We start from the raw sequence: 231825 nt of genomic DNA, 5'->3' as shown, positions 1-231825 counted from the left end.
GTATTTATGTTTTCAATAAACATTTGGAAGTAAAATATAGTTTACATGTTGTCAACAATCTAAGTCAACACTGTATGTTTGAAATACCCCTGACTGCAGTGGGCAGTTCGGGGCGGGGCTCAAATGTGGGCGGAGTCACCAGTGTTTTATTTGTCCCTCTGAGGTTTGACAGTCACACACTGAATACAAACACACACGTTCGTGCAAGTCCCACGTTGAATACAAACGTATTTCATTTTTGAAGATCGTAAGAAATATTATATGAAGTGGTACCAGCACATTTTTTGCTTTATGCTATATTTGAGACAAGCTACTGATATTGTTGCAGTGAACAACATACTTGTTATGTATGTCATGTATTGTTAAAATTGTGTTGATAAATGTTATAACTTTGTAATTATATTATTTCATGGAACATATATATACACACAGTTACTAGCTATCATGATTTAATATGATGTTTACTCTCCTCATGAGAATGGAGACAGACTATACCTTATATACATACTGACAAGCTGAATATGCTTTATACATTAACTGCTTCTGTTCTAGTTTTCATGAGAAATATTACTGTGATGAAAATGCCAGATTGTCTGCATAATCAAATAACATTCAGCTTAGACACCCATGCCTACCCCACAAGACATGTGGGGTAAACACAGCCTAAAAAACACAGCCTAAAAGATACATGTGGTTCTAAGAGATTAACGATGTAGTGTTGTTTGGTTTAGGACCTGTACAGGGTGCAATTTAGGAAATGTTGTATTTTTGCAATGTTGGGACCCACATGGTTAAATGTCTGCATGCTTTTCTCCTTCATGAAAAAAACAGCTGATTCAAAGGTGTGGGTATTGATGGGTATTAAAACACTTATGTTCTTACCATCGCAAGGATGCTCATGTGCTTCCTCTACCGAAATAGGTAATCGAGGATGGGAGCAGACTCCTTCATTCGTCTACTAACGAATTGACACTCTCCTCGACCCCTCAACCACTTATCGGTTTCTGGGTCACGGATGAGAGAGGCAGGAGGAGTCAAGGAGAGAACGGACTTTTTTCCAAATGAAAGTCTCCCTGTGATAGTCATCCTAAATCGACCCCTATGCACTTGTGGAGATTTGACTGGTGCAATCAATATGGTAATATTTACAACTTACCGTCTGATAGGCTGGGTGGAAGTTTCACCAAATTGCGCAGACCCATCAAATCATCTCAGATCTCCAGAAGTGTATATAGGGCAAGGCGTAGGGTCTAGATGTTGATTTGGGATTGGGCCTTAGATACTCGTTTACTACTTCCCACAAATCTAAAAGCATTGCATTGGAGGAGACATTGGCTAGAGTGCTCAAATTGAGTCTTCTCTTTTCAGCAAGAGCCATTTGCTTTCCAACCTGTGCTTTTCCCATGATTGTATTTGAAGCATTGCAAAAGGCCTGTTTTGGATGCTGTTCAGACAACTGCAAATCAACATCAGCTGATTTTATAGCCTATTCCCTGTGCATTCCTGACTGTAGGCTGCACTTTGTGATTGGGCTACACTGTAGGAACTTAATTTGGTCACACTTTTGTTTCAAATTAGCATCTTGATTTACTACAGATGGATTCAGTGGAAACCCACAGTTCTCTCTCTCTCCATGTGGGGGCAGTCTGGCCATTTCGGACCAGGGCCTGCTGTCAAAATCCTCCATTAATTGTATTAATAAATGTCCTATTGCTACTGTAGACCTAGGTCCTATTACTGCAAAATTCAAATGTACAAACATGTATCTGAAATGCATCCATACACATCAACAACTGTTGTTTTATATAGCTTAAAGTGTCACTCCAGTCTCATTTTCACCTCATTTAACACTTGATTTACTTAGCAAAAGGAACATCTCAATAGGTGGTCATGACACAAGTTGTCTATTGCTCCTCTATTGTTACTCAAGTAAGGGGGAAGCCGATGAAATCATGGTCCTGAGAGTTTGGGAAACCCTGGTCTAAAAATCACTTTTTATCTCAAAATATGTTTGTTTTTTACCCTATAGGTGTGTACTTTACTGGGGCTGGAAAAATGTAACCACTCTCAAACCAACTATGGATGCAAGGACCATTCATGATATCAAAATGATAGTTTTAACCATGTTTTGAGGCTATATACTGCTTGTGGACATTTGCTATGTTTACAGGCATTGGAGCAAAACAAGCTTATATTTTGAGTTCTGACAGTTGAGTTAAGCTCATTTATTTATTTTATTTTTTATTTCACCTTTATTTAACCAGGTAGGCTAGTTGAGAACAAGTTCTCATTTGCAACTGCGACCTGGCCAAGATAAAGCATAGCAGTGTGAACAGACAACACAGAGTTACACATGGAGTAAACAATTAGCAAGTCAATAACACAGTAGAAAAAAATGGGCAGTCTATATACAATGTGTGCAAAAGGCATGAGGAGGTAGGCGAATAATACAATTTTGCAGATTAACACTGGAGTGATAAATGATCAGATGGGCATGTACAGGTAGAGATATTGGTGTGCAAAAGAGCAGAAAAGTAAATAAATAAAAACAGTATAAAAACAGTATGGGAATGAGGTAGGTGAAAAAGGGTGAGCTATTTACCTATAGACTATGTACAGCTGCAGCGATCGGTTAGCTGCTCGGATAGCTGATGTTTGAAGTTGGTGAGGGAGATAAAAGTCTCCAACTTCAGCGATTTTGCAATTCGTTCCAGTCACAGGCAGCAGAGTACTGGAACGAAAGGCGGCCAAATGAGGTGTTGGCTTTAGGGATGATCAGTGAGATACACCTGCTGGAGCGCGTGCTACGGATGGGTGTTGCCATCGTGACCAGTGAACTGAGATAAGGCGGAGCTTTACCTAGCATGGACTTGTAAATGACCTGGAGCCAGTGGGTCTGGCGACGAATATGTAGTGAGGGCCAGCCGACTAGAGCATACAAGTCGCAGTGGTGGGTGGTATAATGTGCTTTAGTGACAAAACGGATGGCACTGTGATAGACTGCATCCAGTTTGCTGAGTAGAGTGTTGGAAGCCATTTTGTAGATGACATCGCCGAAGTCGAGGATCGGTAGGATAGTCAGTTTTACTAGGGTAAGCTTGGCAGCGTGAGTGAAGGAGGCTTTGTTGCGGAATAGAAAGCCGACTCTGGATTTAATTTTTGATTGGAGATGTTTGATGTGAGTCTGGAAGGAGAGTTTGCAGTCTAGCCAGACACCTAGGTACTTATAGATGTCCACATATTCAAGGTTGGAACCATCCAGGGTGGTGATGCTAGTCGGGCATGCGGGTGCAGGCAGCGATCGGTTGAAAAGCATGCATTTGGTTTTACTCGCGTTTAAGAGCAGTTGGAGGCCACGGAAGGAGTGCTGTATGGCATTGAAGCTCGTTTGGAGGTTTGATAGCACAGTGTCCAATGACGGGCCGAAAGTATATAGAATGGTGTCGTCTGCGTAGAGGTGGATCAGGGAATCGCCCGCAGCAAGAGCAACATCATTGATATATACAGAGAAAAGAGTCGGCCCGAGAATTGAACCCTGTGGCACCCCCATAGAGACTGCCAGAGGACCGGACAGCATGCCCTCTGATTTGACACACTGAACTCTGTCTGCAAAGTAATTGGTGAACCAGGCAAGGCAGTCATCCGAAAAACCGAGGCTGTTGAGTCTGCCGATAAGAATTTGGTGATTGACAGAGTCGAAAGCCTTGGCGAGGTCAATGAAGACGGCTGCACAGTACTGTCTTTTATCGATGGCGGTTATGATATCATTTAGTACCTTGAGTGTGGCTGAGGTGCACCCATGACCGGCTCGGAAACCAGATTGCACAGCGGAGAAGGTACGGTGGGATTCGAGATGGTCAGTGACCTGTTTGTTGACTTGGCTTTCGAAGACCTTATATAGGCAGGGCAGGATGGATATAGGTCTATAGCAGTTTGGGTCCAGGGTGTCTCCCCCTTTGAAGAGGGGGATGACTGCGGCAGCTTTCCAATCCTTGGGGATCTCAGACGATATGAGAGGTTGAACAGGCTGGTAATAGGGGTTGCGACAATGGCGGCAGATAGTTTCAGAAATAGCGGGTCCAGATTGTCAAGCCCAGCTGATTTGTACGGGTCCAGGTTTTGCAGCTTTATAAGTTATATTCGTCAAGAATCAGTGGGTTCATTGAATTAATTCAGAAGTCCAAAAATAGATAAAGCAACTGCTGATTGCCCCTTAAAAGTTGCACTTCAGTCTCCTTTTCCGACCATTTAAATCAAATCAAATCAAATCACATTTATTTATATAGCCCTTTGTACATCAGCTGATATCTCAAAGTGCTGTACAGAAACCCAGCCTAAAACCCCAAACAGCAAGCAATGCAGATGTAGAAGCACGGTGGCTAGGAAAAACTCCCTAGAAAGGCCAAAACCTAGGAAGAAACCTAGAGAGGAACCAGGCTATGTGGGGTGGCCAGTCCTCTTCTGGCTGTGCCGGGTGGAGATTATAACAGAACATGGCCAAGATGTTCAAATGTTCATAAATGACCAGCACGGTCGAATAATAATAAGGCAGAACAGTTTAAACTGGAGCAGCAGCACAGTCAGGTGGACTGGGGACAGCAAGGAGTCATCATGTCAGGTAGTCCTGGGGCACGGTCCTAGGGCTCAGGTCAGTTGAAACTGGAGCAGCAGCATAGCCAGGTGGACTGGGGACAGCAAGGAGTCATCATGCCAAGTAGTCCTGGGCATGGTCCTAGGGCTCAGGTCCTCCGAGAGAGAGAAAGAAAGAGAGAAGGAGAGAATTAGAGAACGCACACTTAGATTCACACATGACACCGAATAGGACAGGAGAGGTACTCCAGATATAACAAACTGACCCTAGCCCCCCGACACATAAACTACTGCAGCATAAATACTGGAGGCTGAGACAGGAGGGGTCAGGAGACACTGTGGTCCCATCCGAGGACACCCCCAGACAGGGCCAAACAGGAAGGATATAACCCCACCCACTTTGCCAAAGCACAGCCCCCACACCACTAGAGGGATAACTTCAACCACCAACTTACCATCCTGAGACAAGGCTGAGTATAGCCCACAAAGATCTCCGCCACGGCACAACCCAAGGGGGGGGGGGGGTGCCAACCCAGACAGGATGACCACAAGAGTGAATCAACCCACTCAGGTGACGCACCCCCTCCAGGGACGGCATGAGAGAGCCCCAGTAAGCCAGTGACTCAGCCCCTGTAATAGGGTTAGAGGCAGAGAATCCCAGTGGAAAGAGGGGAACCGGCCAGGCAGAGACAGCAAGGGTGGTTCGTTGCTCCAGAGCCTTTCCGTTCACCTTCCCACTCCTGGGCCAGACTACACTCAATCATATGACCCACTGAAGAGATGACTCTTCAGTAAAGACTTAATGGTTGAGACCGAGTTTGCGTCTCTGACATGGGTAGGCAGACCGTTCCATAAAAATGGAGCTCTATAGGAGAAAGCCCTGCCTCCAGCTGTTTGCTTAGAAATTCTAGGGACAATTAGGAGGCCTGCGTCTTCTGACCGTAGCGTACGTGTAGGTATGTACGGCAGGACCACATCATAGAGATAAGTAGGAGCAAGCCCATGTAATGCTTTGTAGGTTAGCAGTAAAACCTTGAAATCAGCCCTTGCTTTGACAGGAAGCCAGTGTAGAGAGGCTAGCACTGGAGTAATATGATCAAATTTTTTGGTTTTAGTCAGGATTCTAGCAGCCGTATTTAGCACTAACTGAAGTTTATTTAGTGCTTTATCCGGGTAGCCGGAAAGTAGAGCATTGCAGTAGTCTAACCTAGAAGTGACAAAAGCATGGATTAATTTTTCTGCATCATTTTTGGACAGAAAGTTTCTGATTTTTGCAATGTTACGTAGATGGAAAAAAGCTGTCTTTGAAATGGTCTTGATATGTTCTTCAAAAGAGAGATCAGGGTCCAGAGTAACGCCAAGGTCCTTCACAGTTTTATTTGAGACGACTGTACAACCATTAAGATTAATTGTCAGATTCAACAGAAGATCTCTTTGTTTCTTGGGACCTAGAACAAGCATCTCTGTTTTGTCCGAGTTTAATAGTAGAAAGTTTGCAGCCATCCACTTCCTTATGTCTGAAACACATGCTTCTAGCGAGGGCAATTTTGGGGCTTCACCATGTTTCATTGAAATGTACAGCTGTGTGTCATCCGCATAGCAGTGAAAGGTAACATTATGTTTTCGAATAACATCCCCAAGAGGTAAAATATATAGTGAAAACAATAGTGGTCCTAAAACGGAACCTTGAGGAACACCGAAATTTACAGTTGATTTGTCAGAGGACAAACCATTCACAGAGACAAACTGATATCTTTCCGACAGATAAGATCTAAACCAGGCCAGAACATGTCCGTGTAGACCAATTTGAGTTTCCAATCTCTCCAAAAGAATGTGGTGATCGATGGTATCAAAAGCAGCACTAAGGTCTAGGAGCACGAGGACAGATGCAGAGCCTCGGTCCGATGTCATTAAAATGTAATTTACCACCTTCACAAGTGCCGTCTCAGTGCTATGATGGGGTCTAAAACCAGACTGAAGCATTTCGTATACATTGTTTGTCTTCAGGAAGGCAGTGAGTTGCTGCGCAACAGCCTTCTCTAAAATTTTTGAGAGGAATGGAAGATTCGATATTGGCCGATAGTTTTTTATATTTCCTTGGTCAAGGTTTGGCTTTTTCAAGAGAGGCTTTATTACTGCCACTTTTAGTGAGTTTGGTACACATCCGGTGGATAGAGAGCCGTTTATTATGTTCAACACTGGAGGGCCAAGCACAGGAAGCAGCTCTTTCAGTAGTTTAGTTGGAATAGGGTCCAGTATGCAGCTTGAAGGTTTAGAGGCCATGATTATTTTCATCATTGTGTCAAGAGATATAGTACTAAAACACTTGAGTGTCTCTCTTGATCCTAGGTCCTGGCAGAGTTATGCAGACTCAGGACAACTGAGGTTTGGAGGAATACGCAGGTTTAAAGAGGAGTCCGTAATTTGCTTTCTAATAATCATAATCTTTTCCTCAAAGAAGTTCATGAATTTATCACTGCTAAAGTGAAAGTCATCCTCTCTTGGGGAATGCTGCTTTTTAGTTAGCTTTTTTCGACAGTATCAAAAAGGAATTTCGGATTGTTCTTATTTTCCTCAATTAAGTTAGAAAAATAGGATGATCGAGCAGCAGTAAGGGCTCTTCGGTACTGCACGGTACCGTCTTTCCAAGCTAGTCGGAAGACTTCCAGTTTGGTGTGGCGCCATTTCCGTTCCAATTTTCTGGAAGCTTGCTTCAGAGCTCGGGTATTTTCTGTGTACCAGGGAGCTAGTTTCTTATGAGAAATGTTTTTCGTTTATAGGGGTGCAACTGCGTCTAGGGTATTGCGCAAGGTTAAATTGAGATCCTCAGTTAGGTGGTTAACTGATTTTTGTCCTATGGCGTCCTTGGGTAGACAGAGGGAATCTGGAAGGACATCAAGGAATCTTTGTGTTGTCTGTGAATTCATAGCATGACTTTTGATGTTCCTTGGTTGGGGTCTGAGCAGATTATTTGTTGCAATTGCAAACGTAATGAAATGGTGGTCCGATAGTCCAGGATTATGAGGAAAAACATTTTTTTTTTTGTAAATTGAAATTTGCTGTCGTAAATGTTAGCAACACCTCCGCCTTTGCGGGATGCACGGGGGATATGGTCACTAGTGTAGCCAGGAGGTGAGGCCTCATTTAAAACAGTAAATTCATCAGGCTTAAGCCATGTTTCAGTCAGGCCAATCACATCAATATTATGATCAGTGATTAGTTCATTGACTATAATTGCCTTTGAAGTAAGGGATCTAACATTAAGTAGTCCTATTTTGAGATGTGAGGTATCATGATCTCTTTCAGTAATGACAGGAATGGAGGTGGTCTTTATCCTAGTGAGATTGCTAAGGCGAACACCGCCATGTTTAGTTTTGCCCAACCTAGGTCGAGGCACAGACACGGTCTCAATGGTGATAGCTGAGCTAACTACACTGACTGTGCTAGTGGCAGACTCCACTATGCTGGCAGGCTGGCTAACAGCCTGCTGCCTGGCCTGCACCCTATTTCATTGTGGAGCTAGAGGAGTTAGAGCCCTGTCTATGTTGGTAGATAAGATGAGAGCACCCCTCCAGCTAGGATGGAGTCCGTCACTCCTCAGCAGGTCAGGCTTGGTCCTGTTTTAACACCTGATTTACAAAAGGCGTCTCAGCTTTCTTCTTTTGTTCTCTATTGCTCCTCTATACGGGTTAACTGGCATGTCACGTTCTGACCTTAGTTCTTTTGTTATGTCTTTGTTTAGTATGGTCAGGGCGTGAGTTGGGTGGGTTGTTTATGTTCTTTTTTCTATGATTTGGGATTTCTGTATTTGGCCTGGTATGGTTCTCAATTAGAGGCAGCTGTCAATCGTTGTCCCTGATTGAGAACCATAATTAGGTAGCCTGGTTTAACTTTTGAGTTGTGGGTGCTTATTTCCTGTTTAGTGTCTTTCACCTTACAGGACTGTTTGTTTGTTATTCATTGTTTTGTTCAGTGTTCTAGTACGTGATTAAAAGCTATGAACACTTACCACGCTGCGCATTGGTCCTCCTCTCTTTCTCCCAACGACAAACGTTACATGGAAACTACATGAAAACAATGCACACGCTTCAATGGGGCAGAAGTCCATGTGTTGTTGTGATTCTGGATAGCCAGATAGCTAACAACAATGACAAGAAGCTGCCATGTAGCTCGTTTCAGCTAGTTTTTGTCTTGTGCGTGATACCATGTCTTGTTTTGAGGTGTTTTGACTAATGTTACATCTATAATAATATATCAAAAATTTGCTAGCTCGCTAACCAACAAGTTTAACAATGTACAGTGCATTCGGAAAGTATTCAGACCCCTTGACTTTTTCCACATTTTGTTACTGTCACGTCCTGACCATAGAGAGTCCTTATTTTCTATGGTGGAGTAGGTCAGGGCGTGACTGGGGGGTTAGTCTACTTTATTATTTCTATGTGCGTGTTCTATGTGTGTGTTTTTGCTAAGTTTCACTATAAATAAATTATGTGGAACTCAACTTTCGCTGTGCCTTGGTCCATTTCTACAAACGAACGTGACAGTTACGTTACAGCCCTATTTTGAAATTAATAAAATCGTTTTTTTGCCCCTTAATCTGCACACAATACCCCTTAATGACAAAACAAAAACTGAAATATCACATAAGTACTGTATTCAGACCCTTTACTCAGTACTTTGTTGAAGCACTTTTAGCCAAGGTTACAGCCTTGAGTCTTCTTGGGTATGACACAAGCTTGGCATACCTGTATTTGGGGAGTTTCTCCCATTCTTCTCTGCAAATCCTCTCAATATCTGTCAGATTTGATGGGAACCGTCACTGCACAGCTATTTTCAGGTTGGGTTCAAGTCCGGGCTCCGGCTGGATCACTCAAGGACATTCAAAGACTTGTCCCAAACCACTCCTGCGTTGTATTGGCTTTGTGCTTAGGATCATTGTCCTTAGGATTATTGATCATTGATGGAAGGTGAACCATCGCTCTGGAGCAGGTTTTCATCAAGGATCTCTCTGCACTTTGCTCTGTTCATCTTTCTCTCGATCATGACTAGTCTCCAAGTCCCTGTTGCTGAAAAACATCCCCACAGCATGATGCTCCCACCACCATGCGTCACCGAAGGGATGGTGCCAGGTTTCCTACTGACGTGACACTTGGCAATCAGGGCAAAGAGTTTAATCTTGGTTTCCTCAGACCAGAAAATTTTGCTTCTCATGGTGCCTAAATTACTCTTCTCATGGTCTGAGAGTCATTTAGGCACCTTTTGGCAAACTCCAAGCGGGCTGTCATGTGCCTTTTACTGAGGAGTGGCTTCTGTCTGGCCACTCTACCATAAATGCATGATTGATGCTAATTAGCGTCAAAGTAGACATCATGCAAGACTACAAATCCCTGCAAGCTCCTGCACATCATCTCTAGCTGACAGCTTTACTAACACGTATTGTGCCAATCTAAAACTAGCACAACAAAGTTCACAGAATTGTCAATGTAAAGAAATGTTGCCAATTTATTGGTTCTATCAGACCAGAGAAACTCGTTTCTCATGGTCTGAGAGTCCTTTAGGTGCCTTTTGGCAAACTCCAAGTAGGCTGTCGTGCCTTTTACTCAGGAGTGGTTTCCGTCTGGCCGCTCTACCATAAAGGTCTGATTGGTGGAGTGCTGTAGAGATGGTTTTCCTTCTGGAAAGTTCTCCCATCTCCACAGAGGAACTCTGGAGCTCTATCAGAGGGACCATCAGGTTCTTGGTCACCTCCCTGACCAAGGCCCTTCTCCCCCGATTGCTCAGTTTGGCCGGACGGCCAGCTCTAGGAAGAGACTTGGTGATAACAAACTTCTTCCATTTAAGAATGATGGAGGCCATTGCTTCAGACATGTTTTGGTACCCTTTCCCAGATCTGTGCCTCGACACAATCCTGTCTCGGACCTCTACAGACAATTCCTTCGACCTCATGGATTGGTTTTTGCTCTAACATGCACTGTGGGACCTTATATAGACAGGTGTGTGCCTTTCCAAATCATGTCCAATCAATTGAATTTACGACAGGTGGACTCCAATCAAGTTGTAGAAACAGCTCAAGGATGATCAATGGAAACAGGATGCACCTGAGCTCAGCTTCGAGTCTCATAGTAAAGCGTATGAATACTTAGAAAAATAAGGTATTTCTGCTTTTTAATAAATTTGATACAATTTCTAGAAACCTTGTTTTCACTTTGTCTTAATGGGCTATTGTGTGTAGATTGATTAGGACATTTTTATTTATTTAATCCATTTAATAATAAGGCTGTAATGTAAGAAAATGTGGAAAAGGGGAAGGGGTCTGAATACTTTGCACTAATAAAAGTCACCTTGTCCTAGAGAGAATTAAACGGTTATCAAAACGTCACATCAGGGTAAGCTTACACAAAACACAGCCCTTATTTTAAGTGTTTCTAAAATCCCTTATGGGAAAAATTAATGGTGGAAAAATCATTGGAATCATTTCCTTGTTTGACTGCTAGGTTTTATAGGTATTATGACTCATAGTGTGGTACTCTGTTGCAGTAAAAGTCCAAAATCGCTGGAGGACATCTTTAATAACACAAGATAGATAGCCTATTGGTCTCCACTATAACATACAAGTGTCAAGTGTGTCCGAAATGCAGCTGTAGGTTACACCTAAACTATGGCCTACTGTAGACTATCAAGACAAATAACACACTTAGGCCTATAATATTACATGTAAAGACAATATGAAATTGAGAATAGTGAGGTGGCCTACTGAATGCAGCTCAATGACGCATGAAGAAAGATTTTAACCCCCCCAAAGAAACACGCAAAAAACGTAGCCAGCAATTTCTTTTTTAGATCTATATATTATCAAAACAGATAACATCTTAAGGTGTCTAGAGAACCTAAGGTTGCCAACTAACTGTCTAAAAAATTGCTCAGTCCAGTTAATGAACAACAGAGACAAAATGCAATATTAACGTTTTGGGATGGCCTCCTCTCTGAGGGAAGAATTGATGGCAGGTAGCTATGTCACATTAATGGATGGTGTGAAAACCGATAATGTTTGTGTTTCCCTGGCTGAGTTGATTAGCTGATTTGAGCTGATGGCCCATCATTGACAGCTGACTGAACAGCTTCTTGAACTGCTGATTTCACCATCCCCACTCCTGGAATTTGCGCTAACCCTGTCTCTTTAATCATATGACAATGATTTGGTCATTATCATTCAAGAATGTGATCACAGTGATTGGATGAAGAAACATTTGGATAAAATCCAAACGACTTCACAACAATTGTACATTTTAAAATCACTTCATTACATGTACAGTCTAGCGTTCTTTTCCGTTGTGTCTGCAGCACTATGTCAATAAACATAGCCTACCCTGATAGCAGTGGAGGCTGCTGAGGGGAGGACGGCACATAATAATGGCCGGAACAAAGTAAATGGAATGGCATCATCAATAATTAAGGTGCCACCACCCTTCTGTGCCTGATAGCACTATTGTGTGTTACCACCTTATTAACAGGCATATAGCCTACAGCGTGCAGTAGAATGCATTGATCAGTTGTTTGACAGGTGTAGGCCTAGGCTACTGTAGAATTATAAACTGCCCTCCAGTGTAGATGTTCACCCACATTTTATAGTTAGTCTATGTATGATTTGTCAATATAGGCACGGTCGTTGGTGTGGATGCCCCTTAGGTGAGACTTCCCATTGCAAAGCTGTTATGGGCAAGCTACACTTTCAGTTTGATTCCCGGCATTTGAAGTCCTCCTTGTTCTGCATTGAAAGCCTGTATTGTGTGGCTTTAATATGTATCTTTTCATCTTGTAAACTGTCAATATGTTTATGCATTTGAGCCTATGGAGACTATTAATTTTACTTCTTGAAAACTTTGAAATAAATGCAATTAACTTATTAGGTTTAAATATCTAAATGAAGAAGAAGAAAAAAATACAATCAAATGGTGGAACTCCACTCAAGTTTTGAGAGAGCGTGCAATTGGCATGCTGACTGCATTAATGTCCATCAGAGCTGTTGCCAGATAACTTCATGTTAATTTTTCTGCCATAAGTCTCCTCCACGTGTAACCACGCCTGCCCAGGACCTCCACATCTGGCTTCTTCACCTGTGGGATTGTCCAGCTACCTGGACAGCTGATGAAATTGAGGAGTATTTATAAATGTAATAAAGCCCTTCTGTGGGGAAAATCTCATTCTGATTGGCTGGGCCTGGCTCCCCAGTGGGTGGGCTTGCTGCCAAGTGTCACGCCCTAGCCTTAGTTCCCTTTGTTTTCTTTATTATTTTTGGTTAGGTCAGGGTGTGACATGGGGGATTTATGTGTTTTGTCTGGTCTAGGGGTTTTGTATGTTTATGGGGCTGTTTCCTTTCTAGGTAGTTTTGTATGTCTATGGTTGCCTAGATTGGTTCTCAATTAGAGGCAGCTGTCTGTCGTTGTCTCTGATTGGGAACCATATTTAGGCAGCCATGTTCTTTGGGTATTTTGTGGGTGATTGTCTTCTGTCTTTGTGTCATTGCACCAGATAGGACTGTTTTGGTTTTCACATTTGTTGTTTTGTATTTTGTAGTGTTCTTGTTATTAAAGATGTTGAACACTAACCACACTGCATTTTGGTCCTCCTCTCCTTCAGCGGAAGAAAGCCATTACACCAAGTGGGTGGGCCAGTGCCCTGCCAGGCCCACTCATGGCTGCGCCCCTGCCCAGTCAAGTGAAATCCATAAATTAAGGCCAAATACATCTATTTCAATTGACTGATTTTCTTCTAGGAACTATAACTCAGTAAGATCATTAAAATTGTTTCATGTTGCATTTACATTTTTGTTCATTATAGTTGTGAGAAATACAGGTGTGCTTCTCACCACAGCAACGGCCACAGTAAACCAAATTATGTCGCTCAAACAGGAAGGGGAACCAACAACGAGTCACTGACAACAACCAAAATGAAACGGGGGGTTTTAGGAGGGGTTCTAAAAGACACTCATGGTGGTGTCCACTGAAAGTTGACTAGCAACAGGAACCCAAAAGACACCCACCATGAGTGCCCACTAAATTTGCCCAAGAAAAGACAAACAAAAGAAAAACTCAGAAATCAGATAAAGGATTGTTTGCATTCAAATCTAAAAACTAAAGGTGTTAACCCTCCGTATCTATCAAGACAACATGAACATTGGGACAGCCACTATTAAATAGCACCTGGGTCAGCACAGGTGAAACACCTTCCCACTAATGAGATGACAACCAGCACAGGTGTAACACATACTGACTAATGAGGTGACACTAATCGGTTCGTCCTACGTGCTAACGTGCTAAAGTCAAACCTCAAAACATAAATAGAAAAGTCAAAGCCTGTAACAATATGAACGATCACTCGGCACAAACACAATGTTGCACAAACCTAAGCCCTGGCTGGCCCAACCCAAATTAAATCTCAGAATATCAGGCGAGGGCTGAAAATTTATCTTTTCACATTACGTTTGGGCAGGAGGATTAACGAGGAGGCAACTTAATTAACTGATTGCTTTTATTCTAAGTTTTACATTGCAAAATGAGAAATGTATTTGTTATGCCGTGAGAGGTACCGGATCCTGCAAAATCGGGTCCGGCACGCAACAGTCCAAAACTGAGAGGTGCTGGATACTGTTCCGGGCAGGATCCAGCTCAAATAAAGCACTGTATGTATGTCCTGGACAATGTTGATTTTAATTCCTATAAAAAGAGAAAAGGCTATATAGAAATGCCCCTTGCCTCAAGAATCTTGTTTTGTTCTGTCAGTGCTTATTAAAGTCGTCAAGTTTTCAATGTTCGTTCAATGTTCAAAGCATACTGAATACACCTGACTTGTGATATTTATTGATTTATTCCATCCTGGTCATAGGCCTAAGCCTCCCAGGAGTCCTCAGAATTTACCAATTAACAGCTGCTTTGACAAAAGACACCAAAAACATCTCCCGGGGGAACATGCCCCCGGTCCCCCCTATAGCTCGAGGTTTTAATAATTCAACCCCTGGCTAGAGGGAATATCCAGCATATTACTTATAACAGTAATTTCCTTTCAAATCAGTGAACACTTTTTTATAAGGAAGGAGAGATAATTTGAACATAGCCTGTATTTGACCTGAAAACAATAGCGTAACAGCGTACGAACTATAGTTTTAGTTCATGTTTCCTGTGCGACCATAATAAGTGGGTTTACCGCCTGTCATACGTGTTCAGATGAAAACATGTCCCAGGGCTCATGTGTAGTCTGTGCTGTGTTGTTAATGTGCAAAGTCCTGGTCGTATTCCCCTGCTCAGACATTGCACGCATCAATGGTTGCGTGCCACCTCATCAACTGTGGCGTCGGGCACCAGATTGCTATAACATATGATGTGGTTAGCTGAGATTTAAAATACCTAACCAAGCGTTAGATCTATAATGCGTCGGCAAAATCCGAGCAGGGAAACCAACTTTTGCAACCAGTTTGGGACCACGCTATTTTGAAATGTTTGTGGAGTGGTCCAGAGGGGGAATTTGTTTAGCTGTATCAGACTATCAGTTTGTTTATAAGAATTTTACAATTAAATGGATTCTTTAAATGTATGCCACTGCAGTAATGTCCTTTGTTTTACATGTATTCCATGTATTTGGAGCGTGTCAGAAACAATATAACCAAGCAGGCTCAAACCTCATAGCTAAGCTAGCTTGTGCTGAAGGTCGATCCGATGTGCTATTGGCAGCACGGTAAACTCATGTTCAACCAACCTTTACTTGGCTATACATCCTTCATTCTCAATGTAGATGGCACCAGTGTCTTGTAAACAAACACCTGTTTCCCGTTGCAGGTGGAACTCCAACAACCAGAGAATATACAGGAAAATACTAAATCCACTCTTTGCACAGAGCGAGGAGCTCTGAAATACAGTAAATGTATCGTAACTCTGATGGACAGTCAAGTTCTATTCTATTTTACAATAAAATAGAACTACAGTTAAAATAATAACAAGATAATTAAGTATGTTGGTTTGAACACATAAACAGGTACCATGCAGTTTCCCCCAATTTCATAGTCCTGGTACAGTTTGCATGGCATTCTGATCTATGCAATACAAGTCAGATGTTGTGATTTGATTCAACCTTTGTGGGGAATACATCAAAATGCTCTTTGCTAATCAGCCATCTCAGAGTTAGATTTGCTTGGTAATGAAGTCCTCCTTATATAAACATTCTAATGGACATGCTTCTCTCTTTAATACCCTCCACTTTTTTTTAACCAAATATAATGTAAAATACATATTTCTAAGACGACTTTGTCCTACTATGTAGCTGGTTTGAACGTCAGTAGAAATCAACCAGTAACATAATTTATAACCAGCAGATGGCGCCATGCACACGCAAACCAATAGTAAAAAGGAGATGAGCGCTCACTGCAGGTGGAGACTTCGTTATGGTTGTCCACATCATACCACAATACCACACAGGGCAGTGTTATAGTAAGATGGAATGCTACAGAAAAGCGTAGACTATCTTCTAAGAATATAGAAAAAGACAACAGATCATGTCAACTATCTGCAATATGCAAGATCAAAAATGTTATCATGCATTACGTTTTGGTTAACATGATGAGTTGCATTATTTTCTTCAGAATAAAATGAATACCTCTGTTAAAAAAATAGGTTAGTTATTTTGTTGGACACATAAACCAGGGGTTGGTAAAGTTGTCTTGATGTGGCCATTTGATGTAATAGATAGCCGATCAATTGATAGGCTAATTTCCAAATATTGAATTTCAGTTACCTAATGGATGGCATAGCTCATGCAATAATCATGTCTAGATCTTGTCTACATGGACGGTACAACAGAACGCAATATCCCATACAACCCTTTTGACCTTTGGTTATTGGTCCTTGTCCCCAAACAGGGACATAACTGCATTTGATTTGTGGGAGCACATTCTAGTTGAAGCTGTCAAAGACAGAGAATCAGATTTGGTCCTTTATGTCCTTGGGCATGTTCTGGTGAGGGGCAGGCACATACAGGGTTAAAGGCTTGTCATATAAATCAGGTGGAATCACTTCAGAGGTGAAAACATGCATGATTCTGACTTCTCCGGGAGGCACAGTTTAAAACACAGGAGCCCACGTCCATTGTTCTAAAGAAAAACTCAAATGTTCCAATGTCACATCTCTCACTGAAACAATACTGTGCTCCGTATTACATTGCATCGGGGTCATAATCAGACAGTCAGCATAGAATGGAGGATTACTTTCCACATCAGTGAGCTGGAAATTGTCTCCCTGAGTAAGATTAATAATACATTGATCAATTATGACTGTGACACAATATACTGTAGATGCATCATCATGGAGGCATTGTTGGGACGGACTCCAACACACACAAACCCGCTGCAGAATCACTTGTGTTCCAGTCCGTTTCATTCCATTGTTTCAGTTGCATTCAGCATCACGATGAGAGAGAGACCTGTCCTCTTTTAGATCGTACTCAGAACAACGGTTATCGGAGTGGGTGTGGAGATCAAAGGTTGACAAATACCAAAATAGATCAAAATGAATTATTTGTCAAAAAAAATTATGCATTTTAAGGACATATTAGTGTCCTTGATAAGCACAAAAGAGCCATGTCTCTCATAAAACCATGGTATGACCTATACATACTGTTGATGTGTTGATGAATAGTGATGTACACAAGATGTATCATATTGGCTGGTTCACCTGTTCAAAATGGGGTTTTATGTCAAATGTAATTTTCCGTGTTTTATCCAACGACTGCACTTCATGTTCTCTTTATTTATCGAGCCATTTGAATCACCCCCATAAAGCTTTTAAAAGCTTTTCTAATCATCCATAATTTATCAGTGTTTTCACTTATGCACTACTTTTCTCACTCTCATTATTACTTAAAGGGTTGGCTGTTAAGGCTTGAATATGTCCAGCCCCATTTTCCCATTTCATTGTACTGTAAAAAAGAAAGATCTGTCTGCTGCACTGTAAAAATATGAATGACTATGTTCAACGGCCATGAGAAAAAGGTCATTCCTTGGTATATTGTTTTTTCATGTTGAAGGCTCTTACAGTATTTTTCTATTTTCTCCTCATTGGTGATTTAGCAGGTAATCCAAAGTGATGTACAATGAGTCATTTAGCCTAGTTATGCAGTTGCCGAACCTCAATTAGTTGGTACAATTTAAAATAAAGAAAAAATCAAATTCTATACTTTGAAATAAATAACCACCAATGTATCAACCAACATTCTGTGGAACGCATTGACTGACATGGCTAGAAGTAATGTAATGTCAATGTACTTTTATACCCCAACCTTGACAGATACAATGTTCAGACATGAGCATGCAGCCATGCATTTAGTGGTCTTTCATTGCTAATGGAAATGGCAAACTTTCTGAAACTGGTTCTTGTCTCCCACATCATAGCTCTCTGTGTGAGTTTATATTAATTGTCTCTTTGAGGGGACTCTCCCTCCCGAACCCATTTCTCTCAAAACACCTTTTTCTCCCTCAGTATGAGCTCTTAGACCACATCGGAAACCTATGGTGGTATAGAGAAATGATTTCCTCCATGACAGACTAAGAGACAGCAAGCCCTCTCTCTCTCTCTCTCTCTCTCTCTCAGCATATCCATGTATAAGTGGACAGGTTCTTGCATGTTTATTTTCTCTGGAAATTAAAAACAAATGAATGCTGCCTACTCACATTCATAATGCTTCGAATGTATGATGGGAACATATTTAACGTAAAAAGTGTTTTGTGTTCAGATGAAGCTGGCAAAGAATTTGTAGAACAGTTTCTTGTTTGATATGCACTGAGTTGGTAAGAAATGGCACGACTTTGGTCGACTTTTTACAATATGCTCTACACTGATTTGTCATGCCAAATGATATGGCTTAGTTTCTGTATGCCTGTACTTATAGTTATGCTTATACAGTACTTATACTTACACAACCATCACGTTAGCTACTAGATAAAATAACCGCATTGTGAGAAATAATCACATCACTTAATGAATTCAAAGCTTTTGTTCACTTACAAGGGCAAAACCATGTTTACAAACCAAGTTTTATTAAGGCCTAAAAGCATGTGAAACAACATGATCAACATGAACACTTTGGTCTGTGGTTTCAGCCCCAATCCCATTTGATGTGCTTCAATGGCAATTACTGCTCTTTGGAGTCAGGTAACCTCTACAGGATGATTTCACAAAATGACTCATCACTATCTAATTTTAAAACCCAAACCCTTGATTGGCCTTGAAATAAACAATTAAATAAAATCTAACACAAAACGACAAGGCCGGAGGACAGAGGCAGGCCGCTCTGCCACAAATTGCCCCTTTCATACGTGGCATAGTTACGAAACGCAGGGAAAACATACACAGTAGAACTGGCGTTGTCACGCCCTGGTCGAAGTATTTTGTGTTTATCTTCATGTATTGGGTCAGGCCAGGGTGTGACATGGGTTTTTGTATGTGGTGTGTATGCAGTGGGATTGTAGCTTAGTGGGGTGTTCTAGGTAAGTCTATGGCTGTCTGACGTGGTTCTCAATCAGAGGCAGGTGTTTATCGTTGTCTCTGATTGGGAACCATATTTAGGCAGCCATATTCTTTGGTTGTGTTGTGGGTGATTGTCCTTAGTCTCTTGATGTCCTTATGCTATGTTAGTTTGCACCAGTTTAGGCTGTTTCGGTTTTTATTACGTTTATTGTTTTGTTAAGTTTGTGTTTTGATTCGTGTTACGTTGTTTTATTAAACATGGATCGCAATATACACGCTGCAGTTTGGTCCGACTTTCCTTCACCACATGAAAACCGTGACAGGCGTATTCACTTTGTCATGGCTAGTGTTGTCATGGCTAGTATTGTCATGGCTAGTGTTTACAACATGAGGAAATGCCAGGTAGACACAAACTTCACGAGTTTCCTGAAGACAAATTTCTTGAAAGTTGTAAAAGTTTGATCTTCAAGCTAGAGATGCCATGGTCTGGTTTTCCGGACACTGATTAAACCTTCCTAACTCTTCCATTGAATTTGTGTCTGGAAACCAGCCTCATAACATTTAGTTACTAATGCATGTGGCAGTGAAACCGATTCAAATATACAAAGCTCTACCCCTTAATTTCTCATCATTGGAAAGAGGTGGATTGTTGTCTGTTGCAAGAAATTGAAACCAGCTAGCTAGTTTCGCAACAGCTTGTTTGACCTTTACCAGTAGAATGGGATGGGTTTGTGTCAGACAGGGAACTCAGAACAGATTAACACAGCATTTCCCAGAGCCCTGCCTTCACAATCAATGAATGTTACCTAGCCGATGATATTTGTGGCTGGCCGCAAATTCAGACATTACGAGCTTCTTGACTTTCCATGACAACAAGGAGGTTATACCAACTGTCATGTTTCATAATGATTTCAATAGAGGAATCGGGACGATGGCAATGCCTCTTATAATCGAAAACAAAATCACTGTTGTAGAGTTCAATATTGAGTCAAACTTCTTTCTTTACCAAAATGTCATTATAGTGACATTATACAGTGCCTTCGGGAAAGTATTCAGACTCCTTGACTTTTTCCACATTTTGTTACGTTACAGCCTTATTCTAAAATTGATTAAAAAAAAAAAGAAATCCTCAGCAATTTACACACAATGCCCCATAATGACAAAGCAAAAACAGGTTTTTAGAAATGTTTGCAAATTTATTTAAAAAACATAAATACCTATTTAAATAAGTATTCAGACCATTTGCTATGAGACTTCGAAATTGAGCTCAGGTGATCTCCATCATTCTTAAATGGAACTAGCTTTGGAACCACCAAGACTCTTCCTAGAGCTGGCCGCCCGGCCAAACTGAGCAATCGGGGAGAAGGGCCTTGGTCAGGGAGGTGACCAAGAACCTGACGGTCAATCTGACAGAGCTCTAGAGTTCCTCTGTGGAGATTGGAGAAACTTCCAGAATGACAACCATCTCTGCAGCACTCCACCAATCAGGCCTTTAAGGTAGAGTGGCCAGACGGAAGCAACTCCTCAGTAAAAGGCACAAGACAGCCCTCTTGGAGTTTGCCAAAAGGCACCTAGAGGACTCTCAGACCATGATTAACAAGATTCTCTGGTCTGATGAAACCAAGATTGAACTCTTTAGCCTGAATGCGTCTGGAAGAAACATGGCACCATCCCTTCGGTGAAGCATGGTGGTGGCAGCATCATGCTGTGGGGATGTTTTTCAGCGGTAGGGACTGGGACACTAGTCAGGATCGAGGGAAAGATAAATGGAGCAATATACAGAGAGATCCTTTATGAAAACCTTCCCCAGAGGGCCCAAGACCTCAGACTGGGGCTAAGGTTCACCTTTCAACAGGACAACGACCCTAAGCACACAGCCAAGACAAAGCAGGAGTGGCTTTGGGACAAGTCTCTGAATGTCCCTGAGTGGCCCGGCCAGAACCCGAACTTGAACCCGATATAACATCTCTGGAGAGACCTGAAAATAGCTGTGCAGTGATGCTCCCCATCGAACCTGACAGAGCTTGAGAGGATCTGCAGAGAAGAATGGGAGAAACTCCCCAAATACAGGTGTGCCAAGTTTGTAGCGTCATACCCAAGAAGACTTGAGGCTGTAATCGCTGTAATTGCTGCCAAAGGTGCTTCAAGAAAGTACTGAGTAAAGGGTCTGAATACTTATGTAAATGTGACATTTCAGTTTAAAATATATATATTTTTTAATGATAAATTAGCTAAAATTTCAAAAATCCTGTTTTTGCTTTGTCATTAAGGGGTATTGTGTGTAGATTGATGGGGGGGGGGGGTTGAATTCATCTTAGAAGAAGGCTGTAACGTAACAGAATGTGGAAAAAGCCAAGTAGTCTGAATACTTTCCGAAGGCACTGTTTGTCACTGTTCTAATGACACCATGTTCTAAACGTTGTGCGAGTGTTTTGGGGAGTGGGTCAGTATTCTTAGCATGATTAATGTTGCTAATCAGTGGAATCCACGAACAAATCTTAACCAATGACCTCGACTGTTCTACTGCATTCTGCACATGCCATATGTTGACAAGCAACCTCAAAGTGTGTGCCTCTTGTAATTCTGCTTTCAGACATTTCAGACCATTCGATTGGTTGATTTTTAAATATACTATATGCCATTATCCAAACACTTTTATCCAAAGTGTCTTACAGTAGTGCATGCACAGCCTACATTTTCATACTGGTGACCCCAACGGAAATCTAACCCACAACCCTGGTGTCGCAAGTGCCATGCTCTGCCAACTGAGCCACAACGCACTACATTTTTTCCAAAGACTATATAAATACAGTATAAGCTTGTTTTTTTGAAAGCTTCTTTCAATGTCTTCATATGCAAGTTTTCACAAATCACCTAAAGAAGAAAAGGAGGTTGATAGAATTGTCATGTGGCCTACATATATAATTACCCTCAGGTATGAGGCTGGATGACAGGATTGAGAGAGAAATCAACCATGAATGACATGCACCAACTAATTAGACAAGGATGTGAAAATAACTCCTCCTAGTTAGCAGGTCACTGGTTGGAGTTGCACCGGAAGGGCATGACTTATAAACTACATAGCAGTTCAAAAGCAAATCATCGACATTTACGTATGTAAATAGATGTTTGTCTCCAAAGGGAAATGATTGTGCAACACAGTAAGGGAAAGGGGATACCTAGTCAGTTACACAACTGGATGCATTCAAACTAAATGTGTCTTTCGCATTTAACCCAATCCTCGGAATCAGAGGAGACATACACAAAAGGTGAAATAAAAACATCCACACAGCAAATATACAGTGAAAAAACATGCATACTACTGCACATATGTTACATTATGTAATATAAGACATGTAGCATTGTCAGGTAAACCAGTAGATTGCACATCTCTAATGGTGTGTTGATGTAGCTAGTGTCTTTTATAAAGAGTGTGTTTGTGTCTCTCTATGTCACTTATTTCTATGACTTCTAGAATGAGCTAACAATGTCAGAGATCAGGATTGTCCTTTTAATTAACGACCGATTAGGAGTGGCCTGGAACGACTTCTTGACCTCGAATCAAAGAACAGATGATGAATTATTTCTAGAACTATCTTCAGTATCTGAAAATAGAGATGATAAATGACACAGAATTACTTCAAGAACTAGCCAACTCTTCTAACAACATTGGGGAGATTATGTTACAGCATTGGGTTCTCCTCTATAGCAAACTTTTAGCTGCTAGCGGTGCTAACCCTGATAAAAACAGGAAATGGGAACCACAGAAACTGGTAGACTCATTCTCCTTCATTTTTCGGGGGGAGATGCAGTCTTTGAAGTGTTTTTGTCCTGTGCACATTTTATGATTCTCTGTAGCAGTGTTTTCAAATTCCTCGCCATCTGTGCGAACGTGATATCTCTCTTTAGTACAATGAACTGGAAAAGCAGGCTGTGTTTGATATAATCCCCAAATCCATCCAACTCTCACATCCTATCATGCAAATGGGGTACAGTTTGAAGAGAATCCGACTCCAACCATATGCCTGAGCCATGTAAGATACAACAATTTATTATGCATGCATTGCACCAAGCTTATGGTAATAAGGTATTAAATTAGTGCTGGACATTATTGGTTCCCCTACATAATTTCTGCTCATGAGATTTTCATACAAGTCACATAAGGCAAAAAGCAAGCAGATTGTAACCCAGATGAGTTGTCCTGCAATGCTTCTCTGGTAATATTTGATCATTTAGATGACTGTTTGGGAGTTTATGATAGAATATCTCCTAGACACAAACTCTGAAGTGGACGCACATTCAATTACTCTACTGTTGGCTCAGATAAATTGATCCCCCAATGTAGCAACCACTCAATTTACCCAAATAAAATGAGTGTTCTTGTATTAAAACTCCCCTGTTCAAGAAAGGAAATCACTTTAGCTCCAGGTACATTAACTTTATTCCACAACATAGGACTGATTCACAAATATGAATTGAGGAAAACATATTGGGGTGAATATAATAACAGAGGTTGTCCGGAACATAAGGACATATTTCAAATTCAATTTAAACCACACTATACAGTTCCATACAACATGATAAGCATACAGATAGATATGCATCTTTCAAAATGTATGTAATAAATCTAGCAATAGATTTACAGTGCAAATGCTTGGCTGTGAAGCTAGTTTCATTGAAAGCCTACATGGGACTCGTGCTCCATACTAGTTTCATTGAAAGTTGGCATGGGACTCGTGCTCCATGCTAGTTTGATTGAAAGCCTGCATGGGACTCATGCTCCAATCTAGTTTGATTGAAAGCCGGCATTGGACTCGTGCTCCATGCTAGTTTAATTGAAAGCTTGCATAAGCCTCATGCGCCATGGCCCATTTTCTTCAATATTTCAATGACAAAGTCACAATGACAACACCCGGAAATCCTCTAATCCACCTATTGTGATCATAGCCAAGCAAACATGCTCAATATAAAACTAACTTCCTGAGCAGATTGTGTTTATGATGTGGAAACATTTTTTTTATTTTGTGTTTTCCTCGCTCTTCCTTTACCCATTGGTGTGGGTCCCTTGGGCCAAGTGAAAGCTTGTAATCGCAGAGGTCTTCTGTACATTTTGCCCCGAGGGGAGGGGGAGAGTGGGTGGAGGAGCGAGAGAGTTGGAAATAGAGCGAGGGAGGAAAGGAGAGAGAGAGACAGACAGAGAAAGAATAAGATGGAGAGAGAACGAGAGAGGGAGAGGAAAGCAGAGAGAGAGAGTTTCAAAAGCAATCAGAGGCCTCAACAACAAGACCCTGTACATTGCAATCAGTGAGCTCCAAAACATACACATATCAAACTGACAAAGCAATCCCATACTTACTCTGGACAAGCATCAGATCATCCATACAGCTGTAGGTCCAATAATAAATGCATAGGGATTCATTTAGGTATTTCAGCTCAAACTCAATCTCAGACTAGTGTTACAGTAGCTTACAGTTTCCACCAAGCTTGATTTGAAGTGTCACTGCATTACACGGGTGTGAACAATGTGAAAGAACAGCTACAGTGTCTTCCACTGATTGTGCGCCACCCAAATGGCAACCTATTCCCTATATAGTGCACAACTCTTGACTAGGGCCATTGGGGAAGTAGTGCACTACTGTAGGGAATAGGGTGCCATTTGGATTTGGGACGCGGCCATTGTCTCTCCCGTGTTGTGTGTGAGGCTCTTTCAGCCACCACATCAAGCATCCCATTACCACCATTATGAACATGCAACACGGTGCACCACAGATAGGCACAGTAGTGTAATGCTATTACACACATATACTCCCACTACAAGTCCTATTAGCCAGGCTGCCATTAACTGCACTGCTGTTGCTATTGTTGTTTATCCTCTGATGTCGTAACCATGCACTGTATGCTCACACACAGCCATAAATCCTTTACGGGATTAGCGAGTATAAATCATATCATCTGTGTAGACTAGAGTCATCAATCAGGAGGGGAATGTTTGTTGCAACTGACGCTTTTTTTGGGGTGACAGACGAGGCAGGGGTTTCTTAAAGGGTGACTGTGGTGCTGGAAATGGGGAGGTGGGGCTGTATGTGTGTGTGCGTGTGCCTGTGTGTGTTTGTGTGTGTGTGTACTGTGTGTGTGTGTGTGTCTGTCTTCAGGGAGCAGGGCATTGTGCGGGTGATGTAGCACAGTGACACTCATTATTTCCATGGCTGCCCAGGATGATTGAACACGCCACATATTAACTGTGTTTTCTTCCTAATCCCATTGTATTTGGGAAGGGAGGGATTAAATCCTAACATTAATAAATGTTTTTTTTCATGACTAATTAATGTTTTCACCTTGCCAAGAATCATTTTCTTCCTCCGCTAATTCTAATTGGTCCAATTAATCATGCAAAATGTAATTAGCATAGTCCGTTGTGAAGTAAAGCCACTTATAGCCCTCGGGATTCGAGGGCTTTGTTTCCAGATACAATTTTTTTTTTGTCAAGGGTGGTAGTTGCTTGATGCCGAGGCGCATCGTGCATAATACTAATGACTCTGTTCTATTGTGACGGTTTGTGGGGGAATGACAGCTGCATTCACAATTCACACACTACCATAGGCAGATGTACACTGAAGTCTCAATGAAGAGGATGGGCTGCTTCGCACAATCCACACACTGGAAGCCTTCAGGGAGTATAGAGTAGGAGAGCGAGACACAGGGAAAAATGAAAAAGATTGCGCCCCAGTTCACATGGATTTCCTATGGCTCCAATGGCAATCTCTATGCATAGCCCCTAACTTCCGGTAAATAATATCATTGTCTGAGGCCTAGTTGTAATGGCTAGTTAGCTAGTGAATTTGGCAGTGGAGCATGTCATATGGCCCGAACCCATTTCACGGGCCATCTATGGGGTTCTGATAGCAGGGACTGAGTTCACGGCGCCTTTGGCGCCTCTGTTGTTGTGCGTTCATGAACATTTCACAGGTTTTCATGTGCCAATGCAGCGATGCCAAAGCAGGCTGCAGGGAGGAAGTGATGGAACCACAATGCCATGTGAGCTAACGCTGACACCAAATGTCGGAGGAAGTCTCCGACATTTAGGTACTTGTAAAGGAAAAGAAAGAAAGAAAATGAAGTTACCCAGGTGGTCACAGGGGCTAAATGTCAAAGTGCAGAAGCAACAGTTAAGATAGTTGAATGTCAAACATATCACATTTTCCAGGTTTGGACAGTTTGGTTAGCTTAGCACTGAATATATATTGTTTTTGCAAGCACCATCAATTCTCACACTCAAGTGTAAACACCAGTTTAACATGTTAAGGTCAAAATAACCATTTGACCTCTTAAATGATTTAGGACATAGGCAGTGCCATGACAAACAAATAAATCACGTTCTAATAACATTGACATTGTAAAAGAATGCATTTAGATACCGGCTCATAGAAGGTCATTGCATTGCATTAAAACATACAGTGCCTTCAGAAAGTATTCACACCCCTCAACTTTTTCCACATTTTGTTGTATTACAGCCTGAATTGTAAACATTTATGAAATTTAGATTTTTCTTTGTGTCACTGGCCTACACACAATACCCTCAAAGCAGAATTAGGTTATTTAAATAAAAAAAGAAGGGTTTGTTAAAAATGAAAAGCTCAAATGTCTCGAGTCAATAAGTATTCAACCGCTTTGTTATGACAAGGCTAAATAAAGGCAGGAGTAAAAATGTGCTTAACAAGTCACGTGAGAGTTCAGGTGGGCCTCGGCGCTCCAGCAAACAAAGGAAAGGAGGGGTACTCAACAACAAAGACAAAAATCAAGAGAACGGCTTACCAAGAGAACGGCTTACCAAGAGAACGGCTTACCAAGAGAACTGCTTACCAAGAGAACGGCTTACCAAGAGAACGGCTTACCAAGAGAACTGCTTACCAAGAGAACGGCTTACCAAGAGAACTGCTTACCAAGAGAACGGCTTACCAAGAGAACGGCTTACCAAGAGAACGGCTTACCAAGAGAACTGCTTACCAAGAGAACGGCTTACCAAGAGAACTGCTTACCAAGAGAACGGCTTACCAAGAGAACGGCTTACCAAGAGAACGGCTTACCAAGAGAACTGCTTACCAAGAGAACGGCTTACCAAGAGAACGGCTTACCAAGAGAACTGCTTACCAAGAGAACGGCTTACCAAGAAAAACTTCCAAAAGGACTAATTCGAGGTTTAAAAAAAATGAGTTGGAGCACTCAACAAAAAAAAGGAATTTCATTTTGCTCACATTAATCCATTGTACAAGACGGTAACAGGTGACTGACATCTTCCTCAGTGACCTGCGCATTGCACTTAGCTCATATTTATAGCCAAATTATAATGTTTCAAGGTCAATGGCAAGTGATATCACAAAATAATACGATAAATAGTGTGTCTCGTTAATCAATAGGCCATGTCAAAATACACATAGGTGATATGTGGCTGTCTATGAATCCGGAGACAGAGACCCAAAACATCAAGCGAACAATCCTTAGGGTCCACAGTGTCTAAGGAGTACTGCCAGAATGCCTCTCTTTGTTTAAGTTTACGTAAAGTGACACCTCCTCTTGATGAAATGTGGATATGTTCTATGGCTACAAAGTGTAAGGAGGAAGGTCATCCATGGTTGACTTGGATGCAGTGGCGCGCAATAGCATAGTCCGTATTTTTATTACGACTAGCAAGCAGCCTTATGTTCAGCGATGCTAAGTTTCAATGCATTTGAGCATGTATATTACATGTGTGATGCTACAATTAATGAAGCGTTGGATTTTCTATTCTTTACCTGTTCTCAGGTGGTAAAAAAAAACTTTAGTATTGGTCGTATTGCCACAATGTACACTGTGGCCTGCCAAAATAAGTGTCACTCTTCTTGGGCATGCTGCGCGCAACTGAATAGGCAGATTTCGCTCACGGTGAAAACAACTGCGAGGGGCAATGTTCTAAACGTTCGTATATTTGCATCACTTTTGAAGATGTTCCAGTGTTTCAATACAATGGATTTGACGCGACAGGCACATCATGCGTTGTATTCCGTGGAAAAACACAAACGCGAGGGCGTTTTGTCCTGGTTTCTATTCGTGCCAGTGAGTAGGCTTTAACGTTCAGTCTCTCTAATATGGGTATAGGTGCGCACATCATTAGCTTTGCGCTCGAAATCTATGTCTGTACTACAGTTACGTTTGAGTCTTAGGAATGTTCCGTGTAAGGAGTGGTTACTGAATGCGCATAAAATTATATTTTCTACTCTGCGGCTTCCGGAAGATAGTAGTCTCCAACTTGTTTTCTTTATTTTTGTGGATTGTAAGATCCAAGACGTCTATTTTGTCCCGACTATGTATCTTTTCCAAAGAGCGACATTCTGGACATGTTTTTTTATTCTGGACATCATGAATGAAGGTGTCCTCCCAGTGTCCCACACATAAATTCGCATAGTTAGGAGCGAATGCAGCTCCCAACGCGTTTACCCCAAATCTATTGGTAGGAACTGCCCTCATATTAGAAGTCGTTTGATGTGAGGGCTTTGACAGTGAGAGACAGAATAAAGTTAGACGGAGGTAAAATACCCTAACGTCTAGTGTTGAGAGCGCGAGAGAACGCCCGTAGGCCTGCGTCATTCGGGATATAGAGAGACTGAACGTCAAGTGTAACCAATATTCTTTCAGTGTCGCATTAATAGTTATTGATGATCTTAAGCACATCCCTGGAATCTCCTAAAAAGGCTGGCAATTATAGAACACATTTTGAGATGAAGAAATCAACATACTGAGATAGGGGTTTAATAGGGCTACTGTTACCTGACACTATGGGATGTAGTGCGCTTTGTAGCCATATAACATATCCAGAGAGGCATTCTGGCACTACTCCTCAGACACTGTGGATCCGAAAGGGTTAAACAATGTTATAATATTGATTTTTTTTGGGGGGTCTCTGTGTCTCCGGATTCACAGACTCCAAAATATCACCTGCACTTGTTGAAAAAAAAAGGTGCTAAGTAGAACTAAAAAGCGTTAATAGGCTGTTCCCATAGGATAACCATTTGAATAACTCCTTTAGGTTCCAGGTAGAACCCTTTTGGTTCCAGGTGAAACCATTTTGGGTTCCATGTAGAACCCTTTCCACAGAGGGTTCTACCTGGAACCAAAAATGGTTCTCCTATGGGGACAGCCAGAGAACCCTTTTGGAACCCATTTTTCTAAGAGTGTATGTATATTTTGACAGGGCCTATTGATTAATGAGAACACTATTTCTCATATTATTTTGTACTATAATTTGCCATTGACCTTGAAACATATTATCATTATTATTTGTTTACATTGTTTTGTCTCAATCGGCCACTAGGCTATAAATAGGAGCTACGTGCAATGATCAGGAAAACATCCGTTTGACTTCGAAACGTCAGTCACCTGTTCGCATTCCTGTACAATGGGGTTAAAGTGATCAAAAATAAATAAATCTCTGTCTTTTTTTGTTGTTGAGTGCTCCAACTATTTTTTTAAATCTTGAATTACACATGCAATTATCTGTAAGGTCTCTTAGTCGAGCAATGAATTTCAAACATCGCGTCTTGTGACGGCCGGCCGCCCAACAACCTGCCCGCTTGACCCTATCCCCTCCTCTCTTCTCCAGACCATTTCCGGAGACCTTCTCCCTCACCTCACCTCGCTCATCAACTCATCCCTGAACGCTGGCTACGTCCCTTCCGTCCTCAAGAGAGCGAGAGTTGCACCCCTTCTGAAAAAACCTACACTCGATCCCTCCGATGTCAACAACTACAGACCAGTATCCCTTCTTTCTTTTCTCTCCAAAACTCTTGAACGTGCCGTCCTTGGCCAGCTCTCCCGCTATCTCTCTCAGAATGACCTTCTTGATCCAAATCAGTCAGGTTTCAAGACTAGTCATTCAACTGAGACTGCTCTTCTCTGTATCACAGAGGCGCTCCGCACTGCTAAAGCTAACTCTCTCTCCTCTGCTCTCATCCTTCTAGACCTATCGGCTGCCTTCGATACTGTGAACCATCAGATCCTCCTCTCCACCCTCTCCGAGTTGGGCATCTCCGGCGCGGCCCACGCTTGGATTGCGTCCTACCTGACAGGTCGCTCCTACCAGGTGGCGTGGTGAGAATCTGTCTCCTCACCACGCGCTCTCACCACTGGTGTCCCCAGGGCTCTGTTCTAGGCCCTCTCCTATTCTCGCTATACACCAAGTCACTTGGCTCTGTCATAACCTCACATGGTCTCTCCTATCATTGCTATGCAGACGACACACAATTAATCTTCTCCTTTCCCCTTCTGATGACCAGGTGGCGAATCGCATCTCTGCATGTCTGGCAGACATATCAGTGTGGATGACGGATCACCACCTCAAGCTGAACCTCGGCAAGACGGAGCTGCTCTTCCTCCCGGGAAGGACTGCCCGTTCCATGATCTCGCCATCACGGTTGACAACTCCATTGTGTCCTCCTCCCAGAGCGCTAAGAACCTTGGCGTGATCCTGGACAACACCCTGTCGTTCTCAACTAACATCAAGGCGGTGGCCCGTTCCTGTAGGTTCATGCTCTACAACATCCGCAGAGTACGACCCTGCCTCACACAGGAAGTGGCGCAGGTCCTAATCCAGGCACTTGTCATCTCCCGTCTGGATTACTGCAACTCGCTGTTGGCTGGGCTCCCTGCCTGTGCCATTAAACCCCTACAACTCATCCAGAACGCCGCAGCCCGTCTGGTGTTCAACCTTCCCAAGTTCTCTCACGTCACCCCGCTCCTCCGCTCTCTCCACTGGCTTCCAGTTGAAGCTCGCATCCGCTACAAGACCATGGTGCTTGCCTACGGAGCTGTGAGGGGAACGGCACCTCAGTACCTCCAGGCTCTGATCAGGCCCTACACCCAAACAAGGGCACTGCGTTCATCCACCTCTGGCCTGCTCGCCTCCCTACCACTGAGGAAGTACAGTTCCCGCTCAGCCCAGTCAAAACTATTTGCTTCTCTGGCCCCCCAATGGTGGAACAAACTCCCTCACGACGCCAGGACAGCGGAGTCAATCACCACCTTCCGGAGACACCTGAAACCCCACCTCTTTAAGGAATACCTAGGATAGGATAAAGTAATCCTTCTCACCCCCCTTAAAAGATTTAGATGCACTATTGTAAAGTGGCTGTTCCACTGGATGTCATAAGGTGAATGCACCAATTTGTAAGTCGCTCTGGATAAGAGCGTCTGCTAAATGACTTAAATGTAAATGTAAACATAGATTTCAACACAAAGACCAGGAGGTTTTCTCCTCGCATAGAAGTGCACCTATTGGTAGATGGATCAAAATAAAAAAGCAGACATTGAATATCACTTTGAGCATGGTGAAGTTATTAATTACACTTTGGATGGTGTATCAATACACCCAGTCACTACAAAGATACAGGAGTCCTTCCTAATGTCACGCTCTGACCTTAATTTCCTTTGTTTTGTCATTATTTAGTATGGTCAGGGCGTGAGTTGGGATGGGCAGTCTATGTTTGTTTTTCTATGATTTGGGGATTTCTATGTTTCGGCCTAGTATGGTTCTCAATCATTGTCATTAGTTGTCTCTGATTGAGAATCATACTTAGGTAGCCTGGGTTTCACTGTGTGTTTGTGGGTGTTTTTTTCCGTGTCTGTGTTTTTCACCACACGGTACTGTTTTTAGTTTCGTTCATTTATTGTTTTTGTATTCAGTTGTTCATGTGTACTATTTCTTATTAAAAGAACCACGGACACTTACCACGCCGCATATTGGTCCTCCGATCCTTTTCGCCTCTCCTCTCTCTTCCGAAGAGGAGGAAATCCCTTACACCTAACTTCACCATGAGGCCAATGGTGACTTTAAAACAGTTACAGAGTTTAATGGCTGTGATATGGTAAAACTGAGGATGGATCAACAAAAGTGTAGTTACTCCACAATCCTAACCGTAATTGACAGAGTGAAAAGAAGGAAAATCTATGGCAAGACCTGAAAATGGTTGTCTAGTAATGATCAACAACCAATTTCACAGAGCTTGAAGGATTTTGAAAACAAAACTGGGCAAATGTTGCATAATCCAGAAAGACTGACAGCTGTAATCATTGCCAAAGGTCATTCTAACGTGTATTATTGGCTCAGGGGGTTGAATACTTATCCAATCAAGATGTAGTACTGTTTTATTTTTCATAGAATTCCAACATTTGTATTTTAAAAAAGTCACCCCATGCTGCCACATTACACAACTTTTAGACAATACATTACACAACTTTTAGACAATACATTACACACATTATGCTATCCAACAATGACTATAATGACTATAGGACACTATAGTCAGAATAATGCCAACAATAATGCCGATTGTCACCTGACAAGACATATAGGGATTGTTTTCCAGACACAGATTAAGCCTAGTCCTGGACTAAAAAACACATTTTGAAATATATTCCCCATTGAGCATGCTTTTCAGTCTAAGACTAGGCTTAATCTGTGTCTGGGAAACCGCCCCACGTTGTTGACATATGGTTCGTTTATAACTGTTTTACAAACTTTCAAAGAGCTATGACGAAGGCCAAGAGGCAGACTTGTAAGCCTGAATAAAAATAAGTGAAACTAGCAAGAGTATTGTGCAGGTTTCTCTTTTCTTGACAAATTGTTACTTAAAATCTACTACTTTCAGAAAGGTATAATCAACTTGAGACTAGATGAGCGAAGCTGGTAAAAATATCTATATCTACATGTAGGATTGCAGAAAAATCATGTTTATAGGATTCTGAATTTTCGGCTTATTCCCTTCTGATTCCATAAATCTTCCAACCAGGATTTCTGGAAAGCCTGGGAACTTAGTGAAAGTTACCGGAAACTTGCAGCCATATCATGACATCTAATATTGTGTCTCGAGAGACAATCGTGGTAAAAGATGACCCTGTGAGTGTAAGTGAGTAAATGCTATAAATCACATGTTCATTTTTTCACGTGCTGTTAAATTCGAATTCACAATCTAACTACAGATAATTGGCGTCCTTTCACAATTTCCCATGGCAGCGGCGTGTCGAACAAAAATGACCTTAACAAAGCAACAGCATTTGATGCCTCTCTCTGCCACAACGCAACAATTGGAGAGAAAAAAAAGACACTTCTATTTTTAAACTGTAACATTGTCAATTTAATTGCGGGCAAACTAAATATTTGATATTAAGCAAATTAGATCTGTGGCTAAAAACATTAATGTAAAAGGAATGTTATCTGCAAGTCAATGCCATTAGCAGCTCCAGTCAGAGTTTCCTCAGGGGCTGTAATTAACTCTAGTCAAGCGCAGCTAAACATTTCTGACATTTTTCCTAGTCCAGAATTAACTGTCACAGCAGAGAGAGAAAGTAACCATCTTGTCACATTGAGTTTATTTAAGGATTGTGGAACGCTCTGTCTGCTCTGTTTCTCCCATCCACGGATCTCATTGCAGTAATGTTTCATGATGAGCAAGATGATGGAAAATGTGAAAATGAGAGAGTCGACCTGCTGGCGTGTTGTAAAGGGAGGCAAGGCTCGGGAGTTCATTTGTGGAGCTATACATTGCTGTGTTGACGTAAGGCAGTAATGAATATACACTAAAGGTATTGCACTTAATGTGGTTCCATTTCAAAATGGGCCAGATATATCTGCTTAGAAATATGTCAACATGTCCTTTTTAGCAATAGTAGGTAGTTATGTCACTTTAGGTGACATATTAGTTATATCATATAACTTATGTCACTATAATGACATACTATAAGGTATTGCGCTTTATGTGGTTAAATTCCAAACATAGCCACCTTTATGTCTAGTGTTGAAGGTCATATCAACAACTGCATGCTCTCCCACATAGGCCTACTGTACAGTACATGCATTAAACATACAAGCTGGTGTAAAGCCAATCCAGTGGCATGAATTCATAAGTCAGACACACAGATGTCTTCCCTGGACCATCTGGGTGAAGCAGGAGGCTCACCTTTGATTGGTTTAGCCGAGAGCGAGAGGAATGAGCTGGCATATATGAATGGAAAGGCCCAAGTGGCATAAATGTCTGGTGACGACAACATGGAACTAGGAGCTCCGTTTTCCACTAAAGAAACATGGGTTTGTAACTACACAGATGGAGTTAATGTTGACATACAATATTTCAGGAAACAGAGAAATATGACAGGTTACTTCATGGAGCAGGTGATCAGCAAAATGTCAATTGTTATATACTGTACTGTATAGCATTTTGCCATTTTTAATTTTTATAAACACTTAAAAATCTATGAATTCATAATCTGAGAACAGTAATAATATAGGCAATCATTTCTGGTGAAATAACACAGATATGTACAATTGGTGGGAAAAAATAGTGTTCAATTACAGTAGATACAAGTGCTGTACTTATAGAGAAGCTACTGTGGTATGATTGAGTAACTCAATGGCAAGTGTTGCCGATTAGCACATTATAATGTCAATCAAAAATCTTTCTGACAAACACTATAAGCAAACCGGGAACCAAAGAATACACTTACACACCTGAATTCCCATGCACTCCAACTGCCTTTTCATTGTTACAGAAAGAAGACCTTTCATGGCATATCCCTCCTACGCATCATTTAAACAAATGACTCAAATCAATGCCCCAGAATAATTTCCGTTTGGTTTCATTTATTGAGAAATACAACTTTACACCTCTTCAATCATCTTGAAAAATGATTTGAGAACATTTGAGAACATTTTGGGCCACAAGTCAAGCCACAAGGTCCGACTCATGCTTTGACTAGGTTTGAAAGGTTTGACTAGCACCGAAATAGCCAAAATGGACGAGACAGGATGTACCTCCAGTTGACATTAAACACAGGACGTTAGGCATTTCCAATCTGCTGCCGACTATTATCTAGTCTGTAATTATGGAACATATATTATTCCCCGTATTAACTGCAGAATGAAAGAACGACAATTATGGTCCTTTTACTCCGGCTCTAACTACTCACACTGTGGCACTGATGATTCCATAAAAGTGCGGGATTAAATTACCCAGGGAAAGCACTCCCTTTTTATTTGACAGCCCCTGACGCATCACTCAGTGCTGAATTGCCCCACCACCAGCAAATCTTTCCGAGATGTCTGCAGTGTGGATAGTAAAGACACTTGGTCCAGATGAGGGCCTGCTGGTCTTTTAGCCCTAGATGATTTTAGGGCCCTCTTCTGTTACTTTAGTGGTCGTTTGCTGTCCAACCATCTTGGCTCATTTTGATATAGGTGCAATGACATGTGGATGTCGGTTTCTGATGCTTTTCGATGGTACAATGCCGTTTGAGAGAATCAAAGGATTCTAGCCTTAAAAAAAAAATGTAACCTTTCATTGTGCGGCAGGGTAGCCTAGTGGTTAGAGCATTGGACTAGTAACCGAAAGGTTGCAAGTTCAAATCCCCGAGCTGACAAGGCACAAAATCTGTCATTCTGCCCTTGAACAGGCAGTAAACCCACTGTTCCTAGGCTGTCATTGAAAATAATAATTTGTTCTTAACTGACTTGCCTAGTAAAATAAAGGTAAAATAAAAATAAATAAAATAAAAAATTGTGTTCATTGCTTTTATTCAGTCACAGCTCATGGAAATACATGTTTACATAACTCAGATGACATAACTACAGTGGTTAAATGTCAATATTTGACATATTTTAACGAGACTACTGTATATGTTGGCACAATATACAGGAATACAGTATCAGAATTGACAAGCAAATTCAAGCCTGCGTCCTACGCTATTTTGTATGAGATGTTGGTACTTTACAACTTGTTTTACATACTCATACATAATCTCACAACTTGTTTGAACATTGGACTTCTTCTCTGAACCACGTTACTTTGCTGTAAAATCCCACTAGTAACTTCTTAACTCAAATCTTCTCAACTTACTGCTTGCTTAATAAAGGCCTACATGAATAACCATGGCCCTCCCACACATTCAAATAACACAGAAAAATTCCCTTGTTTCTACATCGGTGGCCACACATACTGTAGGTGAAACTGAGAGGCAGTCTAAACTAACTGTGTGGCAAATGGGCCATGGCTGTGTATGTTCAGTGAAAATGAAACCGTTCAAACCACATTTAAGCCAATGGAGAGTAAGAGACCAAATTACTCTTATGCAACGCTTTGACTGCCATTGCTACTATTTTCTTTCTTTCATTCATCGTGCGGTGAAAAGTCAGTGGACACTGGAATGCAAAGAAGAGAATTCTGGGAAGATGGGGCCAAACTAACAAGCCACTCTGACAAGGTGGAGAGAAAAAAATACCCAACTGTCAATCATATCACTCCACTGGCAATTAATGGTAAATCCTCTGGTGAAAGATGTGGCTGCAGACAGAGTTTCTCCTATTCCCTACATAGTGCACTACTTTTTAACAGAGCCCTGTGGGCTCTGATCAGAAGTAGTTCACTATGTAGGAAGTAGGGTGCCATTTGAGATGAAGCCAGATAGGGTTGTAAAAGGGGAGTTCCTTGTGACAACCTCTGAATTGAGACAGTCCTCCTTCGGTGCATATTTGGCTGAAACGGTAAAAAGTTACTTAAAACAAGCCTAACCAACCTAACAACAGGTAAGTGAACACTACACCAACTAACCTAACTTAACCAACCTAACCAAAGGTCCAAGTGACATTCATGTAATTGTAAACAAAAACAACGTCTTTTTTTCTAAAGGCAGTTTATCGTTTCAGCACGTAACTTCTATATGCTGTACAATACAACTAGTGACCTCTGATTTTATACACCGAATTATAAAATGGGGGGCTTGAGCCCTGACTGCTGTTCGACAAAACATGTATTTTTACTGTTCCAATTATATCTCTGACCAGTTTATAATTGCAATAAGGCTGCTCGTTTTTATTTTTGTATATGGCCAATATTCAGTACTACGGCTAAGGGCTGTATCCGGGCACTCCGCGTTGCGTCGTGCTTAAGAACAGCCATTAGCCGTGGTATATTGGCCATATACCACACCCCCCCGTGCCTTATTGCTTAATTATAGTATTCATTTGTTACCCCGACTTTTTCTTTATTCTAATACGTGAGGCACTGTGTTGTATCAATTCTATTCACTCGGTGTGGCTAGAAACAAATCAAAATTAAACAAGGACAATGAAAAAAATGCAAGCTCCTTTTGAACCAGACTCTGTTTCGGCCTTAAATAAGTCCAATCATCTCCATGACAACAGTTGTACTGGTAACATGGAAACATATTCATGTAATACCATGGCAACATTTTTCCAATTGAATTAAGCTGCACCTGTGCACATTATAGAAGAGAGAGATAAAATATTATTTTTTTAAAGAGACTGTTGCTGTCTGGACAGCTGTGTCTGAGTCGGTTTGATATTATGTTTATTTCCTCTAAATTGGCAATATAGCTGTCTTTTCTCCAAAACAGAGAAATGCAAGAGGACTCAATGTTCTCTCAGTGTTTTGCTTTCTGCTCTCGCTAGTAATGTCTTTTCAGTATCAATTGATTGATGTTGACTAAGTGGATTAGCATTGAAACTATTACGTCATTTAGACACTGCTATTCATTTAACTTACCATTTGTGCAACATTTTCACTACAAATGACGATCTGACTAACTAGCATTTTGAGTTAGAAGTGTTATGAGAGTAATAGAGGGAGGGGGATAGATCTAGAGAGAGACAGAAACATCTTGTTTCTCTCCACAAACAAATCATACACTTAGTGGGATTATTCTGTACTCTGTATTATTCATACTAGGAATGATCTCATTCTCACGCTGTTACATTCCAGATGTGTGATTGTAAAACCTCAAGTCTCCTCGTATTGATTCAAAATCAGAAAAAAAAAAATCTAGTTGCTTGAAGAAACCATAATCATATGAAGAGTAATGCATGTTCCTCACTTACAGTAATGTCAACCGATAGAAATCAACAGACTCACCCATGTCTACTAACCATGAAACGAAACATTGTGTTTCTACATGTTTCTCAGGAATAATTCATTAATGGCAATGGTAAAGCAAAATGGTGTCGTAGTGAGGCTTTGCCGAACTGTCCCGTTGAATAATTGCAAAATGTTACACCAGCACTGTCAATACATTTTCTAAGAAAATAACAACTGTACTGCTATGAATATTTATGATTAATACAGCTATTGGTGATGAATATTTAATGCAACCTTATTCAGGGGGCTGCTTACAGGAACTGTACAGTATGGAACCGAATGACTGAATGTGTTCCGTCAGTTCACACTGTTGTTTGAGCTAAGAATTAGCCATGTCATTCTTTGATGCTTTTCAAACGCAATTTAGGGATGAAAAAATGTCCATCTTTATTGAATTATCACCCAGTTAAGTATTTCCTTTTGTGGGTTAGTGAAATGACTCTATAACATATTGCAGGTAAATGTATAATATATGATGCATATGTAGGCCTATATTTACATATCAAATTAGGTGTATATTTAAATCCTAATGCTGTGATATGAATCATGCTGACTGGTGACTTTGGAGTATTCGGGTGGGGGTGGGGGGATTCTTGCTGGCGAGCATGCTGGGGGATTCTCATCACTTCTAACTATGCAGATTATGACTGTTATGGTACCTACCTTTTTAGGCACAGGCCCATTACTGTACAGTATATTGTATAGGGCCAGCTTCAGTATAAGAGTAAGGTATACATAGAGAGAGTACACATAAATATGTATATTCTTATTAAAGCAGTAAATATATCTCACAGCATTAATCGTATTACATGTCTGTAGTTTGAGACATAAATGGATCTGTGAGAGAGAGAATTCTCTTGGCGCAGCAGTCAGTTTTTAGATACGTACGCCTTGCAGGAAATGTGCACGGACGGCATAAAATGTTGATCAGCTAATTGATAACTTTAATGAGATCCAAGAATGGGGATTACTCTGGGAATGGGGAACCATTACATCGGCTGGTATTTTCAGTGGAGCTAGCGTTAGCTAAACCAATGCTTCAAGGACCTGTAGCCTGCTATAGCAATAATGCTACCTACAAATAGGTATTTTTGAATAATGTACAGCTTTTACCTAATACCATTCCCTTACAACTCATGAGAACTTCACCAGAATATAACAGTGATAACTGATTGTGATGAAGAGCAAGATAAACACTGAGTGCACAAAACATGAGGAACACTGGCTCTTTTCATGACATAGACGGACCAGGTGAATCCAGGTGAAAGCTATGATCCCTTATTGATGTCACTTGTTAAATTCATTTCAATCAGCGTAGATGAAGGGAGGAGACAGTTTAAAGAAGGATTTTTAAGCCTTGAGATAATTGAGACATGGATTGTGTATTTGCTATTCAGAGGGTGAATAGGCAAGACAAAAGATGTTGTGCCTTTGAACGGGGTTTAGCAGTAGGTGCCAGGCGCACCGGTTTGAATGTATCAAGAACTGTAACGCTTCTGGGTTTGTCACGCTCAACAGTTTCCTGTGTGTATCAAGATATACTCAGTGTATATATACCCCGCCCTTTTTTTTGGGGCCCTCGGAACAACCTCACTTCATCGGGGCACAGTTATGTCAAGTTGGCTGGATGTCCTTTGGGTGATGGACCATTCTTGATACACACAGGAAGCTGTTGAGAGTGAAAAACACTGCAGTATTGCAGTTCTTGACACAAACTGGTGCGCCTGGCACCTACAACCATGAATGGCACACATACACAATCCATGTCTCAATTGTCTCAAGGCTTAAAACTCCTTCTTTAACCTGCTTCCTCCCCTTCATCTACACTGATTGAAGTGGATTTAACAAATCCAAATCAAATCAAATAGTATTTGTCACCAACACGGGATCATAGCTTTCACCTGGATTGACCTGGTCAGTCTATGTCAGGGAAAGAGCAGGTGTTATTCATGTTTTGTATAATCAGTAGAGAGAGAGAGAGGGAGAGAGAGAGAGAGAGAGAGAGAGAGAGAGAGAGAGAGAGAGAGAGAGAGAGAGAGAGAGAGAGAGAGAGAGAATGAGAACGAGAACAAGTAATGGATGAACTGAGTGAAGAAGAATCAGAATGCCCTGTGTTCAATTTGAGACAAACTTCTATTTTTGATCTCTAAAAGGGGGGGTTGATGTAGTGATGGTGGCTGATCTAGTAATATAATCGTATGAGATAAAAGCAAAAGCCTGTAATGCGTAGTGACACAAGGCTTACATCAAGAGCAGAGGATAGAAATGGGAAAAATGTTCTTCTGATAAAAAAGCAATGTTTCTGTTAAAATATTAATCAGTCCATGAAAGGCTTTACACATACACTGGCCATTCTGAATTTATAAGCAGGCAGAGTTATACATAATAGTGAAGAATAACACTTCCTAGTACCCCCCCCCCCCTCTCCTTGCTGGCAGCCCTGTACTATACTACGTTCCAAATGGCACCCTATTCCCTATATAGAGCACTACCTTTGACCAGATCCCTATGGACCCTGGTCAAAAGTAGTGCATGAAAGAGGGATTAGGATGGATGGCATTTGAGACCCTGATCTGATGTTCACTGTGTTGTGTTGGAGTAGTACTGCTGTGTGTGGGGTTGTGACTTATTTTTCACTTTTCCCTAACTTCCTGTGAGTCATCAGTGCGAGAGGAAATACTTTACAGCTGTACCTTCTTTTTATGTGAAAACAGCAGCTTAATGCACGTCGAGAACAAAAGCAGGAATCTGGTACAATGTTTTGCTTCACTTGTAAATTCCTTTGCACCTACTTAATTTGCTTTGCTATTCAATGGCAAAGTGCAGTTAGGTGGAGTTGCATAACCTTCGCTTATTTAAGTCTGTCGTGAGTGGGTTATATAACGTTTCAAGATGGTGTAAATCTGTAGAACCCTTTGTCACGTATCTAAAATTCAAGATACTTATTTTGTGCGCACAGAATTGCTCTCAGAGAATAAGTATTCTTGATTATCACGCATGAGATTAGTTCTACCAAAGTGGGGGATGTTAGACGAATCTTTTAGCATAATTAATGGAACACAGCCTAAACTGCAAAGGAAGTCTGTGGTACTGCGAAAGGCAGTGGGGAAAAACAATCGTGAAATTTGAGACATTTGAATTGTGCCCTCATCTCAAGTGACTAATAGCTGTCATGTTATCTCAAAATGGAAGAGTTTGTTTGACAGAAGCTCAATGTCCCCCAGACCATTTTATCATCCAAAATACAAGGGCAAATGGCAGGTGGTGTTATGGCATGGGTCTCCAACCCTGTTCCTGGAGAGCTACCGTCCTGTAGGTTTTCACTCCAACCCTGATCTAGTGCACCTGATTATAATAATTAGCTGGTTGATAAACTGAATGACGTTAGTTAGAAATGGGGTTAGAGCAAAAACCTACAGGAGTGTAGCTCTCCAGGAACAGGGTTGGAGAGCCTTGTGTTATGGGGTACAGGAGTGTAGCTCTCCAGGAACAGGGTTGAAGAGCCGTGTGTTATGGGGTACAGGAGTGTAGCTCTCCAGGAACAGGGTTGGAGAGCCTTGTGTTATGGGGTACAGGAGTGTAGCTCTCCAGGAACAGGGTTGGAGAGCCTTGTGTTATGGGGTACAGGAGTGTAGCTCTCCAGGAACAGGGTTGGAGAGCCTTGTGTTATGGGGTACAGGAGTGTAGCTCTCCAGGAACAGGGTTGGAGAGCCTTGTGTTATGGGGTACAGGAGTGTAGCTCTCCAGGAACAGGGTTGGAGAGCCTTGGGTTATGGGGTACAGGAGTGTAGCTCTCCAGGAACAGGGTTGGAGAGCCTTGTGTTATGGGGTACAGGAGTGTAGCTCTCCAGGAACAGGGTTGGAGAGCCTTGTGTTATGGGGTACAGGAGTGTAGCTCTCCAGGAACAGGGTTGGAGAGCCTTGTGTTATGGGGTACAGGAGTGTAGCTCTCCAGGAACAGGGTTGGAGAGCCTTGGGTTATGGGGTACAGGAGTGTAGCTCTCCAGGAACAGGGTTGGAGAGCCTTGTGTTATGGGGTACAGGAGTGTAGCTCTCCAGGAACAGGGTTGAAGAGCCTTGTGTTATGGGGTACAGGAGTGTAGCTCTCCAGGAACAGGGTTGGAGAGCCTTGTGTTATGGGGTACAGGAGTGTAGCTCTCCAGGAACAGGGTTGGAGAGCCTTGTGTTATGGGGTACAGGAGTGTAGCTCTCCAGGAACAGGGTTGGAGAGCCTTGTGTTATGGGGTACAGGAGTGTAGTTCTCCAGGAACAGGGTTGGAGAGCCTTGTGTTATGGGGTACAGGAGTGTAGCTCTCCAGGAACAGGGTTGGAGAGCCTTGTGTTATGGGGTACAGGAGTGTAGCTCTCCAGGAACAGGGTTGGAGAGCCTTGTGTTATGGGGTACAGGAGTGTAGCTCTCCAGGAACAGGGTTGGAGAGCCTTGTGTTATGGGGTACAGGAGTGTAGTTCTCCAGGAACAGGGTTGGAGAGCCTTGTGTTATGGGGTACAGGAGTGTAGCTCTCCAGGAACAGGTTTGGAGAGCCTTGTGTTATGGGGTACAGGAGTTAGTCAAATGTAGTTTCCAAACATTGCCAGTTTCCTGGGGAGTTAACTACAGTGTATGATAGGGTCAAGATAAACCTGTCATTCTGAATACTTCTGGATGAGTGGTTGGACTGTTGCCGGGTCCTTACATAACCTAAATGGCATTGCTCAAACTCTAAAACTCCAAGGGGGATGGTAATAGAGACCATTTTCCTGTCTATTGTGTTGAAAGATGAGGATTCTTTCTTTAGACTAAAATACTGAAGAGTACATGTACAGTTTGTATGATATTGATTTGTTGGTCCATTCTTTTCTTTTTTTATCCACATTTCTGCTAACAGCAAGACATTGGGACATAATGTAGTAGGTACGTTTGCCCTCTAGGATAATTGATCTTCATTCAAGAGTATGAGCATTGGTCCACATTTCTCAAAGCAGCAATGTGCATACCTAGTATTATTCCAGCGGTCAAAACTAGTTGCAATGATATCATTCTGATGTCTTTTATATAATGTCATGATAAGGTTGCAAAGACGTGATTGTGATGTATTTTATAATGTAACGGTAAGGTACCACACTGCCTATATAAGGCATATTGTTAATTTAAAAAATTGCAACAAGAAAAACCCCATCTCTATTGGGTTGTAAATCTGACCAGGTTACAACCAGAATATGACATATTTCCCTTCCATTTTAATAATGAAAAATACATATTCAAACTATATTACAACCAGAATCATGAATACATCATGTGCTAAATTTTGACCGTTGGGATTGGGATTTGGTGAACCATGTCTTAGAAGTTCTCTCCGTACTCAACAAACACCTTTCACTTGAATTCCAATTGCATGTTCAGTAGGCAATGAGAGGCAGGCACCAGCAGTAAGCAACACATCAACAGGGCTGTCAAAGGCAGTCACCAGCTGATCCATAACAAAAGCCACTGACCATCTCTGTCTTACCTGCTTGACAGACATTTTAGGTAAAACGAGTAGAAGAATGCAACACCCCTTATCCCTCACCCACTGATGTAATAGCATTTTTAGTCTTACTGATTTTGAAAGAATTGTCTAACCGGTTAATGCCTCAAACATTTAAAAACAGGAAAAAAACTCACTGAGAGTTGTGGCGATATGGTTCCATAAAAGAAATCCTATGGCTACCCAATACATGGCGGTGTGATACCTCTTCAACTTCCATATGGATTCAAGTCCCTTTTCAAAACCCTTTATTTTATTTTTTATTTATTTCACCTTTATTTAACCAGGTAGGCTAGTTGAGAACAAGTTCTCATTTGCAACTGCGACCTGGCCAAGATAAAGCGTAGCAGTTGGCTTCCATCGTTGGCAAAAGACCTACATATATTTTCAAGGTTAGGCAAGACAAGGTTAGACAAGACAAAGACTTATTGCATTTTCTACCCAGTGCTTATTGTTGCTATAGGAGCAATCATTCTGAGTGACTCACAACTCTTCTGATCCCATGCTGAGCTCCACATTTAGGTTATTAGCTTTAGCGAGGTGTCTAGTGCCAGGCGGACCTAGCGCTACTAGTGCCTTGCCAGCCCCACTTTGTGTCCTTACCTCAGCCCGAGCTCTTTTCATAACAGCACACAAGGACACTAGACGATTGCACTGAGACGATCCCACAGGCCTGTGCACGCTAGCTGCTGTCATTAACCTCAACGATATAGAGTGTATCAAACAGGGAAGGTCAGAGTTCACATGCTCTGGAAAGCATTTGGCTCATTCAAATATCAGGCTGTGGATGATTGATACCAAGAGGGAGAAATATTTGTAAAATTCATAATCTTGTAAAATCATAGAGCGGAATTCCAGAGGGGGTATGACAGGAATTTCCTTCGTGGTGTCTCAAGGGCTTTGCAAACATGTCATTTCTCGATGGGTTTTGCCTCTTTTCATACAGGTTCCATACATTTTAATAAACCTGATGGATTTAGATTTGACTTTTGCTATGCTGTATGGTTTTGGAAAGTAATGTTTTTCAGATATTCTCAAGCAGGAATGAGATTAAATAGCTGGGCTTTTGGAAGTTCGAATTTAATTTCCAAGCAATCCAATTGAAAATATCAATGTTTAACTCAATTCGTGCCAGTCCGCAATCTATTTTCCCTGTAACACAATTACAGATATTACTGTCGATTTTCAAAGATTTCCAAGCATGTTGAATAATTGTTTGAATTATTGTGCCTCCCAGTTAAGGACTCCTTTAGAAAATTACAATTATATCAACAAATCTTATCTCTTAAACATCATAAAACTGAATTGAATATTGTAAATATAATTCAGTCCCATAGTTTATGTTGGACAATATCACAAATAGTACTGCATAAAAAGAACAACAACTGCAACCAGAGAAAACATTTGTAATGTGATTGCACAGATAACACTGTAAAAAGTATGAACACTACACCCCAACGTGACACTCACTTTGAATTGGTGAAATCCAATGATCATAATATAACTACAAAAACATAGCAATAGCAAAAATCCTTCAAAACCCATCCAAGTCCATCAAGTAGCTCTAACCTAGGTGCAACACGCCTACTAAATGTACCCGATTCTCCAAGATGGCCGACATCTTGCACAGCAAAGCATCTCTAAGGCTCTCATTGAAAAGCAATGCATTCGAGAGGAGCTGAAGGGTTTCCAACATCCTCCACCTCCACCATTTTCTCTGGATACCTCCTGGATTATTTGTTTGTGCTTGTGTCCCAAATGGCACCCTATTCCCTATATAGTGCACTATTGACCAGATCCCTATGGGCCCTGGTCAAAAGTAGTGCACCATATAGGGAAGAGGGTGCCATTTGGGACGCGGCCTGTGTCTCTGCTTTACTCTTGCACCACCCCCACCAGCTGACCTTTCATACTTAATATAACATGTTTCGTAAAGGTCACTATTGTTTTGGTTTCTTTCCACTAGTTTTGATGTGCAATTGGAAATGCCTGGAGAATCCCCAATATATAAATATTTCCATGTCGCTGTCAAAAACATGGAAAGGGCAAATAATCATGGTGAAATTCAACGTTTGTTTTTAAGCTTATGGATTTGATTAGCTTATAACTTGAAAACAATGTACTTTGCTGTATGGGGTTGATCATATAATTGCTATATACTGTATTATTTACAGTATGTTGTAGCAGATCACATACAGTTTCAGTTAAAGATGTTCAGAAATGAAGGACAACATGTTACTAGCCTTCTACAATAGCAATGGCTGGCAGGTACATACGTACGTTATAATATACACTGCCATCAGAAAGTATTCATACCCCTTGACTTATTCCACATTTTGTTGTGATACAGCCTGCATTCAAAATGGATTCAATATATTTTTTTCTAACTCATCTATACACATTGCCCCATAATGACAAAGTGAAAACATGTTTTTAGACAATGAAAAACGAAATACAGAACTTTCTAAATGAAACTAGTATTCACACCCCTGAGTCAATACTTTGTAGAAGCACCTTTGGCAGCAATTACAGCTATGAGTATTTCTGGGTAAGTCTCGAAGAGCTTTCAACACCTTGATTGTGAAACATTTGCCTAGTATTCTTTTCTAAATTCTTTAACCACTGTCAAATTGGTTGTTGATCATTGCTAGACAACCATTTTCAGTTCTTGCTATAGATTTTCAAGTAGATTTAAGTCAAAACTGTAACTCGGCCACTCAGGATCATTCACTGTCTACTTGGTAAGCAATTCCAATGTAGATTTGGCCTTGTGTTTTAGGTTATTGTCCTGCTGAAAGATTAATTAATTTCCCAGTATCTGGTGGAAAGCAGACTGAGCCAGGTTTTCCTGTAGGATTTTGCCTGTGCTTAGCTTCATTCCATTTATTTTTACAACCATACCCATAACATCATGCAGCCACCACTGTGCTTGAAAATATGAAGAGTGGTACTCAGTAATGTGTTGTATTGGATCTTCCCCAAACAAAGGACAAAAAGTGAATTGCTTTGCCACAATACTATTGTACTGCCTTGTTGCAAACAGGATGCATGCTTTGGAACATTTTTATTCTGTGCAGGCTTTCTTCTTTTTACTCTGTCATTTATGTTAGTATTGTGGAGTAACTACAATGTTGCTGACCCGTCCTCGGTTTCTCCTATCACAGCCATTAAACTCTGTAACTGTTTTAAAGTCACCATTGGCCTCATGGTGAAAACCCCTGAGCGGTTTCCTTCCTCTCCGGCAACTGATCGAGGAAGGACACCTGTATCTTTGTCGTGACTGGGTGTTTTGATTCACCATCCAAAGTGTAATTGCACTGAACAAAAATATAAATGAAACATGAAACAATTTCAAAGATTTTACTGAGTTACAGTTCATATATTGTAAGGAAATCAGTCAATTGAAAAATTAATTAGGCCATAATTTATGGATTACACATGACTGGGAATACAGATATGCATCTGCTGCATTGGAGGCTGCTGGGGGATGGACGGCTCATAATAATGTCTGGAATTAAATTAATGGAATGGTATCAAATATGTGGTTTCCATGTGGTTGATACCATTCCATTGACTCAATTCCAGGCATTACGTTGAGCCATCCTCCCCTCAGCAGCCTCCACTGATCTGTCTGTCACAAATACTGTACCTTAAAAAAAGGTAGGTGCGTGGATCAGAAAACGAGCTAGTATCTGGTGTGAACACACACAGCGCGTCACATCTCCTTCACATAGTGTTGATGAGGCTGTTGAATGTGGCCTGTGGAATGTTGCCCCACTCCTCTTCAATGGCTATTCAAAGTTACCTGATATTGGCGGGAACTGGAACACGCTGTCGTACACATTGATCCAGAGCATCCCAAACATGCTCAATGGGTGACATGTCTGTTGAGTATGCAGGTCATGGAAGAACTGCAACATTTTCAGCTTCCAGGAATTGTGTACAGATCCTTGCGACATGGGGCCGTGGATTATAATGCCAAAACATGATGGCGCGTTGGCAACGTGATGGCAGCGGATGAATAGCACGATGGGCCTCAGGATCTCGTCATGGTATCTCTGTGCCTTCAAATTGCTATTGATAAAATGCAATTGTGTTCGATGTTTGTAGTTTATGCCTGCCCATACCATAACGCAACCTCCACCATGGGGTACTCTGTTCACAATGTCGCCCACACAACACCATTTGCCCGGTACAGTTGAAACCGGGATTTATCCATGAAGAGCCCACTTCTCCAGCATGTCAGTGGCCATCGAAGGTGAGTATTTGCCCACTGAAGTCGGTTACGACGCCAAACTGCAGTCAGGTGAAATGAGCTTCCCTAAAACGGTTTCTGACAGTTTGTGCAAAAGTTATTTGGTTGTGCAAACCCACAGCTGTCCGGGTGGCTGGTCTTAGATGAAGCCAGATGTGGAGGTCCTGGGCTGGCGTGGTTACACGTGGTCTGCGGTTGCGAGGCTGGTTCGAATGTCCTGCCAAATTCTCTAAAATTATGTTGGAGGTGGCTTACGGTAGAGAAATGAGAATTAAATTATTTGGCAACAGCTCTGGTGGACATTCCTGCAGTCAGCATGCCAATTGCACACTTTCTCAAAACTTGAGACATCTGTGGCATTGTACTGTGTGACAAAACTGCACATTTTAGAGTGGCCTTTTATTCTCCCCAACGCAAGGTGCACCTATGTAATGAGCTTGCTGTTTGATCATCTTCTTGATATGCCACACCTGTCAGGTGGATGGATTATCTTGGCAAAGGAGAAATACTCACTAACAGGGATGTAAACAAATGTGTGCACAAAATGTGAGAGAAATAAGCTTTTTGTGTATATGCAACATTTCTGGGATCTTTTTCAGCTCATGAAACATGAAACCAACACTTGACATGTTTTTTTGTTCAGTATAATAACTTCACCATACTCAAAGGGATATTCAAGTTTTTTTTATTTTAAATAAAATATAAATACTGCCACCAAATCTCGCTTATGGCCCCCAAAAGGCTAGGGCCGGCCCTGGCCCTGATCTGTACATATATTTCCTCCCTGTCAAAATTTGCAAACGCTAATCCTCCATCGATTTGGGATTTTTTTTTAGACTCCCTGACTGTCTAGCTTAAATTTCAGTGATTATTAGTGGGCTGGGCAGAGTCAAGAAAATGAATAAATGTACAGTAGGTCCATTATAATTTCTACACAGTCTCAATTTGATTTGAGTCATTTTAAAGTATATTGAGTTTGTCACCCCCTCTCTCACTACAGGCAAGATTGGGCCCCCTTGCAATTTATCAATCTCAATGAGTGGCTACGACCAGCACACTGTGAACCTCCTACCTAGTCTCTTTGTAAAATTAACAAACATTAGCAATACATATGCTGTGTGTCATTATAGTGACACAAACACGCCTACCTACAGTAATGACATGTTTATGTTTATAGGCCTAAGGATAACGATATTTACAATTAATATATTACAATTATTTCTTAGTTACTGAAGATTTCCATAAATGTCCATTCTTCCTTTCATTCCCACTGTCATCATCTCTTTCTCTCATTTGGTGTTGTTTTAAGGCATGGGATGTAAAAGTCTTCAGTTAAGCTTCAAATGGCACCCAGTCCCAATGAGATGGAAGTCATTAATCAATTAGGGAATTCCTTAAAGGATATGAAAAAGATTAAGCTCTCTCTGTCTTTCTCTTTCTCTCTCTCTCTCTCTCTCTCTACATGAAATCCCACAGACTTTTAAATCCATTCAAAGGGCATTCCCCCCCATTTTCTTATCTTCCTTCTCCTCCTTTCATTTCCCATTCCCTCTCTCACTCATCTTCTCCCATCCCCCTCTTCCTGCTCCATGTGCAACACTGGCGGAACACCCTGGGAATGACTGGATGATGATGACGGGTTTATTCAAGAGGGTCGAAGATGAGGGGGCTTGTAAAGACAGGGAGTTTAAAAAAAAACATATCTTGAATCTTGGGGCTAAACAACCGAAACAACTAGTTTCACAAGAGCTGAGATCAAGTCATTTTGTGGAATTCAAGATTTAAAAAAAAAAAACCCTGCTGATTATGGCTATTTCAATTCTCAAAGTCAAATGCCAAGTTCATAAGTTTTAAAAAGAAAATGTTGTAGTTACTTAAGGTAAAGTTGTGGGAAAGTTATGCCCCATCCATTATTCACACATATGGATAGTACGCATACTATGCTGTCAACTGTGCTACAGTAGTATGCAGTGTGTGGTCCATCGACACACAAGAGAGTGTGGACGATTATGAAGCCTATATTTCCTACCCACAAATGAATGGAATATTGTCTGCAGTGGGTTTTGTGCTTTAGAAATGCAACTGCAAGCTAATTACTAGTTTGAGAGAGGTCACCCAAAGGGTGGAGGGGAACTTGAATGAATGGCAGTTGTTTCAATGGACGATTGTCTCAGGAACAAGAGACAACATATTCTCATTATTGAAGGTCAGTGGCTAGAAAAGGTTAGCAAAGGTTCACCACTGAACAGAGCTTTGTGGCACTCTGCTACAGCCTCAATTTATTCAGACATGCTTTGATATGACCCCATGCTTTGGCAGAAAAGTGCAAATTCTGCAAAACATGGCTCCATGGTTGTTGGTATGCTGGAACTATCCTCAATTTCATTTCAGTTGGTGCAGAGAATAAATTTAAAAAAACATGGCTCAGGAAGAAGCTATGAGTATTAAATCAAATGTGTTTCAAGTTCAAAGCTCTCACTTAATTAAAACAAGTAACTGTAAGTAGTTTATTTGAATTATTACTTACTAACTCTGTTCTGTTCGAGTTTTAGTTCATTTACTTGTCCAGTGTTTCCATCGTAACCCCAAGGGGTGCACGTTTTGATTTTTACCCTAACACTAAACAGCTGATTCAAATTATCCAAGCTTGATGATTAGTTGATTATTTGAATCACCTGTGTAATGCTCGGGCAAAAACCAAAACGTGCACCCCTTGGGGTCCTGACGAACGCGTTTGGGAAACCCTGCACTAGTCGCTGTCGCTTCTTCCTGGAAGAGCAACAACACAACTATGGAAATAAAACCGAGCATCTCATAAATAAGCAAATAAAAGCAATATCTACCGGCTCAGCAGCTCTTTGCTATGGATTCATTAGCATATCCAGTATGTAGAGTAGGATCCCCCCTCTTGAGAAAGCCTTGAGAAACAAAGACAGCGACCTCAATGTAAGAGTGGTCATATGTAAAGCAGCTTCCTGCTCCAACTTAATACTTGAAATGTATGAAGATGCTCAGAGCATAATGCAGTAATCCCATTAGTTTCTGGCGCTCCAATTATAGATATTGGTTAACACTTGCATAGTATACACATACCTGGTCAATGGACATAGACAATATTTTAATCATAATGTACTGATTATTATACGTAATGATGTTTGATTGTACAGATTTGAGCCAGTTTCCTACAGCAGGAAAATAATAGTGCAGCAACAGAAAATGTGAATTATTATATGGATTATAATTCATGGAAATGGAAAATCAACAAAAGATGAATCAAATTGATCATATATGCTATTTAGACACTTTTATCAGAAAGAAGCAACTTACAGTCATGTGCGCATACATTTTACATTTAGGTGGTCCCAGGAATTGAACCTGGCGTTACAAGTACCATGCTCTACTAAATGAACTACAAAGGATGACAAATTTAGATCCTACACCTGTACTTTTTTCATTTAAACCTGCATTGGTATATGAATGATTATCATTTGTTGTAGAAGGTATACAATAATCTTCATAAAGTCGCAGACTTTGTCATAGTCATTGTAATCAGATTCAGAGACTGAGATGAGGTGCTGAAGAATGAATCTGAAAATTACTTGAACAAAGAGATGAGCCCCCATGTAGATGGGCGAGCAGAAGCACAAACCTATTCATTCACTCTCATTGATTCCAGCTGCTAGCTATAGTTGCAGCTGCTCTAATGGCAGGTTGACGTTTATAGTCCCGAATCTTGCCGTGGAGGCAGAACTGAGAGATTTCTGCTAAATGGACCAGCTGCAAAGTCAAAATTGGCTATAGGTCTATTGTAAAAAATTCATGAAAAAAACATGTGCTTTTTTGTCTTAATTTAAGGTTAGGGTTAGGCATTATTGTTAGCAATGTAGTTAAGGTTAGGGTTAAGGTCAGGTTTAATATCTGATTGTATTACTTTGTGGCTGTACCAGATAATGACCACTCTGCAGAGCTGCCTTCAGAACAAGATTCATGACAACAAAAACCCTAACCTGCGCTCTGATGGGGCGCTACATCAATGTAGCGTGGAGTTAATGCTATGGTGAAATTCTGAAAGTCTCTTGATTGACACTGCCCATTCAGATAGAAGAGTTAAAGGGTTAGTCCAGTGATTTAGCATATTTTGATACTTGTTTCCTTACGTTGAAAGGAATCTACTGTTACCAAATGGTGCAAAGAATGCTATTGTTGCTTATTGTTGGCTGTGTGGATTCCAGGCACTCCTTGTTCATAGACTTCTTTCAAGGTAAGGAAACAAATATCTCTAGCAAATATACAAAATAGCTGAACTATCCATTTAACTCTTCTATCTGAGTGGGTGGTCCCGGGAATCGAACCCACTACCCTTGCATTATACAAGGGACGTGCGTCTGGTATAATAGTAGAATGGAAAAAGACAAGGGGTTCAAAATACTGTATTGGTGAAATGTTAAGTCTCTTGACTGTCAATCAAGAGCCTTTTAACATTTCACCAATACACTATTTCAACCCGCTGATCTTTTTGCATTCTACTATTATACCAGGCTTGAACAAAAACTACTTAGGTCAAAGAAGTAAAAAAACTAAACATGCATTTAATTATATTTATGCCCTGATTATAACACGTGGGCATGATGTTGAATTGAATCAAAGTCACTCAAAGATATGTAATAGATCCATTTACATCCATGTCCATTCACTGTGTCATTTTGAAAATCACATTCCCTTCAGTATACAGGATTTTACAATGATAATTTCTTTGAATAACAGTGCTGGTTTTGAGCTTGGAGAGAAAGTATGCTTGAATGCCATACATGTACTGTGAATTACAGTGAAATAAGGCTTTCACTGCAGATTCTGATCATTAGTGACTCATTGCCTTGCCATAATGGAGCCTTTGAAGTATTTCCTGTTTACCATTGGGCTGTTTGCTGTATTTCAAACAGCCATTTATGACAATATACAGCCAAATGTGGGATCACTGTTTAGATAACTAATAGATTATCGCAAAGTAAAAGGTAATTGAACGGAACATTCCAAATTAAGTCGGGCCTGTTCGTAAATGAATACGGCCTCTGCAAAATAAGTACACCATTATGTTTAGAGATGGAAAATAATGTAAGTATTTATAACCATTTTCTCATACGCTTCAGTTAAGAAGTGCGTACACGTTATTTCTCTTGACCTTCAGTGCTGAAACTGTCAGTGATTGCTCAACTTAAGTCTGTAAGAAAATGGTTATAAATACTTAAGATGCAGTAAGACAGGTGAACCCTCTGATAGGAGGAAGTAGCCGGTGATGCAACTGCATCTTGACAACTTCAGCTCTAATAACCACCGAGGGTACTGATGGTCTTATCATCATGACATTAAATAACACTTGCATAACGCTGCTTATTTGTTACAGACGAAAGGGTCACACATGAGGTAAACCAACGAGAAAGCTACAGCTTACCTGAATTAGCTACAGTCATCTAAGAGAGATTATTATCAGTTGAAGAGTAGTTTCTTAGTTAAATGTTATGCCAGGTAAATACCAGCTTAAACCAGGCTGTAAAATGAGGCACTACTCATATGCTTAATGTATTACTTTATACTTTATTTATCTGTTTTTGTATTTGCGAACACTTATTAGACTTTGCTTTCTATCACTTAAAGTCATTTTGACTTCTTAATTTTCACAGAATGTGAACGTTTCATCTAAAGGTATTTAAAACTGGACCTGGGAAATATAAAAGAAAGTTATATATGCTCAGGTTCAAATCTATTAAGAGACAGAATCAGAAACTAAATGCTGACATCATCCAAAATACAATGTGCTATCCTTTGTTTAATGTTTTACTATTTCCTAATGACAGCCTCAGCTCTTATCGAGGCAATGAAAATGGGACTGCGTTTGTTCTGCCGCTAACTGCCACAGTGCTGGTAATTAAAGGAAAATTAAGTTGTGGTAATAATTAGTTTCCGTCGTTGGGGAGGAACCCATCCTCCATCAATTGTTCTTAAATAATACACGTTTTTAGAGTTCAGTGGCCATACGGGATGTGTTCTCACTCTCCTCTCTTTTTCTCTTTCTCTTTCTCTCTCTCTCTCTCTCTCTCTCTCTCTCTCTCTCTCTCTCTCTCTCTCTCTCTCTCTCTCTCTCTCTCTCTCTCTTCACAGACTTTCTGACTCTCTCTTTCTTTCTCTCTCTTTCTTACTCTCTCTCTCTCTCTCTCTCTCTCTCCCAGGCTAGTAGTGAGGGATGCTGGGGCACTACACATTCCATTGCCTTTAAGTCATTTGCTATCCCTGTGCCAGTTAACCTCTGCGCTGGCCTGAGTCGCTAGAGCTAGCCTCGCCAATGGCTAGAGCTAGCTGCAGCCAATAGTAGGCGAGCTCGGCATGCCCACTGAGCGACCCATCTGTCGCTGGTATTAAACAAGTTCGCACCCCAGGGCCTGTGCCACCACGCTGAGTAATAGCCATACTGATGAAGGCCTGTTCCTAAGGGGGGGGGGCAACAAGTCACCCACTGTGATGACAATGAGAGTTCACTCCCGTCCACACACACAGATGCAGGCACACAGAAACACACACACACACCCGAATGGAGGCACACAAATGCACATATGTACACACACATGCACACAGGGTAGGTTTGTCTTGTTGTTTCTTATTCTTAGAGTGAGGGAGAGCAAGATAAACACTTAGCTGTAAGTGATGTTATTTCTCCTCTCGGTTGCTTTTTAAGGATGTGAGCATGCAATGTTTTCATCCTGTTTTGTCGGCTGTGTGGATGGGCTAGGTTGGACCAGGGATGTGTGGCAGGGTCAGTGCCGAGGTGTTGCAATGCCATTGCTGTATTATCTCCCAGGTCATATCTATCAACACTCCGGAGGGACTCTGAGAGAAAAGGACATCTACTGTATTCTCAGTGAAAGCCGCTCGTTGAATTGAATTGCATGGCTATGCAAAGGCTCACTGGGAGATCTGCTGCCCTTTTATGTCTCGCTTTTTTTCTACCAATCTAACCAATTTCATATTTTTTTATTTTGTAATTTAGCAGACAATCCTATCCAGAGCGACTTCCCACATATCACAGTTTTTGCAAGTAGCCTCTTCAAATAAAATACATATAAACTCAGCAAAAAAAGAAACATCCCTTTTTCAGGACACTGTCTTTCAAAGATCATTCGTAAAAATCCAAAAAACTTCACAGACCTTCATTGTAGAGGGTTTAAACACTGTTTCCCATGCTTGTTCAATGAACCATAAACAATTCATGAACATGCACCCGTGGAATGGTCATCTAAGACACTAACAGCTTACAGACGGTTGGAAATTAAGGTCACAGTTATGAAAACTTAGAACACTAAAGAGACCTTTCTACTGACTCTATAAAACACCAAAATAAAGCAAGAAGGCATGAGGACTGCATATGTGGCCAGGGCAATAAATTGTAATGTCCATACTGTGAGACGTTTAAGACAGCGCTACAGGGAGACAGGACGGACAGCTGATCGTCCTCGCAGTGGCAGACCACCTGTAAAAGCACCTGCACAGGATCGGTACATCCGAACATCACACCTGCGGGACAGGTACAGGATAGCAACAACAACTGCCCGAGTTACACCAGGAACGCACAATCCCTCCATCAGTGCTCAGACTGTCCACAATAGGCTGAGAGAGGCTGGACTGAGGCCTTGCTGTAAGGCAGGTCCTCACCAGACATCACCGGCAACAACGTTGCCTATGCGTACAAACCCACCATCGCTGGACCCGACAGGACTGGCAAAAAGTGCTCTTCACTGACGAGTCGCGGCAGGGGTGATGGTCGGATTAAGCACATTTGGGATCTGTTGGATCGGATGGTGAGGGCTAGGGCCATTCACCCCCAGAAATGTCTGGGAACTTGCAGGTGCCTTAGTGGAAAGAGTGGGGTAACATCTCACAGCAAGACCAGGCAAACCTGGTGCAGTCCATGACGGGGAAATGCACTGCAGTACTTAATGCAGCTGGTGGCCACACCAGATACTGACTGTTACTTTTGATTGACCCCCCTTTGTTCAGGGACACATTATTCCATTTCTGTTAGCCACATGTCTGTGGAACCTGTTCAGTTCATGTCTCAGTTGTTGAATCTTTTGTTATGTTCATACAAATATCTACACATGTTAAGTTTGCTGAAAAGAAACGCAGTTGACAGCGAGAGGATGTTTCTTTTTTTTTTGCTGAGTTTACTACTGATTGACTCATCATCAAAGATATCTATCACAATTTGGCAGAAAACAGAATATTGATGTGCGAAACAATTGTGTCCAGAAAACGTTCTATTGAGTAAAGTACCACGTTTACGTCGGGCCTTGTTGCAGTTAGAAAGTTGTCAGTGTTACTCAGTTCACAATCAACCTGTCTTTCTCTAAATGTTAGACACCATCACATATGATTTCTCTTCTGTGTCAAACCTAAACTATATCCATCACGATCAACTGCATTTAGTGCTCATTCGGTGCTTAAATTCACCATGACCCAAATATGTGCACACTGGTTCGTCAAAAAAGGACAGTGAAGAATGGAAAAAAACATGACAGGTCCCCAGATAAACCAGATTCGTCTCCCCTAATCCAACACTTAACACAGATTCACATTTTGAGTGACATAATGAAGCTACTGAAATTTGTACCTTTATCTTGCTGAATCGAAGTGTTGCTACATTTGTATTGCCACAGTAAATACATAGATATAGAACACCAAATTTAAAATGGTCCTAATTTTCTGTATCAAGAGTAGACTCTTGACTCCACAAAGGGAAGGTAGGCTACAATGTAGATCTACAGTGTCTGATTTTTTCCACTAATTGGTATTTTGTACAAAACATCAGATTTGGTCTGCCTGTGTAAACACAGCCAATGATATATAGTACTGAGTTAACTGAGGAACCTGTTTGTAGTTTGGGCAATTGGACATTGACATTGACAAACAAACTACAATACACAAGAATCTCTACACTTCAGCAGTAGTTAGCCATGGTCCATGGAAAGCTACAGGATGAACAAAAAACGGCCTGGCAATAAAGCAGGTGCATGGGCTGGTCTCGCGGGAGAACATTTCATATTTTGGTTTAAAAAAAAGAGCCAGAGAAGCGACGCAGAAGCGGCCCATGAGCGTGTTAAAGAAATGTCCAACCCGTTTTGTTGTTGTTGCAAAAATACCTGCACTTGTCCCTATTACCATTTAGCGTATTACTAGTCTTAAAAGTAAAGTAAAAAGGAGGTTGGGGTCAATATCTATAACAGTAACTTAGCCTATAGAGAGCCCTATAAATTGGCCGTTGGGTAGGCTATCCAAATCGTCTGGCTATGTCTTCATAGCTACAGCATCTCCATAAACTCTGATTTCTCCGAACCGCAGTGGAACTGGATCGGTTGTCAATCAGCCTGATACTGTATCTCCCCTCCCCCTTCACCTCGCTCTTTCTCTTTTTCTCCCTCTATTCCCTCTGTTATCGGTAGAGGTCGCATGGCATTCGGTATGGAAAGAAGTAGTCGAACTATAACTCGAAGTGAACACATGGATAAACACTCCTACATGACAAAGCAGACAGGGAGTGAGCGCGCGACTGGAAAATAGAAACAGCCGAACGTTTTTGGGAGAACATAGAACTATTTGGGCTATATCTTTTGCATGCAACGTTGATGCTGAGTTGCTGTAAACAATTTCAGTCAACGTTGGTTCATGTTTAGTTGCTGAAACATCTACGTTTTTTTTTCCCGCAAAGTGAACTTTGAGAGTATTTTTCCTGCTGCGAACACAAATATATGTATTTATCGATAGAGCATCATTGCAGAAGCTTGATAGCGTTGAAGTGAGAGCACCAGCGGATGTGAGGAGAGAGTGTTTTGAGAGAATCAACCCCTTTTTCTTTCAAGCCTTCTGTTTCTTTTTGTTTGGTAAAACAGTAGAGAGAGCGAGAGAGAGAGAGAAATAGGGAGAGAGAGAGAGAGAGAGAGATAGATATATAGATATATAGAGAGAGAGAGTCACAGGCATTGGCGCTGCTTTCATGCCGTCAGTCTTGCGGACCCTGAGATGGACGTGAGATTTTATCCAGCACCCCCTTCAAGCGTGGGCTCATGTACATTACCAACTGATTCAAGTTGCCTGACCTCTTTGGACTATTATCACTGCAACAAGGTAATTACTGTTAAATACTCATTTGTAAGGCGATACATTTAGATTGGATGTTGCATCTTTTTTTTCAGTTGCTTTTTTTCAGTTGCGCAAAATGTGTTGCATGCGGCTATACCGCATTTATCAACCATGCATATTGACAAATGTGACTTCATCTGAAATATAGTATCATGATGTGCATTGCATACAGCCTTCAAAGAACATTTCATAATTGAGACTAATGCATTTCCTGAAACTTTCCTGCGTCTTTGTAGCCTACTGCTCCGCAGTAACTCTTTGGAAGTTGACATCATCGGAGATGTTACCCCAAAAGGTGTATTGCTATGAGCAAGTTGCGAAACCTTTCACTGTATATATAAATTGTAGGTGAAGGCGCGGTATTGTAAAAGTCCCATGCAGAAATGCGGCGTACGGTGCCTATCCTATTCAGCGCAAACGAATAGCTCAGCTTGTATTTGAACACGGACGTAATTGCTCACAGTTTTCAGGGTTTACTTTCAACTGCTCATAATTCATGCAAAATTACGCCTAAATGTTTCCCTGCGGAAGAACATTATTTTATTTCATGACCTTTTTTACACAATAGGTAATAACTGCATTCTCCACATGGTAAACGTAACAATGACTAATTCATACCAAAGCCACTCTGCATAACACATTTACACATAATAAGAAATAATCAGAATAACCATCATGATACACAATGGGAATTCACTATGTTTAGGGTAGACTAGCCTATATGCATGATATCCATGATATGTCTTATAGCCAATGGTAGGCTACTGGTAACGCAATATGTGAACGCTTTGCCTACTATTATTATTTTCGCATCTATTCATCCTTTATCTCACATATTCATAGGCTATATGTACATGGATGCATGATATCCATGACAAGTAATCATATTTGATTGAAGCAGAAATGGGAACTCTTCCTAATGAGTTTATTGCCCTTGGGATAAAAACTGCACCTGCTGGCAAAGTTTCTCTCAACAGTTACTGGGGGGGAGGAAAGCTAAAAAACGAACAAAGCAATTGAAGCCAAACATTTACGAGACATTATTTTTTTTTATCCCACATTGTAAAATGCATGATTGGTTCGCCATGTGTGCGTTTGCGTCTATCCATATGTTCCATATTACGCATTCGCCTATACCGCATCGAGCTCACATAGGCACATTTTTTTCCCCCACAACATCTTGAACGTATTCCAAACATTCTTCCTCTTGTTTTTAGTCTAGATTGGAATGTATCGTGTGTGCATTACTTTACGTCCGCTTCCTTATATGTTCCCTTTGCAAACAGTTATGCCAGCCTGAGAATTTCTAGCTTCGTACTATAGGCGATAGGACAGTGTTTTGCTCACAGAAAGAACTACTAGTTATAAAATACGATTGAGTATATGTTTATAAATGCCTTAATTTCGTAATTAAGATTGTACAATAATGGCACCAGAAGTAGCTCGCCATGTTTTGAATTTTAAAAAAGAATGAAGCTTATGTAGACGGCAGTGGCAATGATATTGTTTCGCAATACTGGTCCAGTTTGTCTATGAGCTCTGTTATTATCAGATGTCCCCAGTCAAACAGAAAGCATTATAAGATCTCAAAACGTAAAAAAAATATATGCATAAAGCATTAAAATAGTTGCTTTGTTAATTTTCCGTTTGGCCCAATGCTCTCCATTTATAGGCTACCGATGTTATATCATGTTTGATATTGAAGCAACTTATAGCACAAGTCTTCTTCATATAAACAACACCACGATAAAGTTTTGTTGATATTGAAGCCAGTGATGGCTCAGAGGCATCTGGATTTTGCTATCCATTATGTCCCGCACCAGTTGACAGTTGATCGAATCTGGCTGCCTGTCAATGCTGTGGTCAATGTAAAAGTTATGTAAACATTTTGTCAGCAGATACAAAGCGACGTGCTCCCAGATAGTGGATGATATGAATGAATTGTGTTTGCCTCGCATAAGGCTGTATATGATAGCTATTATTCTTCGCAATATAATGTTGTTTTTTAATCCCTTTGCACTGCCACACACTTGTAGTCCTTGAAGATCAAATGCGGATTGCCTTTCTATGATATGGGCCCCATGATTCAATGAACTCTTGTTTGCACTAATTTTGCTATGTTGGGTAATAGGAGATGGGGTTAGGTTCCATGGAGAGCATCATAAAGCCTTGGCATTACTAAATTGACACGTGTCCACACTGTACATTGAGATACACTATCTGTGCACTGCCACAGTGCACCTTAAGTGGCAAAACGAATATATATATTTTTTTTATGACAGTTCACATTTGGATCAATCTTTTAACACTTATGAAACTGTAAATGTGTGCTGTCTATGAGACTAACATATGGGAGTGAGTTATCACAGGCATTTTAGTAATTGTATAGAATTGACCCTCCTAACTATGACTGATACAATGTCTTACAGTGTTGCAGCTGAACCGGAAGTGGCTATGGAAACCAGGCCATCCTGTATAAACAGCTTGTAGGCTACTTCCTGTGCTAGCTAACATGCTAACGTGCTAAAGTGAGGTGTCTGCATTCCTGCTGGTTTACTATAAACCAGGCCTCAGGTAAAATGGCAGCAATGTACAGATACACGTACAGGTCATAAACACCAAAAAGCCAAAATAGGGTTAATAATGTCAGGAATTTAAAGGATTTGTAAAATGTGTAAACTGAAACTGGATGTTTGGGTTTGTGATTGGTGCATTTCATGGATCTGGATCGACAAGCCATATCAAGGGCTCTGATGGGGGGCACATCGTCTCCTCCACAAATACATAATGGTGCGGTTTCCTGGACACTAGCAAGCTCAATGGGGAATCTCCACTGAAAATGCTTTTTAGTCCAGGATTAGACCAACATCCCAAATATTTGAGTTTGAGGTGCATTCAATGATGCCATTTCTAAACAGCACAGATGCATGTATGTTTTTAGTGGAACAATGAATCTATTAAGTAGACCTACAGCCTTATCTAGTAACTTGTTAGACCCTATCCTGATCTCAATCTAGAACAACCCAAGCATCCTCTTCAAACCAGACAATAACATATGAACAATAGTATATTGCACGTTTTAAAAGGGAAAGGGGGATACCTAGTCAGTTGTACAACTGAATGCATTCATCTGAAGTAAAAGAGAACCAAATCTACAACATAGCAGTGTAGAGTCAAAAAGATAGGAGATACTTGCGACTAAATGCGACTATATGTATTCCCATCAATATGTATTCCCAACAACTCTCTGGGCCTATGCCTTTTCAAATCTCTCCAAGTTGCATTGTCTTGCATTGGCAGCGTCTCAGATGGCACCCTATTCCCTATATAGTACACTACTTTTGACTAAGGCTTATAGGGTCCCACATAAGGCTCTGGTCAAAAGTAGTGCACTATATAGGGAATATGGTGCCATTTGGGATGCACACATTGTCACTGCACTTCGCCGTGAGTCATCCTCACTTTTAGCCCCAGATTCTCTCCTAATCTTTTTGAAGCCTCTCTGTATCTCTCCACCTCTCTCTCTCTTCTCCATGAGTGGGTGTATTGTTTGTTCAGTGTAGCTCCATACACTTGGCGCATACCAGCGCTAAAGGGACACCACTTCTTCTCAAATGCATGTTTCGTTGAGAGACTATTTGTCAAATGTATTCTGACTTGTGCATACCCCGAGGCAGACTCACTTCTGTGAAATGAAGTTGGATAGATTACTGTACCTAGCTAGCTGCTCCAATTTCCCCCAGATCCTCCTCCAACATCAATGTGTCAGAAAGTGGACTCGGATATATAATTAGATGGGTTGGATTGGAAATTCAGTGGCGGCGATGTAGTGTACTGTACATATTTGCACTACGTAAGTACAGTGTGTACAAAAGTATACGGACAAAGGTATTGTGGCTCTGTTAGTCGTAACACTCTCTGGTGGTGTGTGGTGTGTGTGTGTGTGTGTGTGTGTGTGTGTGTGTGTGTGTGTGTGTGTGTGTGTGTGTGTGTGTGTGTGTGTGTGTGTGTGTGTGTGTGTGTGTGTCATGCATTTCTAATTGGTGTTATGCCTCGAGGCAAGATCTATGGAGCATATGATTTAATGGGAGTAAGCCTCAGGTGTACAATGTTTCCAGTGTTTCCTCCATACACCATATATAATGTACACTCTGAAGTCCACACAGTAAGAACTGCCCTGATTAAGGCCGACTTCCTCAATCCCATTTAGCCACCACAAGGTACTCAATGCTATTTGAGTATCGTTTAACTACTTTTTACAAATATGGCAGATACAAAACTATACATAACCCCTATTATCGTTTGGGACATTCCAATTTCACCCATATCTACATAATACAATTGTTGATGGAATAGTCCAAAATATGACCACAGTGGGGGGTGGCCTTTCTCATGTTTAATCTCAGAGAACGTCTTATTTCTTCCCCTTCTCTTGTAACGTGACCTTAATGGAAATAGAAAACGAATTGTTATTCTAGCATTACCACTTTCTGTACACAGAAAAGTGAATTAAGTGGAAGTAAGCGGCTTTGGGTGTTTTACCGCTCATTCATACATTTTGCTGACTGGCGAATCCGAGCAAGAACTACTATACTCCCTGGAAAAGCGTTAACCCATGCATACTGTAACTGAAGGAATGCCAGGCAGAAGAGCACACACACAAATCATTCTGTAGCTCCACTGACACTGGTAGTACTCCAACAGGCCACCGTACATCAAAATCAACCAAAACCACCTCAAACTAAAATATTGTAAAATGAAAAAAGTACACGTACATTTGGGGGTAGTTCGTACAGTAGGCTACATTCGCTGGATGTACTATATTCGGTTCGTTCATGTTCTGTACTAGTTGAATGGTTGTCACCCCTTCCTGATATTAATCAGGCGTTCCTCCAATGTGCCCGAGCATCTCTTTATTTACGTTGCCGGCAGTGGCAATGTCAAAAGGTTATGGGGGGAATCAGGTAGCCTGGAGCAGATTATATCTCTGAGTTAATGATAAGTACAGAGCCATTCTCTGGGGAAGCTGAGCTGAAATTGCCTTCCACACAGTGCCTACACCATTACCTCGGAAAATGATTTCTAGCCAGCCTCCCCTCGTCGTTGTGGTATGACTTATTTATTCAAAACACGACAACAAATAGCGACAAGGAGCAACGGGGAACTGCGATCAGTTTCATATTTTTTTCTTAAAAAAAAAAAAAAATGTAATGCATTTTAAGCGAGTCAATCATATTTTTGGACGAGAGAAAAGTAGCAGTTACGGAGGAGAGATGGTTACGTCAACGTGCTTCTCATATCTTTCACATCATTTGAACGGGCAGAAAAAGAAGACATCTAAAAAGAACAAACCTGCCTTTATTTCGATGCCGTGCCAGTGTTAACCTAATTGATAGCTGTCCTGCTTTCATATAGGCCTACCTGGTATATTACTCGTCACAGACAGTGGCTGTGACTGTGACTAGGCCATTTACTGTGGAAGCTTGCTGGCTCTATAAACAATAGGAAAGGGATCCAGTAATGCCTGCAGTCAATAAGAATCGGGTCCTAAGGGATTGAGCCTGGACTCCAGTTTAACCTGCCGAAGAAAGAGCCACACAGACACAATGCCAAGGCCTACGGTGGTGCAGCCTGCAATCCCACAGCTCTCCATGCTTGAGCCCTGACTAGAAGCATTAGTGTCATGGCATCACTATTTGAAGCATTGGCAGTTTGCACAGTTTAATGTAATAAATGTCTCAAAATAGGTAGAATAGTTTTAGTTTATCACCTGCATCCAAATTAGATTCATACCCGTTTGCTTTTGGTAATTGGGTGAAATTGGGTGAAACATATCAGTGTATTGAATACTGTGATTGCTACACAATACTCTTGTTATATCAATAGCTTTAGCCACTTTATATGTACATAAAGTGTACTATTCATTAATCGGGATTAATTACAATTCAAGATGTAACGCATTAAGAAACATTTGCATAGATCATTTAAATCATTTGCATGCATAATCATCACAGCTCTGCTGCACAGTAAGTGAATCATAGTCACATTCTGTAATGACAGAAGAAATTAAAGCTCTACATGGTGATTTGTGTTGGACCCCCCCTGCATGCTTGCCCCTCGCAAAGTCATATTAACTCTCATTTTTGTCATTGCTGTTGAAGCACACACAGTGTAGTGCCGACCTCCGGCCCCTTGATCTGAAGTTCTCCTGTTCCTGATGTGGGGGGGTCCTTCCAAGGTGCACCATGGAGCAAAGATATGCTAGGCAGGATGCTAGACACTTTAGTGCATGCAGACAGTATCGTCGGTGGAGAAGGAGAGAGAGTGTCGAGGTTGATTTGATTTTAGCTGCCGGTGATGGGCAGGAGGTATGTTTGTAAATTAATTTGATCAAGCTATTTAGCCTATTGATTTCTTCTGATTAATAAATAAACAAACATGTTTTGTTGTTCCTCGGTAATACTAGCCACCTAGCAATTGTATGAAGTTGGCTTTAGCTAGACAGCTAGCTAATCTCCCAATCTCCCAACCTCATAACTAGCAACCAAGCCATTTCAGGCTACCAATCAAGTTAGAGTAGCTTGTCTAACTATCTTAGCCGGCATGCCTGCTGGCAAGATTGCTAGACTTTAGAAAAGCAAGCAATTACTAAATGTACTGAATAGGACTCACATTCCTTTCAATACTTTACCCAGATTTTAGTGGAGATGCAGATAAGCATATTTAGGGTTATGATACAATACCAGTGTGGCAGTTGTACTAAACTCCTAAGGCATAAAAGTTCTTAAGGAATCAATGTGCATATGTGGTGCAGAAGGGCCAAGCCAGCAGGGCCAAGCTTAGTCAGCAGGGCCAAGCTTAGTCAGCAGGGCCAAGCTTAGTCAGCAGGGCCAAGCTTAGTCAGCAGAGCCAAGCTTAGCCAGCAGGGCCAAGCTTAGTCAGCAGGACCAAGCCTAGCCAGCAGGGCCAAGCTTAGTCAGCAGGGCCAAGCTTAGTCAGCAGGGCCAAGCTTAGTCAGCAGGGCCAAGCTTAGTCAGCAGGGCCAAGCTTAGTCAGCAGAGCCAAGCTTAGCCAGCAGGGCCAAGCTTAGTCAGCAGGACCAAGCCTAGCCAGCAGGGCCAAGCTTAGTCAGCAGGGCCAAGCTTAGTCATCAGGGCCAAGCTTAGTCAGCAGGGCCAAGCTTAGTCATCAGGGCCAAGCTTAGTCAGCAGGACCAAGCTTAGTCAGCAGGGCCAAGCCTAGCCAGCAGGGCCGAGCTTAGTCAGAAGGGCCAAGCTTAGTCATCAGGGCCAAGCTTAGTCAGCAGGACCAAGCTTAGTCAGCAGGGCCAAGCTTAGTCAGCAGGACCAAGCCTAGCCAGCAGGGCCGAGCTTAGTCAGAAGGGCCAAGCTTAGTCATCAGGGCCAAGCTTAGTCAGCAGGACCAAGCCTAGCCAGCAGGGCCGAGCTTAGTCAGAAGGGCCAAGCTTAGTCATCAGGGCCAAGCTTAGTCAGCAGGACCAAGCTTAGTCAGCAGGGCCAAGCTTAGCCAACTCTGCTGCCGCAGTGCACCTTCGCACCACAACCACTGCTTCCATGTCCCCTGCCGTGCCGCCAGGGGCACCGCCAACACTGCAGGTCATCGCCGTGCCACCAGGGGCACCGCCAACGCTGCAGTCCCTCGTAATGCCTCCAGGGGCACAGCCAACACTGCAGCACAGAGTTTCTAAACCCAGAGGCGCAAGATTGCGAGACTTTCGGGAACGTATTGGTAGATGGGTAAAAAAAGGACATTGAATATACCTTTGAACATGGTGAAGTTATTAATTACACTTTGGATGGTGTATCAATACACCCAGTCACTACAAAGATACAGGCATATTTCCTAACTCAGTTGCCGAAGAGGAAGGAAACCTCTCAGGGATTTCACCATGAAGCCAATGGTGACTTTATTAACTGTTACTGTAATGGCTGTGATACAGTAGGATAAAACTGAGGATGGATCAACAACATAGTAGTAACTCCACAATACGAACCTAACTTACAGAGTGAAACGAAGGAAGCCTGTACAAAATAAAAGTATTCCAAAACATGCATCCTGTTTGCAACAAGGCACTAAAGTAATACTGCAAAAAATGTGGCAAAGCAATTCACTTTTTGTCCTGAATACAACGTGTTATGTTTGGGGCAAATCCAATACAACATATTACTGATTAGCACTCTCCATATTTTCAAGACTAGTGGTGGCTGCATCATGTTATCGGTATGCTTGTAATCAGAAAAAAACAAAAAACAGAATGCAGCTAAGCACAGGCAAAATCTAAGAAGAAAACCTGGTTCAGTTTTTGAAAATAATAATATGCAAATGTTGGACAATCCAGGTCTGGAAAGCTCTTAGAGACTTACCCAGGAATACTCACAGCTGTAATCGCTGCCAAAGGTTATTATACAAAGTATTTGACTCAGGGGTTTGTGATTACATATGTAAATGAGATATTTCTGTATTTCATTTCCTGAAATGTTGCAAAAATGTCCAAAAAACATGTTTTCACTTTGTTATTATGTGGTATTATTGTGTGTAGATGGGTGAGAACACAACAAACACAACACAACAAAATAAGTCAAGAGGTATGTTGTCTCTCCTGAGAAAAGGAGACACAGTCTTCCAGCTGATGGCGAAATTTAGAGTCGCACTGCATTATTTCTGCCTCATGCGCCAATTCATTTTGTTACTCCTATGACCAGAGAAAGTTAAATATTCCTCTATATTAAAAACGGTGCATGCACAGTGATCCGAGCTATCTGATTGGTCAGCGGTAGGCTTATATGTGCACTTGATTTGCTCTAGGTCTGCCGGGTAGGCGGAGTTCTACCTTCAAACATGAAATGGTTTTCTGCCAAACAGTGCTAAACAAGAAAGAAGCCAATTCAACAGGTAAAGAGGTATGCTTAATATGATTACTAAAATTGACAGAATTAGGCAGAATTATTATGGCTCTAGATTGCAGGAAAAAGCTGTTTCAGGTGTATGAAAAATGCTATATGTACGAACTTGCAGAGGGGGATAAGCCTCCTGTCGGACCCCCCCCCCCTCTACATTACGATGCCCCTGGGGGGGGGGGGACTTTATTTTTCAGCCACCGTGTCAGTAATGTCTCTCGGCGATGTGGAAACCAAAATGAGCCTTGCCAACAGATGTGTTCCAGCACAGATAGTGACTTGAAAGACAAACATTTATTGTTTTAGTGCACTTCGTGTGATTCAAACTAGAGGTCTTCACGAATCCACAGTGGGTCCGGATCCAGAATCCTAAATAATGTCTGGGTCGGATCTGATATGATTGTCACCTTTCTAGGATTTTAACTGGCTTTTCCGAAAGAGCCCTTACAGTTTCGAACGCGACTGCTGCAGTAGAGAGAGAGAGAGATACATATGATAATTTAGGCTGCTGCTCTTGCCTTTCACGAGAGGGGTGCGTGGTGCGTATAGCTTGTTGTTGGCCCATCATAAGTCATATAAGCGGCAATAGGCTACAGTCATCGGGCCTCGCTCCATGTGTGGCAAAAGTTAGGAGATATCTAATCACAGGAGGCTGCTGAGGGGAGGACGGCTCATAACAATGGCCAGAACAGAGTGAGTGGAATGGATGTATTTGATAACCATTCCACTTATGGAAGATGAAATTAAAGTGACAGAAAATTAATTAAAAGTTAAAGGAGAAGGATAGACTACAACAACCAAGAGCCATCAGGTAGGCAGGCTGCTACTTTATATTCTGTTATTTGTAACTGTAGGATGAGAGAGCGCTTGCACTGCAGAATCAGTTAGCATAGCTAGCTAACTAGCTTCTCCTGGTTTGTTGCAGTCCAAGACAGGTACTATGCAATCATATTGGATGATAGATAACCTAGTTATGGCAGATATTAGTCTACTTATAGCTTTGAGTCGGCTTGGTTGGTTGCTGTCTCTCCCTCTCTCCTTCCTGCTCCCCATGTCACTCGCTCACAGTACAGCCCCTCCCACGCCTGCTAGAGCGGTACCCCTCTCCCTCCTTTCATGCTTTATCAGCTGCTCCGGTTAATAAACCAGGTCTATAAGGATCAGGTCTAGTTGTCCTCGGGTCTGTTCGGAACGGGCCTCTCTTATTTAAAACAAACATTTATTCATATCGGATCCAGGTGGGAAAGCCCCAATTCCGTTTTGGAACGGGTCCAATGTTTTGGAACGGGTCCAATGTTTTGGACCTGTGAAGACCTCTAGTTCAAAACCAAACTGCATGAAATGCTGATTGATGGATCTGACTAAAAAGAAGAGAGAAAAAAGTGAGTGAATACGAGGTGAGAATCTGTTCTGTGCGACTTGACTGTTTCCTCACTCACTTGAATTGAGAAGGGGGAAAACCCTGACCGTGTTTCACTGCAAGAGACATTCACAGGTTCAGCCCTTTGCTGTTAGCACACCTAGCTACCATTCGAGAACACAAACCTTTCTCTAACCAGGTTTGAAATCCCTCTCAGTTTTTTGGCAAAATGTTTGCTCGGGCAAATGCAACGTCCATGCAACCTGCATCATAAACATGATGATATCTTAATATTTTGATATCTTTACTTAAGTTGGTTTTTCAACAACAATCCAAATATAGCCCGGAGTAACATAACAGTGAAAGCATATACTGTGTTTGTGAGGTGTTGACCTATTTCATTGACACTGCCTCGGATTTCTCACCTGTCCTAGAATGCAATTAGCACGCTTTATTCAAGACACAGCCCAATTAACAAAGGAACACATTAGTATATCATACGTGCCAGACAGTGCTTGTCAACACTCCGACACACCACTCAGCGTAACACCTCCGGATTCCAACCTATTTCGCATAATGTTCTAGGACAGGAAGAATACAGTGTCTCGCCTATAGTCTCATAGTTGCATTTTCTGAAAGGTTGAATGGCTGGTGGTTGGTGGTTGGTGGTTGGTGATTGCTTGCTACAGGCAGGAAATGAAACATTGAAAGAGAGGGAAGAAGGGGGGAAAAACATTTCTTGGAGACTTGACAGGTCATAGTGTGGAAAGTTTGACATGGTCTGGACGTGGCTGATACTGTATCTCTGGTGATTATCGGGACGTTTCAGAGTGACGGAGCTAAAATAGTTATTAGTTCAGTCTGGTGATAAGAAAGCGAGGCCTCCGACAAAGGCTGCATCCCAAATTGCAACCTATTTCCAATATAGTGTACTCTGGTCAAAAGTAATGCACTATATAGGAAATAGAGTGCCATTTGGGATACAACCCAATTCCAGGGCCAAACGATGAGGCAAGAATTTGCCGCAAACTCGACAAGTGTTATCTGCTCTTATAAGACCAAGACCCGTCTCCTCTGTGGTAAGATTTTATTAGCAGGTAGGCTACAAGCAACAGCTGATACTGACCAGATTTCTCTCCAAACATTTTTATTATGTTACTGTATACCTGTCTTTGCAAGTGGAGGCCGCAGTTTGTGCTCTTTTTAACGTCTTACCACACTTACCAAACTCACTTCTTCCAATATCAATGTGCATTTTCTTGGAAAGTCCAGTGATCCAGTGATCCCAGATTCCATAGGATAAATGTGTAGAAAAGCGATAAACAAACTGTCGGCGGAGTGGAAAAAATGCAGCTGTCGGGTGTATTAAGAGTGGGTCGGCGAGGCTGGGCAAACACGAACAGTTGTCTTAGCTTCCTGTGGCATGTCCTGTGCAAACACACAGTGGAGATGGCTGGCTTGGGGCCGGGCTTTACTAAGTGCCTTTGGGCCTGGCTGAGTACACACACACGGACCCTTCCAGAATCCTACCCCCTTCTCCCCGTCCCACCCCCTCCTTGCACGGCCATTGGCCACTCCTCACTATTCAGACACCTTTTTCCACATTTTGTTACATTACAGCCTTATTCTAAAATCTATTAAATTGTTTTTCCCCTCTTCAATCTACACACAAATCTAAATTTTTGCACATATATTAAAAATAAAAACTGAAATAACACATTTAAATAAGTATTCATACCCTTTACTCAGGACTTTGTTGAAGTACCTTTGGCAGCGATTACAGCCTCGAGTCTTCTTGTGTATGACGCTACAAGCTTGGCACACCTGTATTTGGGAAGTTTCTCCCATTCGTCTCAGCAGATCCTCTCAAGATGTTGCAGGTTGGATGGGGAGCGTTGCTGCACAGCAATTGTCAGGTCTCTCCAGAGATGTTCGATCAGGTTCAAGTCCGGGCTCTGGCTGGACTGCTCAAGGACATTCAAAGACTTGTCCCGAAGCCACTCCTGCGTTGTCTTCGATATGTGCGTAGGGTCGTTGTCCTGTTGGAAGGTGAACCTTCGACCCAGTCTGAGGTCCTGAGCCCTCTGGAGCAGGCTTTTATCAAGGATCTCTCTGTACTTTGCTCTGTACATTTTCCCTCGATCCAAACTAGTCTCCCAGTCCCTGCCGCTGAAAAACATCTCCACAACATGATGCTGCCACCACCATGCTTCACCATAGGGATGGTGCAAGGTTTCCTCCAGACGCATTCAGGCCAAAGAGTTCAATCTTGGTTTCATCAGACCAGAGAATCTTGTTTCTCAAAGTCTGAGAGTCCTTTAGGTGCCTTTTGGCAAACTCCAAGTGGGTTGTCATGTTCCTTTTACTGAGGAGTGTCTTCTGTCTGGCCTCTCTACCATAAAGTCCTGATTGGTGGAGTGCTGCAGAGTTGGTTTTCCTTCTGGAAGGTTCTCCCATCTCCGCAGAGGAACTCTAGACCTCTGCTAAATTGACCATTGGGTTCTTGGTCACCTCTCTGACCAAGGCCCTTCTCCTCAGATTGCTCAGTTTGGCCGGGCGGCCAGCTCTAGGAAGTGTCTTGGTGGTTCCAAACTTTTTTCCATTTAAGAATGATGGAGGCCACCGTGTTTTGAGGGACCTTCAATGCTGCAGAAATGTTTTGGTACCCTTCCCCAGATTTGCTCCAACACAATGCTGTCTCAGAGCTCCTAGGACGATTCCTTTGACCTTATGTCTTGGTTTTTGCTCTATATATATATATATATATATATATATATGCTGAATCAAGCTTTTCTGATAAAGGATAGTTCTGTATAAACTATAATCAATAGTACAGTCCATTGTCATAAAGATAATACATGCTTTTAAGAGTTCTGTAAGCCTTCTAGTAGTAGTCAGGCATTATATTGATGCCATAGGTCTTGTGATCTCTATCTCACGTTTCAATTGCTACAGGTGTGTTTTTAAATCAGTAAGGAACAATGAGATGTATTGCGAATGTCACTGTGTCGGGGCTCTCTGTGTTTCCCATGCTGTGACTTAAGACTGCTCAATAAGCCAGGGGCCACATCGGTTTGGTCTTCTGCCACGTCTCCATGTCTAGTGTATGGTTTTCCTGCCCGTGTATCACTCACACGGCTACTGTTCCTTCAGACATGCTTAGGTTAAGGCATAACTTGCATATTTTGGTTTGTTGAAATGTTGCTGTCTTTATTATTTTGTCTCTCCCAGAAATGCTATATATTGAGTTGATATTGCTCCTGCTTCTGCTTTTTGTCCCCTACTATTGCTGATTGGAATGTGATGTGTCGGTGTAGCCGAGATGGGAGCGTGTTCAAAATGCAAACAGGGGCATTGCTTTCTCGTCGCCGGTTTCACTTAATCTTTTAAACAAAGGCATTGACATTTGGCTCTGCTTTCTGAGAATTGCACTCTGACAGATTGTATATGCGTGTGGGTAGCTGTTCATAATGCATGCACTAAAAGTTGGCCGTCAGAACTGGATTTTTGCCCTCTCGAAACACTATGTAAATGTGCTTATTTAAAGGCATCTTTATTGTGTCATCTAGAATCTAGATGGTTAGTAAAAGCGGCTCCTTTTGCTATCTGTAAGCCTACTTTTCCTCAGGACTTTACCCAGAATCAATTACGGAGATTGGCTAAGTCAATTCAGTGTCTTGTTTTCTTTGCACCCCGTCGCTCGCAGGAAATAATTACACCCCGTTCAAATACGAGTCGGTGTGAAAACGGCTCGAGGGTCACCGATATTATGCCGGATACTTCAATTGCCTTAGGACCCGATGTTGAGCTGCGCATAGCAGTCCGCTCAACTGCCTGTGAATGTTATATGCCCTGCGAAGCCATAATTGCCTATTTGTAGAAGGGAGGGAATCTGAGGTTACAGTTTGACTTAGCAGTTAAGAATAGTCGGAGGGATTATTAACGCTTTGCAAGGAAGCTCATTTAAACATTCCTTTGATGTTTCATCAGGGAGATCAGATCAATCAGAACTCTTATCCCACTATATGGCTCAGCAACGATGGAAATTATGAATGCACTGGCAGATGAAGCACTGAGAGGAGTATTTTGACGAGTGAATTTAGGTTGTTTTTGTATTCGTCAATGGGGGTCAGTGTGAGTGGTGTGAGTGATTACAGTAATTCCTTTCACAGCTCGGCTGTATAAAAACTTGACCTCCTGGCTCCTTAAGCTGTAGTTTCTCCCCACCTGATATCTTCTCTGATAGAACCCAAGCACTCAGATGAGAATAAATTGAAATGTTTGCTTTTTTTGGATGTGGCCCCCAACTCTGTACAAACTGCACAGAATGAAATAGCAGTAACATATTGTCAGGTTTTCACTGACACCGGCCTCTCTCAATCAGGTGGGTTTTTGGCAGGCAATGTCTGTTCCCCGGTGCGACACTTTAATACTATGTTAATTGAGTTCAAAGGAAGCTTAATCAGAACATTCTAATGGAGTTACAAATTCGCTAAAACTGCTCTATTTGACTCCGATCGATGACCTGTTCACTTTTTGCTGTTATGCATAACTGTGGGAATGGGTGAATTATTTAAATTGCTCACAAAAAAAGTCAAGGACGTTATTGACATGAAGAGAAGTACAGCATAGGTTAGTTGGTATGTAGCTGAGCTTGTGTGCATTTGGAATGTCGTTAAATGCACTTGGCCTCATTTCAAATACTACGCTGTTAAAATACTGTACCTTAAGGGAAAAGGCAGTTGAATATTTGTAATATAGTCTGCATCGTGCACTTTCAATGAGTTTCAAGATGAGTTATCCTCCGCGGCCTCCCCTTTGACATTTCAGAGCAATGCAACTTTTGAAGCATGGATTTACTGTAATCTATTTTTCATTTTCTTCTTCTATTATTGATGTGTGTTTGAGTTATACACTGTAAACGGAGTTATTTTGTTTTTGCCACGCCATATCGTAAATTGTGAGGCCATGTTGCAAAAATATACCATTGTTATAATGTTTATATATTGTTGCATGTAAATCCTAGTAAACCATACTAGAATACTCGTAATAATTGTTTTCCAAATCATTTATCCACTCTAGGCCCCCCAACCCCCTGACAAACAAGTCACTGTCGTGGGATTGTTAGCTCATCGCTCTCATTCTGTCTCGCTTCAGCATGTTGGTCTGGCATCAGCAAAATCATCAGGAAACTTCAAAGTTGCAGAGGAAATGGGGAGGGAGGTTTTGCCTGGCCACTGTGCCCAGGTTAATTAGGCCACATTGTTGACAAAAAAAGTCAGATGCTGCTGACAATGCGGCCATCGTCGTCGAGGCAGAGGACAAGTATGTGTATCTGATGATGTCTGGTCAAAAAGGGTATGGCATGTCATAGTCTTTTTGACCATACAGCATCAGATACATGGACTACTTATCCACTGAACAAAAATATGCAACATGTAACAAGTTCAAAGATTTTACTGAGTTACAGTTCGTATGAGGAAATCAGTCAATTTAAATAAATTCATGAGGCACTAATCTATGGATTTCACATGATTGGGCATACAGGTACATTAAAAACACCTTGGAGCGTGAATCAGAATCAGAAAACCAGTCAGTATCTGGTGTGACCACCATTTGCCTCATACAGCAGGACACATCTCCTTCGCATAGAGTTGATCAGGCTGTTGATTGTGGCCTGTGGAATGTCCCGCTCCTCTTCAATGGCTTTGCGTAGTTGCTGGATATTGGCGGGAACTGGAACATGGTGGTGTACACGTCGATCCAGAGCATCCCAAACATGCTCAATGGGTGACATGCCTGGTGAGTATGCAGGCCATAGAAGAACTGGGATATTTTCAGATTCCATGAATTGTGTACAGATCTTTGCAACAAGGTGCACCTGTGTAATGATCATGCTGTTTAATCAGCTTCTTGATATGCCACACCTGTCTGGTGGATGGATTATATTGGCATAGGAAAAATGCTCACTAATAGGGATGTAAGCAAATTTTTGCACAACATTTGAGAGAAATACGCTTTTTTATGCGTATGGAACATTTCTGGGATCCTTTATTTCAAACTCATGAAACATGGGACCAACGCTTTACATGTTGCGTTTCGATCGTTGTTCAGTGTTCTAAGACAGATGGGAGTTGTTTCGCTCTCTCGAATGCTATCGCTGGTGAGATCGTTTCTGCCACAGAGCACTGTTTGGATGCTGGAATAGTTTTGGATGAACATGTGAAGGAAACCTACTTTTTAAAATTTGACAAGCAGATGATGAAAACATCATGACTGGTTGTGTTCATGGCACATTAAAAGGTAATACATCTTTATTGACTGGCCTCGGCCTGGGGCCTCCAAATGACTGATTCCGCCCCTGACGCTTTAATATTATTTGAATTGAGTTCAAAGGAAGCTAATCAGAACATTCTATTGGACTCCGATCGACGACTGGTTCGTTTCGCCTGTTCACTTTTTGCTGCTATGCATAACTGTGGGAGCCAGTGAATTATTTAAATTACTCACAAAAAAGTCAAGGGCGTTATTGATATGAAGAGAAGTACAGCATAGGTTAGTTGGTATGTAGCTGAGCTTGTGTGCATTTGGAATGTCATTAAATGGGTTTGGCCACGCGCAAACCACGCAACTATTTTCTCCTCATTTCAAATACTACGCTGTTAAAATACTGTACTTTAAGGGAAAAGGCAGTTGAATATTTGTAATATAGTCTGCATCGTGCACTTTCAATGAGTTTCAAGATGACTTATCCTCCGCGGCCTCCCCTTTGACATTTCAGAGGTATGCAACTTTTGAAGCATGGATTTACTGTAATCTATTTTTTGCGGGCATTTTTTTCTATTATTGATGTGTGGTTGAGTTATAAACTGTAAACGGAGTTCTCGGCGTTTTCTTTTGCCATGCCATATACAGTTACTCTAGCTGTCAGTGCTAGCATACTGCAGTTTAGCGCCCTCTGCTAACAAAGTAGTTCATGCAGCATGCTAATAAACGGACCAAAATGGCAACTTGAACAACGTAATGTCAAAGTAAAGATAAACTGCATGACAAAAAAAGCTAACTCGGTCGCTCATGATAACAGGGTGCCTCTATGGCTCAAAGTATAGCCCTCGCTTAACAAGAAGACTACGGCCATATCGATAGAATGTCTAGAACTCAACCATGTTCTTAACAAGAAGACTACGGCCATATCTATAGAATGTCTAGAACTCAATCATGTCTTAGCAAGAATACTACAGCCATATCTATAGAATGTCTAGAACTCAATCATGTTCATAACAAGAAGACTACGGCCATATCGATAGAATGTCTAGAACTCAATCATGTTCATAACAAGAAGACTACGGCCATATCGAAAGAATGTCTAGAACTCAATCATGTTCTTAACAAGAACACCAATGGCCAAGAGGGGAGCATAGTGCAGTCCGAAAGGTGCATCTATACGGTCGGTATAAACCACGAGCAAGTGCAATATACTGCAGGCCATTAACACCAGTGCAAAACTCATTAACTGCAAGTGTAAGATGGAGCCCTTCCAGAATGAAGATAGACATATTTAAATTGACAGTCAGGGTATACAGTATGTGTTTTTAGAAAGGACAATGGCATCGTTTCTTCGTTTCTTAAAGCGAACAAAAACATTGCTTCAGATATATGTCGAAAATATTTCCTTGTGGCTTTGTGGCTATTTTGATCCCAGAGGCCTCTTTACAAGTCTTTCTATCATTTCGATGCCATGACCAAAATAGCGCCTATAATACAAGGCACTTTGTGGCGTGGAAATGGCCTCATAATGGCATTAAAAGCAACTGAGAGGCCCCCGTAGATTCATTTTCACAAACGTGTGAGATACAGAGTGTGTTTTTGTTTTTCAGAAGAAGCGTGTTTAAAATCACCTCGGATCAGCTAATATACAATCTGCAAATGGATCAAGTCGAGCCATTCAATCATCCAAATCTCCCAGCATGCAGCAATAATAGCTTTTCTTTGCACATGTCCTGTCAAATCAACCTGATACTCCTCCAGTGATATGTTAATGTTAGTCACTGAGTTGTCGGGAAAGAGAAAAAAATGACTCCTCTATGTTACTGAGTGATCACATCATCAGAGAGTACATGGGATATACATCAGGCAGAGTAATTCCATCATTAAGCTACAGCTCTCTGCAAAACTCACATTGAACCGAACCCAAGGTGTAGGCTACATGAAGGTTGAGGGTGTAACAAATAACTGGTTGACTCTCCTATTTCACAAGTTTTCGGAATGTTTTTTTTCATCCATGGTGCATCGGCAATTTCCCACACTTCCAATTAACGCAGGGGCGTGTTTGCTTATCTTTGTGTAGCCTTTAACCAACGCGCTTCTGTTATATCGTTAATTAGAAGAAAACATTTCTTCGGCGCTGCAGCTAACATACAGCTTAATTGAAGAGCCATTCTATGTGTTAGCGAGAGTCATAGGCAAGTCGTAATCCAACATCCATATGGCAAAGCCTGCTAAGTGAATCAAAAGCTGTGTATCAGTGGAACTACACTGTTCCTTGTTGTCCCTCAATGGAACTGTGCTGATTGAGCGAACGGGCAAGCGCCCATGCCAACAAGCCTTTCGGGTATAGTGTGTGTGCCATGACGCTTTCACGTCGTTGCCTTCTATGCTGAAGACAACCTCACATCTCACTAAGCATAGGATTTGTTTCAGCAATTTATTTGTATTTAAAAAAAAAAATCTGCCTCTACAAAAATGCTCACACGAAGACTGAATGCGTGTAGTGTGTAGGGTTGCGATAATGTCAGCGATTTGAACTCAGGCCCTGGAACATACATGCAAGTAGGGGTTTGAATACAGAAAAGCTGAAACAGAAAAGCCCACGAGCTCTAAGCTGAAGTATACAGTAGTAGTTATTGCTTTCATATTTTAGAGGAAACCACTAAAGTAGTGGTTGTGATAATTCACTGAGTGAGGAAATGAGGTTGATAACAATTAGCGTTTCAAAGAGGAAACCATTCTGCATTTCTGTTCATGTGATAACTCTGTTTTTAACTTAACGATAGAGTTATCTTATTATTATTATTTATTTATAATAAAAAAAAAGCTTTGCATGTTGTATTTAGCCATGCCATCTACTCTCGTACAGTACATAGTAGAACAAAATATTACGGCCGTAGCTAGCTCCATCTCAGCCATTTTAAAATCAATGGAGACAAACATATCTTCACATAAAACACTCAGTGCTGTGAAGCAAATACAAAATAGACACATGAAACACAGTATTGTTAGGTTTACTTAGCAACATGGCTCACTTTCTCTGAAAAGCATTTCTCTGGGCTTCTCTTGGTGGTGGGAAAGTTGAAAGGGAAGTCCTTTAAAGTGCATTTTAATGTAGCTTCTGTGTAAAGCCTGAGAGAGAGAGAGACAGAGAGAGAGAGAGAAGAGAGAGAGAGAGAAATTGATCTGGAACTCCTCTCAGAACACAGTGCATTTAGGGGGATGAAATTTACTGATGCTGCTCTGTTTGAAGATGTGGTAATGACTGCTGGTATACAGGGGCTGAGAGGGCATTACCTACTACAGAGTAGCCTACACAAACCAACAGTAGTACTGCTGAATCTGTACTAAGCTTCTCGGAGAAGCTATACAATATCTGTCAACCCCTGGCCTGGTTAATGCCACGGCTCGCATATTGTTTCATCTGATACATCTAGGTTATTACAGTGCCTTCAGAAAGTATATCACAGCCCTTTGACTTTTCCCACATTTGTTGTGTTACAGCCTGAATTTAAAATGGATTACATTGAGATGTTTTGTCACTGGCGTATGTATATACAATACCCCATAAAGTGAAATTGTGTTTTTCAAAATTTTTACAAATGAAAAGCTGAAATGTCTTGAGTCAATAAGTAATCAATCCCTTTGTTATAGCAAGCCTAAAAACATTCAGGAGTAAAAATGTGCTTAAAAAGCCACATAATAAGTTGCATGGACTCACTCTGTGTGCAATAATAGTGTTTAACATGATTTTTGAATGACTACCTCATCTCTGTACCCCACACATACAATTATCTGTAAGGTCCCTCAGTCGAGCAGTGCATTTACATCACAGAGTCAACCACAAAGACCAGGGAGGTTTTCCAATGCCTCGCAAAGAAGGGCACCTATTGGTAGATGGGTCAAAATAAAAAAAGTAGACATTGAATATCCCTTTGAGCATAGTCAAGTTATTAATTACACTTTGTATGATGTATCAAAAAAGAAACAGTCATTACAAAGATACAGGCATCCTTCCTAACTCAGTTAACAGAGAGGAAGGAAACCGCTCAGGGATTTCACCATGAGGCCAATGCTGACTTTAAACATGGCTGTGATAGGATAAAACTGAGGATGAATCAACAACATTGTAGTTACTCCACAATACTAACCTAATTGACAGAGTGAAAAGAAGGAAGCCTTAAAAATATTCCACAACAGTCATCCTGTTTGCAACAAGGCACTAAAATAATACTGCAAAAAACGTGGCAAAGCAATTCACTTTTTGTCCTGAATACAAAGTGTTATATTTGGGGCAAATCCAATACAACATATTACTGATTAGCACTCTCCATATCTTCAAGCATAGTGGTGGCTGCATCATGTTATGGGTATGTTTGTAATCTTTAAGGACAGGGAAGTTTTTCAGGATAAAAAATAACTAGAATGGAGCTATGCACAGGCAAAATCCTAGAAGAAAGCTTGGTTCAGTCTGTTTTCCACCAGATGCCGGGAGATGAATTGACCTTTCAACAGGACAATAACCTCAAACACAAGGTAAATTCTACACTGGAGTTGCTTACCAAGAAGACAGTGAATGTTCCTGAGTGGCGGAGTTAGTGTTTTGACTTAAATCTACTTGAAAATCTATGTCAAGACTTGGTTATCTAGCAATGATCAAAAAACAATTTGACAGAGCTTGAAGAATTACGAAAAGAATAATGGGCAAATATTGTACAATCCAGGTCTGCAAATCTCTTAGAGACTTACCTAGAAAGACTCACAGCTGTAATTTCTGCCAAAGGTGACTTACATTTATTGACTCAGGGGTGTGAATACTTGTGTAAATGAGATATTTCTGTACTTAATTTTCAATAAACGTGCAAACATTTCTGAAAACATATTTCCACTTTGTCATTATGGTATATTGTGTGTCGATGGGTGATTTAAAAATAAAAAATCAGGCTGCAACACAACAAAACGTGGAATAATCAAGGGGTATGAATTCTTTCTGAAGGCACTGTATGTCTAGTTATAATGAAGTGCATAGACACACATGGACTGGCTTGGTCATTCAGATACTTGAGAGTGTGCTTATTTATATTACAGCATGTTGGATGACTGCCATTCATATTCCATTCACCTAGTTCAATGTAACATCGATAGGTTTAGGCTACTACATGATACTCAAATGTTCCCTATACTCACCATGAGGTTGCTACAACTTAGCCCATGAATGAAAGTTTACAACGTAGGTCGAGAGAAACATTTGAGATGACAGACAGTGACACATGGACAGACAATGACACATTCAATACTGCCTTGCACACTCTTGCCTGCATCTAGCTGATCTAGGGTGTAATCATTAGTTTCAATTGGACAAATTCAGGTATTTTTATCCCTGTTTCGTTTGCTTCCGTCTAAGAAACATTTTTCAACAGAATCGGCAAAATGAATATACCCCTGATCACGCGTAAACACAGGTCACTTTCATTGTAGCCCCTTTGTATTCCTTCTCGCCTCAATGCACTCTCTTCCTCTCACCGTTCCCTTCATTTGTGGACTTCAATGCACAAACACATCAGCTGTATGTGACCAGGCAAAAAAAACTTTCCAAGCCAAACCATGTCATAACCGCTACACACGGCCCACATTGTTGCCTCCATATTAGCAAAAGTAACGTCCTAGTCGAATGCATTAGTAAACCCGCTACAATCATGCAGCAACATTACAGTGTACAGTCAGTAAGTAGTTACACCGGCGGGCCCGGTGGCAATACATTAATAAAACCAAAAGCTTACCTTGATTTGGAAGAGTTCCAGTGTTGTGTTGGATAGTCATAGCCAGCTAGCTAACATATCATCTCTCTGTTTGAGCTGGGTGTTTGAGTAACTAAACTAGCCAGCTGCATTTTCTAGCTAAGTAAGAGAAACTGAAAGTGATTTAAAAAAAAAATGAAATCTCTCTCTTTCTCTCTCTTGCTTCTCCTTCATTGTTGAAGAAATTAATTTGTTCAAAACTGTTCAACTATTGTCTTTCTCTCTCTTTGAGTCAACTACTCACCACATTTTATGCACTGCAGTGCTAGCTAGCTGTAGCTTATGCTTTCAGTACTAGATACATTTTCTGATCCTTTGATTGGGTGGACAACATGTCAGTTCATGATGCAAGAGCTCTGATAGGTTGGAGGATGACCTCCGGAAGTTGCCAGAATTACTGTGTAAGCCTTTGGAAGGGGGTCAGAACCAAGAGTCTCCTAGGTTTGTATTGAAGTCAATGTACCAAGAGGAGGACGGAAGCTAGCTGTCCTCCGGCTACACCATGGTGAGTGCTGTTAAAACAGTGTGTTTTAAACAATTATTTGATGGCGTGAATATATTTAGTATAGTTTTCTCTAAACAGGATAACTTTTTCAATGTTTTAACATTTTTATTTTTATGAAATTCACTGAAGAGGATGGTCCTACACACACACACACACACACACACACACACACACACACACACACACACACACACACACACACACACACACACACACACACACACACACACACACACACACACACACACACACACACACACACACACACACACACACACACTTTTTATTTCTCTCTCTGTAGTGTACCACTGCTAGTACCTCTGTTTGAGCAAAGACTCCACAGGAACAGAATACACATTGGATGGTACAATATTTGCTTGCTCATGCTTTGGTTTCTTAGGGAGGTTGACAGAGAGGTTGTGCAATCATGAATAGCGAGTAGTCAGAACAGGTGGGCATTGTACCCCTTCACCCTGGCATGGAACGTCTGACATCAGTAAGAGTTAAAGTAGGGGGATCCATGTTTGCACCTTTCTGTCATCTTGATTTGACTCTCAAAGATTGCCCCTTCCACGACTAGTCTCCTCAGTACTGTACAGAGCATGGGGATTTAGGGTATTACAGCATGGAAGCCTAGCCTTCCATAACTTGCATTCTCAGTACTTTAAAGAGCATGGGGATTTAGCATAGCATGCTAGAGTAGCGCTAGGCTGCACGCTCACAAGTACCAGAGTACAAAGGGGACAACACGGTAAACAGGCTTCATGCATCTTAAGGTGACGGCTGAGCTAATTGAGGATTATCAGTTAATAGCTGTGGGTGGTGGTTTTCTCTGAGAGAAACAAGCCCTCCCGCGCTTCAGAGGCCTCGCTCTCTCTCTATCTTTTTCATCCTCTTTCTCTGTCTCTTCCTTCTTTCTCTCCCTCTCTTTTGCTCTACCTTTCTCTTCTACCTCTCTATTCATTCCGTGTCTCTGTCTCTTTTCTCTCTCTCTCTCTCTGTCTCTCTCATCAGGCGATATTGGTTGCAATTGCAGAACTAAGTGGCTGTGACAACATTCGCAGACGCTCCAGCTGCGACAGATTTATTGAGTTATTAAAGTAATCTACTGTGATTAAAAATGCTAATTTTCCCTAAATCATTTGTGAGTTTACATCTTCTTTTTTTATTAGCTGATTTAATTACATGGAAAATGAAACAAGGACCCATGATTCAATCTTCACCAGCAATTGCCTTTCCTTAACAAATATGAATTACTCCAGGATGCTGGAAATGCTGAACGGTTTAGTAAAAAATGGAAATGACAGTTTGCACAGCCGGCTGGCTTATGAATTGGTTTAATTAAGCGTTTAGTTTCATTGAAGTGAAGGTATATACTATATGTTTGTCTGCCGTTTGGGATGCGTTGTTAGTGTAGTTTGTCTATCTTTTCTGCAATTCAGCCTCAGGGTAATAATCCAGAAGGGAGACAGTGAAATTAGTGAAATTATTCAGCCTTTGAAATAATTATATTACTAGTCGAGCAACCACTAGATGTGTACTTTTAGCTTCTTCTTTTGCAGAAACATGGATGTTTAAAAAAAAAAAAAAAAAAAACGCTAAATAATGTTTTTTCTTCCCGCTGTTAGTGCAAACTGTGTCTTCATCTATTTTGGATCATTTCCTTTTCCCCAGGGAAAACATTCAGTGTGTATCCTTTGCTAATTTTTGCAGCTCAGAATGCACTCATTTACATAAAACACAATGCTCTTATTTCATTGGACAGATTTGAGCACTGTATACTATAAAACATGCAACACTGAAATTGCAACATTTGGCTTGTGCGTTCAATGGTTGTTTTGGCCGAGTTCCAATAGGCCCCCCACCTCCAGCACTAAACCCTTTCATTTCCCACTTCTGCTTTGATCTTCATGAAAACCCCATCATTCACACAAATGACTTCACAAATAAATAAACACGCTTTGCTCAAAGCCCTTCAACTTATCACTCAATCGCCTTTGAACATTTCTGCTGTGCAAGCCTCTCAGGCTACCACAGCACTAGCAAAACCACAGCCCCAAAATCTCAGCCGCAAATTAGAAGACAGCTTTAGAGCGAGAGAGAGAGAGAAACCCTTGACTCCCTTCCAGAATTTCCCATGGAGCGATCAAATGAAGAAAAAAAATCTCCATCGCATTTTTTTCCCTGAACATCTAGGATCAGCTCTTTCTCTGTGGGTCAGCATAGGTAAGAATGTGTCTGGGTCTCGCTGTCAAATATGTTTTTCTTTCTATGGAATGGATTCAGTCATACTCTAGCGCCTCAGGCCCTCCAGATGTCCTAGACATAACAGAGCCTTGTCAGCTCAGTGCCTGTGCCCTAAATGGGTCACTCAGTACAGTATCACACTGCTCAGACAATGACCCCGCTGTTCGCCAGATATTAAAACACACCAGGTGGTTCTCTCTCTCAAAGTCATGGACAAATAAATACACGCCACATGTACACGTGCATGCTCGCACACACACACGCACACACACACACACACACACACACACACACACACACACACACACACACACACACACACACACACACACACACACACACACACACACACACACACACACACACACACACACACACACACACACAGACACGCACACACACACAGACACGCACACACATGCCGCAAACACACAGGTGCACACTTGCACAGGCAAAGGGGTGCACACAAACATGCATCCATAAACTCAATCGTGCGTATGTGTGTGCAGTGCGCACACAGGCACAATGCGTGCACTCACTAACACACTCGCACACAAATTGAAAAGTGAGGTGTGGCAATATTTCAGGTTATAAAATCCGAATTGCTTATTTTAAATGGGCGAGTCAAAACTTCCTTTGACATACAGATATTTCATCCAATAGCTCTGATTTTGCCAACGCCAGCTTTTAAAAAGAGGTTACGGTGGAGAGTCGCGTATTTGTCCAAATGTATTGAATAGAATTTTTCAGCAAGACATAAATTGAGGTATCTAAGATGCATAACCACTGAAACACAGCAGCACAAATGCATTTTTCATTGATCTGAAACACACACACACACACACACACACACACACACACACACACACACACACACACACACACACACACACACACACACACACACACACACACACACACACACACACACACACACACACACACACACACACACACAGAGAAAGAGGAGGAGAAGAAGTTGAGGGATTTCTGATTTATGGTTTGATGACAGCCTTTCCATTTCAGTGAAGCCAGACTGCCTTTATTTGCCTTCGTCTCGTGAACCGCTCTCACATGGCCAAGTGCAGCAGTCTCCATTTCTCTCGTCTATTAATATGAGGCACACGTACACACACATGAATGCACACACACAATCACATGCACACCCGCACACACACACAGACTCAAATATGCATGTGCACAGACATGCACACCTTCTGATTGAGAGATAAATTTGAAGAAGGCTCTCTTAGTCAGCTGTGCATGTCCTCCTTCAGTAGTCTGACAGGCTTTCAATACCATTTACCTCACACCTTTAAGAAGTAGGGATATAGGGTTGACATTCATGAATGCATGAGTGACGGGGCAGAAATAAACAATCTGGTCCCACTGTAAATGAAAGATAACTTTAACTTGAAGACTAATATTAATAAAATAAGAATCATTTGGCAGGTTCTTATAGTTGTCCCTTTTCACAAATGTAAAAGTGTGTATTAAAGAGATTCTCCTATACTTGTGTATACTTTTTAGCCAGCAAACCAGTGTTTCCCCTGAAAATTGCGTACTACGTCACATACAGTATGTGCAGATATGTGCACCACGTCTTTGCTCTTTCTCTCTCTCTCTCTTAATTGAGGTAAGGACAGTAATTACGCTCATAGATGATGAATGTATGAACTACACGTTGACACCTCCAGCCCAAAGAGGAAGGCTTAACAGTACTTACTAGTCGCCAAAGTTCCCGGAGCGTGTCTTTAATACTCATGTCTGGTTTAAACATGTCATTTTATTTTGCATATCCCAACTCCCCCTCGGAGAGTGGGGTCACTGCCAGGGTCTGCCATTATCAACGGCAACCCTGGAGCAATTAGGGTTAAGTGCCTTGCTCAAGGGCACAGACAGATTTTTCACCTTGTCAAGCTCTGAGATTCTAAGCTAGCGACCGTTCGGTTACTGGCCCAAAGTTAGAACCACTAGACTACCTGCCGCTGTGTATTAAACCCCTTCATAAGGCCCACGTTGATGCTTCAGAAGTATTCCATAAGGAAGTGTAATGTAAAAGGATGGTGACAGAGTTTTAGTGGGAAGCATGCAGTCCTTATATAGGAGTTATGAAGGCATCCTCGAGCCTGGAAAAGGTATCCCTAGTTTAATATGGCACCAAGAAGGTCATTTTACCATCTCAGCGGCATCACTGTACACCCATCAAACTGACTATAATGGCGTTTATTCTCATGCACTAAAGTAGAATTAGGGGAAAACACTTTTATCTAGCCTTTCATCTCATTTCAGTGTTTAGCGTTGGATATAACCTTCAGTTAGACAATGGACAATATTATCAGTGCGCACTCTTAAGTGCATGCGCCATTGGTAGTCCACCGGCATGCAAGCCTTTTCTGTAATGCATTACCAGGTGCAAGTAGCTTCCAATTATACGCCACGTTGTTATGAACCAGTATCGATCCACAAGCGCATATAAAAATCATGTGCATGAATTGTGGTAGACTTCTACTTGACCATATTATTGATATCATTTGTTTTTTTCACAAGGCACTTTCCATTTCTTCATGACAAAGATTTCTTAAGGCCTTAACGCATGTATTGATTGTCTCCCTGGCATTCGACCATTTTATTTATTTTATTTATCCGTTGTTTTACCAGGTAAGTTGACTGAGAACACGTTCTCATTTGCAGCAACGACCTAGGGAATAGTTACAGGGGAGAGGAGGGGGATGAATGAGCCAATTGTAAACTGGGGATTTTTAGGTGACCGTGATGGTTTGAGGGCCAGATTGGGAATTTAGCCAGGACACCGGGGTTAACACCCTTACTCTTACGATAAGTGCCATGGGATCTTTAATGACTTCAGAGAGTCAGGACACCCGTTTAACGTCCCATTGAAAGACAGCACCCTACACAGGGCAGTGTACCCAATCACAATGAAACATTTAACCTGACAAGGACACGCAGAAACGTTGAACCTGACAAAGACACACTGATAGGTTCAACCTGACAAATAATCACTGAAACATTCAACCTGACAAAGACACACTGATACGTTCAGCCTGACAAAGAATCATTGAAACGTTCAACCTGACAAAGACACACTGAAACATTCAACCATTCAAAACACTGAAACATTCAACCTGATAAAGACACACTGAAGCATTCAACCTGACAAAGACACACAAACATTCAACCATTCAAAACACTGAAACATTCAACCTGACAAAGACACACTGAAACATTCAACCTGACAAAGACACTGAAACATTCAACCATTCAAAACACTGAAACATTCAACCTGACAAAGACATACTGAAGCACTCAACTTGTCAAAGACACACTGATATGGTTCAACCTGACAAAGACACACTGAAACATTCAACCTGACAAAGACACACTGAAACATTCAACCATTCAAAACACTGAAACATTCAACCTGACAAAGACATACTGAAGCACTCAACTTGTCAAAGACACACTGATAAGTTCAACCTGACAAAGACACACTGAAACATTCAACCTGACAAAGACACACTGAAACATTCAACCATTCAAAACACTGAAACATTCAACCTGACAAAGAATCACTGAAACATTCAACCTGACAAAGACACACTGAAACATTCAACCTGACAAAGACACACTGATATGTTCAACCTGACAAAGACGCACTGAAACATTCAACCATTCAAAACACTGAAACATTCAACCTGACAAAGACACACTAAAGCATTCAACCTGGCAAAGACACACAAACATTCAACCATTCAAAACACTGAAACATTCAACCTGACAAAGACACACTGAAACATTCAACCTGACAAAGACACACTGATACGTTCAACCTGACAAAGAATCACTGAAACATTCAACCTGACAAAGACACACTGAAACATTCAACCTGACAAAGACACACTGATATGTTCAACCTGACAAAGAATCACTGAAACATTCAACCTGACAAAGACACATGGAAGCATTCAACCTGACAAAGACAACCTGAAACATTCAACCTGACAAAGACACACTGATACGTTCAACCTGACAAAGAATCACTGAAACATTCAACCTGACAAAGACACACTGAAACATTCATCCTGACAAAGACATACTGATACGTTCAACCTGACAAAGAATCACTGAAACATTCAACCTGACAAAGACACACTGATACGTTCAACCTGACAAAGAATCACTGAAACGTTCAACCTGACAAAGACACACTGAAACATTCAACCATTCAAAACACTGAAACATTCAACCTTTCAAAGACACACTGAAGCATTCAACCTGGCAAAGACACACAAACATTCAACCATTCAAAACACTGAAACATTCAACCTGACAAAGACACACTGAAACATTCAACCTGACAAAGACACACTGATACGTTCAACCTGACAAAGAATCACTGAAACATTCAGCCTGACAAAGACACACTGAAACATTCAACCTGACAAAGACACACTGATATGTTCAACCTGACAAAGAATCACTGAAACATTCAACCTGACAAAGACACACTGATACGTTCAACCTGACAAAGAATCACTGAAACATTCAGCCTGACAAAGACACACTGAAACATTCAACCTGACAAAGACACACTGATATGTTCAACCTGACAAAGAATCACTGAAACATTCAGCCTGACAAAGACACACTGAAACATTCAACCTGACAAAGACACACTGATACGTTCAACCTGACAAAGAATCACTGAAACATTCAGCCTGACAAAGACACACTGAAACATTCAACCTGACAAAGACACACTGATACGTTCAACCTGACAAAGAATCACTGAAACATTCAGCCTGACAAAGACACACTGAAACATTCAACCTGACAAAGACACACTGATATGTTCAACCTGACAAAGAATCACTGAAACATTCAACCTGACAAAGACACACTGATACGTTCAACCTGACAAAGAATCACTGAAACATTCAGCCTGACAAAGACACACTGAAACATTCAACCTGACAAAGACACACTGATATGTTCAACCTGACAAAGAATCACTGAAACATTCAACCTGACAAAGACACACGGAAGCATTCAACCTGACAAAGACAACCTGAAACAGATATTTTTTGACAGCGTTTGAACAAAATGAATTCATCACATACACAGTTTAGCAGATTTGTTATAGCGGGTGCAGCAAAATACTTGTGTTATTAGGTCCTAACAGTGCAGCAAAATACTTGTGTTACTAGGTCCTAACAGTGCAGCAAAATGTCAAACAAGTACACAAATCATCTAAACTAAAAACAAGAAATAAAGAAATGTCAGAACTAATCCAATCAACAACCCAAATAACACTGTATCAATAATCCAAATGCAATCGATGCACATATACACCAGACATATATACTAAGAATGATATGTACAGCAGAAGATATATGTCAAGTGTCCAGTATATAAATATGCGGTGTGTATAAACAATGTAACAAAAATGCAATGTACAGCAATAGATATATTTAGAATGAGCTATGTTGAGAAAACTGTATATACAGTTGAAGTCGGAAGTTTACATACACTTAGGTTGGAGTCATTAAAACTCGTTTTTCAACCACTCCACAAATGTCTTGTTAACAAACTATAGTTTTGGCAAGTCGGTTAGGATATCTACTTTGTCCATGACACAAGTAATTTTTTACAACTATTGTTTACATACAGATTATTTAACTTATAACTCAATGTATCACAATTCCAGTGGGTCAGAGGTTTACATACACTAAGGGGACTGTGCCTTCAAACAGCTTGGAAAATTCCCCAAAATGATGTCATGGCTTTAGAAAATTCTGATTGCCATCTGCTAATTGCCATCATTTGAGTCAATTGGAGGTGTACCTATGGATATATTTCAAGGCCGACCTTCAAACTCAGTGCCTCTTTGCTTGACATCATGGGAAAATCAAAAGAAATCAACCAAGACCTCAGAAAAAATGGGAGAACTCCACAAGTCTGGTTCATCCTTGGGAGCAATTTCCAAACACCTGAAGGTACCACGTTCTTCTGTACAAACAATAGTACACAAGTATAAACACCATGGAACCATGCAGCCGTCACACAGGAAGGAGACGCATTCTGTCTCCTAGAGATGAACGTACTTTGGTGCGAAAAGTGCAAATCAATCCCAGAACAACAGCAAAGGATCTTGTGAAGATGCTGGAGGAAACAGGTACAAAAGTATATATATCCACAGTAAAACGAGTCCTATGTCGACATAATCTGAAAGGTCGCTCAGCAAGGAAGAGGCCACTGGTCCAAAACCGCCATAAAAAAGCCAGACTACGGTTTGAAACTGCACATGGGGAGAAAGATTGTACTTTTTGGAGAAATGTCCTCTAGTCTGATGAAACGAAAATAGAACTGTTTGGCCATAATGACCATCATTATGTTTGGAGGAAAAAGGGGGAGGCTTGCAAGCCGAAGAACACCATCCCAACCGTGAAGCATGGGGGTGGCAGCATCATGTTGTGGAGGTGCTTTGCTGCAGGAGAGATTGATGCACTTCACAAAATAGATGGCATCATGATGCAGGAAAATTATATGGATATATTGAAGCAACATCTCAAGACATCAGTCAGGAAGTTAAAGCTTGGTCGCAAATGGGTCTCCCAAATGGACAATGACCACAATCATACTTCCAAAGTTGTGGCAAAATGGCTTAAAGACAACAAAGTCAAGGTATTGGAGTGGCCATCACAAAGCCCTGACCTCAATCCTATAGAAAATGTGTGGGCAGAACTCAAAAAGCGTGTGCGAGCAAGGAGGCCTACAAACCTGACTCAGTTACACCAGCTCTGTCAGGAGGAATGGGCCAAAATTCACACAACTTATTGTGGGAAGCTTGTGGAAGGCTACCTGAAACGTTTGACCCAAGTAAAAAAAATGAAAGGCAATGCTACCAAATACTAATTGAGTGTATGTCAACTTCTGACCCACTGGGAATGTGATGAAAGAAGTAAAAGCTGAAATAAATCACTCTCTACTATTATTCTGACATTTCACATACTTCAAATAAAGTGGCGATCCTAACTGACCTAAGACAGGGAATTTTTATTAGGATTAAATGTCAGGAATTGTGAAAAATGGAGTTTAAATGTATTTGATTAAGGTGTATGTAAACTTCCGACTTCAATTGTAAATACACAGTGTGAAAAACAGTATAAAAAGAACCAGGAAGTGTCTAGTGTTTAATGTCTCTATTTATAAATGGTACAGCAGTGTTGTGTGTGTGTGTGTGCGTGCGTGCGTGCGTGTGTACGTGCGTGCGTGTGTGCGTGCGTGTGTGTGTGTGTGTTTATGCCTGTGTGTATGAGGCTTGTGAGAGTGTGTGGGAGTATGTGTGCAAAAAAGTATTTAAGGTGCAGGACTGCATCCTGGGGAGGTAGACGGCTTATGATGGCTGTTCAACAGTCTGATGGCCTGGTGATAGAAGCTGTTTCCAAGCCTGTACCGTCTGCCAGACGACATTAGAGTGAACAGTCCGTTGCCCGGGTGGCTGAGGTCCTTAATGATCTTCTTGTCCTTCCTTCGACATAGAGTGCTGTAAATGTCCTGGAGGGCAGGCAGTGTGCCCCCAATGGAGCACACTGTGGTGTCAATGTCATGGGGCCATTTCAGGTCCTCCGTGATGTGCACGCCGAGGAACTTGAAGCTTTTGACCCTCCCCACTGTGGCCCCGTCGATGTGGATGAGGGCGTGCTCTCTGATCTGTCTCCTGTAGTCCACGATCAACTCCTTGGTTTTGTTGAGGTTGAGGGAGAGGATATTGCCCTGGCACCACCCTCCTCCCGGTGGGCCGTCTCGTTGTTGTTGCCTACCCTCACCACTTGGGGTCGGCCCGACATGAAGTCCAGGAACCAGTTGCACAGGGATGAGTTCAGACCCAGGGCTCTGAGTTTAGTGACAAGCTTCGCGGGCGCTATGGTGTTGAAAGCTGAGCTGTAGTTGATGAACCACATTCTCACGTAGGTATTCCTCTTTTCCAGGTGGGATAGGGTGGTGTGTGGTGCAATGGCGATTGTGTCATCCATGGATCTGTTGGGGAAGAATGCAAGTTGTGGGGGGTAAGGCGGGAGGTGATATGGTCCTTGACTAGCCTCGCATGATGACAAAAGTGAGTGCTACGGAGCAGGAGTCATTTAGTTCAGTTCCCATAGCTTGCCTGGAACAGTGGTGGACATCTTAAGCACGTGAGGACAACAGACTGCTATAGGGAGCGATTGAATAAAGTGTATCTGCACCAGGAATGGTCTCAAATGAACACCTAAAGAAATCCAACGCTAAACCCTCCAAAGACCAAAAGGACAAGGAGACGAGTGAGAAATTGGAATATGAACAGTTTGGTAAAAAAAAAGAAAGTAGTTATGACACGTAAAAGGCGGAACCCTTTGAACCTAACGATGAAGAGAAATGTCAAAGTGAGAATGGCAGGAAACGTGCGAGTGACAAGGAAAAAGCTGCCCTTGGTATTCTAGAGCTGCTAGCGAGGTAAAAAAAAAAAAGGCAGGGGCAAGAAGGCAGGAAACCAGTGGATGGTGGCCTCTAGTAGGAATGTCTTCTGGAGACCAGAGATAAGAGACTTAACTCTCTCCTGTCTGAAACGCTTTCCCCGTTAACATCGCGACGTGCCCAGATATCTCACATGTGAAGATAGTCCATGCAGAGAAGACACGGGGGATGGCATCAGTGATTTGAATGTTGGATGTGTAGGTTTTCACCAGGTTGTGTCTTGTTGCAGAGCAGGTGTATAAAAAGGTTAAAGTGGCGATCAATGATCTGAAACACATGAAGGTTCAGATAGAAATACATAATGTAGAACATAATTGTAATTACTTCGCCACCATGGCCTATTGATTTCCTTAACTTACCTCATTTGCACCCACTGTATATAGACTTCTTGTTTTCTTTTGTTCTACTGTATTATTGACTGTGTGTTTTGTTTATTCCATGTGTAACTCTGTGTTGTTGTATGTGTCGAATTGCTACGCTTTATCTTGGCCAGGTCGCAGTTGCAAATGAGAACTTGTTCTCAACTAGCCTACCTGGTTTAAATAAAGGTGAAACAAAATAAATAAATAAAAACAAACATACAGTACCTATCTGACATTAAAACTAAGGAACTAGGTCAGCTCTTTTTGTGACATTTCTATCTCCAACCTTCTGCAACTTTTGCCTACTGAACTTGGTCCTGGTGTATTGATACATTGTATGGTTAAGTCTGAAATGGCACCCTATTCACTATGTAGTGCACTATATTTGAACAGAGGCACTGGTCAAAAGTAGTGCACTACATGGGAATAGGGGACCATTTCAAACAGATCCTATGTATGTATGTCTACAGAGCTCTCTCTCTCTCTCTCTCTCTCACCTCCTCTTGACATTGAGGTAATGAGTGAGGATGGAAAGCACCACAGCAGAGGGGTGATGGGCAGTTGTTCTCCAGGTTGAAATAATGGAAGTCGGACAATAAACACAGGGCTTATCAGAGCTGAAGCAGAGCTTCCAACCCGATAGGGGCCATATTACAGAGGCCTTTGCAAAAAATGTGACCCTTTCCAGAGTATTTTGTCCACTCGGTTACTGGAATAATGGACGTGATAGGGAGGATGCTGGAGCTATCTGAAAGTGTTTTGTCGCCCCGACATTCACTTCTCTGTCACATCCATTAAGTTTGACCTTTTACCGATTTAACCATAAACAACTTTCTCCGATTGCTAGATATTGACACAGGTCTGATGTTACAGTATTATTGCGTACGTTTTTGAATTGGATTATGTGTTGTGGTCTAACAGAAAAGACAAACCAGCACTGATATCAAACACTAGAAAACAGCAAGGAAATTCAAGAGACTCACTTGTTACGGGTTGTGGTTTTTGGTCTGGTTTGCCAGACTTATTCGGGACTAAAAAGCACTTTCAATGAAGACTCTCCAATGATCACGCTCTTAAATCAAGGCTTAATCTGGTTTGCGGAAACCAGCCCTACAAATCCAACCAACAGTCTGTGACCTCACACTTTTACCCATAAGCTCTCTGGACAATCTTGGCTTCTCCCTCATCCCGAGTCTTGTAAATGTGCTCCGTAGTCATGATAGACCAGTTCTGTCATTGCGGAAAGCTCCTCTGCTGCGTCGCTATTGCCGTCACCCTATTCTCAAGTGTGCGAGCTAAAAGAAAAGATGATAGGAAGGCTTTCCAGGCTGTGCCAGGCCTTATCTGGCCCTGTGGCATGCCATTACGGGGCTAATAACAGCTGTCCGCAGGCTGCCGAGGACACAGGGAGGCCTGGGCCTGCTAACAGGCCTTGACAGGTCTCATTAGAGTGCTGGCACCGCACAGCCAAACTCTTGACACTTATTCACTCCCTTACTTCAAGCGGAGAAGAGAAGTCGTGTGGTCTTGTTCCCTTTCTCTCCTCCCCTCCAATGTTGCCAATTCTTTCTTTTAGATTTTCGTGTTCTCTCTTTTTCTTTGTTCTTTCCCCCCCTCTCTCGTTCTCTAGTTATCTCTGTCTACAACTCTTTTTCATGTTCTCTTTCTCTATCATTCTCTACCTTTTTTGTATATTCTCTCTTTCTTAATTTTTGTTAGAACCTCTTGTTCTAATATTTTGTATCATTATTACTATTTCCACCTCTCCATGTATCTCTCCCTCTCTCAGTGCTCTCCTCTTTGCTCCGAATTGTGAATTTGGTTGCAGGGGACATGTTCACCCCTGAATTCTTTGCCCTAATTCACACGCAGAGGAATACAGTTGTTTACTGAGACAGGAGACATGGGCGGGGACGGGTGTATATATGTTCATATTCCAACAAATATTTCTCATTCCAAATGTGAAATGAAGTGAAACTGGGTGGGTTTATACATTTAGTCAAATCAGTTGTTCATGTTTGCTTGGACATGCGTAGCATCCTTGTCTGCATCCTTGTCTACATCCTTAATGGCAGGGTAGTAAAATGTCGACAATGGAAGACATGGTTGTTGATAAATGAATAGGAAAGAGCCCTTGTTCTCGCATACTAATTTGAATGGCATAAACTGCTTTTTTTTTAATATGCCAATGTGTGCTTTACAAAACACATACTCATGCTGATTTCTCTGTTTATCCGATGCATCAAAGCAACACACATTACATTTAGACTATTAATATACTTTCAGCCATAGTAACGAAGTGTGTCCGCAGGAAGCAAGTACACAATATGAAATTATAATGTGTGTTTCCCCCCCCCCCCCAGCCACAGTGGTGGCTTTTCGCTGCTATAGGGACTCCCCCCCCCCAGCTAGACTAACAGACACCTAAGCAAACATTCGCCTAGTCGGTTAATTTAGCCCTTAGTCACTGCTCAACCAATCTCTGCACGGCAGCCCAGAGAGTGAACAAACACGGGGGAACCGATGTCGAAGGTTAGGACATGGAACGATAACAATGGAGGGTGGGGGAGAGAGGAGAACTTGCGCTACACCCAATGGTGTAGTGTTACGACATGACACAAGCCTATCTTTTCAGCACTTAATGTATGATCTTTTTTTCTCATGAGCTACAGTTCAAAATATGCATTGTGCCTATCTATACATGATATCTGATGCGTTCTAAATCCTATATTACACGATCAGATTTTCCTTTAAAACCCAGCAGCGCTACAAAACTAATTCATTGGCTATCGTGGCCATTCAGCCGTTCTTTCTCTAGGCAATGTGGTGTCGGCAAAGCTCTAGGCACAGCTGCAGGGTATTGTTACCTGTAACGTAAGCAGTCACATGTTATATTATTTACTCAGATCTGGACTTAATGCAACACGTGTCTCAACATAATATTCTTCCCAGATTAGCCAGAAAGGAGTCTGCATGCTCGGGGCTCGGCCAAGGAGTGGAACGCAAGGACCGGACTGGCTTATGGAGGAACTCTATCCCACACATGCATGCTTACTCATTCAATGGTTTTTCTTTCTTTTTTACTATTTTCTACATTGTAGAATAATAGTGAAGACATCAAAACTATTAAATAACACATATGGAATCATGTAGTAACCAAAAAACTGTTAAACAAACCAAAATATATTCTTCAAAGTAGCCACCCTTTGCCTTGATGACAGCTTTGAACACTCTTGGCATTCTCTCAACCAGCTTCATGGGCTAGTCACCTGGAATGGTGTGTCTTGTTAAAAGTTCATTTGTGATATCTCTTTCCTTCTTAATGCATTTGAGCCAATCAGTTGTGTTGTGACAAGGTAGGGGTGGTATACAGAAGATAGGGCTATTTGGTAAAAGACCAAGTCCATATTATGGTAAGAACAGCTCAAATAAGAAACGATAAACGACAGTCCATCATTACTTTAAGACATGAAGGTCAGTCAATCAGGAACATTTCAAGTTTCTTCAAGTGCAGTTGCAAAAACCATCAACCGCCACAGGAAAGGAAGACCCAGAATTACCTCTGCTGCAGAGGATACGTTCATTAGTTACCAGCCTCAGAAATTGCAGCCCAAATAAATGCTTCAAAGAGTTCTAGTACCAGACACATCTCAACATCAACTGTTCAGAGGAGACTGTGTGAATCAGACCTTCATGGTCGAATTGCTGCAAAGAAACCACTACTAAAGGACACTAATAATGAGAAGAGACTTGCTTGGGCCAAGAAACATGAGCAATGGACATTAGACCGGTGGAAATTTGTCCTTTGGTCTGATGAGTCCAAATTGGATATTTTTGGTCCCAATCGCTGTGTCTTTGTGAGACGCAGAGTAGATGAACGGATGATCTCCGCATGTGTGGTTCCCACCATGAAGCATGGAGGAGGTGTGATGATGTAGGATGATTTATCTAGAATTCAAGGCACACTTAACCAGCATGGCTACCACAGCATTCTGCAGCGATACGCCATTCCATCTGGTTGGTGCTTAGTGGGACTATCATTTGTTTTTCAACAGGACAATGACCTGAAACACATCCAGGCTGTGTAAGGGCTATTTGACCAAGAAGGAGAGTGATGGAGTGCTGCATCAGATGACCTGGCCTCCACAATCACCCGACCTCAACCCAATTGAGATGATTTGGGATGAGTTAGACCGCAGAGTGAAGGAAATGGAACCAACAAGTGCTCAGCATATGTGGGAACTCCATCAAGAATGTTAGAAAATAATTCCAGGTGAAGCTGGTTTTGAGAGAATGCCAAGAGTGTGCAAAGCTATCATCAAGGCAAAGGGTGGCACTTTGAAGAATCTAAAATTTAAAATATATTTGGTTTTCTTTAACAGTTCTTTGGTTACTCCATGATTCCGCATGTGTTATTTAATAGTTTTGATGTCTTCACTATTATTCTACAATGTAGAAAATAGTACAAATAAAGAAAGACCTTTGAATGAGTAGGTGTGTCCAAACTTTTGACTGGTACTGTACATACAGAAAAAACATATTTGGGGGCCTCCCGGGTGGCGCAGTGGTTAAGCCAGCTGTGCCACCGGAGACCCTGGGTTCGCGCCCAGTTGGCCTAGCGTCGTCCGGGTTAGGGAGGGCTTGGCCGGTAGGGATCTCCTTGTCTCATCGCGCACCAGCGACTCCTGTGGTGGGCCGGGCGCAGTGTACGCTAACCAAGGTTGCCAGGTGCCCAGTGTTTCCACCGACACATTGGTGCGGCTGGCTTCCGGGTTGGATGCGCGTTGTGTTAAGAAGCAGTGCGGCTTGGTTGTGTTGTGTATCGGAGGACGCATGACTTTCAACCTTCGTCTCTCCCGAGCCCGTACGGGAGTTGTAGCGATGAGACAAGATAGTAGCTACTCAAACAATTGGATACCACAAAATTGGGGAGACAAAAAAGAAAAAAAACGTCTTTGGCTTGGATTCAGGAACAATAGATTTAATCCTCCACACTTCACTTCCATCACGAATGGCAACTGCAATCCATTCCTATAGGAATACAGCTATCCTAAAGACGCCATTGATATGATACCACAAAGATACCATACTGTACAGTCCTGAGCCCATGCACTCACTCTCATGTCAGTCCCATTGCATAAACAGCATATTGCGTAATATCACTCTCATTTTCCCGCAGCGGTCTGAAATGTTGAGCTTACGAAAGCCTGAATAATTTTTCAGTGGTTTCATACAATGTGTGTCCCAAAAGGGAACCTTCTCCTTATATAGTGCACTACTTTTGACCATGGCCTTGGTCAAAAGATGTGCACTAGAAAGGAAACAAGGTGCCATTTGGGACACATCCATACGCAGTAGTCTCTCTCACTGGTCCCTGTCTGTACAGTATGCAGTTCAAACATGGAGATATGTGGCTACAGGGACTGAGCTATGCCTGCCCTCCTGGCCTAGGCTTACATAATGATATTACTCACTGGCTAAGCATGTAGCTGGCAGATTCTTCAGCAGGCTGACTAGGCCTGTAATGCTGCTATTTAAAAAGGTTATGAATTTCTACCAAGAGAATGCCTCCCAGGTACCGCAGAACACTGTGATTTAGACACAGATTGTCCGGTTTAGCTACCAGTTTGTCTTTTGAGGGACAAATGTGCTTCCAGCAGTGGATTTTTTTCTTTTTCGAAAACATAGGTGGTCTCGCTTGATTTTCTCTGTCAATATTTACACAGTAAGAAAAAAAGAGAGTGCAGAAAAGTATGGTTTACAGGACCGGATTACAAAACAAGCATGCAGGGCACGTACCCTGGGGCCCCGACGTGTCCCCCAAAGAAAGATAGCATATGAACATGTCAGTTGTGGGCCACCAGGAGGTCAGGCAAAATGTGTAAAATAGCATGAGATAAGCTACAAAACTGCACATTCTTCTGTCTGCCTCATGGCAAATGTGTAGAATTGCAGAAAGTTAACTATACAGTATATTGGGTGTGGGGGCCCCCTGGAGGTAGGTGCCCCGTTCCACAGCTGTGCTAGTCCGGCCCTGATGGTAAAAGTTGCTTATAAGAACATCACATGTTTTTCATGACATGGTGAGGCTCAGTCTCGTAGGTGTGTGTGTGTGTATATGGGTGTGCCTGTGTGTATCCGTGTGCGTGTGTAAGTCTATCACCTGTCAACATTCTATTAAAACCTTGAGTGAACGCCCCTCTTCCTCCTCCTTTCCTCTACCCACGGTCTGTTTACGTGTCTCACATAGTTTTCACTTTTTGTTGATCTTCCAGTCAACAGTGAGGTGGATTTATAATGTCGTACCACAACAGTGTGGATACTGCAACAGTAAATACAGGGTATGAGATCAGCGCTTTGTATAATATAAATGAGGGTTGTGACCTGTGTGGCTGACTGACACTTGGGTAGTGTTCAGTAGGAAGGAAAAGTTTTGAAACAATTTAAAACCGGGTGGTACTATACCTTGACTTGTCTAATAGGGAACTCATTTTTTTTTTTCAGTTTCTAAAACTTTTCAAAAAATTTTGTAAGATGGTTTGCTAGGGTGTGGCCTACTGAACATGACTCGGAGAAGCATGGTGCTCTCAGCTATAGATATAGGCTGCAGTGAGCTAAATATCCTTATAGTTGAATATTTACAGATTAGGTGCTCTGTGAATCATATTGTCACAAACGTGTGTATAGGTGGCAGGGAAGTCAGGCGCAGGAGAATAAACTCGGTAAATGGAGTAATTTAATAAAACAAAACATAACTCCAAAACCATAAATACAAATGAAACAAATTGGGTACGAGGACCGAAACTGAAACAAGAAACAATCTCTGACAAAGACATGATGGGAAATAGAGGGTTAAAATACACAACAGGTAATGAATGGGATTGAAACCAGGTGTGTAAGGAAGACAAGACAAAACCAATGGAAAATGAAAAATGGATCAATGATGGCTCGAAAGAAGACCGGTGACGTCGACCGCCAAGCACCACCCGAACAAGGAGAGGCATCGGCAGAAGTCGTGACACATATGCAACTGGCATATTGTCTCCAAAATCCCATTGAAGTTGTAACATTTTGTCAACGAATTATGACTATATCCAGAGATCATATACTTTTTTGATTTGGCTTCCATCAGGAATTCATCTTTGACTTATCTCAGCCAACGCAGATGTCAATAGAAGAGCTCATTATACAGATTACTAATGTAATACATGACCCTACTACTTAATAAGGGTACGAGGGTTCACGATGAAGTTTGAGGGCTTCTGCCTGTGCTGCTTTCTGACTGGCAGACTTGCTCCACGGACCATGGAAGCAATTTTTTTTGTTGTATCTTCACTCCGACAGAACACAGAACGACCTTGGGAGCGCTTTTGCCTGGCTGATTCATAAGTCAGCGAAGACAAAGTGTGAGGTTCAACCCTTCACGTTGCTTATTTTTAGTGCAGTTCGCTCAGAACAGACAGCCGTTCTGTATTTCAGTGTAAATACAAATAAAAAAGATTGTTAAGAGAGACAAGTCCAAGAGAGTAGACTACTATCAAACACAAAAGCAAAATCGATCTCCCAAAAAACAAATCAAACTCGATATTACATAGACGTTTGGTTGTACACTGAGTATACAAAACATTAACGACACCTGCTCTTTCCATGACATAGACTGACCAGAGGAATCCAGTTGAAAGCTATGATCCCTTATTGATGTCACCTTTTAAATCCACCTCATTCCGCGTAGATGAAGGAGACGGTTTAAAGAAGGATTTTTAAGCCTGGAGACAATTGAGACGTGGATTGCGTATGTGTGCCATTCAGAGGGTGAATAGGCAAGACAAAAGATTGACATGCCTTTAAACAGGGTATGGGAGTAGGTCCCAGGCGCACTGGTTTGTGTCAAGAACTGCAATGCTGTTGGGTTTTTCGCGCTCAACAGCTTCCCGTGTGTATCAAGAATGGTCCACCGCCCAAAGGACATCCAGCAAACCAAACTTGACACAACGGTGATGAATTGAGTCTGTTCTGAGGGCAAAGAGGTAGGGAGGGGGGAGGGGGCGGGGGGGTGAAACTCAATATTAAGAAAGTGTTCCTAATGTTTGGTGTACTCAGTGTATAAGATCAATCACTGGATATGTGCCTTCAGTGTCAACCTCAAAAAGCAATGTACTCGACCGTGTATTACTTTCTGCCATTGTGTGAGTCGAGGCGAGGATCTTTCTATACCTCTCGTCAAGGCCAATTAAAGTACACGCAAGGCTATACCACTCACATGCTTACGTAGCTCAGCACTCTGTCTCTCGCGAACGCTATAGATAAGTGCATAATAAAGGGATCCAGAAAGCAATGGAAGTTGTCTCTTGTCACTTGCCACTCAAATCCTTAATCTTTGTACGGTGCCGTCTGACTGCTGTCTTACTCTGTGAGTAGACTGCATAGTTAGGATACAGTACACAGTGACAGGGGAATGTCTACGGAGCTTTGAACTGGCTACACGACAATGATTCGCTAAGAAAACGGATGGTTGCGAGTAGATTTAGGTTTGGGTGAAAACAGGGGAGGCTCTTTTGTGAGGGAGGAACATGCAAACGGTAGATTACTGGAATGCAGTTGTTGTGTAATGAAAGCCAGTAGAATAATCCCATAACAGACTGGGAAAAGCAAACAGTGGAAATGGAGATGTTTTTGAGTGTTGAATTTGTCGAAAGAAAATGGAAAAGTTTGGCTTTTAGCCTTATTTTGCGAGAGAAAGATTTGTGTTTTGTTGGGAGACAATTATTGAAAGTGCTACATTTGTCACGGGATAACTGTCAAAAATTCAACGTAATCGCTTCAACAGAAAGTGTTTCAGAGTTTGTTCAGGAATGTCCTTGCTAAGGTTATGTGCTTGGCGTACGTGCATATGCAATTACTGTACATATTGTAGTTTCAAACACATAAAGTTGACTTCCCTCCCTTTTCAGGGTAGTTAATATGCTGACAAAAGGTTGAGTTGATTTCGTTTTCCAAGAGTATTGTAATGGTGCTTTGAATTAATTAACATAATGAACCTAATAACCTCCATAGTCTAACATAGTCCAATTGTGATTATTTTGCTCAGTGGACAATATATCTGACAGGCCGGTGTGAGTTGCTGATCTCAGCTATATCCTCTGTTCCGTGTCTGTGTATCTAGCTGACACAACACACACACGCACACGCACACACACACATCTGTACGCACGCAACGCACACACACACACACAAACACACTTGCGCATGCACCATGCTAAAGCAAGTAATGCAAAGACCCACAGCAATACATTGTGCAATTTCTCTGCTACAGAAGTAGGGTCATATGGACAACAGACACCAAAGGCATAACAACACACATCTGTACAATATGCAAACAAACACTCAAATGTACTTCTCTTGCACTTTCAAAGAGCACTTATTCACTTAATCAGAACTGTTTAGACCACAACAAAAACCTGAGATGTAATTTGGCTTCCAACCAAAGCCTCTTTTTTATTCGTATTTTTCGTGCTGGGAACGTAGTGTCCCCTCTGAGCTGTTGAATGCATAACAACACACACACACACTTACACACACTTACACACACACACACACACACACACACACAAACGCACATACACACACACACACACACACACACACACACACACACACACACACACACACACACACACACACACACACACACACACACACACACACACGCACACACGCACACACGCGCACACACACAAACACACTGTACGGTACTTTGGTGGTTCATTACCGAGATGTTCTTTTGCCTCTATTGACCGCGGAGGAATTGGAAATGTGCTCAATCACAGGGACAGTAGACTACTACCCGAAGCTACACAACCTAAAACACCAGCCGTGTTGTACTGTGTCATAATGTAAGTCCTCCGATAGCTAACGTATAGCCCCATCACTGTAAGAAGAAAGCCTCAACTCAATTATCATGAAACATATTTTGACATCAATCGGAAGCAGTGACTTCCCATTATGTACGCCTAACATTTCATGACTAGAACCAAGTGAATGTATTCAAAATAGATACTGAAGTATGTAATTGTTAAAGGTCCAGTGCAGTCATACATGTGGTTTTCCTGTGGTTTTTATATATACTTCCACACTGTGAGGTTGGAATAATACTGTGAAATTGTGAAAATGATGATAATGTCCTTTCAGTGTAAGGGAAAGAGACAGGTTAAAGAAGGATCTTTAAGCCTTGAGACAATTGAGACATGGATTTTGTATGTGTGCCATTCAGAGGTTGAATTGGCTAGACAAAATATTGAAGTGCCTTTGAACGGGGTATGGTAGTAGGTGCCTGGGTTCCTCCACACTCGACAGTTTCAAGAATGGTCCACCACCCAAAGGACATATTGCTAACTTGACACCACTGTGGGAAGCGTTGGAGTCAACATGGGCCAGCATCCCTGTGGAACGCTTTCGACACCTTGTAGGGTACAAGTCAATATTAGGAAGGTGTTCTTAATGTTTGGGACACTCAGTGTAAAGTATAGTAGTCAACCAGAAAGTGCATGCTTTGAGTAAGTGGCGTGAGTTACAGTAACAACGACTTGATAATGAATGTGATATTTACAGTAATCACAAGCACACCCACGTTTCTCAGGTAGTAGACGGTGGCTTTTTTGGTTACAGGAGTAGGTGTAGTCAAGTCAGATCACTAGATCAGAACATGAGTCTATAGAGGCTTTCTATGGATTGAGGCATGTCCTAACATACAGTCCTAACATGGACACAGTAGGACTGTACAGTAAGACTGTGAATCCCCTGTAAGAAGATACCGTTGACAGGTACAACAGGGGGAGACAGACTCAGGGGCAGAAACAGCAGCATTGGAGTGTAGGTGTTCACGTCAGTGGCTACTCCCTCTTCACCACCCCCCCTCCCCATTCTCTCGAGTGTTTTGCGTTATCCTAATTAGAAATTCCCCCTTCGACCAACTGAAATTGAATTGCCGTCATTTGCATAATGATAGCTCACTGGGCCCGCGGCCAATTCGCCATGAGATGAAATATAGCAATCACTTAGAGTGTGTGTGTGTGTGTGTGTGTGTGTGTGTGTGTGTGTGTGTGTGTGTGTGTGTGTGTGTGTGTGTGTGTGTGTGTGTGTGTGAGTGTGTGTGTGTGTGTGTGTGTGTGTGTGTGTGTGTGTGTGTGTGTGTGTGTGTGTGTGTGAGAGAGAAAAAGAGAGAGAGTTATTTTTATTATTGTATTATTGCTCGGAGGTACAGTATGTCCTCAATATGACAGGAGCTGGACAATGTAAGGACGGATCTGGATTCTTCTGGCATTTGAGATGTAGGCTTCTCTATACTTTCAACACATGCACATTTGTCTCTGTATTTTTACTATGTTTCATATGAATCTCTGGTTGCGTCCCAAATGGAACACTATTCCCTATACTGTAGTGCACTTTTTAAATGTATCTCACTATGCAATTGACAGTGCTCGTACAGTATTCTTCACTATAGACCATCACAGTTGTGTTACTAGCATTTATGTACCACTCTCTTGGTTATTGTCCTTAAACGAGCATTCTCAATCTCCTATGTGATCCTAAAAATGCACACAATTCAACACAAACCCATGAATTCCAAATCATTCATTCAGCACGTTCTCAATAAATCCCACTCTGGACTGATGATTTCGTCTGTCTGGGGGCCTTGGCTGTGACTTAACAACCTGCCAGCTATCAGGTGTTTGAGACAGCCATTTTCTCCTCGGGGGACACTCACTGTCATTGGCCTCTGTTAAGTGCACAGCCCCCCTCCCATTAAACACAATGCTATATAGCTAGTGTTTACATTATTGGGACTTAGACTAATTCATCACAGTCCTCTTAACCTCTAGTGACACCCCATCCCGTGAACGGGACCGTTGTCATCATCTGACACTAATTAGCATAACGCAACGGACATAAATCTTCCTAGAAAATATTCCTATTCATGAAAATGACAAGTGAAATATATTGGAACACAGCTTAGCCTTTTGTTAATCACCCTGTCATCTCAGATTTTCAAAATATGCTTTACAGCCAAAGCTAGACAAGCATTTGTGTAACTTTATCGATAGCCTAGCATAGCATTATGCCTTGCTAGCAGCAGGCAACCTTGTCACGAAAATCAGAAAAGCAATCAAATTAAATCGTTTACCTTTGATGAACTTCGGATGTTTTCACTCACGAGACTCCCAGGTAGATAGCCAAAGTTTTTTATTTCCCAAAATATGATTTTTGTTGGAGAAATAGCTCTGTTTGTTCTTCACGTTTGGCTGAGAAATCGACCGGAAATTGCGGTCACGACAACGCAGAAAAATATTCCAAATTAGCTCCATAATATCGACAGAAACATGGCAAACGTTGTTTAGAATCAATCCTCAAGGTGTTTTTCAAATATCTATTCGATAATATATCCACCGGGACAATTGGTTTCTCAGTAGAGGCGATTGGAATAATGGCTACCTCTGTACTTTACGCAAGATTTTCTCTCCGGGATTATCATTTGACCACTTGCGCAATGTAGCCCCCTACTGGTATTCTTCAACATAAATGCGTAAAATTACGTCACAATGCTGTAGACACCTTGGGGAATACGTAGAAAGTGTAAACTGGTTCATAGCACATTCACAGCTCAATGGGGACTCATTGGCACGCAGCGCTTTCAAAACCTGGGGCACTTCCGGATTGGATTTTTCTCAGGCTTTTGCCTGCAACATCAGTTCTGTTATACTCACAGACAATATCTTTACAGTTTTGGAAACGTTAGAGTGTTTTCTATCCAAAGCTGTCAAGTATATGTATATTGTAGCATCTTGTCCTGACAAAATATCCCGTTTAAAATGGGAACGTTTTTTTTCCCCAAAAATGAAAATACTGCCCCTAGAGTCTCAACAGGTTTTAAGGCCTGTTTAAGAGGCTGGTGTTGAAGAGAAATGGAGCCGATGTCCGGTATCTTGGCTGGTTAGCACTTACTGTAGCTTAGCCTGTTGGGTTTATGGATGTTGTGTGTTTGTGTGCTGCTTCAATGTGTATACATTTCTTTGTTGGCTAGCTGTTAGCATTTAGCTCTGCATTTTGGGTTTTATCGGTGTTGTGTATTTCCCCATCCTGACACATTTCTTTGTTGCTATCTTTTACCTGTGCGTGTTGGTACTATAGGTGTTGCGTGTTTGTGTGTTGCCTCACGCTAGAGGTTTGCTAGAGGTTTGCGTATAGCTGTGCATTTTGGATTTGTGGGTGTTGTGTGTTGCCCCATGCTCACTCGTAATTCTTCGTTGGCTAGCATTTAGCATTTAGCTCTTCATTTTGTGTATATCGGTGTTGTGTGTTGGCCTATGCTCATTCAATTCTTTGTTGGCTATTTAGTCATGTCAGGAAAGGAAATGTTAAAAAAAGTTTAATTGTTATGAGCAATTGTGTTGCTTTTTTAAATGTAAACTACAGGAATAACACATCGGGTTGCATTCCCCAAGCTGTGTCTGACAAGTTACTCTGCCTTACTTCGCTGAATCCAATCAAGTGTCACTTTTCTTTGAGACTGCATTATTTGAAATATAATATTTTCCTTTTTATAAAAATGTATTCACATTATAGTCGATTGCATTTCACTGCTTCGTTTTCACACTGCACCCGGGTCAGTCAAATTTTTACAGCCGTTTCGCTATGAAGTCCCAAATGGCACCCTATTCCTTTTATAATACACTACATTTGAACATGGCTCATATATCTTTGGTCAAAAGTAGTGCACTAGGGAATAGGGTTCCATTTAGCATAAACCCCTTTTCTCCTGTACGTTCCTTTTGTGCGTCTTTGTCACCAGCATGTGACTGACAAGAAAAGAGTTGCACAGCAAGCCCTGATTGGTCCGTGGACATTCTCTCACTTCGTTGTTAAATATACATGTTCTCACTGCATAGCAATCTGGAACCCTGCCCTTGAATGTGTGTGTGTGTGTGTGTGTGTGTGTGTGTGTGTGTGTGTGTGTGTGTGTGTGTGTGTGTGTGTGTGTGTGTGTGTGTGTGTGTGTGTGTGTGTGTGTGTGTGTGTGTGTGTGTGTGTGTGGGTGTGGGTGTGCGTGTGCGCGTGTGCGCGCGTGTGTGTGTGTGTGCGTGTGTGTGTGTGAGAGTGAGTGTAGAGTTATATTTATTATTGTGATATTTGTTCTGGACTGCTGCACTGTGTTTTCCCCCCTCGCATGTTAATCCACATCAGAACATTGTATGCATCACATTGGGTAAACCCATTAACTATTGCACTGACTACTGTACACAATACACATCTGGTCGAATTACATACCGATTTCACACAACAAATCAATTTCTCAGCCACTCACCATACCAGAAAAGAATGTGCTATCTAGAACCTATACGGGTTCTTTGGCGGTCCCCAAAGGAGAACCCTTTGAATAACCATTTTTGGTTCCAGGTAGAAAACCCTTTTGGGTTCCAGGTAGAACCCAAAAGGGTTCTCAATGGAACCAAAAAAGGGATCTATCAGGAACCAAAAAGGGTTCTCCTATAGGGACAGCCAGTTGGATCATCACAGATGTGTGTTTCTTATTGTTGTCAGACTATTTACTGTAGCAGTGTTTCGCCTAGGTTTTCTATACCGTTTCAAACCTAGTTTCATGCAATTGTACACATTTTACCAGGGCTTATGCCGTGTTCCTATGCTATCTGAGTGACTCAAACATTATAACAAAATCAATGGGGGCCCCATGTCTTGACACTCTGGGAATTGTAGATTGTCCTTGACTGTCTACTTTTTATTTTTGGATTGTTAGTAAAAAACATATATAGCTCCATTATGGTTTCTACATACATTATATCTGGTTTTAGTCTTTTAAGATTACACTGAAAACGTTTTACCACCCCAAAAATTATTGGGGAAAAAAGAGAGAGAGAGAATCTGCTCATGGGATGTCCCGCTGCCCTCGGTGGTTGCAGCGTGAAGCCCATTGAGGCGAACACTCCACTGGCAGGCAGGGCCTTGTTGTGAGTCATTAGATTCCCAAGTACCCAGGCTCCAGAGCTGCAGTGCCAACCCTCCTGCAGCGTGTGTTTTCCCACACAAACATTGGGGAAGGGAGAGTCTCCAAACTGCGTGGGGACTGGGGATAGATATACTTACTCTCACTACACATGAGTCTTAAATGGCACCTTATTCCCTATTAGTGCACTACTTAAAACAACTATTCAAAGTAGTTAACGATATAGGAAATACTTTGCCATTTGGAACGCAATCAAGGATGCTGTATGGGGCAATTTCAACATGGCTGCCAATGCCAAAACTTAGATAGGGGTGTATGTGTAGACATCAATACGGAGTGGATGCTTGTGCTTGATGACAATCTACCCAGATCCTAATTCCGCTGACCTCTTGCATCTGTGTGATGCAGATGTATTGTAGGTTGCATGCCTCAAGCCATGCAATAACCGTGATCATTCAAGAGATGGGTTTATTGAGTGAAAACATGTTCAAAGTAGATTTCTCTCTCTCTCTCTCTCTCTCTCTCTCTCTCTCTCTCTCTCTCTCTCTCTCGCTCTACAGAGCAGATACGGTGTATCAGGCGACCACAGCGTTCGACTCTACAGCTCCCTGCCCATGCGCCCTAACCCCGACGGGAAGAGACTGCCCTCTGCTGGGGTGAGAGAACGCTCCTCTTATCCCCCACCTTACCCCTCCACCCCCCTTACACCCTCCCCACACCTCACCCCTATTAGGGACACAGTTAGTACACAATTATACCCTACAGCAGTGACATCCATAAGAAGCCAGTGATGTGGCACCACGAGACTGATTGGGTGGTTTTGTGGTCTTCAACTGGTAGCATATTGTGTTTTTGTATGTGTGACTGACAAAAACACATTCCCCACAAGATATTGTACTGTGCTAAACACTCTATACACTCTCCCTATGGAGATGTGCTTCAGGACTCATATGCACTAACTGTCTCAGAATAGGAAGGCTAATATAGGATGGGTTCAGTCTTTTACATCACAATCAATAAGAGTGGGGACGTGATCCCAGTTCAGCCACTACCTTCCCAGATCAGCTCTAGACCACTTGAACTCTGTCCCTAAGTAACCATCAGTAGCTCAACTCATACACTGAGGAAATCCACCCAAAACCACTCATTCCTTTAATTTACAGTGTTTAATAACACTAATATGTGAGAATAATATTTGTTTGTGAACAAATGCTTCATTTTGGTGTGTATAATGTTGGTAGTTACATGGAAAATCCATATGGTAATCTGTTGCAGCTCAAGTGGACTGCAAAATCCACAATGCAATGCTCTCTATGGGCTGGCTGGCTGGCTAGCTAGCAAACACAATAATAACACACAATAATACCAAAGACAATATCAGCATGTAACGTAGCTAGTTAGCTGTAAAATCGCCTAAACAAACTGCACTATCAATTTAGGAGTCTACAGTCTCACCATGTTCAACCTGCTGATCGATGTGCCTCACAGATTGGGGTCTAACATTCACAACGGCAGATATACCTTTGAGGAGATGGGAAACTTTGCCCGTGCTACGTCATTGGGCCCCCCGGTGAATTAATATAATAATAATAATAATAATAATAATAATAATAATAATAATAATAATAAATTCTGGCCGATTTGAGGACAAGGAGTGAATGGGAGTCTAGTGGGCGCTAGCTCAAAAACCCAACATTAGGACGAATTTCGTCAAAAAGAAGTACAACATCAGAAATATTTTCCAAGATAGGAGATAATTAACTTGCTATCTGTATTATTGTATAGCTTAGGAATCATGACATTACGTACTTTCGAGGAAAATAGGCATGTTTCTCGACATATACACTGACTTTGAGAAGGGATTGCGTGACGATTAGCTTAGCAACTGTGTGGCGCAGCATGAGAACGTGAACGCGAATTGGTCTACAGTCTGCTGGGTGTGGGCGTTATACATTCCTTCATTCATTGGATTCCTGTTTTCTTTCTATATATCTCTGGCATCTGCACCATGCAATGCACCCAGGTTTAAAGAGGCAGACAAATAGGAAAAATGTGCTAGATCCTCCATTAACTTACAAATGTATCGAGCTAGGAATATCGCAGAAATGTGATCGATGGCTCCTTTGAGAGAAGACATCCTCCTGAGTTGTGACATTGTCCAATATTGAAGTCTGACATGTGTGGTAGAGGTTTTCCCAATCGAAAAGTCATATTGCTATTAATTTCCAGTATAGTGAGAGCGATTTTATCACAGTGCTACGTAATACCGGTTGGATTTCTGCCTGCTTGAACGCCAATAGCTCAGATACATGTGAAAACATGAAATGACCCAGTGAATCAATAGAACATCGCTCAGAGAAGCAAAAATATATATATATATAACATTCAAAATGAGTGAACCTTTCCTTTAACTGCAGTACAGTGGGTTAGCCAGTGCCTACATGACCATAACACCATCTTACCACAGAACCAAGGGGAATCACACCCCCATCGTTTGCATTGACTGCAGTGCTGTCAATATAGGCTATCTTTGTACACATCTATCTTTGTACACATCTATCTTTGTGGTATCTATCTTTGCGCATATCTATCTTCTATATCTTAATAGATCATTAGCAATGCAGTCCTCGCTTTATAGCTACAGTTGGCAGGTGAACTGTGATTGAGAAATATAGATAACCTTTGGTGGTAGCCTCCTCGCCTCAATATAACCCCAATGTAACAATAATTTTACACTCGATTTAACTACCGATTCAATTACATGAATCCAATAACAGTTTTGTGAATGAGTATGAGGGGTTGGGGGCAAGAACTGACAGGTCGTTGAGAGGTGATACTGAGTTCATTGCACAGAGCCTAATGGTGCATAGACAATATCTTCATTTGACATTGAATTCACCTTTGTTGACAATTCAATTGAATATTCACCAACTTTTTACGTTGATTAGATGTTGATTTGAATTTATGTCAGGTTTTTGCCCGTGGTGGGGTTGACTTTGATGAAATGACAGCAAGTCAACCTTTTTGTTTACGAAACCTGGATAGAAGCCTAAGTCTGGAGAAAAAAAAATCTAATTATTTTAAAAAGCCTGACTAGCAATTTCATTATTTTATCCATTTATGTACCGAAGGACAAACATTTAAGAACAATACATAAGAGAGATTTTAATTTCAAATGTCTTCTCTTCCACACTAAATCAAGCTTTTCTTTCTGAATTATCTCGCTGCTCAGCTTCAAGGCTCAATGTTGAACAGTGCAATATTGTTGGTGGGATCCTTTTTTAATTACAATAAAGATTGTATTGATGTTTCCGACCACATGTCCTCAATAATTTATCAACTGGAAGACTGCTAACAAAGTGTTTCTAAGAAAGCCATCCGGTTACAGGTCCAAGAATCATACGTTATCTAAAGTGAATATTGTAAATGGTCCTCTGTGGAGAGCCCACGTACAAATCATCCTAATGACCTACTTGTCAGGGGGGCTGGAGGTAGTAAAGATATAGATCCACTTCCATTTGACGCTCTGTCGCTAGAATTAATATGTACAGGCTAAATCTGAACATCGGAATTGTTTATAAAAGGGTGAGGGAGCGAGGGAAACAGGAATCGTTTCCTAAACATTCAACTAGCCTGGATTTCAACAGCCGATGCGCTTGTACATCTGATGATAGTGTCGTGTGTTATCTAAAACCGTTCCACAAAACATAGTTTACTTTTATTCGCATGTCGAGTTATTCAAATGAAAAAGCCACACCAAAAAAAAAAACACAAAACGGCATGCCATGTTTTGTCTTTTTATTTTATTTTGTCTGTTACTCCTGTCTTTGAAGTATTGTTACCAAACTGTAACTGCATGGAGAGTGCAACCACTTAACAGTGTGAAGGAAACCAGACGTTTTTCCATTGTACTTATCAGGTGTTGTGGTGAGAACAGTACTTTCAGGGTGCAGTAAGTTTGCAGCCCCGTTCATTTCCCCTCCTTGCTCTCTATCTCTCCATCTCCCTCTCTCTACCAGGGGTTCAGTTAATTGTGGGTTCTGCGCTGCTTCCGCCCTCCCCCTCAGCCCCCTTTTCAGCCAAAATAACCTCACTCAACTCAACTCGTGCTTTTCACCTTTCTCCTTCCTGTCAAGGTGCACAGAGCCCCCACCTCCCTCCTCCACCCACCCCCACCCCCCATTCTTTCAATGTCTTTCTATCGTTCCTAAATCTGGCATTCTTGTTATTTTTTTTTACCACCAACAGGAGGGCATGACCTTAAGGTTGGGTTGTGTTGCTAACCTCGCGCTTGCTTACATGAGAGGTGACGCTTGAATGGTGGTGGTGTTGACCTTAACCTAACGAAGACCTATTGTTGCCCTCACCAATGACACGACTACTACTGCAGTGTCAGCTATCATTTGCCCAAGTTGTTGGTTGGATTCACTTTGTAAGGCAGTTGAACTAAGCTCATGAGCATTTATTATAGTCCTGGCTATGCATTTAGTGGCTACTTTATTAGGTACACCACAGTGAGTAAGTTTACATACACAGTAGAGGTTGACCGATTAATCGGAATGGACGATCAATTAGGACCGATTTCAAGTTTTCATAACAATCGGAATTCAGTAATTTTGGGCGCCGATTTGCCCCCAAATGTTTTTATTTATTTTTATACCTTTATTTAACTAGGCAAGTCAGTTAAGAACGCATTCTTATTTTCAATGACGGCCTAGGAACGGTGGGTTAACTGCCTTGTTCAGGTGCAGAACGACAGATTTTCACCTTGTCAGCTCGGGGGATCCAATCTTGCAACCTTACAGTTAACAAGTCCAACGCAATAACGACCTGCCTCTCCCTCGTTGCACTCCACAAGGAGACTGCCTGTAACGTGAATGCAGTAAGCCAAGGTAAGTTGCTAGCTAGCATTAAACTTGTCTTATAAAAAACAATCAATCATAATCACTAGTTAACTACACATGGTTGATGATATTACTAGATATTTTCTAGCGTGTCCTGCATTGCATATAATCTGACAGAGCATACAAGCATACAATTATCTAAGTATCTGACTGAGCGGTGGTAGGCAGAAGCAGGCACATAAACATTCATTCAAACAGCACTCAAGCACTGCGCTGTTTATGACTTCAAGCTTATCAACTCCCGAGATGAGGCTTGTGTAACCGAAGTGAAATGGCTAGCTAGTTAGCGCGCGCTAATTGGGACGGAAGCTATACTGTTACACTGGCAATACTAAAGTGCCTATAAGAACATCCAATAGTCAAAGGTTAATGAAATACAAATGCTATAGAGGGAAATAGTCCTATAATTCCTACAATAACTACAACCTAAAACTTCTTACCTGGGAATATTGAAGACTCATGTTAAAAGGAACCACCAGCTTTCATATGTTCTCATGTTCTGAGGAAGGAACTGAAACATTAGCTTTCTTACATAGCACATATTACTTTCTTCTCCAACACTTTGATTTTGCATTATTTAAACCAAATTGAACATGTTTCATTATTTACTTGAGGCAAAATTGATTTTATTGATGTATTATATTAAGTTAAAATAACTGTTCATTCAGTATTGTTGTAATTGTCATTATTACAAATACAAGCGCGAAAAAAAATATCGGCCGATTAATCGGTATCGGCATTTTTGGTCCTCCAATAATCGGTATTGGTATAGGCTTTAAAAAAAAAACATAATCGGTCGACCTCTAATACACAGTAATAAAAAGTAAATAAATGGAAAAGTGGTGTATGCATATGTATTCACCCCCTTTGCTATGAAGCCCCTAAATTAGATCTGGTGCAACCAATTACCTTCAGAAGTCACATATTTAGTTAAATAAAGTCCACCTGTGTGCAATCTAAGTGTCACATGATCTGTCACATGATCCCAGTATATATCCACCTATTCTGAAAGTTCCCAGAGTCTGCAACACCACTAAGCAAGGCATACCACCAAGCAAGCAGCACCATGAAGTCTAAGGAGCTCTCCAAACAGGTCAGGGACAAAGTTGTGAAGAAGTACAGATCAGGGTCGGGTTATAAAAAAATGTACAAAATTTTGAACATCCCACGGAGCACCATTAAATCCATTATAAAAAATGGAAAGGATATGGCACCACAACAAACATGCCAAGAGAGGGCCGCCTACCAAAGCTCACGGACCAGAGAGGCAACAAAGAGACCAAAGATAACCCTGAAGGAGCTGCAAAGCTCCACAGCGGAGATTGGAGTATCTGTCTATAGGACCACATTAAGCTGTTTCCTCCACAGAGCTGGGCTATACGGAAGAGTGCTCAGAAAAAAATAAGCAAACATCTTTGGTGTTCACCAAAAGGCATGTGGGAGACTCTGGTCAGATGAGACAAAAATGTAGCTTTTTGGCCATCAAGGAAAATGCTATGTCTGGTGCAAACCCAACACCTCTCATCACCCCGAGAACAACATCCCCACAGTGAAGCATGGTGGTGGCAGTATCATGCTGTGGGGATGTTTTTCATCGGCAGGGACTGGGAAACTGGTCAGAATAGAAGGACTGATGGATGGCACCAAATACAGGGAAATACTTGAGGGAAATCTGTTTCAGTCTTCCTGAGATTTGAGACTGGGACAGAGGTTCACCTTCCAGCAGAAAAATGACCCTAAGCATACTGCTAAAGCAACACTCAAGTGGTTTAAGGGGAAACATTTAAATGTCTTGGAATGGTCGGGTCAAAGCCCAGACGTCAATCCAATTGAGAATCTGTGGTATGACGTGAAGATTGATGTACACCAGCGGAACCCATCCAACTTAAAGGAGCTGGAGCAATTTTGCCTTGAGGAATGGGCAATAATCCCAGTGGCTAGATATATATCTTATAGAGACATACCCAAAGAGACTTTCAGCTGTAATTTCGGCAAAAGGAAGCTCTACAAAGGATTGACTTGGGGAGGTGGGAGAATAGTTATGCACACTCAAGTTTTCTGTTTTTTCTTGTATTTTGTCGAGTGTGTTTCACAATAAAAAAGATTTTGCATCTTCAAAGTGGTAGGCATGTTGTGTAAATCAAATGATTCAACCCAACCCAAAATCAGGCAACAAAATAGCAAAAACAGTGGTTTGCAGAGTGACATCTCGGGAACGCACAACTAGACAGTCCTTGTCACGGATGGGATATTGGAATGGACGACCACACCGGGTTCCACTCCTATCAGCTAAAAACAAGAACAAGCAGCTCCAGTGGGCATGTGATGACCAACACTGGACATTGAAGAGTGGAAATACATTGCCTGGTGAATCTCAGTTCCAGCGAATCTCAGTTCCTGTTGCGTCATCCTGATGGCAGAGTCAGGATTTTGGCGTAGTCTAATGTTAATCGTACTAAACTCAGCAAAAAAATAAACGTCCCCTTTTCAGGACACTGTCTTTCAAAGATAATTAATTAAAATCCAAATAACTTTCCCATGCTTGTTCAATGAACCGTAAACAAATAATAATAATGAACATGCACCTGTGGAACGGTCATTAAGACACTAACAGCTTACAGACGGTAGGTAATTAAGGTCACAGTTATGAAAACTTAGGACACTAAAGAGGCCTTTCTACTGACTCTGAAAAACACCAAAAGAAAGATGCCCAGGGTCCCTGTTCATCAGCGTGAATGTGCCTTAGGCATGCTGCAAGGAGGCATGAGGACTGCAGATGTGGCCAGGACAATAAATTGCAATGTCCGTACTGGGAGACGCCTAAGACAGTGCTACAGGGAGACAGGACGGACAGCTGTGGGACAGGTACAGGATGGCAACAACAACTGCCCCAGGTACACCAGGAACGCACAATCCCCCCATCAGTGCTCAGACTGTCCGCAATAGGCTGAGAGATGCTGGTGTGAGGGCTTGTAGGCCTGTTGTAAGGCAGGTCCTCACCAGACATCACCTGCAACAACGTCACCTATGGGCACGAACCCACCGTCGCTGGACCAGACAGGACTGGCACAAAGTGCTCTTCAGCAACGAGTCTCGGTTTTGTCTCAGCAGGGGTGATGGTCGGATTTGTGTTTATCGCCGAAGGAATGAGCATTACACTGAGGCCTGTACTCTGGAGTGGGATTGATTTGGAGGTGGAGGGTCCGTCGTGGTCTAGTGTGTCACAGCATCATCGGACTGAGCTTCTTGTCATTGCAGGCAATCTCAACTCTGTGCGTCCCTCATGTGGTACCCTTCCTGCAGGCTCATCCTGAAATGAAGCTCCAGCATGACAATGCCACCAGCCATACTGCTCGTTCTGTGTGTGATTTCCTGCAAGACAAGAATGTCAGTGTTCTGCCATGGCCAGGGAAGAGCCCAGATCTCAATCCCATTGAGCACGTCTGGGACCTGTTGAATCGGATGGTGAGGGATAGGGCCATTCCCCCCAGAAATGTCCGGGAACTTGCAGGTTCCTTGGTGGGAAAGTGGGGTAACATCTCACAGCAAGAACTGGCAAATATGGTGCAGTCCATGAGGAGGAGATGTACTGCAGTACTTAATGCAGCTAGTGGCCACACCAGATACTGACTGTTACTTTTGATTTTGACCCCCCCTTTGTTCAGGGACACATTATTCAATTTCTGTTAGTCACATGTCTGTGGAACTTGTTCAGTTTATGTCTCAGTTGTTAAATCTTGTTATGTTCATACAATGTTAAGTTGCTGAAAATAAACGCAGTTGACAGTGGTCTAGATAAAGCGCGTTCAAGTGCAGGCATGCAATTACTCTCACTGCCACCTGCAGCTACATTGTGCCAAAAGTCCAAGGTTACAAATTGTACCTTTTATGGGGTTGAACAACATGTATCCACAGTATGTCTCAAAGAATGTCAAATGAATGAGGCATCACAGGGATTGTGGAATAAGTCACAGTTATGGATGAGTGAGAAAAGAAACAGCAACACAGAATTCTTAATGGGAAAGTTAAGTATTTTAAAACTTAGATGGTTCTTTACCCTGAAAGTAGCTACTGCTGGCTTAAATTAGTTGAAGATTATAGTGTCAGTTTAAAGAAAACCAAACCATGGATTACTGTTTCTCATGGTTCATAGACTACTTTCAGGGTGAGGAACCATTTAACATCATGTTGTTAAATATCCTGAACTTCCTCTTTCACGCTCGTAGAACAGCACACAGTGCTGACCACAACAGTGCTCGTCAGTCTGAGTGGCCAACAATCCTTATCTAATGGTAGCAGAGACAACACTGTTGGTAGCAGAGACAACACTCCACAGCATGTGTTTGTGTCCCAAATGGCACCCTATTCTTTCTCTATTTCGCGCACTACTTTTGAGCAGGGCCTCTAGAGAGCTGGTCTAAAGTAGTGCACTAAAGAAGGAATTTGATGCCATTTGGGACAATGGAAATGCCTCTGCCTCAATACAGTAAAACACAGTAGCTCAGTGTGCAACATTCATGGCCATTGTTCCCCTGCTCCGGGTAGTGTTAAAATCACCACTGTCTGGTGGGAGTCTTACTACTGTTTTGGTGTTGTTGTTTTAGCTTCTCTAACTCTGACAGGTTCAAGGGCTCATTGTCTTCACCTGGGATGACAGGTTATTTTCAGGATACAAAAAATGTTTATTCTTTTCCTGGTTGATTTGGAGAACTTCCATAGTCAATTATGTAGAAAGTCAGAGATGGAGTGTGCTCCAACTGCCATATTTTGGTGTGCCATATTAATATTGCATGAGCACTATTCTGTACAGAATATCTAAGAGACCGCCTATTAGAGCCAGCAGAGGAAGAATACGATATTGGTGTGTGTGTGTGTGTGTGTGTGTGTGTGTGTGTGTGTGTGTGTGTGTGTGTGTGTGTGTGTGTGTGTGTGTGTGTGTGTGTGTGTGTGTGTGTGTGTGTGTGTGTGTGTGTGTCTGTTAGAGAGACTGAGAGTGTGTGTGTGTGTGTGTGTGTGTGTGTGTGTGTGTGTGTGTGTGTGTGTGTGTGTGTGTGTGTGTGTGTGTGTGTGTGTGTGTGTGTGTGTGTGTGTGTGTGTGTGTGTGTGTGTGTGTGTGCGTGTGTGTTTGTTTCTGTGCACACTGGTGATCCTAGGAGGTTGTCGTTATAATTAACATTATCCAGATTTATTTTGGTGTCATAAATAAGAATGAATCATTTTTGTTTGTTTTTGTTTAATATCGCTGTGTTTGTTTATCTCAATGTAGTTCAGATGGCACATCCATCTTTGTTTCCAACGCAGCATGAGTGCAACTCTATGGTAATTGGCTTAGAATGGAAAATGTCACTAAACAAACAAACAAACAAACAAAATCATGTGCAAACAGATACTATCCGTAAATAAGTGAACAGTGATGTTTTCTTTCTTCTCTCTCTCCATTCGAATCGGCAGAACCAAACAATCTTGTTTAGGATCATGAAAATAATTACACTGTACCGTAATAATAGTGATCTATAAAGGATTTTGTCACGGCGTCACTATATTTGCTGTTTGGATTCAGATCAATGGTATACAGTGTATACTGTTGTGGTCAACACTACAGTTCTCCTTGGTTAAGACCATTCCTACGGGTTCTCTTGGGGTTAAAGACATGTCCTCCGACTTTTCTTGGGGTTTGGCTTGGATGTTGGGGTCGTAGTGGCTGTTTGGGTGGTAATACTGAACTGGCGTCAGTAGTTTAGCAATTGCATAGCGTCACAGACCTGGGTTCAAATACTATTTAAAATAATTGTATATACTTTATCTGTACTTGATTACAATTGCGTGGCTTAATGGACCAATTAAATAATCCCAAAACTGCAAACCCCACCCATCCGCCACTCCAGGCAGGCTAGAGCAAAGGCTTACAGTATTTGGAATACTTGTAACACTATTCGAGCCCAGGTCTGCATCACACAGAAAGCACCACAGTGCTTTAAAGAGATCCCAACACCACAGTAAGACACATTAAACTGACTATCGGAAGCTAGCGGAAGCTAGCAGAAGAGCCATACCAGTGTTCCCAGTCAATCTCCCCTAGTAGAGCCAGCCAAACATTGAAATCCCAGCACAGTAGGCTACAGAGAGGCTGGTGTTTTGGGCCATGTGCCTGACAAGAGCTTCAATGACTTTACAGCACCAGCTGGAATTTTTTAAAGAAGTCTTTAAGCGCGATTCTCCTCAGTAATATCATTGCTCACGCCTCAAAGACTCTGGATTAAGGCCCACTTTCCGCCGCTGAAATGTAACAAACGTGTGAAAAAAACATCACAGCCAAAACCATGCAGCCAGGAGAGAGGAAGAGAGATGGGGAGGGAAAGACAGATGGAGAAAGAGAGAGATATAGAGAGAAGGAGTACATGGGGAGATGGATAGAAAAAGAGAGGGAAAGGGAGAGGAGAGAAAGGAAATTGGGTAAGAGAGAAAGTGGGAGAACGGGAGCTAGAAAGACTAAGACGGGGTTGGGAGAGATGGAGAGAGAGAGAGAGAGAGAGAGAGAGAGAGAGAGAGAGAGAGAGAGAGAGAGAGAGAGAGAGAGAGAGAGAGAGAGAGAGAAGAGCAAGGATAGAGAAAGAGAGAGCTGAGAGGTGCCCAACACCTCCCCCTCTGCCAGATGTATTAATGTAGTCGGCTTTCTCTGAAATTCAAATGGCAAGGAAAGGAGAGAGAGAAAATGAAAAGCAGAAACCCGTAGCAAAGAGATTGTGTGTGTGTGGGGGGCATACTGCTCCGAAAAGACCTGCCATCTATCTATTAGTGCTCTGTAAATATTACATGAGCTCCACATTCGCTCACTTGTTTGGCATTACTTCCACTGGATGGGTATATTATTTTAGAAACTGTGCCTTGTTTATAATGATACGTGACCTAGTTCCAGGCAGCTAGCTCTCTCTCTCTCTCTCTCTCTCTCTCTCTCTCTCTCTCTCTCTCTCTCTCTCTCTCTCTCTCTCTCTCTCTCTCTCTCTCTCTCTCTCTCTCTCCCTCTCCCTCTCCCTCTCCCTCTCCCTCTCCTCTCCCTCTCTCTCTCTCTCTGTGAGATCTCAAATGATGTCCCTGCTGAACAATTACAAAGCAAAAGAAACCCAAATGGAGATGTTTGTAGAAAACAACATGTGTGTAATTAAGGCTTAATGAGTCCTTGTCAGGGTGGAATGTGCAATTAGATTGGTAATAGAACATTCGGCCTGATTGCCAGGCAGCGATGGCTGCTGGATGAGAAATAATCAGCAGTGGTGCAGCATTGAATGCAAAAATGATGAGGCCTATTGATAAGAGAGGGAAGAGAGTGCAGTACTGTAGGATACATTTCCATGTAAATGTAGGAGTGTCAGGTAAGACAAGAGTGCTATATATGTGTTGTACGGCATAAGGCTTTGAAATTACAATACGGTGTTGGTGCTTTGGTAAACTGGTGAACATGTAGAGAGTGTGGGACAGTTCCGTTGTGAGACCTTTCATTTGAAGTGCATTTTGATGGTGCACTAATGATGGATTTATTTTGTAGGTGATTTGGGTATTTCTATGTATCTAATTAATTAGCATTTTGAGCATTTCCATGCATCATACTGTTTCATATAATTATTCTTCAAGGCTGAATGTTAGATTTGTGTAACGGTTTTCCTCCTCTTCTGAGAGGAGGAGTAGGAAGGATCGGACCAATATGCAGCGTGGTAAGTGTTCGTCATTTTATTAAACTGAACTAAACACGACAATAGAAAGTAAGCAAAAAGAACAACCAAAACAGTTCCGTCTGGTAACTAATACAAAGACGTAAAACAACTACCCACAACCCATAGTGGGAAAACAGGATACCTAAGTATGGTTCTCAATCAGAGACAATGATTGACAGCTGCCTCTGATTGGGAACCATACCAGGCCAAAACCAGAAATACAAAACATAGAGCAAAAACATAGAATGCCCACCCCAACTCACGCCCTGATCAAACTAAAACAGAGACATAAAAAAGGAACTAAGGTCAGGACGTGACAATTTGGGTGTTTGTGAAGATTAATAAAGTTGGGTGTTTGTGTAGATTAGAACCGTGTATTTTCTTTAGGTGATATATCACCTTAGAATCAAATTAAATGATCAACCAACATCAAACAGATCGCTCAAGAAGATAATTATGTGAATGCCAGATGTTGATCTTGTTGCTGTCCTTGACTTCCTCTTCAAGTGATTGATGCCCCTTTTTTGGGGGGTCAAAGTCATTCAAGCAAAAGAACAGGTATCTAAGTAACTTTTTCCCTTTTCTCTCCTTTCTCTCGCAATGACCCCTTAACGTTTTTCCACTTGAGTTTTTTGAAATTGCGCTCTGCCTTGTAGGCGGAGCAGAACAGTGCACAAAATATGGTTTGGCTATTTCTTGACTATTCCCTTGAAGAGAGAGAGCCTTTGTTGCCTTCCTTTGGGACTGCCCTTGAAATTCTCCTATTGTGCCTTGCATGATATAATGCAAGCTGGTTTAACAGATTTAATGGAATCCAAATGGCACCCTATTCCCTATTTAGTGCACTACTTTTGACCATGGCCTATATAGGGTATAGGGTGCCATATAGGACGCGGGGACTTGGTTTTGTGGCCTTTATATCAAGACATCAGTCCACCACAGTTCAGCCATGAGCAACCCTTCTGCGTAAATTAATGAAACACTCGATATACCTCAAAAAAGCAGGTTGCTATGCGCCTGATTGAAGTAGGAGTGAAGGTTTTGTTTCAGACTCACGTTCAGTGTCATCGTTTTGAGACACATTTCGACTGTCTGATCAATCTATTTGCACACAAATGGACATGTTTATGGTAATTCTGTTTCAATTCTGTTTCCATTCCACCTGGTTTATGAGTCCGTGTTTTCGAAGCTTAGGTTGGGTTCAAGGTTGATGATGTGTTACTTGCTTTGTTTTCACTGTGTCCAATTGAGCACAATGGCGTGATTGTGCTCGGCCATCTGTAACTCGACACCTACACAAGGGTCAGAGGTGAGATATACGTGGATTTTGCTCGGAAGCGATGCATTTCAACCCCATGGTTCAAGTGTAACCCAGTAAACCACCAAACTGACTCAATAGCACCCATTCACATGGACCACAGAAACTGCATTCCGCAATAACTCATCATCCAGGTTTTCGAAAACGTTCTAATTTTCAACACAAAGGGGCCTATTTTCTTATTCTTTCTTGTGTAAAAAAAAAAGAAGAAAGAAATCGCTCTCATTATGAGCCGAGTCAGTCGAGGTGTAATTTGAGGAACGACCGGCCTCTCGAAAACCCTCCATGTGACTGACAAGCCAGTAAAAAGGAGCATTAAACCTAGATTAATATTATATCACAACACTGATAGTAGCAATTAAGCTCATCATAAGAGAGAGAATGAGCGTCACCCGGGATCCATTGGACCGGATGGTTAAACACAATCTCCTGCCTAATGCAGCTATTTCTCCTATTTCTCTCCCGTTTCTCGGTGCTTTACATGCTCGTCGCACGATTTGTGTTGACGTCTCTCTTTCTCTCGCTCCCATTTGGCCACGTTTGAATGTTTATCATCTGAGGGTTTTCTGCTGTTCCGATTCATTTCTTACCCCTTCAGTCGATAAAAAAAAAACAATTATGTTCCTCCTCAGCGGAGTTGCGCGGCTCCACGTCTTAGTTTGGCGTAATGAAGACCATACTTCATCTGTATGGCGTTATCGCCAGGATGAATGGGATCGTAGGGTGGAACACACCTGGGTTCAAAGACTATTTAAAATCTTTCAAATACTTTCAGTGATTTCTTTAGCGTTGCCTGGAATGCCAACTGGGCCGGGCTGCACAGTTATGAGTGTTCTATTGGTTTCATTGCACCAGGCAAGCTAATCAAGCCCAGCTAAATGATTTCAGATACTATTTGAACCCAGGTCTGGGATGGAAGGGGTGTGGCAGTTCAGGTCTTTTATGGCAAAGCAAATATGACAGTTGTATTTGTTATCTTTATTGGACGTTGTCTTTGCATGTGGTGTTGAATAGGACACACGGTTCACACAGATGCGTGAATATACATATACAGTACACACACACACACACACACACACACACACACACACACACACACACACACACACACACACACACACACACACACACACACACACACACACACACACACACACACACACACACACACACACACACATATATATATAAGAGCAAACAGCATATACAGGATGGCAAACATAGAACACACACACACACAGCAAAGCAGAGAAAACATACTGCAGAGGGAACACACACAGTCAACTGATCCATATCTGCTTCATTGAAAACAGACCATCCCCTCAGACCTTCAGTGCTATCTGCCAGCCTCTGAATGCTCTAATGACCAGCGTCCTGACACAGGTATTTTGACTGGTGCCTGTTCCTATTTGCACTTTGACTGACAGGCGATTAGTCACGTGCCCTGTGGAAAACCATGGAGTCACATTTGAGCCTCACGAAAGAGAGTCTGTCTAAAATGAAAACATACGTGGCTGCCGCAGCTACATGTATGCCCTGTATGAATGTGTAGTATTGTCTACATCACATGGTTGGCAGCCATCTTGTTGAGCCTTTTTGTATTGGCTGCCGTGCTGTCCATGTATGCCATTTTGATGTACTACTATAGATTGGAATGCTCATTTGTGGCTGCGAGCTGTGTGATAGGTTGCGTTCAACTGTTGTTCCATAACCTCAGTGCTAGTGTGCACTTCAAACTGACAGTGGCTTGGGTTTACACAAACAGCTGCCTATTTATAGCTACTCTCTCTATGTGCTTTTTAGCTCGGCAAACTGGAGTGCTTGGTGTCAAATGTGTATCAGTTGTTTGAACAAGCTCTCCTCACCATCACTGCTCTGGGTTTTAACCAAGCTTTCTGTTGTTTCTCACTCACTCACTCAATCTCTGTCTCTCCCCCCCTAGAAACTATAGCTTTAAAATGAAATACAATAACCTTCATCATATTGCGTTACTTTACACTTATAACACTTTACTTAAATTATAGTTAACCAAATTACAAGATGAAATATTGGTTTCCAGTCTATGGACAAGGTATGACAGCAAACCATGCTTTGGTTTAATTTCCTTAGCACTGTTTCCACATTCTAACATTTTAGCATTTGTGGCACAAATCACATTCAAGTCATAGGACTGATACAGTTGCAGTCGGAAGTTTACATACACTTAGGTTGGAGTCATTCAAACTAGTTTTTCAACCACTCCACAAAATTCTTGTTAACAAACTATAGTTTTGGCAAGTCGGTTAGGACATCTACTTTGTGCATAACACAAGTAATTCTTCCAACAACTGTTTACAGACAGATTATTTCACTTATAATTCACTGTATCACAATTTCAGTGGTTTACATAAAGTAAGTTGACTGTGCCTTTAAACAGCTTGGAAAATTACAGAAAATGATGTCATGGCTTGAGAAGAATTGACATCATTTGAGTCAATTGGAGGTGTACCTGTGGATGTATTTCAAGGCCTATGTACAAACTCAGTGCCTCTTTGCTTGACATCATGGGAAAATCAAAAGAAATCAGCCAAAAATTCTGTTTCATCCTTGGGAGCAATTTCCAAATGTCTGAAGGTACCACGTTCATCTGTACAAACAGTAGTATGCAAGTATAAACACCATGGGACCACACAGCCGTCAAACTGCTCAGGAAGGAGACGCGGTCTGTCTCTTAGAGATGAACGTACTTTGGTGCGGAAAGTGCAAATCAATCCCAGAACAACAACAGACCGTGTGAAGATGCTGAAGGAAACAAGTACAAAGTATCGATATCAACAGTAAAATGAGTCCTATATCGACATAACCTGAAAGGCCGCTAAGCAAGGAAGAAGCCACTGCTCCAAAATCGCCATAAAAAAGCCAGACTCCGGTTTGCAAATGCACATGGAGACAAGGATCGCACTTTTTGGAGAAATGTCCTCTGGTCTGACGAAACACAAATAGAACTGTTTGGCCATAATGACGACCGTTATGTTTGGAGGAAAAATGGGGAGGCTTGCAAGCCGAAGAACACCATCCCAACCGTGAAGAACGGGGGTGGCAGCTTCATGTTGTGGGGGTGCTTTGCTGCAGGAAGGACTGGTGCACTTCACAAAATAGATGGCATCATGAAGCAGGAAAATAATGTGGATATATTGAAGCAACATCTCAAGACATCAGTCAGGAAGTTAAAACTTGGTCGCAAATGGTTCTTCCAAATGGACAATGACCCCAAGCATACTTCTAAAGTTGTGGCAAAATGGCTTAAGGACAACAAAGTCAAGGTATGTGAGTGGCGATCACAAAGCCCTGACCTCAATCCTATAGAAAATGTGTGGGCAGAACTGAAAAGCGTGGCGAGCAAGGAGACCTACAAACCTGACTCAGTTACACCAGCTCTGTCAGGAGGAATGGGCCCAAATTTACCCAACTTATTGTGGGAAGCTTGTGGAAGGCTACCCAAAACATTTAACCCAAGTTAAACAATGTAAAGGCAATGCTACCAAATACTAATTGAGTGTATGTACACTTCTGACCCACTGTGATGAAAGAAATAAAAGCTGAAATAAATCATTCTCTCTACTATTAATCTGACATTTCACATACTTCAAATAAAGTGGTGATCCTAACTGACCTTAGACAGGGAATTTTTACTTGGATTAAATGTCAGGAATTGTGAAAAACTGAGTTTACTGTATTTGGCTTAGGTGTATGTAAACTTCCTGTGTATATAGATAAAAAGTAACTAAAAAACATCCAGGTATAATTCATTGTGATGCGGCTATAATGCATTGTTAGACTTGTGATTACATAATTTTTACACATTTTGTGACGTTACATTTTGTTACGTTAAAAATTCAACTTATTTTTAATTTTTATAACAAATAAAAAACTGATATCACATTTTCCAGTGATTACAGCCTCGAGTCTTCTTGCGTATGACGCTACAAGCATGACACACCTGTATTTGGAGAGTTTCTCCCATTCTTCTCTGCAGATCCTCTCAGGCTCTGTCAGGTTGGATGGGGAGTGTCGCTGCACAGCTATTTTCAGGTCTCGCCAGAGTCCATGCTCTTGCTGGGCCACTCAAGGACACTCAGAGACTTGTCCCGAAGCCACTCCTGCGTTGTTTTGGCTGTGTGCTTCGGGTCATTGTCCTGTTGGACCTTCACCCCACCCTTCACCCCATTCTGAGGTCCTGAGCACTCTGGAGCAGATTTTCATCAAGGGTCTCTCTGTACTTTGCTCCATTCATCTTTCCCTCGATTCTGACTGGTTTCATCAGACCAGAGAATTTTGTTTCTCATGGTCTGAGAGTCTTTAGGTGCCTTTTGCAAACTCCAAGCGAGCTGTCATGTGCCTTTTACTGAGGTGTGGCTTCCGTCTGCCCACTCTACCATAAAGGCTTGATTGGTGGAGCGCTGAGAGATGGTTGTCCTTCTGGAAGGTTCTCCCATCTCCCAGGTTCTCTCATCTCTACAGAGGAGCTCTGTCAGAGTGCCCATTGGGTTCTTGGTCACCTCCCTGACCAAGGCCCTTCTCCCCTGATTGCTCAGTTTGGCCGGCTAGCCAGCTCTAGGGAGAGTGTTGGTGGTTCCAAACGTCTTACATTTAAGAATGATGGAGGCCACTGTGTTCTTGGGGACCTTCAATTCTGCAGACAAACCTTTCCCCAGATCTGTGCCTCGAGACAATACTGTCTTTGAGCTCTACTGACAATTCCTTCGGCCTCATGGTTTAGTTTTTTGCTCTGAAATGCACTGTCAACATTAGGACCTTATATAGACAGGTGTGTGCCTTTCCAAATCATGTCCAATAAATTGAATTTACCACAGGTGGGCTCCAATCAAGTTGTAGAAACATCTCAATGATGGTCAATAGAAACAGGATACAACTGAGCTCAATTTCGAGTCTCATAGCAAAGGGTCTGTATACTAATGTAAATAAGGTTCAGGTTTTTTTTGTTTGTAAATTAGCAAACATAAAAAAAGAAGTGCTTTGTCATTATGGGGTATTGTGTGTAGATTGATGAGGGGGGAAAAAGGATTGAATCAATTTTAGAATAATGCTGTAACGTAACAAAATGTGGAAAAAGGGGATGGGGTCTGAATACTTTCCGAATGCACTGTATATAAATATCACAAACAATCTCCAGTTGCTCTGAGAGGACCCATGTCATGTGTGAAAACACCAATAACTACTCATTGCTACCCTTGCTCTCCATTCATTTCCTGATTGAGAACTCATGGCCTTTTCTCCCTTCTTACCGATGTAATTGAAGAAATTGATTTAATTTGACTTGCAGTGTGTAACCATCATCCAATGATTGTGGCCCACAGACTAATGGTTCCCTCAAGGAGAACTCATTATGCTGAAAGCATCGAGTCTATCTAAAGGATGAATATGAGAGTGATGAGAAGTAGGGAGTTCGTTATTGCCGTCATCTAGCCTCGTACGGTAGCAATGGTGGGTCTGACAGCACGTCAAATGGAACGACATTGAAATACATGTACTGTAAAGCCCATTGCACATATTTCCCACCCCTACTGTCAGTATATCGGTTTATATTACTAAAGAATGGTTTGTTACATCTCTCCACTTTGGAATCAGTTCTACAGGTTCAAAGGCTTAACTTTGGCTAATATCCTTATGGACTGGCCTGTGGTTTTTTCAGTCTCTACATTATACAGTATCTTCCATTGTTTAGCCTATATCTCTTCGCAGTTTGAAAACAGTGTAGATCTACGCCACAGCACTGCTCCACCAGAATGTAATGACCTTACTGTACAGCCGTGGCAGCTCTACAGGCCCTTTTGGCTGACTTCCCCTCGTGTGTTTTGCTTTCTCATAAAAGCCGAGTGCCAACTAGTGGCAGACAGAACAGAGAGGCCTCTGTGAAGTGTGAAGCATTCCAAGCCGCGACCTCTGGCTGTGACCCGAGCGTTAATCACCGCTACAGCGAGAACGGCCACCATTGGCCTCCACTAACCCCCCTTGCCCCTCTCACGCCCTCCCCCACCCACCACACTAATCAACCGCCATCCCCCTTTGCTCAGGGGCAAGCTGTTGTTCGCCCACCCGGCCCTGGCCCGATGGAGGCTTCTCTCTGGCGGTCTTTTTTTTCTCTCTCTGTCGGAGTGTGAAAGTGCTAAAGGGCCGTTGTGCCCTCTTGGCCTCCGTAGGGCCCTGACTGCCGTTTTGTGTTGTGTTGTGTTGTGTTTGTGCTGGTGTGATTAGCTCTCCGGCGTCCTCATCAACACCTCGCGTGACACACAAGGCAGCCCAAGTCACAGCCGAGTCTGACACACACACGGACTGAGGCTCGCACACACACATACACTTTATCACACACATACACACACAGACGCAAGCACGCGCCCGCTCACACACACACACACACACGCACACATACACACACACACACTGGGGTTGCTGCAGGCAAGCGGAGCAGTGTGAGTTTCACTAGTCTGACTGGTCTAATTATATGGGGCTCTAATGAACTGTAATTACTGACATCCACGAGAGCCACTGAGCCAGTGTGGTTTAAAGGTGACTACTATGGAGTAATTTGACTCGTTCAAAATGGTTTCTGTGCCCTGACTGATTTTCTATGCGCTGACTGACTGATTTTCTTTCTATGAACTGACTGATTTCTATCCCACTCTGTTTCTCTGTTTTTCCCTTACAGTTTGATGGTGACAACATGTACATGAATGAAAATAACCAGGAGTTTCTCTCCCCAAATCAGGTGAGTTGGCATTTTTCTTTTTGTTGATGAAACACCTGCTTCCTCTTTTTTTTATATGTCTTGGACTAGAAAATGACCAGACATGCCTCGGATTTGATAAGGTCTCAGGGTGGACTGAAACTAAAGCTTACTCTATTCTACGTTCCGGGTTATTCAAATCACAGCCTCAAAGTACAGGGCATTTGCTGGTTTTTTCTGATCCATACCTGGTAGTTCATTAATCCATTGTCATTAAATGGACAGAGATTCCACTCACATTGGGTAATAATTAGACTTGAGATCATCACGCTTAACTCATATTCTCACATTGTCTCCCATTAACGTAAATGCATTGATTCACGCCAAAGTCTTGAGTTGCACGCGCTTAACCTCAACTCTGAATTGGCCCGAAAGTGTTCAACGTCTGAATCAGTTCCCGATTAGAAGAAAACCAAACCAGTAGTGCTGGGGACCTTGAGGACTGGATTTGTGAAAGGGGGTCCTACATAAATGAATCCAATGAGATTCATGAGAACACAGGACTGAATGCATCAGCGTATGCTCTGTACTGTAGTGCATTGGACCGCAGCTGGGCTAAAACACATGGGTGTTGCGTTTGAGCTGGGAGATTTGTTGAATTTTCGTTGTAAGCCTCACTGCCATACAAAGCAGGGAGAGGCACTTGTCCTTGTCAATTGCAATCACTTGAGTGGGCCAAGAATATCTCTATCAGATCACGCTGCACTGTTGTTCTAACTTATAGAGATGGTCATACCCTAGAAACACAACATGTAGAACATATCCACGCAGAGTTTCTAAACTCAGAGGCACAACATTGCGAAACGTCTGGGGACGCTTGTAAAACAGACCAAGCAGACCGGGCCGGGGTTTGGGGTCTGAGATGTCAATGAGAGAAGTTAAACTACTTAAGACATTGGCTCAAATCTAGGTTGTGCCTTTAGATTTCGAGAAAGTTGACAACAAAGGGGGGGGGGGGGATCACATGTTATTACTCCAACCTCGTGAATGTGACAAACTGACACGTTTTCATTTTCATCCAAAACAACTTTATATCAACGGAGTGCCTTTGATTTGACGACCTGCACATACGCAGTTAGTCGCGAGGCGACAGTTAGACCCGATGATGTGTTTCTGCACATGTGGTTAGCTAGCCAACGCCGCCATCACGTCACCTACAAGCGTGACCGGGGATTTCTATTGGAGAGGCAGTTTCTGCCTCTCTTCACACTGTACTTTGGTAACCATTAGAAATTCACAATCCTCTCCTGGCTTCAACTTCTCTAACATCTGTCTGTTGCATTTCCTTTTACTGGTATGTTCCTTTACCCTTTATTCTTTTTACTATATTAAAATGCATTTGGGTCAGTGGGTCTGGTGGGGGGAGAACCGACGCCTCCAAACTGCCTGAAACGGCCTAGATCATCTCGCTGTAATGCCCGTGTACCTTCGTCTAATCGGGCACGGTAATCTCCACTATCTATGGTGGTGGTTTCAGTTCGATCACTGTGATGAGTCATAAAGAAATGGGGTCAGATCTTCTGTCATGTCCACTGTTCCCATGCGCATAGACCTGACCCCAGTTAGCTGAGAGCATAGCTCTTTCACTCTCACTATATAGCTATCGCTCTCCCAGTTAGATCTCTCTCTCTCTCTCTCTCTCTCAGTTCAACGGACTTTATTGACATGGAGAACATATGTTTACATTGCCAAAGCAAGTGAAATAGATAATAAACTAAAGTGAAATAAACAATCAAAAAATGAACAATAAACATTACACTCGCAAAAGTTGCAAAGGAATAGAGACATTTTAAATGTCATCGTATGCCTATATACAGTGTTGTAATGATGTGCAAATAGTTCAAGGGAAAGTAAATAAACATAAATATGGGTTGTATTTACAATGGTGTTTGTTCTTCACTGGTTGCCCTTTTCTTGTGGCAACAGGTCACACATCTTGCTGCTCTGATGACACACTGTGGTATGGGAGTTTATCAAAATTGGATTTCTTTTCAAATTCTTTGTGGGTCTGTGTAATCTGAGGGAAATATGTGTCTCTAAAATGGTCATACATTTGGTAGGAGGTTAGGAGGTGCAGCTCGGTTTCCACCTCATTTTGTGGGCAGTGTGCACATAGCCCGTCTTCTCTTGAGAACCAGGTCTGCCTACGGCAGCCTCTCTCAATAGCAAGGCTATCCTCACTGAGTCTGTACATAGTAAAAGCTTTCCTTTTGGTTCAGTCACAGTGGTCAGGTATTCTGCCACGGTGTACTCTCTGTTTAAGGACAAATAGCATTCTACCATTGCTCTTTTTTGTTAAAGTAATTCTCTTTTTGAAAGTAATTATCTTTTTGTTTTCTCATGATTTGGTTGGGTTTCATTTTGTTACAGTCCTGGGGCACTGTTTGTGAACAGCGCCCCAGGACCAGCTTGCTTAGGGGACTCTTCTCCAGGTTAATCTCTCTGTAGGTGATAGCTTTGTTATGGAAGGTTTGGGAATCGCTTCTTTTTAAGTGGTTGAAAAATTCAACAGCTCTTTTCTGGATTTTGAACCATTAGCGGTATCGGCCTAATTCTAGTCTGCATGCATTGTTTGGTGTTTTATGTTGTACACAGAGGATATTTTTGCAGAATTCTGAATGCAGAATCTCAATTTTGTGTTTTTCCCATTTTGTGAATTCTTGGTTGGTGAGCGGACCCCAGCCCTTACAACCATAAAGGGAAATGGGTTCTATAACTGATTAATGTATCTTTAGCCAGATCCTAATTGGTATGTCGAATTTTATGGTCCTTTTGATGGCGCAGAAGGCCCTTCTTGCCTTGTCTCTCAGGTCGTTCACAGCTTTGTGGAAGTTACCTGTGGCGCTGATGTTTAGGCCGAGGTACGTATAGTTTTTTGTGTGCTCTAGGACAATGGTGTCGAGATAGAATTTGTATTTGTGGTCCTGGCAACTGGATTAGTTTTTGGAACACCATTATTTTTGTCTTATTGAGATTTACTGTCAGGGCCCAGGTCCGACAGAATCTATGCGGAAGATCTAGGTGCTAGAAACTGTTGTATGCCTTCCTTGGTTGGGGATCGAAGGACGAGGAACATCAGTAAACAGTAGACATTTGACTTCTCTATAGCTCTCTCTCTCTCTATTTCTCTATTTCACTCCAACTTCTCTTGCTATTGGCCCTTATTTATTTCTGTCTTCTCTTTTTCTCTTGCTCTCCCTCCCTCCCTATCTCATTTTATCTTTCCCCAGTTAGCTTTCTCTCTCCTTGCGCTCTGCCTCCATCTCTCCCTAGTTATCTCTTTCCCACTCTTCGACTTTCTCTCTATATCCTTCCCCTGTATCACCTTTTACCTATCTCTCCCTAGTTAGCTCTCTCTGTCTCCGTCTATCTCTCCCTAGTTAGCTCTCTCTGTCTCCGTCTATCTCTCCCTAGTTAGCTCTCTCTGTCTCCGTCTATCTCTCCCTAGTTAGCTCTCTCTGTCTCCGTCTATCTCTCCCCAGTTAACTCTCTCTGTCTCCGTCTATCTCTCCCTAGTTAGCTCTCTCTGTCTCCGTCTATCTCTCCCTAGTTAGCTCTCTCTGTCTCCGTCTATCTCTCCCCAGTTAGCTCTCTCTGTCTCCGTCTATCTCTCCCCAGTTAGCTCTCTCTGTCTCCGTCTATCTCTCCCCAGTTAGCTCTCTCTGTCTCCGTCTATCTCTCCCTAGTTAGCTCTCTCTGTCTCCGTCTATCTCTCCCTAGTTAGCTCTCTCTGTCTCCGTCTATCTCTCCCTAGTTAGCTCTCTCTGTCTCCGTCTATCTCTCCCTAGTTAGCTCTCTCTGTCTCCGTCTATCTCTCCCTAGTTAGCTCTCTCTGTCTCCGTCTATCTCTCCCCAGTTAGCTCTCTCTGTCTCCGTCTATCTCTCCCCAGTTAGCTCTCTCTGTCTCCGTCTATCTCTCCCTAGATGTTTTCCCTCCCTCTTCTCCTCTCTCTCGCCACCTGCCTCTTTCTTTCCCCTCTCTCTCTCTTCTCTCTTTTCTCGCTCTCTCTCTGGCGACAGTCGAAACAGGGCTGATTAAAAGACAAGGTCAGGCCTCTGGCCCGGCCTCAACTAGCCCTTTGTCTGCCCAGGGTCACTCGCGATCGTCGTGGCAACAGTGTACAATAGAGTAACCAGCAGAGAGTGTCCCTTTACTCCGCTCTCTCCTAGCACCGGATCGATACGGCACCAAGCAGGGAACATGAGCTGCATCCCAAATGGCACGCCATTCCCTATATAGTGCACAACTTTTGACCCATAGAGTTCTGGTTAAAACGTAGTGCGCTACATAGGGAATAGGGTGTCATTTGGGACTTAGCCCTGACATGAAAACCCTCCCCAGCTATTCCTCTAGACTGGACTAAATGCCTGTGAGCTTGACTTTTCTATTGTAGCTTGCTCCTGGAAGGCCCAGGGAGTGCTCTCTCTCTCTCTCTCTCTCTCTCTCTCTCTCTCTCTCTCTCTCTCTCTCTCTCTCTCTCCCTCTGTCCCTCTGTCCCTCTCTCTCTCTCTCTCCCTCTGTCCCTCTCTCTCTCTCTCTCCCTCTGTCCCTCTCTCTCTCTCTCTCGCTCTCTCTCTCTCTCTCCCTCTGTCTCTCTCTCTCTCTCTCTCTCTCTCCCTCTCTCTCTCTCTCTCTCTCTCTCTCTCTCTCTCTCTCTCTCTCTCTCTCTCTCTCTCTCTCCCTCTGTCCCTCTCTCCGTCAGTAGACTCGAGTTGAAAACTCTTGCGCTGAACTGAACTGAGGTAGAAGAATATGAAGGTATTTTGTATGTATTAATTCTGTGTTAAAGGTCCACTGTTCTATTTCCAGCCATTTATGATAGTCAATTGAATTCTTGATATATATTATATAGCCGCTGATTCTTGAAAACATCACTTACAAATGCCTCATGGGCTTAGTACAACTGTCTAACCCCTTGAGTGGGCGTTTATTTCTTTCTTTAAGGACACTGTCATCCTCCATATGACCTTAACTACAGTAAATTCCCTTTTTATGCATTTCCACCATGATTTAAATATTTGTTTAGCATAATAGACATTTGGGGAAATTGGTGGGAGAGAGAGGGAGAGAGTAGCAGGAATAATTACCTTAATGGAGGGACTGTTTGGACATGCAGCCGAAGTAGCTAGCGGAGATTATAATCTCGCAATTAGTGTAACAAGGTTTTATTGATTGGCCCTGTTGTAGCGCCACGGCTGCCAAGTGGTCCGCTGGTTCTACATGCAGAGCGAGTGTACCGTCGCCAGTCATTCCGCTCTAACACGACGGCACTACCGCGTTCCTCGGCTTGGCTTCGCCTGCCTGTATGCGGTGCTGTGTCTGGGCATTAGCAGCATCAAATAAAAAAGCCTTATGGATTATGATTTGGATGGCCCGTTTGAAAGGCCTGATGATGAAGTGAAGTGCATTTTCTCTGACTCACTGTAGTAAATTACAATTACAGTACCCCCCCCCCTCCCGTTGATTTCTGTTGACGAAAGGCAGCCTCTGGCAATGTCTAATTTCAAGTTGGGGCTGCCTGTTTTCCTTTTTTACAAGTTGAAAATAGTTTCACTTTTTTGGGGGGCTTGTTCGGCTTTGGCATAGTATAGGTTTCAGAATCGTGTTTTTCATAAAGGAAAAATAAATTCACAGTGATTGTAATTGAAAACCATCCGCTTAGGTATTGGAGACACACCCATGCCTTACAGCCTTCAACAGCTATCCACTCATTTTTATTTATCTCTGCACATGTATCTAATGACACATTGTAGACTTTGTGCTCACTCTGATTATGATGTCACATTCCTGGCACCGTATTCACATTATAGTGCACTACATTTGACCACAGCACATAAGTCTCTGGTCAAAATTAGTGCACTATATAGGGAATAGGCTGCCATTTGGGATACAACCCTAGAATTATAGGAGCTCAAGTTCATTTTCCTCATTTTTCTAAATGAGATCTGTAATTCGCTAGTTGGCCGCAACCCAATCTCCTGTCTGCGCGCCTGATTGGTCAAAATCGGTCTTGTGTGACTGACAGGAAATGCTCTGATTGGGGGAGACGGTATCATTGGATCGTTGTCGCTGATTAAAGCCGGTGCCGCCACAGTTTTGTAAACTCCCGCCATTTGGGGATCCTCGTCTGTGCCCACCGCCCCGGCCCTGCTGCTAGGAATTACCAGGCCGTCGCATTAGTTTGATTTACAGCTTCCTCTCGCTGTTTAGATTGGGTCTGGGACTGAGAGTGGCAGACTGAAAACCCTGCCCTCCCCCATCCTCTTCTCCTCCTCTACCCCCTCTACCTCTCTCTCTCCACTCCCATCTCCTACCCTCCTCTCCCCTCCTCTCCTCTCCCCTACTGCGCTCAACCACCCCCTCCACCACCACCACTACCCCTCCACCTCTCTCTCTCGCTCCCTCCATCTTTTGTGAAAATGAAAACAAAGAGCAGGCTGCCAAAATATTTCTGTGGCCGTTCGCTGACGAAGCAGGGGTGGGAGACAAAGCTAAAAAGATGTGCAGGCATATTTGTTGCTGCAACAAAAAGCTCCCCCTCTCTCTCTTTCTCGCTCTCCCTCATCGTGGCCTTTTTTTGTTGAGTGATTTGGAAAATGTCTCCCTTTTTCACCCATTAAAAGCCTTCTGTTTGAAATAGTTTACTGACACAGGACTGCAAATAAATGCACAGCTGTATATTTGTGTAAGGGCCCTTTGCCGTGCCGAGATGTCAATTTTCCACGTTGCCGTTAGGTGATCAAATTAATCTAATGGCAGCCTTAATGTGTTTTTGTAGGACTTTCAGAAAACCAGACTTAGTCCCAAATGGCACCCTGTTCCCAAGTGCACTACTTTTGACCAGGACCCATAGGGAATAGGGAGGGAATAGGGTGCCATTTTGGATGCAACCCAGTTGTTGATAAGGAGCCAGTCATTCAGGATTGCATCAGATAATATTTTCCACCCTATGCGATGATAGATTTCTATTTACTGTTTGGGGTCGTAGAATGTTCTTAATTATGTTCATAGTTTTGATTAATAACTACTAGTTTCACTTTAGTGAGACTTTTACCCTGACAGCATCACATTAGATTCACAGCTAGTGTCATGTTAGCTCAAAGCAGGTAAATACATCCAAACCTTGAACGGAGTTATGAAGGGGTCTGTTGTGGCCGTGGAGTCTTCATCCCAAATGGCACCCTATTCCCTATGGGCCTTGGTCAATAGTAGTGCACTATTTAGGGAATAGGGTGCCAATTGAGACGCGGCCATAGAGTGTGTGTACAATCATGGCTGAGGAATAAGTGGCTCATTCACGGTGGAGAGCTGTCCCCTCCCTCTGCATCTTGGAAAAAACAATGGCACCATGGATCGAAACCCCAGACGTTTGCACCCGTTTTCAGCAGATGTGCCCATCACCAATGCACAGCCACATTGACTATTGACTCCAGGCCTGTAAGACTGGGAGACACTTAAGAACCCAGTGATACCATGGTGGAAATGCTCGCTATTGTTGTGACCTGCATGCATATGTGCAAGTACTGTACACGCACTCATGCACACACACACACACACACACACACACACACACACACACACACACACACACACACACACACACACACACACACACACACACACACACACACACACACACACACACACACACACACACACACACACACACACACACACAATCACCAGTGTAATACACATTTGTGTGTCCACACGACTGTCCTGTCAGCGTCCTCATTGTCAGTTTCCACAATTGTCTATAAATGACTAAAGATCCACCAACTGTCTTTTCTGTGTGTTTTTTATTCGCCAGACATAAAAAAACACGACAACAGCACAATTAGGCTTTGTCAGTCAGAATCAGAAACAGTGGCGTCATTGTTTTCGCACCGCAGCAGCGTTGACCTTCAATGTGAAAATAGTGTTGAAAAAATAGTGAAATTATAAAATAGAAATCCATATAAAAGAGCTGATGTCATTGGATTTGTTTATCGTGATGCACGGTGTACGGAACTCGTCGCTTGCGTCCCAATTAGCATCCTATTCACTACATAGTGCACTACTTTTGTCCATGGCCCAAAGGGCTCTGGTCAAATGTAATGCACTGTATCAGGGATAGGGTGGCATTTGGGACACTTCCATCGACTATACAGCAGCAGTAGCCCTGTTAAGCCTATCAGAAGAGACAGGGCAACCAATGAATAAAGTAAAAAAGATTCCTCCTCTGGAGGGAGATGGCTGCTCTCTATAAGAAGCGACAAGGGGGATACTGCAGAAATAATATGTGTGCCAAATTTGACTTTATAATGCTGAATGCCTCCTGTCAGGCAATAAGTTTGATTAAGGTCCTCATTTGAAATGTTGAAATCATATCCCCTCCCTCCCTCCCCCCCCCCCCCTCCCTCCCTCCCTCCCTCCCTCCCTCCCCCTCCCTCCCTCCCTGCCTTTCTTTGACCCCTTCCCCCACGCCTGTCACCCACGTCAGTATCAGAACGTGTGTCACAATCTCTCTCTAATTGACTCTTCCAAACCTGAGCTTTGTTTCTGTATCTGATCATTTGTTTTCGTAGCATTTTTATGATTGCATTAGCGAAGATCGTGTTTGAGCTTACACAGTTCACACTGCGAAGCATCTGCACACAATCATTATCGGAGGGGTGAGCGAATTAACTGAACTCTCTGTCCACTGCATCAAGTCTGAGCTAAGAATACAATAGCGAACGCTTATTAAATCTAGAATCTATTTCTGCTAGCTAGGCTAACATCTGCCCCATCATTCTCCAATTCAAATTCATCCAACTTTATTTGTTCTTTATTTGTCCATCTTCATTAATCCCATTCCATTGTCTGCACAGTGTCTCCTCTCTGCCCAGTCTTCTATGCGTTTCGTCTGGGAACGTTTGAACAACGTTTTGTTCCACTCCAGTGTACAGCAATAATGACCTGTTAGTGATGGGATAGCCCCAACCTCTCAGAGCATCCTCTTCCAGTCAAATCAAAGTGTCATTAGAAGAAGGGAGAGAGAAGTAGAGAGAGACAACCAGAGAGAGGGAGAAAGAGACACGGAGAGAGTTCTTTGTGTTGTTTATTATTGAATAACCTCACTCCATGTAACCCCAGCATGTTGTGCAATAGCTCAGCCCCCCTAACTCCGCTGTTGTTGTGCCACTTCAAATTAGTCACTCCCGGGGCAGCCTTCTATCTTTGCCAAATGCATTAGTACGCCATTCCGAACTCATACCGCCTAGGGTTAAATGCAAATTATATCATTTCTGTCAGCCAATCAAATCAGAGTGACCCCACGACCCAGGAGATGAGTCCTGTGCGTAATGAAATATGACATGGCACAAAAGGCCTGATTCTAATCGCAACCGACATATGATCAGATGACTATGACCTCATGACCTTGGACGAGGAGTGAGGAGTGAGAAGCTGGGAGACAGAGGGAGGAGGGGGAGATGTGAGAGGGAAAGAGGGGAGAGACAAGAGGAAGGGAAGAGACAGACAACAAATAAACGATTGCAATTAGCACGGTTGTTTAGTAATCAACTCATTTCTCTAGGATGAAATGGACCATATCTGTGCTTAAGAAAAAGGGACATTTTGTCATTTTCTATCTGTCATCGCCTTTCATTCTTTAGGCCTTGTTAGCATTGCGGGGCATTGTCATATCTGAAATAGCCATAGCCAGCATTGTAGCTACTAGATATTTTTTGTGGCTATTATTTCCTAGATGAGCCCATGACACTGTGTTGGGGCTGGAGCGATGCCTCACTTTCCTCCTCAGACAGAAACTTAGATCCACGGTTTCAGATTCCGCAAATGTCCAAATAGTAACAGAGTGACGGGTAAATAATGCAGCTAGTCTGTTTGGAGAGAGAGAGATGGAGAGGGAGAGAGATCGATGTGATGGAGAGGGAGAGATGGACAGGGAGAGAGAGGGATGGAGAGAGAGAGAGAGGGATGGGATGGAGATGGAGAGGGAGAGAGAGGGATGGAGAGGGAGAGAGAGAGAGGGATGGAGAGGGAGAGAGAGAGAGGGATGGAGAGGGAGAGAGAGAGAGGGATGAGAGGGAGAGAGAGGGATGGAGAGGGAGAGAGAGCCAAGGAGGGCCTACAGCAGCACCTAGATCTTATGCACAGATTCTGTCAGACCTGGGCCCTGACAGTAAATCTCAGTAAGACCAAAATAATGGTGTTCCAAAAAAGGTTGAGTCACCAGGACCACAAATACAAATTCCATCTCGACACTGTTGCCCTAGAGCACACAAAAAACTATACATACCTTGGCCTAAACATCAGCGCCACAGGTAACTTCCACAAAGGTGTGAACGATCTGAGAGACAAGGCAAGAAGGGCATTCTATGCCATCAAAAGAAACATAAATTTCAACATACCAATTAGGATTTGGCTAAAAATACTTGAATCAGTCATAGAGCCCATTGCCCTTTATGGTTGTGAGGTCTGGGGTCCGCTCACCAACCAAGACTTCACAAAATGGGACAAACACCAAATTGAGACTCTGCACGCAGAATTCTGCAAAAATATCCTCCGTGTACAACGTAAAACACCAAATAATGCATGCAGAGCAGAATTAGGCCGATACCCACTAATTATCAAAATCCAGAAAAGAGCCATTAAATTCTACAACCACCTAAAAGGAAGCGATTCACAAACCTTCCATAACAAAGCCATCACAAACAGAGAGATGAACCTGGAGAAGAGTCCCCTAAGCAAACTGGTCCTGGGGCTCTGTTCACAAACACAAACACACCCTACAGAGCCCCAGGACAACAGCACAATTAGACCCAACCAAATCATGAGAAAACAAAAAGATAATTACTTAACACATTGGAAAGAATTAACAAAAAAACAGAGCAAACTAGAATGCTATTTGGCCCTACACAGAGAGTACACAGCGGCAGAATACCTGACCACTGTGACTGACCCAAAATTAAGGAAAGCTTTGACTATGTACAGACTCAGTGAGCATAGCCTTGCTATTGAGAAAGGCCGCCGTAGGCAGACATGGCTCTCAAGAGAAGACAGGCTATGTGCTCACTGCCCACAAAATGAGGTGGAAACTGAGCTGCACTTCCTAACCTCCTGCCCAATGTATGACCATATTAGAGAGACATATTTCCCCCAGATCACACAGATCCACAAAGAATTCGAAAACATATCCAATTTTGAAAAACTCCCATATCTACTGGGTGAAATTCCACAGTGTGCCATCACAGCAGCAAGATTTGTGACCTGTTGCCACGAGAGAAGGGCAACCAGTGAAGAACAAACACCATTGTAAATACAACCCATATTTATGCTTATTTATTTTATCTTGTGTCCTTTATCTATGTGTACATTGTGTATATATATATTTATAATATGACATTTGTAATGTCTTTACTGTTTTGAAACTGTTGTATGTGTAATGTTTACTGTTAATTTTTGTTGTTTTTCACTTTATATATTCACTTTGTATGTTGTCTACCTCACTTGCTTTGGCAATGTTAACACATGTTTCCCATGCCAATAAAGCCCTTGAATTGAATTGAATTGAGAGAGAGGGGGATGGGATGGAGAGGGAGAGAGAGGGATGGAGAGGGAGGGAGAGATGGAGAGGGAGAGAGAGAGATGGAGAGGGAGAGATAGGGATGGGAGAGAGAGAGAAACAGAAAGAGAAACAGAGAGAGAGATCGATGGGATGGAGAGAGAGAGAGAGAGAGAGAGAGAGAGAGAGAGAGAGAGAGAGAGAGAGAGAGAGAGAGTAACCTGGGCCGGTCTCACTCTGTTATTCTGAGGAGGCTCTGTGGTGTGTTGATATCCTTGACATGATATTGTAGCAAAAGAACACAGCTGATGGCTTTAATTAAAGCCTGTATTATGGCTGGGAGAGAGGGACAGATAAACAGAGAGAGAGAAACAAACATAGGGGAGAGGGTTGTCCACGGTTTGAGCTGTCTAAACAGGACACACATGGAGTTCTTAGCTCACGGTGATGCTGTTGAGTTTCCAAAATGCAAAGCATGACATCACCCAGTCGTGGAGAAGGACGGTTCCATATCGTCATACAGTATATTGTCGGGTACATTATTTTCTCATAATTTTTCCCAATATCTGCACATGGAACAGACCACCCTCTAAAGTCAACAGGGGTAACCCGCTCTACTCTTGTCCATGGCATCATTTGCGAGGCGTAAGCTTTCTATGAGGGGAATGTCAGCATGAACGAAAACGGATGAGGCACCCAAACTCTTCCCCAAGATAACCCTCCCTTCCCTCCTCCTTTCTTTTCTTGAAAAACAGGCCGTATGGAAGCGAGAGATAACTATGACTTTGTTTTCTGCACTCTGGGTGGTGTGGAAAGGGGAAGAGGGTGGGTGTGGGGTGTAAGCATAAATCACAATTTGACAAACCTCTTCCAATAGGCAGATAAGTGCACATTAGTGGTGAGGCAGATCTATCATCATCATCACCCCACCCCAACGCCCCAAACCCCCTGTGCTGTCGGTCAGGCCCTCAGCTGAATCGCTGAGTTGGGAAGTCGAAAGTCTCCTCTCAAACTGTGTCGTGAGTGGAGGCGCTGCCACTGACTGATCTAGTTAGCGAGGTGTATATAAGAACAGATAGAGGGTATATACTGATGGAAATGGCTGAATTTAAATGTTTTTTTTGGGGGGGGGGGGTCTGGGGTTTGCCCCCCCAGAAGGAAATATCTGCAATTGATATGTCCATTTTGAAACAAAACAATATGTATAGTAAGCCGCATCCCCACTTACTGTAGCAGTTTTTCACAATAAACTTGAATCAAAACAAATTGTCAAGTAAAATTACTACAACATATAACATATCAACAATCAACTCAACACTCATAATCTTCATTTGTGTCCATGATAATACATTTATTGTGTATGATACAGACTTGATGTGGGGCTCAGTTGGTTAGAGCATGGCACTAGCAACATCAAGTTTGTGGGTTACAATTCCGCTGGTACCACCCATGCGAAGAATATTATAAATCGCTTTGGATTACGCCGTCTGATAAGTGACATATTATATACTACATTATGATTCAAGTTTCTTTCCTTCATTCCTTTGCATATACAGTGTATTCGGAAAGTATTCAGACCCCTTCACTCTTTCCACATTTTGTTACGTTACAGCATTATTCTAAAATGTAATAGGGATGAAAAAAAAATAATGGTTCTGTTAAAAAATGAAACGATTGTCAAATTATTGTTTGTTTTTTTCCCTCATCAATCTACACACAATACCCAATAATGAAAAAGCAAAAACAGGTTTTTGAAATGTTTGCAAATGTATAAAAAAATAAAAACAAAAATACCTTATTTACATAAGTATTCAGACCCTTTGCTATGAGACTTGAAATTCAGCTCAGGTGCATCCTTTTTCCATTGATAATTTTTGAGATGTTTCTACAACTTTATTGGAGTCCACCTGTGGTAAATTCAATTGATTGGACGTGATTTGGAAAAGAAACACACCTGTCTATCTAAGGTCCCACAGTTGACAGTGCATGTCAGAGTAAAAATCGAACCATGACTTTGAAGAAATTGTCTGGAGATGTCAGAGACAGGATTGTGTCGAGGCACAGATCTGGGGAACGGTACTAAAACATTTCTGCAACATTTAAGGTCCACCGTCATTCTTAAATGGAAGAAGTTTGGAACCACCAAGACTCTTCCTAGAGCTGGCTGTCTGCCAAACTGAGCAATCGGTGGAGAAGGACCTTGGGCAGGGAGGTGACCAACAACCAGATGGTCACTCTGATAGAGATTGCGAGTTCCTTTGATGGAGATGGGAGAACCTTCAAGAAGGACAACTATCTCTGCAGCACTCCATCAATCAGGCCTTTATGGTAGAGTGGCCAGATGGAAGCCACTCCTCAGGAAAAGGCACATGACAGCCCTCTTGGAGTTCTCTGGTTTGAAGAAAACAAGATTGAACTCTTTGGTCTGAATGCCAAGCGTCATGTCTGGAGGAAACCTGGCACCATCCCTATGGTGAAGCATGATAGTGGCAGCATCATGCAGTGAGGATATTTTTCAGCGGCAGGGACTAGTCAGGATCGAGGGAAAGATGAACGGAGCAAAGTACAGAGAGATCCTTGATGAAATCCTGCTCTGGAGCGCTCAGGACCTCAGACTAGGGTGAAGGTTCGCCTTCCAGCAGGACAATGACCCTAAGGACACAGCCAGGACAACGCAAGCATCTTAATGTCCCAGCCAGCCAGAGCCCGGACTTGAACCCGATCAAACATCTCTGGAGAGCTCCTGAAAACAGCTGTGCAGCGACACTCCCCATCCAACCTGACAGAGCTTGAGAGGATCTGCAGAGAAGAATAGGAGAAACTCCCCAAATACTGGTGTGCCAAGCTTGTAGCGTCATACCCATGAAAACGCGAGGCTGTAATTGCTGCCAAATGTGCTTTAACAAAGTACCGAGTAAAGGGTCTGAATACTTACGTATGCAAAAGTGATATTTCAGTCTTTTTTTTGCTTAGTCATTATGAGGTATTTTGTGTAGATTGATAAAGTTTTTTTTTATCCTTTTAAAAATAAGTCTGTGACATAATAAAATGTGTAAAAAGTCAAGGGGTCTGAATACTTTTGAATGCACCGTATGTATTACCACAAGTTTGTAAAAATAAAATGTAAACTCAGCAAAAAAAAAGGACCCTGTCTTTCAAAGATAATTCGTAAAAATCCAAATAACTTCACAGATCTTCATTGTAAAGGGTTTAAACACTGTTTCCCATGCTTGTTCAATGAACCATAAACAATTCATGAACATGCACCCGTGGAACGGTCGTTAAGACACTAACAGCTTACAGACGGTAGGCAATTAAGGTCACAGTTATGAAAACATGACACTAAAGAGGCCTTTCTACTGTCTCTGAAAAACACCAAAAGAAAGATGCCCAGGGTCCCTGCTCATCTGTGTGAACGTGCCTTAGGCATGCTGCAAGGAGGCATGAGGACTGCAGATGTGGCCAGGACAATACTTTGCAATGTCCGTACTGTGAGACCCCTAAGACAGCGCTACAGGGAGACAGGACGGACAGCTGATCATCCTTGCAGTGGCAGACCACGTGTAACAACACATCCACAGGATCGGTACATCCGAACATCACACCTGCGGGACAGGTACAGGATGGCAACAACAACTGCCCGAGTTACACCCGGAACACACAATCCCTCCATCAGTGCTCAGACTGTCCGCAAAGGCTGAGAGAGACTGGACTGGGGGCTTGTAGGCCTGTTGTAAGGCAGGTATTCACCAGACATTACTGGCAACAACGTCGCCTATGGGCACAAACCCACCGTCGCTGGGCCAGACAGGACTGGCAAAAGGTGCTCTTCACTTCACGGTTGTGTCTCACCGGGGGTGATGGCCAGATTCGCGTTTATCGTTGACCGTTACACCGAGGCCTGTATCTCAACGCTGTGCGTTTCAGGGAAGACATCCTCCTCCCTCATATATTACCCTTCCTTCAGGCTCATCCTGACATGACCCCCCAGCATGACAATGCCACCAGCCATACTACTCGTTCCGTGTGTGATTTCCTGCAAGGCAGGAATGTCAGTGTTCTGCCATGGCCAGCGAAGAGCCCAGATCTCAATCCCATTGAGCACGTCTGGGACCTGTTGGATCAGAGGGTGAGGACTAGGGCCGTTCCCCCTAGAAGTGTCCAGAAACTTACAGGTGCCTTGGTGGAAGAGTGGGGTAACATCTCACAGCAAGAACTGCCAAATATGATGCAGTCCATGATGCAGTACTTAATGCAGCTGGTGGCCACACCAGATACTGAGTGTTATTTTTGATTTTGACCCCCCCTTTGTTCAGGAACACATTATTCAATTTCTGTTAGTCACATGTCTGTGGAACTTGTTCAGTTTATGTCTCAGTTGTTGAATCTTGTTATGTTCATGCAAATATTTACACATCTTAAGTTTGCTGAGTTTATATTTGTATATCATTTTTTTTATTTTAATGTTTTGCATCTTCAGGATGCCCAGCCCACATGGGTTTATAAGACACTGTATTCATAAAATGAGTTGTCCAAATATATGTAATTTTGACTTCAAATCATCTGCTAGTTATCATCTGTGATACTGAAGGCCTTGACAACTGAACAAAGCCTGTTCAGATAAGTCCCATTAGATGAGCCGAGCTAGTGAAGCAGTGTTGTGGAAAGTTAGCTTGGTGCCAACAAAAAAATAACCTGGAAAGCTTCCCAATCAATGATATATTCCCTCTCATTCCATCCCCACACCAACTGTCTGTTCATCTGTTTCTATTAAATGAAAGGTGTATTAAAATTTGCGCTGAACTCTCCTAAGACCTCTACACTTAATTAAGACGGAACAGAATGTCTGCATCTGAAATGGGACCCGATTCCCTATATGGTGCACTACCTTGGACCAGGGCCCAACCGGTGCCAATAGGATGCCATTTGGGACGTGGGCAATGCTTTCTACTTATTCACCCAGAAATATATTTCCAAATGGTATGCTAACACTATTGATCAAGAAGGAAGCTCCCTCCCCTTTATGAGAGTGAAGCCTACATACTTGTACTGTGTGTAATAAAATATGGCACTGTGCATTAGAATGGAATCCTTGAGAGAAGAAGCACTTAAGAGAGACCGTGGATATGCGTTTGTTTGGAGTCGTCACCGTACAAGGAGGACAGACACTGGCCTGTATGATCTATCAAACACATACATGCATACGCCATTGTTTAGATTTGACTTTTAAAGGGGAAGGGGTGAAGAGTATGCATTAACTGGAGTATACCTTGGCTCTGCAATCTCACTCTGAATAGAATATGAATGATTTATCTCGCAACTCTTCAACTGGGAACGTCCTTGATATTTACATTTTATCATCAAGTGCATCCGACTAGGCTTCAGAGTGATGTAACGTGTGACACATATAATTCACTAGCTCTCACTTGTGCAACTGAAAAACATTTAACCGAGCGAAGGATTTGAATTTGTTTGGAAGAAGTATTTTTTTTTACAATCAGAAAACAAAGAGTATTGGTCACAGTTGATGAACATCCCCTTTGTACTTAAGATATAACATAAGATAGAAGATACTTAAGATAAGTGATGACTGCATAGGGCTGACCACATTTAGTCGACTGGTTTGTTTGGTTGATAGGATGTTGGTCGACCAATGTTTTTCTAGTCGAGCAGTTGCAAATACATTTTGTCAAATGTATGTCTGTCTGTTTCACACCTGTCTTAGTGGACTAAATCCATTGCGGAGGACGCAGGGATGTCACACCAGTATCACCAGTAGTAGATTTACTGTTAATTTCCCATAATTTCAAATTAATGTTTGGTTTGTTAATGCATTCAATATATTTTCTGTTAATGCATTCAATATATTATTATTACAGTCTTACCATTGTCACAGTCGGAATGGACACATTGCTTGCAGAGCAGAGCGCACAACCTAGGATACACTTGTGAGACTTTTTTTAAATGATTGTCTTGACCGTCACTGTATAGCTTCTTAATATTTGTTAAACAAACGTTTGTTTTTACATCCCGGATTAAAATAGTTCCTCAATTTAGGCTATTTGAGAAATCTTTCCAGTTCTCTCCCTTTCTATAACCACTCAGCATGAAAGAGGAAGAAAATGTCATGCTCTGATCCGGTGTAAACGTTATAAAATAGCTCTACCTGATTGCTTCAAATCCCTTGCGCAAATAGATCACAGCTGTGTCTATCTGTGCAGAGCTCACTGGCACCGGAAAATTAGGGCCCAGAACATTTTATACAATGTTGCAAGTTTGCTAGCACAATCGGGCTGGACCAAGTTAATAGTTGATGCAATGTTTCTTGCAGACATGCCACTGGTAAGCCAATGTGATTTATAGGTTATTTATTTTTATCGGGATATTTTATACCTGCAGGCTGCAACGTTTTTATTTGTTGGCTTTATGTAGGCCATTTTTACATATCGGCAATGGCAACAGAAGTTACTTTTAGGTTTGTATCATTTTAATTTAGATATAATTTTTTATTAAGCACATTACATTGATTTTGAGATATGAAGATTTTCTTTTTAATTAAAGGAAACTGTCCACAAAAATGTGCATATGAAAATCATAACTGGCACGCAGATCAGTAGAAATGGTATGATAACTTGGCACTCGAAATGTGAAAGGTTGCCGACCACTGGTGTAGCCTATTTACCGGCAACTTTCGGAGCATAATAGAATATGTGAAGACCAGCAGCAATGGTCAGCGGGAGGAGGAGGGTCAGGAACAGAGTTTTCACTTCTGGTTAGGCTATATTGATCTCTGGCTCCCTCTTTAGTAATTTCTGCATCTTAATTTTTAATCGCAGTGCTTAAAGAATCAGACAAGCTCAGTAGCCTACATTTAGTTGATTTTATTCAAACAAAGGGTGTGTCTACAGTGCCTTGCCCAAGTATTCACCCCCTTGGCTGTTTTCCTATTTTGTTGCATTACAACCTGTAATTTAAATGTATTTTTATTTGTATTTCATGTAATGGACATACGCAAAATAGTCCAAGTTGATGGAAAAAAATTAAATGAAAAAAAAAATGACTTGTTTCAAAAAATTCTAAAAAATAAATAACGGAAAAGTGGTGTGTGCATTTGTATTCACCCCCTTTGCTATGAAGCCCCTAAATCAAATCTGGTGCAACCAATTACCTTCAGAAGTCACATAATCAGTTAAATAAAGTCCACCTGTGTGCAATCTAAGTGTCACATGATCTGTCACATGATCTCAGTACCTGTTCTGAGGTGTATATGGGCCCCAGAGTCTGCAACACCACTAAGCAAGGGGCACCACCAAGCAAGCGGCACTATGAAGACCAATGAGCTCTCCAAACAGGTCAGGGACAAAGTTGTGGAGAAGTACAGAACAGGGTTGGGTTATAAAAAAATATACAAAACTTTTAACATCCCACCATTAAATCCATTAATAAGAAATGTGAAGAATATGGCACCACTACAAACATGCCAAGAGGGGGCTGCCCACCAAAACTCATGGACCAGGCAAGGATGGCATTAATCAGAGGCAACAAAGAGACCAAATATAACCCTGAAGGAGCTGCAAAGTTCCACAGCGGAGATTGGAGTATCTGTCCATAGGACCACTTTAAGCCGTACACTCCACAGAGCTGGGCTTTACGGAAGAGTGTCCAGAAAAAAATAAGCAAACATGTTTGGTGTTCACCAAAAGGCAATGTGGGAGACTCCCCAAATATATCAAAGAAGGTACTCTGGTCAGATGAGAATGAAATTGAGCTTATTGGCCATCAAGGAAAATGCTATGTCTGGCGCAAACCCAACACCTCCATCACCCCGAGAACAACATCCCCACAGTGAAGCATGGTGGTGGCAGCATCATGCTGTGGGGATGTTTTTCATGGCAGGGATTGGGAAACTGGTCAGAATAGAAGGACTGATGGATGGCGCTAAATATAAGGAAATTCTTGAGGGACATTTTTTTCAGTCTTCCAGAGATTTGAGACTGGGACAGAGCTTTACCTTCCAGCAGGACAATGGCCCTAAGCATACTGCTAAAGCAACACTTGAGTGGTTTAAGGGGAACATTTAAATGTCTTGGAATGGCCTAGTCAAAGCCCAGACCTCAATCCAAATGAGAATCTGTGGTATGACTTAAAGATTGCTGTACACCAGTGGAACCCATCCAACTTGAAGGAGCTGGAGCAGTTTTGCCTTGAAGAATGGGCAAAAATCCCAGTGGTTAGATGTGCCAAGCTTATAGAGACATATCCCTAGAGACTTGCAGCTGTAATTGCTGGTAAAGGTGGCTCTACAAAGTATTGACTTTGGGGGGGTGAATAGTTATACACGCTCAAGTTTTCAGTTTTTTTTGTCTTGTTTCTTGTTTGTTTCACAATAAAGAATATTTAGCATCTTCAAAGTGGTAGGCATGTGTAAATCAAATGATTACAAACCCCCCCAAAAATCTATTTTAATTCCAGGGTGTAAGGCAACAAAATAGGAAAAATGCCAAGGGGGTGAATACTTTCGCAAGCCACTGTACATATGGAAAAATACACTTTTGTAAAATAACATAACTCTTGGTCGACCAATAATGTTTTTAGTCGTGGACAGCCCTAGTGCATAGTATCAGATCCTTTTATGGTTAAGTTCTGACAAGACTTACAAGAATGTCTGGTTAAGACATTTGCTGTTGCTGCATACAAAATGGCACCTATATAGTGTACAAGTGTACAAAATGGCACCTATATAGTGTACAAGTGTACAAAATGGCACCTATATAGTGTACAAGTGTACAAAATGGCACCTATATAGTGTACAAGTGTACAAAATGGCACCTATATAGTGTACAAGTGTACAAAATGGCACCTATATAGTGTACAAGTGTACAAAATGGCACCTATATAGTGTACTACTTTTTACCAGGGCCCATAGGGGAATTTCTTGTCATTTGGGACTTGAATACCTAGTGCCTGCCTGATTATGAAAGATCATGGAGATTTGAGTTCCCCAAAGGATTCAACGAGGGTCTCACTTCACACAATGGCCCCAATGTTTACAAAAGACAAGTTTGTTTCCTTACAACAATTATGAGGGAAATTGAATCTCCGGAAATGTTCGTTTTCTTGTGCAGTAGACCAAACAATAACACGATTCCCAAAGGTTTACAAAAACGTCTGTCTTCAAAGGACAATTTAGAAAATTAATATCCACGCTTTTCCAGACAATGCGAGGGACAGAGTAAATCCAATTGAAGCAATTAAATTGTTTTCCTTCTTCCATTCATGTTCACTAGTCACGGGGGAATGAAAGCATGTTGAAGTGTTGTGTTCGTTCAATGTCTACATCCCTCTGATATAATAAGTAATACATTGCAATTACAATTTCCTTGGTCATAACCAGATTGAGGCTGTTTTTTTTCTGGGGGGCTGGTGTTTTTGAGTTTGTCTTTCATCTGCTGTAGTGGTTACTTAACATTACCCAGTTAAATGCATTAGATTGTTTGATCATTTTTCGTAAAAGCTACACAGTAGGTGGGTTGATATTAAGTAATTGTACTTACAGTAGCTAGCTACTACCGTTGAGTTATTTACTCTTAGTAGAAAAGAACTCTCTGAGAATCATTTTGTCCTTTGCCTTTGCCCTGTTTTTTTTTTTTTCTTCTGAAAGGATTTGTTTAAGAGATAAATGACCACTCCAGTGCAGAGGATGACAGCCTGCACAAAGATGATATTGAATTGATTTCTGAAATGGAGACGGCAAGACATGAATCATAAAAATTATATTAAAAACTTGAATGGCTGACACCGGAATATTATTTGTGATGATTCATTTGACTCAGTCATTACAAAGGGAGTCAAGTCAGAGTGCCTCAGACAAAATTGCTTTTTCGTTCCCCATTGAATTTCTTCCACTTTTTTCCCCCCTCTAGAATTCAGAATCATATTTTTCCTTATTGCAGCACACACTACGATGGACCTATTGATAGTACAGGAATACACAGATATGCATACGGTTATTCTGAAATGTGTTTCTGTATGTTTACATTTTTTATTTCGCCTGACCGAGGTGTTATGTCTGAAAGCTCATACTACAACATTATCCAGTACACTCTTTTAATAGGAAGCATATAGTTAGGGTGTAATTAGGGACTGACCCTCTATCATTGTTATAACTCCCATCTCTGGGGTGGAGTGGGGGGTGGGGGCCACTATTTCCTTATTAAATAATCTGACTCTTCTAGATGATATGTTCTTCTGACTGACACAAATGTTCTCGAGTCATACACTGCTCTTGGCAAACCTACCTACATATACAGTAAATTACAGTATCTCACACCATCTCCCTCTCTGTTTGTCCTTCCAGAGCTATTCCGGTCAGGGCGGAGGAGGCAATGGGAACGGCGCGGGGGACGAGGACTACGAGATTCCCCCCATCACCCCTCCCAACCACCCTGAGCCCCCCTTGCTCCACCTGATGGACCCTGAGTCGGGCTACCTGTGCCACTCCCTAGGGGCCCACCACAATGGCCTGCTCAACCCCTACTCCTACCCGGAGCTGCCTGCCCTCATGATGTCCAATATGCTGGCCCAAGATGGCCACCTGCTCTCCAGCCAAATGCCCTCGGTGAGTACCCCCCAGGCGGTTTTGCTTTGATATCACAGCTGGTTTGAAACACTATTCAAAGTCATTTCAAATATATAATCTGTTGTTGTTTTTTTAGCTTAGAACCAATACAAAACCATGGAATCAATATAAAAGTCCCAAAAGTACAAACCTCGAACACCAGGCAGCCTAAAGCAAATGCTCAAATAAAATTTTTCAAGCAGTATTTGTAGTCTGTCTGATACTGATTCGTTCGTCATTGCTCCATCATTCGGTAGTACCAACAAATAAATTTATGTTGTGTTAGCGTGAACATTGTTAGCGTGCCCTTCAGTGTATAGTTTGGCTCTAGGGAAAGCTTATTTTTTAAATTTTGTCTAGACTGCCTACTCTTCAGATTTTTTTACTTTTGGAATATAGTAAAATGTTACATTAACAACATAGGCTATGTAAATCATTTCTCTGGTCATTTCGTATGGCATGCAACAATATTCATGCAATTTCAAATGGAAAGGAAAAGGTAAATAGAAAAGTAGAACAGACGGTTTGTGGTTGCCCTGTCAGCGCCGACGCTCAAAGGTTTGTGAGTAAATCCATCCGTGTCATATGAGCATCAGCCATTATGAATAGACTCCGATTGTCTTTTGAATACACCCTCCCTCAGCCTTTTTACACAAACTGCTTCTCAGTGTGCCACAAGTAATCTTAATTAGCCATAATTGTATTAATGAGATTGGCAGGAAATCGACATTGTTTCCATATGTCTAGAATGAGATCATTCTCTATAAAACAAATGCATACCAAATGGCACCCTATTCCCTTTCATAGTGCACTACTTTTGACAAGGGCCCATCGAGCTCTCGTCAAAAGTAGTGCACTATATCGGGAATAGGGTGACTTTTGGGACGCGGCCTACATGTACTGTATACACCATCATCTCATTGAAGCGGTCTATGTAGAGAGTAGAGACCATTATATATGCCTGGTTAGAGAAACCGGTGTCATTTTAACTGAGAAAATAAAAACTAAGTGAGTACACAAAAGCTACAGTATATGTAGAAACCGTGAGTTCAAGGTAATAACTTAGGACCACTATATCTGATTGTAGATATGGTCATATCTCCATACAAAAAATGAATATCAGTTTTTCTAATACCGTTATAATAAGGAGACTGGAATCCATAGTGTTATCTTTAGAAACGTGTTTAGTAAGATAAAAACAGATATAATTACGGAGAATTATGAATACTGTAGTATATATATCATGCCACACCTCCTCCTTATTGCTCAGCAATATTGTTTCTGAATAAACATGTCTTTTAACATAAACCACAGTATTCATTTCTTGAAACATAACAACAGTTCATATGTTAGAACAGAACAGTTGTTATGTGTTTAGTATGATAAAAAAAAATATGTAGAATTACAGAGCATTGTGGGTACAGTAGTACATAATGTTACAATTACTGTGGAAAGTGTTATCCTCACAGTAAATATGGATATTTGATATTTCACAAAAGAATAATGGTTTCCTTTCGATTGTGGTGACTATTGAGAGTCCAATGTAGTCATAGAGAGGATATAAATGGTGGTCACTCTTTTGCATGCTACGCTACACTGGACAGAATGAGACATTTACGCGTTCAAGAATTGAATCGTCTCTGAATTTTCCAAAAGCGCTATATAAATCCCAAATGGTATTATATTATTATTATTATTATTCACAGCTGCATCTAAGTAGACCTCTTCAGATCATGAATTTGTCTTTTTGTATAAGCATACACAGATAGAGTCTCCATACATTGTGTACTCGATAACGAACCTAATCAAATCACATTTTATTGGTCACATGCTTCGTAAACAACAGGTGTAGACTAACAGTGAAATGTTTTACGGGCCCTTCCCAGAAATGCAGAGAGAATGAAAAAAGAGAAATAATGGGAAAGATAATGACACGAGGAACAAGTACGCAACGAGTAACGATAACCGTTGCAAAGCTTCATTTGCACAACAAAGGTCTTCTTTAAGATATACTTTAGTCAAATCTGTTGAGTGTAACAATTATGTGAGCTACAGTTCAAACAGGGGGTAGTCCAGTAATAAGGAACATCTCTTAGAATGGCCAATAAGAGAAAAATATATATTGGTGTATATTTTAGTGTTGTTGTATATGTTGGTGTATACCGTTTGTTAGTGTATATCTCAGTGTTGGACACCCTTCCAAAAAAAAAAAAAAAACATTTTCAGTTTACATGTGAAAATCACCTTTTCATATGTGAGGACAATACCACTGTTTTCACCTCACATGTGAATTGCATTTTCACATGTGAAAAACATTCACGTGAAGATCGCATTTGCTGTTTCACATGGAAAACAACTCCTCATGTGAACATCTCACGTTAACATGTGGAATTTTAAGTTCACACGTGAAAAACAATCACATGTAAAAATCTAATTTGCAGTTTCATATGTGAAAAACATTCACTTGTGAACTTACAATTACATGAAAGTGAAAATCTAATTTGCAGTTTCACATGTAAGAAAGCTCCACTTGTATAGCCAAAAAAACATGAAAAATATCATTTTGATATCATGGATGGTCAGTCCTTGCATTTCTCCAGCCCCATCCCTCAGCTCTTTACCCAAACTGTGGCGGGGCGAGGAACACTTTTCTTCATGTTTTAATTAAGTATTGCCGCTTTAAACACTTTTAAAAGAGTAATAGTGTTATTATATGGTGCAATCCTCTAATGAGTGAGTTACTTTTGTGCCATTAATATCAAGCAAAACTTTTGAAGTCCACAACAAAATTCTGTAAAGAAAAATATTGATATTGAAAGCAAAACATAAACCCAAAAGTTATTTTTTATTTTTTTTACATTCGAGAGCAAATGAATTGTAAATGGATGCAAAAAAATGATTTCAGTAGAAAATAATATTTGGTAACGCTATTAAATAAAATGGCTCCCTCTTTCCTGCGATTTCCCTACCTTTGGTTAAGTTACCTTGGCCTTTGCTTTCTCTCCCCTGGATGGGAGACCAGATGTAGCTGGAAGGGGTGAAAATAAACACGAGGGGAATTTATTTTCACGTGAGGAAAAGACACGTGAAATATTAGCATGTGAAACTTTACACCTCTCCGAAAACCACGTCTGACTTCTGAACATCTTCACATGTAGGCAAAATTATAATAATTGTGATTTGATCACACATTTTCATGTTTTTGTTGTAAGGATGTATATACCGGTGTGTATATTGACGTTTGTGTTGGTGTACAAGTGAATGTATTGCCATATACAGTATATGTTTGTATCATGTTGTGTTGGAAGATGGCGCAAGGTGTTGTTATGACCTCCTCTTCTTCTTCTTCCTCTTCATAAACAATATCTTTGCTCCTGAAATGGATCTACTACATCTGGAGGTCAGGCCTTATATTCAATCTTGAGCACATGGGAAAGAAATTCCATTATGTTTCATCTTTCCTGCATCAGCTATTCTATTGTGGCGCTGCAGTGAGATCTGTTTTCATCAGGCAGATTCAATACGTGAGCTCGACAATGAAAAGAGTGCAATTGGGCTGGATGGAGAGAGAGAGAACGAAAGCGAGGGAGAGAGAGAGAAGATTTTGCGGAGAGGGAAAGTAGCTCTAATACTAAATGGACAAAAACATTTTTTTTTAATTCAACACATTCTTTTCTCAGGATTTGGGTGTTAGATCATTTAAGAGATCGTGCAATTCAGGAAAATAGGTTTATGTGGTGTCCTTAAAGTAAATACTGAAAGGCTTATGGGTTTTAAAGCAAGCCATGCCAAATCTAGTAGAACACCAGATTAAAGTAGTAGTTCACAGGTATAACATAACATGGGTATACAGCACAATACTTTGCATATAGCTAAGTATGTTATCTTATATTATATTAACATGTTATATGTATTATCAAAGTGTTAACCCTTTCAGGCCCAACAGCTTTGTGCGATATGGCATTAAATGCGGAAGACCAGTGGACGGCGCTGGTATGAATTGGCTTGTATTAGCTGAAAGGCAAATGCTATTGTAAGCTAAATGCTAGTAAGCTACAAGCTAAGGATAATTACCTCAACGCTAACAAGAGTGAGTACATCAACTTTTTAGCTAAAGCTGATAGCCTCTTACTTTCTGAAAACGCCCAAACCTCCCTGTCTACTAAATGTTAATGCTAAATGCTAGCTGTGCATGCATGCCTACCGTACAGCTTTACATCATCCCTATACACCCACACCTCTTTTCTAGAAACAATCTAATTTCTTATGATTTGTGTTTCTTTTCAAAAACTCTGTTCAGCCTCTTACCCAAACACACTTTTATCGTCAAGCCACAAATACAAAGTGCTGGCAGAAAATAAAATGTCCCTCTCATCCACACAGGTACTATCCTGTTCTTGTTCTCCCCTCAACTCTTAGGCCTGAAACATGTAATTGACTGTACTTTCCTCATTTAGTTGAGAGCCATTTTCAATTAATAAGGGCCTTAGCTGATGCTTATTGTGTTTTGCGGTCCTGAGCCCCTCCTGGACGAACCCGATATCTTTCAGAGAGCCTTTTCTCCGATGCCCTCGATGCACTTGGCAAGCCCTCCGCTCTCTCTGTTAATGCGTTAACTGTCATAGCATCTTCCGCAAGTTCCAAAACACATTAGACATTTAATATCCACGCTCAGGTTACACTGATCTTTTCAATAACGCTTAGGGAGATACCCATCGGCCGGTGGTAGAGGGTTTCTGGACTAGCACTAAATACTAGGTCCCACATTTGTTTGTGTCCTGTCTTCATTGGCGTGTGCGTTTGCTGTGGCGGTGCCCCATTTTTTTTATCTCTTAACGACCAGAGTGCTAGTTGTATTCCAGTTTATTAGACCTACTGCGAGTCTGTGATACCTGGGTGTTTCAAGCAATACTGCGCATGATTGTGCCCTCTTTTTTCTCTTCTTTTTCTGATAATGTGATCTGACCAGGAAAAATCTGTTGTTGTTGATGTTGAAAACGTAAACCGTTTCGGGGGGCACTTTCGAAGTCAAACATGGTATGCACGTGCACCTTTCATCATTAGATTGCCCCTCATCTGAAACACAAACAGTACTACACCTTGAATAATTCATCTTTGACTGGATATCTTTGTCATGCCCTGGCATTTATATATGACATCATCATCGCCAACGTCTACTTGTGGAATACGTAGCAAGTTGAGAAATGCATAGATCGACAGAGGGGTTTTTGTCATTAACGATTGCTTTAATTTCAAGGTATTAGCGCCATAAACACGTAGTTGTCCTAATATTCTGCATGAGGACAATGAGGGAAGCCAATTGCTTAACCCCTATTGTAATGGAAGTTAATTAACAATATTAAGGCCAAGGATACTCGTATTCAGCTCACAGCTTTTAATATCACCTTCTTTAGTTCCAACGTTTCAAATGCCAGATTGAATTCACAATCCTTTAATCTGCTGACTATTATTCTGAGGATTCAGCGAATGGGTTCATCTTGACCCGATAGTCATGTTAAAGGTGGCAGCTAGTTGGGCTTTCAGTCTCTGGTGCTTACGGCAGGTGTTCGCCATAAGTGTGCATGAATGAAAGAGGATCCACTGTCAACATAACTTGTCATAGACAAGGCTAATGAATTAATGATAAGATACTAGAGAGGTGCATCTTAATGTGTTCTCCCTAATGCAAAGCTTTCGGTAACTTAACTAGATTGCCCACCAATGTGGGGAGGTGCGAGGAAGAGGTATTAGCAAAAATGGCTGGACTTTATTATGTGCTTCCTAAAATAAAAAATAGACCATGGCTACTTGCCGTACATTGATTTTGCTATATTAGGATTGATCAAATGTATTATTTTTCAAACTAAGAGTATTTTTTACTCAATCTAAATTATATTGAACTAATACTGTATTCAATACATTTCAATTTGGTCTCTTAAAACAAGTTAACGAGCACATGAGCATTAGTTTAAATCAATAATAGCTCTGTGTTAAGATTCCCAGGTCCATAGTATAGTCATGTAGTTAATTATGTTTTAGATTTTCATCAATAACTTCTATAATGTTGTTTACCGTGGCCAGTAGTACAAGGCTGCTATAGGTTTTCTGCCGTTGGGCTGCTACAAATTCTACCCTCTTCATTCAAAGTAGAATACATTAATGGTATAAAACCCATTTCTCTATCGAGAGACCTTAATTCTCAGTGATTGGTTAACAGGATTATAGTGTCTCTCGGGAAATGATAGATCCATTTCATTCATTTTTTTTTTATCACAGTTCGACAAGCATGATATAGAACGTATCTTATATATTATATGAACTATTCCAGGCTCAGATAGATGATCGATGCTTCCAAAACACATTTTTGTTTGATAGCCCTGTGAAACCTGAGCGAAAGAGAGCGAGAGAGAGAGAGAGAGAGGCCTGCTTTTTAAACAGCTTTCTTTTCACCTTTTGCAATTATTTATTTTCAAATAGTCCTTCAAGCTAATGTTCCATTTTTGTATTTCACAGGCCCTTTTCCCATAAATGAAGCATCGCCGTAATAAATCATTGGACAAACAGAGACTCGTGCAAACCCTGAAAGGTCTAAAGATTTATGTAACACATTCATGTTTTCCACTTCCTCATTTTAGTACTCCACTGGTAAAGCTCGGCTAATAAAAGGTCCTATTAATATTTCCTGTTGCTAGGCAACCGCCAGCAGCCATGTAATAGCATTCGGCTGAAAAAAATAGATGACCGATAAGGAAAAAATAAATTATTTTATCCTCTCCCGGGAAAAGGTGCCTTATTTTTTCCAGCAATGTGATATGAAACTGTAGTTGTATATTATGGAGAAATATTGGAGCGAAATATAATGTTATTTCCAATTTCATTATTTCTAAGAGAACTTTGAATTCATCGCTGCTAGACGGCTAGAACTCATCTTTGTCTTCATTCTGATAAAGTCAATTAGCCTTAGGATTTTAAGCTAATCAAGGGATAAGGTATGGATTTCATTTCCTTTTCATGCACACCCTCGGAAATAGTGTTATGTTTTAACATTGGCCAGCTCCATTGAATTTCAGACATTTCACATGACTGTAAGTCGCTTTGGATAAAAGCGTCTGCTAAATGGCATATATTATTATTATTATTATTATTATGTCAGACCTAAGGGTGTTCATACATTTTTCAATAGGTTGATTCAATAGGTTGATTTCAATTCTTTGATTTAAAGCTGCAATATGTCACTTTTTGGGCGACCCAACTAAATTTACATAGAAACTTATTTTATAGATCTGTAATTCTCATTAAAAGCAAGTCTGAGAAGCGGTAAATATTTTCGATGTGCACCATTTCTATGCTTCTTGTTTTTAAGTTCCGTTTTTGCCTCTTTCACTTTCGATTTTGTACACCAGCTTCAAAAAGCTGAAAATACAATATTTTTGGTAATGGAAAATATTTTTTCACAGCCGTTTAGATGGTGCAATGATTCTCTACACTATACTTGCTTGTTTTGTCAGGTGAACTCAAATTAAGCAAACTATTAGAATTTTAGCAACCAGGAAATGGCCAAGTGATTTCTGCATAGTGCATATTTTAATAGGTTAATATCAATTACATTTCCATTGGTTGACTTCATTGTATACCACTCCGTCTGTTGTCTGAGTGCCTACAGCCCACTCACTCCACTGTATCATATCAGCATGGTTAGAGGTCATTGCAGCAGAGTGGAAGTGGAAACAAATAAACTAATTGAATGCTTTCCATTTCTAAGTACAGATAGATATTGTGTTTACATATCATCATGTTTATGCTCATCACTCAAGTTGCCGATATGAGAGGTATTGAAGACTCATTGTGTGAAAAAAAAAATAATAATTTTACATCCCAAATATTCCCTAATTTAGTGCACTACTTTGGAACCAGAGCACTGTGGGCCCTGGTCAAAAGTAGTGCACTAAATAGGGAATAGGGTGCCATTTGAGGCGTAGCCAAAGAGGTCACCAAACAAGACTCAGCTGCAGCAGATGATGGACGCAGTCCTGTGATGCAGTTACATAGATAAAGGATTTCATATTTCATATTACATTTAGCCACAGGCCCCTATTGCAGCTTATCATTGCATGAAATCGTGTCCATATTGCTCGGTGCCATATCTTCGCCATCCTACTTGGAGGAATATTCGGCCCTGTTGGCTATTGGAGAAGATCCCATGTGATCGCAGCTTCCCCCACTGACTATTGTCCTCTCCAGTGTACAGTACTTTGACTAATAGGATGTGCAACTGTAATAATGGGCCGATCCAAAATGCTGGCGCTCTCTCAGCTATACCCTTGACATTGCACTGTAAGATTAGCCTATTCAAATGATTCCCCTTGACTGTATTATGCCATTATGGTATTCAGACATACTGTATGTCAGCTACTCATTTGTATGTTATTTCTGCAGTATGCTCTTTGGGGGTCCACATGTGCGGTAGGTGAAGAAGGCCCCTGTCAAGAACATGTGAAGACAGTGTGTGTGAGGAGTTAACACTCTCGCAAATCACCTCCTGGTTAACTTAATTGTTGCCGAGACTCCCCGCAGTGTGAGAACCTTACATGCCCATGCGTGTGTATGTATGCGTGTGTGTGTGTGCGCATACTGTGTGCGAGTGCGAGGTGAGGAAGGGAATGGGAGACATATTTGACTGTGCTCTCATTAGAAGAAGCAGAGCGGCTCATAGGGCGTGTCCCAAATGGCACCCTATTCCCTACATAGTGCACTGCTTTTGACCAGAGCCCTATGGCACTAGTGCATTTAGTAGGGAATATGGTGCCATTTGGGAGGCAGGCTCTGTCTTACTGTCGGTACCGTGGGTCCCCACAGCTCCTCACAATCGTCTCAAACATGTCAGACGAGACGTTTGCTCAGATACTCTCCCTTTGTGAAGGTGGGAGACAGTTGTGTGATGAGGTGCTTTGAGAGAGATAGAAAAGGGGGGAAGGGGAAGAGAAAAGGGGGCCGCTGACATTACATGAAATGAGGAACACGGAGGATAACGCCGAAGGGGACACTACGACATTTCACATCTGCACATCACAATTTTCAAGTCTCCATTTTGAAAAGGTGGTTGGTGGTTAGTAGTCACTATTCAGTCATATGTGATAGGATAGCAACCTTCTGTTTCATGGTACCCGAAGCACTCCAATTTGTTCCTGTTCTGTTCAACGGCACTGGCACATTACTGTTGTAGTGCAGCCAAGCTTTGGGAAATGTGCTTGCACCCATCATTGCCTTATTAGTGACTCTGTCTCAGCATATCTTCAAAGAGAGACTTAGTGGCTTACAGTCCTACTATAGTATGGATCAGGTGTGTTTAAATCTGTGCTGATGAGAGTAACATACTTGCTCAACTCAAGGCTAATTCCATGCCTCCATACTGAGTGCCAGGTTAGTGTACACTGTACAGCTCCTGATAGAAAAAACATCCACGTGGTCTTTAAAGTCTCTCGAGAACCTTGCCACTCTGGCGTGTACATTGACAGAATGACAAAAAAGGGACACTTGGAATGTTTGGACACATTGGAACTGAAGTTTGCGTAACTGTGCTTTCTTTGCAATGTCGCCGTGAGACATTACAGCTATGTGTAATTACTTTTTGATACTACGGCTCATTTGAGGAGCGTTTGCCGTTTCTCAGCCAAAGGAAGTGAAGGAAGTACAGTATGTTCAAGATATTTGTATATATTTTGTGTTCTTGTCATCTTTGATTTAGGATCAAGTTGGAGTGATCAGAAGTTACTTGTTCAGTTGTTGCTTAGCAAGTGCAAATTATATCCAAATGTACAGCCAATTATGAATTAATTGACAAAGAACTACCATAGAAATAAACAGAATTTTCCTCGCTGTGTAGAATGATGATAACCCACCTTGGGAATTATCCGCTTCATGTCCTAAATATACAGGATACCCTGTATCCAATACACATGTGTATTACATGTGAAATTTGCACGAGTCAGTCACGTGGTTTTCGGACACGTGTGACATTTCAAATTTTAAAAAATTCACATGAATAAATCGCGTGATAAGTGTGACGTGGGATAAACGGACACGTGGTTTTCAGGCACGTGAAGTTTTACATGGACTTTTCACATGACTCAGACACGTTGGTTTCCCAACATTTAACATGGTATAAGTCTCACATGTGTGGTTTTGAAACTGGCGGGATTAGAACCTGGGTCTCCCAAGGGAACATGAGAGCCGGGCAGTAGGCAGTATGAGGGCCGGGCAGTAGGCAGTATGAGGACCGGGCAGTAGGCAGTATGAGGGCCCGGTAGCTAGCTGGCTGATTGGCTCCCCTATTACCTAAGGCAGGTTTACCGTTGCTTTTGAAGGATCAGTCTCGAACACAGCCCTAATTAAAGCTGTCACGGCTGGGCGCCTGCAAGGATAATGTTATATTATTATAGTAATTTGTTTCAATTAAACGCTCAATGATTTTACAATAGCAACTGTGAACCTGTGTGAGTGAGCCATCACTCTCAAACAAGATGGCTCCAATCAGGGAAGGTGTGAATTGGGGGGTTGAAGGAGGAAGGCTTAGTAATACTGGGTTTCTCCCAACACTGCCAGGGATAGCTAAGCAAGTACGGGGCACAATTCAATCAAAAGCTGAGTGTGGCAGTGTGCGGCGGTGAAGCTTGTGTGATTTGAATGCGTGAAGACTTTTTTTGGTTTCACAAAGCAAACGTTGTTTTGTTGATGTATTGACCTGAAAACTTCTGGACACCCATTTTGAATGATACCTTACATCTAGATTCTTGATTGCTTGGTCCTCAGAGAAAATGGAGGTAGACACAAAACCTCAAAGTAGATTATGCTAATTATAATAGAATATGTATTTTATTAATTCCATCCCTTTTTAAGGCTGATTGATAAATATTTCTAAAGGATATTATAATATGCAATTACGTCCCAATATTTGTCAGATTTTGCAGAAACCCAGCCTAAAACCCCAAACAGCAAGCAATGCAGGTGTAGAAGCACAAAGGCTTTAGCTCAAAAGTACGGCAAACAAACGCTGTTACAGTGTGTAAGTACATTATATGAAAATACTCTCATCAGCCAAAGTGAGCCATTGAAACCATCTTCCACTTGGTTCTCTCTCTTTGTCAATCTACATGACAATGCTATGTATGGTGATGCATACTACAATTTCAATGCAATACTACAGCGAGCAAAAAGCCCATGCGTAGTGGTGGTTGGGTCAATGTTGCTCTATTACGGAGCTAGAGCCATGAAACCATGTAATGCATTGGGACCTAAATAAAGCAGTTGATATGAAGTGGTAACATTATAACGATATGAAATCATGATATGAAATCATAATATGAAAGTACAAAAGTAGAAGTATTCGCTCAATAGTGTGTACAGTTGAAGTCAGAAGTTTACGTACACCTAAGCCAAGTACATTTAAACTCAGTTTTTCACAATTCCTGACATTTAATCTGAGTAGAAATTCCCTGTTTTAGGTCAGTTAGGATCACCACTTTATTTTAAGATTGTGAAATGTCAGAATAATAGTAGAGAGAATTATTTCAGCTTTTATTTCTTACCATCACATTCCAAGTGGGTCAGAAGTTTACATACAGTCAATTAGTATTTGGTAGCATTGCCTTTCAATTGTTTAACTTGGGACAAACATTTCGGGTAGCCTTCCACAAGCTTACCACAATATGTTGGGTGAATTTTGGCCCATTCCTCCTGACAGAGCTGGTGTAATTGAGTCAGGTTTGTAGGCCTCCTTGCTCGCACACGCTTTTTCATTTCTTCCCACAAGATTTCTATATGATTGAGGTCAGGGCTTTGTGATGGCCACTCAAATACCTTGACTTTGTTGTCCTTTTAAGCCATTTTGCCACAACTTTGGAAGTATGATTGTGGTCATTGTCCATTTGGAAGACCCATTTGCGACCAAGCTTTAACTTCCTGACTGATGTCTTGAGATGTTGCTTCAATATATCCACATTATTTTCCTGCCTCATGATGCCATCTATTTTGTGAAGTGCACCAGTCCCTTCTGCAGCAAAGCACCCCCACAACATGATGCTGCCACCCCCATGCTTCACGGTTGGGATGATGTTCTTCGGCTTGCAAGCCTCCCCCTTTTTCCTCCAGACATAATGATGGTCATTATGGCCAAACAGTTCTATTTTTGTTTCATCAGACCAGAGAACATTTCTCCAAAAAGTACGATGTCTGTGCAGTTGCAAACCGTAGTCTGGCTTTTTTATGGCGGTTTTTGAGCAGTGGCTTCTTCCTTGTTGTGCGGCCTTTCAGGTTATGTCGATATAAGGCTTGTTTTACTGTGGATATAAATACTTTTGTACCTGTTTCCTCCAGCATTTTCACAAGATCCTTTGCCGTAGTTCTGGGATTGATTTGCACTTTTCTCACCAAAGTACGTTCATCTCTAGGAGACAGAACGCGTCTCCTTCCTGAGTGGTACGATGGCTGCGTGGTCCCATGGTGTTTATACTTGCATACTATTGTTTGTACAGATGAACGTGATACTTTCAGGCATTTGGAAATTGCTCCCAAGGATGAACCAGACTTGTGGAGGTCTTGGCTGATTTCTTTTGATTTTCCCATGATGTCAAGCAAAGAGGCACTGAGTTTGTACATAGGCCTTGAAATACATCCACAGGTACACCTCCAATTGACTCAAAGGATGTCAATCAGCCTATCAGAAGCTTCTAAAGCCATGATATCATTTTCTGGAATTTTCCAAGCTGTTTAAAGGCTCAGTCAACTTAGTGTATGTCAACTTCTGACCCACTGGAATTGTGATACAGTGAATTTAAAGTGAAATAATCTGTCTGTAAACAATTGTTGGAAAAATGACTTGTCTATCCGACTTGCCAAAACTATAGTTTGTTAACAAGAAATTTGTGGATTGATTGAAAAACGTGTATATAACTTCCAACCTCATCTGTAGCTCTCTGTCTTTGTGTAGCTCTAGCTCTCTAGTCATTGGGTCCTAAATAAAACTACAGATAAGAAGTGATATGAAGTTGAGTTGAACGATATGAAATCATGTTTAGGACAAATGTTAGAGGTGTCCACTCCATACTGTCTAGCTTTCTTTCTCTGTGAAACTCTCGCTTTTCTAGTCCACTTCACTGTGGCATTGCAGTTGCTGGTTTAATCCCTTAGCTAAATCAAATGGTGCAGGCAATCCGAGCTGCGATGAAACCATTTCAACGGTAAGGTCAGACGATCAAAAGAACAATAGCTTTCTGATATACCAGCTTGCACAGAATGTGTTGCGCATAATTGGAAGGCCTTTTTTATTTGACTCCCATTTGACTATGATGTACAAGATGTGAATACAAACACAACTACAGTGGAGAGAAGGGGAACAGATTTGCCCCAAAGTTTCATCCTGCCTTTGCATCACGGTTAGGGTCGGCTGGGCGGTCAATCTGGACTTTGAAATTGCAATATCAAACTGTCACCAAGCCAATTGTGTGTGTGTCACGCCAGGCATGAACCCAAGTTCTCCCTCTGGAAGCAACCGATGTCTTAGACCATCAGACCAAGAGGAGATTTCTTCTTGGTCCGAGGGCAGATTCTGGTTTTGAAGTTCGCAGGCGGAGCTACCTCGTCACATGACTCGTTCATGTCGGGCTACATTCACCCTCCTTTGACCTCCTCCCCCATGAGAGACTGCACCACGTAGGGTGAAAAAGTAACACACAGGATATGAACCCGGATCTCCCACAATGGGGGGCGACCAGCGTCTTAGACCATTACACCAAGAGGAAATTCCCACTTGGTCCAAGAGCAGAAACTGGTTTTGAAGAACGTAGGTGGAGCTACCGCCTCACGTGACCATAACCAACTCTTGTCCGCTACATGTTAATGTGTGACTTCTAAACCCAGAAGCGTCAAACAATAAAGTGATATTCTCAGAAAAGTCAACCCTTCGACAATGGAGAAGCAGCCGAATTGCAATTTAATTTATTACATAATCGCCAGTTGCATCATCATTGCTCTATTAGAATAAAGAACATGTTGTCTGTCTGCCTGTTCTGGGAGGGATCGAGCCAGACAGTAATGGCCAAATAAAGCCTGTTACCCAGACAGCACTTCCCCCCACGTCCAGAGATGACACCATTTATGAATTAGCATACTGTACCTATGGCAACCAGCAACCTTTGTGAGATTCTTTCATAATGTTTGTACAGCCGTCACCCACCTGCTTTATTTAGCTTAGGGTGACTGATGGTGCAACGTGATACCTTCTCACTCTCTCTGATTCTCTCTCGAGGTGAAAGGGTGAACAGAAAGCACTCCAAAACATAATAAAAGGCCCTTTAGGATAACGATTTGGTTCGACAACTGTTGGAAGTGTGATTATGTGACTTGGAATCCTGATGATTTGCAAGAATAGGGTTTCTACATGAACAGTTTGAGTGTTTTGTATTCATGTATTATTTGCTTGCAATGTGCATTTTTGTTGTAGAGTTAAAACTAGTTACTAGAGGCATCATGTACTCGACCTTAATGAATTTATAATGTGTAAATTAAGTTTGTACACACCTACTCATTCAAGGGTTTTTCGTTATTTTTGACTATTTTTCATTGTAGAATAATAGTGAAGACATCAAAATGATGAAATAACACATATGGAATCATCTAGAAACCAAAAAAAGTGTTAATCAAATCAAAATATATTTTAAATTTGAGATTCTTCAAAGTAGACACCCTTTGCCTTGATGACAACTTTTCACACTCTTGGCATTCTCTCAACCAGCTTCATGAGGTAGTTACATGGAATGCATTTCAATTAACATGTGTGTAAGGGCTATTTGACCAGAAGAAGGAGAGTGATGTAGTGCTGCATCAGAGGACCTGCCCTCCACAATCACCCGACCTCAACCCAATTGAGATGGTTTGGGATGAGTGAAGCAAAAGCAGCCAACAAGTGCTCAGCATATGTGGGAACTCCTTCAAACTGTTGGAAAAGGATTCCTCGTGAAGCTGGATGAGAGAATGCCAGAGTGTGCAAAGCTGTCATCAAGGGAAAGGGTGGCTACTAAAATCTAAAATATATTTAATTTGTTTAACACTTTTTCTTTGGTTACTACATGATTCCATATGTGTTATTTCATAGGTTTGATGTCTTCACTATTATTCTACAATGTAGAAAATAGTAAAAGAAAGAAAGAAAAAACCTTGAATGAGTATCCTACAAATAAATTCAATCTATCAGCTTCAATGGGCACAATGCTTCTGATGTTTACTTGCCAGTGTACCTTTGCTCCCATAATTTATATTTTCTTCTGTTGGTGTGGTTTTTGAGTTTGCACTGTTGAATAGATGGAGTATATTTGCTCACATTTTATCCTAACGCAGTGCAAGGTCTAGTCAATTAACCTTTGTACATTCATTTAACTAATTTCCACACGGTGAAAACTATTTATTTGCAATATATGAAGAGAAGAGATTATGTTTTGGTAATGAGCAATTTTGTGGTTCTTCTGTAGCACAGTTGGTAGAGCATGGCGCTTGTAACGCCGGGGTAGTGGGTTCGATTCCTGGGGCCACCCATACGTAGAATGTATGCACACATGACTGTAAGTCGCTTTGGATAAAAGCGTCTGCTAAATGACATATATATATATATAAGTCTACGGTGGCTTGCGAAAGTATTCACCCCCCTTGGCATTTTTCCTATTTTGTTTGCCTTACACCCTGGAATTAAAATAGATTTTTGGGGCGTTTGTATCATTTGATTTACACAACATGCCTACCACTTTGAAAATGCAAAATTTTTTTTTTTTGTGAAACAAACAAGAAATAAGACAAAAAACTGAAAACTTGAGCATGCATAAAGTCAATACTTTGTAGAGCCACCTTTTGCAGCAATTACAGCTGCAAGTCTCTTGGAGTATGTCTCTATAAGCTTGGCACATCTAACCACTGGGATTTTCTTCAAGGCAAAACTGCTCCAGCTCCTTCAAGTTGGATGGGTTCTGCTGGTGTACAGCAATCTTTAAGTCATACCACAGATTCTCAATTGGATTGAGGCCTGAGCTTTGACTAGGCCATTCCAAGACATGTAAATGTTTCCACTTAAACCACTCGAGTGTTGCTTTAGCAGTATGCTTAGGGTCATTGTCCTGCTGGAGGGTGAACCTCCGTCCCAGTCTCAAATCTCTGGAAGACTGAAACAGGTTTCCCTCAAGAATTTCCCTGTATTTAGAGCCATCCATCATTCCTTCAATTCTGACCAGTTTCCCAGTCCCTGCCGATGAAAAACATGCCCACCGCATGGTATTGCCACCACCATGCTGCACTGTGGGGAAGGTATCCTCGGGGTGATGAGAGGTGTTGGGTTTGCGCCAGACATAGCATTTTCCTTGATGAGCTCAATTTTAGTATCATCTGACCAGAATACCTTCTTCCATATGTTTGGGGAGTCTCCCACATGCCTTTTGGTGAACACCAAACATGTTTGCTTATTTTGTTCTGGCCACTCTTCCGTAAAGCGGCTTAAAGTGGTCCTATGGACAGATACTCCAATCTCCGCTGTGGAGCTTTGCAGCTCCTTCAGGGTTATCTTTGGTCTCTTTGTTGCATCTCTGATTAATGCCCTCCTTGCCTGGTCAGTGAGCTTTGGTGGGTTGCCCTCTCTTGGCATGTTTGTTGTGGTGTCATATTCTTTCAATTTTTAAATAATGGATTTAATCTTGCTCTGGGGGATGTTCAAAGTTTCAGATATGTTTTTATAACCCAACCCTGATTTGTACTTCTCCACAACTTTGTCCCTGACCTGTTTGGAGAGCTCCTTGGTCTTCATAGTGCCGCTTGCTTGGTGGTACTCCTTGCTTAATGGTGTTGCAGACTCTGGGGCCTTTCAGAATAGGTATATATAGGTATATATACTGAGATCATGTGACAGATCATGTGACACTTAGAATGCCCCACCGGTGGACTTTATTTAACTAATTACGTGACATTTGAAAGTAATGGGTTGCACCAGATCTTATTTAGGGGCTTCATAGCAAAAGGGCTGAATACATATACACGTACCACTTTTACGCTTAACAAAAAAAATGGACTATTTTGTGTATGTCCAGTACATGAAATCCAAATAAAAATCCATTTAAATTGCAGGTTGTAAATGCATCAAAATAAGAAAAACTCCACGGGGGGTGAATACTTTTGCAAGGCACTGTAGATATGTAGAATATATTCACAGTAAAAACCTCCTGACATGTCTTGCTTTCCATTTGATTGATCAACTAGTCAAAACAGGGGATTCGTTTATAAGATTGTATCATATGTATTTTAATATTGCTATCTGGATATTGTGCCCCATATTTGACATTTGAGCACTTAGCTTTAATGAAAAAGGAACAACAATTGAAGCTAATGCTATGAAGCATGATTTAGTATATGAATCGTGGCAGAATGTATCTATACTTGATTCTAAACAAATATTATGAATTATTCACGTTTCGGTTGAAAGAGAAACGAACATGATTGATAGGAGTCCGCTATAGACCCTCTCCCCCTTCCTCCTTTAACAATATGGATTAGATGGGTAATTCCTTTTGTCCCAATAACTCCTCCACTGTTCTATAAAAACAGATATATCCCAATTGTAACTACTGAGAACCCCTCTACCTTGCCACACTGCTACTCTTCTGCTTTGCTTGTCCCTTTTTTATGTTTATATGAAACATAGTTTGCTCAAATTAAAAGGGTGACGATTTCACCCAGAGGCTGTTGCTATGGAAATAGGTCTGCTGTAGCCATGATAGGCCATTCGTGTTTGATTAATTGGTTTTTCAATGCTTCTTGATTTGTGAAGACCCTTAAAGAGCAGCTACGCCGAAAATGGAAAAATAATGGATTTTTCTTTTTTTTTTTTGGCTAAAGCTATTTCACCATGTTTGAGAAGTGGAGTGATGGTGTTTTAAATTATGATTTGAGGTTGGGAGGTTCTGTTTTGGGTGGGGGAGGTTAGAGCATGGTTATTTTAAATGCAAAGGGAATGTCTTTGTTCAGGCAGCCTTTTGTTAGCAGCTGCCGAGTCAAAAAAAAAAAATCTAATGTCCTGTAAATATTCTTCGGTTTTTCAAAGCAGCCCAGAGTTCTCTACAACATTACATTACCAGTACATTTTATTCTTGGCAACCTACTGGGGCCAATTATGATTACAGAGCTGCAGAGCCTTCATCTCAGAGGCTCTACTTGTGTTTGTCAAGATCTCATAATGCTAGGGCTCCAGTAATTTGATCTTTTTAGCACAGCGCTAATGTGTAATGTATTATTTAACTCATGAATGTTTAACAGCGCTAATAAATGCTAGTTCATCACTTTCTGATCTGTAAATTACCAAACATTCCTCAGTTATGCCTGCATTAAGGCCTGCTTTGGCTCGTCTATGTCCTGATAGAGTTTTTTTTAATGCTTTTGATGTTGTTATTTTAGAAGATCTGTTAGACTACTAAGAGTGTTACTTTAAGAAGGGGTTATGAGGAATGTCTCTTTAATCAGTTGAAAGCGTGTATCCTCCTTTAATGCGTTAACTTCCAACAATGAACTTGGCCCACAGCTTTTTTTCTCGTTGAATGACCAACCACAGTCATTTTAGTCTATAGGCTATTATTCCATAAACATAGCTTTCAGTCTGAACCATCCTGGTACTTAGTGAACAATCTAGTAAATGTTGCCCTAATGATGCTCTACAGCGGCAAGACATCTCTCACCTCGCTTTGAAAGTCAAGTGGTTCAGTTGGTTTGGATTCTATTGGTTTGGATTGTATATTCCAGGCAGGGACATCAGAGGGTGTTGACACAAGTCCACGGGTGGCAGTGCAGATCTCCATAAAAGAAAAACAGTTTCATGAATTCACAAGTAAGATAAAGGGACAGATACAGTCTTTGAATAATGTTGGTGTGATGAAGTATATGTTGTTCAAGGTCATTTGCACTGGAGGACTGCAATTGAAATTCAACACATCAAATTGTGCCTCAAAGCTCAATCAGATAAAAATGGCCCGAATAGTGCCAAGTTATTGGACGAACGCATGGTGTGTATTTCAGTCGTGACCGAGGAGAATGAAGATAAGTTTGCTTCCGACCAGTCCTAAGTAGAACAGTGGGACCAGTGAACCCGGAAGGGCACACTTCCTTTCTTTGACATCCTACCAACCGTTTGCCTTCATTAACGAAGACGTCAAGGTTTTGGGCAAATTGGGAATGTACAATTGGTAAAGTTAAGTAGTAAAGCTGGTCTTCTTCTCTCACCCAGATCCAGGAGATGACTCGCCACGACGGCTCACATTATGACCTCAGCCTTCACAACCCCCATCTGATAAACAGGTCACCTAGGATACTGTCCCACCACCCCATGAGCGCAATGTCCCAACTGAACTCTCAGGTTGGCCGGAGTGCACTTACCCATGGTTCTCCCTCACCTCCCGGAAGTAAATCAGCCACACCCTCTCCCTCGAGCTCTACACAGGAAGAGGAGATCGATTCCCACCATAAGGTACTGATGTGGCAATGCTTCTTTGATCTCGCTGAACTTAGGGAAAGTTAGGGTGTTTGGGTTGGTCCTGTTGGGTGTTGCCAGATGGAATGAACATTTTATATTTTTACATGTAATTTTTTATCAACGTGACTTACGTTATGTAATGTGCGTATAGTATGTATGGCAGTATGACAGTGAATGTATGGCAATTATGCAACAAGCTACTCTGTGAGGTTTTAAGCACAGTGGTGTCTCGATGCAAGCATACACATCTCCAATCGCATAGGTATTGGTGATTGCTTTGTTTCATTTGTTTGTTTGCCTTCTTAGGACATGCCAATAATAGACCATCTTGTATTTTTTTAGATTGGCTTCGAATCCTGGTTCAAATTTAAAGATGCATTCTGCAGAAATTGCTCCGCCATTTCCTGGTTGCTAAAATTATAATAGTTAGCCTAATTTAAGTTTATGTGAAAAAAAGAAGCATATATTATTGTATTTTCAGTTGTTTGAAAGCAGGTGTACCAAAAAAAGAAAACTTAAATGACATAAAAACTAAACTTAACCATGGGAAGCATAGAAATATAGCACATTGAACAGATCTACTTCTTCTTAGACTTGAGAATGGCGGATCCAAACTCACATTTCTATGTGAATTTGGTCATGTCCCCCCAAAAGTTACATATTGCAGCTTTAAAGCAATGCACCTTTTTATTTTCCCTTTGTTGCTTGCGTGCTAAATTTATTTCATTTGAAATGTTCATGTAATGTGGGATTTGCTAAGAATCCATTATCACCATGTCATCTCATTAACTTCATTTGCATATTGTTAATTGGCACGTCAAGAAAGGAAAGAACTTCTCACACCATTTACAGTTATGTTGTTTTCCCCTCAAACAATTGTGAAACAAATGTCAGATTCCCTTGTTGATTCTTTATGAATGTTTCCATATCTTGTATTATTGTTATTCGATCGGCCCTAATTTACAGAAGCTGTGTTCAGTTCATTATATTGCAGCAATGGCGACAGTAATGCATTTGGATGTCTTCGTATATAAGCCGTCTCTATAAGATGTCGTATGCAGAACATGAGACAACGTAGTGATGACCAAACAAAATCACTAGAAGCAGCAGTCTTCTATACTGTATATCACTGTCTTCCAGGGCTCTACACACCTATCAATATATGTGTTTCTCCGTTGTGGGGTAAACGTGTTGAAAAGGACAGGAAAGCTTGAGGTAGAATACGTGTGCCTCAATTCCTCTATTGGAAAAGCACAACTCTTTCATTTGAAACAAGGAAACAGGAATACATACTCATTAAAGTGGCACGCATTTAATTTATGTAAATCCATACAACAAAGCATATAGAAATGACTCACCAATCAGGGCTCTCACTGGATTTGTTTTTCCTTTACCTGGGGGATTGGTAAAGAGGAACATGAATATGTATAATTGAATCCGGGGGTTTCTATCGTCTTGTTGCACATTTATCAGCATCTGTAAGCGCACGGGTTAAAGTAGCAAATGTTCTGAAAAACAATACTTTCTCCACCATACAAGTAGTCCCCGCTGTGCATGACTGTCCATGTATGAATAAAAAAACTATTACTATCTCTCCCCTATCAGAATGTAATTCCATTTGCCTCCCTCCAATTTATTCAACATCCACATCAAAGCTAGTACAAACAGATGTGATTTGGAATAGTTTTTGCTCCATTGCACAAAAGTTGGAATCTATTATCTTAATGAAACTATGTGAGGAATGTACAGTTTTACTTAGTCCTGGAAGAAATGTTGCATTTGTGTTGTTTTGATAAATAATCTTTGACAATTTAAACGATGTATTACTGACAAAGCAGCTTCAATCGGAATAGATAATGGTAAATTAGATAAGACCAGACATATGATTCTGACTCAGTTTCTGTTCATGGAGTACAATTCAAAAGAAGAGAGCATTAATAGTGTCATACTTTAAATACATGTATTTGAACAAAGTTGTGTTTTTATTGTATTTCTTTGGTACTTTTTAGCCGTTTTTAGTGATATCCAATTGATAATTACAGTCTTCTCCCATCGCTGCAACTCCCGTACGGACTCGGGAGAGTCGCAGGTCGAGAGCCATGTGTCTTCAGAAACACGACCCTGCCAAGCCGCACTGCTTCTTGACACACTGCTCACTTAACCCGGGGGGAGCCAGCCGCACCAATATGTCGGAGGAAACACTGTGCAACTGGTGACTGTGTCAGCATGCATGCGCCCAGCCTGCCACAGGAGTCGCTAGAGCGTGATGGGACAAGGACATCCCTGCCGGCCAAACCCTCCCCTAACCCGGACGACGCTGGGCCAATTGTTTGCCTCCTCATGGGTGTCCCGTTTGCGGCCGGCTGCGACACAACGGGATCGAACCCGGATGTGTAGTGACACCTCAAGCACTGCGATGCAGTGCCACTCAGGAGGCCCCAAAGTTGTTCGATTGATGTTAACAGGTTTAAATCGTTACATTGAATGTTTATGAGAATTCTAAATGAAAATAAATGATGCACTGCAACTATTTGTTGTTTTCATTTTCATTTGACTGTGGATGTCTCAATAACTAGGGATTGATTCAATTAAGCTGTCATCGAAAAACGCTCATCGCAAAAATGCACACTTTCATTAAAGTCAAACTTGAGTTTTATTTTGTTTTTCGCTGCAAACTTTCATAAACATTATTGTCTATTACCCTAGTAAGTCATACTTGCAACAAGGGTGCTATTCTTACACTTGACTGGCAACTCATATCTCTTGATGGTGGGGATGCAAACTTGTTTTAGCTGTCTGGTGGGCATCGACATGGATGAGTTGGCACACTGACTATGTCCATTGGTCTATGAGAGGCAGTGAAACTTTACCAATCTAAGGAGCCTGTGCACTGGAACGTGAAATAGAGGAGTGGAAAGCATCAAGTCACTGTGTGCTGTTGATCTTCTCATGTAGTAAAGAAGTGTATATATAAAATGGCGGAAACAATTGGCATCACACCAAGTCTGATAGCCTACTACTCCTATCAAAAGGGAACAGTTGAAGTTTACTGCATTTCTTGTGTGTAACACATTCTCTCCAAGTGAGCGATTGTCTTATTGTAAGGAACTACAAAGTTCAATCTCCGAACAATGTTAGAAAGACATGAGGGACAAATTAATAAAGTAGAACCCTGTTGTCGTTTTTTTGATCGTCTTCCAGATCACGGGCGAGAAGCGGCCATCCTCGGAGATGATGAAGCCCAAGCCCAAACCGCAGAAGAAGAAGAAGAAAAAGGACCCCAACGAGCCAAACAAGCCTGTGTCAGCCTACGCCCTCTTCTTCAGGGACACCCAGGCGGCCATTAAGGGCTCCAACCCCAACGCCACCTTCGGGGACGTGTCCAAGATAGTGGCCTCCATGTGGGATAGCCTGGGGGAGGAGGCAAAACAGGTACACGTACCAATAAATACATGGGTATACACACACACCAACATACAGTGGCAAGAAAAAGTATGTGAACCCTTTGGAATTACCGGGATTTATGCATGAATTGGTCATAACATTTGATATGATCTTCATCTATGTCACAACACTAGACAAACACTGTCTGCTTAAGCTAATAACACACAAACAATTATACAACCTTAATTCAGTCTTATGTAGCAAAATTTGAAATTGTGTTTTTTACATTATATAAAAGTAGAGACTCGGGGCTACAAAATGGTACAGTTGAAGTCAGAAGATTACATACACCTTAGCCAAATATATTTACACTCCGTTTTTCACAATTCCTGACATGTAATCATAGTAAAAAATCCCTGTCTTAGGTCAGTTAGGATCACCACTTATTTGTAAGAATGTGAAATGTCAGAATAATAGTAGAGAATTAATTCTTACAGCTTCTATTACTTTCATCACATTCCCAGTTGGTCAGAAGTTTACATACACTCAATTAGTATTTGGTAGCGTTGCCTTTAAATTGTTTATCTTGGATCAAACATTTCGAGTAGCCTTCCACAAGCTTCCCACAATAAGTTGGGTGAATTTTGGCCCATTCCTCCTGACAGAGCTGGTGTAACTGAGTCAGGTTTGTAGGCCTCCTTGTTCGCACACGCTTTTTCAGTTCTGCCCACACATTTTCTATATGATTGAGGTCAGGGCTTTGTGATGGCCACTCCAATACCTTGACTTTGTTGTCCTTAAGCTATTTTGCAACAACTTTGCTTGTGGTCATTGTCCATTTGGAAGACCCATTTGCGACCAAGCTTTAACTGATGTCTTGAAATGTTGATTCAATATATCCACATTATTTTCCTGCCTCATGATGCCATCTATTTTGTGAAGTGCACCAGTTCCTCCTGCAGCAAAGCACCACCACAACACGATGCTACCGCCCCCGTGCTTCACGGTTGGGATGGTGTTCTTCGGCTTGCAAGCCTCCCCCCTTTCCCTCCTACTCCAGACATAACGATGGTCATTATGGCCAAACATTTCTATTTTTGTTTCATCAGACCGGGGGACATTTCTCCAAAAAGTACAATCTTTGTCCCCATGTGCAGTTTCAAACCGTAGTCTGGCTAGTCTGGCTTTTTTATGGCGGTTTTGGAGCAGTGGCTTCTTCCTTGCTGAGCGGCCTTTCAGGTTATGTCGATATAGATGGTTTTGTACCTGTTTCCTCCAGCATCTTCACAAGGTCCTTTGATGTTGTTCTGGGATTGATTTGCACTTTTCGCACCAAAGTACGTTCATCTACAGGAGACATAACGCGTCTCCATAGGAGTGAATAATTACAATTTAGCACATTAACACTGGAGTGATAAATGATCAGATGAACATGTGCAGGTAGAGATACTGGTGTGCGAAAGAGCAGAAAAAAATAAATAAAATAAAAACAGTATGGGGATGAGGTAGGTAAATTGGGTGGGCTATATACCGATTGACTATGTACAGCTGCAGCGATCGGTTAGCTGCTCAGATAGCAGATGTTTAAAGTTAGTGAGGGAAATAAAAGTCTCCAACTTCAGAGATTTTTGCAATTCGTTCCAGTCGCAGGCAGCAGAGAACTGGGAGGAAAGGCGGCCAAATTAGGTTTTGGCTTTAGGGATGATCAGTGAGATACACCTGCTGGAGCGCGTGCTACGAGTGGGTGTTGCCATCGTGACCAGTGAACTGAGATAAGGCAGAGTTTTACATAGCATAGACTTGTAGATGACCTGGAGCCAGTGGGTCTGGCGAAGAACATGTAGCAAGGGCCGGCCGACTAGAGCATACAGGTCGCAGTGGTGGGTGGTATAAGGTGCTTTAGTAACAAAACAGATGGCACTGTGATAAACTGCATCCAGTTTGCTGAGTAGAGTATTGGAAGCTATTTTGTAGATGACATCGCCGAAGTCGAGGATCAGTAGGATAGTCAGTTTTACTTGCCAAACGGGTAAGTTTTGCGGTGTGAGTGAAGGTGGCTTTGTTGCGAAATAGAAAGCTGACTCTAGATTTGATTTTGGATTGGAGATGTTTGATATGAGTCTGGAAGGAGAGTTTGCAGTCTAGCCAGAAACCTAGGTACTTATAGATGTCCACATATTCTAGGTCGGAACCATCCAGGGTGGTGATGCTAGTCGGGCGTGCGGGTGCAGCGAACGGTTGAAAAGCATGCATTTGGTTTTACTAGCGTTTAAGAGCAGTTGGAGGCCACGGAAGGAGTGTTGTATGGCATTGAAGCTTGTTTGGAGGTTAGATAGCACAGTGTCCAAGGAAGGGCCAGAAGTATACAGAATGGTGTCATCTGCGTAGAGGTGGATCAGGGAATCGCCCGCAGCAAGAGCAACATCATTGATATTTTCAGAGAAAAGAGTCAGCCCGAGAATTGAACCTTGTGGTACCCCCTTAGAGACTGCCAGAGGACCGGACAACATGACCTCCGATTTACATTTACATTTTACATTTAAGTCATTTAGCAGACGCTCTTATCCAGAGCGACTTACAAATTGGTGCATTCACCTTATGACATCCAGTGGAACAGCCACTTTACAATAGTGCATCTAAATCTTTTAAGGGGGGGGGGGGTGAGAAGGATTACTTTATCCTATCCTAGGTATTCCTTAAAGAGGTGGGGTTTCAGGTGTCTCCGGAAGGTGGTGATTGACTCCGCTGTCCTGGCGTCGTGAGGGAGTGTGTTCCACCATTGGGGGGGCCAGAGCAGCGAACAGTTTTGACTGGGCTGAGCGGGAACTGTACTTCCTCAGTGGTAGGGAGGCGAGCAGGCCAGAGGTGGATGAACGCAGTGCCCTTGTTTGGGTGTAGGGCCTGATCAGAGCCTGGAGGTACTGAGGTGCCGTTCCCCTCACAGCTCCGTAGGCAAGCACCATGGTCTTGTAGCGGATGCGAGCTTCAACTGGAAGCCAGTGGAGAGAGCGGAGGAGCGGGGTGACGTGAGTGAACTTGGGAAGGTTGAACACCAGACGGGCTGCGGCGTTCTGGATGAGTTGTAGGGGTTTAATGGCACAGGCAGGGAGCCCAGCCAACAGCGAGTTGCAGTAATCCAGACAGGAGATGACAAGTGCCTGGATTAGGACCTGCGCCGCTTCCTGTGTGAGGCAGGGTCGTACTCTGCGGATGTTGTAGAGCATGAACCTACAGGAACGGGCCATGATGTTAGTTGAGAACGACAGGGTGTTGTCCAGGATCACGCCAAGGTTCTTAGCGCTCTGGGAGGAGGACACAATGGAGTTGTCAACCGTGATGGCGAGATCATGGAACGAGCAGTCCTTCCCCGGGAGGAAGAGCAGCTCCGTCTTGCCGAGGTTCAGCTTGAGGTGGTGATCCGTCATCCACACTGATATGTCTGCCAGACATGCAGAGATGCGATTCGCCACCTGGTCATCAGAAGGGGGAAAGGAGAAGATTAATTGTGTGTCGTCTGCATAGCAATGATAGGAGAGACCATGTGAGGTTATGACAGAGCCAAGTGACTTGGTGTATAGCGAGAATAGGAGAGGGCCTAGAACAGAGCCCTGGGGGACACCAGTGGTGAGAGCGCGTGGTGAGGAGACAGATTCTCGCCACGCCACCTGGTAGGAGCGACCTGTCAGGTAGGACGCAATCCAAGCGTGGGCCGCGCCGGAGATGCCCAACTCGGAGAGGGTGGAGAGGAGGATCTGATGGTTCACAGTATCGAAGGCAGCCGATAGGTCTAGAAGATTTGACACACTGAACTCTATCTGCAAAGTAGTTGGTGAACCAGGCAAGGCAATCATTAGAAAAACCGAGGCTACTGAGTCTGCCGATAAGAATATGGTGATTGACAGAGTTGAAAGCCTTGGCCAGGTCGATGAAGACGGCTGCACAGTAGTGTCTTTTATCAATGGAGGTTATGATATCGTTTAGCACCTTGAGCGTGGCTGAGGTTCACCCGTGACCGGCTCGGAATCCGGATTGCACAGCAGATAAGTTACGGTGGGATTTGAGATGGTCAGTGATCTGTTTGTTGACTTGGCTTTCGAAGACCTTAGATAGGCAGGGCAGGATGGATATAGGTCTGTAACAGTTTGGGTCCAGGGTGTCTCGTGGTAGTATTCCAATCCTTGGGGATCTCAGATGATATGAAGGAGAGGTTGAACAGGCTGGTAATAGGGGTTGCGACAATGGCGGCGGACAGTTTCAGAAATAGAGGGTCCAGATTGTCAAGCCCAGCTGATTTGTATGGGTCCAGGTTTTGCAGCTCTTTCAGAACATCTGCTATCTGGATTTGGGTAAAGGAGAAGCTGGGGAGGCGTGTGCGAGTAGCTGGGGGGCGGAGCTGTTGGCCGAGGTTTGAGTAGCCAGGAGGAAGGCATGGCCAGCCGTTGAGAAGTGCTTGTTGAAGTTTTCGATTATCACGGATTTATTGGTGGTGACCGTGTTACCTAGCCTCAGTGCAGTGGGCAGCTGGGAGGAGGTGCTCTTGTTCTCCATGGACTTCTTCTCCATGGACTTCTCAATGGACTTGCTTTGAAGTTCAACTTGTAAACTCACTTTTGAGAAAGTCATCTTTGAATGTTTTGCTATCTACAGTAGGGAAGAGCTCTTCTTTGTCTACACCTATTCAGCATCGTTCACACCCTCACCCTAAGCTTTAGCACCACTCATCTCGTTTCGCTCTTGAAGCGCACACTTGACGCTCTGTCCGATAATTTGTTTACCTCTGGATAACATGAAAACAGCCTAACCAGTACTGCTGGCAACAATTTCATTACACTTTTTTGCAGACATTTACTGTCACCGGCCATTTTCAACGGATGATGTACACACGTCACATAACGTTAGCTAACGAGCCAGCCAGCCAACGTTAGCTAGTTAAACAATAAACAGTGCCAACAATGCCACAGTGCTGGGAGCTAACCAACCATGTTCAATGTTAGCTAGCTAACATTAGGCTCTAACTAGAACAGCACACAGCTCTGGGAAACGAATAATAACGTCAGCTAGGGAGCCAGCCAGCCAATAGTATCTGAAAATATAATATTAGCTAGCTAATGCTAGACTATCTTACCTGTTACACATCATTGTGCATGGACGCGTCTCGCATTTTTTACGTTCAAACGGCTCTCCTGTTAAGTCGTGACATAAGTCGTGACATACATATCCTGAATTGAGTCACATTTAAAAACTGTAGGATGAAGTTTCGCGGCTCCAAAATTAGAGCATAATAGCATTCCTGATGTAATAAAATTCACTGTATCTCTATAAAACATTGACAGACATACATACAGTGGCTTCAGAAAGTATTCATACCCCTTGACTTATTCCACATTTTGTCTTGTTTCATCTCATCCATCTGCACACAATACCCCATAATGACAAAGGGAAAACATGTTGCTAGACATTTTAGCAAATGTATTGAAAATGAAATATCTCATGTACGTATGTATTCACACCCCTGAGTCAATACTTCATAGAAGCACCTTTGGCGGCGGTTACAGCTTTGAGTCGTGTTGGGTGTCTGTATCAGCTTTGCACATCTGGATTTGGGGATTTTCTCCCATTCTTCCTTGCAGATTTTCTCAAGCTCTGTTAAGTTAGATGGGGAGCAGTGATGAATAGCAAGCTCCAAGTCTTTCCATATACATGTATACAAGTCTGGGCTTTGGCTGGGCCACTCAAGGGCTTTTACATTCTTGTTCTGAAGCCATTCCAGCATTGCATTGGCTGTATGCTTGGGGTAATTGTCCTGTTGGAATGTACATTTTTTCCCAGTCTAAGGTGAACTCTGAAGAAGGTTCTCATCAACGATTTGCCTATATTTGGCTCCATTCATTGTTCCCTCTATCTTTACCAGTCTCCCCATCCCTGCTGCTGAAAAGCATCCCCATAGCATGATGCTGCCATCATGCTTCATGTTAGGGATGGTGTTAGACGGGTGGTGAGCTGTGCCTGTTTTTTTCCGGACAAAGCACTTTGTTTGAAGGCCAAATTTTTTTTGAATTTTTGACTCATGAGACCACAGAATCTTTTACATTATGCTCTAAATCTTTCACGTGCCTTTTTGCAAATTCCAGGCGTGCTGCCATGTTCCTTTTTCTCAGGAGTGGCTTCCGTCTGGTCACCCTCCCATAAAGCCCAGATTGGTGAAGTGCTGTAGAGACTGTTGTCCCTCTGGCAGGTTCTCTCATCTCAGCCAAGGAACTCTGTAGTTCTGTCAAAGTGGTCATTGGGTTCTTGGTCACCTCCCTGACCAAGGTCCTTCTTGCACAGTTGCTTAGTTTGGTTGCACGACCAGCTCTAGGAAGAGTCTGGGTACATCATTTTTCTATTTCCCAATGATGTGCTCTTGGAAACTTTCAACACTCTACAAATAGTTTTATATCCTCATCACAATTCTATCTCGGAGATCTACGGACAGTTCCTTGGACTTCATGGTATAGTTTCTGCTCTGACATGCACTGTCAACAGTGGGGCCTTATATAGACAGGTATGTTTCTTTCAAAAATGAATTGGCCACAGGTGGACTCCAATCAAGGTTTAGTGACATCTGAAGGATGATCAAAGGAAATTGGATGCACCTGAGCTCAATTTGGAGTGTCATAGCATAGGGGTGTGACTACTTATGTAAAGGAGATATTTCTGTATTTAATTTTGAATAAATTGGCTAAATCTTTATAGTGTATTGTGTGTAGAAGGGTGAGAGATAGACAATCTATTGAATACATGTTGAATTCAGGCTGTAACACAACAAAATGTGGAATAAGTCAAATGGTATGAATACTTTCTGAAAGTACTGTATATCCATATCAGTCAAACAAAGTCTAAATGTCCAACAAAACATATCACAACATAAAGGTACTGTACAGGCAAGGCCAACCTTCACTTCAGATGGTTTGTTCAAGCCAGAGCCTACAGTATAACTAAGCAACAGCGTACTTACCATAATCACAATGTAGTTAAATGTAAGTAAACAGTTATCTCCCACCACAACCTCACACGTCTGTCAGAACAGAAGGACCACAGAAACTCCTGTCAAAAGAAAGACATTTCATATTCACACAGAAAACAATAGGTAAACACACAACAAACACATCTTAGTTTTGTTACGGCCATAGAGGAGGAGTAAGGCAGAATAAAGGCACAAAGAAAAAATACATCTAATTTGTAGTCACAAATATTGGTACAGAGTTCACTCCAAAATCAAAGCTTGATTTGAACTATCTTTGAATTGTGGAATATTCGGTGTGTATGATGGATGGAACAATGGGTGGTTCATGAAGTACATACTCAATGTCAATGTCATTATTACAGATCGATTACAATGGCAATGCATGTGTAGTGTAATTACAGCGAAACTACTACCCTGTATTGATTAAACTCACAACCAGGAATGTCAAGTTTTTCAAACAAAACTTCTTCGGTACATTTTCTTTGCTTTCATTTTTGCATTCCAGCCCTGGAGGAAAAAGTCAAAGGGGCCAATAGTAACAAATGACTTGCTGAAATGAATGGAAAATGAGACAGTCTGATGATGCCGGTCCCAGACAAAACTCATATTTTTAGAATATCCAGTCAGGCAGGGGCCTATTGCGTGTCAAATAAAAGCACCTGTCTCTATGACGAAGTGCAGCCTGTTTGCCACCGCACACCGTATCTCACACCATAAGTGTGTTTTTCCCCAAACCTACTTTATACAGCTGGACTTTGGAGACTGGTTGTGCTTTTATTTGCAGTCAATTTTTGCCTCCTTCACTAGGCCCTCTTCAGCATGAATCTTCATTTCGCTCCTGACACCCTTGAATGTGAATTCCTCATTTCCTGTCCTTTTATTTATATCTGTTGCCTGGTGATTTGATCATGCTGAGAATACAAGATTAGCAATTGCCTCGTCCTTGAATCCGCCTCAAGGACATCTGTTCCTGAAATGTTATTGTTTGCTGGGTTCTTAACCCTCTGGTGTCATGGCTCTTTCAACCATACAGGTTGTGTTCAGCACCCTGTATTATTTTTCTGAGGTCATTTTTGTCTCCAAACAAAGATGAAATAGAATAGGGGTTGTCCTTCACAGGAGGACTATCTGTCAAAATGACTGTTAAAGGGCAACTCCACCATTGCATTATAATTTGAGATGTTGTTCTACATCTAATTGTACTTGATTTTGGTTTGGCTCTTGTGTTAAATCACATTCTTTAGCCCACAGAGGCCACAAATCTACTCAAGATGACAATACATCATGATACAAAGTAGATGTTTACACACCTAGATTATGCGCAGGGGAGGACCTTCCTCTGAATGACATCATCAATTCTATTCAAAATACTTTTTCATCAGCAACAATGTATCAAATAAAATAGGCCTCCATATTGGAAGGGCCTTGGAAATGAAACTGAGAGCTATGTCTGTTCTAGACTGTTTATTTCTATACTTAAAACAGACATTTTCAGTCTTCCCCCCCCAAAAAATAGTTTTATCTCCCCTCTCAAACTGATGAGTGCCATTTTTTTTAGTGTTTGGCTGTCATGTCAGTTCTACAGTACTGATGGGTTGTACTTTAATGTCACTGACCTTCCAGAGCCAGTATAACTAGAATGTCAACACATTCTCTTGCCTCAGACATTTTTTTTTAAACAAAGGAATGCCCTCTGTTTCCAATTACCTGTGTTAGAAAACAAGCAATTCCCTATCCAAATGAAAAGATACCAGCACTGTATCTTATTAAGTATCAGATTTACATCATAAACTATATACTTCTTTGAGTTCGGTTCATGTTTAATTCTGTTGTACTGCATGATTTATTTTTGCCAAGTTGTCCTTGAGTGTATTAGAGGCATGTTTTTTTTCATGTATTTTATGTTCGTAGCCTCTTTTATTCAGCTGTTTTCAGCTGTTTTCTCACATAGAGTATTTAAACCCCTGGGGTCCCTGCTTTGTTGTCTCAGATCAATCATTGAATTTGCCTTTGTTATTCCTCAAGGTGACAATGTGTTCGAGCCGCCCCCCAAATACAGAATGAAATGTTCTTCTTTTTGTGGTTTAGATTAAGATCAATCCCCAGTTTTACGTCTATAAAGGAAAGACAGTTGTAAAGGGGATAGTAGTACTTAGCTTTATTTAATTGAGTCTGTTGTGTTGTAAGTGTGATTCCGTGAAAGGTCATAAGAGAGAGAGGGAAACTGTCGTTCTGGCAAAAAAAAACAAGCTTTCAAACAAAACGGTTCTCTGTATCTCCCTCTTTTTATCTCTCTTTCTCTCGTATTATTTCTTGATCGCTCTACCTCCTTCAATCTCCCTCTCTTTCCCCCTCCTTCTATTCCCCTCTCCTTCACTACCTCCTTCTATTCCCCTCTCCTTCACTACCTCCTTCTATTCCCCTCTCCTTCATTACCTCCTTCTATTCCCCTCTCCTTCACTACCTCCTTCTATTCCCCTCTCCTTCACTACCTCCTTCTATTCCCCTCTCCTTCATTACCTCCTTCTATTCCCCTCTCCTTCACTACCTCCTTCTATTCCCCTCTCCTTCACTACCTCCTTCTATTCCCCTCTCCTTCACTACCTCCTTCTATTCCCCTCTCCTTCACTACCTCCTTCTATTCCCCTCTCCTTCACTACCTCCTTCTATTCCCCTCTCCTTCACTACCTCCTTCTATTCCCCTCTCCTTCACTACCTCCTTCTATTCCCCTCTCCTTCACTACCTCCTTCTATTCCCCTCTCCTTCACTACCTCTTTCTATTCCCCCCTCCTTCACTACCTCCTTCAATCTCCCTCTCTTTCCCCCTCCTTCTATTCACCTCTCCTTCACTACCTCCTTCTATTCCCCTCTCCTTCACTACCTCCTTCTATTCCCCTCTCCTTCACTACCTCCTTCTATTCCCCTCTCCTTCACTACCTCCTTCAATTCCCCCTCTCTTTTCCACCTTCTCTCTCTTTCTATTTCTCTCTCCCACTCCCTCCCTCTACCCCACTCCCTCCCTCCCTCCCCCCCTGTGTGAATCAGTCAGCTAGCTATAGGTGATCCCATCAATGCCTCGGCTAGACTTAAACCTGTCTCAAACCCTGACACCCCTCGTACCCACACAGGTTGTTTCTGCTTGGGTTGGGATGGGGGGGGGTAATCGCTCAGTCGATGTCAGGAGGGGTTCGGGAGTTATTGTCTCCTATAATTAACTGGTTATCAAACAAGAACATTTCATTAAGGTACAATTACCGGCTAATTGTTGCGGGACACCCCCCACCCCGTGTCAGGATTACGACCGCAGCATATGCTCCCTCGAAGCTTTGTTATTTCTAATTCATCCCGACCTGCAGCCTCTGACGGCTTCAATTGCTAATGAATCCACTCACTTTGGAATAATTAGAGAATCCTTAGGCATGGTAATTTATTTAAAAGTATCCGTCGTCGGGCGAATCATTAGCTGTGTTAAATTAATTTGAAATTAAAGCTGCTGGGAGTACTTTGGGGTTCATTAAATAGGCAGCGCTGGCTCTATCAATATTTAAGGGGTGAGGCGTTAAGGTCGCAACTTTTAACCTGGAAATATCATCACAGTCTGTTTTTTATTTCTTGTTCGAGGAATAAGTTTCTGTTTACAGATTTTGGGGGTTTATATTTACAGATTTGTATATGAATTGTGGAAACAAAGCAGAGAGGAATGATATAATATCATGTCTGCCATAAATGGGTTCACTCCCCCTCCTCCCTCTTCTCCCATCACTTTCACTCTATTTTGACATTCATGCCATAATGGAAAGGATGATATAGCTGGAGAGAATGGAATAATGCAAATATATCATTATATGGGAGGATAAACATCATTTCTTGGGGCAAGAACTTATTTTCCTCCACCTATAGAAGGCTGCAGTGCGAGTTTGCATTTGTGATTTGTGTGTGTGTGTGTGTGTGTGTATGCATACGAGTGTGTGTTTGTGTGCTTGTTTGCGCGTGTTTGAGTGCACGTGTCTCATCCCTTACAACAAATGTTTTGGGGAAAAACATTTGGTTTTCTTACACGTTTGACTCAAACACATGATTTCACATGTGATATTCTAAGTTTCACGTGTGCTTTTGTACCAGTGAGGTTTGAACCGTGTTCTTTCCATGGAAGAAGACAGCTATTAGACCATTAGACACTGATTTTGATTTTAACGCGATCAATAAGGAGACACGGAAAGATTATTTTCACTGGGTTTCTCTTCCAATGTATATTTATTATTCATTTCTCACAATCTCAGAATAGTGTCTGTTCAAATCAAGATGGTCTCTTTGTAGAGGCTGAGAAAAATGAGAAATTGAGAACTTTGTGATTTCTACTGGTGTCGGTATTTAAATTATACATAAAAATGAGCAGAAAACTCACCACAGTTTAATTAAACATGCTATCTCTACATTTTGAAAACGTGATCATGCTTACAAATTCGGAATACAGGATAATAAATAAGAGATAGCATTCTCTGTTCTTTTCCAATGGTCACAGAACAACATATGAAGAGAGACATGTGCCTGCAGCAGTAACACTCTGAATGTCAACCCCTAGTGGTAGCGCTAAGATGCATGTATATCAATGCAACACCATGGAGGACGACAATAATAATGGAGTGGATAGCTCAAAATAAGAAATGATCATTTGAATTATTGTTATACTCAGGTAGGCAAAGTAAAGAATGGCATTATAGACTTTGCAATTCCACATGTGGAAACATTGCTACTGCCACATGTTAACCCCAACTTTTCACATGTGAGGAGGATAACATTATTTAACCCCCATATATGATCTTGCAATTCCACATGTAAAAGTAAAACACATGTAAAAAGACATGTAAAAAACACATGTAAAAATATTTTCAGATGTAAATGTTTCATACATGTACAACTGCTAAATCAATTTTCACATGTACAGTGGGGCAAAAAAGTATTTAGTCAGCCACCAATTGTGCAAGTTCTCCCACTTAAAAAGATGAGAGGCCTGTAATTTTCATCATAGGTACACTTCAACTATGACAGACAAAATTAGAAAAACAAATCCAGAAAATCACATTGTATGATTTGTAATGAATTTATTTGCAAATTATGGTGGAAAATAAGTATTTGGTCACCTACAAACAAGCAAGATTTCTGGCTCTCACAGACCTGTAACTTCTTCTTTAAGAGGCTCCTCTGTCCTCCACTCGTTACCTGTATTAATGGCACCTGTTTGAATTTGTTATCAGTATAAAAGACACCTGTCCACAACCTCAAACAGTCACACTCCAAACTCCACTATGGCCAAGACCAAAGAGCTGTCAAAGGACACCAGAAACAAAATTGTAGACCTGCACCAGGCTGGGAAGACTGAATCTGCAATAGGTAAGCAGCTTGGTTTGTAGAAATCAACTGTGGTAGCAATTATATGGAAATAGAAGACATACAAGACCACTGATAATCTCCCTCGATCTGGGGCTCCACGCAAGATCTCACCCCGTGGGGTCAAAATGATCACAAGAACGGTGAGCAAAAATCCCAGAACCACACGGGGGGACCTAGTGAATGACCTGCAGAGAGCTGGGACCAAAGTAACAAAGCCTACCATCAGCAAGGGCATTGAAGATGAAACGTGGCTGGGTCTTTCAGTATGACAATGATCCCAAACACACCGCCCGGGCAACGAAGGAGTGGTTTCGTAAGAAGCATTTCAAGGTCCTGGGAGTGGCCAAGCCATAGAAAATCTTTGGAGGGAGATGAAAGTCCGTGTTGCCCAGCAACAGCCCCAAAACATCACTGCTCTAGAGGAGATCTGCATGGAGGAATGGGCCAAAATACCAGCAACAGTGTGTGAAAACCTTGTGAAGACTTACAGAAAACATTTGACCTCTGTCATTGCCAACAAAGGGTATATAACAAAGTATTGAGATAAACTTTTGTTATTGACCAAATACTTATTTTCCACCATAATATGCAAATAAATTAAATTAAAAATCCTACAATGTGATTTTCTGGATTTTTTTTCTCATTTTGTCTGTCATAGTTGAAGTGTACCCATGATGAAAATTACAGGCCTCTCTCATATTTTTAAGTGGGAGAACTTGCACAATTGGTGGCTATTCTTCAACATAAATGCGTAAAAAGACGTCACAATGCTGTAGACACCTTGGGGAATACGTAGAAAACGTAAGCTCATTCGTAGCTCATTCACAGCCATATAAGGAGTCATTGGCATGAGGCGGTTTTAAAAAATGCGGCACTTCCTGATTGGATTTTTATCTGGGTTTCGCCTGTAACATCAGTTCTGTTGCACTCACAGACAATATATTTGCAGTTTTGGAAACGTCAGAGTGTTTTCTATCCAAAGCTGTCAATTATATGCATATTCGAACATCTTTCCGTGACAAAATATCTTGTTTAAAACGGGAACGTTTTTTATCCAAAAATGAAAATACTGCCCCCTAGTTAGAAAAAATACTGCCCCCTAGTTAAATCCACCCGTTTAAAAATGAATTTAGTATATGTCAATCTATCAAACTAGGCAACTAAAAGCAACTTTCTAAACAATGTTTTGCTTTGTTTTTAGCTTGTTAGCTAGCTAGCTAATGTTAAGCTAGCTGGCTAGCCAGTTCAAATGATGACCGTATCACGTAGCTGACAACATCTTCACTATAGCTCATTTGTCTTCATTATTAAAGGAAAATAAACTCACAACAAGATAATTATTTACAAGTTAATGGTGAGCCAATTATAGAAAATAGCTTACGGTTGTGAGTGTGATGAAATAAAAGCCGAGTGTCATGTAAAAAAATCTTCCAAGCGTGAAATAGTTCCCAATCATTCTGATTGTGTTCTGGTTGGGACGTCATGTTGTAAAAAAAAATTACAGCATGAAAATGTTCTCAGTCCAATAACTGCTTGTGCGCCTCTTTATGTGGATGGCTGAGCTCATGCGGATATTTCTCTTTTACATGACACAGTGCATTCTACCAAAAATTTTTAGAACTTGGACTGTCTCATTGGCCTAACGTTATATCCTAATTTGACTTTGGTGCAGGTCATGTTCTTCACATTACTGTCTCTGGTAAACACATATTTGTCACATGCACAGGATACAGAAGGTGTAGTGAAATGGTTATTCACATAGTAGAGTCTTTTGTTTAGACATGTAGCTAGCTGGCTAAACAATTAACCATAATCCCAATTTATAACGTTACTACCCTGCATGAATCTAGATAGCTAACATTAGGCTATAACTAGCAATGCAAATAGCTCTGAGATACAATTAATATTACTACACAAATCATACACGTAATATTAGCTAGCGAGCCAACGTGATTGTCACATTTGAACTTGCAATTCCACATGTAAAAGGGACATTTTCACATCTGATATGTGATATATTTTAACATGTGAAACTGCAAATCACATGTGATGTAAAAACATGTTATTCTCCTCACAGGTGAAAAGGTGGTGTTAACATGTGAACTCTTAATTTAATACAATTTCAAAATATGGTTTCACAGGAAATTTAAGAAGAAAAAAAACTGAGATTTTCATATGGGATGCCTGTGTCTGCACCTTTCAGTGTGTACATGTGAGCGTGCCCATATGTGCATTTCTGTCTTGTCTATGTACATTTGCAACGCATGAATACCTCATGGTAATTCTAGCCCATCTCTTTCAAAGAGAATGACCTGTCTTTAAGACCACAGAGGGGCTCTATGAAGAGAACTTTAATTATCCTCGATCTGCTTATGCAGTCTGTTGTATAGAAGAACTCCCAAGAGAAGCCCAAATCTGATGGATGCGTCACAAATGGAACCTTATTACCTACATAGTGCACTACATTTGACCCGGGCCCATATGGCTCTGGTCAAAAGTAGTGCACTATGTAGGAAATAGGATGCCATTTGGGACATAGTAAAGGACTTTCTTATCAATCTAGGGATGGACTTGGCACTTGTTTTCTTACCATCAAAAAGGAACGGGGGCCTCAGTCTCAGCCTCAGCAAACGCTAGCAACCGCTAGCAACCGCACATGACTGACACCCTATTACATTAACTTGAATTGCCCTTCTGAACGCATCATTTGAGGTTCGTTTCGGCGGATCCCTATTGCCTCGTGCTAATGCTGTCTGGAATTTTCATCTCGTCTTGATGCTTTGATGGGACATCAACTCTGATTTAGCAATGTGTGTGTTTTAAATGGAGACAAAGACAGAGAGGCAAAATGCAGAATAGTGTTTTTTAAAGTCTGGCTCTCTGCCTTAATTTCATCATCCCTCTCACTCTAAACACCTCACATTTTCAATGACTGTGGGAAAACCGACACAAAACTGAATGGGGTGATATCATGTTTATGTTTTATTTTCACATGGCGTTGACATTATGTGCATCGTGGAGTAAATGATGGTGTTTTCTAGGTTGGGACGGGACCAGGGGTAAATTCAGTGTGGCAAAATGCTCAGAACAGTGCAGATAGAAATATAACGAATAGAACTGACCAAATCCTCTATTCAACCTAAACATTTCTATCTGTAACACCCTCCTGAACAGGACCCCATGGCTTTTAGCCTTAGCCTAGCCTTAAAAAAAAGAATGTCCGCTAAATGACATTTATGTGATATAAAATGCCTAGCCTAAAAAGGACCATCTGCTAAATGACTAAAACATCATGTAAAATGCCTAGCCTAGCCCAAACGCCTTGTCACTGACCACTGCTTTGTTTCTGGTTGTATCTCGCAGGGCTACAAGAGGAAAACAGAGGCTGCCAAGAAGGAGTACCTGAAAGCCCTGGCTGCGTACCGAGCCAGTCTGGTTTCCAAGGTAACGGCGGAGGTCATATCTCTGATATACATGGGTCAGCGGCGATATAAGGGATGATAAATTAGATGGAGAATTCCTCTCTCATCCCGGGGGAGGATCTCCGTGCGGTGCCGTTTGAGGATTGGGTGTGTGTGTGCTCCGAAGAGAACAGTGAAAATTAGGGCCCAAACACACACACACTCCTTTATTTGCCTGTGTTATTTGCAACACAGCGAGTGAGGGAGGGATGAAAGGTGTGTTTGTGTTGTGTGTGTGTCTGTGTGGGAGAGAGTGAAGGTGTATACAGTATGTGTGTGTTCTTAAGTACTGTATGTATGTATGTATGTATGTATGTATGTATGTATGTATGTATGTATGTATGTATGTATGTATGTATGTATGTATGTATGTATGTATGTGTGTGTGTGCTTGTTTGTGTGTGTGTTTACCTGTGTGTGTTCATGCTTGCGTATGTGGAAGCAGAAGTGGGAATTACCTAGCATGGTGCCACCTACTTGTGTCTGTTTTTGAATGAGAGACAAATGTGTGGGCTGCCTGAGGATTGTTTATTTGACTATATCCTGGGTTGTTGGAGATGAGATTTGATACAGAGGTTGGATCAAAATTTGACCCCTTTCGTTGCAGGAGAAAAATAATCCTGTAGCAGGAGGATTTGAAGAAATATTTAGAATTGCCACCAGGGGGCAGCTGGAGGCGGTGTTTGTATACAATGCATTGTACCTTCTGTAGGCTTCGTGCAGGCTACAGAGCGTCTCGTGTGAATTCGTATGTGTATTTTAAGAAATGTACATATTTGTGTGGGGTGGCAGATATCCTAGTGGTTAGAGTATTGGGCCATTAACTGAAAGGTTGCTGGATCGAATCCCTGAGCCAACAAGGTAAAAGTCGGTCGTTCTGCCCCTGAACAAGGCAGTTAGTCCAATGATGATTAAGGCAGCCCCCCCCGCACCTCTCTGATTCAGAGGGGTTGGGTTAAATGTGTAAGAGGCATTCTGTTGTACAACTGACTAGGTATCCTTTCCCTTGTTGGGAAAAATCTGTTTGTTAGATTAATTAATGTATTATATGTTGAAGGCAAGCAATAAGCAGAATTAATTATGGGTTACCTCAGTGCCTGTGTGGCCCAGCGGTTACAGCTGTTTACCCTGACACATATGCCAGAGTCAGCATGGGTTTGAATCTGGCCCCACTGCCCTTAGACTCCTGGATGAATGTTTATTTTCGACGCATTAAATGTGTGTGGTCACAGTGTTAATTCTGCATTGTTACAGGGTTAAAACAAAAAGAAACGACTCAAAGGTTAACAGTTCATTCCAAATGGTTAAGGTTAAGGGCGGGCCATGGTTTAGGGAGGACTTAAGAAACAAAAACAAAAAGTATGCCTATGTATCATCAATATTCATAGCATTCTTAGAGCTTGCTGAGTATTTGTGTACCGTAGCGCATTGGTCTAAGCAGTGTGCGCTGGTGTCGAGCCTCAAGAGTTCATACCCAATGCTGGGCGATCTAGTGACAAGCCTGAGCCTAAATGGCTATGTTTAGACAGGCAGCCCAATTCTGATAACTTTTCCACTAATTGGTCTTTTGACCAACATCCAAATCTTTTCACATCAGATCTTTTTCAGAGCTGGTCGGATTGATCAAAATGCCAATTAGTGAAAAAGTAACATCGGAATTGGGCTGCTTGTCTAAACGCAGTCCATTAGCCCCACAAGTTAATTCCATTTATTTCAATGATTCCAAGAAGTAAAACGAATAGTCTGGTAATTTACACATCAGAGAAAAGTGTCTCAGCTCAATGAAATCGTCTTTGGATAGGCTCAAATGCATAAACATCTTGACAGCTTTACGAAATGAAATATTAAAGCCACACAATACAGGCTTTCAATCCACACCAAACACCATAGCCTAACTAAATTGAAAAATTGTACGTTAACCTAACTATAAAATGTTGGCTAGCATCCACACTGCAGGAAAGTTTATCGTTTTACAGTAGGTCTACATCTGTCAATCAATTGATGGCCCAAATCAACTAATCAACTCAGCCAGGGAAACGCAGTAGCCTAATATTGCTTTTCACACCTTTAAGTTTAAATGGGCAGGCTAATGGCTAGCCTACAGAATGTATTGGAATACACTCAAATAAAAAGGGGTGTATTGCAAACATCGATGGCACTAGATTATCGCCAGCTGATGTCTCGTTAAACCATCAGAACGCGTTAAATTCTCCCACACAGCTGATCTCAATTACAATCATTATGGGTCACCTCATTGCCGCTTCCTCAAAGATGATGTCAGTGTTACTTAGTCAGTATGTAGTGTGTGTAGGTGTCAGTGTGAGTAGAGTCCAGTGTGTGTGTGCATAGAGTCAGTGCAAGAGAGCAAAAAAAGGGTCAATGCAGGTAGTCCAGGTAGCCATTTGATTAGCTATTTAGCAGTCTTATCGCTTGGGGGGGTAGAAGCTGTCCAGGGCCCTGTTGGTTCCAGACTTGGTGCTGTGGTACCACTTGCCTTGCGGTAGCGAAGAGAACAGTCTATGGTTTGGGTCATTGACATTTTTTGGGGGCCTTCCTCTGACACCGCCTGGCCTAGCAGTCCTGGATGGCAGGGAGATCAGCCCCAGTCCTGGGCGGTACTCACTACCCTCTGTAGCGCCTTGTGGTCTGGTGCCTTGCAGTTACCGTACCAAGCGGTGATGCAGCCAGGCAAGATGCTCTCAATGGTGCAGCGGTAGCTTCATCCAATCATTGTTCAAACCTTTCATCTTTCCTCTATATATTTAAATATCTAAAACTTGACCATGTATTCTAATATATAGACTTCAGACAACATCTGAGAATCAATTAATGTCCATGTTTTCCAAATGTTCAAGCTTGTAAAATTACACTATGAATCCAATGTAGTAGATCAACCCTGATATACATATTCAGAACCAGGTTAAATGCATAATACAGGATTGAATCATGAAATACTAATATTTTTCATGTGCCAGTCTGAGTGCCAAGCACCTATTTTCTCAATTTCCATGTCTTCACTCCATTGTTTTCCTTTCACACAAACCCAAATTGCATTACCATGTTAAACACCCTCCCACCGGTCCCCATTGCCTCACACTTCCTCCAAGGCTTACAAGCCCAAAACAAGTGCCTTGATTAATGCATGTACAGATTATTCATCAACCTCTTTCTTTCCCTGTGAAGTTTTTTTCCCTTTAATAAAGACCATTCTCATCGCTCGTTTGCGTAATTAAATATTTATTTCTGACAAATCTCATATTCAGAGGCTTGATTGATGCGTTAGCAGATTGGCAGGCATTTAAAAGAAATTAAAACAGACAGAAAAAACGTCAAATCTACTATGCAATCACAACCACTCAGAACAAGACACATAGTACATCTAGCCATTCAAAGGGAGTCCTCTTTAAATAGTGTGTTTTAATTGCTGACGAGAGAGTCTTTTCAAAGGAAGTGGGAATCAAGGAGAGAGAAATTGAAGGTAATTGGAAGTCGACAGAGTGTCGTTCTGGACGAGTCACGTGCTCCGTGCGTTTGGCGTGCACCTGTTGCCATTTTGTTTGTGACGCACGCTGATAATCTATGTTGGTGGAAAAGGTACTCGCACACAAATGGAGCTTGATGGCTACAGTGAAAAGCCCCAAAGTTAATGAGTTTCATTCATTCAAAAAGTCAAAGTGGTGTTTTCTGCTTTTCAACCCACCAAGGGACACATAAAGGGATAGTTCACCCAAATTACAAAATGACATACTGGTTTCCTTACCTTGTCCCTTTAAGGTGGGAGTATCACATTTCAATATGTGAACAAATAATCATCTCCTGTTGTTCATGGAATAGCGATAGATTAGTATATTGCAGTACAGTATATAGTATGGTAGTATAGTATAGAGTCATATAGTTCATTCTTCATCATTTCATTTTCCACTTGACCCTGCAGTGTATCTCTCTCATCTTCACTCATCTATCCATCTTTCCATTGATTATTTCTCTGGCTCTTTTCAATATATGTACGCCATGACCAAATAGCAGACGGCGATAGATCACGTCAACAACTGTTAACGAGAGGGCCTGGACATATTTCATACCACAGCAATGTATACATATATATTGCCATTTAAAGTCTATGAAAGGATGGAAAGTCGAATGAAATAAAGCACGTACATCAGTGGATACGACTCCCAGGCTGAAATGAACCGAACAACATGATTCTCACATAGAGGGACCTGAATGTATGACATATTCATATGTTCTACCAATATAGTGTTTTGGTTGTATAATGAACTGGTTACTATATTTGCGTTGACATACCTGTATCTCGCCGATATAAATGAGTTGTGTAACATTATTTGCATTAAGATACAGTGTATTTCAGCAATATAAATTAATTGCACAATATATTATATCATCTGAACTTTCCTTTTTCTCCCTCTGTCCACAAACCTAGTGGTGTTATATATTATATAGTGTGTAATATATGTTCTCAATATACACTTAAATCTTTTGTCTTGCCCAATCACCATCTGAATAGCACACATACACAATCCATGTCTCAATTGTCTCAAAGCTTAAAAAACCTGGCTCCTCCCCTTCATCTACACTGATTGAAGTGGATTTAACAAGTGACATCAATAGCCTTTACCTGGATTCACCTGGTCACCTGGTCAGCCCATGTCATGGAAAAAGCAGGTGTTCCTAATGTTTGTAAACTCAGTGTATGTCAGTAGTGTATAGTTATATTAACTGTACTTTTTGTCCCTTTTGTCTTCCCCTCCACCCTCAGACCTACAATGACCCGGTGGAGACAAAAGGTGCCCAGACGAGCCAGCCTTCCTCCCACATGATGCCCCCCAATCCGCCCCTGTACAGTGTGCCACCCCAGCCCTCCTCCCCGTACAGTCTGGGGCCGGGGGGATTCCCCCTGTCGGACCTGCAGAGCTACGCTGGGGCGCCGCGTCATGCACTTTCCCGGACCCTCAGCCAGTCCCAGATGCTGCCCAGCATTAGTGCCTCTCCCCCCTCCTCCTTCCAGATCAGCCCACCCCTGCACCAACAGCTCTCCCTGCACCAGAGCTCCCTCCTCAACCAGCCAATCCGCATGCAGCACGGCCAGTCCCAGCCAATCATCTCCCACCAGATGGGACTCCAGGCCTCCCTTCACTCACCACCTCCTGGACAGCAGGTTAGTGTGACTCGGAGAGTGCCGATATCACCAGCATATCACATATCACTTGTGCACTAAATTATTTGAAGGAATAGTGGACATGCTTACTTTGTAGTATATGCTAGTGTGAACAGTATGGGCCAAAAAAATATATAATAATAAAAAATAAAATAAAAACATTTATGTTCCTCATATTTGCATCAAGCATGTATACATTCTACCCAGATGATGTTTAATAAAAATCTCTTCCTGCCTCTCTTTATTCTCCTCTCTCTCTCCCTCCCACTCCTCTCTCTCTTTTAAATTCAAATGTACTGTACATGTTATTGGCTCCCTTGAGGTATTATGTTGCCAAACCAATTAGCAATTCGACTAATCTAAAATTAAAATGTAACAGAATTTGGCATTCGGACCAAAAGTAAAGAGCAAACCTATCTCCCTCTCTCTCCATCCCCTCCCCCTACTTTTCTCTAGCATTGTCCCCTCTCCATATGGCCAGGATAAGTTGTCAGAAACTAAAACTATAATGCCATGGCCTCTCTCTCCCCGTCTCCTATAGGGATTCTCCCACCTACAGTCTGAGTACCAGAAAAGTGTGGGTTCCCAGTCCCCGGCGGCCCCCAACCCTGGGGGTAGACAAAGCCACGATTGGGACAGTGAATACTGCGATAGGGAGTGCGGTGGCAACCACTGCAGGTGAGCAGCCCAGACCAGTATCGGCTTTGTATAGGAAATTATTGTTAATTCCAATACTAGAATAGGGCAAGTTTCCCTGAACCGAATTAAGGCTAGGTCAGGACCAAGAAATTATTTCAATGGAGATTTTCCATTCAGAATGATTCTTTAGTCCAGTACTTGCCTTAACCTATATACGATAAACTGTCAGAGATAGTATTATTTTATATTAGCTTAACTGTTCAAATGAAATGACTTTGTTGAATGCCCTTGAATACATAGTTTTATTATTTAATGCTGGCTCAAATGTTAATAAAAACATGTTTTTGAGACTACGGCACTTTGTAGGCCTATATCTTTGAATTTACTTTGCACCATTTCAGTCCTCAATGTTGGCTCAGCTATCTACTGCATATGAAAGTGCGTTTGATACGACTCATGTGCCCCTTGAAAATTCAACGCTTTAGTACATAACTCTGGCTTAGCCAACTAAATAAAAATATTGTTGATTCTACTGAGTAAACCTTAGATAAGTACACATAGTTGTGCTACTTAATATGCTGAAACAACCTCTGAGGCCTCCATATATCACCTTTGAATGAACAAAAATATAAACACAACATGTAAAGTGTTGGTCTCATGAGCTAAAATAAAAGATCCCAGAAATGTTCAATACCCACAAAAAGCTTATTTCTCTCAAATGTTGTGCACACATTTGTTTACGTCCCTGTTAGTGAGCATTTCTCCTTTGCCAAGATAATCCATCCACCTGACAGGTGTGGCACATCAAGAAGCTGATTAAACAGCATGGTCATTAATTACACTGGTACACCTTGTGCTGGGGACAATAAAAAGCCACTCTTAAATGTGCTGTTTTGTCACAACACAATGCCACAGATGTCTCGAGTTTTGAGGGAGTGTGCAATTGGCATGCTGACTTCAGGAATGTCCACCAGAGCTGTTGCCAGAGAAATTAATGTTAATTTCTCTACCATAAGCCACCTCCAACGTCATTTTAGAGAATTTGGCAGTGCGTCCAACGGGCCTCACAACCGCAGACCAATCGCAATTTGTTTAAATTGACTGATATCCTTATATGAACTGTAACTCTGTAAATCTTTCATATTGCTGCATGTGGCATTTATATTTTTGTTCAGTATACTATTGAATCAATATTACTAAACTCAGCAAAACAAGAAATGTCCCTTTTTCAGGACCCTATCTTTCAAAGATAATTTGTAAAAATCCAAATAACTTCACAGATCTTCATTGTAAAGGGTTAAAACACTGTTTTCCATGCTTGTTCAATGAACCATAAACAATTAATGAACATGCACCTGTGGAACGGCCGTTAAGACACTGACAGCTTACAGACAGTAGGCAGGGTAGCCTAGTGGTTAGAGCGTTGGACTAGTATCCGAAAGGTTGCAAGTTCGAATCCCCGAGCTGACAAGGTACAAATCTGTCGTTCTGCCCCTGAACAGGCAGTTAACCCACTGTTCCTAGGCCGTCATTGAAAATAAGAATTCGTTCTTAACTGACTTGCCTAGTAAAATAAAGGTAAAATGTAATAAATAAAAAAAATTAAGGTCACAGTTAGGACACTAAAGAGGCCTTTCTACTGAAAAACACCAAAAGAAAGATGCACAGGGTCCCTGCTCATCTGTGTGAACATGCCTTAGGCATGCTGCAAGGACGCATGAGGGCTGCAGATGTGGCCTGGGCAATAAATTGCAATGTCCGTACTGTGGGAGTCCTAAGACAGCGCTACAAGGAGACAGGACGGACAGCTGATCGTCCTCGCAGTGGCAGACCACGTGTAACAACACCTGCACAGGATCGGTACATCCAAACATCGCACCTGCGGGACAGGTACAGGATGGCAACAACAACTGCCTGAGTTACACAAGGAACGCACAATCCCTCCATCAGACTGTCCACAATAGGCTGAGAGAAGACACTAACAGCTTAACAGCTTACAGACAGTAGGCAGGGTAGCCTAGTGGTTAGCCTTGTAGGCCTGTTGTAAGGCAGGTCCTCACCAGACATCACCGTCAACAACGTCGCCTATGGATACAAACCCACCATCGCTGGATCCGACAGACAGGACTGGCAAAAAGTGCTCTTCACTGACGAGTTGCGGTTTTGTCTCAGCAGGGGTGATGGTCGGATTAAGTACCTTTGGGATCAGAGGGTGAGGGATAGTGAAATTCACCCCCAGAAATGTCCGGGAACTTGCAAGTGCCTTAGAGGAAGAGTGGGGTAACATCTCACAGCAAGACCAGGCAAACCTGGTGCAGTCCATGAGGAGGAAATGTACTGCAGTACTTAATGCAGCTGGTGGCCACACCAGATACTGACTGTTACTTTTGATTTTGACCCCCCCCCCTTTGTTCAGGGACACGTTATTCCATTTCTGTTAGTCACATGTCTGTGGAACTTGTTCCGTTTATGTCTTAGTTGCTAAATCTTGTTATGTTCATACAAATATTTACACGTGTTAAGTTTGCTGAAAATTAACGCAGTTGACAGTGAGAGGACGTTTCTTTTTTTGCTGAGTTTATTGAACATGTATTATTCACGTATTATACTTTCTCTCTTGTTTCTTTTGAGATGTCTGTCAATATATTCAGTGTACATTTTTCTGCTATGGCACTGAATAATCATTGAAACTTCTGTTAGGAACATCTGTTTGGAGTGTACTCCGACAACCACAGGACAAGCTTTATTTCTTTAATATTAGTTTGACAGCTGTCCCTACTGTACTTCAAAGGGGAAGCATTTTAAGGTTTTCTATCTGCAGGTTTTTGGGGGGGAGTAAGTAGTATCACCTCTCTGAGTCTGTGTTGTTTTTTTTTCCTATTCCGTCTCTTCTCACCATCTCCCTCTCTTCTCGTTTTCAGTGGCAGCATGATAGCTAGGGACAAGCCACTCTACCTCACTTGAAGCTGGAGGCCGCCGTCAACAAGAAAAGACACCAGGGAGTCAGCCCTCAACACCCCCCCAACCACACACACCACCTCCCCGACCCATCCCTCGCAACCCACCCACCCCTACCACCACCAAAAACTCAACCTTTTTATTGTCAATGTAATTTTTTTTTTTTTGAAGGATCTGTGCAATTCTGACGACTACTAGCGATCCCTCTCTTTTTTTAAAAACTTTTTACGCAAAGCACTTACAAATGTCCAGGCATTTTTCCTTTCGCACCTGATTCTAGAGCACTCATCTTTGTCTCAAAGTTTAAAAAAAAAGTGAACTACCATGAGAATAGTCCCCCTCGGGGACTAAACTGAGCTTTAATTGGAATAAGAAGAGCAAAAAGCCTTCTTCTTCTCCTTCGTCTCCTTTTAATCATATTTAAATTGATTTTGTTTCGTTTTCTTGTTGTTGTTTTTATTTATTTCTTGCTTGCTACATTTGCTTTTGTCAATAACAGTCCCTGTACTGTAGGGAAAATACTCTTCTGGTAGGTTTCAGCACACAGGCCTTGATGTTACTGTAGCTTTGCTTTAGGGTCTGTGACTTATATTAATACAAAGAGACGGGACGGGACGGGGGAGTAATTAAATACATTCTTTTTTTGTAATATGAAAGACCAATGGAGGTTTACCAAGCTGTCACAGTGTGATTGTAAATATCACTTTTATGGGATCAAATTGGGAATTCAAAGTCCAGATGGCTTTTTTCTTCTTCTTTAATATTACCTGTAAGTCATTGGTTTGAATAAAAAAAAACAAAAAAAACAGTGTGTCTGTGTGTGTGTGGATGTGTATGCGACTGTGCGTACGACGTGCGCACATGCATGTGGGCCTGTGCGTGTGTGTATTGTGAATTTTAACAGCCTGTGCAGGTGGATTTCAGAGGAGTACTTCACACACTCGATCTTGCATTAAATCTGTGCTCACTGGTGTGATTTTTCCCAATAAAGTTCAATCTAAAACCGAATACAGAGTATGGGTCCCGCAGATCATTCAATGGAAAGAGCAAGAGAAAGAGAGAGAGAGAGAGAGAGAGAGAGAGAGAGAGAGAGAGAGAGAGAGAGAGAGAGAGAGAGAGAGGGAGAGAGAGAGAGAGAGAGAGAGAGAGAAAAGAGACAGAAAGGGAGAGAAAAGGGGAACAAGAAAGAGCGAGATGTAGACACATACACTCACAGGTGAACAGTGTTGCCTCAAACATTTTTTGGCCACTGTCTTTGTTGATTTTATTTTTAATTCACCTGGTCATGTTAATTGTCAATTTTCAGCCGCTCAACATAAAGAGGTAAACTAAAAATGCTATATGTTAATGGTTATGTCACAGAAACATAGCCGTGGGTTTCTAGTAGCTTCTTAGGTGTTCTATTGTGTTGATCTCATCTTTAAGTTTTGTGATAAATATTAATGCGTTTGATGACAAAGATATATGTTCTTATTTTCACTGTAGCATAATTTCCTTTTTTGTTGTAATTGAAATATAATAACATTTAAACCTGCCAATTGTAGTTGTTTTATTTGTAAAGCCAGTAATGATAATTATTTTAAAGCTTTTTTTGCAAGTTGCCCATCAGCTATGACAGGTTTCTTATTTACGAACGAACATGAGATCATTTTTGCTTCATACAATGGAGGTGCATTTCATTCAAATTGCATTGTTTTTATGTTTGGTTTGATGATGATGATGATGATGATGATGATGATAGTTGTTTTTGTTTGCATTTTTTTTTTTACATTTATATGCTGGTTCTTTCTTTCCTCGCCGGGCGACATTATTTTGTGTCACAATGCTTATTTTATTTCAAATCTACATAATAAATCAATAAAAAAAAACGTTAAAAGAGAAACAGGCTTTCACCGACTCTTTTTTTACAGCACAAAACCTTCTATTTTCTTCCCTTTCTGTAAAGTATCCGATCTAAAATGGCATCCACTTAACCCTTGGACAATGTCCTAAAACAAGGCATTTATGCTTCCATAATATCTCTCTTTTGTTTCCAACCCAGAACATTCCATATGTTTCCTATACTTCATTTTAGTCTTATGGCTGGACTCAAATCAAATGCCATGGCTTTACTAATTAGCTGTCGTCGCTAGAGCTAACACCAACACCGGCCCAATCTGAATGTTGTCCTAAAACTATCTCCGTAACCATGAACAGATGCAGGCTTGAATTTGCTTTGCTGCTATGTGAAAGTGGTGCACGGTGTGGTGGGCGTCAAGTCAGAGCGAAAGAGAACAGAGAAATGCATGGCGTACGTACTGTACACAAACTCAGGCATCCATCCAAAACACAGATTTTACCCCAATTGCACACAAGTCTTCCAGAGAGACGAGAGTGGGGAGCTGTTCAAGGGAACTGTCACGACCGTGCCATTTTATGTTTTATTCATTTGCGGCTGGCATCTCCCTCTCTCTCTTTGCAGTATTGAATTGGCAAATAGATCATTATTGAACAATTGGAAAACGTGGACTGCCACTTCGTGATATGACACACATTATATGAAAATCAGTCATACATTCTTAATGGAATACCAGATAATGGAGTTTTTTTTGGCACAGCCACATTGGTGTCTTTCTTTTGTGTGTGTGTGTGTGTGTGTGTGCGTGTGAACACAATGTTTGGGAAGGTTGGGGTGATGGCTCCTCTGTGCAATGTTTAAATTGACATAATTTCCCCTTTCCTTGCAGTTACAATGGCTTTTCTTTATTTGACAGTTTCTCCACCTTGACACATACTACTCTCCATGGTCATTATGTGCACCGTAGTAAACTAAACAGTAAATACTGAGCCGCCAGCCTCAATTTGACAATTTTGTCAGGTTCCATAATCCTATTGTCTTTCACAAATTCAATCTCACAAGGAAAAAGTCAAATGCAAAAATACAATTTATAGTAAAGACATTGAAAAAAAGTCAAAACACTTGTAACCGTACAATCAAAATAGCTTTGCTTTTCCATATCAAGTACAACGGACCTGGGCCTGTATTCACAAAGGACCGGGAAAGCGGACCAAATTTTCAGTAGGAGTGCTGATCTAGGATCAGTTTTGTCCTTTAAATCAAACTGAATAAAAGGGAGAACCTGATCCTAGATCCGCACTCTGAGACACTTTATGAATACGGGTGCAGAGATACAGTAGGTGATATTGAATATTGATATTAGCTATTGTTATTTTACTGGTGTTCTTTAATTATTTGTTACTTTTATTTCTTACTTTTTGTAGGTATTTTCGTAAAACTACATGTTTGGTTAAGGGCTTGTAAGTAAGCATTTCACTGTAAGGTCTGTTGTATTCGAAGCGTTTGACAAATAACAGTTGATTTGATTTGATTACGTTCTCTGTTTGTTGAGGTCTGTTTAGATTGGTAGTGGCCAGATGCACGTTGTCCATACTAGGATATAAATTAGCTGTTAAATCAGGCACAGTGGTGTGACATTTGAGGTGGACACTGGTGTGGCCTTTGTTTGGAGCCGTGTACACGGAGACAATCTGTTAGATCACAATGGAAACTTTTCCACCATGGTGGGGGCCTTGGTGGAAAGAGTCAAACCCTCTTTTTTTCTGACAAACACCTCTTTTTTTTATTTGCTCTCTTGTGGTCGCGTAACGTACCAACTCTGGATTCCAAGTCAACATTTTTAGCTCACCCGACCACATGAGAGGGTGCCTAGCTAGTGAGCCTCAGTGGAGAGTTAGAAAGTAGAAGGTCAGTGTTAGGTGCGGCCTTCAAAAGTCACATGGCCACCTGACAAAAAAACTTGTCAGTTGCAACTTTGGTTCTGTGTTAGAGCGAGAACAGGAAATGTAGGCGGTTTTGACAAGAACAGGGTTTCACTTTGTGTTCATTTAATCTGTTTGGTGTTTGGAGATTCAACAGTATGAAATGATTCCTAAAAGTGCCCGTGCAACTTGCATTTATAGCATTTTTTTTTTGTAGAAATGCAGTTATTGCAAAAAATGTGTCGAGACCAGGCAGTGAAAAATATGTGAGGTTATCATACAGTCAATGTTATATATATGATAAAATGCGTAATATCAAAAATGTCCCTTTGATATACTGAATGTGTATTTATTGTATTCTATCATAACAATAATGGGAGAATTTTGATCATACAGATTATTTTCCCAACCCACTATCAGGTTGACTGTAAATGAAAGGATATGTGCAGTATTGTGACAGAATTATCTAAGAATATGGCAAGGTGCCATGTTTCTGATGCTAAATGCCCCTAAGACAGATTCAGAAACTTCAGGTGAGACTGAACTTCTCTCTATGACTGATCACCAGAGCAGTGTGCTGAATATTACCGTTGCTTTCAAATTACCATATTACCCGTATTTAAGAAGCTCTTTAAGATCTTGATGACACGACCTCATAAAATGTACATCTTTATGTCTCTTTTAGTCTCTTGTTTGATTTGTTGCTTTTTCTCCTTTTTGATTTTCCTGACAGCTGAATACCTTTCGCAGCTCTGCAAATGTACTGTAGTTATGGCCTTAACAAAGGAAATCATGAACACATAACATACATTGATATAGTTCATGATCAATGGATGTATGAATGAACTACAGGCCTTTTGACTCTTCCCATTGAGTGGGGATACCATTTATGACGTTTATTCCACATCGAAATAGCCACCATTTTACAACTTCAGGAAATGAATAGCATTGTTCATCAATGACTATTTAGAGTGCCTTCGGAAAATATTCACACCCCTTGACTTTTTCTAGTTTTTGTTGTGTTACAGCTGGAGTTTAAAATGGCCGACACACAATACCCCACAATGTCAAAGTGGAATTATGTTTTTATGATTTTTACAAATAAATGGAAAATGAAAAGCAGGAATATCTTGAGTCAATTAGTATTCAACAGCTTTGTTATGACAAGCCTGAATAAGTTCAGGAGTAAAAAGTAACATGTCACATATTAAGTTGCATGGACTCACTCTGTGTGCAATAATAGTGTTTAACATGATTTTGGTGATGACTACCTCATCTCTCCCACACCACAAATACCAGCAAGGTTTTCCAATGCCTCGCAAAGAAGTTCACCCAATGGTAGATGGGTAAAAAAACAAAAACAGACATTGAATATCCCTTTGAGCATGGTGAAGTTATTAATTACACTTTGGCTCTACAAAGATACAGGCATCCTTCCTAACTCAGTAGCCGGAGAGGAAGGAAACTGCTCAGGGATTTCACCATGACGCCAATGGTGACTTTAAAACAGTTACAGAGTTGAATTGCTGTGATAAGAGAAAATTGAGGATGGATCAACAACATTGTAGTCACTCTACAATACTAACCTAATTGACAGAGTGATAAGAAGGAAGCCTGTACAGAATATAAATATTCCAAAACATGCATCCTGTTTGCAATTAGACACTAAAGGAAAACCAGTCTGCTTTCCAACAGACGCTGGGAGACAAATTCACCTTTCAGCAGGACAATAACTTACAACACAAGGCCAAATATACACTGGAGTTGCTTACCGACACAACACTGAATCTTCCTGAGTGGCTTAGTTACAGTTTTGACTTAAATCGTCTCAAAAATATATGGCAAGACTTGAAAATGGCTAGCAATGTTCAAAAACGAACTTGACAGAGCTTCGAAAATGTGTAAACGCTTAATGTTCAAATATTGTACAATCTATGTGTGCAAAGTTCTTAGAGACTCACAGCTATAATCACTGCCAAAGGTTTTTGGAACATGTATTGACTCAGGGGTGTGAAAACTTATGTAAATGACATATTTCTGTATTTCATTCTCAATAAATTTGCAAACATTTCCAAACAAATGTTTTCACTTTGTCATTACGGGCTATTTTTTATTCTTTTAACCAGGCAAGTCAGTTAAGAACAAATTCTTATTTTCAATGGCAGCTAGAAACAGTGAGTTAACTCCCTTGTTCAGGAACAGAACGGCTGATTTTTACCTCGTCAGCTCGGGGATTCGATCTTGCAAACTTTCGTTTACTAGTCCAAACCTCAAACCACTAGGCTACATGCCACCCCATGTATTGTGTGTATATGGGTGAGAAAATGTTCATCCATTTAGAATTCATGCTGTAACGCAACAAAATGTGGAATAAATTGAGCGGTGTAAATACTTTCTGAAGGCACTCTTTGAATAGCGTCACTCTTGGGGGCAGGCTATTGGGGCAGCAAAAATGTCTTATTTCCATTTGTGAATGACCTGCAGAGAGCTGGGACCAAAGTAACAAAGCCTACCATCAGCAAGGGCATTGAAGATGAAACGTGGGTGGGTCTTTCAGCATGACAATGATCCCAAACGCACCGCCCGCCCGGGCAACGAAGGAGTGGCTTCGTAAGAAGCATTTCAAGGTCCTGGAGTGGCCTAGCCAGTCTCCAGATCTCGACCCCATAGAAAATCTTTGGAGGGAGTTGAAAGTCTGTGTTGCCCAGCAACAGACCCAAAACATCACTGCTCTAGAGGAGATCTGCATGGAGGAATGGGCCTAAATACCAGCAACAGTATGTGAAAACCTCGTGAAGACTTACAGAAAACGTTTGACCTCTGTCATTGCCAACAAAGGGTATATAACAAAGTATTGAGATAAACTTTTGTTATTGACCAAATACTTATTTTCCACCATAATTTGCAAATAAATTCATTAAAAAATCCTACAAAGTGATTTTCTGGATTTTTTTTTCTCATTTTGTCTGTCATAGTTGAACTGTACCTATGATGAAAATTACAGGCCTCTCGTCTTTTTAAGTGGGAGAACTTGCACAATTGGTGGCTAACTAAATACTTTTTTGCCCCACTGTATATTGAAATTGAGGAGTATGATCCATATAGGCCTACTGTTATACTGTAAGTCAATGTAGATATTACTTTATTCAGGAGTACAATCAATATATTACATTTCAATGCAGATATATTACTTTATTCAGGAGTACAATCAACATATTACATTTCAATGCAGATATATTACTTTATTCAGGAGTACAATCAATATATTACATTTCAATGCAGATATATTACTTTATTCAGGAGTACAATCAACATATTACATTGTTATTATATATACTAAATAATCAGGACTAAGGGCTGTATCCATTGCTATATTGAGAAGCACAATCCATATATTGCTTCATTATAATGTAGCAATAAATAGATAAATATGATGATCCAGATATTGCTGGTGTGTTCCCAGGTTTGAGAGCACAGTCCACATCTTCAAGCTGTTCCAGGACCTGGTGAACCGTAGTAAAATGTTTGTCTGCCCAGTCATCCTCTACAATGGCAAAGTATGATTTATACAGTACCAGTCAAAAGTTTGGACACACCTACTCATTCAAGGGTTTTTCTTTATTTATTCTATTTTCTACATTGTAGAATAATAGTGAAGACATCAAAACTATGAAATAACACATTTGGAATCATGCAGTAACCCAAAAACTGTTAAACAAATCCAAATATATATTTTTGATTTTAGATTCTTCAAAGTAGTCACCCTTTGCCTTGATGAAAGCTTTGCACACTCTTGGCATTCTCTCAACCAGCTTCATGAGGAATGCTTTTGCAACAGTCTTGAAGGAGGAGGCCGAGGGATTGTGGAGGCCAGGTCATCTGATGCAGCAATCCATCACTCTCCTTCTTGGTCAAATAGCCCTTACACAGCCTGGAGGTATGTTGGGTCATTGTCCTGTTGAAAAACAAATGATAGTCCCACTAAGCACCAACCAGATGGGATGGCGTATCGCTGTAGAATGCTGTGGTAGCCATGCTGGTTAAGTGTGCCTTGAATTCTAAATAAATCACTGACATTGTCACCAGCAAAGCACCCCCACACCATCACACCTCCTCATCCATGCTTCACAGTGGGAACCACACATGCAGAGATCATCTGTTCACCTACAGTGCCTTGCGAAAGTATTCGGCCCCCTTGAACTTTGCGACCTTTTGCCACATTTCAGGCTTCAAACATAAAGATATAAAACTGGATTTTTGTGTGAAGAATCAACAACAAGTGGGACACAATCATGAAGTGGAACGACATTTATTGGATATTTCAAACTTTAACAAATCAAAAACTGAAAAAATGGGCGTGCAAAATTATTCAGCCCCCTTAAGTTAATACTTTGTAGCGCCACCTTTTGCTGCGATTACAGCTGTAAGTCGCTTGGGGTATGTCTCTATCAGTTTTGCACATCGAGAGATTTTTTCCCATTCCTCCTTGCAAAACAGCTCGAGCTCAGTGAGTTTGGATGATGAGCATTTGTGAACAGCAGTTTTCAGTTCTTTCCACAGATTCTCGGTTGGATTCAGGTCTGGACTTTGACTTGGCCATTCTAACACCTGGATATGTTTATTTTTGAACCATTCCATTGTAGATTTTGCTTTATGTTTTGGATCATTGTCTTTTTGGAAGACAAATCTCCGTCCAAGTCTCATGTCTTTTGCAGACTCCATCAGGTTTTCTTCCAGAATGGTCCTGTATTTGGCTCCATCCATCTTCCCATCAATTTTAACCATCTTCCCTGTCCCTGCTGAAGAAAAGCAGGCCCAAACCATGATGCTGTCACCACCATGTTTGACAGTGGGGATAGTGTGTTCAGGGTGATGAGCTGTGTTGTTTTTACACCAAACATAACGTTTTGCATTGTTGCCAAAAAGTTAAATTTTGGTTTCATCTGACCAGAGCACCTTCTTCCACATGTTTGGTGTGTCTCCCAGGTGGCTTGTGGCAAACTTTAAACAACACTTTTTATGGATATCTTTAAGAAATGGCTTTCTTCTTGCCACTCTTCCGTAAAGGCCAGATTTGTGCAATATACGACTGATTGTTGTCCTATGGACAGTCTCCCACCTCAGCTGTAGATCTCTGCAGTTCATCCAGAGTGATCATGGGCCTCTTGGCTGCATCTCTGATCAGTCTTCTCCTTGTATGAGCTGAAAGTTTAGAGGGACAGCCAGGTCTTGGTAGATTTGCAGTGGTCTGATACTCCTTCAATTTCAATATTATCGCTTGCACAGTGCTCCTTGGGATGTTTAAAGCTTGGGAAATCTTTTTGTATCCAAATCCGGCTTTAAAAACTTCTTCACAACAGTATCTCGGACCTGCCTGGTGTGTTCCTTGTTCTTCATGATGCTCTCTGCGCTTTTAACGGACCTCTGAGACTATCACAGTGCAGGTGCATTTATACGGAGACTTGATTACAAACAGGTGGATTGTATTTATCATCATTAGTCATTTAGGTCAACATTGGATCATTCAGAGATCCGCACTGAACTTCTGGAGAGAGTTTGCTGCACTGAAAGGAAAGGGGCTGAATAATTTTGCACGCCCAATTTTTCAGTTTTTGATTTGTTAAAAAAGTTTGAAATATCCAATAAATGTCGTTCCACTTCATGATTGTGTCCCACTTGTTGTTGATTCTTCACAAAAAAATACAGTTTTATATCTTTATGTTTGAAGCCTGAAATGTGGCAAAAGGTCGCAAAGTTCAAGGGGGCCGAATACTTTCGCAAGGCACTGTATTATGCGTCTCACAAAGACACGGAGGTTGGAACCAAAAATCATACAATTTGGACTCATCAGACCAAAGGACAGATTTCCACCGGTCTAATGTCCATTGCTCGTGTTTCTTGGTACAAGCAAGTCTTTCTTCTTATTGGTGTCCTTTAGCAGCATTTCGACCATGAAGGCCTGATTCACGAGGTCTCCTCTGAACAGTTGATGTTGACACGTGTCTGTTACTTGAACTCTGTGAATGTAACGATCGTCGTTGGAGTGAGACCAAAGCGCAGCGTGGAAATTGTTCATATTTAATGTTCACAAAAAAACACTCAAACAAAATGACAAAACGGAGAAAACGAAAGCACACAGTTCTATCAGGGAAAACAACATAAACAGAAAACAATCACCCACAACTAGTATGGGGAAAACAGGCTACCTAAGTATGATTCTCAATCAGAGACAACGAACGACACCTGCCTCTGATTGAGAACCATACTAGGCCAAACACATAGAAAAAGAACATAGACTACCCACCCCAACTCACGCCCTGACCAACCTAAAACAAAGATATAACAAAGGAATTAAGGTCAGAACGTGACAATACCCCCCCCAAAGTTGCGGACTCCGACCGCAAAACCTGAACCTAAAGGCGAGGGTCTGGGTAGGACAGACGGGCGGCTCTGGCAGCTCAGGACAGGCGGGCGGCTCTGGCAGCTCAGGACAGACGGGCGGACCTGGAGGGAGGAGACGGAGAGACAGCCTGGTGTGTGGGGTTGCTACAGGACCCACCAGGATGGGGAGACCTACAGGAGGCCTGGTGCTTGGAGGAGGCACCGGATGGACCGGGCTGTGGGGGAGCACTGGAGCCCTGGTGCGCAGCATTGGCACCACTCCTCCCGGCTGGATCACTATTTTAGCCCGGACCATCCAGAGTGCAGGCACAGGTTGAACCGGGCTGTGGGTGAGCACTGGAGATCTGGTGCTTACCACTCGCACCTCTCCCTTAGGCCCAATACCCCCATTCGCCCGGCACAGGCGGAGCACAGGCATAGAACGCACTGCACCCTCCCAGCGCCGCGGAGAAACAGCACGTAGAGCCGGCGCAGGATACCCTGGGTCGAAACGGCGTACCGGAGACCAAACATGCTGCGCTGGCACAACACTCCCTGGCTGGATGCTCACTCTCGCTTGGCACTTGTGGGGGGCTGGCCTATAACCCACCGGGCTATGAGCGCGTACTGGCGACACCGTGCCCTTGACCGCATAACATGGTGCCTGACCAGTACTGCACTTCTTACGGTAGGCACGAGTGGGCTCAGGTCTCCAACCTGACTCTGACACACTCCCCGTGCCCCCCCCCCACACACATTTTTTGGGGGCTGCCTCTTGTGCCTGTCGCGCTGCCGTGCTGCCTCCTCATATCGCCGCCACCCAACTTTCGCTGCCTCCAGCTTTGCCTTGGGGCGGCGATATTCCCCAGCCTGTGCTCAGGGTCCTTTTCCGTCCAAAATCTCCTCCCATGTCCATGAGTCCAGAGATCGCTGCTGCCCGATACCATGCTGCTTGGTCCTTGGTTAATGGGTGATTCTGTAACGATCGTCGTTGGAATGAGACCAAAGCGCAGTGTGGAGATTGTTCATATTTAATGTTCACAAAAAAACACTCAAACAAAATGACAAAACGGAGAAAACGAAAGCGCACAGTTCTGTCAGGGAAAACAACCTAAACAGAAAACAATCACCTACAACTAAAATGTGGAAAAAACAGGCTACCTAAGTATGATTCTCAATCAGAGACAATGAACAACACCTGCCTCTGATTGAGAACCATACTAGGCCAAACACATAGAAAAAAGAACGTAGACTACCCACCCCAACTCATGCCCTGACCAACCTAAAACAAAATCATAACAAAGGAACTAAGGTCAGAACGTGACAGTGAAGCATTTATTTGGGCTGCAATTTCTGAGGCTGGTATCAACTTATCCTCTTATCCTCTTAAAGTAATGATGGACTGTAGTTTCTCTTTGCTTATTTGAGCTGTTCTTGCCATAATATGGATTTGGTCTTTTACCAAATGCAGCTATCTTCTGTATACCATCCCTACCATGTCATAACACAACTGATTGGCTCGAACGGATTAAGAAGGGAAGAAATTCCACAAATGAACTTTTAACAAGCCACACCTGTTAATTGAAATGCATTCCAGGTGACTATGTCATGAATCTGGTTGAGAGAATGCTAAGAGTGTGCAAAGCTGTCATCAAGGCAAAGGGTGGCTACTCAAAATATGTAAAAGAATATATAAATGATTTGTTTAACACTTTTTTGGTTACTACATGATTCCATATGTGTTATTTCATAGTAATTGATGTCTTCACTATTATTCTACAATGTAGAAAATAGTAAAAATGAAGAAAAACCCTTGAATGAGTAGGTGTGCCCAAACTTTTGACTGGCACTGTATATTGGCCCTGTTCTAACACTCTTCAAATGCACCCTTTTTTTCTCCCATTGCTTGAGGTAATCACTGATCTAATAAGGCATAATTGAAATCAACCCAACACTAGCCTAATCCTGTCATGTCAGATCAGTGATCACTCTGAGGAAGGAAGGATGCATTTTAAGAGTATTTGAACAGGACCCTCAAGTCAGCGCTAGCCGGCTAGACACATTCCACATTCCTTTCTGAGGAATTTTTAAAAGTGTAATTCATAGTTAACAGTTCAAATCCCCCATATTGTTTGATGATCTTGTTCCTGAATGGGAATGCCAACACAGAGACGTCTTTACTTCACTTTACCACTTTGTTATTAGCCTCTATGGCTGTTATGATCAAGGCTGTCATTTCAAATCAAACTGTATTTGTCACGTGCGCTGAATACAACAGGTGTAGATTTTGACTTTGAAATTCTTACTTACGAGCCCTGTCCCAACAATGCAAAGTTCAAAAAGTAAGTCGATATTGGCAATCAGTGATATCAACGTTAGGTGGTCAGACTGAAATATTTTGGTCGTGTCAAACTTTTTGATAGATCTCCAAGGGATCCTTTTTGACTGACACAAAAACGGCATGGAACGTTGAACTGTCACGTTCGTTCTATATGAAAACTGTGGTGGTGGTTGAGAACATTGAACAATTGGTGGCCTGTAAAGACTTGACTGACAAGAAGTACTCTTTCGTTTATTAACTCTGTTTCATTTTGCTGCGGGCTGCATAAACCCACATCCAAGCAGAGAAACCACTGTGCTCACTTAGTGTGAGCAGAAAAAGAATAGCACCACTGTTCTTTCTTGTTCTCAGTTGTTGCTACCTCTCCCCTTGAGGATGACTCAAATGGAGAACCGCAGACATAACTATCTTCTCATCACATTGTGTACCGTGAAAGTAGGATCGTGTTATTTCTGTGAGGGAACTTTTTATGTTCACCACAGATATGGCCGTGGATAAACTCAAATTAGAACAAGTGAAGTTGGAACAGTTTTTTTTGTAGTCATTTTAAACACTTACTAAGCTTTGAGCTACACTATTTGAGCAATATCACCCATACATATATTTTAGACCCTGTGGCAGATTTTGAAAATGTTCAGGAGGAATATGTCTTTGATCCAGTTTGTGAACATATTTGTAGTAAAAAGCATGATGTATTGACATGACTGCAAATATTGATGCACTTTTGATTGGCGCAAATAAAAAAATATTTGATCATTGCTTTGGGTTGCATCTTGTTCAATACAGCGAAGCAATATGTTTGGTAAACTGTTAGAAGGTAAAGGTAAGCTTTTGTAAAGCTCTATTGGGTTCAACATTGACTAAAGGACAGTTGGAAAGGACGACATAGAGTGTATTGTTTGGCTTGTTGTGTCCGTTGTCTTTTGCCTCGGCTTGTTTGAAGAGAGGAAGTGTGCTATTGCATTATATGTGTTTTCTGCTCTTCCGGTAATTGTACTAACCTGGAGTCCTTTTTCTATGAAAGGTAGAAAGTTCAATGCGATATTCATATCTCATGGCCATTCTCTTTCTCGTGTTCTACTCCCCCTTTCTCTCTCCCTATTTCCTTCTCTATCTATAAGTGACAGTGCTTCCACTCAAAAGTTTCTTCATTCAGTGTCACATATATCAAAGAAAGACAGAGGTTGTGTTTGGACTTAAAATGCAATGAGGTAAAAGAGGGTTGGATTAAGAATCAACTCAAGGCAATGTCATTAATGCCAATCAAACTAAACCAGGTAATACCAAGCTTACAAAGGGTACACGAGAAAGTCTTACAACTTGGGAACTGCTAGCGTTGAAACCTCCTTTGTGGAAAGAGCAAAAAAATACCCCTTCTCACAGTTTGCTCAAACTGACTTAGAGATCCAGAGACACCTTATGGCCCGGGTCTGTACTGCTGAGAATGGGCTTGAAGCCAAAATGGAGGGGCTGTTGCTAGGCTCTTGGGCCAAGTCTGGTGCACTGTACTGTAACTGCAAATAGAGGATGAACACTTCACGCTGCCGCAGACAGGAGGACTTCACTGAGTGGGATACTGTGGGACTGAGACAGCTGTATCCACAAATTGGGCCAAGAATCGCCTCTACTCAAAGCTTATACTTTGGCTCTTATGGTCCAAAATAGGGTTTCCCCTTAGTCACTTTACAGCTTTAAGGGGAGCTACAGTGTTTGATATTCATAGCAGGAATCAGATTTTATAATCCCAAAGTGGGTGTCCTACCAATCCTATCTAGGCTGATTTAGTCCAATAGAAGCATCGATATGGGGAAAGGAGAGTTTGATGATTGACAGGATATGATAATCCCACCCATCAGGGGGTTTAGAAGCTTCAAATCCACCATATTGTTTGAGGATCTTGTTCCTAAATGGGAATTCCAACGCAGAGGCATAGCGACATGTCAAATTAGCAGTTTCACATGTGAAAATCACATGTTGAGCTTAAAATTCATGTAAAAACATTTATTCACTTGCATTAAATTTAGAGTTCACATGTTAACAACCCCTTCTGACGTGAGAGGAAAGACATGTTTTCAATATGGAATTGCATTTTTACATGTAAAGAACCATCACAGGTAAAAATCACATTTGCAGTTTAATGTGTAAGAAAATCTCAATATCACACATGGAATAGTAAGTTCACGTGTGAAATCCATTCACATGTGACAATCAAAGTTGCAGTTTCCCATGTAAGAAACATCCACATGTGAAAATCTACCTTTCACATGTGGAATTGCAAGTTTAACACGTGGTGGTGAAATAGTGTTATTCTCCTCACATGTGAAATGGTGGTGTTAACATGTTGCAGTAGCAATGTATCCACGTATGGAATCACTAATTCTATAATGTCATTCTGTAAAAAAAGGTAATTTAGCCTGCCTGAATACAATAATTCAGGTGTGTTTAAAATGATCATGTCTTATTTCTGAACCATCCATTTTGAGTGTTACTTCTACAGGCACACATTTCTCTTCTTCATACGTTGGTCAGTGACCGTTGGAAGAAGCCCAAAGAAAAAAATTGCGCTGTCAGAGTTAACCGGTTAACTCAAGTCAACTTTTTGTAATTTTAGTGCCCACTTTTTTGGGGGCGCATTGTCTGAAAACATCCAAAATACACTGAAAACATCCAAAATACATAACCTATACAGCTAAAAACCACAATGTGATGTCAAAACAAGCGGACTTCAAATCAAATCAAATCAGGCTCTAACCAACAGTGAAAAAAAAAAGAAGGTATTTTGAGGTTAAAGAAAGTGTGTTTATCAATTTACCAAATTTTGCTAATGGTTACTTTGGACAAAATCAAAACAGCAATATTCTTGTCATGCTTTTTGTATAATAAAAATCTTAAATTAGAACTAAATTTGAGCAAATTATGAATTTGCGATTAATCGTGATTAATCACAACAAATCCTGCAACAACCTCAATAAATTTTTCTTTTATTTTGACAGCCGTAGTTGACATTAAAATATGAAAATGCTAATGAAAGTGAAGTGGCCATGGTTGCTCATGGTCACCTGCATCTTCAAAATTAATGTTGGTCCTCTTGGTCTAATGGTCAAGACTTCGGCTTCCAAAAGTACATGTAAAACTCATAATAAATATCACATGTGAAATGTCTGAGTCCTGTGAGAAATGAACACACACAGGTCTTACTCGAATAGTGTTGTGTGCCCTGGAAATCCACTCGTATTTTGGGGACGTTTGTGTCTGTTTTTCCCCACACATCAGCCAAGAAACATAATGACTTAATCTTGTCGTTCAACTCCCACGCAACCTACTCCATTCGCCTATCACGAACGACAGATAATATAAAACTAGAATCCACTGGAAAGACATAACGTTTTTATTGGATTTACAAATGAATCGAAAAGACCAAATAAACAACGTGCATCAACGTGCCATCCACGAATCCTCCGCCCTAATTGAATAAAAAAAAATTGTGTTTTTTTTGTGTGTATTTTCTGTGTTTGTTTTTGGCAGTCGCCATCTGTTTGCTTGGACTCTATTAATATGCCATTCAGTTTTGATTGGGCCCTCGTTTTTTTCTCCTCCACCAGCATTTCTCAGCTTCTCTCTCTCCCTCAATTGTCATGGAAATCATTAGAGGCGCCAAAGCAAGAAACAAAAGAACGAGCATTCGTTCGTAGACCCGAGCCAACCCCCCAGAACTGTAGCCTAATTATGACGGAACAATTAAGGACTGTGCATATTTATTGATGGAGGACTTTACACACGAACATATGCTCATGAATACCAACAACGGAAGGAAAAAAAAATCCTCTTGAATGTCTATCTGATGTCGTCGTTATCAAACACCCCTGGTTTTCATAGGCCCTCACACCTTCCCCCTCCCTTCCTTCTTCCACTCCATGGTTGACAGTCATATTCTCCTTTTTTTTTAAGAGCCTGTGGAACAAGAATTTCCAATCTCGGCATTACTCAGAATTCAGATCACAACCCGCTCTCCAACAGTAATACCGGTCTACTTTCAAATTCATAACTACATTTGGAAGAATAAAAAGGCTCTGATGGAATATTTCCAAGAAGCTTACTTGAGCAAAAATGACATATTTAATAACCCTAACCTGGGTCTTTAGTACATACTGTAATAATAACAATAATACAATCGAGAGAAAAAAATAACTCCCAGCCATGCTTTAGTATGAAATGACTACCCGTAACTCCTGCCTCTGGGAAAACGGGGGTGAGTGAGAGAAGTCTTGTTAAAGTTGGCCAAGTCAGCTCACTCTCTGTGATTCGCTCTGTCCTTTTTCATTTGTCCGGGAGCCAGTTTGAATGAGATCAAACAAACATGATTGAAGCTCGGCTGAGTTCCGCTATGCTGACAAGGGTTGCTGTTTTAGCCCGAGCTCCTCACTCTGCAAATAGTCAACGTTGTTATTGAAAGTGGTGTTCATTTGAAAATGATTTGATAGTCCTTCATGTGGGGATAATGTCAAGCCCGGAATTCCTCTTTTTGAAAATTTACCAAACTGTCATCTTTCATCTGATTATTGAAAGTCCTGTTCTGATTTGACAATACCTCATAGTAACAACTGCACAAGTGTGTGAGAAAAAAAAAAGATAACATGCTTTTCCAATATGAATTGCACTGCTAGTATTGTGTGTGTGTGTGTGTGTGTGTGTGTGTGTGTGTGTGTGTGTGTGTGTGTGTGTGTGTGTGTGTGTGTGTGTGTGTGCGTGTGTGTGTGTGTGTGTGTTAGGGAGAGCGCATTGTGGGACGTCCTGAGCTGAATTAGGTCATCTCTAATCAGAGCTCCAATTCTCTCTCTCTCTCACTCTCTCTCCACTGTCTATCCCCCTCTTTCTCACCGAACACCGATACCCTTTGTGAGGCAACATGAATAGAGACACAGAGACCCCTAGTGGTTCTGATAAATAGTACATCAAGACCACAGAGAAGACTTAAGTTGTGTGCTCCATATGCTCTTGCACCATCTGTGTCTTGCAGACATGAGCAAAATGTGATTTCCTTTTTTTTTTATCACTTTTGCATCATATCTGCAATTAACAGTTACATTCTGTAATTAAGCATGGTAGTTTAATAAACGAAAGGAGGACCACTAGCATTTCCGCTTTATCACTTTAATATACAGTGTTGTATATGATGACGTACTGCATGTCCAATCATAAACAATAGTCAACAGAGGTCATTGTTTTTATGTTATTTCAATGTATTGCTAATGCACCTGTTGCAGGTCAGTGTTATGGTTCATTCCCTAAAGAGATTCCACAGTTGGTATCTCCAGTCCCTTTGTTGGCTCGGTAAACAACACAGCAAACATTCCATTTTCATCTCCACTTTCTACTTTAATGCCAAAATGACAACCTCAGAGCACATTCACCATTGGACAAAAAAAAAAAATGTCTGAGTCATGACGCCACCAGGTCAACGAGATGGCTAAACGTAAAAACAAAGTGAGAGCATTGAGCAAAATGTCACCGACATTCCATTCTGGGCTTCCGTTAAACAAGGCCCTTGGAGAAAGACATGGGTCATTCCAAGAATTCCCTTAGTGTGCTACTTTGGACCCGTGTCTTATATTGTACCGTATTGGAGAAGTAGAGTGTCATTTGAGACACAGGCGGTGTGCAACGCCGGCAGTCAGAGAACCCTGTGTCATCCCCTCATGCTGCTGTTCGGCTGTGGCTCACTGCATGGCTCAGTGAGCAGTGGAATGGACTGATGAGGTGACCTGAAAGAAGAGGTGAGGGGAGGAAAGGGAAGAGGGGGAGGAGTAGGGGGGGTGAGTGTCAGGCTAACTGTAGAATCACTGCTCAACGTTCCCCCGGAGACCGGTTGACATGAGTCGACAAAGGTGCGAACGGACAGGCAGAGAGGTTAGAATAGCCTCCGGTGAGGCTTGTGATGCCGTGTTTGCTGGTGGTGGGCGACATAACTGTACAGGTATTAGTCTGAAAATGAGAGGTTCTGAGGTGTTTTACCAGCTGTCTGTAGAGGCAACAGAATAAATACCACAGGTAAACCTCCCTTATTCAGTTCATGGTATTTATTCGAATTCATTTCTATATTTATTGATTGAAGAGTTGTAAATAATACTGCCAAATTGACAACAAAAAATGGAGGGAAGAATCTATATTTGAAATAGATTCATATCAATATATCAATATCCTAATCCTTCTGTCTAAAATCTAAAAATGTTTGACTCTCCAGACAACGGCTCGCCATAATTGTAAGAAGCCCGGTGCGACCTTTGCTGAATACTGATGCGGATCCCACCGCTGCCACCAATTTTCTCCTTTTTCTCTCTCTCGTAAGTGGCCTCCCATTTTTTAATCAAAATATATTCACACAATCTTCCGCGGCCTCCCTTCCAGACGGTGGATCTAACGGGCTGATTGGCAATTTTTCCAGCTAACTGATAGAACACTGAGGCCGCTGCCAATCTCCTAGACCCCAGTTGCCATGGCAACCCCTCAACCACGGTTATCGACGGGGGCTAATATGGATTCTCCATCCTGATTTGGTAGTCTGATATACACTATTATTATTCCCTCTCTTTGTTGTGCCGTGGAGCTAGTGAAGCCACTGAGACTAGATTTACCGGCATGTGGCGCCTGCACTTCACTGATATTGTGCCATTACTGTAAAAATCTAAAAGGAGGTGTTATTTGAAATACTGATTTACAATGGAAAGGGTATCACACTTCATGGATATTCTACTGTTCCCTCAGCAGTAGACTGTAAAGCTATCATGGGCATCCCAAATAATATCCTATTCCCTACATAGCGGACTATTTTTACCAGAACCCTATGGGCCCTAGTCAAAACTAGTGCACTACACTCTTTTTGGTTTCAGGTAGAACTTTTTGGGGTTCCATGTCGAACCCTCCGTGGAAAGGGTTCTATCTAGAACCCAAAAGGTTCTATCTAGAACCTTAAAAGGGTTCTTTGGCTGTCCCCATAGGAGAAGCCTTTGAAGAACCCTTTTCAGTTCCAGGTAGAACCCTTTCCACAGAGGGTTCTACATGGAACCCAAAAAGGTTCTACCTGAAACGAAAAAGGGTTATACCTAGAACCAAAAAAGGGTTGTCCTATGGGGACAGCCGAAGAACCCTTTTGGAACCCTTCATTCGAAGAGTGTAGGGAATAAGGTGCCATTTGGGACACAGATTCATCTTAGCTGTAGTGGCTGGGGCCAATTTGCCTTCAGTTAATAAACTGTCAGATTACCCACTGGTTTTGAGACTGCACACATCTGCTGTATATGCAGAGCAAATTTGAAAATGTTGGGGTTTCCTTTGTTGCCAACTAGAAATGTGAGAGAATGTGCACTATACACTCAGTGGCCAGTTTATTAGGTACATATCTAGTACTGGGTCGGGCCCCCCTTTGTCTCCAGAACAGCCTGAACTCTTCCAGGCATGGAAATGTTACTCAATTGGTATCAAGGGACCTAATGTGTACCAGGAAAACATTCCTTGCTCTACTACACCATTGCCACTAGCCTGTACCGTTAACACCAGACAGGATGGGGCCATGGACTCATGCCGTTAACGCCGAATCCGGACTCTGCCATTAGCATGATACAATAGGAACCGGAATTCGTAGGACTAGGCAATGTTTTTCCACTCCTCAATTGTCCAGTGGTGGTGATCGGATGCCCACTGGGGCCGCTTCTTCTTGTCTGTAGTTGATAGAAGTGGAACCTGGTGTGGTCGTCTGCTGCAATTGCCCATCCGTGACAAGGACCGACAAGTTGTCGGTTGCCGTTCTGCACCCCATTGTTGTACTGCGACATTATTTACTTGTTTGTGGCCCGCCTGTTAACTTGTGCAATTCTTGCCATTCTTCTTCGACCTCTCATCAACAAGCTGTTTTCGCCCACGGGACTGCCATTCTCGGCAGTCTAGACAATGTTGTGCATGAAAATCCCAGGTCGGCCGGCCCTTTCGGAGTTACTGGAACCGGTGCACTCCCCACCGACGATCATACCACACTCAAAGTCGCTTAAGTCACTTGTTTTGCCCATTCTACCATTCAGATATGTGTTTTTTTTTACTGAAAATGTCTGCACTGGTTGGAAATATAGGATAATTTGATGAATCTGTGGAACAATGTAGTTGGTACACAGAATGTTTTGAGTACTTTGTGTTGGCAAATACAATTAAAGCAGAAGTAGTTGTGCCAACATTTTAGACTGTTATGGAAAATACAATCTACTGCGAAGACTAGTAATGCGTGACAAATCATATGATGAAATTGTGGCTACCTTAAAAAGGACATTATTCTCCCAAACCACTGATCATGGCAGAGAGATTCAGGTTTCATAAGAGAAATCAAGAGGAGGGGGAGTCAATTTCACAGTTTGTGGTTGTATTGAAAGTGTTACAAATTCTCTGCCGGTGACTGTTATCAGCACCTCACAACCTTGAGCTGCACACTCCATTCCCCATCCCCCACTACCGGAGCCTGAGAGTCTAGAGGGTACCATAAACCTGTCTCTCAAACTCTCTCTGACCTGAATGACCTGCGCCCTGATAGGTTGCTAGGGAGGTTACTAGGGGGGCTGAACATCTGTCCATCCTCTTGACTCTGCAGGTCACACAATACTCGCAGTCTGCCGTGGCAGAGAGCAACATCTCTGTCTCTGTCCATCAACAACTGGACTCACTCATATCTCTGGACTTGTGGGGTGGAGTGTGTGCCCAAAGTAAATTGTGTGACATTTGTATATTGTTCTTCACAGTTAGTTACTACTATTGCTTATTGTATACTACACCAAAAACATAAACGCAACCATTTCCAAAATGTCACTAAGTTACAGTTCATAGAAGGAAATCATTCAATTAAAATAAATAGCTTAGGCCCTGATCTATGGATTTCACATGGGTGGGCCTGAGAGGGCATAGGCCCAGCCAGGCCCAGCCAATCAGAATGAGTTTTTCCACACAAAAGGGCTTTATTACAGACAGAAATACTCCTCAGCACCCCCCCCCCAGCTTCTTGACATGCCACACCCGTCAGCTTTTTGGTGCATATCGAACATTTCTGGGATCTTTTAATTCAGCTCATGAAAAATAGGACCAACACTTTGCATGTTCCATTTATATTTTGGTTCAGTATATGTTCCCCTTCTGAGTTTACTGTGTTGTGTAATACTCTGCAGGTGACAAATGCAATTTATACAGTCCTTACTGCTATATTCTGTAAGATTCTGTATCTGTGCCTTTGTGCCCTGGTGAATTCATTCGGTATGTGTTTATTTATTACCTCTGTTACAGAGCCGCTACCATTCCACTACTTTACCCACTTTTCATCCCCATGTGCATCCCCAAATTCATCTTCCTCGGTGTGTTTAATTATTTAAGCGTCTAAGCTGACATATGGAATTGTTTTAAAATGGTCATAATATGGATAATTTAGCTATTTGATTTTAGGTATCAAAAAACTATATAAAAAAAGTGTTTTATAAAATATAGATTTTGGCCTTCTACTACTAAAGCCCATAGAAATGCATTGAATAACATCAATAAATGGCAAAACATTTATCATAACATTTATCATAATCATGTCTGTCCTAAATTTAGGAGATATTAAAAAAACTCTGAAAATATATGTATGTATACTACTATATATATATATACACATATTTAACCCCTTTTTTTGGTAGGCTCAAAACTACCTTTATACTTCCATTCGTTTTTTTAAACGATACCGGTTACCTTCAGAGAGTCCCTTGTGGAGGTCCTAGAGCAAAACGGAGAACACCATCGCGTTTGTGAGAGTCAAACCGTTCAGACGCTACGTGAAGGTCAAACCGTTCAGACGCTACGTCTGACAAACACGGCTCTATCTCTGCCACCTTTCACAAGCAGACGCGGAAGTGCGGCACTGGCGGGTGTGAGGGATTGACGCATCCAATGGGGAAAAAAACATATCTCTCGTTTAAACTGATGGATTTTGATGGGGATTTTTTTGTTACGTAATTTAGATTGACGCTCCAGAGCGTCAATCGACACGAGGGGGTTGAATAACGTTCCTGTGTGTTAACTCTTGGGCTGATTTATTCACCTTTAACCTGGGGTGGTGCCAGTGAATAACAAACCAGTAAAATATGTACAGTCGAAGTAAGAAGTTTGCATACACTTAGGTTGGAGTCATTAAAACTCGTTTTTCAACCACTCTTTTGGTAAGTCAGTTAGGACATCTACTTTGTGCAAGTAATCTACTTTGTACAAGTCATTTTTCCCACCAACATTTTACAGACAGATTATTTCACTGTATCACAATTCCAGTGGGTCAGAAGTTTACATACACTAAGTTGACTGTACCTTTAAACAGCATGGACCATTCCAGAAAATTATATCATGGCTTTAGAAGCTTCTGATTGACATAATTTGAGTCAATTGGAGGTGTACCTGTGGATGTATTTCAAGGCATACCTTGAAACTCAGTTCCTCTTTGCTTGACATCATAGGAAAATCAAAAGAAATCAGCAAGACCTCAGAAAAAAAATTGTAGACCTCCACAAGTCTGGTTCATCCTTGGGAGCAATTTCCAAACGCCTGAAGGTACCACATTCATCTGCACAAACAATAATACGCAAGTATAAACACCATGGGACCACACAGCCATCATACCGCTCAGGAAGGAGACACGTTCTGTCACTTAGAGATAAATGTACCTTGGTTCGAAAAGTGCAAATCAATCCCAGAACAACAGCAACGGTCCTTGTGAAGATGCTGGAGGAAACAGGTACAAAAGTATCTATATCCACAGTAAAACGAGTCCTATATCGACATATCCTGAAAGGCCGCTCAAATCAAGGAAGAAGCTACTGCTCCACAACCGCCATAAAAAAAAGCGAGACTACAGTTGGTAAATGCACATGGGGACAATGATCATACTTTTTGGAGAACTGTCCTCTGGTCTGATGAAACAGAAATAGAACTGTTTGGCCATAATGAGCATCATTATGTTTGGAGGAAAAAGGGGGAGACTTGCAAACCGAAGAACACCATCCCAACCGTGAAGCAGAGGGGTGGCAGCATCATGTTGTGGGGGTGCATTGCTGCAGGAGGGATGGTGCACTTCACAAAATAGATGGCATCATGAGGAAGGAAAATAATGTGGATATATTGAAGCAACATCTCAAGACATCAGTCAGGAAGTTAAAGCTTGGTCGCAAATGGGTATTACAAATGGACAATGACCCCAAGAATACTTCTAAAGTTGTGGCAAAATGGCTTAAGGACAACAAAGTCAAGGTATTGGAGTGGCCATCACAAATCCCTGACCTCAATCCTATAGAACATTTGAGGGCAGAACTGAAAAAGCATGTGAGAGAAATGAGTCCTACACACCTAACTCAGTTACACCAGCTCTGTCAGGAGGAATGGGCCACAATTCACCCAACTTATTGTGGGAAGCTTGTGGAAGGCTATCTGAAACATTTGACCCGAGTTAAACAATTTATAGGCAATGCAACCAAATACTAATTGAGTGTACGTAAACTTCTGACCCACTGGGAATGTGATGAAATAAATAAAAGCTGAAATACATCATTTTCTCTGCTATTATTCTGACATTTCACATTCTTAAAATAAAGTGGTGATCCTAACTGACCTTAGACAGGGAATATTTACTCGAATTTAATGGCAGGAATTGTGAAAAACTGAGATTAAATGTATTTGGCTAAGGTGTATGTAGTCTTCCGAGTTCAAATGTATGTCACTCTCTTTCAGAAACAGTTATCTGAACACTGTGAATTTGGGCGATCACTATAAGTGATAGGTTAGTGTGTGGCACATGCAGTGAGGCAATTCAGAAACGCCTTTTTACCGAGAGTACCTTAACACTGCAGAGAGCAATAGAAGTGAGTGCGTCAATGGAAATGTCAAATAAAGATGCACAGCAGCTACGTGCATCGGCCCATGTGCATATGTTATCTAAACCAATGGACTCATTTACAAACCGTGCATACCTACAAAATATACCCCAAAAATGTGCATTGGCATTTATCCCAATTTAACTTGACTTGAGAATGTGCTAACCTCCCCGCAAACTTTAAACCATGCTAGGCGTGGGCGGTATACCGTATATACGGTGTATTTGGAAATAGCCATGGGATGGTTTTTCAATTACCCTTAATACTGCTGAAACTATTTCTTAAAAGTTTTTCAATACATTTGAATATTGTAGCTATTTAAAAAAAAAAAGTAAATACCTGCATTCAACTTGTTCAATGCTTTAGAAGATAAAGCAGATCACGTTCCTAATTTCACCTGTCACATTTTGGAACAGTTGACCCAGTCACATTTGTTTGTAAATAGCACAACGGGAGAAAGCGAGAGCAAGTGAGTCCATCCGTGTATTGACAGAGGTCGCGTTTTATATTGAAAGTCAACCGTGTTTTTTCTTTCTTCAATAGAGTGATCAGGAACACGCAACTATAGTTTTCCTTCACAGAAAATGCATTAGTGCAGCACATTCAACAGAAAATTTCTTCATTTTCATCAGATGACAACAATGCTATTTGGCTGGGAGCCACAGAAGTAGATGAGCAGGTCTTTTTTTGCATGGCCATCATATTTAGAATGTTTAGGACTATCATAGAAAGAATGCAGCCAGCTACATTCCCTAATTTTTTGTTTAAAAAAATATTGCATTTATAGGCTGGCTACACAAGAATAGGCTGGCTACACTGAGAAAAATATTGGAGAAGAGTAGCTACACTTCAGTCAGAGCGCAGACTGCTGATAGAATGCCATTCCTGAATTTAGAAGTGCAACTGAAACACAAAATCAGTCTGATGCCGAGCAGAAATTCTAATAAGAAGCATTTTAGATCTGCGTTTACAAAACGCAGCAAGATATATCTTCTGATTTAAAAAAAAATAAGCAAAATTCTGCGTTAACACAAACCCTAAGTTTAACTTGCTGTCTAAGTAAGTGGCTGAATCAATAAGGTGATGGGGCATCAAATTGTGTTAGCTTTCTGCCGTGTTTAAGAAGTCAAAGCCCTTTGGATTACTTATTTGTACAGCTGCCACTGATATCTTGATTTCCTTGCATTTTTTCTCCTCTCTGTTGTCGGTCTGTCTGCTCCTCCCCCTTCTTCTCCAAACAGAGCAGGCAGGCCCGTTGCGCTAGCGAATCCACACAGACACAGCCTGTTGACAATCCTCTTCCGGCGCCGACAGAGATGGCCGCCTCGCTTCGTGTTCCTAGGAAACTATGCAGAAACTATGATCCTGTGTTCTGCCTTTCACCCAGGACAACGGAATGGATCCCAGCCGGCGACCCCAAAAAACGACTTAGTAAAAGGGGAAAACGAAGCGGTCTTCTGGTCAGACTCCGGAGACGGGTACATCATGCACCACTTCCTAGCATTCTCCTCGCCAATGTCCAGTCTCTTGACAACAAGGTTGATGAAATCCGAGCAAGGGTAGCAATTCCAGAGGGACATCAGAGACTGTAACGTTCTTTGCTTCACGGAAACATGGCTCACTGGAGAGACGCTATCGGAGTCGGTGCAGCCAGCTGGTTTCTCCACGCATCGCGCCGACAGAAACAAACATCTTTCTGGTAAGAAGAGGGGCAGGGGCGTATCCTTCATGGTTAACGTGACGTGGTGTGGCCACAACAACATACAGGAACTCAAGTCCTTCTGTTCACCTGATTTAGAATTCCTCACAATCAAATGTCGACCGCATTATCTACCAAGGGAATTCTCTTCGATTATAATCACAGCAGTATATATTCCCCCTCAAGCAGACACATCGATGGCTCTGAACGAACTTTATTTGACTCTTTGCAAACTGGAATCCATATATCCAGAGGCTGCATTCATTGTAGCTGGGGATTTTAACAAGGCTAATCTGAAAACAAGACTCCCTAAATTTTATCAGCATAATGATTGCGCAACCAGGGCTGGAAAAACCTTGGATCATTGCTATTCCAACTTCCGCGATGCATATAAGGCCCTGCCCCGCTCTCCTTTCGTAAAAACTGACCATGACTCCATTTTGTTGATCCCTGCCTACAGACAGAAACTAAAACAAGAAACTCCTGCGCTGAGGTCTGTTCAACGCTGGTCCGACCAATCTGATTCCACACTCCAAGACTGCTTCCATCACGTGGACTGGGATATGTTTCGTATTGCGTCAGACAACAACATTGACGAATACGTTGATTCGGTGAGCGAGTTCATTAGAACGTGCGTTGAAGATGTCGTTCCCATAGCAACGATTAAAACATTCCCAAACCAGAAACCGTGGATTGATGGCAGCATTCGCGTGAAACTGAAAGCGCGAACCACTGCTTTTAATCAGGGCAAGGTGACCAGAAACATGACCGAATACAAACAGTGTAACTATTCCCTCTGCAAGGCAATCAAACAAGCTAAGCGTCAGTATAGAGACAAAGTAGAATCTCAATTCAACGGCTCAGACACAAGAGGTATGTGGCAGGGTCTACAGTCAATCACGGATTACAAAAAGAAAACCAGCCCAGTCACGGACCAGGATGTCTTGCTCCCAGGCAGACTAAATAACTTTTTTGCCCGCTTTGAGGACAATACAGTGCCACTGACACAGCCCGCAACTAAAACATGCGGACTCTCCTTCACTGCAGCCGACGTGAGGAAAACATTTAAACGTGTCAACCCTCGCAAGGCTGCAGGCCCAGACGGCATCCCCAGCCGCGCCCTCAGAGCATGCGCAGACCAGCTGGCTGGTGTGTTTACGGACATATTCAATCAATCCCTATCCCAGTCTGTTGTTCCCACATGCTTCAAGAGGGCTACCATTGTTCCTGTTCCCAAGAAAGCTTAGGTAACTGAGCTAAACGACTACCGCCCCGTAGCACTCACTTCCGTCATCATGAAGTGCTTTGAGAGACTAGTCAAGGACTAGTCACGGACTATATCACCTCCATCCTACCTGACACCCTAGACCCACTCCAATTTGCTTACCGCCCAAATAGGGCCACAGACGATGCAATCTCAACCACACTGCACACTTACCATCTACTGTATCTTGCCTATGCCGCTCTGTACCATCACTCATTCATATATCTTTATGTACATATTCTTTATCCCCTTGTGTCTATAAGGTAGTAGTTTTGGAATTGTTACCTAGATTACTTGTGGGTTATTACTGCATTGTCGGAACTAGAAGCACAAGCATTTCGCTACACTCGCAGTAACATCTGTAAACATGTGTATGTGACAAATACAATTTGATTTGATTTTATTTTTTTTATTTGATTTGACATGCTGTTGGAGAGCCAGTACTGTCAAAACTTTGCATCAAACTTTGTTCATTTGCACAAAAACACTCTTTGTAGATAAGCTGTAGACCACACTATCTACCAAGAGAGTTTTCATCTATATTTTTCATAGCCGTCTATTTACCACCACAAACCAACGCTGGCACTAAGACGAGCTGTAGAAGGCCATAGGCAAACAAAAAAATGCTCATCCAGAAGCAGCACTCCTAGTGGCTGGTGACTTTAATGCAGGCAAACTTAAATCCATTTTACCTCATTTCTACCAGCATGTCACATGTGCAACCAGAGGAAAGAAAACTTTCTCCACACACAGAGAAGCACAGAGAAGCAAACAAAGCTCTCACTCTCTGTAGCCGATGTGAGCAAAACCTTTAAACAGGTCAACATTCACAAGGCCGTGGGGCCAGAAGGATTACCAAGATGTGCACTCAGAGCATGCACGGACCAACTGGCAAGTGTCTTCACTGACTTTTTCAATCTCTCCGTGACCGAGTATGTACTACATACATGTTTCAAGCAGATCACTATTGTCCCTGTGTCCAAGAAAGCAAAGGTAACCTGCCTAAATGAATACCGACCCGTAGCACTAACGTCGGTAGTGCTTTGAAAGGCTGGTCTCACTTCAACACCATCATCCCGGAAACCCTCGACCCCCTCCAATTCACATACCGCCCCAACAGATGATGCTATCTTAATCGCACTCTACACTGCCCTTTCCCACCTGGACAAAAGGAATACCTATGTGAGAATGCTGTTCATTGACTACAGCTCAGCGTTCAACACCATAGTGCCCACAAAGCCCATCACTAAGCTAAGGACCGTGGGACTAAACACCTCCCTCTGCAACTGGATCCTGGACTGGCCGCCCCTAGGTGGTAAGGGTAGGCAAAAACACATCTGCCATGCAGATCCTCAACACGGGGGCCCCTCTTGGTTGTATTCAGCGCATGTGACAAATAAAAATAGATTTGGTAGATCCTGCCTATATACGTATAACTTTGAGCTGGATTGCCTGTATTTGCAATTCATTAGTTTTCATTTTCATCGATAGCATACGTAGCTAGCAGCCTCCATGGAAATTCGCTATTACGTGTGCTAATTTTGCTAGCTTTTGCTAATAGAAGCCCTTTTTTGTGATTTTTTTTAGGCAGCCCCCTGTGAACTGAAATCCCAGGGTGAGAGAAGGATGATATGATGATGTGAAAAATCGGGATACCGCCCAACCCTAGACCATGCAGTATGCACTTGTATTGCAAGTAAGTATTTTGCGCAAATGGGGGATTAAAACATTAGATTAGATTAAAACATTTTGCCAACACAGTAAATAGACTGGTCGTTTATGGAAAATATTTTACATTATGGGTAGGTTACAGTATTTCTGTGCATGCGATAAGTAAGTAAGAACTTTTTTTTTTATAGCCATACACCTATTTCTCCATGCCAGTCATGTCAACATTGCCTATTTAATCTCAGAGCCTATACCAAGGCAGGACATTGACACCCAATAATCTATTGATAAATTAAATATTGAACAACAATTTGTCTTTTGCATGCCATGACCTAATCCCAATAGTTCCCAAATATACAGCAAATAAAGGGCATTATTGACAGCATAAAAGGTGAATGGAGGTGTTTTCCCAGTGTTGTTTTAATGCACAGTTCACGCGTTTTACCACAGGTGTTGATTTATAACGGAAACATGCGTATGTATGGACTGTGCAGCAATTTTATAATCTCAATGTGTTTGTACATGAGCAGACTTTTCTGAAATGGAGCGCGTAGCGCATATATTTCGGGTGAAATTTACACAATGGTTATAAATGAGGTCCCTGGTCGCCAAGGACAGAAGTGTTGATGGAAAGACTGCAGAAGTTGTGGCAAAAAGGGTCACATTGAGAACGCACACAATCAAACAAAAGTACTGAACAAAAGAAAAGTGACTTCAGGAAGTACAAAAAGAAAGTGCATAAAATGGAGCACACAGAGGGTGAACAAAGTGATACCCTGTCTGAAGTGGAAGAATGTTTGCATATTTTGCCCATTTCATACAATGGACACGGAGCTCAACAAACAGAAGTTAAACCTACCACCCTACATCATGAGAGGCAACCATCCAGCTTTGTTAGGACAAACCTGGCTGGAACAGATCAAACGGGCATGAGTCTCGTATAATTCAAACCTACAAGGGATATTGAAGCAACACGCTGTGTTCAATAGAAAACTTGGCAGTATAAAGCACATAAATGTTAAATCTGACCATAAAACCAGTCAGACAGCAAGCCAAAATGCTTCAAAGCCAGAGCCATTCGCCATAAAACCCAAAGTTTAAAGTGAGCTAGACAAACTAGTTAGGAGTGGAGCATTGGGTCCAGGAGGTGTTAGTGAATGGGCTACACCTGCCGTTCCACTCCTGAAAAAAGACAGAGCCCTCAGACTCTGTGGCGACTTCAAAGTCACCGTTAACCCTGCTGAAAAATATCCATTACCCCTCGTTGATTACCTCATTTCCTGTTTAGCTGGAGGACACAAATTCAGTAAGATAGACTTATGTCAGGCCTATCTACAGATGCATGCTGACCAAGAGTCACAAGAACTTTTGACCATAGTGACTCACACTAGAGAGCTATGGACCAGATACAGAGAGAGGGCTCATCAGGGTCCAATGTTACCTCGATGATCTACTCATCACTGGCAAAGACGAGCAGGAGCACCTGAGAAACCTTGACGCTACACTACAGAGACTGGCAGGGTACGGATTGAGGGTCCGGAAGGACAAATGTGAGTTTTTCCGGGCCTTCCGTTGAGTACCTGGGCCACGTCATCGACAGTTCGGGACTCCATAAGGCGCCATCATGGAAGCTCTTTACTGTGAATCAGCTGAGATCATTCTTAGGACTACTGACATATTACGCAAAGATTGTGCCGAACTTAGCTAACATGCCAAAGCCACTGCATGTACAAACTGTGGAAGTGGACAGATACTTGTGAGGAGGCCTTCAAGTGAAAACAGCCTTAGCTCAGTCAGAGGCCCTAACCCACTTCAACCCCAACTTGCCATTGCAGTTGGCATGTGATGCATCACCTTATGTGTTGGTGCTGTTGTCTCACACATCATGTCATCATGAGAGCCGGGAGCAATTAAGCACAGATAGAGTGCCATCGTGTTCGGAGTTAAAACATTCCAGCAGTTTCTGTTTGGATGGCGATTCACACTGCTGACAGACCATAGACCCCTTACTTCCATCTTTGGTCCCCGCACCAGCATTCTGTCGCTTGCAGCCAGCCGCATGACACGATGGGACTTACTGATATCTGCTCACCAGTACAACATCAAGTATAGAATGTCTAAGCATCACTGCAATGCAGACGGCCTCCCAAGGCTTCCCTTACCCGTCGCACACCACACAGAACACTCCCAGGATGAAATCTTCTACTTCAAGGAAGTGATGAACACCCCGGTTACGTCAGCCCAAGTGAAGAAGTTCACCTGATCCAGTGACGTCTGTTGTCATGGACATTGTCAATCGTGGGAAAGGACGGGAGCTGTTGGACAGCCTTTTACCCGGTGAGCAAACGCGAGCTGACAGTTCAGTCCGGATGCTCGTTATCAAGTTCAAGTTCAAGTTCAAACAGGTGCCATTAATACAGATAATGAGTGGAGGACAGAGGAGCCTCGTAAAGAAGAAGTTACAGGTCTGTGAGAGCCAGAAATCTTACTTGTTTGTAGGTGACCAAATACTTATTTTCCACCATAATTTGCAATTAAATTCATTCAAAATCCTACAATCCTTTTTTTTTCTCATTTTGTCTGTCATAGTTGAAGTGTACCTATGATGAAAATTACAGGCCTCTCTCATCTTGTTAAGTGGGAGAACTTGCACAATTGGTGGCTGACTAAATACTTTTTTGCCCCACCGTATGTGAAGAAGTCCATTCAGGGCACTTTGGCATGGTGCCAATGAAGGAGATTGCATGCAGCTACTTTTGGTGGCCAGGCTTGAGCGCAGCTATCGAAGACAAGGCTAAGTCATGTTGTGCAATGTCAAATTATGAGGAACATGCCTAAGCTAGCGTCGCTACACCCATGGAGCTTCCCAGAGGAGCCTTGGCAGCGAGTCCACAGAGAGGACCATATGGAGGCCCACTGGAGGACCATATGGAGGCCCACTGGAGGACCATATGTTATTTTTATTTGCTGTATTCTTTTTAGGGGGAAGATCAGCTTTTATATTGCAGATAGATTGCGGCTTCTATCGGTGTAATTGTATACCTCATTTCCAATCTCCAAAATATATATTTTTTGTAAATATATACGGTATATATTATTTTGAAATCGTAGTCGACACAAACAGCAAATGGCCTGAGGTCACAGTGATGAAGAGCACTTCAGCTGAGAGAGCCATCAAAGAACTGCGGTCAATCTTCAGTCAGGAGTGTTAGCGATAATGGCCCCCAATTGTTGTCTGAAGAGTTCCTGTCATTCAAGGAAGCAAACGGAATCCAGCACATAAAGTCAGCACTATGACCGTATTACTGCCACACTGGCAGTCAAATTTTGTCACAGTAATCTCCTCTTATGCACTCTGGACATGTGTTGGTTATGACCCAACCCGCTAACGACCGTCAGGTTGCTAATGGCCTGGTACTCAACTCTCTATTGTTCCTCTAACCGCTCTGAAATCAATGCAAATGAAATGAAAATCACATCACACACACTTATCATTAAAACGGTATCATGTTTTTAAAACTCATCTCACCGTGATCGATCAATTTGAAGAAGGAAGTTCAACAACAGGTTGAAACTGAGTGGAAAACATGGTCATTGTGGATCTTGTTTCAAAGCCTAACACAGCAAAATGGACAGCACTTTCTGAAGTGGTGATTCATTCAAAACATCCAAACATGCATACGTATAGGCCTATATATGAAGGCCAAGCCCGATCATTTTATTATGAATTTAAATAATGATTGTGCCCTTATACAATACATAGCCTAATTGCCTACCGCATATTATGCATAGCAGTAAAAATTAAGCATTCAACAGATTTAAGATGTTCTGTTACATAATTGGTCTAGCCTATACTTCAAAATGTAACAAATTCTAGCAATCACCTTAATTAAGTGTGGAGTATACTATTATGCATACTGGATGGACTGGTTACCTTGTGCTACCCACCAAACTTTCTATCCAGGAGTCTGGGAGAGAATGTATAGACCTAGGCAATGCTATTGGCTCATTGATTGTGCAGGGCGGCTTGCAGTCAGCCTAGAATTATAGTGAATTTGCATTTGATTTTGAATAGCCTAGTAATATGGTATTTTTTACATTTTCAGAATTAATAGGTTGATGCATTATCACTGTGCGTTTTCATCTCCTCCTCTTTCTCCCTCATTCCTTTCTCGAGCGCATAAAGAGAGGGATTGTCAACACTTTAATGAAATATGTTTTGTTGTGAAAACATGTTACTATCGATGTTCTCGAACAGATATCACTTGAAACAGTCAGAGTGCCTACTCGGGGTGCTGTTGTACCCTAGTCTGGCCATACAATGTGACTTTAGACTCACCTGTACGTCGTCATTAGCCTGCAAGAGAAAGACTAACCTCCGACTATCCCGAGTTCAGGAGAGGTCATACTGAAAAGTTTCATTGTTACATTAGGAGAACTGTTCTGGTAAAAAAAAGTTACTTAATATAAAGAAAATAACATGCAAAACAGTGAATATTTACTTTTTCCTTGTGTATTGTGTATTGATATTCTACTTTGTCCCTTCTACTTAAGTACATTGGAATGCATTACACAACGCCCACGTTAATTTCTACTCCTGTCTCATGTCCGGTCCTTATACCAGTTGTATAAGTAATACAGTGTGTTATACAACTTCTTTGCGGTGAGCGAGTTATAAATCATAGGATAGGAAACACCAAGTTAAGCGGAGGGTACTAATATTATTGTTGTACTTTTTTCATGATGTTTTGATTTATAAAAACCTATTAGCATAGAAACAGAGGCCTCCGACGAAGGTTCACACAGAGAGTGTAAACAAAGGGAAACATTGTAACTTGCGGTTTGTTAGGGATATGTTTAGAATTATGAAAATGACATGATGAAAATGTATTTATGAGATACGATTATCAATAGCTTTTTACAAATGGTTTGGTATGTTGGCTATTTAGTAGCCTAGTTAGTTGAATGAGAGAGAGCGAGACAACTGACAACTGTATCGAAGAGAGAAGCATCAGATAAACATTATTTTAAACCTTATCTTCAAGGTGTCAGACTACATTCTTCTCACCATACCCTATTCACATCCAAAGATTATAAATCGGGTACACTACACTACTAGACCACCGGTTCTCAATCTGTTTGGGGCCATGGACCCCTTTTTGATGGCTACAACCAATAAAATAGTAGTAGTAGTTTGAAGGATAATAAATAATATAAAAAACTGTGGTGCACATTGTTATAAACTTATCGTTCTATTCATCACTATCGCATCAATCCAGGCAATTTATCGCATTATGGATTATTGTCCCTATCTCCCAGCTCTTTTTGGC

General features: G+C 41.7%; 1 protein-coding gene across 5 annotated transcripts; it reads left to right on the top strand.

Annotated features, from left to right (window-relative positions):
* Positions 1 to 57332: 57332 nt before the first annotated feature.
* tox2 (TOX high mobility group box family member 2) lies at positions 57333 to 198082 on the top strand. Of its 5 annotated transcripts, XM_035778581.2 has the most exons (11): positions 57333 to 57998; positions 66840 to 66934; positions 107582 to 107677; positions 127659 to 127718; positions 149643 to 149903; positions 169204 to 169443; positions 172651 to 172881; positions 188595 to 188675; positions 193470 to 193868; positions 194410 to 194546; positions 197429 to 198082. In XM_035778581.2, exons 2-11 carry the CDS (start codon positions 66878 to 66880, stop codon positions 197469 to 197471), a joined length of 1605 nt encoding a protein of 534 aa, XP_035634474.1. In that variant the 5' UTR covers positions 57333 to 57998; positions 66840 to 66877; the 3' UTR covers positions 197472 to 198082. The 5 variants fall into 5 exon arrangements, with proteins under 5 accessions (XP_035634474.1, XP_035634475.1, XP_035634473.1 ...); XM_035778580.2 differs by lacking the exon at positions 66840 to 66934 and having other exon boundaries at positions 57335 to 57998; XM_035778583.2 differs by lacking the exon at positions 57333 to 57998 and having other exon boundaries at positions 66846 to 66926.
* The last annotated feature ends 33743 nt before the right edge of the window (positions 198083 to 231825 follow it).

The sequence above is a fragment of the Oncorhynchus keta genome, chromosome 10, assembly GCF_023373465.1.
Source record: "Oncorhynchus keta strain PuntledgeMale-10-30-2019 chromosome 10, Oket_V2, whole genome shotgun sequence".
Taxonomy (NCBI): Eukaryota; Metazoa; Chordata; class Actinopteri; order Salmoniformes; family Salmonidae; genus Oncorhynchus; species Oncorhynchus keta.
This window is presented reverse-complemented; position numbering and strand designations above follow the sequence as displayed.

What these genes read in the sequence shown, in the direction of transcription:
- tox2 (XM_035778580.2), top strand. Translation starts at nt 57,894, where the DNA reads ATGGACGTGAGATTTTATCCAGCACCCCCTTCAAGCGTGGGCTCATGT. An exon ending in GAGCCAGTCTGGTTTCCAAG is followed by an intron (nt 188,676 to 193,469) that starts GTAACGGCGGAG and finishes CTCCACCCTCAG; the next exon opens with ACCTACAATGACCCGGTGGA. An exon ending in TGCGGTGGCAACCACTGCAG is followed by an intron (nt 194,547 to 197,428) that starts GTGAGCAGCCCA and finishes TCTCGTTTTCAG; the next exon opens with TGGCAGCATGATAGCTAGGG.